General features: G+C 44.5%; 5 protein-coding genes, 1 long non-coding RNA gene and 1 pseudogene across 15 annotated transcripts; 3 read left to right on the plus strand and 4 right to left on the minus strand.

Annotated features, from left to right (window-relative positions):
* Window positions 1-4274: 4274 nt before the first annotated feature.
* On the minus strand, window positions 4275-113745 carry KIAA0319L (KIAA0319 like). 5 transcript variants are annotated; one of them, XM_067725453.1, is made up of 21 exons: window positions 113727-113745; window positions 109541-109707; window positions 74464-74978; window positions 45420-45663; window positions 42453-42554; window positions 39279-39376; window positions 36287-36374; window positions 35722-35814; window positions 33529-33661; window positions 30258-30486; window positions 28288-28411; window positions 27446-27578; window positions 25546-25694; window positions 23979-24130; window positions 23473-23611; window positions 21770-21929; window positions 16188-16330; window positions 15217-15339; window positions 14395-14485; window positions 11817-11908; window positions 4275-5510 (listed from the first exon to the last, which is right to left on the minus strand). In XM_067725453.1, the coding sequence occupies exons 2-21, from the start codon at window positions 109677-109679 to the stop codon at window positions 5323-5325; spliced, it is 3135 nt and encodes a 1044-aa protein (XP_067581554.1). In that variant the 5' UTR covers window positions 109680-109707; window positions 113727-113745; the 3' UTR covers window positions 4275-5322. The 5 variants fall into 5 exon arrangements, with proteins under 5 accessions (XP_067581554.1, XP_067581552.1, XP_067581551.1 ...); XM_067725451.1 differs by having other exon boundaries at window positions 113618-113741; XM_067725450.1 differs by lacking the exon at window positions 113727-113745 and adding an exon at window positions 113286-113506.
* On the plus strand, window positions 113569-122916 carry NCDN (neurochondrin). 2 transcript variants are annotated; one of them, XM_067725455.1, is made up of 7 exons: window positions 113569-114293; window positions 115139-115309; window positions 116413-117381; window positions 118589-118830; window positions 119377-119601; window positions 120005-120147; window positions 121417-122916. In XM_067725455.1, exons 1-7 carry the CDS (start codon window positions 114261-114263, stop codon window positions 121851-121853), a joined length of 2220 nt encoding a protein of 739 aa, XP_067581556.1. In that variant the 5' UTR covers window positions 113569-114260; the 3' UTR covers window positions 121854-122916. The 2 variants fall into 2 exon arrangements, with proteins under 2 accessions (XP_067581556.1, XP_067581557.1); XM_067725456.1 differs by having other exon boundaries at window positions 115169-115309.
* On the minus strand, window positions 122911-130171 carry LOC137218496 (uncharacterized). Its single transcript, XR_010940723.1, has 3 exons — window positions 129788-130171; window positions 123647-123734; window positions 122911-123310 (listed from the first exon to the last, which is right to left on the minus strand). It is a non-coding gene; the product is annotated as an uncharacterized lncRNA (long non-coding RNA).
* Window positions 129487-147165, plus strand: TFAP2E (transcription factor AP-2 epsilon). 3 transcript variants are annotated; one of them, XM_067725457.1, is made up of 7 exons: window positions 129487-129796; window positions 130121-130600; window positions 131190-131241; window positions 141809-142031; window positions 143391-143509; window positions 144053-144194; window positions 145988-147165. In XM_067725457.1, the coding sequence occupies exons 1-7, from the start codon at window positions 129770-129772 to the stop codon at window positions 146268-146270; spliced, it is 1326 nt and encodes a 441-aa protein (XP_067581558.1). In that variant the 5' UTR covers window positions 129487-129769; the 3' UTR covers window positions 146271-147165. The 3 variants fall into 3 exon arrangements, with proteins under 3 accessions (XP_067581558.1, XP_067581560.1, XP_067581559.1); XM_067725459.1 differs by having other exon boundaries at window positions 145992-146156; XM_067725458.1 differs by lacking the exon at window positions 141809-142031 and having other exon boundaries at window positions 143360-143509.
* A 5572-nt stretch (window positions 147166-152737) lies between these two features.
* On the minus strand, window positions 152738-189495 carry PSMB2 (proteasome 20S subunit beta 2). Of its 2 annotated transcripts, none has more exons than XM_067725460.1 (6): window positions 189268-189495; window positions 184765-184887; window positions 181775-181845; window positions 156878-157040; window positions 155308-155357; window positions 152738-152972 (listed from the first exon to the last, which is right to left on the minus strand). In XM_067725460.1, exons 1-6 carry the CDS (start codon window positions 189356-189358, stop codon window positions 152865-152867), a joined length of 606 nt encoding a protein of 201 aa, XP_067581561.1. In that variant the 5' UTR covers window positions 189359-189495; the 3' UTR covers window positions 152738-152864. The 2 variants fall into 2 exon arrangements, with proteins under 2 accessions (XP_067581561.1, XP_067581562.1); XM_067725461.1 differs by lacking the exon at window positions 189268-189495 and adding an exon at window positions 185476-185612.
* Window positions 189496-247697: 58202 nt separating this feature from the next.
* On the plus strand, window positions 247698-253027 carry LOC137208761 (solute carrier family 28 member 3-like; annotated as a pseudogene).
* A 5314-nt stretch (window positions 253028-258341) lies between these two features.
* On the minus strand, window positions 258342-262616 carry C2H1orf216 (chromosome 2 C1orf216 homolog). Of its 2 annotated transcripts, none has more exons than XM_067725463.1 (2): window positions 262422-262616; window positions 258342-260746 (listed from the first exon to the last, which is right to left on the minus strand). In XM_067725463.1, the coding sequence occupies exon 2, from the start codon at window positions 260739-260741 to the stop codon at window positions 260052-260054; it is 690 nt and encodes a 229-aa protein (XP_067581564.1). In that variant the 5' UTR covers window positions 260742-260746; window positions 262422-262616; the 3' UTR covers window positions 258342-260051. The 2 variants fall into 2 exon arrangements, with proteins under 2 accessions (XP_067581564.1, XP_067581563.1); XM_067725462.1 differs by having other exon boundaries at window positions 262323-262444.
* Between the last annotated feature and the right edge of the window lie 9268 nt (window positions 262617-271884).

Below are 271884 nucleotides of genomic sequence, written 5' to 3' on the forward strand. Positions count from 1 at the left end.
ATCTAGTCTACTTGAAGCCCGAAGGGCATTGCCTGGGGGCAAGCTTAAACTGCTCCAAGGGCGTGGCACTTTATCTGCTTCCATTTATTCAGCCAACTAATAAACGCCAAGAAAAAGCATGTGACTCAGATATTCCCATGATTCAATTCCCCATTTGGGGCTCTACAGTTCAAACTGGGAGCCCAGGTGTGACTCCCAGTGTATCTTGACATTGTTTTTCTTAAGGGCACTGGACTCCTTCAGAGATTCAGGGTGTGTGTGGTTACCTGCAGATTACAAAGATAATGACTTTCCTCCATGTAGCCGTATTTCCAGTTGAATACTAAACTGCTGTAGTCATTTACAGCACAAAGTTTGAATTAAACACTTTTTGCACTGGATTTGTCCTGGCTCTTCCTTTAAGCTTTTTAAATTTTATTATTATTATTATTTTTTAATCATAGAAATGGGTGTTTGAAAATCTTCAGTCTTCTGGGCTACAAGATACAGTAACAATTGAGATACCGCCTCTCAACAGATTGGAAGTTCCCCCACACACAGATCTAGTTTAAGTTTCAGACTGCTGATTATTCCTCTCCAAGCCCTCAAATTCCCAAACCACACGCCACAGGTAATCATACCCCCGAGGATCCCTAAGCATGTTGCCCTTATCCTAAGGGAGGATCTGAGTTATTACTGTCTGCTCTTCAGAAAACAAACGAAGGGCACGTGACCTAGAACTGTATGGCCGCCCCTCCTGCAGCCCACGTGGCTGTCACAGAGCCCTGGGCTGAGGCATCTTTGTCAACCCTGCTAGCTTACTTGGGCCCAGGGAGGCCTGTCAAAGGAGAGCCTGGGCCCACAATCTTAACACCAGCCATTAGTTTTTTTGTTTTTTGGCCGTGCCGCACGTCATGTGGGATCTTAGTTCCCTGACCAGGGATCGAACCCATGCCCCTTGCATTGGGAGTGCAGTCTTAACCACTGGACAGCCAGGGACGCCCCCTACTTTTTAAAAAAAATGCAATGGCTAGTACAATAAAGTTCATTTCTCTCATCACAATCCAACAGCCATTCTGGTAGAGCAGCTCTCTTCTAGACGGTGGATTAGGAACCGGGCTCCCTCCACCATGCATGTCTCTCCCATGGCCTCAGAGTCCCCCGAGTGCTCCTCTGCATCTGGCCAGCAGATGGAGGAGGGGGGCGTCACACAGAAGTTTCTAATGGGTCAGGGCTGAAGATGGAACACCTCTCTTCTGCCCATATTGTGCAGAAGGCTGGAGATGAAGTGATTTGTGTCCCGGAAAAGCACTCTGGTTTGGCAAGCTGCTGATCTCTGCCACACCCAACTTCAAGGGCCTCTCCCTGAGGTGGTTAAGAGGAACTGGGTGTCTGGGTACTTTCCCTCTTTGTCTCCAAATCCAGCTGGTTTGCAAGTCTTTTGGAGCTGAGCTGCTAAGGCCGTTTTCCCCCTTGTCAAGGGTATGGTATGGGTGCACAAATAATATTCTGAGGAATTAATAAAAGATCAGTTAAATCACAATAACCTATGGGGTGTGGGTTCCAGGCATCAGTATGTTTTAAAAGTTGGGCAGGTGATTCTAACGTGCAGCCAGTGTGAGAACCACTGATGTCGATACACAAGAACGTGATTAGTTAGAAGTGGGGACCGGGACCTACAGCGTAGCTCAGAAGGTGAGACTAGGGCACGGCAATAACCTGCCAGCCAGCGTTTTATATCTGCACTGAGAACTGGACAGGAGGCTGGCCTTCCCATGAAAGGTAACTTTAGTTTTCTTCCTTGTGACCAAAGAAGCCTGATCAATACCCTCCAATGTCAAACCCCAGCAACTCAGAGAGGCCCCCGGGGTGGGGAGTTGACCTGTTCGGCAGCACTTGGACACAGAGGCACACACCCCACCTGGGCCTTCGTGGGGAGGCACGAGAGTGGACAGCCCCAGCCCTGGCACTGGAAATCATGGATATTAAGTAGGCACCACCAGCACCAACCACAAACTGGAGGGTTACGTAGGTGAAAGGGGTCATAATGGTGGCCTGGGTTTTTGGGTTTTTAAACATTTTTTTAAATTTATTTATTTTGGCTGCGTTGGGTCTTCGTTGCTGCGTGCGGGCTTTCTCTAGTTGTGGCGAGCGGGGGCTACTCTTCGTTGCGGCGCACGGGCTTCTCATTGCAGTGGCTTCTCATTGTTGCGGACCACGGGCTCTAGGTGTGCAGGCTCAGTAGTTGTGGCTCACGGGCTTAGTTGCTCCGCAGCACGTGGGATCTTCCCGGACCAGGGCTCGAACCCGTGTCCCCTGCATTGGCAGGCGGATTCTCAACGACTGCGCCACCAGGGAAGCCCGGTGGCCTGGGTTTGACCAGAGACTAAATAGGAGCCTTTAAACCTCAACACAAATTCCACAAAGGAGTCAAGGGCCTGATCCATGCTCCTCAAACCCTCCTTCCCAGGGGCTCATGGCTCCTGACTGCGCGCACCTTCTTTCCATACCTGTTTGTTCTCAGAGAACAACTCTCAGTGTGTGTGGCCACCTGTGCTGGCTCCCTTCACTGATCAGATAGGCCAAAGGGAAGCTGGAAGAACAAGATTCAGAGTCTCCCCCACCTTTGCTCCCACAGAAGGAAGGCCATGCTGCAGACTTCCAGCCCGAGGGGTTTTCTTTGAGTGTTGCTTCCTGGTGACTAAGTCTCCTCTCCACACATAGTACCTGTGGGCTTCAAGAAATGCGAGGATGCCCTCTATTGGCCTTCCCTCTGGCCATTCTAGAAAATGAAAGATGGAGGCCTTTGAGGGTGGAGGAGTGTTCAGCTAGGTTTGGTCAAGGCAGGGGCTCCCAGGCTCCTGAAATTCAGGATTATTTCAGAAGGGTTCCTTTGGGGTGACAGGGATATATGGAAGTAGCCTAGCTCTCCCTAAGCAAGCCCAAGGATTTCTGGCTCTTTCATGAGTCAGGCAAGAATAGGGACACGGCAGTCTTCTCGATGCAAGACCCCAAGCCAGGAAAGCAGCACTGGTTTCTGGGTTTTGTCCCTTTTTTGGTGGGAGGAGTAGGGGATGAAAAATTCTTTTATTCATCCGAGACTGAGATAAAAATATATCCTTCAATGAGCTGTGGCTGAGATAAGATACAGGAATGAGGCCCAAAGAACACAGAAAAAACCTACAAAGCCAGTAAGTTATCAAGTCCTGTAGCTCCTTCATGGATCCTTCAAAGTTCTTCCAATACACCAACCTCACTAAGTCCCGATCGCCTGCCCACCAGCTGCTCTGGGGCAGCCTGGCCTGCACACCCGAGAACACACGCGGCCCTAGCCCACAGCGCGCCCCGGGCAGATTCAAGCTCCCACTCCTCTGAGCTTCCTGCACCCTCGCTCGGGACAGGTCAGCTGCTGCCTCCTATTCATGACACACTGAATGTGCACTTCTAGACCAGCGGTTCTCAGAGTGTGGTCCCCAGACCAGCAGAAGAGCATCTCTGGGAACTTATCAGAAAGGCAAATTCTCGTGTTTCGTCCCAGTCCTACTCAATCAGAAACACAGAGGTGGGGCCCAGCAACCCATTTTTAAAGGTGGTTTTGATCCAGACCACGCACAGGCTCTGCTGGGCCTGAGTTCTAATTCCGTCATTTACGGTGTGTGGACCGAGTTACTTCTCGTATGCCTCGTTTCTGTTCCTGTAAAAACAGAACCAATACCGCCCACCCTCAGCTGCTTTTTGTGCACAGGGCCTTGGGGAAAGAATGAGTTCCACAGTCCTTCTCTCCCCTCCCTTTCCTGGGAGTCCAAGACTGAACAGCAGCCCTCCTTTCATCCCACAAGCTCAGCAGGCTGTCCCTCCAACACTGCACAGTGCTCTGGGGGCCCGGGGCCAAGCCCTACTGCTTTGTAGACCCCAAAGAGAAGGGCAGGGCCCATAAAGGCCAACCTGGGCACTGGGACACGCTGTATCCCCAGCTTGTCCATGGGGTAAGGGTAGGGGTGAGAGGGGGTGGTGGTGTTTGTGTGTGTATGCATCAATTTTGTGTTCACAGAAGGTCGAAGGAAGGACAGAAAACTCCCCTCCCTAAAAGCCACAAGGAGCAGCTGGCCAGCAGGGGCCAGGGCGGTGACTCCTCCATCAGCAGCCACTGAGGCAGGGTCCCAGCACCACACATGCTGATGCCAGGCCCATGACCTCCCTGCCGGAGGCCATCATGTCACAGGGACATACAGGTGCCTGGACCCGTGGTAGAGGCCAGCAATGGAGCACAAAGCGGCACACCCAGCAGGCACATGTACAATTAAATAGCATGTTTAATCATCTCACGACAGACTGTAGTGCAGTAGTATAAACTGTAAGTTTCTTTTTAAAAAGCCACTCCCCCAAAGCTCCCATTCCTCAACACCCAGAAACCATGGCTGAGGAACCAGTGACAGGGCCGGAGGGATTCAGGAAGTCTCTGTTCCATGAAGCTGAAAGTCTTTCCAGGTCAAGGTTGCCTTATGAGTAGCCAAGAGCCCTAGGAGGAGCTGATGCACACACACACACACACACACACACACGCAAGGGACACAGAGGGAAGACACTCGGACAGACGGACACAGAGGAGACTGCTGTGGGGCAGTCACACACGTGCACTCTCATGCCAGTCTGTTTGTGGCTCTCTCCTCTGGGCACAGGGAGTGGTGGCCTGATCCCTGAAGCAGCCAGGGTGGTCAGGAGGAAGAGGGTGGCAGTCGGTGTCCGGCCTGGCTACTCTGACACAACAGTCCAGCAGCCAGAGGGGCCCCTCTGTGTTCCTGAAACAGCCAGCCCTCCCCTAGCCCAGCAGCAGCGGTGAGGCGCCACTTCCTCTGGGCCTAGCAAGAGGGCGCTCCGCCCCAAAGCCGAGAACAAAGAGCGTGCCTGCAGGCAGGCTTTTGGAGCCAGGGGGCTGGCGGTGCTTGTTTCTGTACCCAGGGTGGAGGACACAGCCAGGCCTCGCTGTGCAGATGCCCCGGAAGCAGCAACCCTGCCAGCAAAGAGCTGGAGAGGAGGCCAGGAGCTGCCAGTGTCCATCCTCAGAGCAGAGGAGGGGTTCCAGAAAAGGAGGCCCTGAGGTGAGGAGGACCTACCAGACAGGTTTAAAGAGGAAACCTCTTCATTCACAGCTTCATTCAGGGGTTCCCGGAGAAGGTCTCTGGATTCAAGTACCAGCAGCTCTAGTTGAGGGTATTAGGGTGGAGTGACCAGCAGACGCTGGGAGAACAGCTGCCCTCAGACATGGGAGGTATGAGAACCAGCCTGGCAATGCCCTGCACCCTAGCACTGCCAACCCCTAACCTGAGGAGACAGACCAGGCGGCTACAAGATCTCCTCCCGTGGGCTCCTGGCCTTAAGCGGGGTCTGCCCGTTGGGCACGGAGCCGTTCTGACCATGCAGGAGTTTGCCCTTCTCTCGGTCTGGCCATGTGAAGATGGCGTCGTCACTGTCCAGCTCCGACTCCGAGTGCATCAGGCTGCTGCTCAGCACCGGGCCTTTGTGTCTGACGCCTGCAAGGGAGTCAAGGGACCCAGCGTCAGAAGCACAAATCTCCTCCTTGAGCCACACCCTGCACCCTCCTCCCAGCCTGAACAGAAGCAGAGGGACAGGGCCAGTCATGGTCCCTCTCCTGAAAAGGAGGCTTCCCAAGTCCTCCCAGCCCTGGCTAGACGGGACAGTCCATCAGGGAAGCCTCAAGAGAGCGACCGATCAGGTTCCAATGGGGATTCTTTATTTTCAGCATCTATTAGCTTTGGTTAGTGCCACCCAACGACATTCTCTTTTCTCTCTCTTTTAAATGTAGAATGTTTTATCTCCCTTTATGCAGAGGGTGGAGTTCTGTGGGGGGCAGGAAATACAAGGAACAAGAACTTAGGCTCTAGAGAATGAGTTTTGTCACTGTACCCTGGCTCAGTATGGATGTAAAGTGCCTGCCAGAGGTGCTGACACTGAGGGAGGACACAATCTCATTCTACGTAGACGTTTACCCTGGCTTCGCTGAGAGGGTACAAGGGGTGGGAGAGCAGGCATGTGGCCTGGAGAGGCCTCTGCTTCAGAGCCTGACTGAAGCGGGGACTGTCCCAAGTCGTCAGCTGGTCAGAACACACAAACGAGGACCCATAAGAAGCACCTGAGGTCAGAAAAGATGCCTGAGATTTTTTCTTTTTAATAAATTTATTTATTTTTTTATATTTATTTTTGGCTGTGCTGGGTCTTCGTTGCTGTGTACGGGCTTCCTCTAGTTGTGGTGAGAGGGGGCTACTCTTCATTGCGGTGCGCGGGCCTCTTATTGCGGTGGCTTCTCTTGTGGGGCACGGGCTCTAGGCGCGCAGGCTTCAGTAGTTGTGGCTCACAGGCTCAGTAGTTGTGGCACACTGGCTTAGTTGCTCCATGGCATGTGGAATCTTCCCGGACCAGGGCTCGAACCCGTGTCCCCTGCATTGGCAGGCGGATTCTTACCCACTGTGCCACCAGGGAAGTCCCAAGATGCCTGAGATTCTATAAGTAACTGTAGTTTCCTTCACTATTCATCCTTATGGCTGCAGAGGCCAGACCATACCACGAGGTCTGGTAATAGCTTTAGGGCAGATCCCATCCAACAGCCAGATGGCTGCCCGCTGGCTGGTACAAATACTACTCCAGAGTAAGCAAAAGGTAGGCTGAGACAGCAGAACTAGAAGTGGGAATTGCCAACATCAAGAACCCAGCTTGGGGCTTCCCTGGTGGCGCAGTGGTTGAGAGTCCGCCTGCCGATGCAGGGTACAGGGGTTCGTGCCCCGGTCCGGGAAGATCCCACCTGCCGCGGAGCGGCTGGGCCCGTGAGCCATGGTCACTGAGCCTGCGCGTCCAGAGCCTGTGCTCCGCAACGAAGAGTAGCCCTCGCTCACTGCAACCAGAGAAAAGCCTGCATGCAGCAACGAAGACACAACACAGCCCAAAATAAATAGATAATAAATAAATTAGTTTAAAAAAAAAAAAAGGTGACCAGTCAGGTGAGCTGTGTTTGAACCCTCATCCTCCAACAATCACTCTCCCTCCCCCTGGTCCCATCCAGGTCCCCAATAAACACTGAAAGAAGGTCCTGGGATGATTCTCAGGCATTCTGCCCTTTCCTGGCCAGACGTGACTTCAGGCTGTGAACGATGAGGGCATCTAGACTCTGACTGCACCTGTCACTCGGGAACCACAGCCCCACAGACCTTGCCCGTGTGCTGGTCATCTGCGCAGTGTGCTCTGGGGCCCAGCTTGTCCATCTCAGGGGCACGGTTCTGGGACATGACTGTGGACAGCCACAACTCCCACTGATTCTCAGGACTGCAGAGCAGCAGGGCCAGAGAAGAACACCAGCTTCCCAGGCTTTTCCAATGTGGTAGGGGACAGTGGCAACGTAAGAAGCGTCAAGACCAGGGGAGCGTGAACGTTCTCAAAACCTCTGTTTTGCCCCTATAGATGAAATACCCTTTGAGGGCTTTCTCCTCCAGCATCCAAGCACTTGAAGCTTCCCTTGTTCCCTAAAGCCCTTCTGGGCCATAGGCGTGGAGGACAGGAGCTTAAGGGGGGACGTGCTGCTGGCTCCAAAGTACACAGCACTCACCCAGGCCCTCCTACCTCTAGCTCCCGCTCTGCTTGAAGAACTGAGTGGGATTCATCCACTAAGCAATACAAGCTAGGAATCTGGTTATATCAGTGGGTGCTGAACACATACATCTCCTCTGACTCAGCAATCCCGTTCCTAGGTCTACACCTAATAGAAATCCATACACATGTCCGCCAAAGGACATGGGCAAGAACGTTTACAGCAGCACTCCCCATCACAGCCCCAAATGGAAAGAGCTCAGCTGCCCATCCACAGTATACCTGACAAATAAATATATTCCTACGAGGGAAATTACACGGCAATGGGAACGGACGAACGACTGCTCTACCTAACAACACGGATGGATGTCCTAAATGTAATGTTGAGGGACAGGCGCCAAGCCCAATGATTCCATTTATATAAACTACTCCAAGATATTAGAAGTAAATTGGGGGGAGGCAGGCAGTGACTGGGAAGAAGCACAAAGGGGGCGCTTCTGGGGGGCTGATTACATGGGTACATTCACTTATGAAATGTGCTTATGATTTTCTGTACACATTAGACTGAATCACAGAAAACTGCTATTTTTATAGGTCAAAAGTCAATCATCAGTAATCTTATATGGTTCAATCTAATAGACTTCAATAGAAAGTCTTGAAGAAAAGTCAACAGAACAGCAAAACCAAACCAAAGCAAAACCCACAACTGCTGAATGTAAACCACGTCTCCTGAGGGTGGGCACGTGTCCCGCTCCGCCTGCTGGCCTTCGGTGCCAGCGGCTCCGAGCTCACTCGGGTGGGCGCACGCCACGTCCAGGTCCCCCTCCTCCCGGCGGCATCCGCCTCGGCTCACTTCCGCACACGTCACCCTCCACTAAACTCACTCTTCTTCCGGCTGAACTTCTTCAGTTCCACACCTTGTACAGTTTGGTCCTGAATCCCATTCTCCTCGTCCTACTGGTGACTCCGCTCTGGGTTGCACCCACGAATCCACTGCAGAGCCCAGAACAAGAGCTGGGACTTCTGGCCTGGTCAGACCCACACCAGATGCAAGGCGACTCTCACCGCCTCCTCACGTGGACACCGCGCACAGAAGGGCCTGCCGACCCTCATCTAGTCTCATCTTGGTTACCTGGGAGCAGCTGGCCACCTGCAGCCCTCCCCGCTCCCTCCCTTTCCCCACAAGTCTGCCTTCCCATCCTGGCGTCACCCACCCGCCTGCCTCAGAAGAGGCATCTTAAGCCCTTTACCCACTCCTCCCTCCTCCCTGCCCAGGACCCTCCCCTCTGTCTTCTGCGTCTCTGCCTGCAAACGCGCTCCTGAACCCCGTCCACCCTGTCCTGTATCTCCACTTACTGTCGCTCAACTTCTAAAAGGACTTTTAAGTATTTAGGGCCTCCATTTTCTCACCACCTACATACTTCCTAAATAAACTGCACTTTGACTTCTGCCATCTATCACTCACCATCTACTCCATTTCGTTAGGTGACCAGAAACTTCTCCAGTGTCGTGACTGCCGTCATCACCAATTCTTACGCTTTTCTTCCACAGCAGCAAGCACGCTGACTGCTCCCTGGTGACACCCCTCCTCCCTCACCTCAGCTCCTTAGCCCTGGACTCTTCTTTTGTCCCTCGACACTCTCCCCAGAAGGGATGTGATCTACTTTTGCGGAGCCGACCGTCACCAGCATACAGAAGATTCCTATCCAGTCCTGTTCTGCTGAGTTCAATTTAATTCGTCTCCTCTTACCCAAACTGCACCGACTGTCCTAATTCTGTCGTCAGGGCTATCAGTCTCTTGTCTCTCATGTCAGAAGGCAGCCTGGACCTTTCCTGTCCCTCCATCCCCCTGATACCAAGCTGTCTGAGCCATCACCATCCCTCCTCGGACCGTCACATGAATCTCCTTGCTGGCCTCCACCTGTAATCTCTTCAATGAATGAAATGTTGTCACTAGGCTAATTTTACCATGCCAGCATTCTCAAGATGTCACTTCTCATCACCATCAGAATAAATGCTTAACTCCTTAGGCTGATGTTCAAAAGTCCCCATAATTTCGTCCTCCAGCCTCATTTCCTCAACCCCACTCATAACTGTTCTAAACCAAACGACCTTCTCCAGCGCTGCTTCTGCAGTTGTTTGCATCTAGGGTAATAAAAGCACCCAATCCACAGACGCTCAGAGAAGATGCTTGGGCGCCACCCTTTACTTCTCCTTCTCTCTCACCCCCCTTGGAAAACATAGCATGAACTCAGCAAGCCTTGCCCCCAGATGTATCTGGAACCCGTCTGCCTCTCTCCATCTCATCATCTCTCCACCATAAGGGCATTCTATCTAATCTCCTCTCACCCACTTTTGCCTCTCCAGTTCCTTCACATAGCAGCCACAGTTGTCTTTTTAAAATGTAAATCTAACTGCACCATGCACCTCCTGAAAAAACTACCCATGGCTCCCCATTGCTCTTAGAAGGAACCCACAGCAAGGTCCCTGCTCACCTGTCCAGCCTTGTGCCCCTCACCCAATGCTCACCATGTCTTCTTCAAATCCCCTCTGCTAATTCCAGCAGCTGGGCCGTCACCAGCTTTGCCTGCAGTCCTATTTCCCAGAGTCTTCACGTGCCTTACTCTCCTTCTCGTCATCCCTTGGGTCTCAGCTTAAGTGTTATTCTTTATAAAGACTTCCATTATCACATTTTGTATATTTGTGAACTTGTTTGTTTAATGTCGGCCCAACATAAACTACACGAGAGCAACGTCTTTCTGTTTAGTTCACTGTAATATAACCAGTATCTGGCACAGGGCCTGGTACACAGTGGTATTAATCCATATTTACAAATGAATAAGGTACAGTCCCTACCTAGTAAGCGGACAAACAATAACATAACGGATATAATACAGTGAGAGAAATGCCAAAACAGACATGTGGGAGAAAGATAAGCACGACTTTAATTGGCAGGTTAAGGGAAGGACGAGAAAGTGCTTTCTGGACAGAAATATGAACCAACAAAATTTGTTTAGAAAAGAGAGATACCAGCAAGGAGGAGGATCTCAGAAAAGCACAGTGATGTAAGCTCACCAGGGCCATGTCTACCAGACCAAAAGTAAGTCGCGAATGACTTCAAGGAGGGGAAAAGCCTTGCCACAGCAACATAAACACAACCTTGGCTACCCTGTGGACGGTGCTGTACAACGTTCTCCCCTCGAGGTCTCATCCTCAGTATCCTGTGTGCGCTCTGGCTGCGCTTCTGTGGTTCGCTAGGCCCCAGCCTCCAGGCACCACCCCACAGCGTTCCCTAACCAAGCTGCCTGGGTGCTGACAGAGCCCAGGCTGCCTATGAGCATTTATTCTCTTCTCATATGTCTTCTCCCTCACTACAGTGAAATTCTGAGGGCAGAGCCTACGGTTTAGAACTCTCTATAGTCCCCTTACAGCCTCTCCTAATACGAAGCTTTAAGCATGAGAGATGTTTAATAAATACTTTGTATAAAAATAGTTCTACTAGCAGAGTGTTTAGGAATAGCTCTATATAGAGTCCAGCTCCCCTAAAGAGATGAGGCCTGTCGTGTGGCGTCCATGATGAATGGGAACCTCACCAATGACCTAGTCCAGACAAGGACGGAGGGCCTGCTACCCACCCTGGCCCTCCGAGCCCCATCACTGAAAGCCATCTTAATGCTTGTGCAGCTGGAAATTCTCTGACAGATGAGCGCAGTGCACCTGGAGCCAGCAGGGGAGCTGCCCTCCACCTGCTCTGAGACAATGATGGAGCCTGTGGATCTACCTGACAAATACTGGAGAGAGGAAGATGGGAGAGGATGGCTGGCGGCAAGGAGGCCAGCTGGCAGACGCTGGCTTTGATCTCTTCGTGGCCTTACGTTGTCTGCCCAGAAAGGACAGACTGATCAGGAATAAGAGACCAAGGTCCCTGAGCCTGACTACAGGGACACCTTGAAAAGCTGAACTCCAGGCAGGAACCCTGAGGGGAACGAGCAGGCAAAGGAAAGCAAGGGGCTGAGCCCCTCGGCACAGTCAAAGGACCACTAAGAAGTGAGCCCTGGGGTCCGAGCTTGTTCAGTAGGCAAAGCCGACCCTGAGCCCTCATCAGGGACGGGACAAGATGCTTTTCCAGCACAAAGAGCCGCCAACAAAAACACACTTAGGAGGGACTGTGATGGTGGTGGCTCTTCAGGGAGAGCGCACCAACCTAGACACCCCCGGTTCCCAGTTCCCGGGGCCACTACCTGCTCGGGACGTTGGCTTCAGTTCCAGGCTTTCCTGATCCGTGGCATCCAGGATCCTGTACTTGCTTTTCCTCTTCGGTTTTCCTTTTTGTCTGAAAAACACAATCCCCCGCTCAGGAAGAGGTTCTGTGTGAGGCGCAGGTAGCCCACCACGGGGCGGCAGCCAGACTGCAGGCAGGGCCCTGCCTTGGGGGACGCTGCTTAAAGGAAGGGATGCTTCTCCTTGTTTCTCAGCTGGGAAAGGCAGCAACTGGGATCTGTTATTCAAATAGTCCTCACCGATTTGGGAAAAGGTAAAGGAAACATTATCATTTTATCATGGACTCACCACTCCACAGTGGTAATGAAGGAAGGATAGATGGGTTAAAAATGTAAATAAAATGACGCTCCTATGCTGGAAGGGTATAGGGTGGAGGAAAGCATTAAACCAGCAAAACCTTGTTAATGGTGGTTGTCTTAGGCTGGTGGGAATTTTAAAAAATTCTTTTAATTTTCTAAGTTTTATTGTGAGATTATATTGCAGGTTGAATCTCAGTTCTGCCACTTATTAACTGTGTGTCCATGGAAAATGTCATTTTCCTGAGAAAAGGTTGTTATGCATATTAAAAAAGATATTACCTATAAAATGTATAAAATGTTATACACATTTTATACATTTTTGCTTGGTACACAGTAAACATAGAAATGATACTTATTATTAATAATTAAAAACACAATAAATGTTACCATTAAATATTATAAGACTAGATAGGAAGACTAAATGAAAAAACCTGAAAGACTTAATCACGACTAACCTAAGTCTACAATTACATAAAAACATATACACATGAGAATCCCAAACTGAAAGAAGGCAAACAAATTAAGAACCCATGTGCCACAGCTACATGTAAAAGAATGAAATCAGAACACTCCCTAACACCATACACAAAAATAAACTCAAAATGGATTAAACACCTAAATGTAAGACCAGACACTACAAAACTCTTAGAGAAAAACATAGGAAGAACACTCTTGGACATAAATCACAGCAAGATCTTTTTTGACCCACCTCCCAAAGTAATGAAAATGAAAACAAAAATAAACAGATGGGACCTAATGAAACTTAAAAGCTTTTGCACAGCAAAGGAAACCATAAACAAGACAAAAAGACAACCCTCAGAATGGGAGAAAATATTTGCAAATGGAGCAACGGACAAAGGATTAATCTCCAAAATACACAAACGGCTCATGCAGCTCAATATCAAAAAAAAAAAAAAAAAAACCCAATCAAAAAAATGGGCAGAAGACCTAAATAGACATTTCTCCAAAGAAGACATACAGATGGCCAAGAAGCACATGAAAAGATGCTCAACATCACTAGTCATTAGAGAAATGCAAATCAAAACTACAATGAGGTATCACCTCACACCAGTCAGAATGGGCATCATCAGAAAATCTACAAACAACAAATTCTGGAGAGGGTGTGGAGAAAGGGATCCCTCTTGCACTGTTGGTGGGAATGTAAGTTGATACAGCCACTATGGAAAACAGTATGGAGGTTCCTTAAAAAACTAAAAATAGAATTACCACACAACCCAGCAATCCCACTACTGGGCATATACCCTGAGAAAACCATAATTCAAAAAGACACAGGCATTCCAATGTTCATTGCAGCTCTATTTACAATAGCCAGGTCATGGAAGCAACCTAAATGTCCAACGACAGATGAATGGATAAAGAAGATGTGGTACATATATACAATGGAATATTACTCAGCCATAAAAAGGAACCAAACTGGGTCATTTGTAAAGATGTGGATGGACCTAGAGACTGTCATACAGAGTGAGGTAAGTCAGAAAGAGAAAAACAAATATCGTATATTAACGCACATATGTGGAATTTAGAAAAATGGTACAGATGAACCTGTTTGCAAGGCAGAAACAGAGACACAGACGTAGAGAACAAACATATGGACACCAAGGGGGGAAAGGAGTGGTGGGATGAATTGGGAGATTGGGATCGACATATATACACTAATATGTATAAAATAGATAACTAATGAGAACCTGCTGTACAGCACAGGGAACTTTACTTAATGCTCTGTGGTGACCTAAACAGGAAGGAAATCCAGAAAAGAGGGGGTATATGTATTCATAAAGTTGATTCACTTTGCTGTACAGCAGAAACTAACACAACAATGTAAAGCAACTATACCCCAATTTAAAAAAAAAAGAACCCATGTGCTAAGGTGGTGAGGCTGAGGTGTGGAGTATTAAAGGCCACACACCCTAGAGATAAGAGCCAGGTCCACACCCCAGGCCCTCCCACTCCCACTCCAGCCACAGCCACGTTTTCCAGGTGGCAAATCACTGCAGTGACAGCCACTCAGCCTACAGGAGTGTGCTTCTGCCCTCAGGAGTGTCAGAGGTAAGGAGAACTTTTCTGTGCATGCCGTGGGTGGGCCATGGCATGTAACAGCAATGGGAAGGGAAGAAACCCAGGACTCAGCGCCCTCAATACAGAAGGTGCCAGATACCTCTCTAATGAATAAATATGTAATTAGAAGCACGAACAAATTTCCAGGGAAAGTCCATCTTACCTCTTACAACAACAGATTACAGTCCAGGAGAGGATTCCCAAGGCAACAACAATGACAAAGGAAGCAATGATAACATATAACACGCTCCACTCTGCCAAGAGAAACAAAATATTAAGGGCAGTGAAAAAAGAGGCTAGAAGGGAGGTCTGGGCTGCCCACCTTGGGTAGGAGATGGCTTCGCTCTGTAAACAAGAAGGCCCCTCGGGCTGCCCAGGGAAGGTGAGACCTTGGAGTTAAAGGCAGCTGAAACTTTAAACCTTATGAATTGCCCCTGTTTTCTAGCTGGTGCTCTGAGATCCTGGGGAAGTGGGGCAGGCTGTAAGGAGCTTTAACAGAGGGAAAGGGGGGAATGGAAACCTACGGGCTTCCCTGGGGCCAGAGTACACAGGCACTCCAAAAAGACAGGAGGCCTTGCGGCTCGTCTGATTTAGGCTGCATTTTGTAGTTGGTCTGATTTAAGCTTGTTTCTTCTTAAACAACTGCTTCAGGGGAGTTCCCTGGCAGTCCAGTGGTTAGGACTCGGAGCTTTCACTGCCAGGGCCCAGGTTCAATCCATGGTCGGGGAACTAAGCAACTAAGATCCCGCAAGCTGTGCTGGGAGGCCAAACAAAAACAAAAACAAAAACAAAAAACTGCTTCAGAGCTTTCCTCTAACCTTGAGCAAGTGTGGAGGAAGGAAGTAAACGTCCTCTGCAAACAGAAAATACACAAAGTTCTTCTCCTCGTTGCTCATCTGCCTTGGAAACACCAACACCCACCCACTCAACTCAGAGCCACACTCAACACCAAACCAGCTGGCACAGTTCCAAGCAGAAAACTCACCACAGTTGCTATCTCCATCCCTCAGCTGCACCTTGATGAAATTCTCCATCCAAAAAGGGTCACAGATACAGCGTTTGGTGAATGAATCACAGTGGCCATGGTCAGAACAGTTCAACTGGCATGCTGAAAGTAGCAGGAAAGGGAAAAAAGTCAAGGGGCGTCAGAGCCGGGGGTTGACCAAATTCCAGTGCCCATGAAGATACGAAGGGATCCCCTGCTCAATGGCCTGTGACGACATTTCCTGGAGACCTGCCCCAAGAACCTTTATAGCTGGACACAGTGCCCATTATTATCATCATGGATAAAACTGGAGCAGTTAGAAAGGCTCCAGACTGTTTTTACTTGCTGTTTCTCCATATCAGCAGTTCTTAATCTTTCATGTCCCACAGACCCCCTTCTCTGAATAACTGCCGAAATAAAACATAGTATTACAAAGGAAGGCAATTATACTATACATGTTTTTGAAGTATTTAAGAATACAGAACTTTAAAATAATATGTGCGTCTTTATTAAATTATTAAGTAACAAGATCTAGAAGTGTGTCTAACAATTGTCATAATTTTGAAGTGGTGATGAGTAAAAATGCTATTTCATTATGTAGTATGATACAAAATTATCTGAGATTTCTATTGCCTTAAAGTCACATGTTCTGTTAATACTAACTGTAGTTTCTTGCCTACCTTCATGATTGAGGAAAACAATAAATTTCAGTTAGAGGTTTGTGAAAATAAAGATGTAATTTTTTTCCCATTCAAACTCACAGCCCCTCTGAATGCTATCTCAGGGGCCCATGGAAGGTTAAGAAGCTCTGCAATGAGTGGAGACTCTTTCAAGAAAAAACGGTAGTTGAGGAAAGTGATTATCTCCTTGTTCCCAGAGAAGAGGAAATGAAGCCCAAGGACAGAAGAGACTGACAGGTGAGCTGTGGACACTGGGTGGACTCTCATTCCCAACTTCCCAGAATTACTCACTGACAGTATTGATTTCCAGGGCTCTGAATATCAGAAAGTCTGCCTTTTGCTTCCGCAGCTCACTCTTGAGCATCACTGCCACCTCATGGCCTTTGAAGATCTGGTGAGGAGGCTCATTTTGAACAAAAAATACCATCTTGGTGCTGCAGAGACATGGAACAGTATGAACGAGCTGAAGCTGTCAACACGATAGCAGCAGCTATCATTTGCTAAGTACCTTCTGTTTGTGCCAGACCCTGTGCTAAGTGTTATACACATTCACTCACAGGAAGCCTGTGAGAAAGGGGTTATCAGCATCATCTCCATTCTACAGAGGACAACACTGGGGCTCAGAGGGGTTAAGTAACTTGCCCAAGGTCACACAGTTAATTATGGCAGAGCCAGATCCCAACTGATATGTCTGACTCTAAAGCCTATGCTTTTAGAAAAGGCCTAAGCTGCCCCAACTAACAAGAAGACCTATTCCAAAAGCTAACTGGAGGCCAGAAAATGGGGATTTGGTTATGGGTACATCCCTGCTGTCAGCCCCTCCCGCCGCGGAGCAACCGGCTCCGGACGCGCAGGCTCAGCAGCCATGGCTCACGGGCGCAGCCACTCCACGGCACGGGGGATCCTCCCGGACCGGGGCACGAACCCGCGTCCCCCGCATCGGCAGGCAGACCCTCAACCACTGTGCCACCAGGGAAGCCCTGCCAGCCTTTTAACAGCTAAGTGTGTGGTGCTGTTGGGTTTGTGCCTGGGTTATCTATGAGACAAACCACAGTGCTTTGTAAAATATAAATTGTTGGACAGCATCAAAGCATTATCCGTAGGTCAAAACATAGCCAAAACGATCATTACTATGACAGCAACAATAAAGACCCCACACAATGGTGTGGCCAGTGCAAGATTATGTTATTCTAGGCCCAGAATCTGTTTGTTTTCTGACCGTCAACTTCTGTCCAAGGTAGACCATGTCTGAACTCACTTCTGGGTGGCACAAAATCTGTTCTCTCTGCCTTGGCCTCCATTTTTGGCAGCCTGCTTCGTGACTCCGTGTTAGTCTCACAAACTGAACTTTCCCAATCAGTGGGTCACACTGGGTTTATAGGTGAGCCCCAGGTATTGATCCCCACAGCACACAGGGTGGCTGGGTGGGACCTGGGTATCCCAGAGGCCCTGGACCAGCTGCTTCCAGTATAACTGTCTATTTATCCCCAAGTGCCATATAAACAGCATCATTTTCTCCGGGTGAACTGACATGAAAGTTTGGGAAGCCCTGTCCTAAAAGCCTTTTCAACGCCTGCTGCATAGTGAGGCTAACGATGGGGTATTATAAACTCCAGAATCAAGAAACAAACCTCTTCCATAAAAGATTTGTGGTCATTTCTCATACATATACTACTATACATAAAATAGATAACTAATGAGAACCTACTATATAGCACAGGGAACTCTACTGTTCTGTGGTGACCTAAATGGGAAGGAAATCCAAAAAAGAGTGGATATATGTATTTGTATAACTGCTTCACTTTGCTGTACAGCAGAAACTAACACAACATTGTAAAGCAACTATACTTCAATAAAAATTAATTTAAAGAAATCTGTGGTCATTTCTCATATTTTCTCCTAGTTACCTAATTCATGCTTACAGTTTCAATTTCTATCTATATACAAATAACCCTCAAATCTTTGTCTCCTCTCCCTATGTCCCTCCTGAGTGACCAAATCTGTATCTGCAAATGCTTGCTAGAGTATCTATACCAGATCATCCACAGGCATCTCAAATCCAACATGTTCCAAAATAAACCTATAATAATCACTAACTCATTATGTGTTAGAGACTACACAAACATTATCTTATGTAACCTTCAGCAACCCTATAACATGGGTGCTAGCGTTTTTATAAGTGAAGAACGGGTTCGGAGAGGTGCAAGAATCTGCCCACTGTCGCAAAGCTGCCACTAACAGAGCAGGGCTCAGAAGCCAGGACTGCCTGGTGTGAGGCCCATGCTCCTTCCCATTGTAATACACTATCTCCCTGCAATCATATCCTCCTCCTGAATTCCTCAGCTAAGCCAATCTAGGCCAAGCCAGAAACCCAGAGTCACTGTGATGCGTCTCTCTTCCTCGTGTCCCAGAGGCAGTGACGGCAAGTACGCAAGCAAACCCTTCCGCAATGCTCTTACCCGCACTCTCGCTAGTGTCTTCCACTGCTTTGTCCCAGCCAATTCCCACCAGCTTGATGGATCCCAGCAGCCACCTTCCCTTTTCCTATTCCCAGGCTGCTGAGCAGAGGTTAAAAAGAAAGTCCTAATCATCATGCTGTCTCTGACCCACTGAACCCTGACTGCATATTAGATTCACCTGGGGAGTTTTAAAATTTTAGGTGCCCAGACCTCACTCCAGACCAAATGAATCATAATCATAATCATAATCATGTGGGGGTGAGGCTTGGGTAATGATATGTTCATAAAAGCTCCAGGTGATACTATTATGCAGCTGGAGTTGGGAATCGCTACTCTCACCTCATGTCTCTAACCTTGGTTGAGACTCCAATATTGCTCAAAGCCAGCATCCTTTCCTGGAGCTGCTGTTCTCAACCTTTACCACTTTCCTCAGACTGCCCACCTCATTCTCACCTTCTCAAAGCAGATGGCCTTGCCTCCAGTTTCAGAGAAAAAACAGGACGTTGGTACCAATACTCTCAAATTTCATCCTTCTCTACTTCTAAATTCACCCATAATAGCACATCTTCCCTCCTTTCCTCCTGCCTCCAGGGAAAGTGGTCTCCTGCTCTGCCCACAGCCAGCGCCCCAGACCTACCTCCATTTATAACCCGCCTCCCCAATCTCCACCATCTACCTTTCCTCTGCACCTTCCCCTCAGTCTATAAAAATGTTCAAGTATTTCCTATCTTTAAAAGGTGTTCTTCTGAGCTTGTCTCCCATACTGTTTTCAACACCAGCCTCTTCAAAGAGGCATTATACTTACCACCTCTGCATCCTCAAACTATGAAAAAAATTTTCTCCCAGCATCTAAGTAAAATGATCTCACTATAGTTCTGATGATCTTACTAATTAGAAACCCAAAAGCCTGTTTTGCGTGCTCACCACACCTGTCTCTATAGCACCTGAATCCTTTGGCAGCGCCCCTTACTGCCAGCTTGTCCCTTAACTTCCAGCAGACAGCTCCCACCTGGTTTTCCTCGCATCTCTCTGACGGCTGTTTCTTAGTTTCCTTTGCTGGCCCTTCTTTCCTTGCCTCCCCCTTAAATATTGACGTTCTCCAGAGCTCTCTCCTCAACCCTCTTGACACTCTCCCAGTGCGACTCATCCATCCTCATGGCCTTAAAGCCTGCCTGTATGTAGTGACTCCCTATCTCAGGCCTTCCCTTCCACCTCAAGTTCCAGCCTATATGTGCTACTACCTGTCCCTATGTAACCCATAAGATACGCCAAATTCAACAGTCAGAACTGAACTCATTATCTTTTCTTTGAAACTGGATCCCTAATCTGTTAATGGCATTCACCATCTATCTAGGCATCCAAGCAAAAATCCTCATACTTGATGGCTCACTCACCTTCATTCCCCAAAGGTCACCGAGTCCTACTGATTTACCTCTGAATTTCTTTTAATTTCCTCTTCTCTTCTGCCATTTCCACCACCACTACCTCAATTCAGGTGTTATCACCTTTTTTACTAGACTAGTCCAAAAGCGTCCTGATTGGTCTCCCAGCCTTTGGTCTCTCCCTACTGTTTTTTTTTTGGCCGAGCCGTGCAGCCTGTGGGATCTTAGTTCCCCTCTGTGTGCCATGCGGGATCTTAGTTCCCAAGACCAGGGATTGAACCTGCACTCCCTGCAGTGGAAGCGCGGTGTCTTAACAAATGGACTGCAAGGGATGTCCTGATCTCTCCCTATTTTAGTCTAGCCTCCACACTACCTATCTCCCTAAGGAAAAAAAAAAATCTAATATCCTTGCTTCAAAAACAAAACAAAACAAAAAATCACACATATAAAACCAACTAACTTGAGTCCTCCTATCCGAAGTATTAACACTAAACTGCTTGGCTTGCTTATGACTGTTCTCAGTCTACAGAGCCAGCCTTATTGTCCCCCATATCCTAGGGCCCGGTAAATGCTCTGAACCCAAGGACTTCTTCCAGAGGAAACTCCGTACTTTCATACCACAGGACCATTGCTCATGCTGTTCCCCTATTCTGAATTTCCTCCTAGTCCTTCTATGCTTCATCAGGGCAAGTTTTACTTCTGGAAAATCTTTGGACTACCTCAACCCTCCTGGAAGAATTAATCGCCCTTGCCTGTGTCTCCATGATTGTGTTACCTGAAAACTGGGTTCTCTACGTGGTGTTGAGCCAAAAGACACAGCCAAGTCAAGAACGAGGAGAAAGAAGACTTTTATCACTTGTGGCAAGTAAGGAGAACACCGGGATCTTTCTCAAAGCAGTGTCTCCGTGAGCAGCAAAACTGCGGAAGCTTTAAGCTCAGGGTACGTGCATATTCGTGAAGGGGCTTGAGCAGAGGAGAATTCAGCACAGAATTGGGACAAAAGTCAACAGAGTCCAAGCTTTAGCTGAGGGTCATGAGGGTCAGAAAAGGTCGATATCATCATTCCTTAGGTTCCAGTTGATCTGGTTGTCAAGTACTTCAGGCTACCTTTACCACTGAAACAGAACTGGGAGTCTTTACAACTGATTTACTATTTTTGCTATTGTTACTTCTCTTGCCTGAAAAGAGTCATTTGTTCCTGCATTCCTTTTTGTTTTGTTTTGGCCACACCATGCGGCTCGTGGGACCTCAGTTCCCCGACCAGGGATTGAACTCAGGCCAAGGCAGTGAAAGCCTGGAATCCTAACCACTAAGCCACCAGGGAACTCCCTGTTCCTGACTTCTTTTTTTCCCCTTAAGATCATTCATTACCGAGACCTGTTCAAGGGCAAGTACTGTGGCCAGGCTTAGATCACAAAATGGCTTAGGCCAAAAATGGCTTTGCTTAGGTCAAGAAAGCCATGCCTGGTTCTCTTTCTCTGAGGACCCCCTACACTATCTGCTCACAATAGCACTTATTCTGTCAAATCCACCCTGTACTGATGCTATATGTTAACTTGATTACCTCCCCTACTAGACTATGGTCTTCAAACATCATAGGCCTCTTCTGACCTTGCACCCTGCTGCAGTGTCTAGTACAGAGCCCATTTACCTGTACTAGAAGAGTACATTTCTTCTTCATTAAAAAAATGAACACTGGGCTTCCCTGGTGGCGCAGTGGTTGAGAGTCCACCCGCCGATGCAGGAGACACGGGTTCGTGCCCCGGTCCGGGAAGATCCCACATGCTGCGGAGCGGCTGGGCCCGTGAGCCATGGCCGCTGAGCCTACGCGTCCGGAGCCTGTGCTCCGCAACAGGAGAGGCCACAACAGTGAGAGCCCGTGCACCACACAAAAAAAAAATGAACACCATGAGTGGTTCCTGGTCAGAGAGCCCACCCTTCTCTACCTACCCACACTATTTCTCAGCTCAGTCAAGAAGTCCAGGGGACCCCCTGGTCTTTCCTTTTCTCCCCCCATTCATTGCCCAGCTACCTCTGCTCCGTGTACGGCTGAATCTTTTGCACAATGATGTCGGAATCCAGCACCCCCAGGAGGACCCCAATCTGGCGGATGAACATCCCCTTCAGCCTCTCAGTTAGCTGACTGACGTTGACATCCAAGATGATCTCCACCAGGTTGTTTTTCCTGGGATCTGGAAAGCATGTGGATCAGTCATGGCTTTAGAAGTAGAAGAGTTAACATAGACCTGCCACTGTGCATGTGCTTTGGCCCAGGAGAGAATGTGGTGAGAGCATTCAGAAATGCAACTGCCCTCCTTCAAAATGGAAAGGCACAATAGCGAATTCCCCATTGCTTTGTCCTGGTCCCCAGCAATCTGGGGCTGGCTTGGAGAGCTTCAGAAGCACTCCTGGTCTCTACACCAACCTGGCAATTACCACACATGTGCTGGGGACCAGGCCGAAGTGATGGGGTTTAGTGAAGGAAGTGGGGAACAGAGAAACACTTGAAGGTTTGTTTTAGAAGTCTCTGCCCAGTTGGCTTTGCTGAACTCTCCAGGCCAAGCGGCAGGTAGCTAGCGATCTCTCCTGATCCAACCTGATTTTCAGTAACTTGCTGTACTTTGTTTACAACAATGGGAGGGAAATTTTCCATCTCAACAATCTTATGGGAATGCATCTGCCCTACAGTGTTGAAAACCATAAACACAAAGGAAATACAGGCAGCCAAGAAACAAGGATTTCCTTAAAACAACATCACAGCCGGACGATGTTTTTACAACTCTAGAACTCTAAGACCACTGTGCTTTACACTTTTGATTATGTCCTAAAGACTATTCTACACTTGCCAAGTTAAGAGTGACTATTCAGAATACCTATTCACATACTTGGATGCACCACTTGCCTGTCCTGATGTCTAATTTATATAATTAGTAGACTATCTGTGATCTGATTTTAAACACAGAAGAGACTTTATAGTGTCTTGGCTGTTGTCCTTCAGAGGTAGGACAAGGACTGGAAGACCTGCCAAGATCCCTTCCTGTCTAAGACATCTGTACATTAGCTTGGCCTAGATAATAAAGAGTAGGTTTAAAGTTAATACCTTCTCATCAGTTGTTCAGGAATTTATAAAGCTCTACCCCACCCTGTACTCACTGCCTCTCTATTACCAAATTAGCCTTGATACAAAACAAAAACATGGTTCTATTTAAGAAAGAAATTTTATTTCTGCAAATCTTAAAAATGTAAAGGATGCCAGTTACTTTACCTTCCCTGGGGGTTGTCAGATAAAGCCTGAGGCTCAACTTACAAAAATAAATCATTTTCTGCAGATGGGTGCTGATGAGACACCACGACTCAAGTTATTCCTGTGCTCAGATTCCCAAAGCACCCTGGGCCCTCTCTCATCAGTCACACACAGAGGAGAAAGTGCTGGAGTAGGGGCCCAAAGGCCTGGCTCTGACACAACTGCTGTGTGAAGCTGAGCAAGCCCTGCCCTCTCTGAGTTTCTGTTTCTCCATCTGAGCTAAGTAGGGGGAGGTCCATATTTCTGCGTGGGTAGGAGAGGTCTTGTTGGAACAGAAAGTCTCTAAGGAGTTCTTAGCTTGGGGGTTCTAGATTTTTTTAAAGCTGGATATGCCATCTGGCTCTGTCCATGCTGGGGGAAGGGTCTCAAGATCGAGGCCCTGCTAGGCTGATCCAGCAATTCCACCCCGACTCCTCAGTAAGTGAACTCACCAGGTTTCACCTCCAGAGTGGTCCGGTCTGTGTCACTCTCACCCTTCGCATCAGTCACTTTCAGGTGAAAGGCGTAGGTTCCCTCAACCAGGTTGGAAAGAAAGAGGACAGGGCGGTGGTCAGAGTGATTTAACACCTCCTGTGGGGTTGGACGACATGGCTATACGGCAGAACAGAACCACACTCCTTCCGTGGAGTCAGCTGTTGTGTCTGTCATAACGAAGTCCCCTCTGGGCTAGACGGCTTTGACTCGGGGCAGTTCCTGCTCTGTGATGGCACTACAGCCCACAGCAACCAGGATCAGGGAAAAGAATCACATTCTGTTCCACACTAGCTTGAGGGGTGACCCTAAGCAAGTCATCTGACCTCCCTGGATTTCAGAGCACAATCCAGGTTTGACATAAGAGACCGCTTGGTTAAAACAGGTACTGGAGTGTTTAGCCCAGTCTCCTCTCCTCACCGCACCACCATGACCTGTGTAGCTCTCCAGCTGCTGGCACACTCACCCCTGCAGCTGGGCTCCCCTCGTCTCGAGTCCAGAGGTAGCTGACTATTCCCTTGTCATCTGAGGACTTGGAGCCGTCCAGCTCTGCCGTGTCTGTGGGCAAGGTAATTACCACATTCCCAGTTATCTTGGCTATAGGTGGTTTGTTCATTTCTAAACAAAGAGAAACCATGGGAAAAAATGTAACATTCAGAAAAAGAAGAAATGCTTCTCGTGATGCTTATAAGGAAATTAAACTTCAAAATTATCTTAAATGGAGAACTGTTTTAAGTGCTTATCCATGCCCATGCCAACAACTAACAGTGTAGAGCTAACGCCACCAGTGCCACAGGTCCTGAGGCTCCATTCCCACCCAGAGAAATGTTCCCCTGACACCAGTACAGTAGAGGGGACAAGTATAGTTTCCTCTTGCATTCTCATAGCAGCCTCCCGCAAAGGAATCCATTTCTCTGCTTGGGGATATATGATGATTGGAAACGAAGGCCTAAAGTGGATTAAAGCCCTGAAGTTCAGGTTTCATCAGCTGATACCACAAATTATCTTCAAAATATGGCTGAAAATGTTATTCTCTGAACATCTTTCTTGACTTCTTCCTTAGCACTTTAATAGAGAAAAAGAAGAGAGACACTTCTTATTCTGGGCCCCACCTGCAGCTTTGTTTACTCAGTGTGTGCTCTCTACTCACTGAGTTCAGTATACTGTGTTTGGGGATCCCCTGCATATCTGATAGTTTTTCCTACCATCAGCTTATAGACCTCTCCTAAGACCATCACTGATCACTGTGCCTGCAAACCAGAGCAAGGCCAATCCACTTTTGCTCAAGTTGGCCTCAGCGTGCAGGCTCCTAGGATGAGCATGGGAAGCTCCAGTGCAGGGCAGTCATTCTAAGGTCTGACAGCAGGTGTCACTGTAGCTAGCAGGAGAGTCATAGAAACCCCAGCAGCAGAGGCAAAATAAAAATGCAGGGCTTCCCTGGTGGTGCAGTGGTTAAGAATCCGCCTACCAATGCAGGGGACGTGGGTTCGAGCCCTGGTCCGAGAAGATCTCACATGCCACAGAGCAACTAAACCCGTGCGCCACAACTACTGAGCCTGTGCTCTAGAGCCTGCGACCCAAAACTACTGAGCCCGAGTGCCACAACTACTGAAGCCCGCGTGCCAAGAGCCTGTGCTCCGCAGCAAGAGAAGCCACAGCAGTGAGAAGCCCACGCACTGCAACGAAGAGTAGCCCCCGCTGGCCACAACTAGAGAAAGCCCGCACGCAGCAACGAAGACCCATGGCAGCCAAAAATAAATTAATTTATTTATTTTTAAAAAAATACAAAGGAAAAAAACCTTAATTCTCTCCCTATTCAACTGAGAAGGAAGGGAGGGAAAGCAAGAAGTTAAAATTCACCTTAAAAGTCGCTCACTCAAAGGCTGTTGTAGAAAAGCAACTAAGAGCTACCCTAACCTCTAACTTCCTTCCCTACTTTGTCTCTAATCAGTTTCTGCAACCAAACAAGAGATGATGCATTCTTCAGTTATCTGGCCCAGAGGCTGCTGCACCAACCCAAGGCAGTGAGGTACCTTCTTTGACAATGACATTCACAGAGCTCTGGCTTTGCAGGTTCCTCTCATCCTTGACGGTCAAGGTGAACACGTAGGTTCCCACTTGCAGCCCAGTCACAGTGGCGACACTGCTGTTAGCATTCTCAAGCTGTACCCCGTCAGGTCCCCTGGACAAAGAGAGAAACCAGAGGGTGGAATTGTACCTGTCTACTGCTCTCCTGTCCCCGCAGGAGCAGACAATTATTGCCTCAGCTAAGACATGAACTACTGTTTCTCACACCTTGAGAGGGCATGTTTAAAAATATTCCATTTGGACAGAGTGCCATTTGGCCCCAAAATACATGCTACCTGCTGATCAGAAAATTCCATTCACCAGCTTTCAAACACATCTAGCCTTATCCTTTGTAAGAGCTTCTAGAACATTCAAACTCTTTGCTGCTCCAATAAAAGGAAGAAAGTGCTCTGAGCAGGTCTCTGATCAAAAGAATGATTTAAGAGTGATGTTTCTGAAAAGCATTTCTGGCCCAGTGGTTGGTTCAGTTCTTGCCAGAAAAGAAGCAAAATGCATTTCTTAGTCACATGCCAAACTCCCTCTTGCTGAAAAGTCAGGGAAAGGAAATGGGCCAAGGCTATAGAGGAACTCTCAGGGAAAAACCATCCTCTTCTTAGCAGTTCTACAGGCAAAACTCCCTCCAGCTCCTGGACAGGGGCCAGAGGAACCAGGATGCCCTGTATCTTTCCTTCTCCCCTGTGGCCTCACACTGCAGGTGAACGAGCTCTGAGCCAGCATGTAGGCACAACACTGCACATATACCAGACAGCCCTTCTGTTCAAGGGTCAAAATGCCTCAGAGCTTTCCTTAACACTGCAGGACAACCAGAGAAACCTGTAGACTCCCAGGTTTTGCTCTGTTTTGTTTTGCTGTTTAAATGTATAACCCTGACCCTAGCAGCCCCCCTTGAAACAGATTCTCCTCCAAGAAGCTATGCTAAGGATTATTTCTGCTGTAAACACTAATAAAACTCAACTAAAAGGTTTATCTGCTGTATCTTCAATAAACAGTTATAATTAAAACATGCTGGGTTGAGGAAAATTAGGTTCTCCAAAAGATAGAAACGAAAGCTAAGGAAAATCATTTCTAGAATCCAACTCACTAATCGTAAGTCAAGTGCTTTTACAAGTCAAATTACAGCCCCTGCCCACCCATCTCTAACATCCTAGTCAAAAACAAAAGCAAAAACAAAAAACCCAGTCTGTCCTATGGTTGCTACCTTTGGAAATTGGGAATGCTTTTAACTCTTCCTTGGGATTGCTTCCTGTGGGATCCTGCATATAATCTGAGTTCCATTTGTTATGGTTTAAAGGAGCTGAAAGAAACTGTGAGAACCAGGAATGGTTCGATTAGGTAATTCCAATTTAATTAGTATTATTTTGGTTATTGCCTTTGGCCTCTGGCTAACATAAATGGTATATGGTATCTACAAGGAAACAATAACAGAGTAATGCTTTCATTTTGGAGATGAATTTTCAATTCCCCTTAAGAGCTGCTCTGTCCCATCCCCCCTGACAGCCTTACCCAGTTAATTTTGAGCAACAGTATTTTTCTGCTCCATTACCCCTTCCATCCTGCCTCTCAAGTGTAATTAAACTATGCATTTCAGCAAATGGATTGTACCTGTAAAAGCACCAGAACCACAAAGTACTACCTGGGGACAGCTAATGGTAAGCATTCTTTTTTTCCTTCTTACAAAAATGATAGTTTTCTTAGAGTTGAAGTTTGGGATTGCAAACATTTCTTTCTCAGTAATCCCCCTTGGATAAGCTAATAAGAGAAAGTAAACTCTTAAAAGCAAATAAAACCTTGCTCTTCAAAGGTCTGGAGCCCTTGCATACATAAGGATTTTGTGTCAATACTCACTGTGTTTTTTCCCAGAGATATGAGGTAATTTTCTGATCATCTGAGCTTTTGCTGCCATCCAGGGTTGTGCTATCCATGGGAAGAGTCAGCTCTTTATCTGGACCTGCATCTGCCTGTGGAGGCTTGTTGTTTTCTAGAAGACAAGAGACTTGGGAGCTCAAAAGCAGGCAGTCCAGCTGGGAAAGGAGAGGAACCAATTGGGACATATGTTCTGGAAGCCTCAAGGACTCTGCCTCTCCACTCATAGAACTGTCAGATACTGTGTGAGGTAAGAGTATGGTCAGGGAGTTCGCATGAAGAATATGAGACTGAAACGTATAAAACAACTCTGAAAGAACATGGATTGAAGTATAATGCTATAGGAGTTCAAATGAGAGGGTCTGAAAGATAAGGTAGGGCTTTCTTGAGGAAGTGGGCTTTAAGGTGGCCCTTAAAGGACATGGTGGGAGGAGTTCCCTGGTGGTCTAGTGGTTAGGATTCGGCGCTTTCACTGCTGTGGCTCAGGTTCAATCCCTGGTCAGGGAAGTGAGATCCTGCAAGCCCCAGCCAAAAAAAAAATAGGACATGGTAAGATTTGGGCTGGCAGAGACTCTATCTGCTAGCTCCCCTTGAAGGCACAATAACTCGCCAAGAGCAAGGGCACAAGCGAGGTTGTGAAATACTCCTTCTCTCTAGCTATGAAGAAAGCACTAGGGGAATGGACAAGAGCAGCTGCCAGGGGCTTGGTGGATTGGTAACTCCCACTTCCACCCTCATGGAGCTCAGAACCCAAGCCCTCTTCTCCCCCCAAGGGTCAAGGGACCAGCCAACAGAAGAGCCTGCACCACAAGGTTAGAACTTACCAGGCTGCACAATAACAGTCACTTGAGCGGTGGCCTGCTGTCCTATTGTGTCAGTCACTGTGAGTTGGTAAGTATAATCTCCTTCTTGCATGGCAGAGAGCTGCAGGGTCGGTGTTCTAACACCCTGGATATATAAATACAGACAAGTGGACTCCCGGAATCACATCATACAAGAAGTCCTACTCTGGTCTAAATGATTTACCCAGTTTTCTAAACCTAGGTTGGTAGTGGGCCATTACCTCCCAATTCAACATAATTACTGAATGCTCAATCAGACACTGTGGGACATCTTGTTAAAAGTTTCACCCTTCAAGGAAATAACCCTCTGACACAGCAACAGTTTCAAATAAAGTCAGAGCTCTCACAAGGTAGACGAGTACAGGAAAATGTGCAGAGATAATCAAGATCCATTTCTATGACCCAAGCAGAAAGAAAACCATTAACATATAGTAAAATAACACAATTTACAAAACGATGTTCTTCCTACTGAAGCTACACAGCGTGACCCTAACAAAGCTGCCTCGATAAACATGGCAGCAACGACTCAAGATGCTTTGTAATGCTGTGTGTGCCCTTACAGGTCTGTACAGATTCTGCAGCAGTGGAGAAACCTAACCTAACACCTTGCAGACATTTTATTTGGCCTTAGGGTTCTTAAAAGTTGGAAAATTTCACATAGAAGTCTAGGTTTCTGTCTTGTCTTGAAAAGCTGGAGGACCTAGCAACACTGGGACGATACTCCAGCGTGGCAACAACCAGCCTGACTGGAGGGCTGCTGACCCCTTTGGTCAGGGCTTACGCCCTCTGGTTTGCCACAGTCCCCATCCAGTTTTCTTCATTTACTTACGTTACCTACCTGGTGACAGATCTAGTCTCTTCTTAAATATCTCCAGAGAGAAGATGCTCACCATCTAGTCAGGCAATCTCCTCCAATTTGTAATAGAGCTCACCAAGATCTGCACCCTTCAGCAGAAACTAACACATTTTAAAGCAACTACACTCCGATAAAAATTATGGAAATATCTTGCTGCAAGTAGAAAAAGGCCTATGGCCCATTAACCAACTGAAAACTCAGAGAAAACCTCTGTTTGCCTCTGCCAGCCGTAAATCCTAAACACAGAATTGAGAGTTGAGAGCCGTCTTGAGCTTTAACTACAGTTTCCAAATGTTGCTGCTGCATAAATTTGTCATTATGTCATCCAGCCAGCTCCGAGCATGTCACCCGCCGGTGGCCGGAGACCATGGGGGGCTCGATACAAGGTGTTTCTAACATAGCAAGGGTTTGTGGGTTTTGTTTGTTAGTTTTGTTTATTTGAGAAAAACGGAAAGGAAAATGCTGCAGCATCTAAAGCATTCAGATTGGACAACCTGCCTGAATTCTGATCAATGCTTCATTGTTAGCGTTTTGCACGATTGTAATTTTTATGTCAAAAGAAGCCAAAACTTGCAATGCTATTTTTAGCAGACAAAAAAATAAAAGAACTAAATGTAAAAATATTTTTGACTTGAACATTTGGATGGCACTGGGTGCAAGAAGACCATTCATCCTTTGGACGGAATGTTTGGGAAAAAAGAGACTTTTGAAAAGGAGACGGTTGCTGTAAAGAGTCCATGGAGGGGTTATGTAATATTGTAACTCACGACTGTTAAAAATAAATCAATAAATTGTCCTCTGCTGTATTAAAAAAAAAATTTGCACCCTTGTAGCTTCTAAAGAATTTTACTCCCTGAAATTATCCTAGAGCAGCTACCAGTCTTTTCCTCTAATACTAAACATTTAAGATAAAGTTTTTGCTAATGTGTTAACTAAAGGCCCCTTAATCTTTCTAGATTTTTAAAAAAATTCAAATGTTCTATTCACTAATCTGACTTTGGTTATTAAGATGGAGAAATATAAGCCTTGGATGGGTGACCCAGTCCAGCAGCTCTAATTCCCTGGGCGAGAAAAGACAGAAACTATTCCCTCCTACCTGCATCTCCATCACTTTCCCTTTGCTGTTTGGGCTGAGTGACCACTCATAGCTGGTGATGCCGTGATCATCAGTGCTCTGATTCCCAAAGAGGGTGATGGAGTTTTGGGGCAGGGTGATCACTTGGTTGGGGCCTGCATTGGCCACAGGGGGGTAATCCACAGCCTTGTTCACTGTCAGGCTTGCAGTGGTAGAGTTGGTAGCTCCATCAGAGTCTACTACAGTCAAGCTATCAGGAAAGAGAGAGGAATGCAATCAGGGATGGTCTTAAAGAAAGAGGAATAAACATGGAAGAACTGAAAATCAAGGCTAAAAAATACCAATGTGGCAGGATTACCAATCGGTAACCAATTCTAACGCATTCTTTTTGGAAAGTTAGACTAATACGAGAAGCTAACACCGACTGAGGGTTTACTGTGTGCCAGGCACTGTTCTAAGCACTTTGTATCTCATTCAATCCTCACAACAGCTCTATAAAGTACTATCCCCATTTTACTCCTTATACATATGAGGCGACCGAGGCAAAAAGAGGTAAAGTAACTTGCCCAAGCTTGAAAGCTTGAAAACAGTGGAGTCAGGATCTAAATCTAGATAGTGTATCTCCAGCACCATTTCACTCTGCTGCCTGCAAGTGTCTGTGGCTGGTACCTTTATAAGCATTGTCTGATCTGGCCCTCACAACAATCATATAGAATAGGTATCATCAACCTCACTATTATAGAAGCCTTAGAGAGGTAAGAAACCTGCCCAGAGCTAAATAGTGAGCCAACATGCAAGCCCAGTTCTCTGACTCCAAAGCCCAGAACCAAGTCTTAAGAAGCAATAATCCCTGGCCACTATTCCTATGGGGTTCAAAGACGCTACACTAAATAAAGCAAGCTCTGACTGCAGCAGGCTCTCCTCCCATCATCCTGTTTTGGCTGTGCACACAGCACAAGAATGGACTTCCTGGGCAGACAGCCTCTAGGATGGACCAGGGGGGCTAGCTCCAATAAGATAGAAGCCTGAGATGGAAATGAATTCTCCTACGCAAGCGTCCCACAGTTTGTGCCAGTGTGAAAGAGAATTTGCAAGAGAAAAAAAAAATGTTCATTTGTAAGAGCAGGCTTCTACCTAAATGATGCCTTCCAGCTGAACAGCCTAAAGCTTCTCTTGCCACCTCAAAATGTGAGCATAAGCAAGCAAGGAGGTTTGGGCTGCTTCCATTTTGCTGACAGAAAGAGGAAAAGCATATAAAAGACATGTCGTTTGTTTAAATCTCACAACCAGCCACAGAAAGAGCCAGACATCTGTGGGGTTTTTAACCCACAATCTCACTTTTTACCTATGATCTTAAGGGGACTTCTGATATTACAGCTTTTAGAAAAAGAACACAAAAACATCAGACACACACACATGTGCGAATCAGCAAACATCTGAAAAAGAAAAATCCACAGAAGTTTTCCTCTCTTTCCAGTTTCTCTGTTTTCAGTTTTTTTTTTTTTTTTAAACATGTCTTATTTGTCTCCTATTTCAGAACAAAAGCAAGTTATAGACAGATGGGAAAATGGCAGCTGCCCATTACGCTGATTTTCACCTCAGACAGTCCCTGGCTTGCACACAAAAGTTCTGGAACCAAACAGCAGCTGACCACAGGGCTGAGGAAAGAGGCCACTGCTGTGTAAAAGCGGGGGAGAGGAAAAGGTAAGTGCAATCAAACAGATTGGACCTTAATGCTAATCAAACCCAATCCCATCATTTCATGGACTGAGGCTTAGAAAAAGAGAACTGCACCCAATATCCCATTCACCCAAAACACTCTAGGTTAACATTGTGGTTAAAAGCTCAGACTCTGGAATCAGACAACCTGTGTGACCTTGGGCAAGTTACTTAACCTCTCTGTGACAATATTTCCTAATCTGTAAAATAAGAGCCATTATAATACCAGGTACAAGGGTTAAATGAGCTACTGCGTGCAAAGAGCTCAGAACAGTACTTAACACAGAAAATGTTCAAGAAGCAGTAGCTATTATTGTTACTATTTCAAAAAGGATGAACATCGCCCAGGCTAAATTCCATAAATGTTAAAATTCCTATATTAGAAATCCAAGGCGAAAACCAACTCACATTTCCATTTTAACTCAGTGAGAAGGCTCCTACCTTGTTGTAATAGCAGCTACCCTTCATTCACTTGAAGTCTTGAGTCAGTGAGAGTCAGAACTTGTATATTTATTTGTATGGTAGGTGCTGTGCTAGGACATTCCTTGCTGCGTCTCTGGTAGTGTCTAAAACGTGGTTAATCTCAGATCCAGTGGGGAAAACAGATACCCATGAACAAGCCGTTGCACCATGGCAGGCACCACATAGAGGCACTGAGTGCAACAGGGAAAATGGAGGGACATACCCTCTCCTCTCTGGAGGGATCTCAGAGAGCCTCACAGAAAACTGAGGAGGTTCTTAAAGATAGGCGGAGTCCCAACAGATTGAGAAGGGCATTCAAGGAAGCATAAACAAAATACATATAGGCCAAGTCAAGGAGCAGAGTGGAATGAGTCCTGACTTGGGGATTAGAAAATCTGCATTTCAGCTCTAGCTGTGTGACCTCAGAGAAGTTAGTAAACACACCAAGCCTCATTTTTCTCAGATGTAAAATGAGGATGGTATAGTGTACATATGGTGTTTGCGTGACACGCACGTACGAGTGCTTCGTAGCCTACAGTGAATAATGCAAATGTAAGGAGGATTACTCTAGGGTCAGCCTCATCCTCATTAATCACAGTCTAGTATATCAACACTAGTTCCCAAAAGAACTATCTTTGAATCAAATTCTCTGAAAAGCCCCAACAGAGAAAGATGCTACAAATCATATTCAAATAAACCACTAAGTCAAAAGTAAAGATTTTGATATATCCTAAGTTGAGGAAGCATTTCCCAAAGGGGAGAGATGAGAGTAGATTCCTTCTAGATTTTTCTTGAGAAAAGACAAAGGAAGATGGGCCCTTTCACTTAATGACAGAAATTCTAAAAAAAGGTTTGGATATATGCCAAATAAGGCTCTGAGAAGGATTAGCTGTGTGGATCCTGATCTATTATGCAAGAACCTTTGCCCTAAAAAGTTATCACTATTGTGACCACAGTTACAACATGGCTCAAAGAACCAGTGGAACCAAAGGCTATATTATCAGCCAACTCTACAGGGAATTTGATATCTGTCAGAGTGACTCCTATAAGAATGTAAAACCCATAAGGGGAAAAAAATGGCCTATGGTAAACTTGAAGGATCCAAATTTACCTGAAAGTGTAGTTCCCAGGGACGAGCTTACTTAGTTTTAATATGGCCGTATCTTCAGAAATCTTCTCTTCTCTCAGAGGTCCCTTAAGTTCTTCCCAATGGTACTGGACGATCTTATCATCATCCGTGCTTTCTTGACCATAAAGAAATATCAGTTACAGCATGAGAGCACTGGGTCTTAGCACTTACCCAGTTTATACAAACCAGGGCAACTACCCAGAGATTTGAGGCTAGGAAAACTTCATGAAATTACAGACTATCTCCCCAGAGTGTTTCTTCCCTCGGATTATTGGGTCATTCTGCCTCTCTATGAATATTCCACTGCGTAGTTTTCCAAGGACTCCAACACAGGCAACCTCTGGTTAAAACGCTACTGTATTAAGTATATGTATAAAAAAAGGAGAATCAAAAGGTCTTAAACACATGAAAAGATATTCAACCTCACTTAAAAAAGAAATGCAAATTTAAATTACACTTGAGATAGCATTTTTTAACCTCTCAAATTGGTAAACACCAAAGTTTCACAACACATTATGTGGGTAAAAAGTGTGGGGAAAGAGGCCCCCTCATAAGTCATGGTGGAAGCATAAATTGATACAACCTCTATAAGGAGCAATTTGGGAAAATTTATCTTTGTCCCTGCAATTCCTCTTCTAAGAATTTAATCCTTCAGATCTACTTGCACTTGTGTTGTGTATCTGTAGGACATTTAATATTTGTGTTAAATGTCATGCTTACAAGATTATTCACGATAATGTTATTTGTAATAGCAAGTCAAAAATAATCTAAATGGTCATCAATAGAGATTGAAAACAAGTACATATTCATACAATGAAATCATATATTCATATCATGGAAGGTTATGTAATCATTAAAGGAAAAAAAGAATGAAGAAGTATTGCATGTATTAATTCAGAAAAATTCTCCAACATATAGAAACAAGCACTGTATGTAACAGTGCACATAATGTGTTGTCATAAGGACTGTATATGTATTTTCTTAAATACGCATCAAATATCTCTGGAAAGATACATAAGATAATACCATTGGTTGCCTGGAGGAAAACTGGATAGTTGGGAGACCGGGAGGGTAGTGATTCTTTTCACTGTGTACCTTTACATATTATTCAACTTTGATCTAATCCAAAATATAAAATAAAATGGTACTAAGTGAACCCTTTCTGCCATTCTCACAAGTGTTTCTTCCTATTCTGCCTCTTCCTCTTGGCCTGCTACTCTTCTGTCCTCCTCTTCTGGCCAGAATCACCTACATGAAAGGTTTAACCCGCTAGAGATCCCTCTGCTAAAGCAGCCTCTGCCACAAGCCCCTGTTGTGCCAAGACACTCAGGGGTGACAGGGCCTTAACGGGCCTCCAGAGAGACCAAGCCAATGCTGGAGAGTGACAGGCCCGAAACCTCTTGCACACACAGAGCCAAGGCCCAGAAATCGTCTCATGTCACCCATCAGGTGACACTCCTCTGAAGGGTGACATGTTAACAATGGGCCCAGGCAGGGGTGTGTGCTCCATTCTGTGAGTCTCTCCAGGAGAAGGCTAACGAGAATCTTGCTAGGCAGTGATAGCTGAGTGAGAGCTCTTTGTCAAGACCCTCAGTTACTTATCTTGTCATGATAGGAAGGAGCTTTGTTTCCATAGCTAAGGATGGCAACTCCAGGCAAGCGAATTTGAAAACCAGCAAGTTTCAACTAAAATAATGCTAAACACATGAACAATCCTACTTTCTTACCATCTCAGAGCAGAACTATTACTGCAGACAGGCCACACGGGGATTTTTTTTTTTTTTTTTTTTTTTTTTGCGGTACGCAGGCCTCTCACTGCTGTGGCCTCTCCCGTTGCAGAGCACAGGCTCCGGACGCGCAGGCTCAGTGGCCATAGTTCATGGGCCTAGCCGCTCCGCGGCATGTGGGATCTTCCCAGACCGGGGCACGAACCCGTGTCCCCTGCATCAGCAGGCGGACACTCAACCACTGCGCCACCAGGGAAGCCCCACATGGGGATTTTAAACAGGGCCTGTCTGGTTTTTACTTCCTAATGAATTGCTTCAGATGGTTGGTCTTCCCCTAACACGGCCAAGAGGACTGGCCTAAACAGTATGCAGACATAGTTGGCCCCAAACCTTCTACCAGTACACAGTGAAGGCTCTTCTGAAACATCATGCCTAGACAAGTACTCACGGCTGCCATCAATGACTGTAGAAGTGGTTGGCAGAGAGATCTCCTGGAACTGTGGTGACACAATGGCAACAGGAGGCCGATTCTTACGGGGCTCTGCAAGAACATGACCCACAAGAAATTGGAAGAGGGTCTTTATAAATTATAGGAGAAGCAGGCCATATCTGGGTGGAGCATAAGTCATTTTCCATTACATAAGTGAGAGCTGAGCATCACCAAATGGTAAAGTCACAGATCAGGCTGCCATTCTAACCTAAGACACCTGGGAGTGTTAAAGCCTCTTCTAAACCTGACGACTGCTAAGGCCATGCCCTGCGCATTCTTTCAATTTCTTTCAATGCTCATGTCCTATCTACTACATCAGAAGTACTACAGCAGCAACTTCTTGCTTTCAAGCAAGCTGAGTAGAGGTGGACAACAAAAAAGCTTTGTGAACTAGGAATTGCCCAATACGTAAATATATTACAAAAAAAGAATGAGAATTTAAAACCCCTAACATCAAATCTCCATCTCCTTGGGAATCCTGCAGAAGGAGCAGTGGAGACATGGCCAGGGCTGGGTAACATACCTGGTTTCACTGTCACATTCACATAGCCTTCCCCGTGGGCATTTTGACCATCTACAATCACTTTGAATTCATACAGGCCTGGAGTGAGCTGCAGAAGTGAGAGAAGATCTTTTAGACAACCACAAACAGCAGCATAATATTTAAAATAACACATATATCTGAATTTTCCAATGTTGTTTCTTGAATTCTCCTCTTCTTGCACCATTTCCAAAATGGAGAAAGTAACTAGCTGAAGATATGAAACAATGAATTATAAACTAAAAAACCATAGCTTTTCATGTGAATCTTATTACTAGCTGACTCGGAACAACAGAAGGGATTTCAACATCTCTGTACTCCCATTTTCTTTTCAGAAGAACATTAAGGGCCCAACCATCCTACTTCACAGTTATGAAATTAAAACAATCATCTCTGCAAAGAAAAACATTTTGTAAAAAACACCAAATAGCTCTCAAATATCTGAATATTTCCCCCTCCTGATTTCCACTAACTGTATGAACATTAAAAAAAATCACCCACAATCCCATTGTCCTAACACCCCAACTAATCACATTTTTCTTATTTCCCTCTCATCTTTTACCACATCCAAAAAAAGAGCTATAAACAGTATATCTGTCCAACAAACATGTATTGAGAATCAATTATATGTGGTCATTGTCCTAGGCCTGGGGTTTGGAGAGGAATTAGATAAGGTCCCTACCCTTGAGGAGCTCATATTTCAGTGGTATTCAGGGCCTAGCTAAAATCACGATATATCAAACTTTTTATTATTCTTTCTTCCATTCATTTAGCATGAACACTTTTCCCATTAGAACAGTCTCTTAAATAGTCATTTTAATGGCTGCAGAATAGTACATGAATAAATGTGCCATAATTCACATAAGCATTTCACATTGTTGGATATTTGGGTTGTTTCCAAAATTTTACTATTATAACTAATGCTGTGGTGAACACCTTTCAGGTAAAATGGTTTTTTTCTTTCTTTTGAATTATCTTCTTTGGGTAAACACTAATTGAATGCATGGAGCATTTTTGACCACTTCCTTCTTCTTGTAATGCTCTCCTTCCTTGGCTTTCACTTCTAGGCCTACTCCTCATTTTCTTCCATTTCCTCTTTCTTCCATACGTTTAATGACAGTGTTCCCCAGCATTCCAATTGCAATCCATTTATTACTTCACTCTACACCCTCTCTGGATGTTTTCATCTATTCATGGCTTCAGTTGTCAACTATTTGACGCTGGTGTACAAATTTATCTCTCCAGCCCGGACTTGCATCCTGATCTCTAGCCCCTTACCCCCAACTACCTATTGATCCCTCCACTCAAATGTTTCACAGGTACCTCAAACTCACTCTGTCCCAACATGAATTAATCATCTGAAAACCTCTTCCAAACCTGCTCCTCTATCTATGTTCCTCATTTCAGTGAAGATCACCACAAATATACCAACATCCAATGAAGTGTCTAAGCCAAAAGGCTAAAATTATCCTGGACTTCTCTTCCTCAACACCTCCACCCAATTAATCGATCACCAAGTTGACCTCCATAATATTTCTCAAATCCACCCACTTCTCTCCATTCACACTGTCATCACCTTAGTTTTTAACCATTCATCATAGCACAGTTGTTAAGAGCATGGGCTTAGAGATGGAAAGTTCCAGTTCAAATCTACCATTTAATAGCTTTGTGCACTTTGGCCAAACCACTTTGTTTTTCTAATTTTTATTTTCGTCATTTGTAAAACAAATACTAATATTTACATCTTGGGGTTGTTAGGAAGATTAAATGAAATAACTGCATAAAATAATTCGCACTGTTTCTGGCACATGGTAAGAGCTCAATAGGTGGTTTTTAAGTTTTATTTTATTTATTTAGTTTTTTTTTCACTCAGACTATTATCATCTCACACCTACATTTTTCAATAGATTCCTCCCTGGTCTCCCTAGTTTGAGTCGTATCTCCTCCAACCTGCAGTCAGGGTGATCCTTCTAAACTGAAAATCTGAACATGTCATTCTCCTGCTTAAAACCTTTCAAAGGCACCATATTCCCTCTAGATAAGAGCCCAAGGCCTCACTCTGGCACACAAGGCTCTGTGCCATCTGGCACCTGCATCTCTCCAACTTACTTGTGCCACTGTTCCTCTCATACCATGGGGTCCAGTCAGGATGAACCACGTAAAATTCCCTTTTTCCCACATTTCTCTCTATTATTTGGCCCAGTGGACATATTGCTTCCTCTGCTTGGGGTATTACCACTCCACCCTTTACCCAGTAAGCCAGTCACCTTTCATGACCCAACTAGGCCAACTCTAAAAAATCTACTCTAACTCCCCAGGGCTTCAATACCCCATGCACTGACCTAGTGGACTCCTGTTATAATTACCTGCTTCTGGTCAGTAGCACCTACTAGACTCTATTTTCCTTAAATGTTAATATTATGATTAATTCACTAGTAAATCCCCAATACCTGCCACATAACTAGTGTACAATGAACAGTTGTTGAAAGAAAGAGAGGAAAGAAAGGAAGGAAGGATGGAAGGAAGGAAGGACGGCAGGGAGGGAGGAAGGAAGAAAGAAAGAAAGAAGGAAGGAAGGAAAAAGCAATTGCTTGGCCAAAGAATATGAACATTTTTATGGCTCTTAATAACTACACTGAATCCCAAAAAAAGACTGAGCCAATTTACACAGTCATGTGGCCACAAATAACCTAGCTTATCTCCCAAATTCTAAAATCCTTATGTTACCCTTAAAAGCTGTTTAGTGTGTATTTTCAGCTATCACCACTATGCTTATACAATATTCTCACCATAAATGAAAATTTGAGAATCATACACTAACAAATACTGGATGTCAGCCAGCCAGACTTTTGGAGGATTCGCTTCTGAAAGACTGTTCCTAAGTTAAGTGTGGACAGAAAATTCTATATTATACATGTTAGAAAATGGTCAGTACCTCTACCCCATCCCTGCAAATGACAGGAAGCAAATTCACCTTGGATAGTTTGAGGATCTGGGAATGTTTCCCTTCCATTTCTCCACTGTAGTCTTTAGGATGAGTAATCAGCTGCCAGTCGTAGGTGTAGGTTTCTCCTATAGAAGGGCAGTTACAAAAATCATGAAAACACACACCTACACACAAAGAGGGCAACCACATAGCCTGTGAATAACAAAATTTTTCTCAATCTTGACAAGACCTTAGTTTTCAAGATTTTACCCCAAAGCCAAAGGGAAACCAAACATTCTGTTGAAAGAAAAGGTGGATTCTGCTGACTCAACTATACTTAGGGCTTCTGCCAACTCTCTCCCAGCAATGCTCATTCCTGCCCCATACCCACGCTGCTTTGGGCCAATCCTCCCCTAAAATACCAGGTTGCTCATGGTATGGCATCCCAGTGAAAATACATGCCCTACAAACCACTATGGATGAACTCACTGGGAATAAAGGCCATTTTCTTGCAAAACTTCTTTTGCAACAAAGAACAGCAATGACTTCTAAATAACATGGTTCAAAAATACCTTTTTAAAGAGTGCTAACAATACTCGTCTCACTGAGGTCATCACACCCTGGTGAGTTAAAAGAGCTACTTCATTCCTGCTGAGCTAATAAATAACACACTGCAGAAGGTGGTAGGGGATGGCCCATTTAAAACAGGCCCCACTGAAATTAATTAAGATCAAATGAAGCATTAAATGGTCCTCATTTGTAGCTCAGACTGTATCACTGGGTAGCGTGAGGATAGAATCCTGTTATCTAAATGGAATCCCTCCCCAGTTAAAGTTGTCTTAAATATTTTTTGGAACAAGATGCATTTATGGCTAGGAATGGGTGGGATTCAGTAGGAAGGTTTCATTTAATTTACTACCCAAAAAGGGAAAAATAAAAGGGGAAAAAAAAGAAGTCTCAAATGCTTACAGAGAATGGTCACCTTTTTCTTACTTCATGAGTTCAAAAGTTAACACACAGAACTTAATTCCAAACAGTCTTAAGACTAGATTTTACTTTATAAGCCTGAGATACAAGATCTATTACTCTTCCTTCCTCCAGAGAATACTAGCTTTGTTTTGGCCAGTTGTCAGCCCCAGGCAGCTTTCATAAATGTATCTGTAGAAGTTAGGTTACGTGAGGAGCAGGAAAGAAGAAGCAGAAGTAGGACTGGTGCTAAGACATGACATTTCTTCAACTGTAGTTAGAAATTTTTTTTCCCCACACAGAAAACAGACTCACACTAGCTTGGGAATTGACAATTTTATAACATCTAAGGCTAGCAACACAAATTTCAACAAATGACAATACTCTTGGAACAGAAAAGCTCAGGGGACGAATTATGCCTTACAGACAGGAATTTGCCTAACGGTAGGAACAACTGAGTACAGGTCTGTTAGACAGAATGCTGGTTTTAATGATTTAGGGCAGTGGTTTTCAAATCATGCCTCTGAACCCTAGAGGGATCCTGAGAGGTGCTGCAGGGGCTGCCATAGGAGATGAGAGGAATGAAGAACAGGCAGAGCTGGTCCTGCCTCATCATCCCCAACCTTTGAAAGTTTGAAACCATCCATCTCATGTATCTGATTAAGACTGAAGAAACTGGGGAGTGGAGAGTTGAAAGAATCTGTTTTTGAACTGATGTGTTTTGGAATACTGATATACAAGGTGATATCAACTCACAGAAATGTATATGCAAATAGGGGTTAGAAAAGAAAATACAGTAGTGCCAGGATACCTTTCACAGAAGAGTGGAAGCAACTGCAGCTCAAAGCAGTTCTTTCTTTACCTGCATCTTCAAAGGCCACCAAATCCATTCACCTTAACTTATCACCAGAGGAGGAAAGGAATATGTTTCTCTATAGGAAGGTGGAATGAACTGATAAGGAAAACTCAATGTGAGTGCAGAAATAAAGAACAGAGAGGGGGGGCTTCCCTGGTGGCGCAGTGGTTAAGAATCTGCCTGCCAATGCAAGGGACACGGGTTCGAGCCCTGGTCTGGGAGGATCCCACATGCTGCGGAGCAGCTGGGACCGTGAGCCATAACTACTGAGCCTGCATGTCTAGAGCCTGTGCTCCGCAACAAGAGAGGCCGCAATAGTGAGAGGCCCACGCACCGCGATGAAGAGTGGCCCCCGCTTGCCACAACTAGAGAAAGCCCTTGCACAGAAACGAAGACCCAACACAGCAAAAATAAATTAATTAATAAACTCCTACCCCCAACATCTCCTTTAAAAAAAAAAAAAAAAAAGAACAGAGAGGGCATTTAGGTTCTGGAAAAGTACTTTTTGCATAAATACACTATTTGGTACTAGGCCCGGAAAGTAGGGATATTGTATTGGAAACATGTGTACCTAAAATGCAAGGACCCCCATCCTGAATACAGTAAGGCATTTTGCTTAACTAGCCTTACAATGAGCTACTTGACTAACCTTATAATGAGAGTTAACACAAAGCCAATGCAATCATTTTCCATCAACATATGCTTCACTTCATGTCACAGGTAATCTTAAGAGAATACGTGTTTATAAGTCAAACTTTGGTATATTAACATGTACTTCAAAGGTTAAAAGGATGCGCATATTACAAAAGTTTTCTTAAGTAATAAATTAATCATTCCCTAATTTATATATTTCATAAATTTGAATATTGTATATTACATTGGGCTTATCTTTTTTTTTACATGACAAATCTATATTAGTAGTAGTCTTGAATAACTTCTCTACAAGTTCTATATCTGCTACTTACTAGTTGTTTGGCCAAAATAAACAGGTTAACCTGAGTCCCAGTTTTAAATGGGCATAATAAAATCTACATTTAATGAGCATCAGCTATGTGCTAGGCACTGAGGTATATAGGTACGTTATACCATTTCATTTTGCTCTTAAAGTAACCTTATGAAGTAGGAATTATTATCCTCATTTTACTGAGAAAGAAATGGAAACTTAGAGAAGTTAAATAATTTGCTTAAAATCATTCAGCTAATGACTGGCTGAGCTCAGATTTGAACCCAGCCTTGACATCAAAGCCCATGATCTCAAACATTATATTGCCTCTCACATCACATAAATATTTGTGCATGTTCAAGCTATATCTTATTCTCATAGGACTTTTACAGACAGTAAATGTATGTAGATTCCATTATGAATTAAAACATTAACCAAATATAAGTGGATGTTTTACCTGCATCTGGCTCTTGGAGAACATATGCATTTAACTGAACTTCATTCTTAGGCAAGGTAATCTGGACACTGTTTCCAGCAGATACCACCAGTTCCTTTATAACTGGAAGTGAAGAAAATACACAAGAGATAAGAAATTAGATCCAGACTATCTCATTTCTCTCCTTCCTTTTATGGCCAAATTTCTTCTATAAACAATATTCAGCTACTGCCTTCATTTCCTCATTATTTACCCACTCTCTAATCCCCTGAAACGTGACTGTGCCCCCACTTTTCCACCGAAAAGGATCCTTAGAGGTCATCAACAAACTGCTTCTTAGCAAATCTAATAGCTGTTTCTCAACCCTCATCCTTCACCTCTGTGGTATCTAATACTGCTGACTGCCTCCATCTTAAAACTCATGGTTATCATGACACCGTATTATTCCACTTTCTTCCTTTCTCTCTGAGTTTTTCTCCACTGTATTTTAACTATGATCTTTCCCTAAGCCCTCTTTATATAGTATTTTCCACAGAATTCAATAAACAGAGTTCAACTCTGTTTCAAGGATCATCTTTATGCTGATACATAACTTTCTAATAAAATATATATATAAAGTTCCTAGAGGAAAAGGCAAGTGTTGGCCGCAAGGCCAGCCTTAATTTTGTTTCCATTTCAATTGATACAGCCATAGACTTAGATAATTCCAAGAATCTTAACTGGTCTTCCCTCTGCTAGCTCTCCCCATTCTAATCCACTCTGTCTCCCTAAAACACCCATCACCATGAATTTTTCTAAAATACTCACCCACCATGATAGTCTCCTACTTAAGACCCCCACTCCCACACCATGTTTCAGTCCAAATTCCAAACCTGGCATCAGAGATCCATCATCATCTGATCACATCATCTCACCCTTCCACCTGATTCTGCCTCTAGTTTTACTCATTTTCCCTCTTGTGCTCCATAGAAGTCTACTCTTGGGGACTTTGCTAAAGCTTTTGTCTTCAATTCGGGTGTGTGCTTACTTTATTATAAATACAGTACTTTGTTTCTAGCTTAAAAGCCAGGCTTCTCTCCAAAAAATCTTCCCAGACCATTTCAGTTCGAACTGATCTACTTCCTGAACTACTTTAGCATTTTTGAAACATCCATCAGCTAATAGCTAGATACTATATTTCTGCTTTTCACCAGCTATTCCATACATGTCAAAGCTTCTCAACTATGGCACAACCAATTCTTTGGACCAATTCTTTGTGCGTGTTGGGGTTGGGATGGGGGGAGATTGTCCTGTGCACTGTAAGATGTTTAGTAGTATCCCTAGTCTCTACCCACTAGATGTCAGTAGCACCCCTCCTCCACGGTTGTAACAACGAAAAATGTTTACAGGCTGTTGAGAACCACTGATTATATAAATCTTATTTCTCTAACAATAATTGTTCACTTGGTATGAGACCTAGGAACTAGAGAGCTTAAAGCAAACAACTGGCTGGTTCACCCATATTCCAAGACTGGAAGGTGAAAAGGGTTTCCTAGACAAATATGAAATTTGAGATTTATCTGTCTGCTTGGGAACACTGCACTTGGGGAGAAATGAAACCATCCATTATGGAAGCTTCAGCATTTAGACACCGCAGCAGGTGGAATAAGAATTGCTGCAGTAACTTTCAAAAAAAAGAAAAAAGAAAAGAAAGAAAGAAGGAAATCACTATACTTAGAGAAAGTATAATGGTCAAAAATACAGCACAGGGCTTCCCTGGTGGCGCAGTGGTTAAGAATCCGCCTGCCAATGCAGGGGACACGGGTTTGAGCCCTGGTCCGGGAATATCTCACATGCCACAGAGCAACTAAGCCCGTGCACCACAACTACTGAGCCTGAGCTCTAGAGCCCACGAGCCACAACAACTGAGCCTGCGTGCCACAACTACTGAAGCCTGTGTGCCTAGAGCCTGTGCTCTTCAACCAGAAGCCACTGCAATGAGAAGCCCGCGCACCACAATGAAGAGTAGCCCCCGCTCACCGCAACTAGAGAAAGCCCGCATGCAGCAACAAAGACCCAACACAGCCAAAAATAAATAAATAAATTTATTTAAAAAAATTATATATATACAGCGCAGCCCAAAACTTTCACAATTACACCAAAAATTACAACCATTCTGCCTGAATACAAAAATTACTTTAGTGCCTCAGGACTGAAACACTAAAATTTTGTTATATTACCACTGAAGGAAACCTTAGGAAATTAAAAATTGGCAAAAATTCGTTTTCACTGGCTTTGTTTCACCCTGTCGACTTTTTCAGAGGATAAAGATCAACTTAGTTCCCTTGATTAAGCATTTCCTCCTAATACCTTAGAACAGAACTTATGAAGCAGACTTGTTGTTAAGGCAACACTCTGTATAAATCTCCTTCCTATGAGTTGCTTTAAAAATAAAGATGCAAAAAATAATAATAATAAAAAAAATAAAGATGCAGAATTCCCTGGCAGTCCAGTGGTTAGGACTCAGTGCTTTCATTGCTGTGGCCCCAGTTTGATCCCTGGCCAAGGAACTAAGATCCCATAAGCCACATGGCACGGCCTAAATAAATAAACATTTAAAAAATAAAAATAAAGATGCTATCGAAATCACAGACACAAATATCTGACCCACAATCACCCATTCAGAAGGCAAACAGTTATACAGACCCGACTCTTTCTTCCCAGTGGCCTCTGCTTGCTTGGCTCCTTGAACATTACTTAATTGAATCTAGGTACAGTGGAATTTGGCTCTGGAAAGAGCCTCAAAATACCCATAGGCTAGAGCTTATTGAAAAAAGGATTGAGAGACCAAGTCCTATGATTACAGGGACATTAACAGGATTATTATTTTTTTAACCTACAGTATTTAAAAGTCATGCCTCCCTCCTTTCTTTCCACGAACAGGGAACACTTTGATCAAAATCTCTATTTCCCCATCCTATCTCCAAGGACAGAAGAAAAGGGCCTCACCTGGGTATGGTGCTGAGGTGCTCTGGAAAGAGGCCTGAGGGGTAGGGGTGGCATAACTGTAGGAAGGAGCCACTGGCAGAGGGGTAGCAATCAGGATTTTCCCAGGGACTGTTACTTGCTGAATGCTAGGAGTAGCACCCGGGTCCTCTGATGCCTCAGGTTGAACTGATACATTTGACCAACCAGGAATCTTCGCAGTCAGATCTGTGGTTAAGGGATTAGAAATTGTATCTGTGTTGTGGACCTAGAGAAATGCAAAAATTCATTTGAATAGGCAAAAGTTATACAGCCAGTTTTTTAGGTCATGTCTCATGAAATAACTGCATGTTAAATTTTTTTTTTGAAAAATGCAAAACTGTCAAAAATATTAAAGAAACTAATCTTATCACCCAAAGTGGTGTTAAAATGTTGATATAAATCTTCCCAGTATTTTTTTCTATGGGAAGAGTTTTGCTCAAAACAAAGTAGTAATAATTACACTATGTATACTTTTACCTTCTTTTCTTACTTAATATTTATATTCAATCTTTTTACAAATATGTATTAATAAGCAACTATTATAAAACAGGCCTGTGGATCCAAAATATAATTAAAACATAATCACTGTGCTCAACAAGCACACAATCTAGTGGGGAAGAAAGGACTAGAAACATAATAAGCCAAAATGGTAAATATACCTATAAGAGCCATGACTGAACCAAAGAAACATAATCGGAGTACTTCTCTTTCTTGGAGAGAGGAAGCATGTGAAGAAGGATAGTTTAAATAAGTAAATAAAGACCTTCTGGAGGTGGAGAGTCCTGAGATGCATTTTAAAGGGTAAACTAGGGAAGGGGCTGAGGGGAGAGATGAGTATAAGCACAAGAAATGAGATTAACATAGCTAGTGTTGGGAAATGAGTCATAAGCAAAGTGAGAGGCAGGGAGTAATAGAAGATGAGCTGGGAAGACAGTGAGGGGTCAGACTAAAGAAGACATTAGATGCTACTTTAAGAAGCCAGGTGATGATGACAATTAAAGGGTTATATACAGGGAAGTGACAAGGTAGGTCAGGTTTTTGTTTTAAATGAACCATTCAGGTTGTTGCACAGTGTATGGGTTTGAAGGAGTGAGACAACAGCAGGAATACCCTTTAGGAGGTTACTGCATTCATCCAAATGAGAAATGATGAGTGGTTAAACAGGGTGGTTGTATGGATTTTTTAAAATCAACTAATTGAAGTATAATACACAAAATAAACTGCACACATTTAAAGTGTATAGGTCAATGAGTTTTGACAAGTGTATACAACCATGTAACCACAATCAAGAGAGAATATTTCTATCAGCCACAAAAATTGGTTCATGCCATAGACTAATTTCCAGTAATGAAATTATTAAATCAGTAATTTAAAAAACTCCCAGTGAACAAAAGTCCAGGACCAGACAGCTTCACAGGTGAATTCTACAAAACATTTAAAGAAGAAGTAACATGTATCCTTCTCAAAATATTCCCAAAAATTGAAGAGAAAGGAACACTTTTGAACTCATTCTAGAAGGCCAGTGTCACCCTGATACCAAAAACAGACAAAGCCACCACACAAAAAAAGAAAATTACAGACCAATATCACTGATGAACATAGATGCAAAAATTCTCAACAAAGTACTAGCGTACCAAATTCAACATTACGTGAAAAGGATCATACACCATGAGCAAGTGGGATTTATCCCGCAATGCAAAGATGATTCAATATCCACAAACCAATCAATGTGATATACCACGTTAACAAACTGAAGACTAAAAATCATATGATCATCTCAATAGATGCAGAAAAAGCTTCTGACAAAAATTCAACATCCATTTATGACAAAAACTCTCTAAAACTGGCTATAGACAGAACATACCTCAACATAATAAAGGCCATATATAACAAACCCACAGCCAACATCATACTCAACAAAAGACAAGGGTGCCCACTCACACTACTTTTATTCAACATAGCACTGGAAGTCCTAGCCACAGCAATCTGACAACAAAAGGAAATCAAAGGAATCCAAACTGGAAAAGAAGTAAAACTGTCACTGTTTGCAGATGATATGACACTATACATAGAAAATCCTAAAGATGCTACCAAAAAACTATTAGAACTAATAAATGAATTCAGTAAAGTTGCAGGATGCAAAATTAATATAGAGAAATCTGGTGCATTTCTATACACTCATAGTGATCTATCAGAAAGATAAATTAAGGAAACAATCTCATTTACAATTGCATCAAAAATAATGTAAAACCTAGGAATAAATATAACCAAAGAAGTAAAAGACTTATACTCTGAAAACTGTAAGACATTGATGAAAGAGAAAAGGGAGCCCTCGTACACTGTTGGTGGGAAAGTAAACTGGGGCTACCACTGTATAAAACAGTATGGAGGTTTCTCAAAGAACTAAAAATAGAATTTCCATACCCAGCAATTCCACTCCTGGGTATATATCCATAAAAACAAAAACAAATTTGAAATGTTCAATGCAGCATTATTTACAATGGCCAAGACATGGAAGCAACCTAAGCGTCCATCAACAGATGAACAGATAAAGAAGATGCGGTATATATATATACAATGGAATACTACTCAGCCATAAAAAAGAATGAAATTTTGCCATCTGCAACAACATGGACAGACTTGGAGGGTATTATGCTAAGTGAAATAAGTCAGACAGAGAAAGGCAAATATTGTATGATATCACTTATAAGTTTATGTGGAATCTAAAAAATAAAACAAACTAGTGAATATAACAAAAAATAAAGTCTCATAGATATAGAGAACAAACTAGTGGTTACCAGTGGGGAGAGGGAATGGGGGAGGAGCAAGATAGGGGTAGGGGATAAAGAGGTTCAAAATTCTATGTATTCTATATATAAAATAAATAAGCTACAAGGATATATTGTACAACACAGGGAATATAGTCAATATTTTATAATAACTATAAATGGAGTATAACCTTTAAAATTTGTGAATCACCTGAAATTTATACAATACTGTACATCAACTATACCTCAATAATAAATAAATACATAAATAAATATTATGAGGATAAAAAAAAGACATTGATAGGAATTCCCTGGCGATTCAGTGGTTAAGATTCTGCACTTCCAGTGTAGGGGGCATGGGTTCGATCCCTGATCAGGCAACTAAGATCCCACATGCAGCATGGTGTGGCCAAAAAAAAAAAAAAAAAAGACATTGATGAAAGAAACTGAAGATGACAAACAAATGTAAAGATATCCCATGCTCATGGACTGGAAGAATTAATATTGTTAAAATAACCATACTACCCAGAACAATCTACAGATTCAATGCAATCCTTATCAAAAACAGAACAAAACAAAAAACATTCATTTTTCATAGAACTAGAACAAATAATTCTAGTATTTGTACAGAAACACAAAGACCCTGGATAGCCAAAGCAATCTTGAGAAAGAAGAACAAAGCTGGAGGTATCATGCTCCCTGACTTAAAACTATACCACAAAGCTACAATAATCAAAACAATATGGTACTGGTGCAAAAACAGATACACAGATCAATGGAACAGAACAGAGAGCCCAGAAAAAAGCCCATGCTTATATAATCAATTAATCTACAACAAAGAAGGCAAGAATATACAATGGGGAAAAGACAGCCTTTTCAATAAATGGTGTTGGGAGAACTGGACAGCTAAACACAAAAGAATGAAACTGGACTACTTAATCATACCACATATAAAATTAAACTCAAAATGGATTAAAGACTTAAATGTAATACCTGAAACCATAAAACTCCCTGAAGAAAACACAGGCAGTCAGCTATCTGACCTCAGTCTTTTTTTTTTTTTTTAATTGGGGTATAGTTGGTTTACAATGTTGTGTAAGTTTCTGCTGTACAACAAAGTGAATGAGATATATATATATATATATATATATATATCTAGATATATATATATATATATAGATATATAGATATATATATATATATAGATATATAGATATATATATATATATAGATATATATATATATATCTCCTCCCTCTTGGACTTCCCTCCCACCCCCTCATCCCACTCATCTAGGTCACCACAGAGCACCGAGCTGAGCTCCCTGTGCTATACAGCAGGTTCCAATAGCTATATATTTTACACATGGTAGTGTATATATTGACATCGGTCTTAACATAATATTAATATTGATTTTTTTTTTTGGATATGTCTCCTCAGGCAAGGGAAACAAAAGCAAAAATAAACAAATAGGATGACATCAAACTAAAAAGCTTTTGCACAGTAAAGGAAACTATCAACAAAATGAAAAGGCAGCCTACTGAATGGTAGAAAATATTTGCAAATGATATATCTGATAAGGGGTTTACTACCCAAAATATACAAAGAACTCATACAACTCAATATAGAAAAAAAATCCAATTAAAAAGTGTACAGGGGGCTTCCCTGGTGGCGCAGTGGTTGAGAGTCCGCCTGCCGATGCAGGGGACGCGGGTTCGTGCCCCGGTCCGGGAGGATACCACATGCCGTGGAGCTGCTGGGCCCGTGAGCCATGGTCGCTGAGCCTGCGCGTCCGGAGCCTGTGCTCTGCGGCGCGAGAGGCCACGGCAGGGAGAGGCCCGCGTACCGCAAAAAAAAAAAAAAAAAAAATGTACAGGGCTTCTCTGGTGGTGCAGTGGTTGAGAGTCCACCTGCCGATGCAGGGGACACGGGTTCGTGCCCTGGTCCGGGAGGATCCCATGTGCCGCGGAGCGGCTGGGCCCGTGAGCCATGGCCGCTGAGCCTGTGCGTCTGGAGCCTGTGCTCCGCAACGGGAGAGGCTGCAACAGTGCGAGGCCCGCGTACAGCAAAAAAAAAAAAAAAAATTTACAGAGGACATGAATAGACATTTTTTCCAAAAAAGACATACAGATGGCCAACAGACACATGAAAAGAGGCTCAACATCACTAATCATCAGAGAAATGCAAATCAAACTGCAATGAGATACCACCTCACAACTGTCAGAATGGCTATCATCAAAAAGATAACAAATAGCAGGTGTTGGTGAGGATGTGGAGAAAAGAGAATCTTTGTGCACTGTTGGTGGAATTGTAAATTGGTGCAGCCCCTATGAAAACCAGTATGGAGGTTCCTCAAAAAATTGAAAATAGAACTGCCATATAATCCAGGAATTTCATTTCTGTGTATTTACCCAAAGAAAATTAAAACACTAATTTGTGCCAACAAACACATGAAAGGATGCTCAACATCATTAATCATTAGAGAAATGCAGATCAAAACTACAATGAGGTATCACCTCACACCGGTCAGAATGGCCATCACCAAAAAATCTACAAACAATAAATGCTGGAGAGGGTGTGGAGAAAAGGGAACCCTCTTGCACTCTTGGTGGGAATGTAAATGGATACAGCCACTATGGAGAACAGTACGGAGGTTCCTTAAAAAACTAAAAACAGAACTACCATACGACCCAGCAATCCCACTACTGGGCATATACCCTGAGAAAACCATAATTCAAAAAGAGTCATGTACCACAATGTTCATTGCAGCTCTATTTACAATAGCCAGGACATGGAAGCAACCTAAGTATCCAACGACAGATGAATGGATAAAGAAGATGTGGCACATATATACAGTGGAATATTACCCAGCCATAAAAAGAAACGAAATTGAGTTATTTGTAGTGAGGTGGATGGACCTAGAGACTGTCATACAGAGTGAAGTAAGTCAGAAAGAGAAAAACAAATACCGAATGCTAACACATACATATAGAATCTGAAAAAAAAAAAAAAGGTTCTGAAGAACCTAGGTGCAGGACAGGAATAAAGATGCAGACATAGAGAACGGACTTGAGGACACGAGGAGGGGAAAGGGTAAGCTGGGACAACGTGAGAGAGTGGCATGGACATGTATACACTACCAAATGTAAAACAGATAGCTAGTAGGAAGCAGCCGCATAGCACAGGGAGATCAGCTCGATGCTTTGTGTCCACCTAGAGGGTTGGGATAGGGAGGGTGGGAGGGAGATGCAAGAGGGAGGAGATATGGGGATATATGTATACATATAGCTGATTCACTTTGTTATACAGCAACAACTAATACAACATTGTAAAGCAATTATATTCCAATAAAGATGTTAAAAAAACCCCACTAATTTGAAAAGACATATGCACACCAATGTTCACAGCAGCATTCCTTACAATAGCCAAGTTATGATAGCAACCTAAGTGTCCATTGATAGATGAATGAATGAATGAAGAAGTGGTATTATATATACAACGAAATATTACTCGGCCATAAAAAATGACATCTTGCCATTTGTGATAACATGGATACATCTAGAGGGTATTACACTAAGTGAAATACGTCAGACAGAGAAAGGTAAGTATCATGTGACCTCATTTATATGTGGAATCTAAAAAACAAACAGATAAACAAACAAAACAAAGACTCACAGAGAACAAACATATGGTTGCCAGAGGGAAGTGGGTTGAGGGGTGGGGGTGAAAAGGGTGAAAGGGATCAAGAGGTACAAACCTCCAGTTATAAAATAAATAAGCCATGGGGATGTAATATAAAGCATAAGGAATATGATCAATACTATTGTAATAACTTTGTATGGGGACAGTCTGTCACTAGACATATCGTTTCATAAAGCATGCAAATGTCAAATCACTATGTAATACACCCGAAACTAACATAATACTGTATGTCAACTATATCAAAAAAAACAGTTGGTTCATGCCCCTTTGCAGTAAATTCCTGCCTCCAGCCCCAGGCCCAGACAACCACTGATTTGTTTCCTGTCACCATTAGTTAGTTTGGGCATTTTTTGTACTTCATATAAAACGAATCATATACAAACTATTTTTGTTTCTGGCTGCTTTCACTCAACATAACATTTTTAATATTCATATCAGTATATCAATAGTTCACTCCTTGTTATTACCGAGTAGTATACCATTATAGAGATATACCAAAATTTCTTTATCCATTCATCTACTGATGGAGATTTTTTTCAGTTCTCAGCTCTTATAAATAAAGCTGCTATAAATGTTAGAATACAAAATGTTTCTGTAAACATATTTTAATTTATCTTGGGTAAATTCTTAGAAATATTTATTGCTAATTACATATATGTTTAACTTTATAAGAATCAGTTAACTACTGTCCAAAGAAGCTGCTGTACCATTTTGTATTTCCACAAGCAATGTATGAGAGCTCCAGTTGTGCCACAAGTTCACCAATACTTAGTATTCTTGGTCTTTTTTCTGTTTTCTTTTTTTTGTCATTCTCATGGTATCTCACTGAGATTTAACTTATACTTTCGTGATGACTAATGAGGTCGAAATTTTTCTCATATGTTTATTGGCCAGATATATATTTTCTTTGAAGTTTATTCAAATCTTTGTCCATTTTTTACAACTTTATTAAGATATAATTGACATAGTAAACCGAACATATTTAAAGTATACAATTTGATAAAACTTGACATATGTGTACACTTATGAAACCATCACCACAATCAAAACAATAAACATATCCATCACTCCCAAAGATTCCTCACGCTCCGTTGTAGTCACTTCTCCCCACTCTCACCTCCAAACAACCGCTGCTCTGTTTCTTGTCACTATAGATTAGTTTCCATTTTCTAGAATTTTATATAAGTGGAATCACAAAGTACACACTTTTTTTGTTGGTCTGGCTTCTTTCACTCAGCAAAATTATTTTGCTATTAATCTGTTACGGTGTGTACCAACAGTTCTTTCCTTACAATTGCTGAGTAACATTCTACTGAATGCTACAAGTGAATATACAAATATATTTATACAAATAAAATACACAAATATACAATATATTTGAATATACAAATATATTTATTCGTTCAGCAATGATGGACATTTGAGGTGATTCCAGTTTTTGGCTATGACAAATTGAGCTGCTATAGATATTCCTCTACAAGTCTCTGTATGAACATACCCTTTCATTTCTCTTGATTAAATATCTATAAGTAGAATGCTTGGTCATATGGAAGATGTACCTTTAACTTTTTAAAAAACTGCCAAACAATTTTCCAAAGTTGTGCCATTATATAGTCCCACCACCAGTGTGAGCATTCCAGTTGTTCTATAACCTTGCCAGAATTTGTTATAACTCTTTTAATTTTAGCCATTTTAATTTGCATTTTTCTAATGGTGAATGATGTTGAGCACCTTTTCATGTACTTACTGGACACCTGTATAACTTCTTTGGTAGACTATCTGTTGAAATCCTTTGTTTCATTATTAATTTTCTAACTGAGTTACAAGAGCTCTTTATATATTCTAGAAACAAGTCCTGTTAGGTATTTAATTTGGAAATACATTTTCCCAGTCTGTTGCTTGCCTTTTCATTTTTCTTAATGGTGTCTTTTACACAGCAAAAGCTTGTAATTTTGATGAGTTCCAATTTATCAGTTCTTACTTTTATGTTTCATAATGTTAGTGACTTATTTATTTATGTATTTATTGACAAGATCACAAAAATGTGTTCCAGTTTTCTTCTACAAGTTTTATAGTTTTAGCTCTTAAATTTAGGCCTACAATCCATTTTGAGCTAGTTTTTCTGTATTGTATGAGGTAAGGGTCAAGGTTCATGTTTTTCCATATCACAATCCAATTGTTCCAGCACCATTTATTGAAAAGATTATCCTTTCCCACTGAATTGCCTGGATACATCAGCTGGCCATATTTGTGTGTCTTTCTCTGGAGTCTATTCTGTTTCACTGGTTTAGTCTACCTTTACACCAATGCCACTGTATTTTTCCTAGCAGGCAAGTAACTTATCTGGATTTAATCTGTAGAGTTTGCTTCCCCTGCAATGTGCAGCAACTGATATCTCTTTGTAATTCTTTTTTTTTGGCAGTACGCGGGCCTCTCACTGCTGTGGCCTCTCCCGTTGCGGGGCACAGGCTCCGGACGCGCAGGCTCAGCGGCCATGGCTCACGGGCCCGCGGCACGTGGAATCCTCCCGGACCGGGGCACGAACCTGCATCCCCTGCATTGGCAGGCGGACTCTCAACCACTGCGCCACCAGGGAAGTCCCTCTTTGTAATTCTTACAGCTACTTTTTTCAGCCTGGTCCCCTGTAGGTTTTCTTGTGAATCTGGTGATTGGCCAAGAATTTGGCCATAGATTATACTCACATTCAGGGCCTGTTCTGACTGAGATTACTCCCTAATTTTTCAGTCTTAGAGTCTGTCCTCTGATACCTCAAGTAAGTAAGACATCAGATTTCTGCCACCTGAGTTACACATGGCTGGGTAATGAATTCAGTTAAAAAAAAGCAGCCAACTCACAGAGCTCACCTGGTTTAGGTTCTGTCTTTCAAAGACAGGACTCTGCCTCTCTGATCTCTGTATGCTTTTTCACCAGGTCCTCTGGAATTTCTCCATGTGAGTGTAGTTTAGAGGTTCAGCCAGGGGATTTTAGTGGGGTTTATAGTCAGGTTATGGGTTTCACCTTCTTCTGTGTTGTATTTTTTTAACTTTCAAGAGCTCCTCCCCTTATGTTTCCAGGTAATTTTTCTACCCTGAACTCTGTTCTTTGCCACCATAAGAAAGTAAAACTGAGGTTTTCCACTGCCACTTTCCTCTGCTATGGGGGTTGATGAATGCCCTCAGGCAAAAATTTTAAAAAGCTGCAAACTCACAATTCTTATCATTTCCAGTTACTGTTTTTCAAGAGTAAACTCTCCTCTAGCTTCTTTCTGCTTTTGGATACTTTCCACTTTATTTAAATATATTTTTTACATATTTTATAATTATTATCTGGGAGAAGGTTCAAGAGACTGCTTTACTCTCCACCATTACTGGAAATTCCCCCTGTGGGATGGATTTTAAAATATTAAGAATCTAATATTTATGAAGCTGAAATGTATCTTGGGCTTCAGGAAAAAAATCTAAGGTGAATCCCACGTTTCTACAAGGATATTAAAATCATTATTATGATTGGATTCCATATGTTCAAAAAGCTTTAGGAAAGACTGCATATATTAAGTAGAGACATGGAAGATATATTTTTAAAAGACCCAAATAAAGCTTCTGGAGATGAATATTACAGTGTCTAAGATGAAAAATACACTGTAAGAGATTTAATGGCAAAGTAGACAATGCAGAAGAAAACTCAAAGACATATCAACAGAAACTATTCAAAACAAAACATACAGAGAAAAAAAAAGACTGAAAAGAAATGAACAGAACATCAGCAAATTGTAGAACAAATTCAAGGGGCCAAAATGCTTCTCATTGAGTTCTCAAAGGAAGGAAGCACAGGGACTTCCCTGGTGGCGCAGTGGTTAAGAATCCGCCTGCCAGTGCAGGGGACACGGGTTCAATCCCTGGTCCAGGAAGATCCCACATGCTGTGGAGCAACTAAGCCCATGCACCACAACTACTGAGCCTGCGCTCTAGAGCCCATGAGCCACAACTACCGAGCCCGTGTGCCACAACTACTGAAGTCCATGCGCCTAGAGCCTGTGCTCCACAAGAAGAGAAGCCACCACGTCGAGAAGCCCGCGCATTGCAACAAAGAGTAGCCCCCACTCGCCGCAACTAGATGAAGCCCACACGCAGCAACAAAGACCCAACACAACCAAAAGTAAATTAATAAATTAAAAAAAATTTTTTTTAAAAAGGAAGTACAGAAAAATATTTGAAGAAATAATTTCCACATATGATAAAAACTATAAACCCACATTTGAACCCAGATTTAAGAAGTTCAACAAGTTCCAAGTACAAGAAACATAAAGAAAACTACAAGTAGTAATATAATCAAATTTCTTAAAACAGTGATAAAGAGAAAATCTTAACAGGAGCAAGAGAAAAAAGACACACTATACATAGAGGAACAAATGTAAAAATTATAGCAGATTTCTCAATAAACACAAGCAAGAAGAGATTGCTATAATATAATATCTTTAAAGTACTGAAAGCAAAAAAAAAAAAAAAGGAACAGGAAACAACAAAAAATAACCCCACAAAAAACCAAAATCCCTGCCAACTTAGATTTACTTAAATAGTGAAAATATTTTTCAAAGACTAAAGTGAAATACTGAATTTTCAGATATACAAAAGTTGAAAGAATTTATCGCCACAAACCTACACTACTTGAAATGATAAGGGAAGTCCTTCAAGACGTAGAAAATTGATACCAGACGGAAACCTGAATCTATACAAAGTAATGAAGAGCACTGGTAATAGTAACTAACTAGGTGTATATTTTTCTTATTTTCAAATCTCTTTAAAAGATAATTAACTGTTTAAAGCAAAAAAAGTAACAATATACTGTGGAGGCTATAGCATATATAGAAGTAAAATGTATGACGGCAATAGCACAAAGGCTAGGAAGAGAGAACGGAAGCGTACTGTTGTAGGGTCTTTACACTATACACGAGCTAGTAAAGTATCAGTTGAAGTTAGGCCTTGATAAGCTAAAGATGCATGCTACAAACTTCACAGCAACCAGTAACACGATGTAAAGAATTATAACTATGTATTAATTTCTCTGTTGTTGCTGTAAAAAGTTACCACACACGTTAGCAGCTTAGACCACACAACTTTATCATCTTAGGGTTCTATAAGCGAGAAACCCAACAAATACAGACCTCACCGGGCTATACCAAGTGGCTGGCAGGGATGTGCTCCTTTTCGGAGGCTTTAGGACAGAATCCACTTCCTAGCCTTTTCTGGTTTCCAGAGGCCAGGCACTCTCCTTGGCTCAAGGTCCCTTTCCTCCATCTTCAAAGCAAGTAATGCTACATTTCTCTGTGTCCTCCACACATCTTCCTCTTCTACTTTTAGAAGAAGGACCCTTGTGACTAAAATGGGCCTACTCAGAAAATATGATAATCTCCCTATTTCAGAGTCAGCTGTTTGAAAACCTTAATTCTATCTGCAACCCTAATACCTCTTTGCCATGTAATGTGACATATTCACAGGTTCCTGGGATTAGGAAAGTGACATCCTTGGGGGTGAGGGGCGGGGGGTCATTTTTTTGTTTTGTTTTGTTAATTAATTAATTTGGCTGTGTTGGGTCTTCGTGTTGCTGCACACAGGCTTTCTCTAGTTGTGGCGAGCAGGGGCTACTCTTCGTTTTGGTGCATGGGCTTCTCATTGCGGTAGCTTCTCTTGTTGTGGAGCATGGGCTCTAGGTGCATGGGCTTCAGTAGTTGTGGTGCGTGGGCTCAGTAGCTGTGGCTCGCGGGCTCTAGAGCACAGGCTCAGTAGTTGTGGTGCACGAGCTTAGTTGCTCTGCGGCATGTGGGATCTTCCCGAACCAGGGCTTGAACCCGTGTACCCTGCATTGGCGGGCGGATTCTTAACCACTGAGGCACCAGGGAAGCCCGGGGGGTCATTTTTTAACTATCACAACTGATAAGTCAATAAAAAGAGGTAAAATGGAATGAAAAATAATTAATTCAAAGAAAAGCATAAAAATAGGGATAAATGAACAAAGAACACATGGGACAAACAGAAAACTAAGTAGGTAGATTTGAATCCCATCACACCAATAATCACATTAAATGGTCTAAACAATCCAAGTAATTGACAGAGATTGTCAGATTGGATAAAAAGCAACACCCAGCTCTACGAAACCTATAAGAAAGCCACCTTAAATATAAAGACACAAATAGGTTAAAGGTAAAAAGATATACCTTGCTAATACTAACCAAAGAAAGCCTGACTGGCTATATTAATATCAGACAAAACAGATTTCAGAGCAAATAATACTACCAGAGATAAAGAGGATAAATTTTATCACGATAAAGGGGTTAGTTCATCAAGAAGACAAAACAATCCTAAACATTTATACATCAAATAATAGAACTTCAAAGTACATGAAGCAAAAGCTAATCTAACACTAAGGAGAAACATATATCTACAAATATAGTGTGGTATTTCATCACCTCTCTAAATAACTGATAGAAATTAATAGAAAATAAGCATATAGAAGATCTGAACAACACTAACCAATTTGATCTAATTGACATTTATATAACACTTGCCCAACAATAATAGAATACATATTCTTTTCAAGTACACTTGGAACATTCACAAAGATAGACCATATTCTCAGCATTGAAACAGGTCTCAATAAATTTAAAAGGATTCAAGTCATACAATGTTCACTGGCTACAATGGCATTAAATTTCCAATCAATAATACATCTGGAAAATCCCCCAAAACATTTGGAAACTACATAATATACTTCTAAATAATCCAAAAGTCAAAGAAGTAGTCAAAAGGGAAATTTAAAAGTATTTTGATCTGAATAAACTGTAAACACAATATCAAAATCTGTAGGATGTGGCTAAAACTATACTTAGAGGGAAATTTATAGCACTAAAATACCCATGTTAGAAAAGAAGCAAGTCTCAAATCAACAACCTCAGATTACACCTTAAGAAACTAGAAAAGAGCAAATGAAATCCAAATTAAACAGCAGAAATGAAACAATAAAAATTAGACAGAAATCAATAAAATAGAAAAGCAACAGAGAAAAAGAAATGAAACCAAAGATTGTCTTTGAGAAAACCTAGCCAGTCTGTTCAGAAGGAGGGAGAGAATCCATTTCTTAGCCTTTTCCAGTTTCTACAGGCCATGTACTCTTCTTGGCTAATGGTCCCCTTCCTCCATCTTCTAAGCAAGCAATGTTACATCTCTCTGTGTCCTTCCATAATAGTTACATCTTCCTAAGATACAATAAGTAATTGTATTGCTATACACTAGCAACAAACAGAAACTGAATTTTTTAAAATATCAATTATAATAGTATCAAAAATGAAATACTTAGGGATAATTCTGACAAAAGATGCGTAAAATCTGTACCCTGAAACACACTGCTGAGAGAAGTTAAAGATGACTTAAACAAATGGAAAGATATACTGTGTTCATGGATCAGTAGACAGACTCACTATTATTATAAGGCTATGAATTCTCCCCAGATTGATCTACAGCCTTAACATAACCCCAATCAAAATCCCAGAAAGCTTTTTAAAAAGAAATTGACAAGATGATTCTAAAATGTATACGGAAATATAAAGGACTTAGAAGAGCCAAAACAATTCTGATAACAAAGAACAAAAACTGTAAGATTTACATGATCTGATTTAAAGACTTATTTTACAAAGCTATAGCTAACAAGACAGTGTGGTATTGATGTCAATATAGACAAATAAATCAGTGGAACCAAAGAGTGTCCAGAAATAGATTCATAAACATATGGTTAACTGGTTTTCAATAAAAGTGACAAGCAATTCACTTGCTTGAAAATGGATGGTAAAAATACGGTGCTAGCACAATTTGATACTCATATGCCAAAAAACAAAACAAAACCCTCCCATCCACAGCTCTCTCTGTGCACAAAAAAAATTCTAGACCTTAATTTAAAACCTAAAACTATAAAAGCTTTAGAAAACTTAGGAGAACTCTTTCTTAGATACAATATCAAAAGCATGATCCATAAAAAGAAATTGATACACTGGACATCATCAAAATTAATATCTGCTCCTCAAAAGACACTGCTTACAAAATGTCCATTGACAGATGAATGCATAAAGAAGATGTATACAATGGAATACTACTCAGCCATAAAAAGAACAAAATCATGCCATTTGTAGCAACATGGATACAACTAGAGATTATCATACTTAAGTGAAGCAAGTCAGAAAGAGAAAGACAAACACCAAATGCTATCACTTACATGTGGAACCTAAAATATGGCAAAAATGAACCTATCTATAAAACAGAAACAGACTCACAGACATAGAGATCAGACTCGTGGTTGCCAAGAGGAAGGCACGGAGGGAGAGGGATGAACTGGGAGTTTGAGGTTGGCGATGCAAACTATTACATTTAGAATGGATAAACAAGGTTCTACTGTATAGCACAGGAAGCTATATCCAGTCTCCTGGGATAAACCATACTGGAAAAGAATATTAAAAAAAGAATGTATCTATCTATCTATCTATCTATATCTATACATAGATAGATAGATAGATATGTATAACTGAGTCACTTTGCTGTAAAGCAGAGATTGGCACAACATTGTAAATCAACTATATTTCAATTTAAAAATCAATTAAAAAAAAGACACTGCTTACAGAATGAAAAGCAAGTCACAGACTGAGAGAGAATATTTGTAAATCCCTTATCTGATAAATGACTTACATGCAAAATATATATGTGTGTGTATATATATATATATATGAAAACAGCCCAATTTTTTTTAATGGGGGAAAACATGAACACTTTACCAAAAACATATGGATGGCAAATAAGCACATGAAAAGATGTTCAACATCATTAGTATTTAGGGAAATGCAAATCAAAACCATAATGAGAATATGGGGATATATGTATACATATAGCTGATTCACTTTGTTATACAGCAGGGACTAACACAAAACCGTAAAGCAATTATACTCCAATAAAGATGTTAAAAAATAAATAAATAAAATAAAATAAAATGGCATTATAGAGATACCACAAGGGAATAATGAAAGAAGCATTAAAGTACTAAAATGCAAAGCTTAAAAAAAAAAAAGAGATACTATTACACACCTATTACAATATCTAAAATGAGAAAGACTCACCATACCAAGTGATGGTGAGAATGCAGAGCAACTGGAACTTTCATACATTACTAATGGGAATGTAAAATGGTACAACTATTTGGGAAACAGTTTGGCAATTTCTTAAAATATTAAATATAGACCTATAAGACCCAGCTATTCCACTCCCAGGTATTTGACCAAGAGAAATTTAAACATATGTACAAACAAAGACCACACAAATGTTCACAGCAGCTTAAAAAATCTGGAAACAACCCAAATGTCCATCAACAGGTGAACGGATAAACAAACTATGACATGTCCATACAATGGAACACTATTCAGTAATTAAAAGAACCAACTACTGACACATACTACAACAAGGATGAACATCAAGACATTATGCTAAGTGAAAGAAGCCAGACACAAAAGACTACATGTTGCATGGTTCCATTCACATGAAAAGTCCAGAAAAGACAAAATTTACAGAGACAGCAGATTAGGGGATACCTGGGGTTGGGGGAGGGAGTAGGAATGGCACAAGGGAAGTTTTGGGCAAATGAGCACCAGGGAAGTTTTGGGGGTTATGGAAATGTTAACTCACTGGTTGTGGTTATGATATACAACTCTATACATTCACTAAAGTCACTGAATTGCACACTTAAAAGGAATGGGTTTTATGGTATGTAAATTATACCTCAATAAAATTGTTAAAAAGAAGAGTACATAGGGCTTCCCTGGTGGCGCAGTGGTTAAGAATCCGCCTGCCAATGCAGGGGACATGGGTTCGAGCCCTGGTCTGGGAAGATCCCACATGCCGCAGAGCAACTAAGCCCGTGTGCCACAACTACTAAGCCTGCGCTCTGAAGCCTGTGAGCCACAACTACTGAGCCCGTGTGCCACAACTACTGAGCCCGCGTGCCACAACTACTGAGCCCACGTGCCACAACTACCGAAGCCTGCACACCTAGAGCCCATGCTCTGCAACAAGAGAAGCCAGCACAATGAGAAGCCCGCGCACCACAATGAAGAGTAGCCCGCGCTCGCTGCAACTAGAGGAAGCCTGTGCGCAGCAACAAAGACCCAAAGCAGCCAAAAGTAAATAAATAAAATAAATTTCTAAAAAAAAAAGAGTACGTAATGTAAATATGATTCTGTTTATTTAAAAATCCTAGGAAAAAAAGGGAAAAAAAAGAAAAAAAGGAAAAAATAAAAAATAAAATAAAATAAAAACCCTAGAAAATCTATAATAACCTAAAGCAGATCAGTGGTTGCCTAGGCATAAGGGAGGGAATGGGAAAGACATTACAAAGGGACAGGAGAAAATTTGGGGGGTAATGATATGTTCATTATCTTTCTTGTGGTGATGGTTTTATGGGTATATACATATGTCAAAAATAATCAAATTGTACACTTTAACATATACAGTTTAGGGAATTCTCTAGTGGTCCAGTGGTTAGGACTCTGTGCTTCCACTGCAGGAGGCACAGGTTTGATCCCTGGTCAGGGAACTAAGATCCGACAAGCTGCACAGTGTGGCCGATAAATAAACAAATAAACCATTTAAAAAAAAAAAAAAAAGGGGCTTCCCTGGTGGCACAGTGGTTGAGAGTCCGCCTGTCGATGCAGGGGACACAGGTTCGTGCCCCGGTGCGGGAAGATCCCACATGCCACGGAGCGGCTGGGCCCGTGAGCCATGGTCGTTGAGCCTGCGCGTCCGGAGCCTGTGCTCCGCAACGGGAGAGGCCACAACAGTGAGAGACCCGCGTACCGATAAAAAAATTAAAAAAAAAAAGTATGGTATCCACAGAAGACCAAACATTCCATTCAGTGTAGCTGGAGTGGAAAGTAGAAAGGAGTAACAAAAGAGCCATTCATGCAGCCAAAAATGTATTGTTAATGGCTGCACTATGTCACCTTCCCCTTATTAGATAGACTGCTTCCACTTTTTAATTAAATAAATACCAGCTCACCATTGTAAGTGAAGCTCCTTCTTTATTAAGGAATTACTGCTTTAGAATAAATTCTCAGAAGTAGACACATAGGAATATTTTTAAGTAAGGCAGGCAGATTTTTATTTTTAAAGAAACAGTTTATTATTATTATTTAGTTATTTTTAAAGAAATAGGAAAAGGAGATATAGAGCAAATTATTTTACTTTAGAAACTATGAAGTAATACTGAAAATTTTCAGAAATGGTATAGGATCAGGGAGACTTGGGTGGAACTTCCTTGGGACAATTTTTTCTGGCACTTGACAGAAATCATAAAAACTAATCCAATTGTGAACAAACCATAAGTCATAAATCATGCCCCAGATGGATACACCTGTTTTTTCTTCAAGGAAGCTTTATTCAGAATGATGAAAGGTTTCTATTCACATTCTTTTTCTCCATCTCTTCATTTCTCTCTCCCTCTTTCTCCCTCTTCCTCCTCTCTCCTTCTTCACCGCCTCCACTCTGGGGCTACCCTCTCCAAATATGGCAAGCCAGCCCCAGTGATTAATACCATAATTCAAAATGACAAAAAATATCCTCCATCATGAGCTATTCTGTTTTGAGTAGGAGCCTGCAGGGCACACACAGGATGTTCATGCTTATCCAGGCAGTATCACCACAGACCAGGTAGGAGCCCTCCTTGGTAAGACACATGCTACACTAGTGCCTACTTAATATTAAAAAATGACTCACAAAATTTCAGCTTTCAACATATTTTTATTTGAGACACAAAGGTATTAAAATAAAACAAGGGACTTTCCTGGTGGTGCAGTGGTTAAGAATCCACCTGCCAATGCAGGGAACACAGGTTTGATCCCTGGTCCAGGAAGATCCCACATGCCCATGCACCACAACTACTGAGCCTGCGCTCTAGAGCCCGCGAGCCACAACTACTGAAGCCCTCACACCCTAGAGCCTGCGCACCACAACTACTGAGCCCACGCGCTGCAACTACTGAAGCCCGCGCGCCTCTAGGGCCCGTGTGCCGCAACTACTGAGCCCGCGTGCTGCAACTACTGAAGCCCAAACACCTAGAGTCCGTGCTCTGCAACAGGAGAAGCCACCACAATAAGAAACCCGCGCACTGCAATGAAGAGTAGCCCCCACTCGCTGCAACTAGAGAAAGCCTGCATGTGGCAATGAAGACTCAATGCAGCCAAAAACAAAACAAAACTATTATGGTCACTAACAAAAATCCTACTAGAGGAAAGACAGTATCTTTCTGCGGTAGCAAAGCCAGTGGAGCTGAATGATACATCCCAACCCAATTCTCAGTAACATCCCAACCCATATTCTCAGAATATGGCAGGTTTATCTTTGTAATAGTTAGTTACAAAGTTATGTCTTCTCAGAATCTCCTTGAGAAACTAAGACCGCCCATGAAAGGAGAAAGGGGGAGGGATGACAGGAGTGTTAAATAAGATATGGCTGGTTTTGAGACTGTTTTTCCTGTGGCTCAAGTCCTGCCAATTAGCAAGGAACTGTTAATGGATCCACAACAAAACCCTCTTCACTTCATAACTTAACTTACAAAGTAGTCAACAAACACATTTTCAAATTCATTTCACACAGTAAAAAAACCAGATAATCACATCAACAAAAGACAAAAACCACATGATCATCTCAATAGATGCAGAAAAAGCATTTGATAAAATTCAACATCCATTCATGATAAAAACTCCTACCAAAGTGAATATAAAGGGAACATATCTCAACATAGTAAAAGCCACTTAAGACAAACCCACAGCCAACATAATACTAAACAGTAAAAAGCTGAAAGCCTTCCCACTAAATTCTGGAACAAGACAAGTATGCCCGCTCTCATCACTCTATTCAAATAGTATTGGAAGTCCTAGCCACAGCAATCAGACAAGAAAAAGAAATAACACATATCCAAATTGGTAGGGAAGAGGTAAAATTGTTATTATATGCAGGTGACATGATACTCTATATAGAAAACCTAAAGACTCCACACAAAAACTATTAGAGGGGCTTCCCTGGTGGCGCAGTGGTGGAGAGTCAGCCTGCTGAGGCAGGGGACATGGGTTCATGCCCCGGTCCGGGAAGATCCCTCATGCCGCGGAGTGGCTGGGCCCGTGAGCCATGGCCACTGAGCCTGTGCGTCCGGAGACTGTGCTCCGCAACGGGAGAGGCCACAACAGTGAGAGGCCCGCGTACCACCAAAAAAAAAAAAAAAAAACTATTAGAACTGATAAATGAATTCAGCAAGGTAGCAGGACACCAGATTAATATACAGAAACCTGTTGCATTTCTTTACACTAACAATGATATTATCAGAAAGAGAAAGTTTTAAAAATCCCATTTAAAATCACATCATGTGAAGACCAGATACTATAAAACTCTTAGAGGAAAACATAGGCAGAACACTCTCTGACATAAATTGCAGCAGGATCTTTTTTGATCCACCTCCTAGAGTAATGGAAATAAAAATAAAAATAAACAAATGGGACCTAATGAAACTTAAAAGCTTTTGTATAGCAAAGGAAACCATAAACAAAGCGAAAAGACAACCCACAGAATGGGAGAAAATATTTGCAAATGAAGTGAACAACAAGGGATTAATCTCCAAAATATACAAACAGCTCATGCAGCTCAATATCAAAAAAACCAAACAACCCAGTCAAAAAATGGGCAGAAGACCTAAATAGACACTTCTCCAAAGAAGACAAACCGATGGCCAACAGGCATATGAAAAGATGCTCCACATAGCTAATTATTAGAGAAATGCAAATCAAAACTACAATGAGGTATCACCTCACACCAGTCAGAATGGCCATCATCAAAAACTCTAAAATAATAAACGCTGGAGAGGGTGTGGAGAAAAGGGAACCCTCCTCCACTGTTGGTGGGGGGATGTAAATTGGTGCAGCCACTACAGACAGCAGTATGGAGGTTCCTTAAAAAACTAAAAATAGAACTACCATATGATCCAGCAATCCCACTCCTGGGCAGATATCTGGAGAAAACCATAATTCAAAAAGATATATGTACGCCAGTGTTCACTGCAGCACTATTTACAACAGCCAGGACATGGAAGCAACCTAAATGTCCATCGATAGATGAATGGATAAAGAAGATGTGGTACATATATACAATGGAATATTACTCGGCCATTTGCAGCAACGTGGATGGACCCAGAGATTGTCATACTGAGTGAAATAAGTCAGACACAGACAAATATCGTATGATGTCGTTTATATGTGGAATCTAAAAAAAAGGGTACGAATGAACTTACTTAGAATACAGAAGTAAAGTCATGGATATAGAAAACAGACTTATGGTTACCAGGGGATGGGGAGGGGGATAAACTGGGAGACTGGGATTGACATATATACAACTTCTTATAATAAACTATAATGGAAAAGAATTTTTTTTTTTTTTTTTTTTTGCGATACGTGGGCCTCTCACTGTTGCGGCCTCTCCCGTTGCGGAGCACAGGCTCCGGACGCGCAGACTCAGCAGCCATGGCTCACGGGCCTAGCCACTCCGCAGCATGTGGGATCTTCCCAGACCGTGGCACGAACCCACGTCCCCTGCATCGGCAGGCGGACTCTCAACCACTGCGCCACCAGGGAAACCCCGGAAAAGAATTTTAAAAAGAATGTAGATACATTTATTTATACATATATATGTATAGATATATACATTTATACATAACCACCTCACTTTGCTGTACACCTGAAACTAACATGATAAATCAACTGTACTTCAATAAAAAAAAAAAAAACCAGATAATCAGATAAAAGAGCCAGAAGATTTAGAAGATTAGAGGAGAAAGAGTGCAGGTATAGTGAGAAAAAAATAAGGAAAAAGTATTATGGTTCAGGCACTAATACTTCCGAAAAAGGAAACGTACAATAGCAGGGATTTTTGCATACCCACACACAACAAGGAAACCGGCTGCCCAGTTTTTCTCTTGATGCAACAAGCCACTCATGTAACATCAGAATGGCGGGGGTTGGGGGGCGTTGAGGGGGCACTTAGTGAATATATGCACACAGTACAGGAAGGGTCTAGGTCAGTGAGGGATGAGAAAGCCACAAAACTTGTCCAGGCCAGAGGGCTGGAAGGGGGTCTGGGGCTGAAAAATTTTTGGTGTCTGCTGCTCAGATAACTGAGAATGAGAATCTGGAGAAAACTAGGTCCTGAGAGATTCCAAATTTGTCAGGAAGTAATAGCCAGAAGAATAAATGAACCCTTGGTAAAAATTTCACAAGTCTAAAGGATTAAAGGGAAGATTTTAAAACAAAAACCAAAAGAAAGCAACCAAGCAAAAACCTTAAAAAACAAACCAAAACAAAACAAAAATATGGATGAAGGGAAACAGAACTGCTTGGGTTTCTGTCCTTGGTTATGCAAGGCTCTTCTCTGTTGCTGCCCACACCCCACGCCTCTACCTTGGGATAAGAGCTAAGTAAGTTCCAACCTTCTGTAAAGTCAGCATAAGAGTTTTCCTTGGGGATAAAAGGCAGCAGAGAGGTGTCCAAGAGCTTGGCTCACTTATCCTTCTCAGTCATCTGTTCTACAGAAAGCCACCAGCTTGCAGGGGTTGAAATGCTGTAATATTGACTAGAAACAGGGAAATGGTGCCGGTAGAGAAAGGAGCACCTCAGCCTTTCTGAAGTCAAACCTTACATGTGGGGATACCTAATTGGACCTTCATTCCCTGGTCTCAAAGAGAACACTCCTCCTTTCACAAAGCAGGACTGGCAGCAATTAATAACCAGTGGCTCAACTCCTCGTACTGTAAATGTGCCAGTACCCAATTAACAAGCCTTCATGCCCCTCCCGCCAACAATTCAGAGGTTCATGATCCAGAAAGGATGAAGTACTTCAACCAAGCAGTACAAGCCTCTCCTTCTCTAAGTTGAGAAAGGGGAATAAATTGATGACATTCCTTTCCACTTCTGAAATTGCTGAAGGTCCACAATACCTACTCTTGAATGCAATATATATATGTTTTCAAAAGAATGAAAAATGCTACTGACAACCCCATGCGTTTGCAACTCTGCAAGCATTTCAGGCAAGACAAGAGTAATATATGATACAATTTCTTCCTCCTTTGGATGCAGACTTGCTTGACCTACCTTAGTGAAAACAGTACAAACTAAAATTTTAGTACAAATTATTGCTGCTAGTCAGTCATCCCTAATTAGAAGATCTGCAGTACATACATTTCTCTTACTCTCCCTAATGTATTGAGCAGAAGTTTGAACTCCAAGTCCTCTCCTAAAAGAAATGCCTGGCAATTAACTATTCTGAATGTACAAGAAGTTCCTACCACCCTTCCAGAGCTATCCATGGCCTTCAGCATGAGAATCAAGCTCCTAAGCATGGCATATAAGGTCAAATGTAACTTGTCTGGATCTGAAGACTTCACTTTGCCCCATTTTTCAGCAATGCTTGCAGTTCCCAACATGTGATGCGAAATGCCTATGTGCGACACTGCACAAAGCGCACTCCCACTCCTAGGGCTTCAAAGTTCAAGTTCAATATTCCTCCCCCCATGTCCACCCACTCTCCATGTTAGACCATAAAGCCTGAGACCCTGTTCACTAGCAGCAATTTATTGCCACTGCCTATGACTGGTGAACAACAAGAAAAAGAACTCCCCAGCCAACACAACTTCAGGATCCTCCCTCCAGCATATACCTGAATTTCGTAAGGCCTAAGTTTGAGTTTTTATCATTTTCCAGAAGACCGTCAGGCCTAAATCTACAAAAGTTCTAATTTTACTGGTCCAATTTTATTGATCATCATTATCCTGTGGTGTGCTAGAGCCAGGTCATATGCCGACTGTGTTCATCTCTGCCAACTCTGTGTTCAGTGACTTCATGTTGGTAGCTTGAAATTGGTCACGGTGGTAGCATTTACACCATGAAAACTGGCAAAGTCTACAACTCAGGGCTTGACTTTGTTTTCTGGGGGAAAACCCAGTTGTGAATCATTTACCACACCACACTGTTAACCCTACAATGATCTATATACTTCCTCTCCTTTAAAACCCAACCTCCTTTTCTTCCAAATATTCAGTTCCAAACATTCAGTTCATTTCATGTTTTGTTCCCTATACCTCCTGCAGGAGAGGGTACATAAATTTTCAGGATCTGGTGGAAAATGAAAATGTGGGCTTCCATGTTCAAAAATTAAGAATTTCAAGATAACGAGAGCAGAGCATTAAATCAAGAACAAGGCCTTTCTAAGTGTGGGGACTGCACAGGTCACATGCCCATAAAGTGATCCCTGATCTCCTACTCTTTTTGTCTTTTTTTTTTTTTGGCCGTACCACATGGCACATGGGATCTTAGTTCCCCGAGCAGGGATCAAACCCAAGCCCCATGCATTGGAAGCTCGGAGTCTTAACCACTGGACTACCGGGGAAGTTCCTGACCTCCAATTTTTTTTTTTAAACATTCACAGAATTTTTTTAAATTAATTTATCTATTTTTTATATTTATTTTTGGCTGTGTTGGGTCTTCGTTTCTGTGCGAGGGCTTTCTCCAGTTGCGGCGAGCAGGGGCCACTCTTCATTGCGGTGCACGGGCCTCTCACTGTCGTGGCCTCTCCCGTTGCGGAGCACAGGCTCCAGACGCGCAGGCTCAGTAGTTGTGGCTCATGGGCCTAGCTGCTCTGTGGCATGTGGGATCTTCCCAGACCGGGGCACGAACCCGCGTCCCCTACACTGGCAGGCGGATTCTTAACCACTGCGCCACCAGGGAAGCCCTGACCTCCTATTCTTAAGTGTAAGCCTGCCCTCCCCTGAGGATACTGTTTCCCATCTATCTCTGCAATAGGATGGCTACTTATTCTCCCACACTTTAGGATTAAAGGTAGGTTGCTATTTTATTTGCTCCCCTTCTCAATGCCTTTGCAAATCATTACTCTTCTATCTTCTTTGTAAAAACCTCTTCTCCTTTGCTATCTTGCTGCACAATACTTCAACTCTCATCATAGCTGTCATCTCTCAACTTACTCATTACTCCTCCTACTTTACTGATGGCTTTGACATCTGGATCTCAAAATTCCTCTTCACTGCAAGTCTTGCCTCAAGAGTAAGCCGATTAAGACTACAGAGTCCGGATAGAATCAGACTGCTGGGTTCAAGTCTTGGTACTACCACATATAGCTATGTTGCCATGTTCCTTAACCTTTCTTTTCCTGAGTTTTCCTCATTTATAAAATAAAGATGGTAATAGTAATTCACAGGATTTGTTGCATAGATTAAAAGGGTTGATTCATGTACAGGGTTCGAAATAGTACCTGACATAGTACTAAGTACATAGTACTTACTAATAGTAGTAAGTACTCAGTAAACATTAGCTACTACTGCTGTCATCATTATCAACATCCTTATTAAAGTCTATCTCAGTGTCTACATGGATAACTCATTCAACATGTTCTATGAGTTCCTTGTCACCAATAAATTTCTTCTCTGCTCTACCCCAGCAACTCTCTTCCATAGCTTCACCCTAGATCCTCTAATCACCATATCTTCTCCACCTCCAGAATATTAAATTCAAATATCTCACTCTCTGATGACTACCTTCTGTCCTTCCAGCACATTTACCTGTCCCCCTATATCTGCTTCCCATCATCGAACCTCTGAATGCCAGACTCCTCTACTGAATCTCCTTCAGCCCCTCCTATTTTTGTCTCTTTTCCTTTCTTCTTACATCTCTCTTTCATCCACTCTCTTGACAACAACCTCAGTCTCAACGCCCCAATTTCCTTCTATACAAAATTGGCAAAGTTCTAATCTTGGATGAATCAAACTATCAGGCTTTTCTTGACAGGGTTGCTGAGAGCTACTGAGGAGAATCATACAACTATAATTATAAATTCATGGTCTCCACCTTCAATGACACCCAGCAATCTTTCTATTTCCTTACCTTGTTTACAATCTCCTACCCCTCACAATGGCCATTTCAGGCCTTTACCACTCTCTCCAGACCTCTCATTTTCCTGCTTACTACCCACCTAACCCCACTCCACCTACCTCTGCTTCTACTTTCAATAAATGATCTATCCCACTTCAGAAAAAACAAGAATGAGATTAGAACTACCACAATTTCCTCCTATCAAACCTAAAAGTCCACCTTAGCCGCATCTATATCCACCCATCTCTTCCTTCCTATCACAATGAAGGAGATGTCTCTCCTCCTGCTTAAGGCTAATCTTCTGCTCTGGATTCTTTTTTGTTTTTTAATAAATTTATTTATTTATTTATTTTTGGCTGCATTGGGTCTTCATTGCTGTGCACAGGCTTTCTGTGTGTGTGCGTGTGTCAGGCACTGCCTTTTTAAAAACTTTTTATTTTGCAAAGTTGCAAACATAGTATAGAGTTCCTAAATACTCTTCACCTTGTTTCTCCTAAGGTTAACATCTTACATATATATTGAAGCCAGAAAATTAACATTCATATAGTACTGTTAACTAATCACCTTATTTGAATATTGCCTGTTTTCAGTGGAAAAAGTCTTTTTTCTTGGCCATGACTCATCCAGCATCCAACACTGCATTTAGTTGTATCTCCTTTGTTCCCTCCAGTCTATGACAGTTCTGTCTTTCTTTTTCATGATCTTGACATATTTGAAGACTACTAGTTTTGTAGAAGGTCCTTCCATTTGGGTTTTTTTTTTTAACATCTTTATTGGAGTATAATTACTTTACAATGGTGTGTTAGTTTCTGTTTTATAACAAAGTAAATCAGCTATACATACACATATATCCCCATATCTCCTCCCTCTTGTGTCTCCCTCCCACCCTCCCTATCCCACCCCTCTAGTTGGTCACACCGCGCTGATCTCCCCATGCTATGTGGCTGCTTCCCACTATCCACTTTACATTTGGTAGTATATATAAGTCCCTGCCACTCTCTCACTTCGTCTCACCTTACCCTTCCCCCTCCCCGTGTCCTCAAGTTCATTCTCTACGTCTGAGTCTTTATTCCTGTTGCACGGACTTTTTCTCTAGTTGCGGTGAGAGGGGGCTACTCTTCGTTGTGGTGCGGGGGCTTCTCCTTGTGGTGGCTTCTCTTGTTGCGGAGCACAGGCTCTAGGCACGCCAGCTTCAGTAGTTGTGGCTCGCGGGCTCTAGAGCACAGGCTCAGTAACTGTGGCACTCGGGATTAGCTACTCCACGGCACGTGGGATCTCTCGGATCAGGGATCGAACCCATGTCCACTGCATTGGCAGGCGGATTCTCAACCACTGCGCCACCAGGGAAGCCCTGTGCTCTGGATTCTAACCCACCTGCCTTATAAGGAATGGTTCTCAAAGTGTGGTTCCCAGACTAGCAGCATCAGCACTCTAGGAACTTGTTACAAATGCAAATTCTCAGGCCCCACTCTAAACCTACTGAATCAGAAACTTTGGAGCTTGGGCCCAGCAATCTGTTTTGAACGAGGCCTCCAAGTGATTCTGACACTTGTTGAAGTTTGAGAACCTCAGCTCTGAGGGAGTATTTATCATTTATCCCCTTTCGCGTATCTTCAACTGCCTTCTTTAGTGAGACGGTTCCCTTGTCTGAAGAGCCTCCTACTTGATTGCTCCATGTACATTCTTGCACTTCTCCAGTCTACTCACCACACAAAACATATCTGATCATTTCATTCCCTGCTTAAGATAAACTAATACTTTAAGAAGGCCTCAAGGTTCTGCACACCTCTGAAGCCTGTTCTTTCTCCACTAGCTCTCCTTCTCTGTCTGCCAAGCAAGACCAGTCTCTCCCAACTTCCTGATCTTCCAATTTTCTAGGGCACCTAACCAACTTTGAAATTGTTATTCCTTCTGCCTGAATTACTCTTTGCCTGTTTCTTTTCCGAATTCCTACTTCTACTTTAAGTCTCAGCTTAAGCTTTCCTTACTTAGGGTGGCCTAACTTTACCCCTCAGTCTCAATTAGGTCTCTGTTAGATGCTCTTAGAGCACTCCACTTACCCTCTCATAATGTGCATCAAGCTTATAATCATTTACCATAAACGTCATGTCTATTTTCCCGGTCAGAGGGTAAGCTCCATTAGCGCAGGAATCATGGTCTTATTTCCTATAATATTCCTAGTGCCTTGCTTTTAGGACAGGACCTTGCAGGTAGGAAATGTGTAACCAAGCCTTTGCATACACTGGATCTCCCTCCAGAATGTTTTTTATTACCTTTAAACCCCTAGTGAAATCCTCCACATGCTTCAAGAAATAAGTTAAGCATCTCAGTGAAGTCTTCCCTGTACATACACATCACCTGCCTGCTCAGGAGGATCACGTCTTCTTTTGTGCTCCTACTGCTCGTAAATCAACTAATGCAATAATTATACACTATCATAAATACCCATCTTCATGCCTGAGTCTCCACTAGACTGTAAACTCCCTGAGGGCACAGATCATGTCTTGTTTACCTTTATCTCTCTAGCGCTTCGAAAAGTACCTGACATTTATAATAAATGTCCATAAATGTTTATGGGCATGTTGAACCTAACACTGTATCTCTAATATTGCACTGAAAGGTTTTTCCTTAATATTAAATCTGGGTTCCAATTCTAACTTTGTTATTCATTAGCTGTATGATCAAATTGTTTAACCTCTTTGGGCCTCAGTTTCCTCACTAGTAAAACGGGGCTAATAATACATACTTGGAAATATTGTTATGAGAATTAAACAAAATGACATAATATAACGATTAGCACACACAGTGCCTAGCATGCAGTAGCCTCCCTAGTATGGCTTCAACTTGATAGAGACAGCTAGGACAAAACAAATACAAAAATAAGTCACAGCAATCAAGGGAGAACGAGCACAGAGTGAGTCATTCCTTTTAATCATTCGCCCAGGAAGATCAACAACGAAGAAACATAATAAGCAGAATAAACTCTACCGGTGGTATCTCCCTTGGCATACAAAGCTTGGTAAGAATTCACCCGAGACCTCTTGGCTAATGGCCACATCCAGCTCCCCAGCCCGGCAGGTCAGGTCTTCATCTGCAATACCAGGCATGGTTACTTCAGAGTGGAATAGAAACTACCTCCTAAGGAATGTGTTTACAGGAGGGAGATGGGGGAGGAGGAGGAGGAGAACTTGACTGCAACTACATCAATCAAGTGTTCTGCAATCTGGCAGAAAACACTGCAGAACTGTTGGTGGAGACTAACGCCCACACAACTGCACTCACCTGTAGCCAAGAGCCAGCTGAGACGAGATAATGAGCAGCTTTCTGCTTTTACCAAAACAGTGGTCAGACTTGCACGGAAAGAACGTCTCTGAGGTCAAATTACCTTGAACATCTGGGCAGCAGCACCTACTAAGATGACGCCAAGCAGCTTTATACCTACACTCCTCAGCCTAGGAGCACCGCCCACAAGCACCAGCTTCATAGCTCATGTATGTGCCAAATGTAAAAGCAGATTAAACCGCTTCTTTGCTCCTTATTCACAATACGCTTACCTCTGCAGAGCTAGTGGTATTCAGATCACCTTGCTCATTCATTTTAGAAGGCTGTGTCACTGTAGCTACTTCTTCACTGGGACTCTCTCTCTTCCGAAGCTTCCTGATGAAGCTCTGCTGGTCACTGGAAGATAAAGTAGGTCTGGGTGGAGTTCTGGGTGGGCTCTGCCTCCTCCAAGATACCCTGCTCCAAGCTAGCCCCAGAATATGTGGTACATCATCTTCAGGTAGAAAGTCCAGGTCATCTGCAGTTTGGAATTTTTTTAAAAACACCAGCACAGAATTGGAAGAGTCTGTCCTAAAAGCCTGGCAGCTCTGGGGCCTGCTGCAGTCTGCCTGAATGCACATCCCTTCTAACCACCAAAAGGCATGACAGGCGGAGTCCTGGCAGCAGGCAGCGCAACATGTCTGCAGAGACGGGGTTCCTTCAAGAAGCCAGAGGTGATTTTCTCCCCCAGATCTCAGGCCAACTCCAAACTGTGTCTTCGCCTGCTGGCACCTGCTCTCCTTGGCATCTAAAAACAAAGAATGAAAACATTTAAAAATGAAATAAAAACAGAGACTACAGCTCTGTAAAGAGTCCTGAATTCTAACATTTGAGGCTGTTTTGAAGATTGGTTTTTAAGAGGGTGGGAAAGCTGTCTAGTAAGTGGAATAAAAGACACAAAAGAGAGAGTTTTTTGGCTCAGGATATTTTAGCTTGTAGAAGTACTGCTCCACATTCATCACTGGCTCCCCTTCTCAATGAGTCCCTTGCATGTAGACCTTTTAAACAGAACTCCAGTTCTTGAAACAGAAAAAACAAAACAAAAGAGCTCTTCTGATGGAAGTGTACTGAAGGATGGGGGCAGAGTCCCACCACTTGACCTCACATTCACCTCCAAGGCATTTCTCAGGGACAGTATGAAGATTATGGGACCAGAAGAGCAGCCAGCTGAAGAAGATGGAGTACTCTGCCCACTGAACTGGCAGCAACACAAACTGAGTACTCTTGATCTACTGCAGGATTCAGGTTCATCCATTCTCTAATCAATGGTTTACCAAAGTCAGGTGGTTTTGCATATCACAGCATCAACCAGAGCAGTAGTCAGTCAAGCTTACCAAAAATTTTAATCATGAGAGGTACTCTGCTAGAATGAACTTCTAAGTTCTAAGCCGTGTCATAATAAGAAATATTGGAGGCTAACACAACATTGTAAAGCAACCATAGTCCAATAAAAATTAATTAAAAAAAAGAAAAAGAATAAAGGAATAGAAGTACAACAGTGACGTACTGTGGTTAACCTAGATAACATGGTCCAAAATTCCGGCTAACGTCGCTTACAGATAAACTTTTGAGCCATTGAATGTTTTCAGGCATGGTATTAATTTTCCTGAAATATCACCTCATTTCTGTTTTCTTAGATGAAATAAAGTCAAAGCGTGTTATGAATTAAAGTTTTTATACAGAGTTCATTTTAAGGTCTTAGTTATATAGGTGTCTGTAACCAACTATGGTCAGGGTTATACAAAGCCAGAACCAGGATGAGGCAAGAGAGATGCCTCAGGCACACTCTTAGAGTGCTCACTCTTAGAGTCATGAAGTACTCACTCTTAGAGTCATGTAAGTGCAGGGCTAGTCTACCCTCACCTTTTTTTTTTTTTTTTTAATATTTATTTATTTGGTTACGTTGGGTCTTAGTTGCAGCATGCGAACTCTTAGCTGCTGCATGTGGGATCTAGTTCCCTGACCAGGGATCGAACCCCGGCCCCCTGCATTGGGAGTGCAGAGTCTTAGCCAGTGGACCACCAGGGAAGTCCCAGCTTACCCCCATCTCGAAAGTGAGTGTTTCCTGAAATTTCATACCCTAGGTACCTCTTTCTTCACCCTAGCCCTAGCCCTGGGGTTATAACATAAAAATTTATTGTAGAATTACATATAGAAAATATGTAGTAGAATCAAACCACTGAATAGATGGATAGTCATGTCTGCATGTACACATAACTGAAAAAGGGCTATGACTGACTAAAGCAACAACTGGATAATCTGCCAAAGCCATCGTGACTCCCAGGAAACAATTACTAAATGTGGACACCAGTCAACTGAGAGATAAGAGAAAAACAGGCAGCCTTCTGGATTATGGAGTCAAGCACTATGGAAGCCAATCTGCCACTGTTCTTTCTTTCTTTCTTTTTTAAAATTTATTTATTTTTGGCTGCATTGGGTCTTCATTGCTGCACGCAGGCTTTCTCTAGTCACGGCGAGCGGGGGCTACTCCTTGTTGCAGTGTGCGTGCTTCTCATTGCGGTGGCTCCTCTTGTTGTAGAGCAAGGGCTCTAGGTGCGTGGGCTTCAGTAGTTGTGGCATGTGGGCTCAGTAGCTGTGCTCGCAGGCTCTAGAGCACAGGCTCAGTAGTTGTGGTGCACAGGCTCAGCTGCTCTGTGGCATGTGGGATCTTCCCAGACCAGGGATCGAACCCGTGTCCCCTGCATTGGCAGGCGGATTCTTAACCACTGTGCCACCAGGGAAGTCCCTGCCATTGCTCTTTAAACAAAAAGAGAGAAACATGGGCACCAACCTAACATCAGACAAGACAATTTAGAGGCCAGAAAAAAACAGAACTTACTTAAGAAAAGATGAATAAATAGAAACTATGAAAAAAATGAAGTTACCAAGAGCTATGGAAATGCTCCTCATTTCCTCATCCACTTTCCTAAGCAATAACCAATGGTATGAATCTTGGTAACAGCTGAGTGTACAGAGTTTGTTGAAATCAGTAAATTGTTACATCAGTAACTACTTTCAGTTACCTTTATATCAACTTTCCATCATTCTTCTCAGAAAGTCTCTCATATTTAATATAGTGAAAAGGTCCACAAAGATGAAAATAGCTTGCAGTTTTCTATAAGCCACTATTTTATTTAAATTTTTTTAATGTACTGTAACCTCCACTTCTGCCCTTGAAGGAGAAATTGCCATAGGACTTGCTTTTCTACCATGAGAAACTAAAAAACTAGACAAAATATATGAAACAATTGTTTTTGGACACTGAACAACATGTGGTCTGGGGCTGTGATCCCAGAGAGAAAGGAAATAAACAAGGGTGAGCCCTAGGACCACCTTGGCTTTCCGTTTACAGGATAGGCATGCTGCAGACTGTGTAACAGGAAGAACCCAAGCAGAGTAGCGTGGTCTTGCTGAGTTGAGGAAACAGAGTTCAGGGTGACTATGATAGCTAGAGACTACCGGAAAGGAGGAAGCTACACAGAGAAAGACCTCCAGACAGCTGGACAGTGGTTCCCTGGTATAATACTAATTTACACCAAGTGTAGGTTAAAACTGCATGAAAGTTTAGAAAGTATTTTGAACTAAATGAAACTGAAAACAGAACATGTTAAAATTAGTGGGATGCAGTTAAAGCAACGTTTAGAGGGACATTTATAGCTTTAAATGCTTATTTTGGAAAAGAAGAAAAGTCTAAAATCAACGATCTAGAAAGACACATAGGGAGAATGCCATGTGATGACAGAAGCGGAGATTGAAATGATACAGCTGCATGGCAAGGAAAGTCAAGGACTGACAGTGATCACCAGAAGCTAGGAAGAGTCAAAGAAGGATTCTACTCAGAGTCTCAGAAGGAACCAACCCTGCCAACACCTTGATTTTGGACTTCTAGCATCCAGAACTATTGGTCTAAGCAGTGTTCTCTGCCCTTGCATGGAAGAATACTTCAGAAGACAGATGGCTCCAAGACTACCAAGAGCCTGGATCTAGGGATCCTTGACATTTGGGGATGAGGCTATGGCCTCTACCCAGATTGAATGAAGATACCTGGATGCCATTCAATGGACCTGTACAGAGATATGATGTTGGAAATCTATAGGAATCTGTTGTTATGGGGCTTTTCTCTCTTTCAAACCAAAATTAATAGCCCAACTGGAGCAAGGGGCAGAGCCCTGGATGGAAGTGTGAGAAGTTCCACCAGGTACCTGTGCAGTCCAGGTGTACTGATTCGAAACAAAGATGTCAGCCCTAAAGCAAAATACTTCTGAACTGTCTGCTCTGAAAGGGCAAACAAAAAGTGTCATAGTTGATATAGGCCTGAAGTGGGAGGACAGAAGCTCCATAGAGAAGTAGTACTATAATGTAGGAAAGTCTTCAAATTCCTCCTTTATTAGACACCAGAGATATCACACTGGTAAGAAATCCCATAAACATAAACAATGTTTGATAGCCATTATGAGCAGCTCATTTCTTTTAATCATCATAAAATTCACATAAGAAAACAACTTTATAGATGTACTGAATGTGGGAAATTCTTCAAGAAGCACTCAACAATTATTAATCATTAGAGAATTCATTCTAGAGAAAAACCCTATAAATGCAATGCATGTGGAAAAGCTTTCAGAAAGAACTCTATCCTTTTAGGTCATCAGAGAATTCAGACCAGTCAGAAATCCTTACAAATGTAAAGACTGTGAGAAAGTCTTTGCTCAGAAGGTAGCCCTTACTCATCATGAGAGAATATGTAGTGGACAAAGGCCTTTTGTATGTAATGAATGTGGGAAAGCTTTCAGGGATAACGCAACTGTGTTGGAACATAAGAAAATCCATACTGATGAGAAACCATACTGGTATGATGAATGCAGAAAAGGCTTTAGGAAGAGCTCAACTCTTATTACTCATCAAAGATGCATACAGGAGAGAAACCCTATAGCTGTAATAAATGTGGAAAATCTTTCAGGTATACATCCTTTGCTGGACATCAGAAGACTCATAGTGGAAATAAACCCTACTGATGTAATGACTGTGGGAAAGCCCATATGAAGAGCTAGCTCAGTTTTTATTGGACATCAGAGAAGCCATACCAGAGAAAAGTCGTGTAAACAAAATTAATATAGGAAGACTTTTCCCCAAAGTTCAGCCCTTAAACAACATAAGATAATTCATAGCAAAGAAAGAGCCATGAAATGTAGTTATTGTGGTAAATCACATAGAAGTAGTTTATTCCTTCTGAGCATCAAAGAGAAGACATTCAATAAATTATACATCTAACAAAAATATTCTGTATACCTCTATCCTGGAGAACTTCCCACTTGTGAGGACTTCATTATAGTAATAGTTTGTACTGTAAAATATTTGAAGAACCTAAATGTCTATCAATATAGAAATAGTTACTACAGAATACTATACAGCAAGTGAAAAGAATTAGGTAGAGTTCTGTATACAGCCAAAGAAATATCCCCATGATACCTTGTTAAGTTAAAAAAGCAAGTTGCAGAAAATTTATATATTATGGTCTTATTTATATTCTTTAAAATGAAGCTTTTTTGTTTGTAGATATATGCATTCAAAAAGATCTGGAAAAATAAAGGCCAAACTTTAACAGGAAAAAAAACAATGATCTTATGCTTTCATCATAAAAGACAGAAAAAAAAAAGAGTAAAATATATCCAAGATAAGCAGAGAAAGGTAAAGATAAGCGTAACCACTGAAACAGAAAACAAACAAAAAACAACAGAGAAAAATCAATGAAACCAAAATCTGGTTGTTTTTGAAAGGTCAATAAAACTGATAAAGCTCCAGTCAGACTGATGACAGAAAAAAAGAGAAAAGTTACAAATTGACAATATCAGGAATGAAAGAAGGGTTATCATTACTGATTTATTAAACCAGGGGAGCCAACTATGGCCCAAGGGCCAACTCCAGCTGCTGCCTATTATAGTAAATAAAGTTTCACTGGAACATAGTCACATTCATTTATTTATGTATTACCTATGGCTGCTTCTGTTCTAATGGCAGAGTTAAGTACCTGCAATAGAGTTATCTTAAGACCAGTAAAGCCTAAAATATTTACTATCTGGCCCTTTAAGAAAGTTTGCCAACCCCTGGTGTAAGAGAATATACTTTTGTTTGACTTACTATTTACTACTGAGTAGAGCCTAAATTTAGATGTTAACTTATAGAAGAGATAAGTTCCAAATGACTTTGATTTTTATAGAGATGCAAATTATTTCTGTCTGGTGTGAAAGATAACCTCAAAGCTTTAACTAATAAGGAGCCCTTACTTCCCATCTAGCTATTATCCTTATCTCCTTACTCATTCATCCATTCAAAAAAAATTTTTTTTTAGCTTTTTTTTGGCCGCACTGAGCAGCATGTGGGATCTTAGTTCCCTGACCAGGAATTGAACCCGAGCCCCCTGCAGTGGAAGTGCGGACCCTTAACCACTGGACCGCCAGGGAAATCCCCAACAAATATTATTGAGCATCTGTTCCATGCTAGGTATCTCTTTGATGGAGCTTATAATTTAGATGGAGGAGACAGTGATTAAACAGACATAATAAACATAGAACTACAAACTAATGGAGTGCTATGAAGGAAAGAAATTCAGTCTTTACAGAATAAAGGTAGCTAACTTTGGAACTTATTTATCAGATACATTATCATATATGTGACATGATATCAAACATAGTTACTGTACATTGTTTGATGAAAAATATTGGAAATAACTTACACATCCCTCAACAGAGAACTGGTTAAACAAACTAAGGAAGATTTATGCAGTTGCTGGGATGAATAAGGCCACTCTCTATAGTCCTGATATGAAATGATGTCCAGGAAACATTAAAACATTATGTGGAAAAAGAAAGGTGCATAGCAGTGTGTACAGTATGCTACAATTTGTGTGTGGGGAAAAAAGAATACAATTTGTGTGTGTGTGTGTGTGTGTGTGTGTGTGTGTGTGTATGCATAGACTATTTTTGGAAGAATATTCAAGAAACTGGCATGGTTGCCTTTAGGAGGGGAAACTAGGTAGATGAGAGACTTGTTTGTTCACTAAATACCCTTTTATACCTTTTGAATTTGTACAATGTATATGTATTATATCTGGAAAAATAAATTTTAAAAATATTAAAATTTTCAATGGTTTCACTCCCTTGAATGAATCAAAATCCTTAACATAACCTAAAAAGATCTTGTATGATCTGGACCCTGCCTACCTTTCTAGCCCCACCTTATATCATGCTCTCCCTCCTTCATCATGTTCCACCACCAGACTTCATTCATTCTTCAAATGGACCACGCTCCCTCTCCTAACTGGGCTTTGTACATGCTGCCCCCGCTATTTGGAATTTTCTTGCCTCCTTTCCTTAACCAGTTAACTCCTCATAGGAGGTTGCAGTTCAACCATCATTTCCTCAGAGAAGAAATGTTAAGACAGGTCTTAACTCCGTGCTAAGACAGGTCTCTCTAGTACACCCTTTGGGTCCTGTTGCCTCTCTCCTTCAAAGTAATCATAGCACTTATAAAGTTACATGTATTTGTGTGATCATCTGTTCAATGTCCTTCCCCCACAGCTTCACTGTAAGCTCCAGGATGACAGGACCACATCTGGCTTCCCCCCCCCCACCACTGTATCTCCAATTCTAGCATAGGACTCGGCACATTACATTGTAGGTGATCAAAAACGCTTTTTGAATGAATGCACAAATAAATGCATGTATGCATGAAGGAAGTATTGAAAGAATGAACAAAGGAACTGTCAGATGGCCAGGTACTGAGAGGGTCATACTGAAGACATCCAGGCTGATGGCAGGATTTATTTTTTATTATTATTATTTTTTTGGCTGATTGGGTCTTCGTTGCTACGTGCAGGCTTTCTCTAGTTGCAGCAAGCAGGGGCTGCTCTTCATTGTGGTGGCTTCTCTTGTTGTGGAGCATGGGCTCTAGGCGTGCAGCCTTCAGTAGTTGTGGCTTGCAGGCTCAGTATTTGTGGCACACGGGCTTAGTTGCTCTGCGGCATGTGAGATCTTCCTGGACCAGGGCTCGAACCCATGTCCCCTGGATTAGCAGGCAGATTCTTAACCACTGCGCCACCAGGGAAGCCCTGATGGCAGAACTTTGAAAAGAGACGAGGCCCATATGCCACAATAAATGAGAGAGGGTGAATGACAGTTGGTAGGTGAGTAATGATTAGGGGTAAGAAGTGTTATAAACCTCAAAAAGAAGAAGTTTTTACATGGAAGTGGAGGAGTAACGTTCAAGAAATGACAGTGAGGAGTCAGATCCACCTCCAAACTCAGAGGTAAATGGGATATGGGAGAATGAGCAACCACTGCCTGCAGGCTAGAGAGAAATATGTATTTCCCCAAGAGAAAGCCAGGTCTCAGAACATTCTCTCTATCCAATGTCCTGACTGACGAATTAGAGTATAGAGAGGGTTTAGTAACTCAGTGGATTCTTGTCACAGTTAAAAAGTTAGGAAGGGAGGGGTGGTAAGTGCCAGTGAGTTGAAAAGCACAAATTTATATGGGAACGTCAAATCAGACTCACACAAATCGTAATGGTTAAGGCACTCCACAGCAAGAAAGAAAGAAGATGGAAAAATATGATGAGGAACTGATGACAGGAATGGCTGCCTATCCATCCTTGGTATAAAATGGTGAAAGCTTTCAGGCAAGTTACGGAGGATGTCTTACCAATGGAATGCGGGGGAGAGGGGAACATATTTAGACTCCAGGGAAATGGTCAAGGGGATTTATGGAGATTACAAGGTTGAAGAGAAGGTAGCAAAAAATTCTAATTCCCTAGTTGTTACTAGCAGCTCTGGTTAAATTAAGATCTTGAAAGAGGAGGAGATAAAAGCAGGTGGGGAGGACTTCTTTCGCTTCCATGGCTCCGCAAAGAATGTCGCATAAGCTATACAACTATCTGGTAGTATAAAAGAGAAATGTTTCATAACCCAAACATTCTCCCTGCTTTGTGAGGTGACCTGGAAGCCTCAGTTACAGATCTCATCCACTACTCTGGGCTGGAGAGAACATATTCAATGAGGGAAGGAACAACCTGCGGGTTCATACAGGATGTTCCAGACTCTCCCTACTTCACTTATACCTCTTGATTTCCATATTCTTAAAAGTATTACTGGGCTTCCCTGGTGGCGCAGTGGTTAAGAATCTGCCTGCGAATGCAGGGGACACAGGTTCGAGCCCTGGTCTGGGAAGATCCCACATGCCGCGGAGCAGCTGGGCCCTTGCACCACAACTACTGAAGCCCGCGCGCCTAGAGCCCGTGCTCCGCAACAGGAGAGGACACCGTAATGAGAAGCCTGCACACTGCAACGGAGAGTAGCCCCCGCTCGCCACAACTAGAGAAAGCCCGCACGTAGTAACGATGACCCAACACAGCCAAAAATAAAAATTAAAAAAAGTATTAGTGGGCTTCCCTGGTGGCGCAGTGGTTGGGAGTCCACCTGCCGATGCAGGGGACATGGGTTCGTTCCTGCCCCGGTCCGGGAAGATCCCACATGCCACGGAGTGGCTAGGCCCATGAGCCATGGCCGCTGAGCCTGTGTGTCCGGAGCCTGTGCTCCGCAACGGGAGAGGCCACAACAGTGAGAGGCACATGTACAGAAAAAAAAAAAAAAAAAAAGTATTAGTAAAGCTTAGTAATGGGTAAGATCTCTGATTCTTATGAGTCTTATCTGACAATCTGATCCTTTGTATTAGCTCAAAGGAATAGAGCCTGGGAGAGAACAGATGATCAGAAGCACTTATATCTTCAACAGTGACCAGGAATAACTGATGAGGAACTGATGACAGGTAATGTCTGGGGGAGGTTAGCTGGCTTCAGTGTTGCTAAAAAAATTAATCCCAATAGTTCCCAATAAGGGGAGGAGGTACTCTGATCTGTTAGTTCATATGTTCAGTTAATGGGAATTTGAGGGGTTTTTTAAATTAAATGTTATTTAATGTTGCTCCATTATGTGTTCAATAACAAAAATGCGGGAGAGGGAGCAGTTCTTTTTCATCTATTCAGTGGATCATAATTCTTCCTCTTAGACTAAAAGACAAGGGTTCTAGTTTCAGCTCTAGATCTATCATTTACTAGTAATTTAACCTCTGAAAAGTAATTTAACTTCTCTGAGATTCAGTTTTCATTATTGTTACTCTTGAGAAAAAGGATGCATTAGAGGAGGAAGCAGGGAAGCAGTGGAAGAGTCAATATTGGATTCTACAAGTAACTTGGATAAAAGGTAAGATGAAAATAAGCTCCAGTTTTAGATCAGTTCCTCTCCTGCCCACACGGCCATAGCCTGGCTCTGCTCCCAGGGCCTAAACAAAAGTAATACTAAATCCTTATACCAAAAAGGGCTTACGGTTGGTAGAATCTTAGACTTTTCCTTTGGGAAAGTCTAGAACTCACTGTTAGTAGGAGCACACAGAAAGCTTACCCAGGGTGAAAACGAAGGCAGAGCCAATCCCTTTCTTTCTAAAGTCTTGACAAAGCAGAGAATACAGGTCTCTCATATGAATTACCTGAAGGATCCCCAAAACAGGAGGCTCTGGAACTAACAATGCTTACTTAACATTACCACCTCTCAAAAGATAGAATTCTAATAATCTGGCACAAAATCCAGACCAGGTTTCATAATTCCAAGCAGCAGAGTAGAAAAGCCTATAGAATATAAGAATTACTGCCAGAAGGAAATTCATCAAATACTTTTAGAAAGCTGTGAACAACTCTGGAAATATTTAGACAGTGCTGTTGCCTCCAGCATTCTTAAATCTCAGGTAACAAGCTTGACTTCTCCAGCTAACTTGGAAACTGTGCTGGCTGGCAACCAAGAAGGAAGTAGAGACAGAATGCCTGCTATCTTAGGAACTATACAGTTAAGGTCATTTGGGAATTCATACTTTAACCAAATTCATCAAATGGTATCCCAGTGGGAGGTCTGAGATGGTGGGAATGGGAGTAGAGAGAATGCCCCACTGGTATTATCTGGGAAAAAAAAGCAGCTGATAAATCTCCTGGGAACTGGGGGTGGGGGGTGCAGGGGGAACCAAGTTTCTGTGGAAAACTATACACGGTTAGGATATTTTATAGGCAAAATTTGCACGTACTTTTTTCTTGGGGGGGTGAATTGCATTTTTATTTTCAATTAAGGTATCAAAGCACTTCCACTGATTATGAATATAGGCAATAAATCACAGTAGTATCAGATGTGTGACTTTGTCACCAAGGGAAACCATAGATGTTCTCGTGTTCCAATTGTCACATCTCAAAATAACATTAAAATTACAGTAGTTATCAGACCTAAAGCTACATCTTTTTTGTTATTACTAGAGCACACATACTGCTGTATCACAAATTAGGCCTTTGAATATTATGCTAACTGTATATGACAAATTGGTTAATTTTCTGTTTTCATTAACTCTTTTTCTTTTATTGGAGTATAATTGCTTTACAATGTTGTGTTAGTTTCTGCTGTACAATGAAGTGAATCAGCTATATGTATACATATATCTCCTCCCTCTTGGACCTCCCTTCCACCCATCTCCCATCCCACCTATCCAGGTCATCAGAGCACCGAGCTGAGCTCCCTGTGCTATACAGCAGGTTCCCACTAGCCACCTATTTTACACATGGTAGTGTATATATGTCAGTCTTAATCTCCCAATTCGTCTACCCCCTCACCTCCCTGGTGTCCACATGTCTGTTCTCTATGTCTGCATCTCTATTCCTGCCCAAGAAATAGGTTCATCTGTACTATTTTTCTTTTTAAAAATTTCTCTGTCTACCTATCTATTTATTTATGGCTGCATTAGGTCTTTGTTGCTGCATGTGGGCTTTCTCTAGTTGCAGTGAGCAGGGGCTACTCTTCGTTGTGGTGCACGGTCTTCTCACTACGGTGGCTTCTTCCACTGCGGAGCACAGACTCTAGGAGTGCAGGCTTCCATAGTTGTGGCACGCAGGCTCAGTAGTTGTGGCTCGTGGGCTCTAGAGCGCAGGCTCAGTAGTTGTGGAACATGGGCTTTGTTGCTCTGCAGCATGTGGGATCTTCCCGGATCAGGGATCGAACCCATGTCCCTTGCATTGGCAGGCAGATTCTTAACCACTGCACCACCAGGGAAGTCCTGTACTATCTTCCTAGATTTCACATATATGCATTAATATACAATATTTGTTTTTCTCTTTCTAACTTACTTCACTCTGTATGACAGACTCTAGGTCCATCCACATCTCTACGAATAACCCAATTTCACTCCTTTTTATGGTTAATATTCCATTGCATATATGTACCACATCTTCTTTATCCATTCATCTGTCATTGGACATTTAGGTTGTTTCCATGTCTTGGCTATTGTAAATAGTGCTGCAGTGAACACAGGGGGTACATGTGTCATTCTGAATTATGGTTTTTCTCAGGGTATATGCCTAGTAGTGGGGTTGCTGGGTCATGTGGTAGATCTATCTTTAGTTTTTTAAGGAACCTCCATACTGTTCTCCATAGTGGCTGTATCAATTTACATTCCTACCAACTGTGCAAGAGGGTTCCCTTTTCTCCACACCCTCTCCAGCATCTACTGTTTGTAGATTTTTTGATGGTGGCCATTCTGACTGGTGTGAGGTGATACCTCATTGTAGTCTTGATTTGCATTTCTCTAATAATTAGTGATGTTGAGCGTCTTTTCATGTGTCTCTTGGCCATCTGTATGTCTTCTTTGCTGAAATGTCTATTTAGGTCTTCCGCCCATTTTTTGATTGTTTATTTTTTTGATATTGAGTTCCATGAGCTGTTTGTGTATTTTGGAGATTAATCCTTTGTCCGTTGCTTCATTTGCAAATATTTTCTCCCATTCTGAGGGTTGTCTTTTTGTCTTGTTTATGGTTTCCTTTGCTGTGCAAAAGCTTTTTTTTTTGGTAGGTTCCCTCTATGCCCACTTTCTGGAGAGTTTTTACCATAATTGGGTATTGAATTTTGTCAAAAGCTTTTTCTGCATCTATTGAGATGATCACATGGTTTTTATTCTTCAATTTGTTAATATGGTGTATCACACTGATTGATTTGCGTATATTGAAGAATCCTTGCATCCCTGGGATAAATCCCACTGATTATGGTATATGATCCTTTTAATGTGTTGTTGGATTCTGTTTGCTAGTATTTTGTTGAGGATTTTTGAATCTATATTCATCAGTGATATTGGTCTGTAATTTTCTTTTTTTGTAGTATCTTTGTCTGGTTTTGGTATCAGGGTGATGGCGGCCTCACAGAATGAGTTTGGGAGTGTTCCTTCCTCTGCAATTTTTTGGAAGAGTTTGAGAAGGATGGGTGTTAGCTCTTCTCTAAATGTTCGACAGAATTCACCTGTGAAGCCATCTGGTCCTGGACTTCTGTTTGTTGGAAGATTTTTAATCACAGTTTCAATTTCATTACTTGTGATTAGTCTGTTCATATTTTCTATTTCTTCCTGGTTCAGTCTTGGAAGGTTATACCTTTCTAAGAATTTGTCCATTTCTTCCAGGTTGTCCATTTTATTGGCATAGAGTTGCTTGTAGTAGTCTTTTAGGATGCTTTGTATTTTTGCGGTGTCTGTTGTAACTTCTCCTTCTTCATTTCTAATTTTATTGATTTGAGTCCTCTCCCTCTTTTTCTTGATGAGTCTGGCTAATGGTTTATCAATTTTGTTTATCTTCTCAAAGAACCAGCTTTTAGTTTTATTGATCTTTGCTATTATTTTCTTTGTTTCTATTTCATTTATTTCTGCTCTGATCTTTATGATTTCTTTCCTTCTGCTAACTTTGGGTTTTGTTTGTTCTTCTTTCTCTAGTTCTTTTAGGTGTAAGGTTAGATTGTTTATTTGAGATTTTTCTTGTTTCTTGAGGTAGGCTTGTATAGCTATAAACTTCCCTCTTAGAACTGCTTTTGCTGCAACCCATAGGTTTTGGATTGTCGTGTTTTCATTGTCATTTGTCTCTAGGTATTTTTTGATTTCCTCTTTGATTTCTTCAGTGATCTCTTGGTTATTTAGTAATGTACTGTTTAGCCTCCATGTGTTTGTATTTTTTATGTTTTTTTCCCTGTAATTCATTTCTGATCTCACAGCGTTGTGGTCAGAAAAGATGCTTGATATGATTTCAATTTTGTTAAATTTACTGAGGCTTGATTTGTGACCCAAGATGTGATCTATCCTGGAGAATGTTCCATGCGCACTTGAGAAGAAAGTGTAATCTGTTGTTTTGGGATGGAATGTCCTATAAATATCAATTAAATCTATCTGGTCTATTTTGTCATTTAAAGCTTCTGTTTCCTTATTTACTTTCATTTGGGATGATGTCCATTGGTGTAAGTGAGGTGTTAAAGTCCCCCACTATTATTGTGTTACTGTCGATTTCCTCTTTTATAGCTGTTAGTGGTTGCCTTACGTATTGAGGTGCTCCTATGTTGGGTGCATGTATATTTATAATTGTTATATCTTCTTCTTGGGCTGATCCCTTGATCATTATGTAGTGTCCTTCCTTGTCTCTTGTAACATTCTTTATTTTAAAGTCTATTTTATCTGATATGAGTATTGCTACTCCAGGTTTCTTTTGATTTCCATTTGCATGGAATACCTTTTTCCATCCCCTCACTTTCAGTCTGTATGTGTCCCTAGGTCTGAAGTGGGTCTCTTGTAGACAGCATATAGGTGGGTCTTGTTTTTGTATCCATTCAGCAAGCCTGTGTCTTTTGGTTGGAGCATTTAATCCATTCACGTTTAAGGTAATTAGCGATATGTATGTTCCTATGACCATTTTCTTAATTGTTTTGGGTGGGGTTTTTTGTAGGTCCTTTTCTTCTCTTGTGTTTCCCACTTAGAGAAGTTCCTTTAGCATTTGTTGTAGAGCTGGTTTGGTGGTGCTGAATTCTCTTAGCTTTTACTTGTCTGTAAAGCTTTTGATTTCTCCATCGAATCTGAATGAGATCCTTTCTGGGTAATCTTGGTTGTAGGTTCTTCCCTTTCATCACTTTAAGTATATCATGCCACTCCCTTCTGGCTTGTAGAGTTTCTGCTGAGAAATCAGCGTTAACCTTATGGGAGTTCCCTTGTATGTTGTCATTTTTCCCTTGCTGCTTTCAATAATTTTTCTTTGTCTTTAATTTTTGCCAATTTGATTACCATGTGTCTCGGCGTGTTTCTCCTTGGGTTTATCCTATATGGGACTCGCTGAGCTTCCTGGACTTGGGTGACTATTTCCTTTCCCATGTTAGGGAAGTTTTCAACTGTAACCTCTTCAAATATTTTCTCTGGTCCTTTCTCCCTCTCTTCCCCTTCTGGGACCCCTATAATGTGAATGCTGTTGCGTTTAATGTTGTCCCTGAGGTCTCTTAAGCTGTCTTCATTTCTTTTCATTCTTTTTTCTTTATTCTGTTCTGCAGCAGTGAACTCCCCCATTCTGTCTTCCAGGTCACTTATCCGTTCTTCTGCCTGAGTTATTCTGCTATTGATTCCTTCTAGTGTAGTTTTCATTTCAGTTATTGTGTTGTTCATCTGTTTGTTTGTTCTTTAATTCTTCTAAGTCTTTGTTAAACATTTCTTGCATCTTCTCGATCTTTGCCTCCATTTTTTTTCCGAGGTTCTGGATCATCTTCACTATCATTATTCTGAATTCTTTTTCTGGAAGGTTGCGTATCTCCACTTCATTTAGTTGTTTTTCTGGGGTTTTATCTTGTTCCTTCATTTGGTACATAGCCCTCTGCCTTTTCATCTTGTCTATCTTTCTGTGAATGTGGTTTTTGTTCCACAGGCTGCAGGACTGTAGTTCTTGCTTCTGCTGTCTGCCTTTCTGTGGATGTGGCTTATTGTGTGCAAAAGGTTTTAAGTTTCATTAGGTCTCATTTGTTTATTTTTCTTTTTATTTTCATTACTCTAGGAGATGGGTCAAAAAAGATCTTGCTGTGATTTCTGTCAAAGCATGTTTTTCCTATGTTTTCCTCTAAGAGTTTTATAGCATCCTGTCTTACATTTAGGCCTTTAATCCATTTTGAGTTTATTTCTGTGTATGGTGTTTGGGAGTGTTCTAATTTCATTCTTTTACATGTAGCTGTCCAGTTTTCCCAGCACCACTTATTGAAGAGGTTGTCTTTTCTCCACTGTATATCTTTGCCTCCTTTGTCATAGATTAGGTGACCACAGGTGCATTGGTTTATCTCTGGGCTTTCTATCCTGTACCATTGATCTATATTTCTGTTTTTGTGCCAGTACCACACTGTCTTGATTACTGTAGCTTTGTAGTATAGTCTGAATTCGGGGAGCCTGATTCCTCCAGCTCCCTTTTACTTTCTCAAGATTGATTTGGCTATTCAGGGTCTTTTGTGTTTCCATACAAATTGTAAAAATTTTTGTTCTAATTCTGTGGAGAATGCCACTGGTAATTTGATAATGACTGCACTGAACCTGTAGATTGCTTTGGGTATTACAGTCATTTTGATAATATTGATTCTTCCAATCCAAGAACATGGTATATATCTCCACCTGTTTGTGTCATCTTTGATTTCTTTCATCAGTGTTTTATAGTTTTCTGAGTATAGGTCTTTTGCCTCCTTAGGTAGGTTTATTCCTAGGTATTTTAATCTTTTTGTTGTGATGGTAAATGGGATTGTTTCCTTAATTTCTCTTTCTGATCTTCTGCTGTTAATGTATAGGAATGCAAGAGATTTCTGCGCATTAATTTCGTATCCTGCAACTTTACCAAATTCATTGATGACTAGTTTTCTGGTGGCATCTTTAGGATTTTCTATGTACTGTATCATGTCATCCACAAACAGTGACAGTTTTACTTCTTCTTTTCCAATTGGGATTCCTTTTATTTCTTTTTCTTCTCTGATTGCCATGGCTAGGACTTCCAAAAGTATGTTGAATAAGAGTGGTGAAAGGGGACATCCTTGTCTTGTTCCTGATCTTAGAGGAAATGCTTTCAGTTTTTCACCATTGAGAATGATATTTGCTGTGGGTTTGTCGTATATGGCCTTTATTATGTTCAGATAGGTTCCCTCTATTCCCACTTTCTGGAGAATTTTTTCATAAATCGGTGTTGAATTTTGTCGAAAGCTTTTTTCTGCATCTATTGAGATGATCATATGGTTTTTATTTTTTAATTTGTTAACATGGTGTATCAAACTGATTGATTTGTGTATAATGAAGAATCCTTGCATTCCTGGGATAAATCCCACTTGATCATGGTGTATGATCCTTTTAATGTGTTGTTAGATTCTGTTTGCTAGCACTTTGTTGAGGGTTTTTGCATCTATGTGCATCAGTGATATTGGTCTGTAATTTTCTTTTTTTGTGGTATCTTTGTCTGGTTTTGGTATCAGGGTGATGGCGGCCTCATAGAATGAGTTTGGGAGTGTTCCCCCCTCCACAATATTTTGGAAGAGTTTGAGAATAGGTATTAGCTCTTCTCTAAATTTTTGATAAAATTCGCCTGTGAAGCCATCTTGCACTTACTTTTAACATTCACTGAAACTAAAACTCTTTTCTTGAAATTTCACAATTTTACAATATGGTCAAGAATCCATTCAAAGCATTCCTTTGGTAATTATACCTGCAATGAATTATTACCAAGCAGCAAGGCAAAAGCTTTAAATTTGGTGCTTCAGGCAGTGACTGAACTATGGCTCCACACCACCTGTCTTCCTGAAGCTATCATCAGAAGTATGCATTCTCTCAGAAGCAGTAGGTCTCAGCCAACATGGATGCCATATGAAAATGAGACCAGCAGGCATATTATCCATCCCAAAAACAACTCACAGGAACTGTTCAAAAACAAACCACCTCAGGGGGCGGCCTCCACCTTCCTTTTGACTATCAGCATGTCTGTCACCTGCACACCCACTAATAAACAAATACAAAAATGGTTCCATGTTACTCTCCACACCAGTTCTCTCCTGCAGGGGGTAAGCATATTCAGAAAGCAAGGCAGAGGGAGTAACTAAATCCTTTGAAGGGCACAATCAGGTATGAAGTTTGGAAAAAGCCAGGGTAATGACCATTCCCCTCTCTCTTCCTTTTCAAAAGGGCCAATACTTTTTTCCTCGACTGCATACAAGTTAGATTGAAAGGTGGCAGTAGCCTCACAAAGCAGTCCTTAGAAAAGAAAATAATTACTATCGCCTTTGCTGTGTGCCTAGCTTTGTTAAGAGCACAGTTTGTTAAATGTTATGGTTTAGGTGATTTGTTGGAACTAAACTACTGCTAAAGAAGAATCAGTAATCTTTAAGTCCATATTCTGACTCCTTTCCCTTGACTGGAAAGTTTCCATTTTTCCCAAAGACCATTCTGATCAAAGGCAAAGGCTCCATGGAACTAGCTGCCCACCAGGTACCTTTCAGCCGCTATTCACATTAACTCTTGATTGTCTGCTAGGTGGAAAAACCAGCTTCCAAGGACTTGATCACAAAACCTGAGCCTTTTAGCACTTCTCTAGTTAAGAATACTTAGAAGAGTAAGCTCTCATCTATAAGACTGTCAATAAAGAAGCCTCAAAGGTACTGGATTGCAGCAAACTGCTGAGGTGAAAAACAGTACCTTAACGTCTCCTTAGAGGAGGGCAATATTTACAGGCAAAAGAGGGGGGAAATGTTCTTTTAATCTACCTATAACTGTACTTTACAGATTAAAGGAACTATGAAAACCACCCTCATTTAATCTTGGTTTAATAAGAAAATACATCCAGCCTCCAAAGTGAGGTTGGAGGTTCATACAGAACCCTCAGAAAATTACATTAAAAATTTTATATCCAGAAGATAATCCCATACCAAGATTAACACCCTTATTCCATCTCACCCCATATTCTGACCCCCACCCCACAAGTCTGGTTAAGACTTTGGCCTCTGAAATAAGACTGCCTGGGTTTTAATATCAATCCAATCAACTTACCAGCTGTGTCATCTTGGGTCAAATATCTTGGTTTCTTCATGTGTAAAAATAGGAATGATAACAGGTTCATAATAGATATAAAAGGAGATAAGCTATGCAAAGTACTTAACACAATGCCTGGCATGTAGTTAAAGCTCAGTAATTCTCAGCTGCCATTACTTTTTGTTGTCGTTACTGCACTTCATTTCAGCTCAGGCACCACTTCTTCCAGAAAGTCTTCCTTGAAACCTTCACCCAAGATTCCTCTCATCTGCATATCCTACATATACCTCTACTATGGCATTTCTCTCACTGGATCATATTCGTTTGTCTACCTCACACACTCTGCCCTCTTTAAGTGCTAGGGTTGTATCCTGTACCTCTGTATTTGTAGGCCCAGCAAAATGCTTGGCACATAGTAGGCATTCAAAGAATTATGTGTTAATTTTTAAAGTTTACCCAACATTTAAATTAATTTACGTTTTTTTTTTTTTAACTAACAAAATCTGGCAAAAGATGTCAGTTCTAATATGGAATTACTTAAGTTTTAGTCAGATTCTTAATGTTATTTCATTTCCTTGGCTAAAAGAAGGGAGGGACAGGAGAGAAAAGCAAAGTTCCCAGTTCACTAAGAAATGGGAAAAGAGCTTTTTGAATCAAATTGGGGAGAGCAATGAATGGGAGGTATGATGGGAGATGTGCAAAATGAGAAACTAACAAAAAGCCAAATGGATTAAAAAGAGATAAAGGAATCTAACATAACCAGCTAGGAAACAGCCTTTCCTGCCTAAACACTGAACTGAAAAATCTTTTCAAATCACAAAGCAATCTTTCCTCATGAAAGGACCAACCAAATTTTAGTTCCCTGAGCTATCTATTTCAGACCACTCCACTTCATCCAAAGGCAAGACAGGCTTTCACCATGGAACTTTCAGAACAAAGCAACAGTGGAGAATAGCTTCCCAGTTCACCCAGGCAAATATTCATCCATCACTGATGACATCTAGATCCATTCAATTTCCCTTCTCCTGAGTAATGAGGAAAAGTAAAAGAAAAAAACACATCTAAGTTCTGGTCACCTGGATGAAAAATGTAAACCAGTCTATCACAATTCTAATGCCTTTAATTTCTACCTGATACTTATTAGTAAATCAGAAGTTTGCCTTAATTGGATATGGTTGCTATAAAGTTTCAAAAGACCTATCTGTTAAGGTTTAGTCCAAAGCCATTTTCACAACCAAGTCATAAGTGAGAGTACTAATCGAAACACTGGTATAGCTGAAAATAGCTCTCCTACCATAAAGTCACCTGCTCAGAACTGAGCCAGTCATCAAGGGCTTTATAATATTTAAAAGCAGATTGAAGGCAAATGAGTAAACCATGTACTTAAAAAACAAAACAAAACAAAAAAAAACTGTGACTGGGGGTTACAATGCTGCATATAATATTCTCAGAATCTGCTGCTTTGCTTTTTCTCCCACCACTTTATGACTAAAAGACTGGAGAATCCTGTCAGCAAGGAGAGCACGCCTCCAAGCCACAGCATGAAGGAGCCCACACCTCTCTATGAAACACTGTCTTTGTACTTCAAAAAGCACAGGTATCAAATGATAACAGATAAACTTTGGCCTGTAAATAAAAGTGGTCCTAACAAGAAAGACTTTTTTTTTCTAAAGAGAAAAGCCCCAGGATATGATGTCATTAATCTAGCAATTCCCTATATAGCCCACTTGTAGATGTTATTGTTAAGAACCTGCAGTTGGGGGGCTTCCCTGGTGGTGCAGTGGTTGAGAGTCCGCCTGCCGAGGCAGGGGACACGGGTTCGTGCCCCGGTCCGGGAAGATTCCACATGCCGTGGAGCGGCTGGACCCGTGAGCCATGGCCGCTGAGCCTGCGCGTCCGGAGCCTGTGCTCCGCAACTGGAGAGGCCACAGCAGTGAGAGGCTCGCGTACCGCAAAAAAAAAAAAAAAGAACCTGCAGTTGATTCCTGTCTCTGACTGCAGGGCTGATAAATTATTTGCATTCACAATCACACCAACCTTCTTTGTAAATCCACACAATAAACCTTGAAACAGAGCACTGTTTTGTTTCAGGAGAAGGTTTTTTGGGTTTTTGGTGGGGTATTCTTTTTTTTTGGTTTTCTTTTCTTTCCTTTCCTTTTCTTTTTTTTTGCTGGCTGGTTTTGTTGTTTCTAAAGAGAAGGTCATTTAGAGGGCTGAAGCAGAGATATGTAAATTAAATAAAACAGCAGTAAGCTTGAGAAGAAATAAGGAAATAATATAGCAAACCATGAAGTGTTACTTCAGCAGATATGGCCAATAGAGGAAAATTTTATGTCAATTTATCCATTAAAAATCTCTCTTTTTGGAGTATTATGTAAGTCTCATAAAAAAAAAAAAAACCTGCAGTGGGCTGAACTGGGACATGCGAGGACTCAATACAACCAAGCTTCAGATACTTAAAAATCTCATACCACTCTTTGCTTATAACAAATAAAATGCAGAGCTACAGATGCTTTCTCATCTGTGTGTAAATGAAAGCGAAACTGTACGAGTAGTTAGTATTCTTAGAATTTTTAAGAGCCAGTTTATTTAAATTAAATCAAAGCCAATCTGTATCTGTACAGAAATAAAAATAAAATTTTCTTAGGGCTCTTATTCTCTAGACTTTACAGAGCTGTATATACTCTTCCCTCCACCCCTCCCTCTGTGATAAAGAAATGAAAGAGCTCTGCAGGTTAAAAACCACTTCAAATGAATCCGAGAGAAGGAAGTTCAAAGGGATTAGAATATCCTTGTCTCACCAGTCTGCTATAGAGTAGGGTTCAGCTCTTCCCTGCCCCACTCTTTGTGCTCCCATAACACATCGTGGAGTTTATCATGCTTTTTTATGCTTCTACATCTATCTCTGCCTCCATAGCGTGAACACTCTGATAGCAGGAACCGGGTTTTATTTAGCCAGGGACAGTCCTTGTTGACAGGAATTATATGTACATAACACCTAGATACTAATTATCATTAAGTGATTTGAATTAAGCATCCTAGAGAAGGTATTAAAAATGCGGTAAGCATATTTTAAGGCACTGAATATGACCACACATATAAAGCACCAGAGATCACAAATATTAGAAAATTGTAATCTAGTTAGTCATCAACATAGCCTAGCACTGACATTCAGATAATCTGGCATTGTTTGGTTTATTTACTGCAGATGTGTGGCTTTCAATAACTTCATTTTTATGGCATGTACACACACGCGCGCGCGCACACACACACACACACAATCATTCTTTCTCCTATACTTCCATCTTCAAGTTGATTGTAATTCACACATTCCACACAATGTGTGACAGAAATAAAAATCTTGGCAAAACGGTCAACAAACATTCCTTACTATCCAATTATCTAGTACAGACTCTGTCTAGCCACAGAGAAACTGGCCTTTCCTTATCCTCACCTGTAAAATGGCAATATTTCTCTGCTGCTTAAAAGTGACATTAATTCTAGGCAGGGCAACAAGGATGCCCAAATGCGCCTGGTCTCTCTGTCTCTCTCTCTCACACACACATACACACACCCCGCAAAGGCACACAGAGAAACCCCTAAAGACACACCACACACAGAGGGCCTTCATTCTTTGCCTCTCCCTCCCTCCTGACAGAGGCAGCCGCCGCCACGTGAGACACAAAGGAGTGGGGGCGGAAGAGCTCAATCAAAACAGCTTGGGGAAGGAAAGAAGGTATGCTCATCAGCGAAAGTCTCCGTGGAAAAGCCAGAAAACCTTCCCTTCCGGCCTGACTATCCTGGGCAAATAACCTTGCTCAAGATCTACTTACTTGAGCTCAGAGGTCAAGCCCTCCCTTAAACCTTTCTGAGAAGGGGTAATATGAAAATTCACCCCATTATTTCAAAAGTGCATTATGAGAAATGTCAGGGTGCAGTTTATACACATACTCTGGGGAGCATAGCTGAGAGCAATTTTGAAAACCAAGCAGTTAGACAGGAAGAGCCAGGAGCTTCTGTCAGGCTGGGTCAGGGCCTTTGCAAGAACAGAATATCTCCCTTCTACTAGGTCCAGAGATGGCTGGTGCCATGGCGGCCTCCAGTAACTGAGCAGAGCAAGCAAGCTCTCACAAACAGAACTTCCCCAGCGATACGCCTGAAACTACAGCCTCAGATTCACAGTGGTCATCTCTGGCAATGGGATTCGCAGGATGTAGTTATCTCTATCTGGAATAATCGTTTCCTAAACTTTCTACATTAAGCATGTGTGACTTTTAAAATCAAAAAGGAAAGGGTTAAAGAGGAAGGGAGGGAGGGAGGGAGGGAGGGAGGAAGGAAGCAAGCTAGAGCAGCCAGAGAGACGGAAGAAGTAGAATGCACAGGCAGAAGAGAAGCTTGGCACTGCTTCAGCACAGGGGGCTGTTTTCCTTCAGGCCAAAAGCCACAGACTGACCCAGCAGGATGCAACTTTCTCAGGTGGAACCTAGCTCTTCAGCTTCTCTCTACAAGGTTGCTTCATTTATTCTGATTAAGACTCATTCATTCTACCAGGCCTATTTCCATAAGCTTCCAGCTGACTCAGGTTGCCCACAGTTAAGGACAATAAGCACTGAGTTGTATAAAAAAAACAAAAAACAAAAAAACCAGAGGAACCCTTTCTTAATAGGCAGAATGGCAGTCCCTTTAAAATTTTAAACCTAAATCTGAAATTAGAGTACAGAAGTAAAATCAAATCAATACAAACTTCCCATCTCCCACGTCTGGTAATACGAGTGATTCCCTTTATTACCTAAAAGTGAGAGAATCCATAAGCTTTTACTTTAAATTGCTGCTCGATTAGAATCAAAGCATAACGTTTAAGCCAGCTGGAAGAAAGAAAGCATTCCTAAAAATCCTGTCATTTGCTGGGAGAGTTTTAAAAGGAGAAATGGGATGAGCTACACTAGGCGTCCATCTTCAGGGGCAGAGTCTGCAGTTGGTGGAGCTGGATAGGCCTTGGCCAGCATTCCTCTCTGCTTTCGTTTCTCCTAGAACAGCGCCTGTGACAGTTAACTCATCATTCAGGGACATTCATAATTCCATCTCATCTCAGGGTATTTTACAGTTTCCTTTTGTGACTGACCAGAGAAGTTAAAAATTTATATAATTTGGTGCTTGCCTTGCACTGGAACTGTTCACCTGAGGGCCTAAAGTAACAAACCTGATGTAAAAAAGAGTTTCAAGAGCTGACTGACTGGGTATATCTAATACCCATGAAATCACCAGAGGACACACATATACTTCCAAATTGGGGCAAGGGCTGCAGCTGTCGCACTTTTTCCAAATCTCCAGATAACCACCCTCGCTGCTTATTCAGGGATGTGGGTTATTAATGGTGGCAAGAGTGGGCTGGATTGAAAGGAAAGCTGGATATACTGCATTAATAGACAGGGGACTCACCTACATAATTCTTAGCAGATGGTTACTCTATTGAGACCAGCTTGAGACATCAAATTCCCTAGTCTCTTAGGATTCTGCAAGTAAAACTGGGTCTCTCCTGTCATTGAATTACCTTGAGACTCTCAGTCTCTTTGAAGGGAACCTTGATACCAGTAACATCATCCCTCTTGAAGAGAACTTCTGTTCCCTAGTAATGGCTAAGGAATCACTAGACTGCAAGCCCCAAGAGGGCAGAGACCATGTCTGTCTTACCACTGCATTTCTAATGCCTAAGATAGTAGGCACCCAATAAATACATTTTGATGGAAGGAACTAACTCTGCAAGCTACTTCTGACATAAAATCCAAAAAATGCTATTGAAGTAGCCCCAGGCAAAACACTGCCCTGACTAAAAGACAAAGCCAATCTGGCAGTCGTGCTCCTTAGTGGCATGTTACAATTACAGGAGATGCACAACACAGCCCACACTGTCATGGGCTTCAACCAACCTCAGGCCTGAATGGAGGCCTACTTCTCCTGACAATGCAGAAAGGCCAGCTGCCTACAGTATACTTTAAAAAAATGTGGGGATTGACATCCCACTGGACAGAGGTTTAAGAAGCCAGCAGAGACCTCAAACCTACTGCCTACGGGGTCATCTTGGGATAAGACAAGAGTCTAACCAAACAGGATTTTATGTCATCACATCATAATGACTACTACTAACATTTGCTGAATTGTTATTTATGCACCTGGGAGTAGGCTAAACACTTTGTGTGAACATTTCATTTAATCTTCGTAACAATCCTATCAGAGGTACTGTCATTCTTGTTTTGTAGATGAGGAACCTGATGAAAGGTGGGTTTCAGTAATACCACCCAGTATATAACAGAACCAGGACTCAGATACAGGCATGTCTGACTCCTGAGTCCATGCTCCATGCTCTTGGCCACTCTGCCTCCTGTTTCTTGCTCAGGTGATGAACTAGGTAGGTGGTCAAGACCAATTCTTACAACTTCTCTCTAAAACATATCCAGCAGTGTCTGGAATCAAAAGTGGTTAAAGGATCTTAACCACACAGGCTGACTTTTCTTACGGAAGCTCTTGGATGGAGGATCAGAAAGAAAGTTCAAAGGGCAGGCCCTCAAACCGAGAGCTGTGCATTTTAACCCAAACTGTTCAATACTACTCACCTGAGAATAGATGTCCAAAGAGTAACCACACACATAGTCTGGATCATGTTCCTGCTGATTCCACACAATGTCTGGACCAAGGCCTTGCTTTGGTCCTGCAATTATTCTGTTTTTATAAGTTCCTCCACTACTGTATTATTTCCTCTCTGAGGAATTCCTAAGGAGAGTCAATTTAAGACAGCTTTTAAATTGAACTGGATTTACTGCCCAATTATGCCATTTTCTTAACCCTCTTCACTTTATCACACAAGTTAGGAAATAAGTCTGTGTTTGCATAATGTTTCTAAAGGGCAAAAAGAACCCACCAAAATTAGTTTTCCTAGCTAGAGAGAAGGACTTAAGATGATTATCTTTTACTGAAGAGTATTTAAGCAAGAGACAATTACTTCATTTCATTGGGAGAGAAGCTAACTTTAGATAATTCTGATTGGTCTTACCGAAGTCAATTAAATTGTGATATAAAAAGATCCCATAGACTTGCTCAACGCTAGCTGAATTTTAGAATCAAAAAGCTTGCATGGTTTATGTTAACGACCAGAAAACTCTACCTCCCCCAGCTACGATGTACTCAAGTCATTATCACAATCTGAGGAGACAGATTTAGGATTAATAATTTATTACCTTCCTGTAGTGCAATGTAGTTAAGAATATAGGACAGTTTGGCAGGAGAAAGTTCCTGCAGAAGGCTCATCGCTATGAGGTGTATTCCATTAGTCATCCACCTTAAATGAGGTGCCCAGCAGACACAAGAAGAGCAGGGATATAATGCCACCCAAAAACTCTCTGGAAAATGCTTTTCTCCTAAAGATAAGACCGATGCATGTTCAAAATATATTATTCTCTTCAACGACAAAAGATACCACTTGGTCTGACTGGTACAACAGGGGCTACAGCCCTCGAAGTACAACTAAAAGGTGGGGGCAAAGGAAGAAAGTGAGTTCAGGTGCCTTCTGTCTGCCAGGGGCAATTGCGAGCAGTTGTAAGAACAAAATGAGAATGGCAACTAGTGGAGGAAGACCTCTTGCTAAGCCAGAAGCTGTCTCTGTCCCATCTGCAGTCTCTGTGGGGGCTGAGGGTGATAATTAATCTCTCCCATCCAGAGTTTAGGACTAATTAAAAAAATAAAACCTGGCAGTTAGAGGTAGATGGAGACCAAAATATCATCTTTATAAGTGTAAGGTGACTGGAGAACATAACTTAGATGTACAATCACAAATGGGCTTCCTAATACTTTCCTACACTGAATTACCAATTGGACAAATGCAGGCTGTCTTGGCGTGGGCAGACCAGTTAGAGCATGGCAGGGTGAGAATACATGAAAATCCTGAAGACTAGCCATTCCACACAACAGAATTCTTTTCCAATATCACCAAACAGAAAAATCGCTCTTCCATTCACAGAGTCAGAGAAAGGTGGGAAAAAAAGAACAAAAATTACCTTCCTGGGAAATGAAGTGGCCACTTAATTGGCCAATACTGAAAAACAGAGTATGAAAGATTGATTCTCCTTAACATGTATATTCCAAGGTGGTCCTATTTCTAGCATTGTCTTTAGGTTAACCCAACAAACCTTTATTGCTACCTACTACACGCTATATGTTAGGTATGTAACTATGAGTAAAACAGTTTCATGAAGTAGACACATAAGCAAGTAATCATAGCAGACTTCTGCTCCCAGCCATGATGGAGTAACTGGTACCAGATTCACAATCTACCATAAATGACTATGAAACTGGACAGAATACTTAAGACAATTGTTTTCCATAAGAATATAATAGTCCGTGCAAGATTACAATCTCTGGGAGACGGGAAACTTGAAGTGAGCCCCATAATTGCCCAGTTCTCTTTTAAGGGACAGCTTCTCAACCACAGCACAGAAAGCTGGAACCCAAACAGAACAGAGGGTTCTCACCAAGCCCAAGGAGCAGAGATCTGAATCTGGCTAGAATTTGAGTGGCAGGACACTGGAGAAGGAGCTGTGAAAAGAGTGGATCCCAAAAGGCTGAGGGCTGGGACATAAAGGCACAGGTTTGTCATATACTAGATGTTACATCGATGAGAAGGAAACAGGATCACTAGAGGTCAAGCAGTGCTGGGGTAGGAGGTAGGAGCATTTTAGAATTCCTGCTCTGCCAAAGTGAAGAAATCACATTAACAACACAGACCAGCAGACACTAGAAAGGCCTTCAGGAGTAAAGACCACATTCTAGGGCAAAACCTACTCTGAACCTCTCCTCACAAAGCCTAAAACCAACACAGTATGATACGGCATAATAATAGAGAAATATATAGACGCTTTGAGAACACTAAAGAACAAGTTCAAATCAAGGCTTCAGGGAAAGCACCAGAAAGGAGCTTATGTTGACCTGAATCAGAAAACATCAGGCAGGGACTTCCCTGTTTGCACAGTGGTTAAGAATCCGCCTGCCAGGACTTCCCTGGTGGCGCAGTGGTTAAGAATCCACCTGCCAAAGAAGGGAACATGGGTTCGAGCCCTGGTCCAGGAAGATCCCACATGCCGCAGAGCAACTAAACCCGTGCGCCACAACTACTGAACCTGCGCTCTAGAGCCCGCGAGCCACAACTACTGAGCCCACGTGCCACAACTACTGAAGCCCACACGCCTAGAGCCCATGCTCTGCAACAAGAAGCCACCACAGTGAGAAGCCCACGCACCACAATGAAGGGTAGCCCCAGCTTGCCGCAACTAGAGAAAGCCCGTGCCCAGCAAAGAAGACCCAACGCAGCCAAAATATATATATATATATAAAATAAAAAATTTTAAAAAGACCCAACGCAGCCAAAAATAAAAATAAATAAATAAATTTATTTTTTAAGAAAAAAATACATCAGAGAGAATGGTAATGTCATAGGCAGAGGAATGGAGTACTCTGTGGAAACATGAAACGGCACTCTATGAAAAGTGATTTGAATGTGGAAGAGAAAAAGGAGTATAGGATGCTTCAGGGATTTCTACCTAAGAATATAAGTAGAGGTGATCTTCGCACCACTACAGGGAATAAAGGAGGAAGAAGGGTAAAAGATTGTGAGTTCAGTCTTGATATATTAAGTTGGAGGTAGCTGGGAGACATCCAGTTGGAGATGTGTGACATACAGGTGGCTATGTGGTCTGGGGCCCAGGAGAGAAGTGAATGAACACGTATAGACTTGGGAGTAGTGAGCACACAGGTTACAATTATGGGAAAGAATGAGATTGCCCAGGGAGAGCGCACAGTGTGAGACAAGAAAGGGTAGAAACAGAACCCTGAAGAACAAAACATTTAAGGGACAAGCTGAGAAGGAAGTGTGGGAAGAATCAGAAAGTGCGATGCATCAGCTGTAAGGGAGAGCAAAGAAAAGCATGCTGTAACTTAAGGCAACTGAGGAAAGGGTATCAAGAAAGTAGTCAAAGGTGTCAAATGCAGCAGAGATGTTAAGTAAGGTAAAAAGTAAAGGTGTCAAGCTAGGAAGTCATTGGTTACCTTGGTAAAAGCCAAGGTTTAGGCAGAAGCCAGACGTCACTGGATTCAGAAGAGGACAGAGGTGGGAGAACAGAGACAGCAAATGTGGTCTGCTCATTCAGAAAGCTTCCCTGACTGGGAAGGCTAAGCCAGGAACCTGGCTAGAGGTCCCTCACAAAGAACAGTGCCTGGCTCAATAAATATTTGTTGAATGAATAAGCAATAATAATAAAAATACAACAAATAAATAATCTGTACCCATCTGGTTATTTGACCAGTCCTTGTTTCTAATTGTATCAGTTTGTCTGTCTGCAAAGTGGATATGTATTAGGCCCAAGCCAAGTTCCATTTCCTTCACGAAGCCTTCCCTGATTCTTCTAACCTTCAACAACCTCCTCTATGACAATCAAAAAACAGACAGTAACAAGTGTTGGTGAGGACATGGAGAAATTGGAACCCTAATACATTGCTGGTGGAAATGTAAAACAGTGCAGCAGCTGTAGCAAACAGAAAGTTAAACAAAGAGTTACCATATGATCCAGCAATTCCACTCCTAGGTATAGATACAATGAAATATTATTCAGCTATGAAACGGAATGAAGTACTGATACATGTTACAACATGAATGAATCTTGAAAACACTACCCTAAGTGAAAGCAGCTAGACATAAAAGGCCACATATTGTATGAATCCATTTATATTAAATGTCCAGAATAGGCAAATCCATAGAGTCCAAAAGTAGCTTAGTGGGGCTTCCCTGGTGGCACAGCGGTTGAGAATCTGCCTGCTAATGCAGGGGACACGGGTTTGAGCCCTGGTCTGGGAGGATCCCACATGCCGCGGAGCAACTAGGCCCGTGAGCCACAACTACTGAGCCTGCACAGACGTCTGGAGCCTGTGCTCCGCAACAACAGAGGCTGCAATAGTGAGAGGCCCGCGCACCACGATGAAGAGTGGCCCCCACTTGCCACAACTAGAGAAAGCCCTCGCACAGAAACGAAGACCCAACACAGCAAAAATAAATAAATAAATTAATAAACAACTTTGAAGAACTAATTCATATTAAAAAAAAAAAGAAAGTAGCTTAGTGGTTTCCAGAAGCTAGCAGAGGGAGAAAGAGGGAATGACTGCTGATGGGTATGAGGTTTCTTTTAGGAGGTGAGTAAACTGTTCTGGAATTAAATAGTGGTATTACATCTCAATTAAAAAAATAAATAACCTCATCTAATCTCTTACTACAGAACTCCTAAATTCTACCCATCTACTTACCCCTAAATCTACTGATTTGCATTGAGTAAAATTACTCTCTCCAGTGAGAGAGAGGTTCCTTGAAGACACAGAGCCTCATCAGTTTTCTCCTGGACTACTATTTCATTAGCTTTCTAACAGATATCCTTACATCTAGCCCTGACCTCCCTCCCCTTTCCATCTTTCTCCCATCCCCACCATTACCATTCTTTCATATTCCAGCAAAAATGTTCTAGAAATTTACCAGTATTACTCTTCTGCTTAAAGTTTTCAATAGCTCCCAATTTCTTAAGGCAATTCTCTCCAAAGTAGAGTTTTTGCTTACCAGAAGTGCACAAAACAAATCATTGGGATATGAAAAGAAAATATTAAAACTATTTATATTTGTTTGGGGCATCTCTCATAAACATAAGACATTAGTACAATGGTGCTTATTATAATGTATAAACAAACAAAAACTGGGGCACATCTTCAACATTTTTTATGGATATAAGTACATAATCAAGAAAATTTGTAGACCATCTGCCTTAAAAGATTAAAATCTAAGCTTCTTTCCATGGCATACAAGATCCTTCATCACCTGGCCACCATCTACCTCTTCAGGAATTGCCATTCCAGCTTTGCTCTTTGTATTTCAGCAGCACTAAACTGCGTATAGAGTTTCCTTTATTTACCAAGCTGTTTCATAATTTTGTGCTTTTGCTCTTGCAATCCCATTGCCTGGGAATACCCTTCGAATCCTTCAAATTCAACCTTCAAAATTCTGTTCAGGCATCAGCTTCTCTGGAGAGAATTCTTCAGTTCTCTCCCTTCATCTCTAAGCTAAAAGCTTCTCTGGTTGCAGTAGCACTCAGGGCATGGTATCCCTCTGTCTTTTCACTTACCACATCGTAGTATTTATACATCTATCTCCCTCATTAAACTGGGAGTTCTTCCAGGGCAGGAATTGTGTTGTACTCATCTTTATTTTATTTTATTTTTAATTTTTATTTTTTTTTGCGGTACACGGGCCTCTCACCGCTGTGGCCTCTCCCGCCGCGGAGCACAGGCTCCGGACACGCAGGCCCAGCGGCCTTGGCTCACGGGCCTAGCATGTGGGATCTTCCCGGACCGGGGCACGAACCCGCGGCCCCTGCATCGGCAGGTGGACTCCCAACCACTGCGCCACCAGGGAAGCCCTGTACTCATCTTTATTACCCTCATGCTTAGCCCAGGACCAAACTCCTAATAAGTCCTCAAAAATTGGTTCTGAATTGGATTCTTTTTCTCTGTACTCAAAATACTTATTAACTAACTCTGTAATCTATTTCCCAGAAGCAAGGGAATAACAATAAAAGTTTTCATAGCCAATTGTTAGCTTCTGGAGTACATCAGCCTCAATGACCCTCCTTGGTTTAGGTTTCCAATGCTGGTTCCGGCCCTCTCCTGTGCATGCGCCATATATAACTCTTCAGATGCACACATTCTTTCTTTAGACGTTAAAATATTTGTGAATATTTTAATCAGATCTTGTTGTTCTCAAAGGCATTATGTCTCTTTAAAGTGCCTTCACATACCTTTGCCTCGATTGTGTTCATTTTAAGTTTTAACTCTCAAATGATAGATTGTGTTGATTTTAATTGTTGATTAAATTATTGTTTTATTAAATTATTATTTATTTAAATATTTATTTAAATTATTAAATTATTGTTGATTAAATTGTTGATAGATTGTTGTTTCTCAAAGGATAATTCCCTTATTGCTAAATTATTATTCAGTCAACAAATATTTTTATGGTGCATCTACTATAGGTCAAGCCCTTGGTACTTGCTAGGAATAGCTGGCGTGAGCAAGAGGCAAAATCTCTGCTCTCAAGAAGCTGACAATCTATAATAGGAATTTCCAAATTCTTGGGGTCACTTCATGTTTTTCTCCAGATACTGATAATCCCCAGGTCCAAAATGCTATTTTAAACCATGTAACAATAACGTTAGACAAAAAAATAGTAATTCAATGGCTCACAAGGAAAACACAGAGCATCTTTTATCAAATTGTAATCACTGCTTCCTAGCAGTGGGCTCCAGCACTGAACCCAAAGCTGAAATAAAAAATAAGCCCACTATACATAAGTCAGTGGGTACCTGGGGCTCTCCCAAAGATGGAGAAACTGCTAAGTGATAAACAGGAATGGGGATAATTGGAGAGCTGCTTTGTTTTGTTTAGTTTTTCAGGAATAATTTCTATAATCCATGAGCTAAAGACAACAGCAAACAATCAAGAATGTATTTTATCAGGGAAAACGTAAGAGCTCAGATAAAAACTAAACAAATTCATGAGTAGATAAATACTGACTGAGGCTACCAACAATAGGTTTTTGCTGCTGTTGTTTTGTTGTTGCTTCTTCAGATAGGTCTTACCCCCCCCACTTATAAAAAGAGTTAACATGTACCCTGGAAAACACAGAAAAGTATAAAGAGATAGTAATTCCACTACTCAAAAAATGTATAAACATTTAGTTATATATCTTTTTTCAGACCTTCTATTACATAAAAATATTTTTTTCTTTTCACAAAATTGACACCAATTTTGAATATGAATATGCAACTGTATATCATGCTTTTTCATGCTTAACATTAGGAGCATTTCCCATGTACTTGTTCTTCTAAAATGTGAATTTTTTTTTAACATCTTTATTGGGGTATAATTGCTTTATAAAATGTGAATTTTTAAGTCAGGTAATATTCCACCATGTGGACATGCCATAATCTCACCACTCCTATTGTGGGGCAGGCTGTAGCAATGTTTTGCAACACAGAATAAATAAGCGTTGATGACTGCTCTCATTCACAACCATCTAAATATGTCCTTGAGGTAAATTCCTAAAGGGGGAATTACTAAGTCAAAGAATATGAACTTTTTAAGGATCTTGATTTATGCCAGAAAGTTCTCTGTTCAAACTCTCCAGCACAACAGGAGGGCAACCACATCACCCCTTGGCAGCACTAGATATTTTTACTTTGATTTTCATCAATATGATAGGTTATAAAGGATTTCTCATCTTAATCTGCAGCTCTTCGGTTAGTAATGAGAATGAACATTTTTTTTAATGTTTTATAAATCATTTAAATTTCTTATGATACTCTGCTTATGTCTCATTCATTTTTGCTATTAGGACACTGTGTTTTTTAAAAAATTGATGTAAAAGAGCTCTGATAAATTAAAATACATAAAAAAATCTGTCTGTCATGTATTGCTTGCATGTTCCCTCAGTTTGAACACATATGGCTCTTGGTTCTTCCATGATAAAAGCTCCAGACTTTTCCAAAATGGAACTGGTACAATCTAATTCCCATCAGAACCACTCCTACCAATACCACCTTTGCACCTTTATACTCAATCTGTTCCTTAGGGTGCTGTTTTGCAGCACCAGGCTCAAGGGATACTAAAGAATAGCCCAGTGAGACCACAGTGCCATGTTTAACCAACTAGCTTGGCAAACACAGAAACACTCAGCAATGCTTCTTCCTCCCCTATACTCAGAATCCCTCAAATAACAAGCTCATCCTCGTTCAGGGCAAAAAAACTGTCTTTGGTCCTCCAAAAGATCACCTGTGGTTGGAAGGCAGCATAGCAGAAGAAAAAAAGCGTGAGCTCTAGAGTAGAAAAAGCTGCATTTAGATTCCTGGCTCTGTCATGTTCTTGCTGTATGACCTTGGTCAAGTCATTTTGCCTCCCTGGGCCTCAATTTCCTAACTACAAAATAAAACTATCTGTTTTCAGGTTATCATAAGGATTAAATGGAACATGTAATGTTTACAACCAGGGGTCTGGTATGTGGTAGGTGAACTCCAAAAAGTGTGGTTTTCCTACTCTGATGGTGCTAAATCAGTTACTTATTTAATTCAAATGATCTTACATAAAATGTTGGCTTGAAATAGTTAGCTGTCCCAGCAAAGCATCATCTGGGTAAAAAACATTTAGGTCAGCTTTCTGTCAACTGCAATTTCCACTGCTATAATTATGCAATCATCAACCACCACCGCAAAACAACAAAAACCCCAAAGCTGATGTTACTGAAATTGTTAAATACAGTAATTACTTGATTCTCAAGATCATGGCCACCAACTCCTTTTGGAAAGCAGCAGAAACTTTTCTAATTATGGGGGCAAAAGACGGATTAGTTGTCCCAGACAGTGGTCTCTACAACAGAAGTCTTTTGGTCACTGCCCAGAACAGCAACATACTGAGAAGTCATTCTCAAATTGCTGTTTCCTCACATTTCATACTCTGAAAGGTACAATGTCAACAAAAGAATGAAAAGGAAAAAAAAAGACAGAAAAAAAGGATATTCTTTAGATTTAGCCTTTTTGGCACTTTTTCCTGGCAAGAGGTAACAGACTGGTGAAATAATCTCTAGGAGGAAAGCATACTTTATAAAATCTATCAGCATAACCCCATTCTACAGAAGAAGCAAGGAACACATTCTCCCTCTAAGTATAGAGTGTAGATTCCTTCAGGAAAGGAAAGAAAGCCAAGTATCACTTATGTTCAGAGAATTGTACTACACGCTTTAATTATATTATGTTTTAAGTCAAGTTATGAGGTAGAACTTATGTTTCCTTACAGACAATAGGTAACTTGCTCAATGTTTTATAGTTATTAAGTGGAAAGAAACATCCAGCTCCAGGACCCAGGTCCTTCTAACTTTGAAACCTTTTTCTTTTCATTACATCTTCATCAAATCTCAAAATGATCATGCCAATCCTCCTTTATGAGAAATAACCCAGGGACTTCCCTGGCGGTCCAGTGGTTAAGACTCCATGCTTCCACTGCACGGGGCACGGGTTCAATCCCTGGTGGGGGAACTAAGGATCCCACATGCTGAGTGGCAGCGGCCAAAAAAAAAAGAGAGAGAAAGAACCCAATTTAAATTTTGGCTTAAAACAAAACAGACAAATAAACCCAACAAACTAAGTTTCCACCTAAAGGATGACCACTTCTGTCAATTAGCAGGTTGCTTCTCTGGCTCCTACTAGTCTTTAAAATGAACTGAAAGACTCAAACCAAGCACGCTTTTTAAAAAATCTTAAATATATAAAGAAAATGGTACCTGCTGACAGCCACAGAGCACTGAAGCAGAAGCAAATATAAAACAGGTACAAGCTTTTCAACCACTTCACAGATGTCTGCCAACAAAATCCTGATAAAATCCAAGAAGCACGGCTTGGCTTGATTCCCAGCTTCTCCATGGCCTTCCAGACAGGCAGAACCAGTCCACTAGAAAGACAGAAAAAGAAGAAATTATATGCCAAGTAATTAATAATTGATTCCTCGAAATGCAGAGTGCTAGAGAGTGTGACAGATTAGGGAGAAGGGAATTTTCAAGTTTCTCTTTCACTGCTCATACCTGCCTATAAATTTCAAAGCTGAGCTTTGGCATAGCCTATAATTATCAGGATAAAAACATAGCCAGGGATATGAAATGAATCCACTGTAAAACTGAAACACTTTATATTCCATATTTTCTAATCTAACATCATCTATGTGGAACAATGGAAAGCGTACCAGACTGAAAAAAAAGATCTGAACTTCAGTTCCAGTTCTGCTACTAACAGCTTTGTGACTTTATACAAATATGCTTTCTTTTTTTTTTGCGGTACGCGGGCCTCTCACTGTTGTGGCCTCTCCCATTGCGGAGCACAGGCTCCAGACGCGCAGGCTCAGCAGCCATGGCTCATGGGCCCAGCTGCTCCGCGGCATGTGGGATCCTCCCAGACCAGGCGGCATGTGGGATCCTCCCAGACCAGGGCACGAACCCGTGTCTCCTGCATCGGCAGGTGGACCCCCAACCACTGCGCCACCAGGAAAGCCCAATACAAATACGTTTTCTTACCCATGAAAAGAAGAGTTTGGAGCATCAGAGGTAAACTAATCTGAAGGCTTTTCTAGCCATGTTTTTTAAAAATTTTAATGTGATTGTCTTTAGGCAGGGCACACACTCTCCAGTTTGCTACTGTCCCCACCACTCTTATCTTTAAATTCTATCCAGTTTACACTTTGATGTCACCTCCCTGATCCTTAGAATCATTAGCAATTCCTGACTTAAATTCATATAGCCATTCAACAAGGATTTATACAGCCCCTATTTTGTACTAGGCATTGTGCTGGCTACTCCATAATCTAGAGACCGAATGATTTCGGTCCCTTCCAGAAGAAAAAATGACTTTCCATCAGTTTCTTCTCTCTTACACAACTTCCCTATATTGTATAGATTATTATATAAACCTTGGCAGTATTACAAGGATTGACTGAGTTCTGAAGAAGCAATTTAAAAATCTTCTGTCCCGGGCTTCCCTGGTGGCGCAGTGGTTGAGATCCGCCTGCCAATGCAGGGGACACAGGTTCGAGCCCTTGTCTGGGAGGATCCCACATGCCGCGGAGCAACTGGGCCCGTGAGCCACAACTACTGAGCCTGCGCGTCTGGAGCCTGTGCTCCGCAACAAGAGAGGCCACGATAGTGAGAGGCCCACGCACCGCGATGAAGAGCGGCCCCCACTCGCTGCACCTAGAGAAAGTCCTCGCACAGAAACACAACAAAAATAGATAAATAAGTAAATAAATTTATTTTAAAAAAAAAACTTAAGCCGCAGTTTCCTCACAAATGTTTAAAAAAAAAAAATCTTCTGTCCCGGACTTCCCTGGCCACACAGTGGTTAAGAATCCGCCTGCCAATGCAGGGGACTCGGGTTCGAGCCCTGGTCCAGGAAGATCCCACATGCCGTGGAGCAACTTGCCTGTGCGCCACAACTACTGAGCCTGCATGCCACAACTACTGAAGCCCGTGCCTAGAGCACGTGCTCCGCAGCAAGAGAAGCCACCGCAATGAGAAGCCCACGCACTGCAATGAAGACTAGCCCCCCTGCTCGCCGCAACTAGAAAAAGCCCGCGCGCAGCAACGAAGACCTAAGGCAGACAAAAATAAATAAATAAAAATCTTCTGTCCTAAATATGCACCTGTCATCCACATCTGGAAAATGGCACAGACTGACAACCCCAGCCCCAGCCAGCACTGTATGGGTTGGATATCAACACTGATTAACACCAGGAAATAGACAAACACACACAGAACTGCAAAACTAAGGTAAAGCCCACCCAAGGAAAAGCTTTCACTGAGCCTTAAGCACCTGAAGGACTTCATCTTTCTCATTCACTTCCATCCATTCCTATTTCTAGCGGTTTGTCATTGTATGTTAGGGAGCAGGGGGCAAAAAGGAAGTGTGCAGGTCAGACACATGCTCAAAAGATTATGAAATGGAGCCTAAGTTAGAAAGTATATCCTGCAACTTTTCCAGCCTCCCAAGATGGAATGAATGAGTGTGCATGTGTGCGTGTGTGCGCACGTGTGTGCATAAGAATCTTACCCAACACATTTCTGCCTACCACAAAAGGATTTTAAATTCAAGGTGACTCAACACCTGTCATCAATAGTGTGGCAGGTGGGCGATAGAAGCATAAAAGAAATGAATAGGTTTTGAAATGGGAGTAATAAACACCACTGGATTAGCAAGCTGATTAGAAGGGCAATGTCTCACAAACCATGCATGAGAGAGGCACTTATTTTCATGTGAACTCCCAACCAGTCATTCCTCTGAAACCTACAATTGCCTAAGGGCACAAATCACTGCTAGGGTCCAGTCAAAGGCTTGCTGACCAGAGGCAGGAACAACACCACATCACCAAGATCCAAATGGCTTGTTATAGAATCAAAGGGAAACAGCCCAGGGAGAGAACACACACCTCCACAATACTTGACAAATGAAAATCTAGAAAAGCTTGCAAGAGTTCTGGCATTTAGGGCGTTACAAGTACACCCGAAATAAAAGCACTCTCTGTTACAGCAGCTGTTCAGACAGCGCAGGGGGTAATGTTTACTTAATGCTTCAGGTTGATGGGGGAATGTATCATAGTTCAGTCTGTCAGCTGCATATGTGGAACTCCATTTATGTACCCAGAGATAAGATATGTTTGAACGACAGAGCAAGTCTGAAACAGCCTATTCAGCTGGCATGAGTAATTAAGAATAAAGCTCTTAAAAAAAAAAGTCTCAGATATTTGGGAAAGTTACAGAACAGACTGCCATGAATAGCTTTGCTTATATTTGTAGACACTGTTTTCCAAATAGCTGGAAAAATGAACAGATTGTTCTGGGAGGTCGTGTTTCCAATTTGTTCCTAGCTTCCAGTCTGTTCATCAGATAAGAAAGCACAAGGAGAGTCAGCTAATACTCTTCACCAACTGCATCTATCTTCGATTGCGCACAACCACGGTAAGAGGAAAGAAAGCAAAGCTTTCCTGGAATCTCGCCTGAGGTCTTTTCTCTTGACTTCCTTTATTTCACCTTTGTGCTCACTGCAGCCACCACAGGACCCCTCGGTAGGGCATAATTTCCAAGTCCTGAATAAGGCAGGTTTCGCGTCGTAATTTACTCGTAGTGCTCAGCCCCGCCCCCCTTATTCAGCATCAATTTGCTGTCCTGGTGGGGAGAACAAACACCAGAGACTGAAGCTAGGGGGTAGGGAGGAAGAAGGCCAGCAGCGTCTCGCGGCCGGTCTGTCTGTCTGGGGATGGAGGGAGCCGCAAGACCAGGCCCGGGCCCGAAAGAAGCGGGGGTCAGCCTGAGACTCGAGCTCCGCACCTACAAAGCCAGAAGCAGCTGGCTGCCCTAGCCGGGCCAGGAGCGCCACCTCCGGGTCCCAACACCCGGCCAGCGCACCCCCAGAAACAGCCCGTCCCGCTTGCCCCTCCCCTGAGCTCGTGGTACTCGGCCCGGCAGCCAGCCGCCCCCGGCCACCTACCGGGGCTCAAGGCCACAAAGCGGGGCCCCAGCTCTCGGCGGCCTCCGCCTCCTCCAGGTCCATGGGGTCGGGGCCCCAACCTTCGCTCCCCTCACCCGGGGGAGGAGGAAAAGGAAGAAGGCAATGCGGGCTCCCCACCCGCACAGCTCACTCTGGCCTCAGCCTCCCTGGACAGCGACGGCGGCCGGAAACGCCGCCCCCTCCCACCTCCCGGACTCAACCCGGAAACACACTCTTGATGCTAAACAAGCCCTCCTGTCCCCCCGGAAGCTCAATTCCAGCCGCGAGCCCGAGGGGGAGGAGGGGTAGTGCTGGGGGGTAGAACTACGCACGAGCGAAGGAACCTGCGTCCCCAGGCTGTCGCCTCCCGCTCTCCAGAAGCGGTCTGCACCTTCGCCCGCCCTGCGCGAGCCCCAGGCCCCAGACTCTGGCAATACCCACAAGCAAGATGGCGGCAACGGCAGCACCCACTACGGCTTAGCGCCCAGCTGTGCCATTGGCTAGAGCCTGGAGTGAGGCCGCCGCGGATTGGCCGAGAGCGCTGCGGGGGTGGGGGTGGAGCTGCAGCAGCCTGGAGCCGGGAGTGGGCAACGCGGCGTGAGCAGCGGCCCCAGGCTCCCGGAGCACCGCGCTCGGAGAAGACTTCGCTGCTCGGGGCCGCAGCCTGGTGAGCTCAGCCCCCTTCAAGCCCTCCCTTACATCCCAGCCGGGGCCACTCCGAGCCGGCGCCTATCGATGCCGACACACCCCGGGGACCCTATCGCGACTCCATCGCGCCATATCGCGACATCATCGTGCCTTGTCGAGACTCCATTTTGCCACAGCCCTTCTCAATATATAGCTATATCTTTTTTAAAAATTTGCTCTGTCATCTTTGGGGGCTGTCCCATGTCGTGATTTTGCCGTGATCTCTCCGTGACATAACCGCGCCATCGTGAAGTGTGATCTCATCGCCGCCCTGTCGTGACTTCATCAATGTCGTGTTGTGACCTGGCTGCGGCGGGACAGGTGGTGACCGTCAGGAACCCTCCTTCCCTTCTCATCTCCCCATCTCAGCTGCCCCTCTTCGATTATCCGGCTTTTGGAGTCTCCGTTGTCCTGGGAGCTACCCGGGACCCCTTCTTGCTTCTCCAGCCCCTGCCGGCGTCCACAGGCTGGTAGCCGGGCGGGGAGGGTGAGGAGAGGGAGCGCAAGGGGTTAATTCTGCTGCTGCTTCTGCTGCTCCGCTGCTGCAGCTTCTGCCCGAGGGAGGGAAAGGAGAGGAGGCAAGGAGCCTGCGGGGGCGACTGAGAGCCCTGGCTGGAGGGATGGGGTCTCCAGAGGGCCCTCTGAGCTTTCCCGGGTTAGCACCTTGCTTCCTCCCTTCTGCTGAAGCTTGTCTCCTGTCTCTCCTGAAGAAGGGAGGGGAAAGGAAACCTAGGATGCCCTTTTCCCTCATGCCAGCCTGAGTCCGGATAATCGAACTTCACCCGTGTATGTCTCCATTCCTCCCTGTCTGTCCTCACCACTCCCTCCCTGTACGCCTGGTGGAGGGAAACAAAACCTGGCCTCTGGTGCCAGGGAGCAGCTGAGCAGTGGGGCCAGCCCCCTCCCACCCCCAGGAGACTGGTGTGGAGAGCTGTCCAGCTGAGCAGCAGGATGCATGGTCCTTCTTTCCCACTTTCCGGAGGTGACCTTGGACCAGGGTCCCTTCTTCATCCCTAAGGACTTGAGGGTCCAGCCCCTTAAAGGGGCTCCCCCAAGGGAGGTCAGTCCTGAGGAGTCCATCCCTTCTGATCCTCCCCTCCCTCTGTGCTAATCCCTCCCTCCCTCCCTCCTCCACTCCCTCCTCCACTCCCACCCCTCCTCTGCAGAGGGATGCTCAGTCCCTCTTGTGTTCACAGTTGGGCAAGGCGGGCATCATGGCCTCGGATTGCGAGCCAGCTCTGAACCAGGCAGAGGGCCGAAACCCCACCCTGGAGCGCTACCTGGGAGCCCTCCGTGAGGCCAAGAATGACAGCGAGCAGTTTGCAGCCCTGCTGCTAGTAAGGAACTGACTGACAGTTGGGAGGTGGGAAGGGCTGGGTGGTTGGGCTCCCTAGGAATGAGGTCAACAAGTCCCCAAGGATATATAGGTGGTGTTGGTAACCCTGGAGGCACCAAAGAAGGCCCAAGGCACCTACCTGTGGACTCATTTTTGCTCCGCTGCGTATGGGAGCAAAGGGGAGAATGGGGGTGAATAAAGCTTGTGGCCCTAGGAGCCTTGGAGGAAGCTGAGTGGGTCTGCTCTCTGGGGCGTCCCAGAGCAGATGGGAGCTGACTCATAGGGTTGCAGCAGCAGGTAGTAACTAGTGCAGAATACCTGAGGGCTGGGGATGTTTGTTCTGGAGGTGGAGAGAGTAGCAGACTGGAAGTGACTGGGAAGGGGTCCTAGGGGATGGCCAGGATGCGTATGTAGGTTGCGGGTGAAGGATCTGGTTCGGGGCTTAGCCCTGGAGGAACCCAAGCTGGGGACAGCAGAACAGGAGCTGCAGTGCTGGGAAGGGGTGGGGGGGGGTGAAGGGAGGAGGGAGTACAGCCTGCTTGTTTGCCATGGCAACAGGGAGAAGGCTCCAGAGTCAAGGGCTCACACTGCAGCAGAGGAGGTGTTTAGGTGAAATGTAAGGGGAAATGTTTTGACAGGCAGAGCAGCGAGACACAGGAGCCATTTCCCCTGAGAAGGTGGCAGGAGTGGATCAGAGACTTCTTTGGAGAGAGCAATTAGGGAGAGACCCCAAATCCTTGGAGAATTTTAAACACTGAGTTCTAAGCCTCTTCCAACTCAGGATGTGTTGGACATCAGGAAGAATTTAGCTTAGACATCAGGAAGAACTTCCCAACTAACCAGGTAATGAAACAGTAGAGTGAGTAGTTGAGGAGGACCTGACCTCCCTTCCACAGGGATCACAGATGAGGGATCCCAGAGGTCACACCTGTCTGCCTCTGGGGAGAAGGAAGGAGCTGGATGAAGTGATCTCTGGGAGACCTCCTGACCCCAGAGTGAATCTTGTTATATAACCTAGTCCTGCTAATGGTCAACCCCCAGAGTGCGGGGACAGTCTTTGCCACCCCTTCCTTTCATCCTGCTGATAGCATATACCTCCCTTAGGTGACCAAGGCAGTCAAAGCAGGTGACATCGATGCCAAAACTAGGCGGCGGATCTTTGATGCTGTCGGCTTCACCTTCCCCAATCGTCTCCTGACTACCAAGGAGGCACCGGATGGCTGCCCCGACCATGTTCTCCGGGCCTTGGGTGTGGCCCTGCTGGCCTGCTTCTGCAGTGACCCTGAACTAGCTGCCCATCCCCAGGTCCTGAACAAGATCCCCATCCTTAGCACCTTCCTCACAGCCCGGGGGGACCCTGACGATGCTGCCCGCCGTTCCATGATTGATGACACCTACCAGTGCCTGACAGCTGTGGCAGGCACACCTCGTGGGCCCCGACACCTCATTGCCGGTGGCACCGTGTCTGCCCTGTGTCAGGCATACCTGGGGCATGGTTATGGCTTTGACCAGGCCCTGGCACTCCTGGTGGGGCTGTTGGCCGCTGCTGAGACACAGTGCTGGAAAGAGGGGGAGCCTGACCTGCTGGCTGTTTTGCGGGGCCTCAGCGAAGATTTCCAGAAAGCCGAGGATGCCAGCAAGTTTGAGCTCTGCCAGCTGCTGCCCCTCTTTCTGCCCCCAACAACTGTGCCCTCTGAATGCCTCCGGGATCTGCAGGCCGGGCTGGCACGGATCCTGGGCAGCAAGCTGAGCTCCTGGCAGCGCAACCCAGCACTGAAGCTGGCAGCCCGCCTGGCGCACGCCTGCGGCTCCGACTGGATCCCAGCGGGCAACTCCGGGAGCAAATTCCTGGCCCTGCTGGTGAATCTGGCATGCGTGGAGGTGCGGCTGGCACTGGAGGAGACAGGCACAGAGGTGAAAGAGGATGTGGTGACCGCTTGCTATGCCCTCATGGAGTTGGGGATCCAGGAGTGCACCCGCTGTGAGCAGTCACTGCTTAAGGAGCCACAGAAGGTGCAACTTGTGAGCGTCATGAAGGAGGCCATCGGGTCTGTCATCCACTACCTGCAGCAGGTGAGGGTGCAGTGCCCCACCCGAGGGGGCCCAGTGTGGGAGGGGGAGCCAGAAGGCAAGGGAAAGGGGGAAGTGAAACCCCGAAGCTGGGTGTATGGGGAGACAGAGAAGACGTACCTACCTACCTACGGAGGGCTGATCCTGCAGCACTCCAGGGAGTAGTGTGTGGCCAAGCCTCCCTCTCCCTCCCTGAGCCTCCACACAAGCACTATACCACACGCCATATGTGCACTCCCATCACAGTACACACACGCACACACACAACACAGAAACCTCCTACTCACAACCCTCCCCCCGGTCCACACACACGAAAGTGAAGCAGTCTGTTCTGTTCAGTCTACAGCATGGCCTTACACACATACACATACAAACTTGTAGCAGTACAGGGAAAAGGAGCAGGGCTGCCTGCTTCCTGTCCTCTGTGGAGGGTCTGCTAACTCCATTTGATCACCTGTCCCAACATCCCTCCTGCCTGAGAGTCCAGCTCTCCTGTCCTGCAGGGGTTCCTTCAGCACTCCGGTCTCTTTTTTTTTTTTTTTTTTTTTTTTTTTTGCGGTACGCGGACCTCTCACTGTTGTGGTCTCTCCCGTTGCGGAGCCTGTGCTCCGGATGCGCAGGCTCAGCGGCCATGGCTCACGGGCCCAGCCGCTCTGCGGCATGTGGGATCTTCCCAGACTGGGGCACGAACAGTGTCCCCTGCATTGGCAGGCGGACTCTCAACCACTGCGCCACCAGGGAAGCCCAACACTCCGGTCTCTTTAGTAGCCTGCTCCAGCCGCATACCCCACACACCGTGCCAAGCTCCCATTGTCTCATTCTTTCTGATTTAGCCCAAAGTGGGGCTTCTCTCCTGGCCTCCCACCCCAGGTCAGAGCCACTGTAGAGGGAGTGTTTTCTTAGCTTTGGACCTGTGGGTCTCCTTCTAGCCTTGAGATGCTTTAGAGGCTGAGTTCCAGCGAGTGCAGGGGCATGTTGTCCAAAGTCCAGTTCCCTCAGCAGGCATGCCCTGAGGGCCTGCTCTGTGCCAGCCCCCGGTTGAGTGTGTCCCAACCATGCGCTGGCTTCTGGGTACACAGGGCCTGCCTTTGCAGGGCTCACAGGCCAGCATTCCCTTCCACTTGTGTTATTCCTAGCCTGGCCGGCATGCTGGCCAGGCAGGGGAGGTCCTCTGGTCCTGCTCCATCTCAGGGGAGCCCTTTGGCAACAGGTGGGGCCAGAGAAGCAGAAGGAGCCCTTTGTGTTTGCTTCCGTGCGGATCCTGGGTGCCTGGCTGGCCGAAGAGACCTCATCCCTGCGCAAGGAGGTCTGCCAGCTGCTGCCCTTCCTCGTCCGCTATGCCAAGACCCTCTACGAGGAGGCCGAGGAGGCCAATGACCTCTCCCAGCAGGTGGCCACCTTGGCCATCTCCCCCACCACCCCGGGGCCCACCTGGCCAGGGGATGCTCTCCGGTGAGTTTGTAGTTATGGTCTGTTCAGCCAGAATGTGCTAAAGGAAGGAGTAGCACGGATACCTCCCCTCTCCCCAAACTGGGCTGTGCCGGGCTTCCTGACGGGGGCCTGAGGTGTGGTAGTATTTCTGTTTGTTGGGGGCGGGGTGAGGGGTTGTTCCCTCAGGACACCTGGGCTTCCTAGTCCCACCTGCCAACCCCAGGTTACTCTGCAAAGAGAGTACTGCCATTGAGCATCGGCTGCCTGCCAGGCATTTTACTGTACCCTTTGCCATTTTGATCTCATTTGGTCCACGCAGCAAATCTAGGACAGAAGTCCCATCCACATCTTCAGGATGAGGAAACTGAGACTAAAGGAGGTTAAAGTAACTTACCCACACTCACAGCCCAAGTTTGAGCCCAGGCCTGTGCTCTTTCTGCAGTGCCTACAAAGATGTGTTTTCCTTCTCCTCTACTTCCCTTTCTCTTAGATGGGGTGCCCCCCCAAAAAGGGAATCCTGGTGCCTTCATTTCTCCCCACACACATCTGTCCCTTCTACACCCCCAGGCTCCTCCTGCCCGGCTGGTGCCACCTGACAGTCGAAGATGGGCCCCGGGAGATCCTGATCAAGGAGGGGGCCCCCTCACTTCTGTGCAAGTACTTCCTGCAGCAGTGGGAACTCACATCCCCTGGCCATGACACCTCAGTGCTGCCCGACAGCGTGGAGATCAGCCTGCAGACCTGCTGTCACATCTTCCTCAACCTTGTGGTCACTGCACCGGGGCTGATCAAGTGAGGCCGGGGAGGAATTGGAGGAAGCAGGGGTCCTGCTCAAACTTGCCCCAAATCTCGGTCTCCTGCTTTGCTTCCCTGTGCCCATGGGTTCCTATTAGTGTTAGAATGAAAGGGTCTCAGGATGGAAGAGAGAGCCACCCCACACAGGGATTTGGTATATGTGGATTTGGTATATGTGGAAGCCCTCTGGGCATGTATGTCTACCTGCTCCAGCCATAACCCAGTCTCTGCTCCCCAGATGCCACGGATGGGGCCCAAAGTTAACTGTTCACCCTGCTGCCTAATTTCTTGCCAAACCCTGGCCTGGTAAAGCTGGGAGCCCAGCATCCCAGCTTTCCTCAGGACTTGGTCTGGCTCCACTAATCTCCCGCCTCCCATCTTTCGCTCCCTTTCTCCCCAGGCGAGATGCCTGCTTCACTTCTCTAATGAACACCCTGATGGCGTCGCTGCCCGCGCTAGTACAGCAGCAGGGGAGGCTGCTTCTGGCTGCCAATGTGGCCACCCTGGGCCTCCTCATGGCCCGGCTCCTTAGCACCTCTCCAGGTAAGCCCTGGGGACCCAGTCCTAACAGATGGAAGCAGAAGACCTGGGTGGACCTGCTGTGTTCTGGGCATAAGTCATCCTTTTCTGAAATTCTGAACAGAATTTTCCAGTCAAGGAAATCTCTGAAGTGCGCCTCCCTCCCCCGCCCCACCCCACCCTTCTTCCCCAAATGATAACGTTTTCTTCCTTCTGAAGCCTTTTAAGGCAAGGTCTGGTGGGTGTAAGTACAGGCCCGCTCCGAGGCACAGGCTTAAGCACCTGGAATCCCCAGCAGCCCAAGGAATCTGAATTCTGTGTTTTCAAGGTGGAGCCGCCCCCTCCCAGGCCTTGAGTCAGAAACATGACTTTTCTCCATTGAGGTTTTTCTGTGCTCGGCACCGCACCTCGTGACAGGCTTCGGTGCTCCTGTGCACTTACCTTCCCCACCTCCCACCTCACTCTGGCTGCATGCGGTAGGGAGGGGCATCCGCTTCAGCCCCCTGCCAGCCCTCTGTGTCTCCCACTTTGGCCGTGGGTGTCTGCTTGGGTCCCTCTGTCCCTGCCTGTTCCCTGTACCCCATCTGTCTGGTTGGAGGAGCGGCACAGATGCCTGGGAACAGGGTGTAATGAGCCTGTACCCTCAGCTGCCTCTGTTCCCTGTGTGGGGGGGCCCCAGTAGGGTACCTGGCAGCTGGAAGGGGAGCACGTCCCAGTAGACCAGGAGCTCCCCCCTTCCCTCTAGCCCCCGAGCTCCCTCAGATCCAGGCTGCATGTCCACAGCCGCTGAGTAGAGCCACAGTGCTGGTTCACCCACAAATGCCACCAGGTTAGCCTAACAGCCTCGGGAAAGCATCTGCAGTGCAGGGGGCGAACCCCTGCAGGCAGGCGAGCCAAGCCTGGACCCCAGCCCATGGTCCCCTCTGGCACCCTCTTCTGGCCTGAGAATCAAATTGCTGCACCCTCCTCAGCCTATAAAGTGCTAGGCCCAGCGGAAGCTCCCATCACTACTCAGACTACAGGAGGGTCCGACCACGAGGTAGTGTCCCAAGATTATTACATTTCATTCTCACGACAGAGTTCTAAGATTAGCACTATTGGCCCCATTTTACTAGTGAAGAAACAAGACCCAGAAAAGTGAATTCACCAAGGTCACACACTGAAGTCAGAGGGAGGGTTTGAACGCATGCAGGCTGATTCCAGGCTATGCTTCGGCTCCTGAGTATGCCCACCGGGAAGGGAAGGGGCTGGTGAGGCAGCTCGTTCACGCCCCCCTCCCTCCTTGCCTTCCAGCTCTTCAGGGAACACCAGCGTCCCGAGGTTTCTTCGCAGCTGCCATCCTCTTCCTGTCGCAATCCCACGTAGCACGGGCCACGCCTGGCTCAGACCAGGCGGTGCTGGCCCTGTCCCCCGACTACGAGGGCATCTGGGCGGATCTCCAGGAGCTCTGGTTCCTGGGCATGCAGGCCTTCACAGGCTGCGTGCCCCTGCTGCCCTGGCTGGCCCCCGCCGCCCTGCGCTCCCGCTGGCCACAGGAGCTGCTCCAGCTGCTGGGCAGCGTCAGCCCCAACTCTGTCAAGCCTGAAATGGTAGCCGCCTATCAGGGTGTCCTGGTTGAGTTGGCACGGGCCAACCGGCTGTGCCGGGAGGCCATGAGGCTGCAGGCAGGCGAGGAGACGGCCAGCCACTACCACATGGCCGCCCTGGAGCAATGCCTGGCAGAGCCCTGAGGGGGCATCCACTGCGGACAGACCCGGGGCGGGCAGCAGGGGAAGGAGGGAGGAGGCATCTCCCCTGAAGCCCCCAAGTTGGACCCTCTCCCCCAACTTCCCCCCGCTAAACATCCCAGCTTTCTGGCTTTTCCGAGGGTGAGGGCATGGTGCCCATCCTTCAAGTGTAAGGAACTGCGTCACGCCCCCTGGGCCCGCTCAGGGGCAGGGATTGGCTTGGAAATCAGCATGGCTGTTCCCGCCAGGCCGGGGGAGGTTGGAGCAGCCCGCAGGGAGGGCGGCACTAGGTGTCATTGTGCCCGATGTCTGGCTCCCTCGCAGGAGGGAGGCCCCCAGATGGGACAGGGCTGGCAGGAGCTGGCTGCTTCAGCCCATGTGCCCTGCCGGCCAGGGCGTGGGCTCCCCTAGACTGTGGTGCCCCTCTGGACTTCCAGGTCCACGTCCTTTAAATTGGCCATTTGGTTCTTGCCCTTGGCCCCCTTGGGCAGAGAGCGGTCTCAGGCCGTTGACATCACAATTCTTCCTATCACTTCAGTGACCCAGGGTCTGAACTGCCTCAGCCTTCCAGGGCAACCTGGGGCAGACAGCCCTGGTGGGGGGGTCGGGAAGCCTTCCACCTGAGCTTCCTTGAGGGGACCCAGGAGCCCTTGGATCCTGGTCTCTAAGCTTTTGTGTTGTGTTGCAGCAGAGTGACCATGAGGGTTGGGGAGTTATTTATTTTGCCTGCCCTTTTCCCTGCTTGGACACCTGAGCATCTGATCCCTGTCCCCTTGGTGCCATATGGCCTGGCTGGAGACAGGAACCGAAGGGATGCTTACCCAGAATCCGCATGTTTCCCTAGTGACTGCACCCCATCACCATCCTAGTGCCTGGCTTTAACTCCCATCCCTGCTTGTGATTCCTCTCTGCAGAGAGACGCGACTGGCGGCTCCAGCAGGGACTACCTTTCTTATGAACCTGATCCCTTGCTTCCCTCTCCCCTTCCCTCCCCCAGTGCGTTCTGTGATCGCCCAGTTCAAAGCTGTGCACATGTGGACACTCAATAAATGTTCATTGGTGACAAGATGGCTTCTGTGTGGTCTGTCCTGCACCTTCTTCCTTCCAGGCCCCAGCAGCTCACAGCACACATGCCCTGCGAAACACACTTCACAAGTGTCCTCTCATTCAGCCCTCCCAAGTATCCAATGAAGCGAGCGTCATCCTGATTCTCCAGGTGAAGACACTCAAGCAGGGGTAGGTGATTTGTTCGAGGTGTTACAGCCAGTACGTGCCAGAGTCGAGGCTCCATGCGGGCCATCCAACTTCTCAGCCCACACGCTTCACTGCCAGGTCAGGTGACACACTCACATGTTGATGTGGCGAGGCCTCTGGGGGGGCGCTCGTGCTCCTGTGTACAAGTGAAGTTCCGCCCTTCCACGTCAGCAGACTCTGGCCAAGTGGCACTGCCACATCCTCCACTGTTTAAAGGGAAGTCAGAAATCTTAGTGTTTCTGTGAAATCTGATTTTGAGTGTGGATATTTTTAATTAAATCAGTACTACCCCAACAGAACAGCTGCAGGCCAAACGTGACTGTCAGGCCACCAGCTGTTTACTTCTGTTCTATGCCAAGTGAGAAGGGGAAGGGTCTGAGAGCTTCGGTGGAGACTGGACCCAAGTACCCACGGCCTCACCAGGCCTGAACCAAAGCTGTAAGTCTGGAGCCAGACCAGCCTCTGGCCCAGGTTCTGCAGACTCTTTTCTACCTAGGCCCTCAAGCCTGCGAGCATTGGTTGAGCACATCCTAAGTGCCTACCTGTGGTTGGCTGTGCATAGACAGGAACATTCATTTATCTATTGGATGTACTGAAAGTCATGTCCTCGGCATGAAGTCCCTGAAATCCCTGAAAAATATGAAAAGACAAACCCTGCCTGTCGAGCAGCTTAAAATCTAGAGAGGAAACAGACAAGGCGAAGGACAGCTCCTAAAGGTGTAAGCAGTTGCTTCCAGGGGAGTCTGAATAAAGTGTGGCTGGAGCATAAGAGCCCCTCAGCCTGGCTGAGTAAGTCCAGGAAAACTCGGAGGAAGTATTTGCGGCGAGACCTGAAGGGAGAAGGAGCTTGCCAGGTAGACAAGCCTAGAGACCGCAGCTTGGGAACTGCAAGTAGGTCATTACTGCTACAGTGGAGAGTGTGAAGTGGGGAGTGGTGGAAGATGAGGTTGGACCAGTGAGCAAGGACCAGATCTTACAGTTCCTGGTGTGCCAGGCTAAGCAGTTTGGATGTGGGGTCATGTTGAGACTGTGGATTTTTGAGCAGGTGGAATGTGATCCATTTGCATTTCAGAAAGATGACTTCGGCTGCAACAGGGATGACTGAGTCGGGGAGCTCGGAGAGGAGGTAGTAAGTCTGAATTGAGCCAGTGGCGGTGAGGGTGGAGAAAGTATAGGTCAGAGTTAGCTAATTGGGCTTGGTGATTAATTGGAAGTGAAGAGGGATAAAGAGCGAAGGATGACTCCCAGGTTCCTGATCTGGGCCAGTGACTGGATAGTGGGGCCACTCACTGTCACGGGGAACACTGAGAGAAAAACAGGTTTGTGTAAAACATAAGCTCATTTTGGTAAATGGTGAATGCGTATAGCTTATGTCCAGGGGGAAGTGGCTCTCTGCAGTCTGGAACTCAGAGAGAGGCCTGGGCAAGTGACAGATTTAGGAGTTGTCAGTATAGGGGGTCCTTAAAGTCAGGGAAGCGACTGAGATCATCTGGGGAAGTGAAAAGAGAATAGAAGGGCCCCAAAGCCAAAGGCAACTACCCTTGGTCCTTGCTCTCAAAGTACTCTCCCTTGTGCGGTGGGGAAGAAAAACCCTGCATAAAGCCTCAAAATGCAAGGCAGACTGAGCTCTGTACTTTGGTGAGGGATGGTCAGAGAGTGGCCAGCTCTGGAATGGGGGAGGGGACTAGGCTAGCAGGGTAAGACCAAGTTTGCTCCTGGTAATTCAGCAGCAAGGGAGAAAGGGGGACCTGAGCTGCAGTTGTGAGATCTAACCACGAGGTGGCGCCTCAGCATCTCCTTGTGCCTGATTTCCCCCACCCTGCAAACATCCCGGCCCAGAGCAGAAGGTTGTCAAAGGCTGGGAGGAGTGGCTGTGTCAACAATAAAGGAGGCCGGCCTGAGACTTTTCTTAACATAAAGTCCAAACGCAAACTCAGGGCTTTCCTGGTGGCACAGTGGTTAAGATCCCGCCTGCCAATGCAGGGGACACGGGTTTGAGCCCTGGTTCGGGAAGATCCCACATGCCGCGGAGCAACTAAGCCCGTGTGCCACAACTACTGAGCCTGCGCTCTAGAGCCCGCGAGCCACAACTACTGAGACCCGCGTGCCTAGAGCCCATGCTCTGCAACAAGAGAAGCCACTGCAATGAGAAGCCCTCTCTCCGCAACCAAAGAAAGCCCGCGCGCAGCAACAAAGACCCAATGCAGCCAAAAATATGATTAATTAATTAATTTTTTTAAAAAACCCAAAAAACAATGCAAACTCACTTTTTGAAAAGAGAGGGGAAGATTTGAGCCTGGGAGAAGAGCAATAGAGCAAGTATGCCAAATGGGAGCCCATGTATGTTTGAACATGCGTACCTATGTGTCAATATATGTCCTGTGTTCCCATGTGTCCCATAAGTGTCTCTGTGCCCTCTGTGTCCAGGGGTGTCTGCACATGTACCTCTGTGCACATTCCAGGGCTCCACATGTGTGCATGTGTTCCAGAGAGTGGGCAACCAACAATGCCCACCTCCATGCCTCAGAAAGTGAGGAGCCCCTTGGTGAACAAGAAGGGCAATAGAGTCTGCAAGCACAGGACCCGGAAGCTTTGAGGAGCCCCCAAAGCAGCAGCAGACCATGCAGAACATCCATCTCCCTAGTAGCCATAAGTGAAATCATTCATTTATCAGGTGACCTCCCCAGATTACACCTGAGTTCTATGTCTAGCTACCCAGGGTCATGTTCACATGGAGGCTTCCTAAAGGATGCCTCAGTAGGCTGAGGGATTCATAAACTCATCCATTCATTCATTTGTCATTTATTTAATGAGCGTTTGCTGAGCACCTGCCATGTACCAAGCCCAGCACTAGACTAGACATATTTTCTCTTTCTCCTTTCATCTTCTTCTTGTGAACTGGTTCCTGAGGCAGGAAAGGAAGATTAGGTTCAGCTGCAAGGAGCCTAAAATGCTGGTTACAGTGTTTAAAATTTTTCTCCCCAAAGATGAGCCATGAGGAGCCACAGGAGAGTTTTTAGTCAGGAGGTAACATGGTCCAGTCATTTTTGTGGAAGAAGAGATATGAATGAAGGCAGGAGGCCATCTGGGGGTGGGGGGTTGTTGCAATGGTCTAGGCAGTGGTATTCAGACTTGACTTTGCTTCTGAGCCACCTTACAGGCAATGGCTGGGCCCCACTCCCAGAGTTACTGATTCAGTGGGTCTGGGTGTGGTCCAAGAACTGGCAAGTTCTTCTAACAAGTTCCCAGATGTCGTAGGTGATGCTGGTCCACTTTGAGAACTACTGGTCTATGAGGAAGAGTATGGTAGCTTAAGATGCTGACAGAGGATGGAGAGAGATGTTTAAGGATTAGAAATGACAACACTCTATGAGGATTAGCTTATGGAGGTGAGGGAAAGGACAGAGGCTGGGATGGCTCTTCTTAATTTGAAGGATGGTGGTGCCACTTAAAGAACTATAGAACACAGGAGGAGAGGCAGGCTGGGGTTGGTGGTGGGGGTGGAGGAAATGTTGAGTTCAGTTTGGGCCTTGGAAAGTCTCAGATGGCTGCAACAAGGTGTCTGGAGGAAAGATCCAGCTGGCAAGTGCATCAATGGGTCTGGATTTTTGGTGAGAGATACAGACTGGAGATAACAAGGTTGGGAGATAACAGCAGACAGGTAGTCATTAAAGTCTTGAGAGGGGATGAACTCACTAGTGAAGAGTGTAGATAGGAAGAAAAGGCAAGAGCTGCAACTCTGGGAATGAATAACTGACCTTAAGGATGTGAGTGAAAAGAGGGGAGATAGAAAAGGAGACTGAGGGACTTGCCTGATGGTCCAGTGGCTGAGAATCCACCTTCCAATGCAGGGGACGTGGGTTCGATCCCTGGTTGGGGAACTAAGATCCCACATGCTGCGGGGCAACTAAGCCCACGCTCCACAACTATTGAGCCTGTGTGCTGTGGGGCCCACGCCACAACTAGAGAGAAGCCCGCATGCCTCAACGAAGATCCCACATGCCACAACTAAGACCCAAAGCAGCCAAATAAATAAATAAATTTTTTTTTTTAAAAAAGACTGAGAAATGGTCAGATTAGAAAGGAGGAGAAAAAAGCAAGAAGAGGTTGTCTTAAGCTGCAGGGAAGTAGGGTGAGGAAACCCAAGGAAGCCACTGGGCAGGCAGTTCTTCTGGCCTTCCCAAGCCTACTGGAGAGAGCAGGAGAGCCCCAGAGCTAGGCACAGGCATCATCAGCCTCGCTGCTCCTGGACGTCTCCCAAAGGGGTCCACCGAGCTGCATGCATTCAGTCACACATACACCTGTCCTGGAGCCTGATATCTAATGTCCTGTGGCTGAAGTTGAGGGTCGGGGGAAGAGAGGTCTCACCATTGACTCACATATCCACACACATAGACACACACACACACACACACACACTCCTGACCTCTGATCTGTCCTAGGCATGAGGTTGCAGAGCTGCCCAATTTTGCTTCGTCTACCACCCTAGCTGGTGGTTCCACCTTCTGGAAAGTTCTTAGTGATGAAACGTTGCCTGCTTCTAGCCTCCTCATTCCCCCAAAGCCTCCCAGGCTGAGATAACCCAGACCTGAGTTCTGCACCTGCCGTGTGCCTTCTGGGATGCCCTCCTCAAGTCTCCTCCACATACCTCCCATGCGTTAATGGTGTCACCTCTAACTCCCTTTCTTCTCTAATTTAGCTCAATATTTTTACCTTTACTTTCTCATCTTCCACTTCATTAGAAAGGGGCCTAAGAAAACATCTAGTCCTCTCTTCCTTCCCGTACCTTTTTTAAAAAAATAATTTTTTAAAAAATTTTGGCCATGCCGCACAGCGTGTGGGATCTTAGTTCCCTGGCCGGCGATTGAACCCACGCCCCTTGCATTGGAAGCACACAGTCTTAACCACTGGACCGCCAGGGAAGTCCCCCTCCCATACTTTTTTATTGTTGTTTGTTGTTGAAGTTGCAGAAACTGAGGTCAGAGAGGAAAAAGGTCTTGCCCAGAATCACACAGTCCATCGGAGTCAGGACTAAATTCTAGGCACCTGAGTCTAAGGCAATAAAGAATAGTAATTCTGAACCCAGAAAGAGGCTAGAAGCAGACTACACCAGCTCTGCCACTTAACTAGCACCTTGATCTTGGGAAAGTCATGTCACCTCTCTGTGCCTCACTTTTCTCAACTGAGAATGGGGGTGATAAGGGTTTCTATCTCACAGAGCTGTTGTGAGAGTTAAATAACTCAACACTCATCGAATACTTAGCATAGAGTCTGGCACACTCTGTACTGTTTGCTGTGATTATTTCTACTCTGCCCTAGTCTGAGCATCTTCCCTTTTTTAATTTTTATTTTTATTACTGTCTTTTAGCACCTTTCATCTGCTTTCTTAATTCCCATTCATTCCCCTTAGCATTCCTCTCATTTCCCTTTCTTTAATCCTTGTCCCTGTTCCTTAGGAAGGGAGGGTTGGGTTTTGAAGGAAAGAAAGATACAGTGACTGCAGGAAGTGGAACATGCTTGAGAGCCAGCCAGTGCCTGCCATGGTAACACAGAAACACACAGCCTGTGCATGTTAGTGTGATGAGAGCACACGGTCCACATGATGTCAGTTACACACAGCTTCACTCAACACCCTCTGGGAGCCCACACTCAGCCCAGGCCCACATGGCTTCAGAAATATCTTGAGCCCTTCTCAGGTGGAACTCATGATGCCCAACCCCAGTGTCAGGCAACTCTCTCTGTCGGGCCAGTTTGTGTCTCCAACTTCCTCAGACCCTGGCTTGGCACTGGGAGTTACCAGCTGGGAGAAGCCTGAGTGAAGTAAGCACCCTCAGAGGGGCTTTGATCCAGAAACGTGCAGAGAGGCTGTGATGGCCCCCAACTCACACACACACACACACACACACACACACACACACACACAGGTACTGACATATGTGTGCACATGAGCCAGCAGGCTTGAGTCTGCAGCTCACAAACTTCTTCCACCTTCAAGACTGCCCACCTCATCCATAATCCGGTGAGGCAGTTAGAGAAAGGACTGACACCCATTTTACAGACAGGGGAGCTGAGGCCGAGGAGGAGTAGTGCTTTGCTCAAAGGCAAAGGTGCAATAGAGCCGATAGCAAACTAGGGCCCTTATGTCCCAGCCTCGAATCCTTCTCTGTTTCAAGGTGACTGGGAGCTTCGAGCCTAGAAAGCGATCAGACAAGCGCGGGTTGGAATCACAACACTCTATCCTTCCCAGGGGGTTGCGCCAAAGCTACGCCTCCTCTTGGGCTGTCGCTGGGGAGCTGGGAGAAAGCGGCCCTAGCGTATCTCTTTAATGCGCGCCCCCGGAGGCCCGGCGCGCCCCCGCCACTATAACTGGAGTGCATGGAGCAAGCTGCGTTCAGAGGAAGAAGGGTGGGCGCTGGGCGCCCGTTGACCGACTTTTCCAAGTGCGATCAGCGCCCGTCCGGCCTACATCCCGCCCCCATGGACCCGCCCGGGGGCGCCCACTGCTGAGGACCTGATGCCTATTGGGCTCCGGGCTAGGTTGCACCCCGCCACCGCAAAGTGACCCCCCGCGGGCCGTGCAGGCTCCCAGCACCTCTTCCCGCAGAGCTCGCCGTCGGGCGAGGGCTCCACCGCCGCCACGCCTCGCGCCCCGCGCTGCCCGCCCCATGCTGGTGCACACTTACTCCGCCATGGTGAGTACTCTCGGGCCCGGGGACACCGGGGCGTACCGGGCCGGGGATCCGGCAGCCTGAATGCTGGACCTTCCGAACCTCCTCCTCCAACGAAATTTCGGAGGGAGGGGGCCACAGCGACTCCGCCCGCTGAGAACTGTGCGCGCCGGAGACCGCTGTCCCCAGCCCAAGGCTCCCGCGCCCACGGGTCATTCAGAGATAGACCTCGGGCCTCGGGAAGCGGGCAGGACAGCAGCTGGCCCCTCGGGAGCTGAGGAGGGTCCTTTCGGACTGGGTCCTTTCAGCTGCCGATGGGTCGCCTAACGCGCCCCTGTTCTTCCCCAGGAGCGCCCCGACGGGCTGGGCGCAGCGGCTAGCGGGGCCCGCCTGTCGTCGCTGCCCCAAGCGGCCTACGGGCCGGCGCCGCAGCTCTGCCACACGCCGACCGCCGCCGCCGCTGACTTCCAGCCGCCCTACTTCCCGCCGCCCTACCCGCAGCCGCCACTGCCCTACGGCCAGGCGTCCGACGCCGCCGCCGCCTTTCCCCACCTGGCCGGAGACCCGTACGGTGGCCTGGCGCCCCTGGCACAGCCTCAGCCTCCGCAGGCTGCCTGGGCCGCGCCCCGCGCCGCCGCTCGCGCCCACGACGAGCCGCCCGGCCTGCTGGCGCCTCCCGCCCGCGCCCTGGGCCTCGACCCGCGCCGCGACTACACCGCCGCTGTGCCGCGGCTCCTGCACGGCCTGGCAGACGGCGCGCACAGCCTGGCCGACGCGCCCCTCGGCCTTCCCGGGCTGGCGGTGCCGCCGGGCCTGGAGGACCTGCAGGTGAGGCCCGAAGGGTCCGGGATGGGCCAGCATCCGCTGCGGTGACTTAGGACCTGGCTGGAGGCAAAGAGTGACCAATGCAGGAACCCGACTTTTCTCCCAGCCTGCCACTTCTTGCTCGTTACTCCCAGGATGCGTCCCACGTCCTGAGTTAGACGCTGCCTGGCTTTTCGGGCGGCCTGACGCTGAGTCCGTGAGCAGGTGCCTGGATGGCGGCGACCCTTCGCCGAGTAAATGGGCAGAGGCCGAACCACTTTTGTCCCTCTCCGCTGGGCAACGTAGGGAACCTATGCCCAGTCGCGGTCTACTGGAGCAGCCTGTACCTGGAGCGAAGCGAAGTGGAGGAGTTGCCTGTCTAAGGTTCCAAAATGCCCTTTTTGCGCGGCATGGCGAGGCACCCAGGGCTCCAACTCAGCTGCAAATGGTGGAGCGCCGGTGAATCCTGGTCCCGTCCGTCGCCGGCCGCAGGCGACGGGTGGTGCGCTTTGGGTGAAGCAGACAGGACAGGGACCGGGGACAGCAGGGGCTTGGGAAGCGAAAGGAGACTAGATCTACAAGCGCCCTTACCACCACCCTGTCCTATTTGCAGGCCATGGACGAGCCGGGAATGAGCCTCCTGGACCAGTCAGTGATCAAGAAAGGTAAGGAATGGCGTGCATCTGCCAGGGCAGAACCGGGCGAAGTGGTGCAGGCCCCGGCACACAGACCCAGTTTCTTCCCCTGTGGCGCGTCCCTCCTGTGCCTCGCCAAGCTCACTCTTTACCAAGGCAAGGGCACTCTTTTGGATCTGGAGTTAATTTGCAAAACGAGTTAAACCACTTCTCTGTTTCCTAAGAGGTGTTAATGGGAGTGCTATTCCCATGGATGTCGTTAAATGATTTCCACTGTACCAAGCCTTACCATTTCCTAGCCTGTCTGGTGCTTTCTGCCCCTCCCTTCCCAGCAGGGCCTTGGGGACCTTGAGGTTTCCCTAGGGAATTTTTTCTCCATTTGGGAGCCTCTTTCAGCAGTTTAGGAATAGGGGAGCTGGTGTGTGACTATTGTGTCGGGCCGTGTGCAGGAGGGTCAGGGCTTGGGCGTTGGTGTCTATGTGAGTTTGGGATCCTGTACATGTCTCTATGTTGCTTTCCCAGTATTTCTTGGTGTCTCTTGCTGTGAGTGTGTGACGTGTGTCTGTTATGTTGGTGTAATTTCCACGTGTTTGGGGGTCAGGGTCCCTGTTGTATCCCAGAATTTGTTCTTTGGCACTGAAGATCTTTAAGCATGTAGGGTTGCTCCCTGTGTATTTTCAGGATGTTTGTGTCTCTCTGCCCTTGGAAAAGCCAGGGGTTTGAGATCTGCCCTCCAATGGATTTTCGGCCTGTGAGTTCTGACTGTGACAGGGAAAGGTGAGAAAGACAGAGATTCAGAGAGGCCCAGGGATAAATTTGGGGCAGGTGCAGAGAGGAATATGAGGCACAGACAAGCCCGCTGTACCTGGGGCAAGCGCTTGAGCCGGGATTGGCTCAAGTTGTTTTTCAAACGAGTGAATTCAAGCCTGGGCTCTGTTTGCCCTCCTTGAGTCCCGGGGAGGTGGGGTGGGGGGAGCTGGATTTCAAAAGTTGAGGCGAAGTTACCTGGGGCTGGGAGTTAGCTGGACCACCTGGTGTACCTGTGGGGAAGATGAGGAGACAGGCCTCCCAGAACTTGGGAGAAGGGAGCTCCGGGTATTGAGGCTGTTACCTGGAGCTGGGGGTTTGGGGAGGCTGCCTGCAGTCCGGGCAGGTGTACGCTCAGAGCCAGCTCTTTGCTAGCGGCCGCTGCCTTGCTTTAGTGGATTATTTGGAAACCGACAGAAGGGAGAGCTCGGTCTGCAGCGGCAGGAGCCTGCCGCTGTGCTGTCCACCCAGAGATTCAACCATGGTCTTGGTCCCCAGTTCTGACTCCTGCCCGGGCTCCACAGGCTACGGGGGCTCGGGCTCACTGACTCCCTCAGGGAGGCCAGGACCTTGCATTTTGGGAAGGAGCTTGGGGATTTCTGCCCTGGGGAAGGGTAGAAGGATCAGGTGGGGCTCTGAGTACCTTAAACCCCAATCCCCTGGCCAGAGCCAGGACAAAAGACTGGCTATCAAGAAGGAACCAAAATTGCCTCGAGTTAGTTTCTCTCAAAGGACATCAGCTTTCATAAATCCCGGGTCCTAGGGGTGCGCCGGGATCCCCAAAGAACACAGTGAGTGCAGCCGGGACTGTCCCGAGTGCTGCACACCGGCTCCGGCGGGTGGGGGATGGATGTGGGCGCTGATGCTGTTCGGGATGTCGCCGACGCGGGCGTGCACACCGGCCGGACACCAGTGTCAGCCCGTCGGTGGCCCAGTGGAGCCCGGCGACCTGAGCTGGGGACTGCGTCCTGGGGGCCCCAACCCGGACGTCGAGTCACAGCCCGGAGCAATGCAGCAAAGGGGGAGGGATGAGAGCCAGGGCTCCCAACGGAAGGAATAGGCTGGTTCCTGAGTCGCGAGCTTGTCCTTCGGCTGGCCTGGCGAGCCTTTGAGGAGGAGAGAGGGTCATTGCGGCAGAGCCGATCTGCGAGGTCCGGACATCGGGGCGGGGTGCGTGGGTGGGCGACCCAGCTGTGGCTAAGCAGGTGGCCCGGTTGGAGCCCTGCTCCCTGGAGCCTCCACGCCCCACGCGGCGGGTAATTTTCGTTCGGGCCCTCCGCAGTCACTGCGGAACTCCGGCCACACCGCCAGCCACTTGGGCGCAATTGATTAGCGTCCTTCTTCGCCCTCAGGCCTTCTGAAGGCATCGGGAGCCCCGGTCGAGTCCTGAAGTCCTCCGGCACCTGCCAGGGGCGGTGGAGGACCATCCCACTCAGACCCGGACCCTGGAATTATAGAAGGTCGTTCTTGGCTAGCTGAAGCAAAGGATTCATTCCTCCAGCTCCTCCCGGTCCTGGCAGGAGGGGCAGCTGTGTCACGGGCGGTTGGAGTCCTAGGCTGTGAAAGGGAGGCGGCCCCAGCCCTACACCAGAAGCAGCCTTGCTACCGCAGGGAGGCCTCGGGTCTCGACTTCGACAGTGCGTCCAGGGAGGTTGTAAAATCTTCACTACTCCAGGCAGGGGAGGGGAGGCGAAGTCCCCGCCCCACCACACACTTCCAGGTCGGCAGCCCGTTGTAGCCAGGGCTGCCGGGGCAAGGATGGCAGATGGGGCTGAGGCTGACCCGAAGGGAAGTGGGGAGCCCTCAATTTTCTGCCCACATTTGTCACTTTCAGTTTCGTGACTTGTCCTAGGGGCACAGAAAGCAGGCGGGACTGGCCTGAGAGACAGACATGGACAGGAATATTTCCCAGCCAAGAAAGGCAGTGAACAGGGTCTGTATGCCTTGTAGTGGGAGCTCAGAAGAGGAGCAGTGAGTGCCTGAACTTGGGAGGCTTCCTGAGGGAGAGGCAGCAGGAGACTCAGTAGGTGTTCAGATTTGTTGAATGCAGGGTTTGGAAGTCTGAGTGCATTTGGAGAGGGGGTGTACAAAGGGCTCCACTAGGAACAGCACGTGCCTATGCCCTCTCTTTGGAAAGCCAGACAGGTTTAAAAAGGTTAAAAATCTCCGTGGGTTTCAGGCTATACAGTCACAGCTGGAGGGGAGTGGTTTGGGGATGAGAATTGAGATAATCCTCCTTTCCTCCGAGGAGAGTGGGTAGTTGCCTAATTGGGGGTGGGGAATCCCTCTCTGCTGGGCTCTGTTGTCCAGTCTCAGGGCAGCGGATGATGTAAGTTCTCTGCTCTCCCTGGATCTGGGGAAAGAAAAGGGAGATGGGGAGTTTCTGGGCTTCCAAGTGAATCTACAAGCAGGGCCAGGACTGGGGTGAGGTAAGTGAGGAACTCACTTGAGGCAAGATTTAGGAGGGCGCCTAAAAGCTCAGTAATCAAGGTAAATGATACATCTTAGTGCAATATGTTTAAAATGTTTTAATGCAAAAAATATCCACAATAAACGAAATATCAAAATTTACGTAAAGATGGAATCTGACCCTGCACTTCTACAACCCTGCCTCACTGGCCTCCCAGGCTACCATTGGCCCCAGAATGAGACAAAAAACTGGTGCCCATGCAGATAGACTGGGGACTGTACCTGAGGGCAGCATAGAGCAGGGCAGTGAACGGTAGCAGTTATATTTAAAAGAAACCCTCTAGGGGAGAGGGAAGAGGGGAGGGGGAAGGTAGGAGTAGGGGATTAAGAGGTACAAACTTACTATGTATAAAGTAAATAAGGTACAAGGATATGTTGTACAACACAGGGAACATAGCCGTTATTTTATAATAACTATAAGTGGAATATATCTTTAAAAATTGTCAATCATTATGTTGTACACTTGCAACTTATATAATATTGTACATCAACTATACCTCAATTAAAAAAATAAAAGAAACCCTCTAGCAGTTGGTGAGAAGGAAACTTAACCAGCAGGTCCCACTGGGGAGATGAGGGGACTCAAGTGGGCTGGGAGGAGGGTCACGACCCCTCCTGTCTGCCTTCCTCCTGCTGCCCCTTCCCCCCAGGCTTTGGACCTTAAGTGGTACCTTAAGTGTGGTCTAAGGAACCACATGCATCAAATCCCCAGGGGTTCTTGTTAAAAAATGCAGATTTCCTGGGCACCATTTCACATCTGCTGAATGAGAATCCCTGGAATTATGGCCCTGGAACTTCATTTCTTTAACTGATTGATTGAAGTAAAATGTACATACCTGAAATTCACCCGTTGGAAAAGTACAGTTCGATGATTTTTAGTAAATGTATGGAGTTGTGTAACCATTACCACAGTCTGTTTTAAGACATTTCCAACACCCCCCAAAGTTCCTCCATTCCCAGTTGTAATTAATTCCCACTCCAGGCCTTAGGCAACCCCTGATCTGCTTTCTGTCTATACGTTTGCACATACTGGACATGTTATATAAATGGAACATATAAGTATGCTGACTTTTGCATCTAGCTTCTTATACTTATAATGTGTTTGAGGTTCATCTGTGTTGTAGGCTGTATCAGTAGGTCATTCCTTTTTTATTGGTAGTACTCCATCGTGTGGATGTAACACATTTTGTTTATTCATTCAGCAGTTGATGGACACTGGGGTTGTTTCCACTTTTTGGCTAGGATAAATAATGCTGCTATGATCATTTACACGCATGTCTTTGTGTGGACATACGTTTTCACCGCTCTTGAACTCCTAGGAGTGGAATGTCTGGATTTTATGGTAAGCTTGTCTTTAATTTTTTAAAGAATCTCCCAAGCTGTTTTCTAAAGTGGCTGTACTGTTTTACATTCCCACCAAGAAAGTGTGAGAGTTCCAGTTTCTCCACATCGTCATCTGCACTTGCACATGTGTCTCTTTTTGATTATAGCCTTCTTGATGGTACCTCAGTATCCTTTTAATTTGCATTTTCCTAATGACCAATGATGCTGAGCACTTTTCCATGTGCTTACTAGCCATTCATATATCATTTTAAGTGAAAAGTCTACTCACATATTTTGAACACTTTCTAATTGGGTTGTATATCTACTCACATAGTTTGAACATTTTCTAATTGGGTTGTATATCTTACTATTGGATTATAAGAATTCTTTATGTATTCTGGATACACATCCCTGATAAGATATAGGATTTGCAAATATTTTCTTCAAGTCTATGGCTTGTCTTTTCATTTTCTTAATAGTGTCTTTTCAGGTGCAAAAGTTTTTGATTTTGATGAAATCCAGTTTATCATTATTTTCTTTTATGGATCATGCTTTTGGTGTTATATTAGGAACTCTTTGCCTAACCCAAGGTCATGAAGATTGTTCTCCTGTATTTTCTCCTAGAAAGACTTGCAATTTTAACCAACTTTCCAACAGAGTCTATTGCACACTCCCCAGAATCAGTGGTCAGACCATATCTACCACCTGTGGACAGAGTGTGTAGACTTGTGTGTGTGTGAGAGTCTTGTCTGATAGATTGGCTAACAAGGAGCTCTGTCTGTAGGACATTCCTGTGTCTGTAGGAGTGTGTACATGTGAATGGCTTCTGCGTTCATGACCAGGGGGACACCATGGGTAGACCACTTCAGCTTTAGGACACTGTGGTGTGGGAGACAAACACTGGTCCCTGCTTTGCAATCCGTGCTAGTTAATTCCCACCTTCGTGACTGCTCCTGTCCCAGGCTACCTGCTTCCCTAACCCTGGCCTCCAGACCTCTGTCATTTTTGAAGGAAGAAGCTGAGGAAAAGGGTACAGACAAGTGGGGAAAGCAACAAAGTCTGTAATTCGTATACACAAACACGTGTCCACCTGTCATGCGCTACATTAGCCGCACCTATGTTTGCATAAATCTGGCATATACTCTATGTTTAAATATATCAGCAGGAGCAAAAGCACTTGCAGATATCCTTATGCACGTTGCCACATTCTTGCAACAGTCGGGCAGAGCCTATGTGTATATAGCTGGGGCTCGGTATTTGTTGTTGAGTAAGTGTGCATATGCACAGTCTCACCCTCAGTTCCCTATGGCAGGGCATGTAGTTTTTATGTATAGATGTTTGTGTGACACGTGTGCTCACATATGTCCCTGTTTGTACATGCGCAAACAGCTTCACCCAGCTTTGGTCTCTCTCCTCTCTCACAGTGCCTGGCCTCAGGGGTCCCCAGATTTTAATAAAAGCTGGATAGAGGAGGCTGCTGGGGGAGAGAAGAATTTTCTGTTCCTCTGACCATTCCCTCTGGCTAGGAGTCATGGGAGAGAGGACAGTCACTTTGCCCTTCTTGTTAATTTGTTAATTCATAGTTTTAGTTTTTTAAGTCGAGCATGAGGTATAATTTACGTATAGTACAGTTCACCCTTCTTAGATGTGCATTTCTATGAATTTTGACAAATGTAAACATATAGTCAAGATATGAAATATATTAGAGAATGGTTCTATCACCCCAGAAAGTCCCCTCGAGGCAGAGGGACACAGGTGATGAGGGAGCCCGTGCAGAGGCCTGGGAGACGCTGGGGTGGGGGGTGGCATGGCTGCTATTGTGTGTCCAGTGTTAGTGTGTCTGTTGGGTCAGGACATCCTTGCTCCTCACTCTGAGGCGGAGGCTGGGATTAGGATGAGGGGAGTGAGGCAGGGTCGTGTAAGAGCAGGATCAGAGCCTGCTTCTATTTAAATTTTTGATATTTTGTCACCGTGCATTTTTACATTAATTTTTACTTTTAAAAATATTGCATTAAAATACTGTTTGCCTTGATTGCTGAGTTTTTTGCTGCCTCCTTAAATCTTGCACCCACGACAAGCGCCTCCCCTGCCTCACCCTAGTTTTGGCCCGGCTCTGGGGACAGGGAACTTGCCTGGGGTAGGGCGTGTGCTGCTACTCTTTCCACCTCCCCCCACCTCTTCACTTCTCCCACTCAGCCCCATCCATGACCTGTTGGCCCTTCCCTGGTGCCTGAATAGGGACGACCCAGGGCGGAAGGGCAGTTTTACCATCAATTGCTAAAAAAGGAATGAGGTTCCCTTTCCGACCCTCCCCCACCCCGTGCATATATATATGCACCCCCACCCCGTGCATATATTGGCTGTGAGTCTTCACACTTTCTCCCATTCCACGTTTCAAGGGCCCTTGCTTCCCTCATTTATTCTACATTCACTGACACCCCCTTGTGCCAAGACTCTGCTCTCAGGCACTCCCAGTTGGTGGGGAAGACAGAGGAGGAAGCAGACATGAGGTTCAGTGTGGTAAGGACAGCGACAGAGGGTGAAAAGGCAGGGGGTGAGGGCTTAGGAAGCTTTGCATTGGGGGTGGTGCCCGGACTGAGGCTTGAGAAGGAGGAGGCCCCGCTTAGTAAAATGGAGAAGGGCGCCTGAGACAGACAGCAAGCAGTTCTGCGGGGCTTAAAGAGCCCACACGCTGGTGAGCTAGTCGTCCCGCATCCCACGTGGTGCTTCACACGTTTCATGTGACCTGTCCTGGGTTTTTTAATTTTTGAATCAGTTGCCAATGTTTAAAAATCCAGGGACTTCCCTGGCGGTCCAGTGGTTAGGATGCTTCCATTGCAGGGCGCATGGGTTCAATCCCTGGTCGGGGAACTAAGATCCCACAAGCTGCACAGCGCGGTCAAAAAATAATAATAATAAAGTAAAAATCCAGAGATTTCACCTAGAAATCTCAAATCCTTGTCTCACCAGCAAAAACAAAAACAAAACAAACCAAGAGTTCCGGCAATGTTGGTGTATCCTGCATGGTAACACTCGGCCAAGTAGCAGGTCTCCCACATCTCACTTACTTATGTTAACTCCTGTGCTCCCCACTTTGAAGTCTAGAACTGTGCTGTCCACTGTGGGAGCCACGGGCCACATGTGGCTATTGAGCACTTGAAATGTGGCTAGTCTGAATTAGGATGGGCTATAACTGTAAAATACGTGTTGAATTTTGAAGACCAAGTACAAGAAAAGAATGTAAAATAGCTCATTAAGGGATTCCCTGGTGGCGCAGTGGTTGAGAATCCGCCTGCCAATGCATGGGGCATGGGTTCAAGCCCCAGTCCAGGAAGATCCCACATGCTGCGGAGAAACTAAGCCCGTGAACCACAACTACTGAGCCTGTGCTCTAGAGCCCACGAGCCACAACTTCTGAAGCCCGCGCACCTAGAGCCCGTGCTCCACAACAAGAGAAGCCACCGCAATGAGAAGCTCGCACACAGCAACGAAGAGTAGCCCCCGCTCGCCACAACCAGAGAAAAGCCCACGAGCAGCAATGAAGACCCAACGCAGCCAAAAATAAAATAAATTACAAAAAAATAGCTCATTAATAATTTTTAAAATATCGATTATATGTTTCAGTGATAATATTTTTATTTTTTCTTTATTTAAAAAATTTTTAAATTTTTATTATTATTTTTTTTGGCTGTGTTGGGTCTTTGTTGCTGCATGCGGGCTTTCCCTAGTTGCAGTGAGCGGGGGCTACTCTTCGTTGCAGTGTGCGGGCTTCTCACTGCGGTGGCTTCTCTTGTTGTGGAGCATGGGCTCTAGGCGCACGGGCTTCAGTAGTTGTGCCTCGCAGGCTCTAGAGCACAGGCTTAGTAGTTATGGCTTAGGTGCTCCACGGCATGTGGGATCTTCCTGGACCAGGGCTCAAACCCGTGTCCCCTGCATGGGCAGGTGTATTCTTAACCACTGTGCCACCAGGGAAGTCCCGATAATATTTTTATATACGGGGTAAGTAAAATATATTAAAATTGGTATTAACATGTTTCTTACTTTTTAAAAATAGAGCTACCAGAAAATATAAATTTATATATGTGGCTTACAGTATATTTGTATTGGTCAGTGTGGGTCAAGAGCCTAAAGGGCAGATGGAGGACCAGGCAAAAGGGGTAGGCAGGGCCAGACCACAAAGGAGGGTGAAGGAGGACATTATGACAGTTAAGAATGTGAACTTTAAAGTCCATTGTCAGAGGTCAAGACCCATGTCTGCTCCTTATGGCTGTACTATCTTAACTTCTTTGAACTTTTAGTTTCTTCATCTTGAAATGGGGACAGAAAATAGCATCTCCACAGAGCTGTTAATGTGAAGCACTTGGTATATAGTTGGCACTCACTGAAGGATAGGCAGCAGCATTCTGCTCAGCTGTGGAGCTGGAATTTAATTCTCAGGCACTGACGGGTTCTAGGCTGGGGAGTGATGGGTGTTTCAGAAAGATCCCTCTGGAGCAGGGGCTGGGCAGAAATTCAGGTGGGAAATGAGTGAGCGTCCCTGTACACCTGGAGAAGCGGCTGCATCCAGGGCACGTGGAGAAAAGAAAGCCCTAGTACGTGGTGATGGAGGGGATGTGGTGGGAGAAGGCAGCGTGGAGGGCCTCACTGAGGTTTCTAGCTGGGCGATGGGATGGAGGGTTTGAATGTGCATCCAGAGAGGGAAAAGCTGGAGGGGCTCTGCCAGGCCAGGGACTGGGCCAGCCTTGCTTACCTCTGCCTTCCCAAGGCCTAGCACGGTTCCTGGCACACAGGTGCTCAGCAAATATTTGCCAAATGACTGGAGGGCCAAGTGCTGCCTTTAATACCATAGTCCAGGGCTTGCTACTGGTACTAAGTCTACCAGCTGTGTGATCTCAGGCACATTACTTCACCCCTCTGGGCTTCAGTCTCCTCATCTGTAAAAGGGGAATAATAACATAGCCCCCTGGTGGGGTGTTCTGAGGATTCAGTGAGGTTATCTGTATGGTGAGTGCTCAGTGACTGTTGGCCTCAGGCTCCCCACTTGATCCCCCTCCCCAAACACACAAGGCCTGCCTTTTCTACCAAGGCTCTCACTTCCTTGGAAGAAGAGAAGCCCAAGGGGAAGCAAGTGCCTCAGTCATTCTCCCTTCCCCCTGAGGCTTAGCAGGAGAATGGAGGTTAGACTGCAGGAAGAACTTTCTTTTAGAGCCAAGAGTGTCCAAATGGGTGTTAAAAATTAAACTTCTCCGATTTCCTTCCCTGTCCTTCATAGATATTAGTAGATAATTAGAAAGCATTTGGGGGAGGGGGTGATAGAGTGTGTCTCTTCATTCTTGGTCTCCTTGAGCATCACAGAGAGACTTGGCAGGAAAGGGGCCAGGGCTGGAGGCCTAATGGGGCCATAACCTCCCTGTCCCTGGGATGTGGGAGCCCAAGGCCCCCAGGCCTTTCACTGATCTGGGGTTGTGGGTGAGACGTGGGGATCACAAATGAGCGGGGGTAATCAGGGATTGCTTGTGATTGTGCAGATCTGGCTGGGCTCTGCTGCAGTGACCCAGGAATCCTGCCTCCAGCTCATATTCCATTTCCTTATTTCCAACTCCCTCTCTGATTACACATGGCAAAACTCCAAGACTGCTGAAGCTGTTTGAGTTTTAACGGGGAACCAGCCTGACTCAGTGAAAGAACAGGGGTTCAAGAGCCAGAGAACTTAGGGTTTAATGTCTACCACCCATTAGCTGAGTGAGCTAGAGTGAGTCACGTTAACCTCATTGTGCTTCAGTCTCTTCCCTTGTAGAGCAGGCATAGTAGGACCTCCTTCCAAAAGGTGCTGGGACATACAGATGCAGCTGTGTGTACACAGCATGCTAGAACGGGGCCCAGCACATAGGCTGGTGCTTCAGCAATGCGCTCATGCCACAGCTGGCTAGTGCCCGTGTCCGGTGGTGCCTGGCTCAGTGTTGTCTCTCTCTCCCTTGCTCTTACTTCTGCTTCACAGTCCCCATCCCCTCCAAAGCCAGCAGCCTTTCGGCCCTCTCATTGGCCAAAGACAGCTTGGTTGGCGGCATCACGAATCCCAGTGAGGTCTTCTGCTCCGTGCCAGGCCGGCTCTCTCTGCTCAGCTCGACATCCAAGTACAAGGTGACAGTGGGGGAGGTCCAGCGGCGACTCTCACCTCCCGAGTGCCTCAATGCCTCTCTCCTGGGTGGTGTCCTTCGCAGGTAGGAAGGCCAGCCCACAACTTCCTGCACAGTGTCAAAGCTAAAATGTGTGGTCGTTTCAGACTTTCTCAGGGGATCGGAGAGGGGCCGGACCCACCCCAGGCCACAGGGTCATCTCCACCTCAGTCTCCCTGGGGGATTGTGCATGCTCTCTGGGCAGGCCTAGGTCCTCAGCAGCTCCCATGGGTCTGTGGGCTTGGGGGTCGCGGGTAGAGAGGAGCCTGGGTACAGAGAGTGGATGGAGGACTCACCCACATTGGGCACGACGGTCTGGGGGAGGGAGAGTGCCATCTCCACCCCATCCCTCAGGAAAAGGGTCCCGAGGACCTAAGGCCCATTCCCTGTGTCAGTATAGGCCTCTCTGGTGCGTGTGTTTTGGGGTGGGGAGCATGGGGTGCATGGTTTGTCTTCATAGTTGTGTCTGTCTCTCTGTGCGTGTCCTTGTGCCTGGGTATTTCTGCTTCAGGGCTATGAGCTTTGATATGTTTGAGGATAGTGTTTGTGTGTGTGCACGTGTGCATGTGTGTGTATATGTGGTGTAGGAGTGGGTAGGAGTGTATGTTTCCGTGAGTGTGAGTTTCCTGTGTTACCTTTAGTGAGATGTGTTGGTTACAGTGTTCTACTCTGTGTGAGTGTGTATGTTGTATGTGTGACTGCATGCGCACGTGGAGCTAGACATATGTGTGTTTACCTGTCTGTACCTTTGTGTGGGGCTTCGTCTGTGCAGGTGTGGGAGTATCTCCTTATTCCTTGTCTCTTTGAGCGTCCCAGAGCGGCTTGTATGAGTCTGTGAATGTCTGTACAAATGTCCCTGGGATCCTGACTTGGTGTGAACATGTGTCTCTGACTGTGTCCCTGGGTATTTGAGTCTGTGTGTCTGTCTCTATTGGTGTATGTGTCTCTATTCTTGGCCCTCAGTGTGTGTTCATCTGTGTATGTGTCTATGTGCCCCTGGGCAGCTGTGTGTGTAACAGTGTCTCCCCATGTGTCTGTGTTTCCCTGTGTGTTTCAGGGTCTGTGTGTCCCTGGGTAGCTGTGTTGGTGTGCTCAGGTGGGAAAAAGGACCCTAAGATGCTGGTCCATCCTGCCCCACCTTGGGCTGTCCCTGTTATTGAGAGGATTAGGGAGAAGTGAGGGGTTCCTGGAGCTGCGTGCTAGGCCCCCCATTCCCATCTTGGCTGCAAAACCAGTGAGATTAGGAGATTGGGATCAGGTAAATAGAGACTCCAGAGTGTCCCCAGGACCAGACCCAAGCCTCAGCAGGGTTGGTGGAGGCAGCAAGGCCCTGTTGGGTCACTTAGCATACATGCTTCATTTTGTCTTCATAGTGTGTGTCTGTCTTTCTGTGTGCATGGCAAGGGCCAAGTCCAAGAATGGGGGCCGGTGCCTGCGGGAACGGCTGGAGAAGATTGGGCTCAATTTGCCAGCTGGTCGTCGCAAGGCCGCCAATGTGACACTGCTGACTTCACTAGTAGAGGGTGAGGCCTGAGGGGACCTGTGTCATCCAGTGTGACTGTGTGTGGCTGTCTCTAATGCAGGAGGGTGTGTTAGTCATGTGTGTGTTCTCTGTGCACCATGTATAAGTAAGGGGTGTGTGTGATATATGTGTACAGTCTTTAAGTGTATATGCAAGCACACATGTGCATGTGCTGGTGCAGTAGAGAGCGTGTGTGTGTGTGTGTATGGGGGGAAGAGTGGCCAGTGTTTGGATGTGGTAAAGAGATGAGGGGGTCAGAGTCCCTTCCTTGGAGGTTGGTGACTCTCAGCTCGATCATCTTGAGTTCAGGCTCTGGGACAACTGGTGGGCTCAGCTCCCACCCCTTAGCTCAGAGCCCATCTGAGGTAGCCCCAAGGGAGGGCAGCGGGGTTGCGTCTAGAGCTGAGAGGGGAATCGAGAAAAGATATATATATAGAAGCAGGATGGCCCCGGTCAGGGGTTGGAGTGTCAAGGCCATGCTCCAGGCTCAAAGGTACACCTGGCTGTAGTGACGGCTCATCTCTCTGCCTCCCCTCCCTCCTAGGAGAGGCTGTACACCTGGCCCGAGACTTTGGCTACGTCTGTGAGACCGAGTTCCCAGCCAAGGCGGCTGCCGAGTACCTGTGCCGCCAGCATGCTGACCCGGGGGAGCTGCACAGCCGCAAGAGCATGCTGCTGGCCGCCAAGTGAGCGAGAGCGCCACGCACCGGCTGCCATGGGTGCCGTGTACAGGCACATGTTGGTGCAACGCACAGACACAGACACCAAGCATGGGCACAATGGATACCACTCGTGTACATGTGATGTACACATGGTACATGCAGCACTGCACACAGGCACACCTAGGTTCCATGCTGTGCACGTGACAGGGCACACATGGATACATGTGAACATAGCTGGGTTCTACACATCAGCAAACACAGTGTCACAGACAGGCTGACGTAAGTCCATGTGTGGGCACCACCAGCCCCAGTCCCGTCATGGGTCTGAGGTTCTCTGGCCTTGCTCCCCCTGCCTGAGCCTTGCCAATCAGCCCCTCTGCTCCAGTGACCTCCATCAGGGCACCAACACCCACCCAGACCCCTGGGTTGACCCCCCTTTGTTCTTACTTCACACCTGACCCCTCTGCAAGTCTCACTGATGCCTCCCTCACCACCACTCACATGCCACCTCAACTCTGGTCTCCCAATCTTACTCCTGGACGTTCACCCCAGTGCCCCTCTCTTCCCCCAGCCTCCCTGCACATGCACTGATCCCTACCCAAGAGCCTTCAATGGCTCCCACTGCTACTGCAGTTGATTTTCAAACTAGGTTCTGTAGGGATGCCGCAGGGCCTGTTTAATGAACTGGTGTTCCATTAAGATTTAGTTTTTAGAAAGGGTCCCATTGCAAGAAGAGACAGACACGGGGGCGGGTTTGAAAACCACCATTCTGTCAAGTCCAGACTCCTTTGAGGGCCCCCATAATCTGGTCTGCACAAACTCCACCCGCTCCAACTAACCCACTTGCTCTCTCCTGCCCTCCTGTCCTTGGGCTTGCTCTTCTGCTTAGAACACCATCCAGTCCCCCCACCTAACAGTCCTTCAAATCACAACTCCATCCTCCCGCCTTCAAGGTTTCCTCAAGTCCCCTGGGCAGAATTGGAATCACAGACTCATGGGACTGCCATGACTCATGGGGCCTTTGAGGCTGCTCATATTGGAGCTGGAGAAACATATCTAGGGCAGGGATCACCTCACTCATTAATCAGCTAACTCATCAAGCACTTTCTGGGTCCCAGTCATGTCTAAGATGCTGACCAGGTTCCTTGGTGATGCAAAGGTGAGACACAAAGTGATTCTCCTGCCTGAGCCATATATCCAGCCACATACTGGAGATGGATTCAAATCCCAGCCTAGTCACTTGGGCAGGTCATCTAACCTGTCTGAAACCACCCAGTTTCCTCTTCCATGTGATGGGAATGATAATAACATTATAGATTTGTTGTGAGGATTAAGTGAGATGATACATACAGTGTGCTCGGCACAGCATCCAGGCCTCAATTCATGTTCACTGCTAGCTGTTATTTCAGTTATTTAAGGCAGATTCCGGATTGTTCCCCAATAATTTCATAGACAAACCTCTTGAAGCATTGGCTGTTTTGGGTGGAGGTGGCAGTAGGAGAGGGAATCAAGGAAAGTTTCCTGGATAAGGTAGGAGTTGAGCTGGACTTGGAACGTGGGCAGGACATCCACAGAAAAGGAAACCGTAGGGTATTGGCATGTGCTATTTATTAGGTGTATTTATTAGGTGTGTGGGCAAATCAGTTAACTTCTCTGAACCTTAGTTTACTTTTCTGTAACACGGGTATGATCATCATTTGTAGACTGCTGGGTCAGCAATCATATATATAATGTATATAAAGTACCCAGTATGTGGTGGGTCCTTCCCTGGACTCAGACCTTTGTCCTCTAACCTCTGACCCTCCTTTCCCCACCAGGCAGATCTGCAAGGAGTTTGCAGACTTGATGGCGCAGGACCGTTCACCGCTGGGGAACACCCGCCCAGCACTCATCCTGGAGCCCGGAGTGCAGAGCTGCCTAACACACTTTAGCCTCATCACCCACGGCTTCGGCGGGCCTGCCATCTGTGCTGCCCTCACTGCCTTCCAGAACTACTTGCTGGAGTCACTCAAGGGGCTGGACAAGATGTTTCTAAGCAGTGCAGGCAGTGGGCATGGTGACACCAAGGCTTCGGAGAAGGATGCCAAACTTCGGAAGTAACTGCTTCCCCCACCCCATCCCTAAGGGGCTCCCAAGGTCTGAAATGAGGCCTTTGCTCCTGGGGGTGGGCCTGACAGGATTAAAAGGTGGGGTTGGAGTCAGGCCAGAAAGAGAACATTCCTCCAGAAACCCATGAGTTAGGGGTCTGGGCTGGAGTAAGGGGAGGTGGCCTCTGTGGTGGTTTGTAGATAAGGGCCCAGGCGTCTGCCTCGCGTGTGCAATTTTCTGACCCTTGACTGCTGAGAAAGGCTTGGACAGGAAATTGCATGGAAAAGCCTGGTTCTTGGGGCCAGTGCTGCCCACTAGGGTGCCCATTAGGGTGATGGGTGCTCCTAGAGGCCAAGGCCTTGCTGTTTTTACTAACAGCAGGAGAGGAATTAACAAACCAGGTGCTACTGAGGAGTTGGTGCCCTTCATCCCAGAATCTCCTACCCCCAGAAAAGGGGTGCTGGCAGGAGGCCCCAGTGGGCTCTTTGGACCCCTGCCACTCTTGGAAAGAAGTGGGCAGGAGGGGCCCTCAAGGAACAGAGAAGATAAACACAAATTGGATAACTTGAATCCAGGCTGCACTTCAGTCCTGTTGCTGTGTCCTATTTATTTATGTTGTAATTTAAAGTTTTAAAATGTTCAGTGCAACTTATTTATCCCAATGAGTTGAGGACTCGTTTCAATGTCTTCTGCTTATGCACCAAGATGTCCAGCTGGACCAGGATGGAGAGGGTGTTTTTGCTTGCAAAGGGCTGTTGGTGGGCCGGGAGGGAACAAAGATGTCAGGGACCCCAAGGTTGTTGCTGGGATTTTGTATTTGCTGTTGTTTCTCTTGACCCTGCAGTCAACGTACCTCCCCAACTCTCAGATTGCTTTCTCATTCTCTTAATAAAACCTTTTCATTGGACATGAAGCTCTCCCTGTCCTTCTTTAGCCCAAGGTCACGGGGGAGAGGCAGGGCCTGGGAATTGGGGGTGGGGGGTGGAGTGGGAGGGGGACTATAAGGGGGAAACCTCGGAAGGGGCTGTGGGCATCTCTGGGTGAGGGGGTACAGATGGTGGGTCTATCTGGCTTGTCAGTGTGGCTGCTGTTTGTGTGTGTGTGTGTGTGTGTGTGTGTGTGTGTAGTGAATCCTGGGGGGGCTGTATGTGTATTATTGTGACTTACTGGGCCGTGTGTGTGAATGTGTCAGTCCAGCTATTAGGTCTATGTGATGTGTTAACATGACCGTTGGTGGTGGGTCTGTATGTGTGTCAATATGAATGCTGCTGATGATTACGTGTGTCTGTCTGGCTCATTCAAATCCAGCTCTTCTGTCTCCTTGAGGATTTCATTCTTGAGGCCACTTTTCTTTCCTGCACCTTTATTCTCTCCCTCTCTACTGAATCATCTATACTAAATCGTTCCCCAAAGGACACATATTCTATGATCTCTCACCTTACAAAACATAAATCCTTTCTCCATTTACTTCTTTTGCAGTTGGAGAGTTTTTTTTTTTTTTTTCTTAACCTACCTGGAGAGTTTTTAAAAGATTGCTACACCCCTACCTCCATTTCCTCACCCACTCCCAATTCACTCCTCAACCACTTTAATCTGTCTTCTATCCCTACCAGCCTATGGAAATCCACTCAGCAAGGTCCTCGATGGCCACATGTCAAACCCAAAGGCCCTTTTTCTGGACTTAGCAGCATTTGACATGGCTGACCACTTGCTCTTCTCTGAAATTCTCTCTTCTATTTATGTCCAAAATGGAGTACTTGGGCATCCCTGGTGGCGCAGTGGTTGAGAGTCCGCCTGCCGATGCAGGGGACACGGGTTCGTGCCCCGGTCAGTGAAGATCCCACATGCCGCGGAGCGGCTGCGCCCGTGAGCCATGGCCGCTGAGCCTGCGTTCTGCAACAGGAGAGGCCACAACAGTGAGAGGCCCGCGTACAGCCAAAAAAAAAAAAAAAAAAGAGTACTTGACTCAAGTACTCAAATCTTGACCTCGCCACCTTCCTGACCCAGTTGCTCAAGCCAGAAATTAGGGAGTCATATTTGATTCTTTCCCTACACCCAATCCATTAGAAAGTCCACATCCTTTTCTATCTCCTGTGCTACCACCCTAGTCCTCGAGACTCTTACAATAGTCTTCCGACTGGTCCCTCTGTTTTCACTGGTACACCTTCATACTAAAGCCCTGCAACAATCCAAACTTTGCCTACGTCCTCAACCATATCTTAAACTATTCTCTTCATCACTCACTTTGCTCTAGCCACACTGGTTTCCTTTCTGTTCCTCAAATTACCACTTTTATGCCTCAGGGCCACTGCACTTACCTGTTCTCTTTGCCTGGAATTCTCTTCCCCCAGTTCTTTGTAGGTGTGCTGCCAGAGACAGATGATCAGGTGTTTTGCAGAAATGAAAGGTCTGGGCGTCATCGCCCAGGGGAAAGGTCCAAAGATGTGATTTCTTCTCCCAAGAAGTTTCCCTGCCTCAGCCCACACATATGAAAGGAGGATTGGAGTAAAGGCTGAAAGTATGTTCTGCTTTAACGAAAGCCCTGGGCCTGCAAGAGACATTCTACTACTAAAATTATTTTACACTATGGGAAGTTGAAGGGATTAAATGAGGTAAGACACATGGCACTTAAACTATTTCAGCACCCTCTTCCATCTCTTAAGGGTTCCTTGTCAGCCTCCCTAACCTCTTCACTAGTCAGAGCTAAGCTTCCCTACCCTGAGGCAAAACAGGTGCTCTCTTCTCCAACCTATCCCCTCTCACCTCAAGCCTGGGAAGGAATAAATTGTTTTCAGTGTATTAATCACCTGAAAGCAGATGGGAACCAATCGGGAGACCATTCTGAGCAGTGTTTGGCCAGGAGTGTTAAAGCATCAGTGCATTCCCAGTGTTTTTCAAACTTGAAATTGATTTAGGACATAGCTGGCATTAACAAAATCTGGTAGAAGAAAACAGATTAGAAAATATCAGAGTGCACTACATCACGACTCAGTCATACATATATACATACCTGTAAGAAAAGTTCCAGGAAGCAATGCTTACCCTTCTTACAGTAGGTATATATATATATATATACAGGCGTGAAGTAAAAAATGTATGCCGAGGCCATATCAATTCAGTTGGGTCATGGCTTTATGAGGTACAGAAGAGGGAAAGGAAATTGGGGACCTGGGTTGGTAAAGGATTATGAAATGTTTAGCATGTCAAACCAAAAAGGTAGGCTTTATTCTATAAGCAATGGAAAACCATCAGAAAAGTTTTAAGTGAGGAGAGGAATGGATGATCCAATTTTTCGAGTACAGAGGAAAAACTGGAGAGGGAGGAGATTAAAAGTAGAGAGAGCTTCCCTGGTGGCGCAGTGGTTGAGAGTCCGCCTGCCGATGCAGGGGACACGGGTTCGTGCCCCAGTCCAGGAGGATCCCACATGCCACGGAGCGGCTAGGCCCACGAGCCATGGCCGCTGAGACTGTGCATCCGGAGCCTGTGCTCTGCAGCGGGAGAGGCCACAACAGTGAGAGGCCCACGTACCGCCAAAAAAAAAAAAAAAAAAGAAGTAGAGAGAAGTTAGGAAGCTGTTAAAATAGTCCAAGAGGGACTTCCCTTGTGGCGCAGTGGTTAAGAACCCGCCTGCCAATGCAGGGGACACAGGTTCGAGCCCTTATCTGGGAAGATCCCACATGCCACGGAGCAACTAAGCCCGTGCGCCACAACTACTGAGCCTGCACTCTAGAGCCCGCAAGCCACGACTACTGAGCCTGTGTGCCTAGAGCCCGTGCTCCACAACAAGAGAAGCCACCACAATGACAGGCCCGCACACCGCAATGAAGAGTAGCCCCTGCTTGACACAACTAGAGAAAGCCTGCGCACAGCAACAAAGACCCAATGCAGCCATAAATAAATAAATAAATGGGGGAAAAAAAAAATCCAAGGGAGTTCCCTGGTGGCTTAGTGGTTAGGATTCCAGGCTTTCACTGCCATGGCCTGGGTTCAATCCCTGGTCGGGGAATTGAGATAATGGAGATGGAGATTTTCATTAAAAGATTTAGGAAGGTAAAGCAAGCATACTCCAACAAAAATTAATAATAATAAAAAAAGATTTAGGAAGTAAAACTGCCAGAACTTGGTGACTATGTGAAGGTTGGAGATAAAGAAGGCATCAAAAATGATGCCCAGCTAAATGCAATATGGTATCCTGGATCATATCCTAGAACAGAAAAAGGACGTTAGTGGAAAAATCAGTGAAATCTGAATAAAGGCTGGAGTTTAGTTAATATCAATACTAATGTGCCAACCAATGTTGGCTTCTTAGTTTTTACAAATGTTAACATGTTAACATCAGGGGAAACTAGGTGAGGGGTATAAGGAAACTCTGTGTTATCTTTGCAACTTTTCTGCAAAACCAAATTTATTCCAAAATAAGCTTATCAAAGATAAATGATGCCTAGGTTTCTGGCTTGGGCACTTGGGAGCTGGGGGCTGATGGTAAGGCTTAGATTTAGACATGCTGAGTTTGATGTCCCTATGACTAGAGGGTGAGATACCTAGAATTAAGTGTATCTTGAGCTCAGAAAAGAGATCTAGATTGGAGAAAACAGACTGGAAGTCAGGGTGGGCTGGTGGGCTTGCCTATGAGACTGCCCTGGGGACACTTATATTCAAAGGCAGAGAACAATTTCATTCCTCGTGAGGCTTGGATGCAGAATAACAAGTTTATCAATAATTACGTACTTATTGAGCACTTACCCCATACCAGGCCCTGTTCCAAATGCTTTATATTTGCACATGGAATCCTCATACAATTTTAACCATTCTACAGATGGGAAAACCGTGAAGCAGGACTGCTCATGCCTTAGTAGTGGCACTCAACTGGGGCAAGCCTAAGAATCACCTGTGGAGTTTTAAAATAGATGCCTTGGAAAGAGATTCAGGAATCTAGCCCAAAGCCCACACCTATGCATACTGATGGTGGTGTTTGATGATGAACCAGCTGTGGTCATGTGAATCATCTCTTTTGCCCATTTAGTCAATGATTAGCTTGCCATTGGTAAATGATTAGCATTTACCATTGGTGTATTAAAAAGTGTACGACATTCAATTTGATATTAATCCAATACTGTTAATACAAATGGGCTGATCTATACGGAGTATCTTAGAGAGATGGTATATTTCGCCTCAGATAAACCCAAAACCTATTGTATGTGGTATTACGAGTAGCACAGAATGGAATAAAGTAGGGCTTACCTTAGTTTAAGACCAAATGGTGCTCACAGTATGGTTCCCAGACCAGCAGCATCAGCATCAATTGGAAATATCAGAAATGTAAGATCTCAGGCCACACCCTAAACTATAGGAGTAGGACCCAGCAAGCTGTGTTTGTAAGGAAGCTGGGATGCATGCTAAAGTTTGAGGACCACTGCTCCAAAAAAGCTTCAATCTGGTGGTTCTCTATCATCACCTAAGATTAGAAGCTTTAAAAAAATATTCCTAGTTTAGGCCCCAAACCTGTTTGTTAGAATCCGGGAGTGAATGCAGCCTAATCATGTAGACTAAAAAAGAAAACTCCCCAGGTGACTCATACATACATCTGGTTGAGAACCACTGTTTTAGTGGCACCAATCGAAAAACATCTACATTACTCATTTCCAAAAAGCTAGGTTAGGAAGTAAAACAGATACCTGGTTAACGACCTAGAGTACACCAATTTCATGGAATATTATCCAACTGTCAACAATAAGGTAGTTATTTAGGTACTGATAGAAAAACAATCTCCAACACAGTGTTAAATGAAAAAAAGCAATATGCAGAACATTTAAGAATATTTTTTAAAAGGGACGTGGGCATGCACATATTTTATACAAGAACAGCATATCTCTTAAAGGTTAGATAAGAAATTAGTAGCTGAAGTTTCCTCTGGGAAGGGAAGAAGGTGATTAAATTATAGGGATGGGAGAAACATTTTTACTGTGTGTTTTTGTACTGTTTACATTTTTTTTTTAAATGGCCCAATAACAATTTTTTTTGGGGGGGGAGGGTTCTTCTAGACGTTTTACAGTTTTACTTTTTATTTATGTTTCTTTCTTTTTTTTTTTTTAATTGGGGTATAGTTGTTTTACAATGTTGTGTTAGTTTCTACTGTACAGCAAAGTGAAGTAGAGTTCTCTGTGCTATCCACCTGGTTTTTATTAGTTACTTATTTTATACATATTAGTGTATATATGTCAATCTATAGGTACATGTATTACTTATTCAAATTAATTAAGTTAAAAATGTTTAAGCTTAGGGGCAATAAAGAACCACTGCTTTAGAGGGAATGAAACATTAGCAAGCAAGCTGTCAGCTGCTAAAGGGCAATCAGAGCATTAATGAAGGGAAAGGGGCAGGAGGAAAGACAGTCCTGGCAAAAAGTCCAATGCAGGTAATCCTCCCTCCACTTCCTTCCTGAGGTGATGTTAGGTAAACTGAGACTCAACCCAGAGCACTCAATTTATCCATAGTCAGCTTTATTCTGAAATAACCATCTATGGAGAGCACACGTCAAAACAGTAGAAAAAAATAAAGGAGCCCATCAAAAAAAGTTCCCTGGCAAGTGGGAGGGAGGGCATGACGTTAGGAGCCCTGTTTAGGGAAGGAAATGTTGTCCAGGTCGTGGATGCCATTCTTGTCAATGATTCGAACGCTGAAGGCTGGCAGATTCAGAATGAAGCGTTTCTGGAGCTGCAGAGAAACATGAAGGAAATCAGTCAACAAGTTTTTATTGAGAACTAACTGTGGTCCAGGCTCTGTTCTAGGCACTGGGCATATAAGCAGATAATAATCTCTGCTTTTGTGCCGCTGGTATCCTATTGGAGGCAGTTGGTACTAGGACACTGAGGAAAGCCCAAACTGCAGGTGGAGGCTGACTGGAAGGTAGTGAGCAAGAGCTGAGGGCTTGACTCTGGTCAGTCAGCTGATGAAGAATGAGACAATCTAATGCTCTATTCCTCACAATTTGCCACTAATTAGCCTGGTAAACACAGACTTCTCTTTTAAAGTGTCTCAAGGTAACAAGCCAACCAAGGAGCGACTGCCCTAGGAATAAGCTTTGGACCAAAGCCATGTACTCCTAGGTCCCAACAGTTTGCTCCAGTCACCCGCCCACATTATAAGGACCAGATGTGTATGTGTTTGTGTGTATAGCTGGGGGGGTGGTGGGAAGGATGGCCTCAGAACTACTCTTGGAACAACTCCTGCTTCTGTCTCCTCCAATACAAGCTAACCTGTCATTAAAGAAACACCTCTGGGCTTTCATGAGACTCTCTGCTTGAGAGGCTATTCCAAAGGAGCTGTGGTCTATGTGCATAAAACCAGACGGCCCCCATTAACCTGGCTGGAGATTATTGAGAAACACAGCTGGAGGAAATCTTTGCTTCTGTGGGCGACTCTTCCTGGACACCTCACTTAATCTCTAGATAGAAGGCACAAAGCTCCATGTGCTCCCTTAGGGGCATATCCTGGACATGTACACCTCTCCAGGCCTAAGCCCTCTCTCTCTTGATGTTTCCCATCTCCTTTACAGATGAGGACTGGACAGCAACAACCATTTCCATTTCTACAGTCCTCTCTGGCTGATGACTCCTGTGTCCAGAAACCAGCTCCAAGATCAAGAAAAGGTGACAATAAGGAAATGTGGGTTTATAAAATAATCATATTTAGGATCCTTGAGGAATAAAGTCTCAAAGCATTCTATATTCCAGTGGCTTCTTCCGGGCAGCCCCTTGCAACACTTGGGGCTGCTGGACTAATACGGCCTCGTGGCTGAATGGTTAATAAGAAAAGCACATGAGTTTATTCTCAGCTTCTGCTTTGGAAAGGGGATTTACAAACAAGAGGAAAAAGGGGCACTATGGACTGAAAATGACAGGCTTGTTTAAGAGGCAAACTGACATTACTGTCCAATGCTACCACCTGCTCTCAACCTCCTACTCTCTTCTCATTAGACCACGAATTCAAGTTCATCCTTAGGCTACAAGAACAGTAAAAATTAAAAAGCCTACAGGAGCTGCTTTCTTTTCCTCCTCATCTTCCATTCATACCCCAGAGCCTTAGACTCCTAGGAGTAGTATTGGAATGGGCAGGGCCTGTGTTCCTGGCCTCATAAACTAAGGGCTGCTCTCCTCTACTGCCCAAAGCCTCTTAGTTACCTTCTATGGCCTCCTGAATTCCCAGCGGAGGCTTTCCCTCCCAAACTTATGTACTATTAAGGGAACAGACTTTTTTTTTTTTTTTGGGCTTCATTTGGTCTTCGTTGCTGTATGCAGGCTCTCTCTAGTTGCAGCGAGTGGGGGCTACTCTTCGTTGAAGAGCAGGGGTTCTAGGCACAAGGACTTCAGTAGCTGTGGCTCGCGGGCTCAGCAGTTGTGGCTCACGGGCTCTACAGTGCAGGCTCAGTAGTTGTGGCACACGGACTTAGTTGCTCCACAGCATGTGGGATCTTCCCAGACCAGGGATCAAACCCATGTCCCCTGAGTTGGCAGGCGGATTCTTAACCACTGCACCACCAGGGAAGTCCCCAAGGAAGCAGACTTTATGACAACTCCAGGTAGCACAAAAATAGAGCAGGTATAAAATCTAGTACAATAGTTCTTAAAGTATGGCTCCAGTTACCACCTGCAGCAAAATCATTTGGGACTGCTGGTTAAAATATTCTCAAGATCTACACCAGGACCACTGAATCAGAATTGGGTGGAGAGTGTGAATCTGCCTTTTTTAAGAAACAAGCTGCCCAGATGATTCTTATACATGCTAAATTTTGAGAAGCACTAGTCTGGATGAACCAAAAAGAAAATTAATTAAATTATAAAATTGACATTGATGAGAAGGTGACCCATGAGTGAAAAAATAAGCTTGTTATGTACCAAACTCTACCCCTGGTAGCAACTTCACATCTGGTTAGTGGATATTTATTATACCTTCTGGCAAGGATCAGAAAAAATGCAACTGAGGAACAGGAACAATATTGGCAAACAGAGAGACAAAACATTCCTTTCAGGATCCCATGGGAGCTACTCACCTCCTCCAGACATTTCCTAAGAAGCTCCACTGCCTTCTCACGTGAGATAGCTGAAAGAGAACACAGAGGCCAGGCACTCAAGGTGCTGACATTAAGTCCAACTCTCTGCTGCAACTTTTGACTAAGTTTCAAACTTTTCCAGGTCAGCATGCCACACAAATGCCACACAATAGAAAAGGCAAAAAAAACACACAAAAAAGCCTAGCCTTCTGGCTTTCAACAAACTTATTCCATATGCAGTTGAGGGTGCCCCACACCCAATGCTCAGGCAGCCACAAGCCATTGCAAATTGATTTGCTACAGAGAAGGGAGAGCATGACGGAATTCTGCCTCCCATGGCCAGGGCTTGCCTCTAGAGAAGTCCAGCGGCCTGCCTCTTCGTTATAGCCCATCCCCCAACTCCCAACGCCCCCAGCCCCCCTTTAGACCAGGGCTTAAATCAGCTCCATCTGCCCTAGCCAGCTGCAAATCAGGGAAAAGGAGGCCAGGGCCAGTGTTTTAGCCTCACTTTGCCAGCTGGGCCTCAGTTTAACAATGGAATGAGAATTCATAGGATGGGGCTGAGTCTCTCATAAAATAGGAGCCAAAGGAACTGTCCACAGGCATGGCAAACTGGGATGACATATTACGCAGTTAGGCTTCAGGGGTGGTTGGTGGTTATTTTGGTGGGCAAATCAGCTGTATTACTGACAGACGCCAAATCAAGAAGCAGTCACTAGGAGGCCAGGCTAATTCTTTTTAGAATGTGGCCTGGAGCTCTGGCATGGCTGAGGTTGAGTGAGAGGGCAGCACCAAAAAAGGAATGAACAAGCCAGATTCGTACTATACTGACAGGGATGAATGGAATGTAAGGAGAAAACTGGTTATCCGTGCTACATCTATAGCTTGTAAAAGCTGAGAATCCCAACTGCCTACTGCTCACAGTGGCTGAAGTTGAGGTTAGGATTGGGGTCAGAAAATAGAACTTAACACAAAAGCATCCCAGTGTCTGGAGGTTTGCCAAGCTGATGGTTCATGGACAAGTAGAGAGCCAGCTTTTTCTTGTAGGAGGGGGTAGCCATTAGGTGATAAGAACCAAGGGAACAGCTCAGGCTATGGCCTTAGAAAGCTTTGATATTTAAGAAAAGAAACCCTCAGTTGTCAAGCTGGAGACCCGTTCATCACCACAAGCTCAAAACAAACATACAAACCACTTGGTTTACTTGCTCATTCTTTACACCTGAGAAGCTAATGAGCACCTAACTAGGGCAAAATGAGTGAAAAAACTGAACTTTTGTAACTGAAGAATTATAGTTTTACTCCAACTCTCCTTTAAAACAAAACAAAACCCAGCTCTGGGCATATGCAATACCTCGTTTTATCTGGCAGAAGAGGGAGTTCGATCAGCTTTTCCATAACCCTAATGACATACAGGAGAAAGCTTCCAGAGGGCACCTGCATGTACTTCTTAGGATCCATCCTCTTTTCAAGCCCTGGCCACCCAACTCCAGGGGGTTGTGCACAAAACCAGGAAACAGCTGAGGACAGGGCTCTGCTACTGCTCCCTACACTTAAGAGAGCTGAAACTTACTTGGTGTGTAATACCGGTCCAGGATACTGAGAGTCAGGAAGGCACCATAGCCGTGGGCTGCAAAAGGGGCTTTTGCCAAGGCTGCCAGGTAGTCCATGTAGTAGAGCGCTGGACCCTCATGCTCATCATAGCCAGCCAGGAGGAGGTTGACATGATATGGGGTCTGCAAAGGAAAGACACTGCAAAGTGATGGTCAAAGCGATAACACCAACACCTCTCCTCATGGAAATAGGAACGTTCCAACTCTTGATAAATAAGAAAATAGCAGCAGCTGAGTAAGTCATGATGAAAGTAAAGATTTAGACAAATCTAAAGGACCCAGAGTGTGGTCAGAGGTAAAGGGAGGTCAGCTTGTTTTCTCTGAACAGAAGAGTATTTGGAGCACTTTAAGGTATGTGAAAAAGCTGCTTCTTAAAGCCCATGGACCAAGACCTGTTACAAAAGCATTTCAAAGGCAAAGCACGGGTGTTCTTGTATTGTTCCTAATAGCTGAAACCAACACACACAACTCTGAGAGTGTCAGGCCACAGGCTAAAGAAAGCTGCAGCTCCAACCACATCATCCAAAAGAAGAAGGCTCAGTCTGGACAACTGGACCAAAATCTCAAATGGTAAACTGGAAGGAAAGGGAACCCTCCAACGCTGTTGGTGGGAACGTAAACTGGTGCAGCCACTATGGAAAACAATATGGAAGTTCCTTTAAAAACTAAAAACAGAGCTACCATATGATCCAGCTATTCCACACCAGGGTATATGTCCAGAAAAGACAAAACTCTAATTCAATACACGCACCCCAATGTTCATAGCAGCACTATTTACAATAGCCAAGTCATGGAAACAACCCAAGTACCCATCAAGAGACGACTGGCTTAAGAAGATATGGTACATATATACAATGGACTATTACTCAGCCATAAAAAAGACTGAATTATTGCCATTTGCAGCAACATGGATGGACCTAGATAATACTTAGTGAAGTAAGTCAGAGAAAGATAAATATTATATGATATCACTTATATGTGGAATTTAAAAAATAATACAAGTGAATCTATATACAAAACAGAAACTAACTCACAGACATAGAAATAGAAAATAAACTTACGGTTACCAAAGGGGAAAGGAAGCGGGGGTATACATTACGAGTATGGAATGAACAAACTACTACACATAAAATAGATAAGCAACAAGGATTTACTGTATAGCATAGGGAACTATATTCAAAATCTTATAATAACCTATATTGGAAAATAATCTGAAAAAAATAGTATATATAAAACTGAATCTTTTTTTTTTTTTTTTGCGGTACGCGGGCCTCTCACTGTTGTGGCCTCTCTCGTTGCGGAGCACAGGCTCCGGACGCGCAGGCTCAGTGGCCATGGCTCACGGGCTCAGCCGCTCTGTGGCATGTGGGATCTTCCCAGACCAGGGCACAAACCTGTGTCCCCTGCCTCGGCAGGCGGACTCTCAACCACTGCGCCACCAGGGAAGCCCAAAACTGAATCATTCTGCTGTATACCTGGAACTAACATAATATTGTGTATCAACTATAAAAAAAGAAAAGATTTTTTAAAAAAAGAAACAAGTCTTGCCGTAGGGAAGGGTAGAAAGTCTCAAATATTTAAGTCAAATCACTAAACTTTTTTTTTGGCTGTGTCACACATCTTGCAGGATCTTAGTTCCCTGACCAGGGATCGAACCCACGCCCCAGCTGGTGAAAGCTCAAAGTCCTAACCACTGGACCGCCAGGGAATTTCCAAATCATTAAACTTTTAATGCAGACAGTAATAATGGAAGTTCATAAATACAAAGTTCATAAATACAAAGTGGTAACTCTAGAAGAACTGTAGATTTAGGTGAAATGCTAATATTTTTCTAATATAATAAGGCTCTGCTAAGGTAACTAAGAAGTAATTTTTATCAGTGAGATAAATAAACAGTACTTATAATAACCTATTTATAGGTATCCTTTCTTTGTATTACCTGAAAGTGTAAAAATGCAAGTTTCTACAGAGAACCTTAACTATGTCTGCCTTGCTCTTCATCTCCAAATGGATGATTCTTTTTCTATACCAGGTGGGCCATTTACCATGGCCTGTCTATGCTGCCAGGCATCAGCAGTGAGACTCCCATGTAAAATGTCTTCCTTTTTCTGTGCAAAGTGTGTTTTCCCTCTTGCATCTGGCATAGTGGCTAGTGAGCAGGCCTTGCCCATGGTTATATGCCCCTCCCTAAACTTATACATTTGATTAAATGCACATTAAATGAAATCAAATACATTTATGCATCCTATTATGGGGCATAAAGTAATAACAGCTAATGGTCTTAAAAGTGATGCTTTGTATTCTTTGAACACTGATTAACATGGGCACTTGGCAGCCTGAAGAAACATTCTAACTCATGTTAGAAGAACACATGAAAATATCATGTACTTACTTGGAATTCCAAGCCAGCTGTGCTAAGTAATATTTCCCTTAGACTACAGAGTAGCCCTAACCTGCAAACAAGTTTCTGCCTTGGGGATAAGATGGTGAATAGTCTCAGGGGTTAAGAATTGACCAGCAATAGTCAAGTCTTTAGAGAAAATAATCTGCCTATCACATTTCCCAGTAAGTAGCGTGCTATACTTTGCCAGGCTCTGGAATTCTCTGCCACATTCTGTGACTACATTCTTAGTAAGTCTGACCTTAGGCAAGACACTTAACCCCTATGAGCATATGTTTCCTTATGTGTAAAAGTGAGTTAATTAATCCTTCCCCTTTCTGTCTTCTATGAAATATGGTAAGAAAAAAATAATAGAGGTGAGGCATCCCAAACTCTGAAAGAAAAAAATGCTACCTGAATTCTTAGTATATTAGCTATACCCCAGTCTCCTTTTGACAGCTTACCACTTTAAACAACAACAACAAAAATGTCTAAATTACCTAAAAATAAAAAATATATAATATATATATTTTTAAACTGTGAGAATAGTAATGCAAAGTCAGGCAGACAAAGAATACTGTAGTGTTCTTATAGTTAAAATTCGAATAGCAAAACAGAGAGAAATATACAGCAAGGAGATTCTAACTGGTTTCCTTCCCCAAGAGGTTTAATAATATAGTTTCTTACCTATCACAAAGTAAGTTCATCTTTTTGCTATGAGGATAACTCTACTCTTCTCCATTCACTGGAGAATACTCCTTTTACGGCTAACCAAAACAATTTTATCAAGTTGCAATGGTATATTAAGGATCCAACCAGATAACTAGAGACCTAACCAGCAGAACCCTCATATGCTGTCTCCAGTGAGGCTCTTGTATTTAAAACAATTAATGTGATCTTTAAAAGCCACCACCAAAAAATTTTTACATGAAGATGTCAACGGAATTTCAGAAGCAAACTGTATTGCTTAACTGGTCTATATAATATCATTTATTTATGCTTAAGCATCTGACACACACACACATCAAAGCTGGTATTCAGAAGCTATAACACATGGTATAGAAGATAACTCATAAATTATTCTGTGACTTCGAATCACCAACTTTTGCATGTGTGAGATGCTTAAGCATAGATAAATGGTGTTATTTAGACTAATTAAATCAATACATCTGTGCAACAACTTGCAGTTTCTGAAATTCTTTTGACAATGCTCCATCAAAGATCTCTGGCTCACACTTTTTTCTTTTAATTTCAAATAAAGTCTTGTATACTGCCACTCTCTTACTCCTCTAAGAATGACATTCAAAGTGACAAAGCCATAGTGATGGGTCTCTTGACTGTTACATTTCCTCATATTCTTGATGCAACAGTGTTTTCCTGGAATAAGACAAATTCCAAGCCATTCGATTTTGTGAAACTCTTACAGCATATACATGTGTGACTGTGGTGTGTTTAGGAAAACATATAGTATGTGTAAGATACAATCCACCTATTCAAATATTTATACCAATTATAAACTCCATGAAGGCAGGATTGTGTCTGGCTTGTTCAATGATGTATAAGCATATAGTACATGTTCAGTAAATATTTGCTGAGTGAATAATAATCATACCAGAAGGCATTATATATGTTTTTGTTTTTTTTTTTTTTTTGTGGTACACAGGCCTCTCACTGTTGTGGCCTCCCCCGCAGGCTCAGCAGTCATGGCTCACAGGCCCAGCCGCTCCGTGGCATGTGGGATCTTCCCAGACTGGGGCACGAACCCGCGTCCCCTGCATCGGCAGGCAAACTCTCAACCACTGCACCACCAGGGAAGCCCTATATATGTTTTAATACATATATGGCTAATGCCTAGTATCACAAGAAGAAAGATTAAGAAAATCACTAAACAAATGTCAGAAAGTGATAGGTCCTACTTCTGAGAACTGGTTGAAGTTTAAGTTGACTGCCAGTATCCTATGATTGCACATAATATTGCTGCTTTTTTCTAGGCTCCTAGGTCCTACTCTTTCTACTTTTCTTTAGACATAGGTTGCTAAGTAAGTAAAAAAATTATGCTACAGGCAGTTAGAATTAAATGAAGACAACGGTAGCTTAAATATCTCAGGAAGAAACAGCTGGGCTACATTACAGTTAGACCCGAGTTTGAAATCCAGCTCTATTACCAGACGTGTAGCTTTAGAAAAGTTAGTAACCTAACCTCTCTGAAAATGTTTTCATTGAAAACATGGGATAATACCTACTACAAAAAGGCTGCACTGAAGACTCAAAGAGATAATGCATATAAACAAGCATAGTACCCAAAACATAATAAAGCCTCAGTAAATGCTAAAGTAATTACTAGAAAACACAATTACCTATGAAGTTCACAGTGTCCATGAAATAAACAGGGTAAGCACTCAAGAGAAGCCCATCCACTCCTAGCACTGAGATATAAGATAAATTCCTCATACAGTCAAATAGACCCCACATAGCCAAAACAATCTTGAAAAAGGAGAAGAACAGAGCTGGAGGAATCATGCGCCCTGACTTCAGACTATACTACAAAGCTACAGTAATCAAAACAGTATGGTACTGGCACAAGAACAGACACACAGATTAATAGAACAGAATAGAAAGCCCAGAAATAAACCCATGCACTAAAAGTCAATTAATCTATGACAAAGGAGGCACAATGGAGAAAAGACAGCCTCTTCAAAAAGTGGTGCTGGGGAAACTGCACAGCTACATGTAAAAGAATGAAATTAGAATATTCTCTAACGCCATATACAAAAATAAACTCAAAATGGATTACAGACCTAAATGTAAGACTGGATACTACAAAACTCCTAGAAGAAAATACAGGCAGGACACTCTGACATAAATTGCAGCAATATCTTTTTGGATCCGTCTCCTAGAATAATGGAAACAAAAATTAAAATAAACAAATGGGACCTAAACTTAAAAGCTTTTGCACAGCAAAGGAAACCATATACAAAATGAAAAGATAGCCTATGGAATGGGAGAAAATATTTGCAGAAGATGCTACCAATAAGGGATTAATTTCCAAAACATACAAACAGCTCATACAACTCAACAAAAAATGGGCAGAAGACCTAAAGAGACATTTCTTCAAAGACATACTGATGGGGACTTCCCTGGTGGCACGGTGGTTAAGAATCCACCAGCCAATGCAAGGGACGTGAGTTTGAGCCCTGGTCCGGGAAGATGCCACATGCCACGGAGCAACTAAGCCTGTGTGCCACAACTATTGAGCCCGCATGCCACAACTACTGAAGCCTGTGTGCCTAGAGCCCGTGTTCCGCAACAAGGGAAGCCACCGCAATGAGAAGTCCGCGCACCACAATGAAAAGTAGCCCCCACTCACTGCAACTAAAGAAAGCCGGCATGCAGCAACAAAGACCCAACGCAGCCAAAAATTAATTAATTAATTAATTAAAAATTGGCCATTTTTAATTTTTTTTTGCGGTACGCGGGCCTCTCACTGTTGTGGCCTCTCCCGTTGCGGAGCACAGGCTCCGGACACACAGGCTCAGCGGCCATGGCTCACGGGCCCAGCCACTCCGCGGCATGTGGGATCTTCCCAAACCAGGGCACGAACCCGTGTCCCCTGCATCGGCAGGCGGACTTTCAACCACTGTGCCACCAGGGAAGCCCAAAAATTGGCCATTATTATTATTATATATATATATAAAAAAAGACATACTGATGGCCAAAAAGCACATGAAAAGATGCTCAACACTGCTAATTATTAGAGAAATGCAAATCAAAACTACAATGAGGTACCACCTCACACCCATCAGAATGGCCATTATTTTAAAATCTACAAATAATAAATGCTGGAGAGGGTGTGAAGAAAAGGAAACCCTCCTACACTGTTGGTGGGAACGTAAATTGGTGCAGTTACGGAGAACAGTATGGAGGTTCCTTAAAAAACTAAAAATAGAGTTGCCATATGATCCAGCAATCCCACTCTTGGGCATATATTCAAAGAAAACTCTAACTTGAAAAGATACATGACCCCAATGTTTACAGCAGGACTATTTACAATAGCCAAGATATGGAAGCAACCTAAATGTCTATCAACAGATGAATGGATAAAGAAGATGTGGGGTGTGTGTGTGTGTGTGTGTGTGTGTGTGTGTGTATATATATACACACACACACACACACACACGCACATATACATACACACACACAATTATTAATCAGTCATAAAAAAGAATGAAATAATACCATCTGCAGCAACATGGATGGACCCAGAGATTATCACACTAAGTGAAGTCAGTCAGACAGAAAAAGACAAGTATCATACGCTATCACATATATGTGGAATCTAAAAAGATGATACAAATGAACTTACTTACAAAACAGAAACAGACTCAGACATAGAAGACAAGCTTACGGTTACCACAAGGGAAGGGGGGGCATATATTTGGAATTTGGGATTAATAGATACAGACATATAAGGATCTACTGTATAGCACAGGAAACTACATTCAGTATCTTTTAATAACCTATAATGGAAAAGAATCTGAAAAAGAATATATATATATATCTCTGAATCACTTTGCTGTATACCTGAAACATTATAAATCAACTATACATCAATAATACTTTTTTTAATTTTTAAAGGAAAATAAATAAAATTTTAAAGGAAAATAAACAAACACCTCATATACATCTTCCTAAAGGGATATGGTGGGAATTTTATAAAAAGTGCCCAGCACACTGCCTGACACATGGTAGAAATATATGACAGTTTCCTTCTCTCTCCTTCCTGGACTCTTGGAAGGAGCCCTAAGGTGAAGGTATTCATTGTCACAAACATTCATAAGCACTGACACTTCGAGCATATCTACTTCACAGTACACCACCCTAACCTATCTTGAAATTGACACAGGCACAGAGACATTTTCCTGGAAGCCTGAAAAAACAAAAACAACAAATCCTACATCCAGATTTGGAGAGCAAATTACCACTTATTAAGTACCTTCATACTATTTCCACCCTTACAGATATGTCCATCCTGAGTGCTAAGCCTCACTTTCTAGCTACTTTTTCATCAGTTCCCTTCTTTCCCATGATCAGTACAACATGAGAATTTGCCAATTAACCTGAAGGAATGTGAACGCTAATCAATCATGATAACATTGCCAGGAATCCTGTATCTTTTACGAAGTAATCCTTATCCTGTGCGTGATATAATCTGTCTTTGGTTGTCTCCACTATTCTAATTATTTAGATAGTAAGTCTAAGTAATAGAGCAAAGTTATGAGGTCCCCAAGGGGAGGAACAGTATCTATACATAACTCTGAACTAACCTAAACATCCGAGTGACCAATAAATGACCTTAAACATTTAGCTGAGACACTCTCTGTCCAATGGCCATGAGGATCACCATCAATGGTTTGCAGTACAAATGCCAACGTTCTTAGTTTTAAAGTTGTATCTAACTGACATACAAAGAAAAAAATTTAAATGAACCATCCTGGGAACTCAAAATGAACTTTAGTTTCTAAAATAAAATACCACCAAAATTTTGCCTCTTTTTACAAGTAGAGAAAGAAGAAAAGAAAAAAACCTAGATAAATTGGTATATCTTCCTCCCTTAAAAAAGTACATGAGGTAAGCTTATTTTTAAAATGAAGAGCTTTAAGTCATTTTGAGATTTCCTCATCTATACAACAGGGATAATAAGAGTATCCATCATTACGGGGTTATGGCGAGGTTTAAATTAAATAAATGTAAACTGCTCAGTGAAATGCCTGTTCCATAGTAATAACACCATCATCACCACCACCACCACCATCATTTTTAGGATCTGACAGCATTATTAACAGATCTGATTAGATAATAATAAGATCAAGAAGATGCACCAGGGAATTCCCTGGCGGTCCAGTGGTTAGGACTCCAAGCTTTCACTGTCAAGGGACTGGGTTCGGGTTCAATCCCTGGTCGGGGAACTAAGATCCCACAAGTCGCAAGGCGAGGCTCAAAAAAAAACGAAGAAGAAGGAGATGTACTAACTACCACAGAGTGCCAATAAATTATCCACCTTTTTTTGGTTGCTAAAAGGAATACAATTTAAGCCAGGGGAATTAGCCAATAAGCACATCTCTTATGTCCCTCTCCCTGGGATTGAAATGGACTTCCTAAGTACCCCTGAGCCCTGCAGAACTGAGTTCAGTTTCACTTTGTACATCTGAGCTCAGTTTCCTTGTACATTTGGGAGTGGGGGGTGTACATGGCACACACATGCAAACTTTCCTTCAGTTTGATGGAGCATTTCCTTCCCTCTAACTCTTGTGCATACAACTCCTTGTATATTCTCTCTCTCATGAAAAAGAAACACTGTAGTGATTAAGAAGAGTGTGAAAAAAAATAAATAAAAATAAAAAGAAGAGTGTGAAATTCCATAAATTTTACAGCTCAAGAGAACAGTTGTGATAAACACACTGAAACAACAAAATCAGTGAAGAGAGTCTGGGCGGTGACAAGCAGCGGTGTGACATCTGGCGGAAGCCAAAGTCACAGCAAGGGGGAGAGAGGTGGGCGTGAGGAAGCATCCTGCCGAGCGTGGACACAGAAAAGGAGAGGAATTGACAGTGTTCCTTTGGAGCCAGGCCAGCCTTTGCCACCTCTAATTGAACAGGACGACGTCGCTATGAGTCAGGTGCCTCAGAGAACGATGCGGTTTCTTTTGCAATGTGCTGCACACCTTGGAACATTAAGCGTGTGAAGCATGATCCCATTCCTTGTGGGTCGGGAATTTGGTAGGAGAGGCAGAACCACCAACGGGACAAAGGATTTAGCTAATGATGACAGTGTTTCAATAAACAGACTTCTAAACAGAGACTGGGCTTTGAAGGAAACAGTGCCTGCTCTTTCATTTAGTCCAGCCGATTGCCAAAGCTGCCTAAAATTCCATCTTTGGCACCGAGAATATTTCACAAAAATGCAGTTTACAGAGTTAGAAGGGATCTAAGGGCTCATCTAGTTTATCCAATGTCCCTCTCACAAATGTGGGGACTCGGGTTCAAAGAGGGGACAGTGACTTACCCTAAACCACAGGGCTAATTAGAGTCAGGACCAGAATTCAGGCTTTCTGATCCCAAGACTTGTGTGCTTTTCTAGGAAACGATGCTGCCTCCACAAAATGGAAATTAGTGTGAAAATATGATTCAATATGTAAATGTCAGTTTCACACTCAAATAGTTCAGAATGTACTATTTTGCATACCAGCATCTATTGTCCTCTATTTCACGTATTACATCTTATATGACCAATAATATTTTAAGTTTTAAAAGGGCAGGTTTAACGTCAGACCATTATGACTCCTCTAAAGGGTCTACAACTATGCAAGATATGTAGTAGGTACTAAATAAATAGATGCCAACACCTTAACTGCTTTGCCAATGCCCAGTTTTTCAACTTTGTTAATAAATAAAATGGATCCACTGTTATTTTCTTACACTGGTGCTCTGAACTCTGAATCAGGAGCTTGTTTCCAATAACCAACAGAATTTATTAGCTATCTCCTTTGGCTGGGTTTGGTGGTATAACTTTAAAATTTCAATGTCAATTTTGCCATTTTAATTAAAGAAAGACTTTGTACCTATACTGGAATTTCAATGTTCACTATTTAACACTTTTAAAAAATCTAAAAGATTTCAGCAGCTTCCAACTGTCCTTGTGACCAAGTACTTTTCCCAGCTCTAAGAGATTATGGTTCTATGGATGGGGATAGGGCTGGGCAGGGGAAGAACTACTTATCCCTAATGCCTAAGCAATACAGAATCATTTGCACCTTGATTTTAATCCTCTCTGACAAAGTCCTTTTTAAGGAAACCCATCAATCTCTTTTTCTAATAACAGTGGTGACTATGCCTTAAGCAAAAACATAGAGTTTACAAAAGGCCTCAACCAAATCCTGCAAGAGTTCTCCGAGACTGCACAGGATAATTATGAAATGAGTAAATGCCCCAACCAACTTCACTTTTGCATGTGGAATGTGAATACATTATAAATTCAATAAATGTTATTGAGCGTTTACTATGTGAGAAGCATTGTGCCAGGTGACAAAGATGGAAACCTGGATCTGGAAGGAGCTGAGAAGGTAGACTGGAGTAGGAAAGATTTCAGATGGAGGAAACAGCATATGTGAAGGTAAAGAAACATGGAGGAACATGGAATATTTGGGTATTGGTGAATATGGGACATGTATACTTAGTGAATTAGGTGATTTCAGTAAGAAGCAGAGAGGAAGTGGGGTAACAGGAATTGAAACGATACTGTCACTGGCTTCCTAGACTAAAGAACGTGAACTTCAGGGGAGTTCCCTGCTGGCCTAGTGATTAGGATTCTGGGCTTTCACTACTGTGGCCCAGGTCCAATCCCTGGTTGGGGAACTGAGATCCTGCAAGCCATGCGGCTCAGCCAAAAAAAAAAAAAAAAAAAGAATATGAACATCAGTATGTAAACCATGGAGAAACCAGTGAAAACTGCTCCCATTCCCATGACAATACAAGCCTTTTTCATGTGTTAGAAAATTGCAGAAGCAGTAGGGATGGAGGGGGAGATATGGAATATAAGATATATCAATATTTAGAAAGTAGAATAGATAGGAGTTAATGAATAGTAGAACAGAAGATGAGGGAAAAAGAGGAGTTAAGAGAATGTGCAATAAACGGAAAGGTGGAGGAGCAATGTAAAAAACTCAACTGAGACCGAAAGAGGCTTAAGTTGAGCTGTTCAGAAGTAGCTGGAAAGAAAAAATAATGTATAGCTGAAATCATGAGACTGAATGAAGAGTCAGCCAGTTGGTAGGTTTTATTTATACAAACACACCTTCCTAAGTTCACATGTGGAAGACAATAAAGGAAACAATTACAACAGGACACTATGGCAGAGGTATTCGTAGGTTGCCGTGAGAGCACAAAGAAGCCCTCATGAGTGACGAACATATGTGGAGAAATACAGTTTCCCAGGAAAATGATAAATTGAGTTTTAACCAGCAATTAAGAGTTAGCCTTTTGGGCTTCCCTGGTGGTGCAGTGCTTGAGAGTCCGCCTGCCGATGCAGGGGACACGGGTTCATGCCCCGGTCCGGGAAGATCCCACATGCCGCTGAGCGGCTGGGCCCGTGAGCCATGGCCGCTGAGCCTGCGCGTCCGGAGCCTGTGCTCCGCAACGGGAGAGGCCACAACAGCGAGAGGCCCGCGTACCGCAAAAAAAAAAAAAAGCAGTTAGCCTTTGGAGATGTGGAAGTACATTCAGGGGAGAACGACCAGCAAAGTGCTGGAGTAGGCAAAGGCAGAGATACAAGAGAGAACACACAGCAGGTTAGGGGAGGTACAAGTAATTCAGTATGAAACAAGAGAATGCCAGTGAGAAAGGGGTGACAGGTAGGTCTGGAGACAAAGCAGAGGAATAAGTGAAAGAAGAGAGATGAAGCAGAGAGGCTAATTTCGAAGACTGTGTACACCTAAGTTGAAGAGAGCAGTTCTGGGAGCTGAGAAAAAACTGGCCTATTGCTCCTTCATGATCACAAGCTGGGACCAGTCCTGTTACCTACTGTTACCACTCAGAGGAAAAAAAGGAGGTACAATGTTGGAAGTTGAAAATAGTTTCCTCTTAATCTTGTGATGGAAAAAATAGTATGAGTTTAAACTGATCAGAATCAGAATACTAGACTGAGCTTCACCACAGAGAAGTTAAATTAAACTGACTGACTTTCCTCGTTCTTTCCTGCTTCAGATACACTCATCTTCTGTTGCACTAAAACACAAACCAGCCCATGTTTATAAATTCTCACACTAAATTAAAAAATAAGGAAGCAAGTGTGCCTCAAATGAAGCAAACCTTTTATTTCCAGAAGCCCAAGACAAAATAAAAGAAACTTACTCTGAAAATGAGACTGTCTAACCAAGGTTTCCCATTTCTTTTGCCTGCCTTAGTTCATTCTCTGAAAGTGTATTTGGCATACTCGTTTGATGCTGGCAGATGCAAAAGCATAATATAAAAATTGTGTTCATTCTCCTTTAACAATGATTAGCTCATGTTCAAATATTTTTGCTTAACATACTGGCAAAAATTCTTATAATGGATGATTTCTTGAACTTAAGCTCAGGAACGTCACTGCATTTACAACCAACATTTTATTTTATTTTTATTTTTGGCCGCCCCGCGCAATTCCCTGACCAGGGACTGAACCTGTGCCCCTGGCAGTGAAAGCGCAGAGTCCTAACCACTGGACCACCAGGGAATTCCCACAACCAACATTTTCAACTTTAAAAGCAAAACACCTTTTAAATTATTATTTGAAAAACCTATGTTTTTAAAATGCCGTTAAGTCAAAAGTTAGGCATGTGTTTTTGTGAAAAAAAATAATAAAGGCTCAAGGTCAAAAGTGGCTTTATCGCTTTACGGTTGTGCTACAAAAGACAGTCCACTTGGTCTTGAAGTCTCAAGTGCCCCATCTGAACGTGGAGGACAGTATTGCTTGCCTGATAGCTGTGAGGAATGAAAAGTACTCATCTGTGTTAAAGTTCCTAGAAGAAGGCCTAGGAAGTAGTAGGTGCCCAATAAATGTCAAATGAATCTGAATTTTAGAAGCAAAAAATTAAACATTGTGTATATTTCAATTTTTAGCAAAATTATATTTTAAAGTTACCCCACAATAATTATGAAATTTCTGTAAATTTTACTTTCTAAAACCATCACTAACCCCAAGTTTGAATGGTTCTTCTATGAAAGTTGTAATCTTCTCGTAATTAAAAGTTTAGAAATTTAATGAGTTGAAATGCAACAAGGCACAGATGCCTTATTATACCAACTAGTTAACACAGTATTTGTTTTCTACATTAACTTTACTTGCTAATCAAAAATACTGCTTTCTCCCAAACATCAAAATAAAATCGCTGATTGTGCAATGGTAAAACCAACAATACCACGTCCGCAACAAGGCCACCTGAATTTTTTTTCATGAGCTGGCAGTGTCCAGGGAAAATATAAGACTCCATATACCTTTAAGTCAATTCTCAAAAAATTCAAGTGCAGAAGCCATGCTCTGTACACCCCAAGGCATATGTATATTAAGTTGTACATGCTAAGCATGCCCATGAATATCTTTGTTTTGGGGGGGGGGGTTGTGTTTTTTGTGGGGGGGAGTTTGGCTATGACACTCGGCTTACGGGATCTCAGTTCCCCAACCAGGGACTGAACCTGGGCCACAGCAGTGAAAGCCCGGAATCCTAACCACTAGGCCACCAGGGAACTCACACCCATGAATATCTTTGCATGTTGAACATCTGAGCTGATTCATCTCCCTGAGTTAAGAAGTAAGTCTGCTGCTAAAGACTATTTAGGACTATATATAATTGTATATGTTTTCAGATGTCCATAGCAACTAGGAAATCCTGGGGAAAAGACTATTTAGAAGCCCTTCTAGGGACTTCCCTGGCGGTCCAGTGGTTAGGACTCTGTGCTCCCAATGCAGGGGGCAGAGGTTCAATCCCTGGTCGGGGAACTAAGATCCCGCATGCCGCACAGTGCAGTCTAAAAAAAAAAAGCCCTTCTATTAGAACACAGTGCTCCCCATTAGCAGCCTAGGTCCAACACAAGTTACTCCTACCTCTTCAATGGACATGAAAGCTCCACATTGGTCTCCCTGCTTTCTTCTACTTTCCCTAAATGCTCTACCAAAGAGTAGCCAATGATCTAACCAAATCTCATCTGATCATGTTAACCCCCTCTTAGCCAACAAGCTTCCAGAGAGGCCCATTGCTTTTAGCACAATGCTTTTTCATCAAAGTCCTCGTAACATGGACTACCTCTCTAGTTTCAATCTCTTACCATTCCCCTAAAACCCTGAGCCATATTTAACAAACTACTTTAGATTATGGATTTTGTATATGTGTTTATAGTAAAAACTATATAAGGCTATTTATTTCTATTTGTTTTCCCATCAATAGAGCCCTACTTTGTATTATGTACTCCACTAGTTAAAACAGATAAAAAATTAGGAATAGGAGGTTCAGAGAACTATTTGTGCCTGCCCCAAACATCATTAGAAAAATCACTGTGCCTAACCTAACCTGCTCTCTCACACTCCTTCAGGTCTGTGCCTCCAGTTTTCCTTTCTGTTTCATCTTTGCTTTAATGACAGCTGGTCCTTCAAAGCTCAAGTTAGGCTCTATTCGCAGAGCAACTACCTGTAAGGCTACTGCAGTACTTGTCACTCTGCAGTACAGTTGACTATTTACTTCTCTATTGCCCCATCTGAAGGCACACACTGCGCTTTGCACCTCTGTTTCCTCAGCCCCAAGGACAATGCAGGCTGTAGATTTGTTGAATGGATGGCTATCAGCACCTATGGAACTTCTCAGCTGTACAAAACTGTACAAATTAGGAGGCATCAGAAAGGGAAATGTGGAATTCTGGCAGGGCATTTCAGTTTATAAGGATTCAGAGATTATTTCCTCTCCCTTCCCTTTTTCTTTCCAATCTAGTTCATGCTATCTGCTCTATTGTCTACACTCAAAAGTAATGGTAAATCTGAACTCTTTTTCATTTTTAGCTCTTAAAAAATGTGTTACGCTTTCCTACCCCTTTACTCTTCCGTTTTATTCTCTTAAACTTTTTTGGTGGAACAACATGCTCACATAAAAGTATATAAAATATACATGTACAGCTTAATGAATAAAGTGAACATACATTTAACTACAACCAAGGTCAAGAAATAGAACAGTCAACTATTTCTCCCTCCAAAGGCTTTCCATTCCCCTTCATTTTAGATAACTGTGGGAGAGAATAAAGAACACCTCACAGTTTTTTGGATCAGCCCCTGAATTCATATCTCTGCATGATCCTGGGCTACGGCAGGTAAAGAGAAGCACTAAGATGCCAGGGTACGTGTGTATTTCTATCTGTGAGTATGTGTGAGGGCATGCCCCCACAGGCCAAGGCACTGGTTTAAAGCAATCTTAAAAGGTAGGGTAAATCTATATTTCTAATGGTAAACACTCTGCTGCTTAGTAAAACAGTACTCTGCTGCTTACAGCTTAAACCAAACCTTAACAGGAAACCACATAATTTTCAAGACACAAGTTGCAAAACAACACAAATTTAAGACCAATTACCTATATTTGCTTCATCCCCATTGTGGATAGGAAAGATGCTTTAAGTGAAAAGTTGGCATTATGGAGTCACACAGTCCCAGCCACTCAATAGGCTCATTCCATTCAACCAGAAGAGGGGTTCTCTATGCTCACAGCAGGCATACAACAGGGTAGCACATATATGCTCTCTGAGTGAGAAAGCAACACCTTCTCACATACAACCCCCTGGAGAGAGATGGGGAAGGGGAGGGGGGAGGGCTTTACACCTGCAAACTCCTAACTCTATCAGCGTCAGGACTGGGAAAAACAGCACATATTTTAAAAAAAGAAAAAAGGTTTCCTGATAAAGCCAGTAACTTTTTTTTTTTTTTTTGGCTCACGGGCCCAGCTGCTCCGCAGCATGCGGGATCCTCCCGGACTGGGGCACGAACCCGCGTCCCCTGCATCGGCAGGCGGACTCCCAACCACTGTGCCACCAGGGAAGCCCCAAAGCCAGTAACTTTTAAAGAAGGATGTTCTTAAGCCATTTTTTTCTAGGAGACTAGTAAGTGTAATGACTCAACATCCAAGTCTTTGTCTCCTTAATGGACTGAGTCAAGCCCTAATGACTGTATAAGCAAACTGCTTAAAAGGGCAGGTGTCAGAATTCTTATTCTTCTTGGCAGAAAAACACTATAAGCACAAAGTGTTGTCATACTAATTAAGGCATCTCAACTTCAAGGCACATCTGTCCCTGGGCCTTTGGATAATCAAAATGACCACTAAAAATAGAACAGTGGTATCTCCAATGGGGCAGATATGAGCCACTCCCAATCCTAAGAGATTCCAGCGAGATGTGACCTGGGATGCACATGTCTTACAATACCATTGAATGTCCATCTATATGTAGCCATATGTTTTAAGTTTTTACTCTATGTTCTATTAAGGTTAGTAGACAAAAGTAATTAACAGACATTTAACTCTTGGCCCATAGTGAAAATCCAGCTAGCTGACTAGCTAACTGAGGTCTGGCAGGGAAGAAAACTGCTCTCCAGGTCTAAAAAAAACACTGCTTGCGTTGAAACTCCCTGAGTTTCATGATGAACATCTTGGTATTTTTTTTCAATTTCCTCATCACCAAAAGTAAGCCAGCTCTGTCTGTCAAGATGCCCAGGCTGCATGGCAGCAGTGTCAAAGGCTGCCATTTGCTTCAAGGCACTGCCATATGCAGGAGCACAACATTTTGTCTCTGGAAAATAAACACATCTGCCTTTGCCAGTGTCCTCCCACTGTGCCACCCATCTGGAGCAGGTGAGCTGGAAGGCAAGCCTGGGCATGGGTGAGACAGGGGTGAGCAGGGGAGATGAGGCCTCAAGGGAGATGGCACATGGAGGAAGAAGGCAGTGCTGTGTCATGTCACATCCTGCTAACCACGTTTGCCAAAGCTTGTGAAATTACCCTTGTTAGTGATATTTTAATCACATGTAACAAATGGTTGGTTGTTTTTAGGGGACAAGACCTGCAAAGTCAAGGTTCCACCTGGGCCATCTGTTCACAAGGGCACATGACCTCACTGATACCAATAAACAGATATCTTTGGGCCAGCCACCAAAGGCACGAGGACAATATTGTCCCTTGAATAGAAGGCTCAAAGCAACAGGGTTCTTCTAGGACAGGACCACACAATACCTGCCTACTATTAACCAGACCAAACACACTCAAATTCAGGCCAGAGTGCTGAGACGAGTCACGTCTGGAAATGACTGATACCTGAAATTCTCTCCTTTATATTCTTTCCCTTTCACTGAAAAAAATAAATTCAAGTCAGGTTATGGTCCTGACATCAGATCTTTTTTTTTTTTTAAATTGAAGTATAGTTTTGATTTACAAGATTGTATTCATTTCAGGTATACAGCAAAGTGATTCAGCTATATATATATTTTTTCAGATTGTTTTTCATCATAGGTTATTACAAGATCTTGAATATAGTTCCCTGTGTTATATAGTAAATCCTTGTTCCTTACCTGTTCTATGTAGAGTAGTTTATGTCTGTTAATCCCATACTTCTAATTTAACCCCCACTCGTCCCCTTCTCCTTTGGTAACCATAGTTTGTTTTCTAAGTCTGTGAGTCTGTTTCTATTTTGTATATAGGTTCATTTGTATTATTTTTTTTAGATTCCACATATAAATGATATCATAAAATATTTGTCTTTCTCCACCTGACTTACTTCACTTAATATGATATTCTCTAGGTCCATCATTGTTGCTGTGAATGGCATTATTTCATTGTTTTTTTACGGTTGAGTAATATTCCACTGTGTATATATACCACATCTTCTTAAACCAGTTGTCTGTTGATGGGCACTTGGGCTGTTTCCATGTTTTGGCTGTTGTAAATAGTGCTGCTATGAACATCGGGGTACATGTATCTTTTCGAATTAGAGCTTTTGTCTTTTCTGGAAATATGCCCAGGAGTGGGATTGCTGGATCATATGGCAACTCTATTTTTAATTTTTTAAGGAACCTCCATAGTGTTTTCCATAGTGTCTGCACCAATTTACATTCCCACCAACAGTGTACAAGGGTTCCCTTTTCTCCACACGCTCTCCAGCATTTATTATTTGTAGACTTTTTGATGATAGCCATTCTGACTGGTGTGAGGTAATACCTCATTATAGTTTTGATTTGCATTTCTCTAATAATTAACAATGTTGAGGGCTGCCCTGGTGGCACAGTAGTTGAGAATCTGCCTGCCAATGCAGGGGACACAGGTTCAAGCCCTGGTCTGGGAAGATCCCACATGCCGAGGAGCAAGTAAGCCCGTGCACCACAACTACTGAGCCTGTGCTCTAGAGCCCGCGAACCACAACTACTGAGCCCGTGTGCTGCAACTACTGAAGCACGTGTGCCCAGAGCCTGTGCTCCACAACAAGAGAAGCCACCACAATGAGAAGCCCATGCACCACAACCAAGAGTAGCCCCCGCTCGCCTCAATTAGAGAAGCCCGTCCGCAGCAACAAAGACCCAACACAGCCAAAATTAAATAAATACAATAAAGAAATTTATAACAAACAAACAAACGAAAAAACAATGTTGAGCATCTTTTCATGTGCCTGTTGGTCATCTGTATGTCTTCTCTGGAGAAATGTCTATTTAAGCCTTCTGGCCACTTTTTAATTGGGTTGTTTGTTTTTGTGATATTGAGTTTTATGAGCTGTTAGTATATTTTGGCTATTAACCCCTTGTCAGTAGCATCATTTGTAAATATTTTCTCCCATTCCGTACTTTGTCTTTTTGTTTTGTTGATGGTTTCCTTCACTGTGCAAAAGCTTTTAAGTTTGATTAAGTCCCATTTCTTTATTTTTGCTTTTATTTCTTTTGCCTTGGGAGACTGACCTAAGAAAATATTGCCACAATTTATGTCCAAGAATGTTTTGCTTATGTTCTCTTACAGGAGTTTTATGGTGGCATGTCCTGTATTTAGGTCTTTAAACCATTTTGAGTTTATTTTTGTACGTGGTGAGAGGGAGTGTTCTAATTTCACTGATGTACATGTAACTGTCCAGCTTTCCCAATACCACTTGCTAAAGATTGTCTTTTCTCCATTGTATATTCTTGCCTCCTTTGTCATTGATTAATTGACCATAGGTATGTGGGTTTATTTCTGGCTCTCTATTCTGTTCCATTGATCTATATGTCTGTTTTTGTGCCAATACCACGTTGTTTTGATTACTGTAGCTTTGTAGTATTTGACATCAGATCTTTAAATCATGCTATTTGGGAGCTGGAAGAAACCATAAAAACTACCCATATGCTTTTTCTCCCAAGGTTTTTCATCTAGCTCATGGGAGAGCTAGTGCTATACCTCCTGCAGCAGGGATCTTTCAATTATACTAGTTTTCAAACTTCAGTAGGAAAGGGACAGAGAAGTCACTTTTTCAAATAAAATCTTACATGGAATTCCTATATATAAAATAGATAAAAGTTGGGAATGCTCTGGTGGTCCAGTGGTTAGGACTCGGTGTTTTCACTGCCAGAGCCCGGGTTCAATACATGGCCAGGGAACTAAGATCCCACAAGTCATGCGGCATGGCCAAACAAGAAAAAAACAAAGCAAAAAAATTAAAATAGATAAAAATTGAGCTGATTTATATGAAACAGAGCTAAAGTTTCATTACACTGGTCTGCCTTGGTGAGTTTCCTGAGGCAGCTTCATGTAATAAAGTTTGAAAACCACCATACCAGGCTGGATGATATTTTTCCAACATCATTTCTATTGTTTGCTTGCTAAACATTTACAGGTATAGCCCCATAAGAAGATAAATTACCAAAGGCTCATCAAGCACTTCAGAAAAGGTTCTCTGAAAACACTTTGGCCAGTGAATAGCAGTATAGTAAAGCCCTGAAGATTACACACCATGGAGGCCAGGATTCTACTCTAAGTCTTGTCACAAACTCTGCGTTCCCCAAGTATATCAAATCCGGCTGGTTCATCTCTCAGTTCCCACATACGTAAAACGGAGATCTCCATGGATAATAACAGATAATTTTAGGGCATTCATATGGACTACACCAAATGTGCCACATAATTCATTTCAAGCAAGAAATAGCTCCATAATTCATCACTCTCCCTTCTGTAGTCCATTAATCAAACCATAAGAAGTTAAACAAGCATCATGCAAACTATGCCTGTAAGTCATTACAAATTTTTCAAAATAATCCTGTTAAAAATCTAGCAGTTCCTTAATGATGGAGTCATTTATTAAATACTTATTATTTTTCAGGGAGTTACCATTCACTCATTCAAAATATATTTTATTAAATTTATTAAACCAATGGCATATATAATTTGCCACAACTGATCACTCCTTCCTTCTTAACAGATGAAGAAAGTGAGGCTCAGGAAACATAAGTAACTTATTCAAGATTACACAAGCTAGTACATACCAGAGAAGAGACCAGAACTTTGGTATATCTGACTCCAAAATCCATGCTCAAAGAAGCCTCATAAGCATTTAAGATTGCGGGAAAGGGCTTCCCTGGTGGCGCAGTGGTTGAGAGTCCACCTGCCGATGCAGGGGACACGGGTTCGTGCCCCGGTCCGGGAAGATCCCACATGCTGTGGAGCAGCTAGGCCCGTGAGCCATGGCCGCTGAGCCTGCGCGTCCGGAGCCTGTGCTCCGCGACGGGAAAGGCCACAACAGTGAGAGGCCCACATAACGCAAAAAAAAAAAAAAAAAGATTGGGGGGAAAAAAATATTTGAGATTGGGGAGTCAAACCTATAGCAAAATCCTAATAAGCCCTTTCTCGTTCGTTGGGGTCTAACCAGGAGCAGACCAACTTAATTGTACACATGCGTCTAAATAAAAACTAAAACGAAGGCTCTTGATTTTTTCCTCCAATCTGTGTGTCTTTTTCATCTTCTCCTGCTGATTTCATATCTTTAATTCTTACATGAAGAAGTAACACCTATTCATTAAGAATACTTTAATAAAATTCCCTTCCAGTGTATAAATGCACAATAACATTTTCAATGGTATATGTGGACCTAACTGGATGACATTTATTCAGCAAACATTTATTGAACACCTACCATGGGCACATATTTATACCTTAACTGTATAATCCTATGTGGAAATCTTGACTTTTTAGTAGAACTGAACATTTCATGCCTCCCCAAATGAACAAGCACACTTGTACGTTAGTCCAGTAACTAATAAAGGAGACAGTATGAAAGAGTATGGTATTTGAAGTTAAGAGTCTTACTTCAGCCTTTTATAGATGATATATGTGCCTCTGGTATACTTGGACACATAAGAGAAATATTCCTCTCGTATACTTGGACACATAAGAGAAATATTTAACCCTTCTATTAACCAGTCTTAGCATCTCTGTAAGCAAAATGGGACTAACTCATCTTATGGTATCATAAGAAGCATTAAATAAGGTCCCATATATGGTTATCTAGGATAGCACTGTCCAAGAAAACTTTCTATGATGATGAAAATGCTCTATACCTGTAATGTCCATTATGGTAGCCATTAGCCACATGTGGCTATTGAGCACTTGAAATGTGGCTAATGTGACTGAGGAACCAAAGTTTTTTAAAGAAACAAAAATTTATTTCTCTTTCAAAGTCCAGGAGACTCTCACCTAGGAACTGAATTTTAAATTAAATTGAAATAAAATTTTTTATTGAAACATAGTTGATTTACAATATTATATTAGTTTCAAGTATCTAACACAGGGATTCAATATTTTTATATATTATACTCCATTTAAAGTTATTACAAAATAATGGCTATACTTCCCTGTGCTGTACAATATATCCTTGTCGCTCATTTATTTTATACATAGTAGTCTGTCTCTTAATCCCATACTTCTATCTTGCCTCTCCTCTCTTCCCTCTCCCCACTGGTAAGCACTAGTTTGTTCTCTGTATCTGTGAATCTGTTTCTGTTTTGTTATATACATTTGTTTTATTTTTTAGATTCCACATATAAATGATAAGAGTACTTGTCTTTCTCTGACTTATTTCACTAAGCTTAGTACCCTCTGGGTCCATCCACATTGTTGCAAATGGCAGAATTTCATTCTTTTTTATGGCTGAGTAATATTCCATTATATATATATATATATATATATATATATATATATATATACACACACACACACACACACATATGCCATATCTTTTTTATCCATTCATCTATTGATAATTTTAATTATTTTAAATTTAATTAGCCACATATGACTAGTGGCTACCATACTGGACTGCGTCAATCTAGAAAAAAGCCTAGCACATAATAGATGGTCAATGTTGGTTTATTTCTATTTTCCTTATCAATATCAGTATCCCACTCTCTACCAGCAAATCAGTTCAACTAAAATAGCACAACAATCTCCGATAGGAAAATAACTTATAGCTATTAAATTGCTTCTTTGACCAAACAGTAAGAGCAGCATAAAAACAAAAGTGAATTTATTAATTAGGTCTATGTGCCATACACTGTGCTAACAACTTCGCATGATTACCTCATTTAATCTTTATAAACTCTATGAAGTAGGTGCCATTATCTTATAAGTAGGGAAATTAAGCTTAGAATTTGTCCAAAGACACATAGCTAGCAAGTCAGTGGGCAGATTTAAACCCAGGCAATGTAATTCCAGACACTGTGTTTAACCAACAAGCTAAACCACCTACATCTTAAAGAACCAATTTACAAACAATTGGCAAACAGCTCAGTACACAGCAAACTGGAAATCAAACAATTTGAGCTACAGACACAAAGTTACACATGCTAACTGGCTGACTTAAAGTAAGTCTCATGTGCCAACTGGTGTGACTATACAAATGTACCAAATCTAGTGACTTTTTAGTTATTAGGAAGACTGAAAAACTACCATCACCTCTCTCCCCATAATAAAATGACTGAAATACGAATTAGTATTTTAGAACTAACAACCTATTTTGACTGGAGGGTGGGGGAGCAGGGATTGGACCTAGAAGCACAAGGCAGAGGTAATCAATATTTACAAGAGTCCCATGTCACTGTCTACAAGGGATATTTATTTGTTAAGACATCAAACATTTCTGCTAGGAGATTAACCGGATTCACTACATTTGCATGAAGCACATTGCCACTCTTATCTCAATTCTAAAAGAAGCTTAACTCACTTATGTCTGTAGCATTTAAGACAAGTGTTTATTGTGCCCAAAGCTGGAATTCTTATTCCAATTCTGCCTGACAAGTCAGAGGAATATTTTACACAACAAGCCACAGCACACTCTTTACTGAATACCACAGGAAATTCTAAGTGGCAGGAAAGGTCATATGTGATTCATTTCCCTCTCTGGTGGAGAAATGAACAAAAAAGGCCACTGACCTTTCACCCAGATCAAAACAATGCATGTAAATTTGTCTCCTCTCCCCTACCCATCATGTTTCTAGCTTCTCTTCAAACTTCATAATCCTTCATATTGCACAAACCCCTTGGTCAAAGACAGAAAAAGAGATCCTATTTATTGAAGATAACTAATGAGAACCTACTGTATAGTTCAGGGAACTTGACTCAATGCTCTGTGGTGACCTAAATGGGAAGGAAATCCAAAAAAGAGAGGATATATGTATATGTATAGCTGATTCACTTTGCTGTACATTAGAAACTACAACAACATTGTAAAGCAACTATACTCCAATAAAAATTAATTAATTTAAAAAAGAGATTCTATTTATTGAGTTCTCAGTTCAGCATTATTAGGCACTAGAAAATAAACTGCTTTAAAGATCTGTAAAAAATAACTAAAATAAACCAAAAGCCTGTACTTGTTTTGATTTCTGTCATAACTCAGCTTAATCAAGTCCAGATGGAAAAAAAAAACAACAAACTATGTTCTATAAACATTACTGAAAAACCAAGGAGCTGTCAAGGCAGAGCAGGCAAGTAATTATGGCACCATTAGTGTAGCTTTTGCCTGACCTGCTGTGTGACCTGCAGCTAATCCCTTTGCCACTTTATGCTTTTCATTCCGTATCACTGATAGAGAATTAACTGCTATATATCTCAGCGGACTAGTGAGTAGATTAAATTATTAAGCAAAATGCTTTGGGCAAAAGTCACATGAATGTTAAATATTATGATTTACAAGCATTCATTTTCCTAGCACTCCTGCGGGGTTAGGAAGTTATCTCGATTTCATAGATGAGTAAACAGGCACAGGGGGTAAGGTCACATGGTAAAGCTCCGTTTACAAAGTCCCTGTGGGAAGGGAATACACACCTTTAGCAATCATAGGAACATTCTTAGCACATCCTATACAATCTTTAATACAGTCAAGGCTTTTTTTCCCCTTTCTTTCTTTCTTTTTTCATTCAATCCTTAACTTAATGTTGCATCTTTTAACATGCTGTCAATGCAACAGTGACAGCTCTAAGGTAACAACAAGGCCAGAATAAGTGAGAAAGAATAATTCTGTGTGCATAGGCAAGAAGAGTCATTGAAAGACACAGTTAATCTCAAAATGAAATTTGCATTATTATTTTTAAGGTTTTATCTCTACTACCGAGTAATTCAACCATGGAAATAAGAAACATGGTTTGCTATGAAAACACTGAAAAAAAATTAAAAGGCCATCACAGGGCCTTCCTGTTGGTGTACCTCATCCAAATTCTCTGCAATGTATATTCACCCTCTGGGCTTTAATTAGCAACTATGCAGAAAGAAAAAACAAATCCAACAAGACTGGAAAATAACAAGTAGCAATGGTAAGGGCTCACGAAGGCCAAATAGGGCAAAAATACTACTCGTGTGTAACAGGAACAGAAAAGAAGCACAGATTTCTCTGCTCCTAAGGCTGCTTGCTATATTGCTTACCCGACTCCGAAGATAGTCAGCCAGGTTTCGGCGAGTGAAATTAGCTGCTGCTGTGGGAGACAATTCATAACCTGGTATGAAAGATAAATAATCATATTTAAAGTGAAGCAGAAGGAATATCAGTACCCAAATCCTTCCACTACTCCTGTTCTTACAGCCTACCACCCTCTGGACATTCAGAGTATACACCGAATAAAGAGTGCAATCATACTTCTTGTCAACGGCTGTGAAATAGCTAGTTAGTACTGGCAGTAATTACTGTTCATAAAACAGAACCAAGGTAATTATTCTACAGTGAGATCAAATTCATAGGCTTGCTCAAGCTATTCCTTCATCAACAGACTGTGGTTTCCTCTGTAGAAGGAAAGAGGTACAAATACACAGGTGTTGGAAAAAAAGAAAGAGGTCTTGAGATGACAATTTTTAAAATTTATATAAAAAGGGATATCGGGAAAAGAGAGGCTGGAAATTAGGATAGCCTCAGAGACATACTTTATAAGGTTTTCTTTTCTTTAAAAAAAAAGACATTTTATTAAGAAGTGTAATATTTTCAAAAGTACAAGCCACAGGGAAAAAATGTTTCTATCACTATCTACAATATTTTAAAAATAGAGGATCTCGGGCTTCCCTGGTGGCACAGTGGTTGAGGGTCCGCCTGCCGATGCAGGGGACACGGGTTCATGCCCCAGTCCGGGAAGATCCCACATGCCGCAGAGCGGCTAGGCCCGTGAGCCATGGCCAGTGAGCCTGCGCGTCCGGAGCCTGTGCTCCGCCATGGGAGAGGCCACAACAGTGAGAGGCCCGCGTACCGCAAAAAAAAAAAAAAAAAAAAAATAGAGGATCTCCAGCATAAAACCTCTAAATAAAGTTGTAATGCCAGCAAAAGTACAGCCCAGAGGAATGGCGTCAGGTGTGCATTAACAATGCACTCACTTTGGGAATTAATTCCCCAGTAAAATGGGGCTAGTGCCAAAAGACACAAGAATGACCCACAATTCAGCAGACCCACACAGAATATGCCAGTTTGGAAAGAGAGCATGTGGTTATTTCCTACAACATTCCAAACACCAGTGTCACAGCAGGTAAGATGTAGATTAAAATTCTAACAAATATTTATACAACAGCTACTATGTTTCAGGGTCTATGCTAGGTGCTTTCACATACATTACTGAATTTCATCCTTATAAAAAGTCTACTAGTACATGTTAAACTATGATGGAAGCAATTCTGAATAAGCAGCAATGCTTTTCAATTCTCTACCTAACCCTCTATAAACAGTACTAAGGATTTGACAATTATCTTAAAGACAGAAAAGTCTGATGCCTGATCATCTGCATATAGATTTTTCTTTCTTTCCCTTATTTTGGCTTAGTTCTTAAATTTTAATATGCATAAGAGTTACTGTGTAAGGATACATGCACAAAACTATACTTGACAGGTAACTTAAGGGTTTTTTTTTTGGCTGCACCACACAGCATATGGGATCTTAGTTCCCCGACCAGGGATCGAACCCACACTCCCTGCATTGGAAGCGTGGAGTCTTAACCACTGGACCACCAGGGAAGTCCCCCGCTTAAGGGGTTTAGTCATATACAATTTTTAGTATATGACTTACCTTAATTTTAGTCACATACAATTTTTGTTTTATGCACTGACTTTAGACCCTGACAGCTACGTAACAGAACCTCTCTTGTTTATTCCTCCTCCCTCTCCTGGGACAGGACAGTGAAGTATTGCTCTACTGACTGTACTTCAGAAACACTGGCATCCTTCGCAGGCCATGCAAGCAATAAGTAGAGTCGTTAAAAAATAATTATTAAACTATTCTAAACTTGCTTAAACCTAAACACCATGTACTTTAGGTTCCTGAATGGCAGGAACTGAACCATATTCATCTTTGAATTCTCTGTGGTACTAGGCAGAGTGCTTAACATAGATGAGGCCCTCAAAAATATTTACAGAATTTAATGCATGATGCTAAGTCTGCTGCCTAAAAAACTATACAAATAGATCATATCTAGTCATTTTACACATACAATTATATTCAAATTAAGCTCCTTCACAGTGCCACATTATAGCAGTGCTGTGTATAACAGTATTATTGCACTGTGAAGTAAGTAACTGGAAGGAAGGTTCTTTCTGCTGGAGCATCACTATACACTTCCCTGGATCAGAGGGCTAGTGGCTAGTATTATTTCACAGGGAGGCTTTCCCAGTGGATAAGAGTTCATTAGCCGCAGAGAGAGCTCACAAAATATCTCACAAAAATCCTAATTACCTCCCCAGACAAGAACCTACCAGAGAGGCAAGGCAGAACCTTTTTATGACACAGTAAATCTCCTACAATCACACAGAGTTTAAATTTTGTTTAAAAACAAATATGCATTTTCATACATATTATTCATTAATATTATTATAATACCATTTTATTTGTTTGTTTGGTTGGTTTTTGGCCATACCACACGGCTTGCACGATCTTAATTCCTCGACCAGGGATTGAACCCGTGCCCCCTGCAATGGAAGCATGGAGCCCTAACCACTGGACCGCCAGGGAATTCCCAATAATACCATTTTAGAGATAAGGAAAATAAAGGTTCAGAGAGGATAAGTGATTTGTCACATTAAAAAAAAATAGTAAAACCAAGTTTAACTTAGGTCTTTTAGGTCTGAGATTTCAGATATACTTTAGCTCAAATCACATTCTCTAACACTTAAAAAGTCTGATATTAACATGCTCATTTTTCAAGATGGTATTAGTTTTATCCCCCAAGTATTAGTGTTGTAATGGTTCTCTTTTCTGCTCTGGGATTTTTGTAGAAAATCTTTAGGATCAGAAGGAGGATCTAGCTAAGGCTTCAAAAATAAGAAGACTCAAATAAAAATAAGACCACATTGGTTTGCTCATGTATAGAACTGCCAGTAGAGAATATTCTCTTTCAATACAAATTTAAAGACAAACCCACCAAAGCCATTTTCTAAGTATTACCCACCATTTCGCATCTTATAGAGCTGCACGTTTTTCTGAATATATTCTGCAAACTGTACAGTGTCTCCAGCCTCTCCAACACATAGGAGTAAGATTTTTTCACTCATCTTAAACATCTTGTCATGATCTGCTCAAAGAAAAAACACACACTGTTAGAAACTGCCTGATCAGAAATTTATTCTTATTACATAGGCAACCATAAACAGGTTTAACAATTACTATACTGAATAATTTTATGAATCACTGTTTTTAGAAGACTTTAATGGGCAACTGTATCAATTACTCTCACTCTGCATGTTAAATTCATCTGCATATTTTATTAATATCAATTTCAGCTGGAGAATATATGTAAAAGCTGATAACTGAAAATATACATAAAAACATCAAGGCACTTGAAATACAATGAACAACAATTAAAGAAACTGAAGGAATCAAGCCAATAATGGCCATTATCTTTAGGCTCATGATTACAAAGCCCTGAAATGTCTCCACAAATACAAATGTTAACTATAACATATACACATACAAAAACATATATGAAAACTACCGGTGCTACAATTAAGGAACCATGTCAAGAAAGAACAAAAAATCAACTGAGAATATAAATCACCATAGAAAGTAAACCAACTCCATTTCCAAAGCAAAGAGAAAGTTAAAATGAATGCCAAAGCAAAAATTCTAACAAATATTGTAATACTAAGCTATTTAAAAATACCTCAAAAATCCCAATGCTCTAATCTTATCTAACTGAACCAGACTCATTCAGATTAAACAGATAAATAAATATTCAGATAGCAATTAATGCCCAAGGAAGAAAACTCCATATTCAGTCTGTAGCTTCAGAAAAAGGCTAAATCTCCCTATCTTACTCTCACTTTCACTTTTCGTTTTTCAAATAGTGCTGAATAATCTTCCCTGGGAGACATGCTTCCTGTTTGAAAGCTTCTGAAATGTCAAAATCTCTTAATAGGATTTTAAAAACAGAATGCTACAGTTAAGTACTTTACAAGTGTTTGAGAGTTGTAGATACCAGTAATTTGGTTTCCTAGACTTTGGGGGGGGGGGGGTGACCACATAAAATGTGCCTGTAGATAGTATCAAATTGCCTTGAAACTCCTAAATAAACACACTTTTATTTGTTATAGGCTACAGGAGACTTAAAGACTATTAATTTGCAAAACTGTTTATGAAAGAGAAAAATTCACTTATAAATATATTATCTATGCAAAGAAAAAGAACCAAAAGAGAATTAGATGCCACTGGCATCTGAGTTCTTGCCAGTGGCAAAAGTACAGGCAATTTTTATTTCCTTCATTATGCTTATGAGTATTTCCTAAAATGTCTATACTTAATATGCATCATCTTTGTAAGAATATTACTTAATAAGTTTATTATCATAATGAGAAAAAAAGCTGTTCTTATTTCAGGGGGGCGGGGGGAGCTTGTTTACAAAGAATTTATGTTACAATTAGAAGAAATGCTAAATTTTGAGACAGTAAACTGTTCAATTTTGAAATGAACTTAATTCAAGGCCAAAAGTGTTTTTTAAACATCTATTGTGTGGCCAGTGATTGGTGAAGGGGGATATAAAAAAAAAAAAGTGATAGATGCTAATTACTCCTTGAGTTATGCAGGAAATAGCCTATGTAGCTCTAGGAAATTTCTGATCCTTGACAAAGAACTTAAAAGATCCACATACATGATACAAACAGACAACAAAATAAGCAACATGAGTGTACAATACTCTACACTGGAACCCAACAGACCTTGGTTATAATCTGGGTTCAGCACTCTGAACTCGGGCAAATTATTTGCCCTTTCTAAGCCAGTTTCCAAATGTGTAATATGGTAATACTATCACTTACACCTGCCTAACTCATAGGTGGGGAAAACTGTACATGTACAATATTATCATACTCAGTGTGAGACAATGTAGTTCAGATTATACATGTTACAGGAATTCAGAAAAAAGAGCAATCTGTGTGGGCTGAGGTACTGTAATTTAAAAGCAATTCTATACAAGCCAGAAGAGAAATGAAATGTGGCATATAACCAAACTGAAGAATTGTGCCATTTTAATAAGCAAGCAATCTCTGGGAAATATCTCCTCTATAGTATCAAAATATCTTACAAAGTGACAAACCAAAAAACTGATTGGAAGTATCACTCTCATTTTATACCTGGAGAAAAATGAATCTCAAAAGGTTATTCATTTTCAGCATTCTTGCCTACTCTACACAGTTCCTTCATGAAAAGAAAGGTAGGAAAAAGTCCTCATGCTACTCCAAAGCTTCTACCATAAACTTTTTTTTTTTTTTTTTTTCCCCGGTAACCGGGCCTCTCACTGTTGTGGCCTCTCCCGTTGAGGAGCACAGGCTCCGGACACGCAGGCTCAGCGGCCATGGCTCACGGGTCTAGCTAGCCACTCCGCGGCATGTGGGATCTTCCCAGACCGGGGCACGAACCCATGTCCCCTGCATCGGCAGGCGGACTCTCTACCACTGCGCCATCAGGGAAGCCCCATAAACATTTTTATATCGTAAAACACTATAGGGAAAATCAGAGCTGAGTACAGTTATTTCCAACCATTTTCAAGAACTAGCTCAAATTCATCTTTCTTCTATAGACCACAGTGATTTCTTTTCTCTGAATACCATAAGGATTTACTTTTGAAACCACTGATTTAAAAATTAACCTAATACTTACTAGTGATACTTCTTTCATCATATAAAACCATCTTGTAGTATTTATTTCCTGTTTTTTTAATGTCTTAGATACCTTTATGGATTATACCCAATACACTGCATACCCTATAACACCTAGAAGTACTGTGTATGTAGGTAGGCTTAAAACACATTTTATTTTTCAAAATGATTTCATACTCATTAATGTGATGAAACAACACCTATAAACGTACTGACTTTGTTATAGCTCTATCTAGACACTACTTCACGCTAAACTCACTTGCATGTCAAAGGTCTTAATATTCAAAATAATGGACAGATTTACCCTCAAAAAAACAAATTGACTCTTTTGGAAAACATGGTTTACAAATAAAACTTCTACAAACTAATCATGGAATTTCATAATTTGACTTGAGGAACAATCCATACCATGAATGTTTTAAAATTTAATAATTTTTCTTTCTTTAAGCCCAAAATGAACTGTTATCTGCTCTCAAAGCTTTCCCTAGTCTCTACAACTAGAATCTCTTCTTCCTCTGGAGTACCTAAAAACAACTCTGCTTCCTCTGCACTACCTGAGAAGCTTGATTGTACTTTTCATATGCAGCATCATTTTCTAGCTTGTGTCATAATTATCTGTACTAATATCTGAATCCCTTATTAAACTGTAACTTCTAAGATAAGGACAACATCTTATTCTTCTTTGCATCCCTTTAGCACCTAGCACTGTAATGGACACATAGGTGCCCAAAACCTATTTATCAAATGAACATTAAATCATCTGAGCCAAAGTATAATACTCTTTTAACAGCAGTATGCCTATGATCAATCACGAAAACCCACTCTTCAATTCCACAGATCAGCAACCAAAATCTTTTTTAAATTATTTATTGAGTACTGACTGTAGGGAGACAGTATAGTATAGCAGTTATGGCAAAAGATATGGAGTCAAACTGCATAGGTTTGAACCTGGGTTCTGCCACTTGTGGCCTTAGGCAAGTTTCTTAACCTCTATGCCTCAGAACTGTCATCTGTAAAGTGGCAATGTAATAGCACCCATTTCAAAAGGGTAAATGAATTAATGTAAATTGCTTAAAATAATACATACGTAAGTGCTTAGTATGTTTACTACTAAGTATTTGTCATGGTGTTAAACATTTGCACAAAACTTTTTCACTCAATCCTCCCAACAAGCTTTTGAGGTTGGTATTACTAATCCGATTTAGCAGATGAGGAAATCTGAGCACTGAGAAAAAACTTGTACAAAGTCATAAAGCAAGTAAGTGACAGGGCTCCAGTTTCCTAACTCCCCTAGCTACATAAATGTAAGGAAAACTAGGCAGCCAGTGCCCTGGAAAAGAAGGATCAGAGCTAAGACTCGGGAAGATACAGGCCGCGGAAGGCAAATGCCAGGTTTCTAGCCCCACAGTCTCTCACTCTCCCCAAGATCCCACCTTATGCTGCCAGCAAACTGACGTCATCAGCCCGACAACAGGAAATTTATCAGAGATTAGGGGATCTAGGAATCCTGGAGCCAGGCTGGCGCTTAGACACTTAAAAACTTAATTCCCTTAAGCAACTCTCGCCCAGCAAGCATTCAGCAAAAGCCAGAGAAGAGTACTGACCCAGGAGCCCTGGGAGGAGCGAAAGTCAAGGCCCTAAATTTGTCTTCCTGTTTCCTAATTCTAAAACTAAGCAAGTGCAGACCAGGGCAGTCGGGGTTCCACCTCCCAGACCTCCCTGGTACTCACCCAACCGCCCCCCCACGAACTCCTCCCGGCTGCCCCTATACCCAGGCCCGGGCCTCCCATGTTTCCTCTCACCGTCCTTCATCTGGACAATATTGCTAGCGGCCACCCGGTCGGAGGCGACAAGGACATAGTCAGGGCCCTGGATGCCGATGAGGTACTCCATGGTGGCAGGAGGCCGGGGACTGCAGGTTCGATGGAGCCCGGGACTGGCGGGCTTCTCGACCTCACCGGTGAGACAGCACAACCGAGCAAAGATCCGCGCGACACAGACCTCGCTAGCGTCCCGGCCAACGGCGCTCTTGGATGACGTACAACTGTCGCGAGAGTTTGGAAAGTGGGCGTGTGTGAAAAATCTTTCCTCGCCTCTTGGCCCTGTCCAGGACTCTTGCAATCCCGGCAGTACAGACCACTTCACTTATGTAATGCCTAGTTTCTTTATTTATAAGTGAGAGTTTAAAACTCGCTTGAGGAGGGAGTCATGCACTATATATAAAGTGCCGAGCACACGTGTGTGCCAAAAGGCATGCGTCTCTGGATGGCCGTTTCCCTTCGGTACTCGGTAAAATATCGCCAGAAACCCCTTACCTGCAAGCTAGTAGGAAAAATACAAACGTGAAAGGACCCCTTTTTACATGTTTCATAAAAGTAAAATATGAATGCGTTAAAGATCTAAGCATGAAGACTAAAATCGTAAAAGATCTTTTTATGATGTTCCAACCTCAAATTGTATGTAGTTGCTACCTCTGGTAACGGTGATTTGAAGGGAGCACTTTCACTTTTTATTTTGTACACATCCGTATTATTTGAATATTTCACAGTGCTCACGTATTACTCATATTTTAATAGGAAAAAGCACAGCCATCCCTTTATATGTTGCAGCCATTCCGGGGAAAGCTGATATATTCCATGATTAGTTTCTGCCATTTGAATGGTTTCACAATTGAGCCTTCATACTAGCCATACTAGCTGCCTCAGAAATGGAAAACCGGTTGCAATTGTATCTCCAGACACAACCGTGCAATTCACTTGCTTCTGCAGAAATGTGTAGTCCTTACTCCCTTCTGAATGTTTCTTCCAGCTCTCTGCCCATGAAGGAACACAGAGCCTGAGGAGTTTGGGGCAGCCCATCTATCACGGGATGATGCCAGAGGCAAGTGAGGTCATTAAGTCAAGCATTCCACTACGAACACAGATGCATCCATCATCCTAGAAAGATCCTTTTTTAAACACCACTGGGAAAGAAGTCTCTCAAGCCTCTCTCCCTTTCTCTTTCTCTTTCTCTGTCATTTTGCTTGCGTTTTACAATTGCAAAAATTACATAGTTATACTATACACACACACACAAAAATAATACAAAAGCAAAGAGTGAAATATTTCTCCTCCCACTCGAGGTAACTACTCAGCAAATGTCTGTATCCTTCCAGACTTTTTTCCTTTGTATATACCAATATTCATTCATTCATTCATAAAGGCTGCAGAATTCTGAATTGGAAAATCTAATTTTTAAAAAGGACCCAAGTTGGGCTTCCCTGGTGGCGCAGTGGTTGGGAGTCCGCCTGCCGATGCAGGGGACACGGGTTCGTGCCCCGGTCCGGGAAGATCCCACATGCCGTGGAGTGCCTAGGCCTGTGAGCCATGGCCGCTGAGCCTGCGTGTCCGGAGCCTGTGCTCCGCAACGGGAGAGGCCACAACAGTGAGAGGCCCACATACCGCAAAAAAAAAAAAAAAAAAAAAAAAAAGGACCCAAGTATCTTTTAAACCGGCTCTTTCCTCCTCCTCCCCAGGATTCTTGAAATCCCCTCTAGCTAAGTCAAACTAAAGATTCTCTAACTTCTCATTAATATAAAAGAAAGTAGATTTTCAAGACATAACTTGTTCTATTTTACTAAGAATTAGGGAGAATCCCTCCTTCAATTAAAGTCTTAGAATAACCAAATCTTAGATTAGAAAAAGTGTCTGTGGAGGTTCCAGAAACAGCATGATGTAGTCAGTTTTTCTGTAAAGGGCCAGATAGTAAATATTTTGGGCTTTGTAGGCCATAAGGTATCTGCCACAACTACTCAATGATGCCATTGTAGTGCAAAAGCAGCCATAGCCAATATATAAATCAGTGAACATGCAATGTTCCAATAAAACTTTATTTACAAAAACAGGTGAGGGGGAGAGGTGGGTTTGGCTCATGCAACATAGTTTTCAGACCCCTGAAGTAGTGGGAGACCTGTAAATCAACAAATAACTCTGGTCCCAGCTCCACCTCTTCCAACCTTGGTGCAAAATTCATTGAGCCTCGGTTTCCTTATTTGTAAAAGGGACATTTAGGAGAGAGATTTGCTTTGTATTTCTCTTGAGATGGGAAGGAGTTGCAGGTTTGGTTGGCTCCATGAGTATAAGAAATCATATCCTGCTCCTACATGAACCCTGGAAAGTTTAGCAGGACCATAAGGAAGAATGACCACATTGTACCTAGGGAATGTGGCCATACTACGGGAGGCTACCAGCCTTGCCAAGACTCCCAAGCTTGACATGGAAGCATCAGCACACCCCATACTCAAAAGACTCTGTGAGCTTAGATAGTAAGGTTGGGACAAAGATAGACTGGAGATCAGTGGCCCACCCCTAAATATTCAGAGATGTTAATGTATCAGATACTGTTGATGCCCTGCCCATAACCTTTTTACCTATTTATGGTAGCTGCCATCCCCTAGCTGCTGTAAATCTTCATTAATGAAAACTCACAGCTTTGCCTTTCTTCAGAGAATTTCCCTTAACCACATGAGAAGCATCTTTGCCTGCGAGGCTATGCACCTATTCCCACTCCCCAGCCATTGACTGACTGACACAGGGATAAAAGGTCAATTCCCTTAACTTAAAGTGGGATATAATTTGTCCTCCAGAGTTTCCCTGTGGATCAGTCTAAAGCTAAGCTCCAGCCAAGATCACATTCTTGCTTAGCTTTATTCCCTGCCCTATCTTGCTTCTGTTACTCCCCTTCTCCTACTACAGAAGCTAAAAAGAATTCTTTAGCAGATATTAATGTTAACAAGCTGCTGTGTCTAAAGTCCTTAGGCAAGAATCTCTTATAGAACAGAAAAACAAAATTATGGAGAAGTTCACATATCACATCATAGGTACACAAAATCTGGCCCCCAACTTCATATTTTACATCAATTAACATCACAGAGAAATGGAACAATTTACATCTAAGCTAAAAGAAGACACAGCCTGGCTATCTAAGGTAGACTCAAGGAGTTGTTTGAACATGTTTTCTTGGTAAAGCCTGAGAAATCTTGGATCACATTTCTCCAGTGACTTCAAAATTCCTTTTATGAGTTTTGGCTGAGTGAAAATCAAAAGGGAAAACAGAATTTAAAAGTTCCCACATTATTATGAAAAGACTGATTGTTTTCTGAGGTGATGGTATCAAGCAAGAATCTGTTTCAAACCTGTCTAATCAATAAATGAGAGTTCTATACCCTTGGTAACAAATCACCAGAATGGTTTTTTTAATCAATCAATATTGATATATCAATTACCTAATGCACATGTTTTTGCAAGCCGCTCAGTGACAACTCCTTATCTCTAAAAGTCAGCCAATCAAGATTTGACTGATTCCAATGAACATACTTCTGAATGCCAACTAATGAACAGACTCACCCAAGTAACCACACTTATTAGGATTATGTCAACCCCCTCATGCCTCTGAAAATCCACCCATCTCTGAATTCCATGCTTTCCCAAAACTCTAAGATCAGCAGTCTGCTCTTCTTGGAGAAACTAAGCCTGATCAGCATGTACTTAAGTAAGCAATACATTAAGCTTTGTATTTTTTGTTTTAGATATTGATTGGTGGTCTCATCTATCGACATGTGGAGGGTCTCTAGCTTTGAGTGGGTCCAGAACAAGAAAGTGCTCTTCAGCAGTGTCAAGCTACAATATAAGCAGCCTGGCTACTTGGGCCATTTGCTCTCAGTTGACTGCATGTTACTAGAGTTGTCTTTGGTAAAGAAATATGCCATCTGGAACTTCTGTTAATCCACAGTGGGAGAGTTGTAGCTCAGACCTCTATGATTCTAGAGCAAGGGCATACCATCTTGGTAGAAGTGTCTGATCATAGGACATCAAATGACCATATAGTTAGAACTTCTCGTTATGACCTGAGTTCTGTCTAACCCCCCAGATTATAAGGTGAAGTGAGCCCAGCAGTAATACATCATGAAATGAAAGTGATACTTCTAGGATCACGTCTGAGCAGGTCCAGAGATCGCAAGTAAACTGCAAAAATAGTTGGCAGGGATAATTGATCCTAATCATCATGAGGAGATAGGGCTGCTGCTACATAATGAGGGCACAGAGGAATATGTTTAGCACTCAGGTGATCTACTGGGGCATCTCTTGGTACTCCTATGCCCAGTTGAACTATAAGTGGGCAATTATAGCAACCATGGCCTGGTAAGAGTCTGGTGACCAGGAGACCAGACACCTTAGAAATGAGAGTATGGACGTGTATCAAATTATCACATTATACACCTTAGACTTAAACAGTATTATATGTCAATTATATCTCAATGAAGCTGGAGGGAAAAAGAAATTAGGATGTGGGTCAACTTACCAGGTAAGCCAAAGGGGAGGGAGACCTAAAATGAGTGGTGGTGGGACTTCCCTGGTAGCACAGTGGTTAAGAACCTGCCTGCCAATGCAGGGGTCATGGGCTCACGCCCTGGTCCGGGAAGATCCCACATGCTGCCTAGCAACTAAGCCTGTGCGCCACAACTACTGAGCCTGCACTCTAGGGCCCGTGAGCCACAACTACTGAAGCCAGCGTGCGTGCCTGGAGCCATGCTCCGCAACAAGAGAAGCTACTGCAATGAGAAGCCTGTGCACGGCAACGAAGAGTAGCCCCTGCTCGCCGCAACTAGAGAAAGCCTGCGCACAGCAATGAAGACCCAACACAGCCCCAAAAAATAATAATAATAAATTATTTTAAATTTTTAATAATAATAAAAAATAAAATGAGTGATGGTAGAGGGAGATGATGAGTGTCAGTTACAGCTCATGGACCAAATGCAGCAACAGGGGCTATCGTTCATTCCACTAACCCTCCTCTTGTAAGTTTCCTCAGATTTGTGACCAACCAGGGTCCTGGAGAAGCTATGCCTGGACAGAGTGAAATTAATATGAGAAAAAAGTGGAGCTGACTGGGGCAAGGGATGGACTATAGAGGCTTTATTAGGGTAAACATCCCCCAGGTATGTTGGTATATAACAACTCACAGCTGCTGTATTAATTTGCTTGGGCTACCATACAAAATATTACGGCCTGGGTGGCTTAAACAACATAAATTTATTTTCTCACTTCTGGAAGCTAATAAGTCCAAGATCAAGGTGCCAACATGGTTCAGTTCCTGGTGAGAGCTCTTTTCCAGGGTTACAGATGACTGACTTCTCACTGTCTCCTTACATGGCCTTTCCTCTGTGTGGAGAGAGAGAGAATCTTCCTCTTCTCTTCTTATAAGACCTCTCAGCCCATCATGAAGGCAAACACTCATGACCTAATCTAACCCTAATTACCTCCGTGCAAACGTTCTGTCTCCAAGTATAATCACATTGGGGGTTAGGGCTTTAACATATGAATTTTGTGGGGGACACAAACATTCAGCCCAGAACAGCTGCCCTCTCTTCTAGAGAACTGTCTTCCCCTCACTCGGGAGGCTGCATCGCACCTTGAGCAATAACTCATTGACACAGGGATACAAAAGACTGGCTCTTTTGCCTCAATGGGTAACTAATTCTGAGTTCTATTTTGTGCTCCAGCGCTTTCTTGTAGAATCAGCTGAGACCACATTCTTTCCAGCTCTTTACTCTCTGTCCCATCCTGCTTCTCTCACACCCTCTCTCCAGAAATCACTCCCCGAATAAGTCACTTGAACAAGAATCCCTGTCTCAGACTCTGCTTCTAGGAAACCTAATCCAAGCCACGGTACATTGCTCAGAATTTTTGTGTGGTCTTAGGGAGAGGGAGAGTCCCCAAAAACATTTCTGAAATTGAATTTCTTATTAACCAGGGTGAGTGAGGGCTCACGTGATATTTGTCTAATGTAGAAAAATGCACCGCTTCTTACGTGTGACAGTTGTAGGGTAAAATTCACACCCATTACAGGTGTATATCTCTTGTCCTGTGGTTTGCACCACACCCCTTCCAGCAGATGAATTTATTCTGAACAAGGTACATCCTTCCATTACCAGATGCAAGTCAGCACTTTTAAAACAATCCGCAATGTGATAGGAAACTGTCTCTTAATAGCAAGGCACCATCTACCAGAACCATGCTTAACTGAATGACTGTCCCCCTCTTCAGTCTTCCATGTTTCCTGTTTCATTTGCTTCTGCCAGTCAGAGCCCATTCCCTTGGTACATTCTGACTGACCTTCAGTGACTATAGCTTCCCTTTCGGCCCTACCTTTGCCTCATAGGTTGGTCGCGATATTCAGCCACTGATATTCATTAGTTATCCTTGGCTTCACCTCTCAGTGATGCCCTTGCCTCCTTGATTACATCTGGCATATGCTCCCTGCCCCTCTGGAACGGGCCCTGATACTCCCAAGGTTCTGGGCTTATCGGGCCCACTCTGTATAAACCACTCTCTTACACATTCAAGTCCCATTCTTCTCAGCCTTGGTGGTACCTCTGAGGTTGTCCACCCCAGATGGATAAATAGGTCATTTAAACAGTTCATTTTTTGTCATCCATATTTTATTGATGATTAGACACTTGAAATCATAAGCAGCATTTCTAAATCCTCGTCCTTTTCTACAAGGCACCTTTCTATATCACATCTTTGGCCTTCATGGTATCTACTTTTACTTCAGCCTGGATGTTCATCTCTCCTCATCACATTTCTGTTTAGCACCTTCTGCATCAGGTCAGGAAGATTTCTTCCAAACACACGTTTCCATAAAATGGTCTCTATGCTTTTACCACTGAAGTTTGTCACGTTCCAGAAAACTCAATTCCTCCAACTTGGATAGACAATGCAAATAGTGGTTAAAAGCTTATATTTAGAAATAAAACAAACCCAAGTTTCAGTCCTGGCTCTACCACTTACTAGCTGGATCATCTTGACCAAGATGTTCAACTTTTTTGAGTCTTAATTTCATTACCTATAAAATGGGGAATGAACGTGATAGTACTTACCTCAGAGAGCTGTTGTGAGGATGAAATGAGATAAAACAAAGTGTTTAGCCTAGTGTCTGGCATACAGTATGCATTTAATAAATGATATCATTATTACGTATTCACCATCTTCAAAGTTAGCTGTTCAAGTCCCAGAGCTGTCTGGTAGTTATGCAAATGGCCAATCAATGCATAGTAAGAACTATCCATCAGGGCTTCCCTGGTGGCGCAGTGGTTGAGAGTCCGCCTGCCGATGCAGGGGACGCGGGTTCGTGCCCCGGTCCGGGAAGATCCCACATGCCGCGGAGCGGCTGGGCCTGTGAGCCATGGCCGCTGAGCCTGTGCATCCGGAGCCTGTGCTCCGCAACGGGAGAGGCCACAACAGTGAGAGGGCCGCGTACTGTAAAAAAAAAAAAAAAAAAACTATCCATCAGAGCCATTCACCACTGTGGGAGGTGGATGTACCAAGGATATACCAGAAGGAAGTTCATTACAGGAGAGGTTAGGCCAGAGGGGAGTCAGTCCAGACAGAATGCAGGGTACCAACCAAAGCATAGAAGGCAGAAGGCAGCCCAACCAAGCCTCAACTGGAGAGGAAGGGCAGGGGAGAAGGCCAGGGATGAATGAGGGTATGTTTGGGGTAAACAGAGAAAGATTAAAGTACAAATGGGTGAACTGCACGGATTTGGAATGAAAACCCCAAAAAGCAATGTCCTTCCTGGGCAAGGTACCCTGAGGTGATAGAAGCAATCTTAGAGAAAAAGATGCAGGACAGATAAGAACCTTCTCAAATTTCAAATTCTCTTTCCTGCTTCCCCACTACTGACCTGGGAAAAAGAAGTTTCGCTTTCAGTGAGAAGGCTTTGGGATGGAGCCAGTCCTAGGGAAGAGGTTAAACTAAAAATAAGGAACCTAGGGACTGGACAAACTCTATGAATACATCTTGTGCTCCAGGCCTTAGCTTCTCCATCAGGAAAGAAAGAATTTTTCCTGGAAAATCTCCCATACCTCCCCATCCCTGGGTTGTGTGATTGGCCTAAAACACAAACACCAGGGCTGGCTGGTGTTTTCAGAAGCAGGCTGCAGCATCCTGGAAGCTGTCAGACAAATGACACCTTTCTCCTCCTTGCATTACCCCCAGGGACCAAAGTGGTCACATCTGCTGATGGCCAAAAACACAACTCTTCTTTTAGGTCCCACAGGAGCTGACGCAGCCCCAGTAGAATTGAAGTGGTCCATAATCAGAGACCTGTTGCTGTCTTGTACTGTCTGAAACTGACAGCACCAAGCATGTCCCTGGCACATAATTTCCATTTACCACCTATAACTGTTTTAACCTCTTGCCCAGAGGCAGGGGAAAGGACCTGATGACTTTTAGAGAATTCCAGTGACCCAAGAAGCCTGTAATCATTAAATACAGTGATTCTGGGATCCTTTAGGAAAAGTCATAGAGGACTTATGAGAATTCTGCATAAACATCAGAAGTATCATTTGTGCCATCTGATTTTTCGTCCCCAAGGAGATTAAACAGAACCAGGAAGCCTGGTGTATCTCCTCCCAGGGCTTGGAAAAATAAAGGAATTCAGGACCATGTTAAGCTCTGCCTTACCTGTCCCCCTCCCATTCTCATCCCAAATCCATCTTCCACCTGGAGCCCACCCCTAACTATCCCATCACCCACTCAGGCTCTGAGTCAATGAAAGTTGATGAGCTCTCTTGATTAGGGCCCTTTAACCTAATGGTTCCTGCTCCAAAGCACCCGCTTCTGTATTCCTGCTCTCTGATATATCTAGGGCTTTGGACTGTGGAGACAAGAGTAGGATACAAATATGCCCTGACTCCAGCCACCCAGAACTGATGTTTGAATTGTTGAGACTCTGGGCTAAAAGCCCTTCCTGAGCCTGGTCCTCCTTCCTGCTCATCTTCTGAAAGCATTTGCTTCCCTGATGCTTCTCCTGCCCTGAGGAAGTATGGCAGGCCAACTTGCTGCTGGTACCTGCCACACTGTAGCATAACACAAACACTAATGGCAGAAATAATCACAGTGACAACGGCTTGGTCTACACGCAGAAGGTACTTGTCATCTCCCCAGGAGCCTCTTGGCCTAGGGCTCAACTGTGATGATGTAGCTGGCCCCTGGCCCACACTGTCATAGTCACACACTGAATGGTTGACATTATCATTACTGTCAGCACCATTCTTGATTAACTATTCATTTATTCCTGTGAAACACATTTGCTGAGGACAAACTGCCTGCCAGGTACTGTGCAAGATTCTAAAGGAGTTACAAACACGAACAGTTTCAAGAAGGAGGCACCAGAGGAGAGAGAGATCAACAAATAATTCCAATATAGGATTGTACAGATTGCTGTTGTAGGTGGATGGATTCTCGGTGCCTAGAAAAATGATTGGCCATAGTGAGTGCTCAATAAATATGTTTCAATGAAGAATAAATACATGAGTGAATGGATTGATTGATTAATTAATTAACTGGTTAAGAACATGGAGTCTAGATTCAGAGTGCCTGGGTCTGAATACCAACTCTGTGTGGTTTGGGACAGGTTACTTGACTTCTCTATGCCTTAGTTCCCTTATCTTTAAAATGGGTTAATAACAGTACCTTCCTTATGGGGGTGTTGTAAAGATTATTTGTAAGGTGTTTAGAACATAGCACTATTACTGCATAAGTAGTAACACACAATACTACGTAAGTGTTTGGTAAGTAAAACCAACTGGCTAAGATCTCATCAGGTTGACAGGGTAGAAAGTCAAGGGTGTAAAGAAAAACATTCCAAACAATGTAATGGTATTGAGGTTTCCAACAGATGGCATCTTCAAGAAATGTTTCCACTAAAGGGAACATCCTAAAGGGAGGCATTGCTTTTAAAGCAAGAGCATGACTCAGTCAAGGATCCGTTTGAGAAAAGTTGTTGTGGCTGTTGTGAAGAGGAAGAATTGGAGGGAAAGAGACTTGACCCCAGAAGACCAATGAGGGGGCTGTTAGCATCACCCGGTGGGAAACAATGCAGTCAGGACAGAGGCTGATAAGGAAGGCATGGATGTGAGAAAACTTCTGAATCAGAGCAGCTGGCGATAAATGCTCTGGAAGAAAAAGAAGCAAGAGCACAGTCAGAAGATGCAGGCCCTGGGCTAGGCAGCCTGCTCTTTGAGGCATTTGCCAAGCAGCTATCCATGTGAGTGATTTAGCATCTCTCAACAGGAAGCTCCCTGGAGAGATCAGCATGCAGGCAGGTCTGGGGAGTTCAGATGGCTGTGCAGAGCCCAAGGTAGGATGAGCAGTGGCCAGAGCTCCTTTCCAGTACCCTGGACCCAAGTTTTGTTCACTGCTTTGGCTCCAGAGGTAGCTGATGAAGCGCTCCACTCTTCACGACCTGTTAGATCTGCTCAGCTTCCTGACTCTCATCTGGGGAAATGGGCCCAGGTGAGACCAGGGGAACTGATGCAGATTCATCTCTGACTTAGGATGTTATTCATTTGTACTGATGGTATGATGTAATGGTTAAGTGCATGGGTGATTAGCACCAAGCAGACTGGGTTCAAATCCCAGATTCAACACTTAACTGTGTGACCTTGGGTAGGTTACTTAAGTTCTCTGTGCCTCCATTTTCTAATCTGTAAAACAGAGATGATAATAGTATCTACCTATAAGGATGATGTAAGAATTAAATGAGGTAATTTGTTTATGAAGAGAACCTATTACAGCTTTTAAGATATATTAAGTCGTATGTATGTATTTAAATTGTTTGATTATCGTGTTTAAATCAAATGTGTTTTGGTTATTTAATACTGCTACTATTTCCATTTTCTATATGAGAAAAAGTGGGCCCAACAGAGCGCAAGCTTCATATGAACAGAGAGTTTGTATCGCTCTCATTGTATCCACAGTCCATAGTAGGGTACCTGGAACTGTGTTACTTGGTATTTACTGAATACTTTTTGAATGAGTGAATGATTGGTACTCCACCTCCAGGATACATGGGGTGTACAGATGCTAATTCAGAAGCACTTTGGTAGAGTTGTTCCACGGCCAAACAACTTCCATTTCGGTTTTTAGTAATTGTCCCACTTAACGTGTCAATATTAGCAGTAGGTGTCTAAAAAAGAAAAAGTTAGGGCACTGGTGGCACACTTGAGGTCTGCTCTAGAGGGCTATTTGGCAGCAAGGAAGAGAAATCTGCCCAATCCAGCTTAATAAAGTGTGTTTTTACATTGGAAGAACACAGGAGAAACTCATTGAACCCACCTCCAACAAGTCCAGTCAATATGATTGGTAACTAAGAAATCAACAGTAACCTTCCCATTTCTGTCTCTTAGAGCCTCCTAATTTTCTGCCTCTATGGTTTTCTGCATGTCTGCTCCATTCTTCTCCCAGAGACTGGCTTCCTGTTTCCACATATACTATTATGGCTGCCCCAATACATGGGAAGTGAGAAAGAATCTGACTGGCCCAGCTTTAAGCAACTGTTCCCTACTCCCATCTAATCATCTATGACTAGGAGGTAGGATTGAGGGATTCAGAGGACTCCTGCTTTTGGAAGAGGATATCCATGAGAAGAATATGAAGGGCATCTCTAGAACATGGTCCTTTCCCCAGAAATTAAATAAAACTGATGAGTACTGACAAAGTATCTGTCCTTATGGGTGAGATTTATTTTTTGTGAGTAGGATGTAAACCCAGAAATTTACCCAGAGTCTTAGACACATCCTTTCCACAGGCACTCCACCAGGCTTAGCTGAGTTCAGCTCCTGCCTGGTTTCTGCTACTTCCAATCTCAGTTTCCAGAACCCAGTGGCCCTCACCAGAAGATCTGATCATGCCAGGAAAACAAGGACCCAAGAGCTGTTTTTGACTACTTAACATAACCCAAGAGAGGAGATAAGCCTCTCCTAGAGCTGTGTCAACAGACCTTCCCTCCCAGAATTGTCAGATCTCAAGCATAGGGCTTGGGGTGAAGGGGGAAGACCAGGTTTGGGAAAATAACCTATTCTTCTAGCCTGTGCCTTATATTAGCTACATTTTGCAGTGTTTCCCAACTTTACATTCAGTAGATATAGCTGGGATCCTCACAATGACCCTGCAGATCGGAAATTTTTATCCTCATTACACAGCTGAGAAATATTGAAGTTGGAAGAGGTGAGGTGACTTGTCCAAAGTCACACAGTTAGGTGCTGATCTGAAACTGGAACCCAGGTCTGTTGGATGCCCAGCCCAGAGTTCTACTGTACTGCTACCTGGCAATGGTAGCAGTGAGTGAGATTGTATCTGGGGAAAATATAGAGAACGCCAAAGCTTGCAGGTGGCTGGAGACGCAGAGAGTTAATTCAGCATCTCAGCTCCTCAGGGATGGATGGCCTGATGAAGCTGGTCAGGGACTGCAGAGAATGAGGAATTGATCTGCCATTTCATGTGAAAATGGATTGTAGCCCCAACCTGTGTGTGTCAATGGAGCTGATTAGCACTTGTGTGAGTCTCCGGCCATCGATTGGCAGGTGAGAATCATTCTGGGAGCAGCAGGGAACCAGTCCTCTCCCACCTCCATCCCCACCAGCTTCCTCCCTCCACAGAGGTTTCCTCCCCCTCCCTGCTACCTGAAGTCTCCAAACCTCCTCCAGCTGCCAGGCCTAATGTGTGCTCAGAGCTCCTCTACCTGCTTTTGACCAAAAGAGGAGGCATGGCTGGTACTTACCTCATTCAGCTATGCTAAGTGCAGCTGGTAGAAAGGCAGCTGGCCTTTCCAAAATGCACTGCCTGCTTGGAGGATAAAGTGTGAGTGAGTGGGTGCAGGGTTCAAGTTGGAGCTTACACCATGCAATGGAAAAAGCAAGGGCTCTGACACATATTGACCGTGTGACCTTAGGCAAATCATTTACCCCTCTGGGCTCCGGTTTCCCTATGCATATGTGTGAAGGTTAATTTTGTGTGTCAACTTGACTGGGCTAAGAGATGCCCAGATAGCTGGTAAAACATTTCTGAGTAAGCCTGTGAGGGTGTTTACAGAAGAGATTAGCATTTGAATCAGTAGACTGAGTAAACAGGGTCTACCTTCACCAGCGTGGGTGGACATCATCCAATCTGTTGATAGGCGCAAATAGAACAGAAAGATGGAGGAAAGGTAAATTCTCTGTCTCTCTCTCTCTCTCTCTCTCTCTCTCTCTTCTTGAGTTGAGACATCCATTTTCTCCTGCCCTTAGACATCAGAGCTCTTGGTTCTCAGGCCTTCGGACTCAGGCTGAATTATACCACCAGCATTCCTGGTGCTTCAGCTTGCAAACAACATATTGTGGGACTTCTCAGCCTCCATAACCATGTGAGACAATTACTATAATAAATATCCTCATATATGTGAATATGTATATCCTATTGTGTCTGTTCTTGGAGAGCCCTGACTAATACAGTACAGGATAAAAATAGCTTTCTCACTGGATTGTTTGGATTAAAAAAGGAAGTGTGTGGGGACTTCCCTAGTGGCGCAGTGGTTAAAAATCCACCTGCCAATGCAGGAGACACAGGTTCGAGCCCTGGTCCGGGAAGATCCCACATGCGGCTGAGCAACTAAGCCCGTTGCAACAAAGCCCACAGCAACAAAGACCCAATGCAGCCAAAAATAAATAATAAAATAAATTTATTAAAAAAAAAAAAGAAAGTGTGTGAAAAAGTATTTTGCAGTCCCTGACACATAGTAGGAATGTTATTTGGAAATTGACTCTCCACTCTCCTCAAGAGGCACCCACTCTGGGAAGCCTTCTCTGGTTGATCCAACTTCTATCTCCCTTTTCATCATTTGAGTGTCATGCGCAAGTGACAACAAAAGCCTCAGTGTTTTCCCTGACCTGGAGAAGTTCTGCCTCCAAGGCAGCTCAGCCCATAGTATTGAGCTGCCTTTGGGTGAGTGAACAGTCAAGTTCCAGCAAGGGAACCAAACAGGCTCAGATTCATCACCACCCCCACACCCCGCACCACCAGTCTATCTGGACTTAGAGGTTCTATCCTAAGCTTGTCACATGGTATCTAGGGATGCCCTGGGCGTTCTTGTGCCTGTCAGGCTGTGACCTCTTTCACTGCCTCCAGGTGTACTTGGTCCACATGGCAGACTTCCTTCATTAGTTTTCTCTCCTGTTCCTCCAAGGCTGGAGCTCTGCCCAGTTGGTAGTGGCCTTGATTTTCTGCCTCGATCTTGCCAGACTTCTCCTTAGGGGCCTGGACTTGCCTACTGATGGCTGGCCTTCTGCCCCAAGTTGTTTATGCCTTCTGTTACCAGAGCTTGGCCTCAGCCTTGCCTGAATTGGGCACTTCAGGACCATCAAAGGTGGCTACAGCCAGAGAGTGGGGGGTTCTTGAGTTCCCAAATTTGGAAAGTGTGACTAAGCTCTGTTACTGACTCCTAGGGCTGTAGTGGCAAATGAGGATTGTGGTCAGGACCATGGACAGAGCCCACAGTGTCCAGAGTGCCTGTGGTTGAGGATGAATTTCATGTCCCTGACTCCACGCTGAAGAAGTGAATAGGGGCACACAGTCAGCACCACGAACAGATGCCAGAGGCTCTGTTGTCCTGGAAGTAGTCTTTAAGACAGTAGATTAGTCAAGATTCTTCTGACTACAAGAAATGGAGACCTATTTCAAACTAGCTTAAGCTAGTCTTCGAATGAGCCAGATGAGTGAGATGGTGGAACTGAGTGCTGAGACTTGATGCAACCAACAGTGGGAAGTAATAGGCACATCGCCCTTTACCTTAAAATAAGATGTGGTTTCTTTTTTTTTTTTTTAATTTATTAATTTATTTATTTATTTTTGACTGTGTTGGGTCTTCGTTTCTGTGCTAGGGCTTTCTCTAGTTGTGGCAAGCGGGGGCCACTCTTCATCGCAGTGCGCAGGCCCCTCACTATCGGGACCTCTCTTGTTGCGGAGCACAGGCTCCAGACACGCAGGCTCAGTAGTTGTGGCTCACTGGCCTATTTGCTCCACGGCATGTGGGATCTTCCCAGACCAGGGCTCGAACCCGTGTCCCCTGCATTAGCAGGCAGATTCTCAACCACTGTGCCACCAGGGAAGCCCAAGTTGTGGTTTTTTTAACAGACATGGGGCTATTCAAGCTATCTATTTCTTCTTGAGTAATTCAAGGAAATCGTATTTTTATCCAAGTTGTCAAATTTATTTGTGTAAGGTCGTTCATGGTACCCCCTTATTATCCTTTTAATTTTTCTAGGATTTGTAGTGATTAACCTTTCTCTGTTTCCTGATATTGCTGTTGGTAATTTGTATACTCTCTCCATTTTTTCTGATTAGTCTGACTAGAGGTTTATAAATTTCATTTATTTTTTCATTATTCCTGCCACTGCCTCCATCATGCCAGTAGAACATTATCATTTCATTGTGGCAACCTCCTAAGAAGTGTTTATGTCCCAGCCTCCCACTCCAGTACACTCTGCATACTGCTGCCAAATGAAGCATCCTAAAAGGCCTTTCATAGGAAGATTTTCAATGACTCTACATTGCTTTTGAATAATTTCCAGGCCCCTTCACTTGACATTCAAGTCCCTCCCCCACCATCTGACAAGCATTCACATCTCCAGAGTTGTTGCCCACTCCTCCCCTGCATGAGTCCTCCTCTTTTCCAGCCAAACAGATCCATTTGTCATTCCCATTAAATCTAGGTGATTTCTCAGCTCTGTGCTTTTACAATTCTTCAACTGTCGGCTGCTGAAGGAAGAACACCAGACTTGGAGTCTGAAGACCAAGATTGGAATCCCATTTATGGGCTATATGGCCTCAATTTCTTCATCTGAAAAATGGGATAATGCTTGTCTTGCAGAGTCATTCCTAATTCGTTCAGCAAGTACTTGAAGGAATATGCCCTGAGACTTACTGCATGCTTGTGTGCATGTGTGTGCACATGTGCACATGCATGATAAGAAGTAATGCTATTGCTCCAGAATGAAGGGATGTGCCCTGAAGACAAATACAGAGAATAAAATAGCATTTATTGACTACTTACTGTACTTGTTTATTGAGTCACTACTATACTAGGCTCCAGGGACATAGCAGTGAGCAACAGACAAAACTCCCTGTTCTCTTGGAGTTTACATTTAATCCCTACATTCTAATCCTACACTTAACCTTTTGGAAATCTAAGTCAAAGGCTGCATTCTTTATTTTAATTAAAAATTTATTTGTAGTAAAATATATATAACAAAATTTACCATATTAACCAATTTAAAATTTACTTATATATTTTACATTGTGGCAAAATAAACATAAAATTTACTATCTTAATCATTTTTAAGTGTGCAATTCAGCAGTATTAAGTACATTCACATTGTTGTGTGACCATTACCACCATCCATCTCTAGAACTCTTTTCATCTTGCAAAACTGAAACTCCATATTCATTAAACAATAACCCCATTCCCCCTGCCCCCTAGCCCCTGGCAGCCAGCATTCTACTTTCTGTCTCTGTGAATTTGACTACTCTACCTCATATAAGTGGCATTACACAGTATTTGTCTTTTATTGTAACTGACTTATTTCACTTAGCGTAATGTCCTCAAGGTTCATCAATATTGTAGCATTGTCAGGATTTTCTTCTTTTTTAAGGCTGAATAATATTCCATCGTACGTTTCTTTTTTTTTTAAAGTAAATCAATACATGTACATAGTTTTAAAAAGCCAACCAGTACTACAAGTCTTATCACAAAAGACAGTAGTCCATACCCCCCACACAAGTCTTACTCCTCAAGGCAACCATTTGAAATCACTTTAGCTGTGCCTACTGGTATTTACCTCTGAGCATCTAAATAATATGCTTTTTATGTTAGTTCTTAATCTACTATAAAAGATAATAATTTAATATTCTTGTAGCACACCCACACCTCTCCCTCTTGCATCCTTCTAGTATAATTATATAACAATTTTCATCAAATCAACATTCAGGATTTGCCTTATTGATTTTGCACACATGGTTCACTGCCAAAACTAATGCTGTGTAATGTTTCTTGTACAGATTTTTCTGTCTTTCCTTATGTTAATGGCTTTTTTTCTTTCTCCCATTTTCTTTTTTTTAAAGATTCTTTTTTTAATTTAATTTAATTAATTTATTTATTTATTTTTGGCTGCACTGGTTCTTCGTTGCCACGTGTGGGCTATCTCTAGTTGCGGCAAGCGGGGGCTACTCTTCATTGTGGTGTGCAGGCTCTAGGCGCGCAGGCTTCGGTAGTTGTGGCGCACGGGCTTAGCTGCTCCACAACATGTGGGATCTTCCCGGACCAGGGCTCGATTCCGAGTTCCCTGCACCGTCACCAGGGAAGTCCCTCTTTCTCCCATTTTCTTAGTTTTCTATATCCTTATCATGAATTCTTCCCAAACTCCTTAACAGAATGCAAAACCTTCTAAATGCTAATTTCCACATGGTGAAACACATCAAGTAATCTATTAATTCCACCGTTTTTTTTTCCCTAAAGGCATCCTTCCTGGAGTCTTCCATCTCCCTGCTCAATGTGTACAGCTATCCCTTGGTATCCTTGAGGGATTGGTTCAACAACCCCCACAGATACCAAAATCCACCAATGCTTAATAAATGGCACTGTATAAAATGGCACAGTATTTGTATTTAACCCATGCATGTTTCCCACATACTTTAAATCATCTCTAGATTATTACCTTAATACAATGTAAATGATATATAAACAGTTGTAAATACAGTGTACATGCTATTCAGGTTTTGCTTTTTGGAACTTTTTGGAACTTATTTTTTTCAAATATTTTTGATCTGCAGTTGGTTGAATCCACAGATGTGGAACCCTCGGACATGGAGGGCTGACTGTAGTTACTCTCTGGTCCTTCTGCACAGCCATCATTCAGGGGATTGTCTTTGTAATTTTTCTGGGCTGTATCCCTTTTCCAGACCCCACAACTTTTTTTTTCTTGGCTTAGTCCTTCATTTTGATGGAGCACATCCTTCAGTAACTTCCTGAGGAAGAAAGATGAAAAGTAAAACATTTGAAATCTTGAATTTCAGAAATTTCTTTGTTCTACCACACGGTTGGTTGATTCATAGCTAGGCTGGTATAAGAATTCTTTAGAATTTGGAAGGCATTGGTCCAGTATGGCTATTGAGAAGTCCATTGCCATTACCGGCTTTACATTATACTTTGTGTGTACCCTGTCTTTCCGAACGGAAACTTTTAAGATTTTATCTGTATCCTTGCCCATCTAAAAGTTCATGCTAATGAGACTTGGTATGTGCCTATTTTCATTTAATTTATTTGTCACACCTGTTTCAGGCCTTTTCATTCTGGAAGCTCATGTCTTTGAGCTCTGAGAAATTTTCTTCTATTATTTCTATGAATCTCTTCTCTCCATTTTATCTGATCTCTCTTTTAATATCTAAAGATATTTTCTATGCTCAGTTTCTCCAGTGAAGAATCCACGATTCCCCACCTGAGAGGTTATGCACCTGAGCATAAGCATCCTAGAAACTGTGTCTCATGGGCCCTAGAGCCTCACTCTTCACATACCCCCCCCCAGTGTCCCTCTTTTTATTATGACATTCTCCCCTGATTTCCACTGTGCCCAGTGTTCCTGGCTGAAGTCTTTGTGGTTCACTTTTTTTAAATTGAAGTATAGTTGATGTACAATATTATGTTACAGGTTTATAATATAGTGATTCACAGTTTTTTGTTTTATGGGGTTTTTTTTTTTTTTGCGGTACGCGGGCCTCTCACTGTTGTGGCCTCTCCCGTTGCAGAGCACAGGCTCCGGACACGCAGGCTCAGCGGCCATGGCTCACAGGCCCAGCCGCTCTGCGGCATGTGGGATCTTCCTGGACCGGGGCACGAACCCATGTCCCCTGCATCCGCAGGCGGACTCTCAACCAGTGCGCCACCGGGGAAGCCCGATTCACAGTTTTTAAAGGTTACGCTCCATCTGTAGTTATTATAAAATATTGGCTATATTCCCCGTGTTGTACAATATATACTTGTAGCTTATTTTATACATAATAGTTTGTATTTCTAGTTCACTTTTTAAGCAGAATAAAACCTCCAGTCCCTCCCAGGGTATGGAAGATACAGTCAGCTGTCCGTGTGTGATAGGGAAGGGACTTGCTTCTTATGCAGACTTTCAACCCATTCCCATGTTCTTAGCCCCATGCCTCATTCCCACCTGCTGTGATAAGTGTTGCCTCCAATTCCTTTGTTGTTCCACTGGTTCTGGGTCTCTAATTGGCTGACTCCTCTTTGGCATCCTTTGCTGTAGCACTTAGTATGTAGCTATCTCAGCTCTGCCAACTCTTCCATCCACTTGCCATCTTCCAAAAATGTGTTGACATCTGTGGTCCACCACAGCCTCTTTTATATTCCTTTACTTTTATTTTAGTGAGGCTTTTAAAAAGGAGCAGATATAAATGCATGTATTCCATCTGCCACATTTAACCAGAAATCCAAGGACGGCACTCTTAATTACTACGCTATATTGTCTCTCAAATGAGACAGTACCTCTGGGATCCTACATCCCAATGAGGATGAAATGAGACTACACATGTGAACATACTTTGTAAGCTCTGAAGAGCTATGTGAACGAGAGGGTCTATATTAAATTCCTCTACAAAGTGCCCTCCTTCCTTTTCTCTGCTCTCTGATTCTTCCCCTTCTCCAAGGTACAACTCAAGCTTTTCTTCTCCTTGGGGCCTTCTCTGATCAACCCAGCTAACAAGGATGTCCCTGAGCCCTGAGCCACCACAGGAGTCTCTGTGCACCTCTCTTGGCCCTAAGCAAAGCTGCTTTATTTGACTATGGGTACAGAGTTCCTGGCCAAGATACATAGTCAAATTTGGATCTTTCAGTGTGCAAGAAAAAAGCTTTCCTTGGACACCAGGTGTGTGTGCACACAGAGGAAAAATGCCATATGAGGATACAGCGAAAAGGCAGCCATCTGCAAGCCAAGGAGAGAGGCCTCAGGAGAAAACCTTCCAACACCTTGATCTTGGACTTGATTTTGGATCTTGATCTTGGACAGGTTTGAGAGAGAGGAACCAAGATGGAGGAGTAGAAGGATATGCTCTCACTCCCTCTTGTGAGAACACCAGAATCACAACTAGCTGCTGGACAATCATCAACAGGAAGACACTGGAACTCACCAAAAAGGATACCCCACATCCAAAGACAAAGGAGAAGCCACAATGAGATGGCAGGAGGGGTGCAATCACAATAAAATCAAATCCCATAACCACTGGGTGGGTGACTCACAGACTGGAGAACACTTATACCACAGAAGTCCACCCACTGGATGAAGGTTCTGAGCCCCACATCAGGCTTCCCAACCTGGGGGTCCGGCAACGGGAGGAGGAATTGCTAGAGAATCAGACTTTGAAACCTAGTGGGATTTGATTGCAGGACTTCAACAGGACTGGGGGAAACAGAGACTCCACTCTTAGCACACACAAAGGAGTGTGCTCATCGGGACCCAGGGAAAGGAGCAGTGACCCCAGGGGAGACTGAACCAGACCTACCTGCTAGTGTTGGAGGGTCTCCTGCAGAGGCGGGGGAAGTCTGTGGCTCACCGTAGGGACAAGGACACTGGCAGCAGAAGTTCCGGGAAGTACTCCTTGGCGTGAGCCCTCCCAGAGTCTGTCATCAGGCACACCAAAGAGCCCAGGTATGCTCCAGCGTTGCCTCAGGCCAAAATATCAACAGAGAGGGAACCCAGCCCCACCCATCAACAGTCAAGTGGATTAAACTTTTACTGAGCTCTGCCCACTAGAGCAACAGTCAGCTCTACCAGCCACCAGTCCCTCCCAAAAGGAAACTTACACAAGCCTCTTAGATAGCCTCATCCACCAGAGGGCAGACAGCAGAAGCAAGAAGAACTAAAATCCTGCAGCCTGTGGAACAAAAACCACATTCACCAAAAGATAGACAAGATGAAAAGGCAGAGGGCTATGTACCAGATGAAGGAACAAGATAAAACCCCAGAAAAAAACAACTAAATGAAGTGGAGATAGGCAACCTTCCAGAAAAAGAATTCAGAATAATGATAGTGAAGATGATCCAGGACCTCGGAAAAAGAATGGAGGCAAAGATCAAGAAGATGCAAGAAAGGTTTAACGAAGACCTAGAAGAATTAAAGAACAAACAAACAGAGATGAACAATACAAAAACTGAAATGAAAACTACATTAGAAGGAATCAATAGCAGAATAACTGAGGCAGAAGAATGGATAAGTGACCTGGAAGACAAAATGGGGGAATTCACTGCTGTGGAACAGAATAAAGAAAAAAGAATGAAAAGAAATGAAGACAGCCTAAGAGACCTCTGGGACAACATTAAATGCAACAACATTCGCATTATAAGGGTCCCAGAAGGAGAAGAGAGAAAGAAAGGACCAGAGAAAATATTTGAAGAGATTATAGTCAAAAATTTCCCTAACATGGGAAAGGAAATAGCCACCCAAATCCAGGAAGCACAGCGAGTCCCATACAGGATAAACCCAAGGAGAAACACGCCGAGACACACGGTAATGAAATTGGCAAAAATTAAAGACAAACAAAAATTATTGAAAGCAGCAAGGGAAAAACGACAAATAACATACAAGGGAACTCCCATAAGGTTAACAGCTGATTTCTCAGCAGAAACTCTACAAGCCAGAAGGGAGTGGCATGATATACTTAAAGTGATGAAAGGAAAGAACCTACAACCAAGATTACTCTACCAGGCAAGGATCTCATTCAGATTCCATGGAGAAATCAAAAGATTTACAGACAAGCAAAAGCTAAGAGAATTCAGCACCACCAAACCAGCTCTACAACAAATGCTAAAGGAACTTCTCTAAGTGGGAAACACAAGAGAAGAAAAGAACCTACAAAAACAAACCCAAAACAATTAAGAAAATGGTCATAGGAACATACATATTGATAATTACCTTAGATGTGAATGGATTAAATGCTCCAACCAAAAGACACAGGCTTGCTGAATGGATACAAAAACAAGACCCATATATATGCTGTCTACAAGAGACCCACTCCAGACCTAGGGAGACATACAGACTAAAAGTGAGGGGGTGGAAAAAGATATTCCATACAAATGGAAATCAAAAAAACCTGGAGTAGCAATACTCATATCAGATAAAATAGACTTTAAAATAAAGAATGTTATAAGAGACAAGGAAGGACACTACATAATGATCAAGGGATCAGCCCAAGAAGAAGATATAACAATTATAAATATACATGCACCCAACATAGGAGCACCTCAATACGTAAGGCAACCACTAACAGCTATAAAAGAGGAAATCGACAGTAACACAATAATAGTGGGGGACTTTAACACCTCACTTACACCAATGGACATCATCCCAAATGAAAGTAAATAAGGAAACAGAAGCTTTAAATGACAAAATAGACCAGATAGATTTAATTGATATTTATAGGACATTCCATCCCAAAACAACAGATTACACTTTCTTCTCAAGTGCGCATGGAACATTCTCCAGGATAGATCACATCTTGGGTCACAAATCAAGCCTCAGTAAATTTAACAAAATTGAAATCATATCAAGCATCTTTTCTGACCACAACGCTATGAGATTAGAAATGAACTACAGGGAAAAAAACATAAAAAATACAAACACATGGAGGCTAAACAGTACATTACTAAATAACCAAGAGATCACTGAAGAAATCAAAGAGGAAATCAAAAAATACCTAGAGACAAATGACAATGAAAACACGACAATCCAAAACCTATGGGTTGCAGCAAAAGCAGTTCTAAGAGGGAAGTTTATAGCTATACAAGCCTACCTCAAGAAACAAGAAAAATCTCAAGTAAACAACCTAACCTTACACCTAAAAGAAATAGAGAAAGAAGAGCAAACAAAACACAAAGTTAGCAGAAGGAAAGAAATCATAAAGATCAGAGCAGAAATAAATGAAATAGAAACAAAGAAAATAATAGCAAAGATCAATAAAACTAAAAGCTGGTTCTTTGAGAAGATAAACAAAATTGATAAACCATTAGCCAGACTCATCAAGAAAAAGAGGGAGAGGACTCAAATCAATAAAATTAGAAATGAAGAAGAAGTTACAACAGACACCGCAAAAATACAAAGCATCCTAAGAGACTACTACAAGCAACTCTATGCCAACAAAATGGACAACCTGGAAGAAATGGACAAATTCTTAGAAAGGTATAACCTTCCAAGACTGAACCAGGAAGAAATAGAAAATATGAACAGACTAATCACAAGTAATGAAATTGAAACTGTGATTAAAAATCTTCCAACAAGCAAAAGTCCAGGACCAGATGGCTTCACAGGTGAATTCTATCAAACATTTAGAGAAGAGCTAACACCCATCCTTCTCAAACTTTTCCAAAACATTACAGAGGAAGGAACACTCCCAAATTCATTCTATGAGGCCACCATCACCCTGATACCAAAACCAGACAAAGATACTACAAAAAGAGAAAATTACAGACCAATAACACTGATGAATATAGATTCAAAAATCCTCAACAAAATACTAGCAAACAGAATCCAACAACACATTAAAAGGATCATACACCATGATCAAGTGGGATTTATCCTAAGGATGCAAGGATTCTTCAATATACGCAAATCAATGTGATACACCATATTAACAAATTGAAGAATAAAAACCATGTGATCATCTCAATAGATGCAGAAAAAGCTTTTGACAAAATTCAACACCCAATTATGATAAAAACTCTCCAGAAAGCGGGCATAGAGGGAACCTACAAAAAAAAAAAAAAAAAAAAAAACTTTTGCACAGCAAAGGAAACCATAAACAAGACGAAAAGACAACCCTCAGAATGGGAGAAAATATTTACAAATGAATCAACGGACAAAGGATTAATCTCCAAAATATATAAACAGCTCATTCAGCTCAATATTAAAGAAGCAAACAACCCAGTCCAAAAATGGGCAGAAGACCTAAATAGACATTTCTCCAAATAAGACATACAGATGGCCAAGAGGCACATGAAAAGCTGCTCAGCATCACTAATTATTAGAGAAATGCAAAACAAAACTACAATGAGATATCACCTCACACCAGTTAGAATGGGCATCATTAGAAAATCTACAAACAACAAATGCTGGAGAGGGTGTGGAGAAAAGGGAACCCTCTTGTACTGTTGGTGGGAATGTAAATTGATACAGCCACTATGGAGAACAGTATGGAGGTTCCTTAAAAAACTAAAAATAGAATTACCATATGATCCAGCAATCCCACTACTGGGCATATACCCAGAGAAAACCATAATTCAAAAAGACACATGCACCCCAGTGTTCATATTGTAAATAACAGCACTATTTACAGTAGCCAGGTCATGGAAGCAACCTAAATGCCCATCAACAGACGAATGGATAAAGAAGATGTGGTACGTATATACAATGGAATATTACTCAGCCATAAAAAGGAACGAAATTGAGTCATTTGTTGAGACGTGGATGAATCTAGAGACTGTCATACAGAGTGAAGTAAGTCAGAAAGAAAAACAGGGCTTCCCTGGTGGCGCAGTGGTTGAGAATCTGCCTGCTAATGCAGGGGATACAGGTTCGAGCCCTGGTCTGGGAGGATCCCACATGCTGCGGAGCAACTAAGCCCGTGCGCCACGACTACTGAGCCTGCGCGTCTGGAGCCTGTGCTCCGCAACAAGAGAGGCCGCAATAGTGAGGGGCCCGCGCACCGCGATGAAGAGTGGCCCCCGCTTGCCACAACTAGAGAAGGCCCACGCACAGAAATGAAGACGCAACACAGCAAAAGCAAACAAATTAATTAATAAACTCCTACCCCCAAGATCTTCAAAAAAAAAAATGAAAAAAAAAAAAAAGAAAGAGAAAAACAAATATTGTATATTAACGCATGTATGTGGGACCTAGAAAAATGGTACAGATGAACCGGTTTGCAGGACAGAAGTTGAGACACAGATGTAGAGAACAAATGTATGGACACCAAGGGGGGAAAACCGTGGTGGGGTGGGGATGGTGTTGTGCTGAATTGGGTGATTGGGATTGACATGTATACACTGATGTGTATAAAATTGATGACTAATAAGAAGCTGCTGTATAAAAAACAAAATAAGGGGCTTCCCTGGTGGCGCAGTGGTTGAGAGTCCGCCTGCCGATGCAGGGGACATGGGTTCATGCCCTGGTCTGGGAAGATTCCACATGCCGCGAAGCGGCTAGGCCCGTGAGCCATGGCCACTGAGCCTGTGCGTCCGGAGCCTGTGCTCCGCTATGGGAGAGGCCACAACAGTGAGAGGCCCACATACCACAAAAAAAATAATAAAATAAAATAAAATTCAAAAAAAAAAATAAAAGCTTTCCTTCTTCTTCCTATGGGTATGAGCTTTGCTAAACAATGACGAGCTTTGGGGGTAGAGAAGTGTTTTGTATCTTTGGTAGTGAGTTTAAGGGTTAAAGTGGCTTCTGTTGTCCTGCAGTCTGAGCTGTGGCCATGGCCCTCAAAGCTCACCTTCTTCCTCTCGCCTCCTCTTCCCTCTCCAGACCTGTCCTCCAAGCAGTGGGGGCAGTGTCAGCGACTGCACCAAGTCTGTGCCACTGGTCCAGAGGCTGTGTCCTTTCGCTCCCTCCCTTTTACCAGAGCTTCCACGTGCATTCTGAGAGATTCAATTCATATTCGCAGAGAGCTTAAGCCAGAATGGCAGTGGAAACAGATGGGTCTCTGGCTAGAAGCAGTTGATCTTTGCCTCAAAAAAAATTTCTGCTTTTTTTTTTCTTATTTATTTATTTTTTTATTTATGGCTGTGTTGGGTCTTCCTTGCTGTGCGGGTTTTCTCTAGTTGCGGCGAGCAGGGGCTACTCTTCGTCGCGGTGCGTGGGCTTCTCATTGAGGTGGCTTCTCTTGTTGCAGAGCACAGGCTCTAGGCGCACGGGCTTCAGTAGTTGCAGCTTTCAGGCTCACTAGTTGTGGCTTGCAGGCTCCAGAGCATAGGCTCAGTAGTTGTGGCGCTCCGGCTTAGTTGCTCCACAGCATGTGGGATCTTCCCTGACCAGGGCTTGAACGCATGTCCCCTGCATTGGCAGGCGGATTCTTAACCACTGCGCCACCAGGGAAGCCCCCGATTAGCTATTATTGACAATAACTAAAATGTGAAAGCAAGCCAAGTGTCCACTGATGGATGAATGAATAAGCAAAATGTGTATATACATATTGGAATATTATTCAGCCTTAAAAAGGAATGCTACAACAGGGAACCTTGAGGACATTATGCTAAGTGAAGTAAGCTGGTCACAAAAAGGCAAAAACTGTATGATTCCATGTACATGAAGTACCTAGATTAGTCAAATTCATAAAGACAGAAAGTACAATGGTGGTTGCCAGGGGCTGGGGGAATGGGGAGTTATTGCTTAATGAGTAATTGAAGAGTTTACAAGATGAAAAAGTTCTGGAGGTGGATAATAGTGATGGTTGCACAACAATATAAATGTACTTAATACCACTTAAGTGTACACTTAAAAGTGGTTAAGATGGTAAGTTTTATGTTATATATTTTTTACCACAATAAAATAATTGGAAAGAGAAAAGATCCTGATTATTTTCTAAGAGACAGATTCCATCTGACAGTCCTTACAGAACATTCCACTGAAGTGAAATGTGCCATCTCTTGTACATTGCCTGATATGATTATTATGAAGGAAACAGCTTTTCACAAGGACTGCAGCTGCAGGGAGCTTTCTGAGGGTCAGTGCTCATGTCCTGGAGCACCTCCGAAACACACAGGTGCATACATGCACTCCCACTCGCAGACAGCAGGGCACAGCTCTGTGTATAGCAGTGGCACTGCCCTGCCCCAGGTTGTATGCACCAGGGCAGAAATCCAGTCCCTCCGGATTCTCCTCTGTCCTTCCCAGACCCTTCATCTTGGAGACCCGTGAAGCTAAGGCTGATTGGGCTGGAAATTTCCAGGAGGCGCGGCTAGGTGGGAGAATGGCCAAGGAGAGAAAAACAATGAGGAGGTCATGTCACTTGGGTCTGCCTCCACCCGCTGCAGATTGCTCCAGGGCTTAGGATCTCAGTCCCCCACTTTTTTTTTCTGTCTTGAGCTGTATCGTCCAATATGGGAGCAACTAAGCCTGTGTGGCTATTGAGCGCTTGAAATACAATTATTCCGAATTGAAAGGGGCTGTAAGTGTAAAATACATACCAGAATTTAAAGACTTAATGCAAAAGAAGGTAAAATAGGGCTTCCCTGGTGGCGCAGTGGTTGAGAGTCCGCCTGCCGATGCAAGGGACACGGGTTCATGCCCCGGTCCGGGAAGATCCCATGGCCCGTGTACCACAAAAAAAACAAACAAACAAAAAAAAACGTAAAGTATCTCATGAAAAGATATTTTATATTAATTATATGCTGAATGATAGCCTTTTGGGTCAAATAAAATATATTACTAAAATTAATTCCATCTGTTTATTTTTACTTTATTTAATTACATTTGTGGTTTGCATTATATTGCTGTTGGAAGCACTAGTCTGCAGCCTGTCCTGATCCCAGATTGCTTGTCTGGGCCCTGATCCCCCACTTGAACCTTATTCCTTTCCACACAGATTGGGACCCTTGTCACTGTTGGGGTCCCTTGCTGAATGGAATAATAAAGGGAATAATATACCCACCTGATGTGACATCACCTCCTACCTGGACTCCTTCCCACTGTTCCTTCTGGTTTGGGGGCCAGAGCACTCCCTCCCCTCCTCCCCAGCATCTATTCTGTTTGAAGTCCCAGCAGATGCAGGGTTGCTGGACTAGACACAGGTCCAGAACTCTCCACGAAGCCCCGTATAGGCTGGACCCACCTATCTCCCAGGGTAAGGGCAGGTGGCCAGAAAAGCCACGTCTCTTTCTTATTTTTCCTCCTTCCCTCTTATTTGCCCTCTCCTCCTCCCAACCTTCTCTTTTTTAAAAGTCTAATTCTGAGCAGCCGGCTCTGTTCAGCCTGACTGGTTTGTTATGGCTTCTAATCTGCGCCAGGATTAATTAGCTAATTACTGACAAATATCCGCTGGCAAGATCCTGCTGCAGCCTGTCAGCTTGAAGTGTTGAATTATTTTAATCATTGACTTTCATCTTCAAAACTGATGCTGCCTAGAGACTTGTAGGGCATCTTTTAATTATGATTTGCAGTTTCTGCTGGGCTACGTTCTGTTCCTGGGGATAGGGGATAGTTGTTTTTTTTTTTACTAGTCTTCCACCAAGGCCTGAACACCTTCTACCCCAGAGCCTGGAGTCACGCTCCATGGATGGGAGGTGAGGAGGGAACCCAGATCATCTCTGGACACCACCCCTTCTGTATCCCCAGAACACATGCATGGGAGCATAATGTAAATTTGCATTTTGTAAGTTGCTATTGTGTGTTGGACACCATGCTAGTCATTTCTTCTTCTTTTTTTTTTAAATTTATATATTTTTGGCTGCGTTGGGTCTTCGTTGCTGTGTGCCGGCTTTCTCTAGTTGCGGCCAGCAGGGCCTGCCCTTCATTGCGGTGCGCGGGCTTCTCATTGCGGTGGCTTATCTTGTTGCGGAGCACGAGCTCTAGGCGCAAGGGCCTCAGTAGTTGCAGCACGCGGGCTCAGTTGTTGTGGCTCGTGGGCTCTAGAGCGCAGGCTCAGTAGTTGTGGCGCACGGGCTTAGTTGCTCCACGGCATGTGGGATCTCCCCAGACCAGGGCTCGAACCCATGTCCCCTACATTGGCAGGCAGATTCTTAACCACTGCACCACCAGGGAAGTCCCTAGTCATTTCTATTATTTCACATTTGTGAGCATTTGTGAGCACAGAGAGTATGGAAACGGCCTGAGAGCTGGACAGAGTGGCCTGGAGTGATCAGTGGTGAGAAGAAAAGTAAGGAATGGGTTTATTTACTTGTTTGCCTATGGCCTAATTTAATTATAGTAAAGTGAGATTATCTTAAATGTAAAACTCGGGTATACATATGTGTACACCCCCCACCATGTCAAGGTAGCCTAGAGACTCCCTCATGCCCCCCCGCCAAAATCAATACCTCCCAAAGGTAAGCACTTCTGACTCTTTTCACCATAGATTTGTTTTTTCTAGTCTTTCACTTTCATATAAATGGAATTATATGGTATATCCTCTTTTATGTGTGACTCCTTTCACTCAACGTTTTGACTGTGAAAGGAAAGGTTCTTTAATATAAATCATCTTACCTGACCAAGATTTTGGTTTGGGTCCAACTAAGAGATTCAACCCAAGTCCTTAGAGACTTTGCCTCTGACTCCTTGCTTACTAGCATGGTCCTGAAATCAGTTTGGATGTGACTTTTCTCCCACATTCCCTCTCCTCCTCTACTTCTTCTTTCCTCTCTTCCTCCTCCTCTCTTTTCTCTCCCCACTGGCAATAGACATGTCTATCACCATGTTGTACTAGGAAGTCATTTCTGAGCTTTAGTTCTTGCCATTCTGGATGCAAAGGCGTTTCCTAAAGACACACGGTGTTCAGAGCGGGATTGAGAAGGGCAAAAGATTGTCCGCTGTTTATAGGTTGGATTCTGTCCTCCAGAAGAGGGATGTTGAAGTGCTAGCCCCAGTATGTCAGAATGTGACCTTGTCTGGAAATAGGGTCTTCACAGAGGTAACCAAGTTAGAAGGAGATCATTAGGGTGGGTCCTAATTCGGTAAGACAGGTGTCCTTATAAAAGGGGGAAATTTGGACACAGACACACTCAGGGAGAATGCCATGTGAAGATGAAAGAAGAGATGGGGTGATATCTCAAGCCAAGGAATATCAAAGATTGCCAGCAAAGCATCAGAAGCTGGGAAAGAGGCATGGAACAGATTCTCCCTCACAGTGCTCGGAAGGAACAATCCTGCCTATACCTTGATCACAGACTTCTAGCCTCCAGAACTCTGAGACCATAAATTTCAGTTGTAGAAGCCAGTCAGTCTGTGGTACTTTGTTAAGGTAGCCCTAGCGAACTAATATACCCCCAAAGGGAGCTCTGATCATTTTTTTTTTCTAAATTTGTGTCATGGGACCAGCAGCAATCTCTGCAGAATCCTCTGTGCTGGAGCCACCAAACGTTAACTCAGCCCCAGGATGGGAGTGACTGAGGCGACAGCTCAGAGCTGGGAGACTGAGGAGAGGAGAAAGATCAATTTAATGAGCTCAGCAATGCCATTAATGAGGCACCAGGCAACATCCAGGGGGCTTCCGTGAGGCTTACACCAGGGCAGGACAAGCTGAAGGATGCCACGAGCCAGGCCATGCCGGGTTCTGATGTGATGTGATCTGTCCTCTTGATGCCTTCCTTCCACAGGGCCCAGGATGGAGATGGGAGTGGACACAGAAAGTCCAGATGCATTGGGACTCCCGTCCCATTCTCTGGATCTGGGGCCTGGTCCTGTGCATGGCATCACACTCTCTAATACATCTCATACCTGAGTCCACCCTCATACACACCTGTGCGCAACCGTGCCAGGCTTGGCAAAGGCAACTCCGCTCTGTATGTGTTTCCCTCCTCCCACTCCCACCCACCTTTGAAGTTCCATCTGCAACAGTTTGCTTCATAGGAGTGTGACTGAGTATCTTGCTAGCCTGTCTGGCAAATGCATAGGGAGCTTCCTGCCCAAATCCTACACCTTCTTTTTTTTTTTTAATTTATTTATTTTATTTTTGGCTGTGTTGGGTCTTCCTTGCTGTGCAAGGGCTTTCTCTAATTGCAGCTAGTGAGGGCTCTCTTCGTTGTGGTGCGCCGGCTTCTCACTGCAGTGGCTTCTCTTGTTGCGGAGCACGGGCTCTAGGCACGCAGGCTTCAGTAGTTGCAGCACGCAGTCTCAGTAGTTGTGGCTAACGGGCTCTAGAGAACAGGCTCAGTAGTTGTGGCGCATGGGCTTAGTTGCTCCGTGCATGTGGGATCTTTCCGGACCAGGGCTCGATCCCGTGTCCCCTGCATTGGCAGGCGGATTCTCAACCACTGCGCCACCAGGGAAGCCCTACGCCTTCCTTCCCTACTATTTCGTACTAGAAACCCACCCCCATCTTCAGAGCCAGGTCTCACTGCTTTCTGCCAGAGCCAGAGACTCTGACCAACAACCTCCCTCCTCACCTACAGCTAAGGGCTCCCCCTATTCTGTCCCTGGAGATCTGAGTGGGGTCTGAGTCCCTGTCTCAGGCTGTGTCTCCTATAACTGAATCTAGCCTATGATGATTTGCATGATGAGGGGGCGTGGGGCAGACCCCCACCATGAGCTATCTTAGAATCTCAATCACAGGTGAGCCTGAGGCCTGTGCCTGGAGTCCTTATAATGAAGTAAGCAGTGAGGAGAGAAGCAGGCTGGGACCTGAGTTCTAGCCCTGGTTCTGCCTTTAGGGAAAGCCACTTCCCTTCAAAGTCTCAGATGATTTCTAAGTCTCACCTGAAAAATTAGGACAATAATCTCTACTATATAGAATTACGCAGATTAAATAAGTATATAAAATATAAGTTGCATGTGGTGTACACATACAATAGAATATTATTCAGCCTTAAGAAGGAAGGAGATTTTGACACATGTCACAACATGAATGACCCTTAAGGATATTATGCTAAGTGAAATAAGTCAGTTATATGAGGTACCTAGAGTAGTCAAATCCATGGAGACAGGATGTAGGATGGTGGTTGTCAGGGGCCGAGAGGAGAGGGGAATGGAGAGTTATTGTTTAATAGGTACAGAGGGTTTTATGCAAGATGAAAAGAGTTCTGGGACTTCCCTGGTGGCGCAGTGGTTAAGAATCTGCCTGCCAATGCAGGGGACACGGGTTCGAGCCCTCATCCAGGAAGATCCCACATGCGGCGGAGCAACTAAGCCCATGCACCACAACTACTGAGCCTGGGCTCTAGAGCCCGCGAGCCACAACTACTGAGCCCACGTGCCACAACTACTGAAGCCTGCGCACCTAGAGCCCATGCTCCGCAACAAGAGAAGCCACCACAAGAAGCCCGCATACCGCAACGAAGAGTAGCTCCCGCTCGCTGCAACTAGAGAAAGCGCATGCACAGCAACAAAGACCCAACGCAACCAAAAATAAAAATAAATAAAATAAATAAATTTATAAAAATAAAAAAAGAGTCCTGGAGCTGGATGGTGGTGATGGTTACATGACAATGTGAATATGAGAAGGGGGAGTGGAGTCCAATAGGAACAGGATAAAAGTGTCCAGATTGCAAGTGAGACATCTGGGCAGCAGATAGACTAGTGAGTTGGAAGAACGTGACTTGGACATAGGTGAGATTTATAGATAAAAGGAGAAGCAAATTGGAGCCCACCCCAATATTTGAAGGGTGGGTGGAGGAAATGGAGCACAGAACCAAGAATGAGGTCTCACAAAGGAGGAAGAGGATGAGCATAGAGCATTGTCATAGAAGGTAAGGGAGGAGAGGGTCTCAGGAGAAACACAGGCATCTGCAGTGTCAGATGTTTCCGACAGGTGGTGAGAAAGGCCATCAAGATGGATATTTGTACTTACTGACAACTCTATCAAGAGTGGTGGGGCAGAAGTCAGGTAGCCAGGTGCGGAAGAGAGAATGGAAGGGGAGGAAGTGTATCCATTGACCGCAACTATTCTTGCAAGAATTTTGGTAACAAAGGAAAGTGGGGGATTTGAAATGATGGCTTGAGGAGAGATAAGCCTGTTTGTAATGGAGAAAACCTAGGCAAGTTTATAGGCTAAAGAAGAGGCAATAGATCAGGAGAAGGTGAAGATACAGATTGAAGGCACAGAAGAGTAAAGGGCCAGATATGTCCAGGCTTCCTACAAGCATCCCCTGCCCACCCTGTGTGTGCAGTGAGAGAATCCAGACCAACCCAGGCTCCACCTGTGCTGACAAGAGGGCACCCCTTTGCTCTTTTTTTTTTTTTTTTGCGGTACGCGGGCCTCTCCCTGTTGTGGCCTCTCCCGTTGCAGAGCACAGGCTCCAGACGCACAGGCTTAGCGGCCATGGCTCACGGGCCCAGCCGCTCCGCGGCATGTGGGATCTTCCCGGATCGGGGCACGAACCCGTGTTCCCTGCATCGGCAGGCGGACTCTCAACCACTGCGCCACCAGAAGCCCCCCCTTTGCTCTTTGACAAGGACAGATGTGGGTGTGTCGAGACTATGAATGGGGTGTGCTTGTGTCAGTGGCTACACTGTCCACACTGAGGTTGACCACATACACCCTCCCTCCCACACCCGGCCTCACATACACCGTTTCCAACACACTACTGGTACATAGTAGACATAACTAATTTACATGAGATTTTTGTTGAATATTCTATCTTATGGTCTTCACAAGGTTGTGAGGATCAAGTAAAAAGCATATCTAAATGCTCTGTAAAACTATGAATAATACAAATATTAGGAATTATTATTATTGAGAAACAAGCTTCACACTCGTAAGCCCATGAACACACACTGAGGTTCTCATACATCAGCCTTGCACACACAGACTCACAGGCTCAGACTGTTTGGCTAGGGCATGTATGCCCACATGGGTCCATGAATCCACTAAGACACACTCACACACTCCCCTGGAGGCCTACACAAATATGTTTGGGCTCCTACACACAGTCCACCAAATTGCCCTACAGACTCACACACACCCAAGTTCATAAGCACGCTCTCACAGACAACACACTCATATATGCCCACTTAGGTTCACGTATGTGCAAGTACGTACACACACACACACACACACACACACACACACACACACACACTGGAAGAATGAGAATCTTCCAGCCCGAAGAGGGCTGAGTTAACTCGACATCCATGAGCCAGAGGAGGACTTCTCAGTTAGTGAATGATTTTACCAACATTCTGCTTTGCTCCAAGACATCAGTATCAGCAGAGAATCAATCTGTCTGGGGCCAAGGCAGGCAGGGAGGCAGAAAGAGAGGAAGGGGTTTGGAAGAACAGACCTCTCCCCTCTCCCTCCTTGTCTGTCTCTCTCCAGATGCCCACGGCACCTCCCCCCATGTCCCTGAGCAGAAGCTGGGGATGCTCTGAGCCACAGTTCCTGTCTTTGGAGAGCCCTCAGCCCTCAGGCCAATGCCACACTCATCAAAAACATCTCATAGGACATCCGCACAAACTCAGCCGCCCCAAGCCCCTTTCTCCTTTCCTGGTTTCACTGCTGCATGCCCCACAAGTGGGCAGTGCGCAGATGGGTCCCCACTTGGGTGATGCAAACACTGAGTTCGGGAAGAGGAAGAGCTTTATCCAGGGAGCACGTGTTTGTTGTGCTGTCATCAGGGCCTCAGCCTTGCACGTGGCCTTTCACAAGCCCCAGTCAGTTAACAGCCATTCTCCATAACAGCTGCTTCAAACCTTCTTGTCAAGCCCACATCTCACCGCCCCCTGGCTTCACTCTCAGGACATCATTCTCTTGAATGATGAGGGAGAACATCACCTCTTTCTTTACAGAGAACATAAATAGATTAGGGACCATCAGAAGCAAAACTTTTAACTTCATGAACCCCTTCCAGTAGAAACCCAGTCACATTTGTTCTCACCCTTATCGCCTCCCATCTCAGCAATGTCCACAGCTAATTGCTTACTGTTGCTCTGTATCCCACTCCCACCTCTTCTAGAAACCTTCTCCATCAACTATCCCCCCGTCTCCTGTATCTTCAGTCTCTTGCTCTTTATTAGATCTTTCCCTTCACATATAAATATGCTCACCATCTCTTCCATCTTAAGCAATATGTTATTCTTCTATACAGCATCTCACTGTCTGTCACTCTGTCTCTCTCCTTCTGTTCATTGACAATATTCTTGAGTTGTCTCCACTCACTTCTCCTCTTCTTACTACACTCTTTCTTTTCCCAACTCACTGCTGTCTTCTGCACAAGATCCCATCCCCTTTCCACCCGCATACAACTGTCCCTCCAAGGGCACCAGCCATCTCGTTTGAGTTAGAACCAGTGTCCACTTCCCAGTCCCTATAGTTGGGACCTCTTGGCGACATGGGATGTTGTTGACCATTCCCCAATTCTAGAGACTCTCTCCCCGCTGGCTGTCTTCTCTCTTGGCAAGTATTGACTCTTTCTCATCTTCTTCTTACCTCTCTGAACACCCATTATTGGCCTCTTCTTCCTCTACCTTATTCTTAAACTTCCCATGTCCAATCAATATTAATTCTGTAGCTTCTACCTTCTAAAGATTTCTAAAAGAAATCCACTTCTCTTCTTCACAACTGAGACTCTCAGCTTTAATCTGAATTCAAACAACACCTCCCTAACTGGGTTCCCTGGACCCGCTCTTGCTTTTTCTAACTTACGCTTGCGGGATCTCAGTTCCCTGACCAGAGACTGAACCTGGGCCATGGCAGTGAAAGCCCGAAATCCTAACCACTAAGCCACCAGGGAACAACCTAAGTGATCCTTTTAAAGTGCAAATCTGGGACTTCCCTGGTGGCGCAATGGTTAAGAATCTGCCTGCCAACTCAGGAGACATGGGTTTGAGCCCTGGCCTGGGAAGGTCCTACATGCCGCGGAGCAACTAAGCCCGTGCGCCACAACTACTGAGCCTGTGCTCTAGAGTCCGTGAGCCACGACTACTGAGCCCGCGTGCTGCAACTACTGGAGCCCGTGCTCCTCAAGCCCCCGCTTGCCGCAACTAGAGGAAGCCCGCGCACAGCAACGAAGACCCAACACAGCCAATAAATTAATAAATAAATAAACTTATTTTTTAAATAAATAAATAAAGTGAAAATCTGACTGTATCTTTTGTTGCATAAAATCTTTCGTTTGCCCATAGGATAAAACCCAAACTCTGAGAGAGTGCTTAAGGAGACCCTCTATTCTCAGACCCCACCTTCCTCTATACCTCATCTCTCACACCTACCCCTTTGCCTTCTACATGCCTTCTCTGTTCAGCTGAACCATTTTCAGGTCTTCAAATACAGCAGGATTTGGGCTTTTAAACACTTCTGGGCATTTAAACATGGTATTATCTCTGCCTAGAACACCCTCCCCTACCCTTGCTTCCCCTCTGTACCTAAGCATTGTCCTTCTGGACTCAATCCAGCCATCAATCCCTCCTTAAAGCCACGCCTCCCATCCATCCATTTATTCACTTGTCCATTTATTCAGTAAGCGTAGCCACTTGTAAACTTTAAGAGCCTCAAGAAGAATGCTCAGTCCACCCATGGACCCTCTAGCGAAGTGAGGAAAGTGGAGGAAGAGGACTGTAGGGTCCTAATAATTTGACGGGAGTCAAAGCTACTGAGAAAACAAGGGTTCACTGAACATAGAATGATAGTACTACATAGAAAAATAGAAAGCCAATAAGGAGAGCTATGGGATCCCTCCCGTGTATGTTTTAGTTAAAGGTTCTCCTCTGGCTGTAATGAACTTACAAAGGGCGTAGAGAATCCTACACTGACCAGGAAAGCAGATTTAATAACAAGTCATAGTTATTGGGCACTACAGGTACTAGATGAAGCGTGTAATGTACATTATCTAACGATCCTTGGGACAAGATAAGTATTACTATTCTCATTTTGCAGAGGAGGAAAGTAAGATTCAGAAGGTTAAGTGGTTTGCACAAATTCTCACAGCGAATTAATGGCAGAGTCAAAGTTCAAATGCAAAGTCTCTCTGAACCCAAAGCCAAGTTCCTGACTTTGACATTCTTCTGCCTGTGATTACTTACCGGGGTGGGTTTGGAGGGAGGTTCAAATATGGAGCTGGGGAGCCCATCGGTAATTCCCACACTTAATGTCCCCATGGCACCCATCCTGTGCGTGCTGACAGTTTGACAACTTACACAGCTGCTGGTTTGCTTGGAGGAGATCTCTGTTAATTAAAATAGCACAAAGGGAGAGCAGCACACAAACCATGTCAGTGGGTAATTAATGCAAAGGAGGGCCCAGGCACACAGGAATGCTCAGCCTTTACCTGCCAGAACCCATCTTCACTTGCATCTCCCAGCCTGAAGTTGCCACTTTGTCCCTCTGGCCATGAGCTGCTGCCTGCTTGCCTACCTCCATGGATGGGGAAGGGAGGACCTGTCCTCTGAGGACAGAACCTGGGCTTCTACTCTTACTGGACTCTGATCCCTCAACCTCCTCTTAACTATCCATGTCTCCCAGAAGATCCAGAAGGACAGGATGAGCCAGAGATAAGCCATCCATGGCCCAAGGCTTTGGGGCATCATTTCTGAGGAAGTGTTAGTCTCTATCTGCCCCTGCCCCAACAAGAAGATCACTGCCTTATCTCCCACGGCAGGGGTCCTGAGTCAGCCTGCTTCTGTATACAGTGTATTGGGATGAACTGAACCCATCTTCTCCACTGCCTCTGCCAGGGTTTGTGCTTGCTTCCCTACGGGACCTACAGCCTGGTCCTGAATCTCACTGCTCTGCTGGGGTCCTGACCTCCTTCCTGTCCCTTCTCTCATTTCATTATCACCATATCCCCAGCAAGTACACTTCAAAAGGATGTTTCTCCATTACACAGATGAAGTTCAGGGCAGCAAGGTAGCTTGTTCAAAGGCAACAGAAGTTTTCCTTTCTTTGTTCAGATGCTGCACTCTTCTGGGTTTCCAGCTTATCCAACAGATAAGCATTCTTGCTTATCTGTTTTTAACAAACTTTTTATTTTGGAATAACTTTAGATTTACAGAACAGTTACAAAAGATAGTACAGAGAGTTCCTGTATACCCCTCACTCAATGTCCCCATTATAACATTTTATATTGCCATGTTGTATCTGTCAAAACTAAGAAATTGATGGTGTGTACCTAGTTTTGAATCAGGCATTTTTTTTCTCCCTAGGAGATGAGCTCTAAATTTCTCTCTTCTCCATCCAGAGATCCAATGAAGAGTGTGGATGCTTGCAATGTGACCCCTTCCATGCCAGCACAGCCCCCCTGCACCCCTACGCTGCCCAAACCACCTCCCCCCAAATAAAACCAGAAAGACCGTCCAAGGAGAAACACCTACCAGGACCAGAGGCTCAAACTCCCAGGCAGTGTCCTCCAGGTGCCCTACTCATCAAGTTCCTCTTTCCATAAGTCCCCAGAGCTCCCTCTTGCCCATAAACACTCCCTTTTCTGCTAATTTCTTCACTAACTCTACCGTGGATCCTCGTGAGCATCCACCCAATACCAGCTCTATCTTCAAAGCTCTCAATCAGATTCAATGCAGCGAATATTTACCGAAGCACAGAAACAATTCCAATCCAGTCCCTGACCTTGAGCAGCTCTTGCTCTCTTGGGAGACTTAGACATCTCTGCCTATGATTAAAACAGCAGTTAGTAAGTGAAGCAGTGGAGCACTGTGGTTAAGTGCTTGAAGTCTTCAGTCAGAAGGCTGTGTGACTTCGGGTTAGTGATGTTAGTTTCCATGAGCATCAGTTTTCTTAACTCTAAAATAAGAACAATAGTAGAACCTACTTCGTAAAGTGTTTATAACCATTTAATTACAAAAAGTTACCTATCATTTATTGAGTAGTTACTATCTGCCAGGCACTGTGCTAATTGTTTTGCCTTTTTATTTATTTATTTTTTTGTGTGGTACACGGGCCTCTCACTGTTGTGGCCTCTCCCGTTGCGGAGCAGAGGCTCCGGACGCGCAGGCTCAGCGGCCATGGCTCACGGGCCCAGCCGCTCCGCAGCATGTGGGATCTTCCCGGACCGGGGCACGAACCCGTGTCCCCTGCATCGGCAGGCGGACTCTCAACCACTGTGCCACCAGGGAAGCCCTGTTTTGCCTTTTTAAAGTCAAGGCTTACAAATAAAAGCTTACTTGCCTTTACAGTCAAAGCTAGAGGTGATGGTGGCCTGAATCAAGGCAATGACTTGAGGAAGGAAAGATGGATTTAATAAACATTTTACAAGTAAGTAACCTATAGTATTTAGGGAGAGTGAGTCGAGCATGATGTCCAGTTATGTAGCTTAGGCCCCTGAGCAGATGCTGGTGCCATTTATTGTGAGAAGGAAACTGGAGGAGGAGGAGGTTTGGAGATGTTGGTGAATTCTGCTTGAGCATGATGCAGTGAAGGAGTCTTTGGGACATTCAAATAGAGATTCCTTCAGACAGTTGCATATATGTGCCCAAAGTCAAGAATAGAAATAAAGTCTTTGAGGGACTGCTCTGGTGGTCCAGTGGTTAAGAATCCGCCTGCCAATGCAGGGGACATGGGTTCGAGCCCTGGTCCGGGAAGATCCCACATGCCATGGAGCAACTAAGCCCGTGCATCACAACTACTGAGCCTGCACTCTAGAGCCCGTGTGCCACAACTACTGAGCCCACGTGCCTAGAGCCCATGCTCCACAACGAGAGAAGCCGCCGCAATGAGAAGCCCACGCACCATGACGAAGAGTAGCCCCCGCTCGCCGCAACTAGAGAAAGCCCACGCACAGCAATGAAGACCCAACGCAGCCAAATAACTAAATAAATACATAAATAAATTAATTTTTAAAAAAAGAATCCACCTTCCAATGCAGGGGGGCACGGGTTCAATCCCTGGTGGTAGAACTAAGATCCCACATGCCACGGGGCAACTAAGCCCGCTCACCACAACTACTGAGTCCCTGCACCCTGGAGCCCACACGCTGCAAACAGAGAGAAGCCCTCATGCTGCAACTAGAGAAGCCCACGCGCCGCAGCTAAGACCTGACACGGCCAAATAGATAAATAAATAAAATTTTTTAAAAAGTCTTTTGACACATCAGTTTATAGATGATAGTTGAAAGCATCTGTGTGGATATGATTGCTCAAGTAGAATCAGAAAAAAAAAAAAGACAGAATTCGAAGCAGCAAGAATATTTAAGAAGTAAATAGAAGAGCAGTCTGTCAAGAGGTGAAAAGTTTTTTTTGATATTTGGAAACATTTTTAACATTATTGCTTCTTGCATCCTACACCTTCTTTCTGGATTTAATGTCTTTCTTGCTGACATATATCCTTTGAAAATTATTTTAGAAAGATTGTCTTTGTCTTCATGTGACTGAAATAACTTTATTTTGCTCTCACCTTGCTGTGACAGGTCAGTGAGGTATAGAACTCTAAGTAGACAGTTGTTTTCTTTCAGCACTTTGATATTATTCCATTGCCTTCCAACATCTATTGTTGCTGTTGGGAAGTCTACTGTTGGTCAGATAGCCATTCCTTCCCACCCCCCACCCCCTGCCACGCAGGCGGCTTGTGGGATCTCAGCTCCCCGGCCAGGGATTGAACCCAGGGCACAGCAGTGAAAGCGCCGAATCCTAACCACTAGACCACCAGGGAACCCCCATGATTGCCATTCCTTCTTATATAATATATTTATCTTCTCTTTTTGGTAGCTTTTAAGATTTTCTATTTTTTCTTAATGTTCTCTAGTTTCACTGTGATGTACTGGGTATGACTCTGTATTCATTTATCCTGCTTGAGACACAAAGTTTAATTTCAATCTGAGAATTCATAACATTCATCCAATTCTAGAGAATTATTAGCCATTATCTCTCCTAATGTCTTTCCTTCACTCTCTCTGTTCTCTCCTTCTGGAGGTCCTATTGGATGTATTTTGAAGCTTACCATCCTTTTATCTGATTCTCTTAACTTTTTTCTCCAGATCTTTATCTTTTTGTGATAAATCCTGTTCTTTTCCCACTGATCTATATATTAGAATTCAACAATTCTCTCTTGAGTTATGTCTAGTCAACTGTTTAACTCAACTATTGAATTTTTTTTCAAAGACTACAATTTCTATTTTTAGAATTTATTTCCAATTCAGTTAATTTTTTTTTTTTTTTTTTTGGCTGCATTGGGTCTTTGTTGCTGCACATGGGCTTTTTCTAGTTGCAGCGAGCAGGGGCCACTCTTTGTTGTGGTGCGTGGGCTTCTTATTGCGGTGTCTTGTCTTGTTGCAGAGCATGGGCTCTAGGAGTGCGGGCCTCAGCAGTTGTACCACACAGGCTCAGTAGTTGTGGCTTGCAGGCTCTAGAGCGCAGGCTCAGTAGTTGTGGCACACGGGCTTAGTTGCTCCGCGGTATGTGGGATCTTCCTGGACCAGGGTTCGAAACCGTGACCCCTGCATTGGCAGGCAGATTCTTAACCACTGTGCCACCAGGGAAGCCCCCACTGTTATTTTTTTATAATGTTGTATATATGCCTCAAATATTTTCTTTCTCTCTTTGAACACTTAAAAATCCTATTATTCTATTACCTCTGCTTCGCAGACTATCTCTTATGATATTTGATTTCCTTACTTGCTTTGTAATTTTTATTATGACATCTTCTGGGAAATTTTCTCCCATGGGAGTCTATAAACACCCTGGGTTGTGCACTAGGTTGTGGATTACCTATGACCAAGGTGGTTCATTGGATCTGGATCAATTTTTTTTCTTGGGCTGGGGCTATTTTGAGGTTAGGCTTTCTGTATCAGGAAGGTAATGCAGAATTGTAGTCCTCTACTCACATATTGCTCAGGCCAGGGGTTCAGAGTTCTCAGCGTTGACATGAATACCTCACCTAAGCTGGACTAAGTGGCCCATTTCCACTTCTGTCCATATCCCCCAGGCAATGGGCAGGTAGAGAGTTTGTAAGTCCAAATTAACAGACCGTACAACCCTTTCCTGCCTCCAGTTTTATGCAGAGAGCCCAATTCTCGCCTATGGCCTTGCCTCCTGCCCCAGCATGTAATGTTGTAAGCCCAGCCCCAAAGCTTAGATCTCAACATCTTCATGGGCAACAGAGCTTTGGCTCCAACTTACCCCTGAAGGAATTGTAGTGCTGTTCTGGTATTTGAAATTTTGCCTTTGTTGATTTCAAGTTCAGCTATACACTCTTTATAACTGGAAGAAAAAAAAACAAAAAAAACCTAAAAGCTTCTGTCTCACATTTCTATGTTTTTGGAGCAAAATGCCAGATCAGTCTGACATCTTAAGCAGAAATGCTGGGAAGAAACTATTACAAAGGTATGGTGAGAACATGTAGACAATGATGTCCCAGAAGACAACAGATAAAAAGGTTTCAGGAAAGGGAATCAAATGTATCATATTGATGGGCTTCCCTGGTGGCGCAGTGGTTGAGAGTCCGCCTGCCGAGGCAGGGGACACGGGTTCGTGCCCCGGTCCGGGAAGATCCCACATGCCGCGGAGCGGCTGGGCCCGTGAGCCATGGTCGATGAACCTGCGCGTCCGGAGCCTGGGCTCCAGAACGGGAGAGGCCACAACAGTGAGAGGCCCACGTACCGCAAAAAAAAAAAAAAAAAAAAAAAAAACCATTAAATTTGAAGACATGAAGCTCATTGATTACCGTGGTGAGAACTATTTCATGGAGTAGTGGGAGACAAAAGCCTAATTAATTGTAGTGATCTAAAAAGTGAGAGGGAAGAGATAGAGAGAGGGAGATAAGAGGTTCTTCTGAAGTTGGACTTTGCAGAGAGAAGACTGGGCTGGTGGCAGTGGGAGATGGGGAGCAGGAAGGTGTTTTGGGGCTGAGGGAAGGAAACAGTGGAGGCAGAAGATACAGGAAAGAAAAGAAGCCCACAAAGGCTAGAGAAGGCAGGGGTCAAATCCAAAGCTGTTGGTGGCCTTTCGCAGAAGGAGAAATCAGAATTCAGAGGGAAAGAAGGATGGGGAGAGCTCAAAGATCACTTGATGGGGGGGTGGGGTTGAGGGGTTGGGCAAAGTGGGAGCTTGGCCCTGGTTGATGGAATAAGGAGGAGCAGAATGGGTAGGGGCTTAGGGAAGGAGAGTGGGGAGGGTCTGAACATGTGGAATGGTGTGGGAATAGGCGAGGGAGCATCACTGAGTGCCCCTCAAGAGCACCCTCCCACAATCCTCAGCGGGCAGCCTAGCATGGATATTAGTCAAGCAGGTGTTGCAGGAAGCCAAGGGTGAGGGATTTGGGTGCTAGTGAGAATGTAGAACCAGTACAGGTGGGGCTGGGTGGCATAAGGGTTCGGAAAGAGAGAGAGAGAGAGACAGGGGGGATGGTACAAACCATCCCTGGGCAGAGAATGGAAGCAAGAGAGGGAGTATTGGATGAAAGTTAAAGTTCCCAAAAGTAGAGCTTGGAAGTTTTTTCTTGTATGTAAATTGTTTTGCAAGCCTACTTGACTGGGGTTTGATCAGTAAATGAAGAATGAATGAAAAATATAGATCAAAGGAGAACTCGGAGAGAGAGGAGTGGGGAAGAGAGACAGGCAGGTGGGCAGGTTGCTGGGGGAGTAGGTGAGTATAAAATAGCTGGACAGGGCTTCCCTGGTGGCGCAGTGGTTGAGGGTCCGCCTGCCGATGCAGGGGACACGGGTTCGTGCCCCGGTCCGGGAAGATTCCACGTGCCGCGTAGCGGCTGGGCCCGTGAGCCATGGCCGCTGAGCCTGCGCGTCCGGTGCTCCGCAACGGGAGAGGCCTGCGTACCGCAAAAAAAAAAAAAAAAAAAGCTGGACAGACAGACCAACTCTCTTCTCCCTAAACTTGATCTTTCTAGACCCAGTTATATTCTCTGCATTTCTCTTCTGTTTCCTTCCTCTGCCTCCTCCTGTTCTCTAGGAGCTCAGCGCCAAGGCTGGAGTGGGGCTGGGAAGTTATTTTGTGGAGGGCTGGTTCTGAGGGCTGGCACCGGGGTGGGAGGGAGCAGCTTCAGGGATGCTGGAGTGCGGTAGGCAGCTGAGACAGAGAGGGAGAGGGGGAGGGAGGCAGAGGTGCCCTAGGCATGGAAGCTGCACAGGTGTCAGAGACAGAGACTTAATGATGAGCCCGAGGTCCACCTGCACAGATGAGCAGGGCTGGGAGGTGGAAGCTGTGGGGAAACTGGAAAAGGGACACATTCATTTTTCAGTGCACTTCTCTCTCCCTACACACCACACACACACACACACACACACACACACACACACACACACACACACACACACACACACACCCCTTTAATAAAGAGCCAGAGGCTTACGCTGTTCTGGCTCTCACTCCATTTCCGCAAAGGACCCTCTGGGAAAGAGGTTGTAAAAAGGGGCCGCGAGGATCTTGGGGAAGGAATAGAGCTGCTCTCTCCCCTGGGCTTTGCCTGTCTATGCACCTGCCTGGGAGAGACCCAGCCGGTCAGGTCTCTGGTGAGCTGGGATTGCAGCCAGGGAGGGTTAGAGCACCCAGAGCAAGGCCAGGAGGCTGACTGGGTGCTCAGCTCAGGAGCAGGCACTTGGCCAGAACCCTAAGCCTCTGGAGCCCCAGCTCAGCCCCTCCGAAGAGGCCTAACCGCAGCCTGGGAAGCTCCTCAGCGCCCCCTCCCCAACCCTAACACACGAGCGTCATGGGAACCCAGGACACCCACCGAACCCAGGGCCATTAGCTTCTCTTCTGGGTCCTCCTTCTCTGACCCTGGAATTGGAACAGTGGGGGCAGGGCTGAGCTAAACCACTGCACAAGCGAGGGGCTCAGCTGCCTGTAAGGTCAGGTTCTCAGGACCCCAATTCCAACCCTCACAGCCCACAGTCATTCACATCTGTTCTGGAAGAGCGACTAATCTATGGGAGTTGTACAAACACCATCCTAACAACCAAGTGTGTCACGCCCAGTTCCTGGCCCTAGGGATAAAGACCTTCCCTCTGCTCTCACCTGCTTGAGGAGGGGTCCAGCAAATACACATCTGCCCACCCATAAGCTGGAGACTCCCTTATGTAACACCTGTGCCTTCGAGGCTATATTCAAATAACAATAATCCCAGCCCCTATCCTGGGTGACCACAGAAGTCCATCCCCTCGCTCTTGTATTTCTGAGCTTTCTGGGAAGTGCTTACATGTTCCTCTAACTCATTGCTGGCCACTCAGGGAGCTAAGTATGGTTGTGAGATTGTGGACTGTACAACTCTAGTGTACCATTCACATAGACTATGATGATCATATAACCATCTTTGGACTTCTTCCAATCACCACTGGCTGTCAAGTCCACTGACACCAGTTCAGGTTCTTCTCTCTCTCTCTCTCTTTTTTTTTTTCCCAAAAGGCACTGATTACCCAAGTCAAAGAGGTGAATCCTTCCAAAATCAGAATTTGAGTTTTTGTAACACCTGATTCGAGCTGTCCATGCTCATTACTTGTAGACTTGTTTTTCGGTAGTGGGTATAAGCTAATTATTTTGTTAGTCACCAACCACAAGTAATTCATTTTTCAATTATGACTTATAAAGCGCCACATCACCTAAAGAGTTTTTTGGTCCCTAGGCTCAGATGGCTGGTGTAGCTTGTGTGCTGCTTGCTTGCAAATTGTGATGATGCTGAGTGTGGATTGCGTGTAGTCACTTAGGTCTGATTTGTCCAGGCAAGTCAGGGATGGCTGCACTCTCACAAGAGTGGAGCTTGTGGCAATCACTTTTTTGGTTTGTTTTTATGTATGTGGTAAAATACACATAACAAAATTTACCTTCCTCATAATTTTTTTTTTTTTTTCCGGTACGCGGGCCTCCCACTGTTGTGGCCTCTCCCGTTGCGGAGCACAGGCTCCGGACACACAGGCTCCGGACGCACAGGCTCAGCGGCCATGGCTCATGGGCCCAGCCGCTCCGCGACATGTGGGATCCTCCCGGACCGGGGCACGAACCCGTGTCCCCTGCATCGGCAGGCAGACTCTCAACCACTGCGCCACCAGGGAAGCCCCTCTTCATCTTTTTTTTTAATCTTAATCATTTTTAAGTGTACAGTCCTGTGGCATTAGGTACATTCACATTGTTGTGTAACTAAAACCACCATTCATCTCTAGAACTCTCTTTTCATCTTGTGAAACTGAAACCCCTTACCCACTACACAGTAACACCCCATTCCTCCTGCTCCTTGGCCCCTGCCAACCACCGTTCTACTTTCTGAATTTGACTATCCTACATTATCTAAGTGGAATCATATTTGCCATTTAGTGACCGGTTTATTTCACTTAGCGTAATGTCCTCTAGTTTCCTCCGTGTTTTTGCATGTATCAAAATTCCTTCTTCTTTAATGCTGAATTATATTCCATTGTACGTATAGACCACATTTTGTTTATCCATTCACCCACTGATGGACACTTGTGTTGCTTCCACCTTTTGGCTACTGTGAGTCATGCTGCTATGAACATCTTTGAGTTCTTGCTTTCAGTTCTTTTGGGCACTTACCCAGAGGCAAAATTTTCTGGATAGTATGCTAATTCTATGCATATTGTTTTGAGGAATTGCCCTACCATTTTCCACAGCAGCTGCACCATTTTATATTCCCATTAGCAATATACAGAGACTCCAATTTCTACACATCTTCACCAACATTTGTTCTTTCCTGGTTTTGTTTTCCAAATTCTGATGAGGTCAGCCTCTGCTGACTGTAGGGCCTAGTGCAGGGAAAGGTAGAACAATCAGTAGCCTGGAGAGACTTTTGGAACAGGCTTCGTATTTATGAAGAGCCTAAATTTTGTACTTCTAGTTCCAATGAGATTATATATAGGTTTGGGGTTTTTTTGGTATCACTATTAAAATAATTAATTTATTAATGGAAGCATTTAAATTATATCACATTTGGGAGTTCCCTGGTGGCCTATTGGTTAGGATTCTGGGCTTTCACTGCCGTGGCCCAGGTTCAATCCCTGGTCGGGGAAATGAGATCCCGCAAGTCTCGTTGCGCGGCCAAAATAAATAAATAAAACAAACCTTTGGGAAAAAACAATAAATTATATCACATTTAAAGCACACTGCTTTGGTATTAGACACTTTTTAATATACCCTGGACCCTCATATAAACAAAAGTGGCCTGGGCTCAGTCAGCCTCGGAGAGGCCCTGATTGGTGGCCCTTTAGAAAACACTAGTCTCGAGCTTCCCTGGTGGTGCAGTGGTTAAGAATCCGCCTGCCAATGCAGGGGACACGGGTTCGAGCCCTGGTCCGGGAAGATCCCGCATGCCGCCCGTGCACCACAACTACTGAAGCCCGCGCTCCTAGAGCCTGTGTTCCGCAACAAGAGAAGCCACCGCAATGAGAAGCCCACGCAGAGCAATGAAGTAGCCCCTGCTCTCTTCAACTAGAGAAAACCCACTTGCAGCAACAAAGACCCAACACAGCCCAAAATAAATTAATTAAAAAGAAAAAAGAAAACACTAGTCTCAACTTATGTTGTCATGCCTCTGTTCCCTTTTCTGTCTATTCTTCCTTTTCCACCCCCTCCATGTAGGCCTTTATTCCCTCAGATGCAGTCTCTGCTCTCTGGCCTCTCATCTCCCATCATCTTGCCTACTGCCCCACATCCACCTTGATACAACAAACTGTCCCCAAATCTTCATCTCTCAAACAAACTTTTCTCCCAAGCCCAGATATGTGCTTCCAACTGTCTAAAGTTGGTTCCCAGAAAATAGAATCTGAGGTGGAGCTCTGCAAGCAGGAAGTTTATTGGGGAGGGCTCTTGGGGTCAACATCGGTGGGGAAGGGGAGGAGGTAGAATTGGGCAGTTGAAAGAACCTAATGGTCAAAACAAAAGCCACAATCAATCATAAAATGAGTTCTGGAATGTGGTCCTGCCTTGAGGAAGGGTGCCTGGCCTTTGTATCCCCACGTTGGTCAGTCGTTGATGTTGGCTGCCTGGGAAGGCAGTGTGACCTTGGGCCAGGTGACTCTCTTAGTGGAGGGCAAATACAGAGAAGGACTCAGCTGAGAGCTCTCAGCCACCCACACTTCCAGAAATGGGGGAATGACTGTTTTGGCCCTGAAAGAGGGATCTGGGGGATGTACCACAACAGTCACCACTTGGACATCCTTGGGTACCTCAAAATCAATATGCCCCAGATTGAACTGAACCTGCTTCTTTTCTGGGTATCTCTCATGTTATGACCAAACTCCTAGGCTTGTCAGGTCTGAGTCAGTTATCCTCCCTTGCCGTTACCCTGCAACCAACTGGTACTTCATCTCAGAGAGGGTATTAGACTTTGCCTAAAGTCTCTTGAATTCATCCCCATCTCCTCCTTTCCCACTATCACTGGCCTGGCTCAGGCCCTCACAACCTTACGGCTTCAACTGCCTTCCAAAAGGTTCAGTGGAAAGAGCCAGTTAGCACAGAATAGGTGCTACATTAAAGGTTTATTGGAATACTGTTTAAAAAAAGAGAGCTACTCAACCTCACTAGAAATCAGGAAGAAAGGAATGGAAAAAGGAAGGAGGAAATGAAAATAACAGTTTAATAATATATAGTTAATTGTAGTATTATATATAACAATATATAACATAGTTTATTAATTGTTATGTATACAATCATATCTAATATTATTAATTTTGTATTCATTAAATTTGCAAATTTTTTTTGGCTGTGCCACAGGGCATGCGGGATCTTAGTTCCCCAACCAGGAATGCAACCCGTGCCCTCTGCAATTGAAGCCCAGGGTCTTAACCACTGGACCACCAGGGAAGTCCCTGCAAAGATGTCTTTGAAAATGACTCCACGATATCTCTCAAGAGCAAAAAAGACACTTTGATCCAGGAATTCTAACCCTGAGAATCTACCCCAAACACAGTTGGCCCTTGAGCAATGTGGGGGTGTTTCGTGGCACTGATCCTCTGAGCAGTAGAAAATCTGCATGTAACTTACAGTCATCCCTTCCTGTTCATGGTTCCTCTGTATCTGCAGTTCTTCATGAAGGGATTCAGTCAATCACATGGTCCTGTAGTATTTACTATTGAAAAAAATCTGCATTTAAGTGCACCTGCGCAGTTCAGACCTATTTTGTTCAAGGGTCAATTGTAGTTTGAAATATGAGGGGCAACGTGAGGGAAAATAGGAACAGAGATGTTAATCATAAGCGTTAGAGTGAAAAAAATGTTGGAGGCAACTTAAATGTCTAATAGAGGATGAGTTAAGTAAGTTGTGGTTTGTTCTATGTAACGTTATAAAATCATTAAAAATAATGGTCAAAAAGTCTGTGCAACAGCATGGAAAGTGATTACTGCAAGGTTAAGTCAAAAAATTAGGATTCATCAGGCTTATACATTACGATTGCATGTAAAAAAATACGATCAGGGAAAACAATCTGAAAGAAAATACACCAGCATGATAAGAGTCCTTGTATTAGAGAAAAGTCATGCCTGATATCTTTAGTCCCTCTCCCCTCACCATAATCTCCCCCTCATTCTTAGATGTTGACAACGTTGTTTTCTTAGTATGTAAAGTACTACAGAAATGCAACTTCAAGCCATCTATATGGAGCCATCCATAATCCTACAACCTTATTTTTCAAACTTATAGTTGGTGGCCTTATTACTTTTATAATATGAGATGATATGATATATAATGTAATATAATTATAATATAATAAATTAAAATGCATAAGTATTTTTTATTGCTGGGTAGCAGTCCATTGTATAGGTATGCCACATTTGTTTATCCACTTATCAGTTAATGGACATTTGGGTTGTTTCCACTTTTGGCTATTATAAATAATGCTGCTATGAACATTCGTATACGTGTTTTTGTGTGAATATATGTTTTCAATTCTCTTGGGTGTATATGTTCTAGGAGTGACATTGCTGGGTTGTGGAATCATGGTAACTCTATGTTTAACCTTTTGAGGAACTACCAGATTGTTTTCCAAGCAGCTGCATCATTTTACATTCCCACCAGCGGGTCATGAGGGTTCCAATTTCTCCACATCTTCACCAACATTTGTTATTATCCGTTGTTTTGGTTATAGCCATCCTTGTGGGTGTGAAGTGATTATATCACTGGCGTTTGATTTGCGTTTTTCTGATGGTTGATGATGTTCACCATTATTCATTTGTAACCAAAAGCACTGTTTTTTTTTTTTAACAAAAGAAGCTTGAACCTCTACCATTATAAAAGTAATTCATGCACATTATTAGATATTTTGGAAACAGATTTTTTAAAAATTAAACTACACCCAAATAGCACCATCTAGAGGTAAAACCACTGTAAATATTTCAGTGTATTTCCTTTGAATATTTTTTCCTCTCTATTCTTTCTAGAATATGGTTGAAGTCATATAACATTTTCAATTTTGCTTCTGGCTTTTTCACCTAATATGATAAAATGGGGATTTTCCCAACCTCTTCCTGAACATTACTAGATATTACAACTTCCTTAGCCATTCCCCCATTGATGGACCTTGGTTGTTTCCAGCTGTATTTAATACTGCAAATAATGCAAAAATACAGTGTTTTGATATTGTTTTTGATCTGTGTTCCATCTGTCCAGTAAAGCTGAGATCTTTCTCTTCCCTTTCAATCCATCCACATCCTTCCAGAACAGTACTTGGTACAGAGTAAGACTTCTTTTTTTTCTTGTTATTGAGACATAATTGACGTACAACACAGTGTACGTTTAAGGTGTACAACATAATGATTTGGCTTATAGACATCACGAAATAAGTTTAGTGAACATTAAGTTCACAATAAGTTTAGTGAACATTCATCATCTCATATGGATACAAAATAAAAGAAATACAAACGAATTTTTCCTTGTGATGAGAACTCTTAGGACTACTCTCTTAATAACATTTGTATATAACATACAGCAGCATTAATTATATTTATCATGTTATACATTACATCCCTAGTACTTATTTATCCAATAACTGGAAGTTTGTACCTACTGACTACCTTCTTCCAATTCCCACCCCCCCACCTCTGGTATCCACAAATCTGATCTCTTTCTATTAGTTAGTTAGCTTGTTTTTAAAGTATAATTGACCTACACTATGTTGGTTCCTGGTGTGCAATATAGTGATTCAGTATTTCTGTACATTTCAAAATGATCACCATGATAAGTCTAGTTACCATCTGTAACCATACGAAGATATCACATAATTATTGACTACATTCCCTACACTGTACAGTTCACACTCATGAGTCATTTATTTTGTGACTGGAAGTTTGTGCCCCTTAATCTCCCTCACCTATTTCAGAGTAGATTTATTGAGACCTTATTACAGGTCAGGCACTGTTCTAAGCACTGGGTATATATCAATGCATTTAATCCTCACAACTTCCCTGTGACGTAAGTAGTATTATTATCATCCCCACTTTATACATGAGGAAGTTGAGGTGAAGAAATTTGTCCAAGGTCATCAGCTAGAAAGGGACCAAAGTAGAATTTGAATCCAGGCAGCCTGGCCCCAGAGTCTGAACTCTTAACCGTCAGCCATACAGCTTCCCTATGATGGTGAAGGTAATGGGAATTGGAGATAGGATGACAACCAACAGGGCTTTAAGGATGGGTTGGTCCCAGGTTTGAAATTTGGCACCCAAGCTCTGTCCCTTAGTTGGGAAGGGAAGGTCAGGAAGGCTCGGGAGAGGGAAGCGATTCAGGTGCAACTCTCAGGACAGGAGTTTCCAACAGTCCCCAGCCTGGTACCTTCCTATTAGTCCACAAAGCACCGGGGTGGTCTTTCTCAAATGCAAATCTGATCCTGTCACTTCCCTGCTTAAAGCTCTCTATTGCCCTTGGGATAAAACACCCAAGCCCTTAGCTGGACTGCAAGGTCCTCATTAGCTCCATCTCAACTCCCCACCTGGCCTCTCCTCTCCACCTGCCTTCTCCTTTCTGCCTCACTTGGGGTCCTGCACACTCCACCACACTGCATCTCACTCTTGTACCTTTTGGACCATTGGCCTAGAGAGCTCTGCCTTACCTCACCCCTACTCAACCCCGCTTTGGCCCTGCTCACTCTGAGTCTCTGCTTAAACGCTCCTCTCTTCTAGAAAGCCTGCTCCAAACCCCTCAGACTGGACTGTGTTCCCCTGCTAGACCCATACTTCCCTTCTAACACTCACCACATTTCTTGTAATTGCTTTTCTTAAAAACAACAATACTTTTAATTATAGAAAATTCAAATATAAGAAAACAAAGAGAACGTTTTCACCACACAACTTCAATTATTAGCTCACACCAATCAGGTTTCACCTGAACTCCCAACAACCTCCCTCCTCCTATATTATTGTTAAGCAAATAATACAGATCATTTAATTTCATCTGAAAATGTTTTATTTAGCCAGTGTCTCAAAAAGATAAGGACTTTAAAAAAATCATAGTTACAATATCATTATCATGCTTTTAAAAAGCCAATTATATTTTTTTCTTTTTTCAACGTTTTATTTTGAAAATTTTCAAACCTACAGAAAAGTTGCAAGAATAATTCAATGAACAAACCTAAATTTCTCACCTAATTCACCCATTGTTAATATTTTGCTACATTTGTTCGCTGAACCATCTGAGATTAAGTTGCAAATATGAGATTTTACCCCTATCCATTTCCATATAGATTTCCCCCAAACAAGGAGACTCTTCTATGTAACCATAATATGATGACCATATTCAGGAAACTTAAGTAGATACAATAAAATATGTATAATACAGGGACTTCCCTGGTTGTCCAGTGGTTAAGACTCTGCTCTTCCACTGCAGGAGGCACGGGTTTGATCCCTGATGGGGAATTGGGTTCTAGCATGCCTCACGCGTTGCCAAAATTTTAAATAAATAAATGGTTAATTCATGTTAAAAAAAAATATGTATAATGCAATCCATATTCACATTTTGCCAAATCGTCCCAATGCTGTGCTTCACAGACATTGTCCTTTTTTCAATCTGATCCAGAATCATGCATTGCAGGTTTAGTTGTCTTGTCTCTTTAGCCCATTTAATCTGGAACAGATCATTCTTCTTTCATGACATTGATATTCTGAAGAGCCCCTGCCAGCTGAGCCTGACCTTGAATTTAGGTCTGTCCTGTGGTTTCCCTTCTGGTTCTTCATTCCTCAGATTCTGCATCTTTGGCAGTTGTGCTGCCTAGGAGATTGTGTCCATGTTAGGGGGTGGATGTCCATTTTATTTCACTATGATGACATTGATTTTGATTGCTTGGTTTAGGTGTCTTCTAATTGCTTTTCAACTTTTAAACGGTCTGGGGGCTTTTTCCTGCTAGGCTGTGAGCTTCATGAGGGCAGAAGCCAAGTCTGTTTTCTCCATCTCTGTATCCTCCTACCACAGCAGGTTTAGACTGGAAAGGTGCACCTACTCTGCGCCAGCCCCGTGCCTTTCCCTCGGTTCAGCCTCACTGCCGCTTAGGGAAGGACTAATTGAGATCTCAGATGAGGAAAATGAGGCTCAGAAGGACGCAAACCCCTAACACAGTGATTCCCTCAAACTTCTACCTGAGCTGTTCCCTCCCTTTTTTTTTTTTTTTTTTTTGCGGTACGCGGGCCTCTCACTGTTGTGGCCTTTCCCGTTGCGGAGCACGGGCTCGGGACGCGCAGGCTCAGCGGCCATGGCTCATGGGCCTAGCCGTTTTGCGGCATGTGGGATCTTCCCGGACCGGGCACGAACCCGTGTCCCCTGCATCGGCAGGCGGCCTCTCAACCACTGCGCCGCCAGGGAAGCCCCTGTTCCCTCCCTTTTAAGGCTCTCCCTTTGGATGGCACCTGGGAAAAGTCCCCCATCCCCCTAAAAATTGGTTTCAATGGAAACAGAAATTCCCAAAAAGAAGGAATCGCATTAGCTGTCCAGGGCCTTGGGGCTGAGGGAGAGATGTGGGAAGCCTTATTTGCATTTTTTCCATTAACAAGCTGGAGTTGAGCTAGTTTGCCTGGGGAGATAATTTGAGAGGGAAATCTTTGCATATTTTATTTAAAAGTACGCAGCGATAGGCGGGCAATAAAGCAGAGTGTGGCGATTAGGTGAGGCCTGCAGGGGGCGGGGTGGGGTCCTTTCCCTTCTCTCTCTATCAACCGCCCCGCCCCGCCCGTCACTGTCCCTCCCACCCCCACCCCCTTACCTCCCTTAGTCCTGGGAACCAGCCTCCTTAAAGGAACAGCCTCCTTAAGCCTCAGAGCCATGGGGCTCAAGCCTCAATAACTCTTGACGTTTTCTAGCTGATAGAGTTCAAGAGGGAGGTGAACTGCCCTGGGAGAAAAGAAGGATGGTAGGGGGTGGACAATAGAAAGGGGGCCAGTGTCCAAAGCTGAGACCATAGCCCTGTGGTTCTAAGTGGTTAGGAGAGAGAAGTGGGAGGGATACCACCCCTATAGGGGGCTTTAAAAATATGAGGGAGGTGTTTTGTTCGTCTCAAGTGTGTAGGCAGTCCTACTGGTATCTCATGTCTAGGGGACAGGGGTGCTAAACTGGGACCCTGCCTAGGACAGTCCCACTCAAAGAATTATCCAAATGCCAAGGCACTCCCACTGAGCCAGTAACTCTCCCTGCACACCTGAGCAACCCTTTCCTTTAAGTCCTGCCACATTGTTGCCGTGGGATTCAAGGCAGACCTGGGTGAGACCTGGGCAGTTGAGTGTTTAGTTGAAGGAGTAGGGTCCTTGCTCCATTGCAAGCTGTTCAACTTTGTGCAAGACACTTAGCATCTGTGACTGCCTGTTTCCTCTTCTAAAAAGGCACACCATTGCTTACCTCCCAATGTAGTCTTGAGAAAGCAATGGGGAAATAGAGGGAAAGGTTCTATCAACTATAAAACTCTGATCACATATAATGGGATATTATCACAATGCGGAGCAGAGCCATAGGCTGCTAATTTAGTAACGGACTTCTGAGGGTAATTAACCTTCTCTGGGTGAAGTTCATTAGGCGTGATGTAGCCATTCAGACTCCCCATTCCCAAAATGCACACGGGCATGCACAAATGCACACACACAAACTAGAAGATCTCAGTAATAATTAGGGGAGTATCTGAGTGTCTCATATAAAAGGAGTTTCATTATGGAGATCAAGGTGGTGATTGCACCTGAGACAAGTTAGGGGAAGAGAGGTCAGGAAATCAACCTAGAAGATTCTGCTCCTATCTGGGTGAGTTTTGGGGGTAGGAAGGAATTCAGGGGTGAGGCGTTTTGTAAGTCCGGGGAAGCCGTATAAGGATTTCAGGTACTCTAGGCACAGGAAGCGGAAGAGATAGCACCTTCCCTTCCCTCCATTTTCCCAAAGAAGGAGGAAACAGGCATCTGGAGCATTAACTGTAAAGCTGCAGCATGAAGCAGACGCCTGCTACCATGTCTCCCTCCCCTTTCCATCCCAATGGCAACTTCCCATCTCTTGCTCCGTTCCATTGAACTTAGTCCCAGGTGGGTCATGGGGACGCTCCCGCTCCCTGGTGGGTTACCCAGAAAGAGAACCCTTTCTGGGTACAGATGAGCCTGTTTCTCAGGCAAGGAGTCTGAAACCTTGTTTCTTTCTAGTAGGCATTTGAGGGGAAATGTGAGAAGAGAGAGTACTGTGTCTGTCCTGCCAGAAATGGAACCTACCTAAAGAAACTTTGGTTTACTCACCTATAAAATAGGATAATAAAATAGGGTGACATGGCACATAGGAAGGCTTGATACAGCTTGGTCATCCTTTTCTCACCTGTATCCCTTCACTGCTCTTTATCTCTACCTTGTTCCCTTCCAATTCTCCATCCTCTTTTCCATTCCCCATTCCCATCTCAGCTCTTTCCCATTCTGTCCTAGAGCACCCTCATTCACAACCGTTCCATTTTTAGGACCTCCCGTGGAAAGTAATCCCAACCTTGTTAATACAAGCAACATTGACTTTTCTTTTTCTTAAATTATTAATAATCACAAACAATAAAGATTACCATTTCAGTAGCCTCCATTAAAATTAGTTTCAAAACAGCATAACAATTTCACTGTTTAGAAAACAAATGGTCAATTACTGAAATTAAAACACTTGCTTCTAGACGGGGTAAAAAATAATATCAAGGCAAATTAACAAAACAACAACAACACATTGGGCTGTAAAATATTTTGCAATTTACAAAGCAATTTCAAGAGCATTATTTAATACTCACAGCAATCCTGTGAAGTAGATGTTACTTGCTTTCTTACCCCTTTCAAACAGGTGAAAAAACTAAGGCTCCGAAAATTTAAGTGAATGTATCTCTTGTTCAAAGCCTAGTGAACTTGAAAACAGACTCCAAAGCCAGTTTTCTAAAGGGGTACAAGGAAGAGGAAGGGAATAGGAATGGGGAAGAGTCGAAGGTTGGGTGGGGGGGGTGAGGAATGGGTATGAAACTGGGCATGGATTAAGTGGGATGGGATAATATGTGTAGGACAGGATGCTAAAGGGAATGAGATTGGGATGGCGATAGGGTAGGAGAATATGAAGATGGTTATAAAGGCACGTAGGGAGTGGTTGTGGGGCAACGTGGAGTTGAGGTGGTGAGAACACTGATTCTGCAGCCAGATTGCCTGGGTTTGAATCCTGGCTCTGCCTCCTACCAGCTATGTGAATTTAAGCAAGTTGCTCAACACCCCTGGCCCTCAATTTCTTCATCTGCAAAATGCAGATGATAATAGTATCTTTCTCCTAGGGATTAGATGAGTTAACACAGGTAAAGCACCAAGAACAGTGCCTGTCCTGACACAGAGTTAGCACTCTAAGAAAATACTCTTCTCCTACTCCCCTCTGCCTTCTCCTCCTCCTTCTTCTTTCTCTTATTGCTGTTGTTGTTAGGACGATGGTTTGGGCTGAAACAGAGAAGTGAGTTGGGAAAGATGGTATTGAGAATGGGGAGAGGATGAGCTGGTCACAGGGATAGGAATAACACACGGATGCAAGTAGGAATAAAATTGGGGGAGGGGGAGGGGGAGTATGGCATTGAAACCCACCAGACCCACCAGATAAAAGAAGCTTTGAACTTCTTCACAGGGGTTTGGACACAGACATATACATCTGTGTACACCTGCGTGTTCTGGACTGAGCCTATGTTGTTGGGGTCCTGCAGAACCAAGTTTAGTTGATATTAAGCAGGGACGGTCTTTTGCGGGAGTATTGTTGGTTCCCATAATGAAGCCCAGTGGCCTGGTGCAGAAGCCCTTTCTTCAGAGGACTGGCTTCTGGGGTTCCCAGTCTGTACCCATTACTACCCCATACACTCCCAAGCTCTGAAGGTTCTGAATGTACCTGAAGACAGAGGCTTGTGTGGCTCCCAGACAAGTGGGATACTTTACTGAGTTTATTATACTGCCCAGCATCCCAGGAAGTGATGTGATGTCTCAGGCCAACCTCATGAGAGCAAGCATTCATAACAGTTGTACAGGTAAAGCCTCGCTCCTCATTGCAGTTGCCGGCTTAGAGACTCCTCTGTCTCTTGGACAGTGCCCTGCTTCTGAACTCTTGGAGGCTCCTGGTTCCTGGGTCCCCAGGGTAAGTCCTCTTCACTTTTCCTAGGAGGTTGGTTACCTACTTTTACTCATCCTCCAGGTCACATCCTCCACACCAGCTCCTCTGTGAACGCTTTCCTTTTTTTTTTCTTTTCCTTTCTTTTGGCCTCCCCCGAGTGGCTTGCCAGATCTTAGTATCTTAGTTCCCCGAACAGGGATTGAACCTGTGCCTTCAACAGTGAAAGCGCAGAGACCTAACCACTGGACTGCCAGGGAATTCCTTGTGAACGCTTTCCTGATCATTCCCTTTGAACTTGGAAATCTTTTACTTCCCACCTATTAGAACATGTTTTAGAAAGTGCTTCCACAGCACCATGGACAGATTTGTATTAGCACTTATCACACTGTACTCTTATTACCTGAGTCTGGGTCTCCAGGAATTGACTGTGAAGTTCCAGTGGGCTGGGACTGTGTCTGATTCATCTGAATCACCACTGCCTACCAGAGGGGCTGGAACATGGTAGACAGTAACAAATATTTGTTGAATATAGGAATTTCCTCTCTGACTAAGATGGGGGCTTGAGAGCATCTTGGAAGCAGGTTCCTGGGAGGAGGTGTCTGGTGACAATGGTGACAGGAACAGTGTGACACAGACACGTTTGCAGACTGTGGGGTTCTGAGCTCCCTGGGGATGTGGTCCATCCCAAGAGATCTGGGACAGAGACAAGCATGTCCAGCAGCCCTGAGGATTCACGCACCTGCAGTGGCCTCTGTAGCCACGGTGGCCTGAGGAAGCCCAAGGAAGGGCAGGACCACATCAGCTGGGGAGGAGCCCTGCTGTCCTGCGTGTGGCAGGCATAGTGTGGGCAAGGCTGAGCCAGCATGCACTGTCTCTGGAGGATCTGGCTTCCCACTGCCCTGTAGTTCCCTGACCTTGGGGTTCTGAAGGATGGTTCTGTGAGGAACAAGGCTACTCAGAGATTTCATGAGAAAAAATCTCCATGAAGGCTCTTGAGAAAGGTCTTTGTGGACTAGACAATAACTTGAGAACAACAGACCCTGGGGAAAGATCAGGCCAGTGAGGATGTAGGAAGCAGTCAGAGAAGGCCTTGCGAACCAAACGAAGCAATTGGAGAGCCTTGGAAAGGTCTGAAGTTGGAGGAGTCTTATGGAAGCCCACTCCAGAGCAGTGTGGTGAATGGAAGGGAGGGAGCCAGGCTAGGAGCCCTTCCAGTTTTCTGGGTGAGAGATGACAGTGGCCTGAACCAAGATGGGGAAGCTGGAGTGGACAGGAAGGCATGGGCTAGAGAAGCGTTCGGAGGCGGAAGGGATAGGACCTGGTGACGGGTGTGAGGAGTGACTAGGAGGACCAAGGCTTACACCCCAGGTGACTGAGTGGGGTGAGCAGATTTGTGGGTGACGAGATGAGCTCAGTTTGGGACATGGGAGGTTTGAGGTGCTGTGGGTCATCCGAGGGGAGCTGTCCATTGGGCAGTTGGAGGCAGAGACCCTGCTGGAGTCCAGAGGATGGGCAGGGGCCAAGGCACAGAGTGGAGGAGATCCCAGGAGGAGTAGAGACAGGAGGTCCCAGGGAGCCCAGGGAGCATCAAGGTCTAGGGAGTTTCTTGCCCTGAGAGCTGTCTGAACACTGAATGTTGGGGGCTGGCCAGAGGAGTCCAAGAAGCTTGAGTAATCAACCCGGGTCCCCTCCAGTCCGCTAACTTGCACCCGCTCACACGTGTCGACCTACGGTTCCAGTCCCACATCTATGCTCTCACTTGCAGGCCCACATCACTCGCACAGCCCTACATTCGCAGAAGGCGCACCCCTCAGCCCTCTCTCTCTCTCTCTTCCCTCCACAGTCCCACCTCTCCCTGCAGACCCTGGGGTTAATCTTCCCCCGCCCCCAGATTAGGGGTACTGCCCCTCTTTGTGCGGCCCAAGTGCCCGAGGCGAGAGACCTGGGAGGCTTGCGGCCATCCGGGCAGCTGAGTTGGGGAGGGCGGAGAGGGGCGCGGGGGTGGAGACACAAAAGGGGGGCGGGATCCCGGCTGCAGCTGTCCCGCGAGGGGCCAGGACAAAGGGCCTGCTGGCGGGCCCGCTGGAGCCGTTTTCATGCTTGTTGGGATTAGGCGCAGGAAACGTCGCTCGCAATCGTGCGGATCAACAGTCCCGTGAGCGCCGGCGCGTGGGGCGGGCTCGGCTCCACCCGCCCCCAGCTTTGTGCTGAGCCCTCGGCTCCAGGAGGCGCAGGGGTCCGGGGAGGCCGCCCCTTTGTCCGTGCCTTTCGGGGGACGAGCCCCGCCCGGGGACCGCTGGACACCAGCTGAACGCCGGCTCCTGCCCTCTCCTTCCTCCCCAGCACGGAGCACTAGAGCTCCGCCTTGCGCCCCATTATGGGGCAAGCTCACGACCCCCCAAGCACCGACCCCCTCGGACTGCTCCCATCCCACGGCCCGAGCCCTCTTTCATCCCCGGTGGGGGGTGGGGGGGTGGGAGGGTGTACATACAGGTCCTTGGGGGACCTGGCCCCTCCCCCGGCCCTGACCTCAGTATGATGATTCCCCTTTTCCCTGAGCCACCTCCCTCCTCCCGCCGGCCAGTCCCACAACCAGTTGAATCTCTTCTCAAATCTACTGGCGATAAAAAAGAATGGAGCAAGTAGAAGATCGACCGCCCCTGAGACTAGGGGTTTGGGAAGAGGAGCTGGGAAGGATACGGTGTGGCTAGAAGCCTTCAGGCCTGGAGACGGCAGAGCAGACACATTTCTAGCTGTCCGGCGCTGGGGCTGGGAGAGGCTCAGGGGTCTGCGGCGGTGTGCAAACCACCCCCCACCCCGGGCTGGGAGCACTTTTATTTCTGAGAGGGGTTGGGGAAGGAGGAGGAAGCACGCGTGTGGGTCTGTGTCCAGGAGTGTGTGTGGGTGTGTGTGTGTGTCTGTGCACGGGCGCAGTGCATAGGCATGGGGTCTAGTGCCCCTGTGTCTGTGGGTGCCTGGTGGGTGTGGGCATGTATATGAGCGTGGATTTGAGGTCTGATTTGGAACACCCCCATCTCATGCTCCTCACCACCAGCATCCCCATTAAACTCATAGGTCTGGGAGTCAAGGCCCTTTAGCAATTATTTTTGATATACAGCACAACTGCCCAGCTGCATCTCCTAGCTCTGATGACCTCCCCATCCTCTCCTAGTCAGATAGTAACAGCTGACATTTATGGACTCCTTCCTATGTGCCAGGCTCAGCTCTAAGCCCTTTACATGTGTAAACTTATTGAACTCTCACAAAATGCTGCCCCATTTCACAGTTGAAAAAAGTGAGGCACAGCTAGTGAAGATCCGAGACACCTGGGTCCAGTCTGCACTAGGAATCACTATCCTTTGTTGCCTCAACTTCTACTCATTCTCTAGGCTCTTCTTCCTCCAGGAAGTTTTCCTTGATCAGGTGTTCAGAGATCTCATTGCTTTCCTGTTCTTGTTACCTGTTCTTGTTACCTGTTCATGCTGTGATTAGGAGGAAACACTAACACTGGGTTTGGGGTGTGGCCTGTAGGAAACAGAGGCTGGCAGACATGTCACAGGCTGCCATCAGGGGCCATTCAATCTCCTTAGAGATAGCCACTACAGACCTTTCTCCACTTATAATGGGGTTCCATCCCAATAAACCCATTGTAAATTGACAGCATTGTGAGTAAAAAATGCATTTAATACACCTGACCTACTGAACATCATAGCTTAGCCTAACCTACATTAAACATGCTCAAAACACTCACATTAGCCTACAGTTGGGCAAAACCATCTAACATAAAGCCTGTTTCATAGTAAAGTGTTGAATATCTCATGTGATTTATTGAATACTGTACTGAAAGTGAAAAACAGAATGGTTGTGTGGGTACAGAATGGTTGTAAGTGTATCGGTTGTTTACCCTGATGATTGTATAGCCGACTGGGAGTTGCCTCTGCCCAGCATCCCGAGGGTATTGAGAGACTGACTATCATACTGCATATCACCAGCCTGGGGAAAGATTAAAATTCAGAATTCAAAGTAGGTTTCTACTGAATGCTTATCAGTTTTGCACCATCAAAAAATAAAGTCAGGGCTTCCCTGGTGGCGCAGTGGTTGAGAGTCCGCCTGCCGATGCAGGGGACACGGGTTCGTGCCCCGGTCCGGGAAGATCCCACATGCCACGGAGCGGCTGGGCCCGTGAGCCATGGCCGCTGAGCCTGCGCGTCCGGAGCCTGTGCTCCACAGCGGGAGAGTCCGCAGCAGTGAGAGGCCCATGTACCGGAAAAAAAAAAAAAAAAAGTCAAAAAGTCATAAATCAGATTCTCCTAGGTGAGCTGGGGAATGAACCTGGCATCTGGCCCTCCATCCAACACGCCAGGGAAGAGGCACCAGAGACCATCTGCGGTTCCCATGCACAGGAGTCTTCCTCCCAGAGTAAAAATGGGCCAGAAGGAATGAGGATAATGAGAAGGATTAGTGAGGTACAGGGGATCTCCAGCCCAGACATTTGAAGAGAATTCAACAAGCAGCAAAAATTCTGTGGAGCTGCAGAGGATGGTAGCCCTCACAGCCGAGGGCTGCAGCGACACCGGCTTTCAGAGTGATGAAGACTGCTTTGAAAACCAGAACACATCAGGAAATGACAACTCACTAAGGAGTAGAGTTGTGCAAAAGAGAACAAGAAAAGGGCAAACAGGGGGAAGAGCGAGTCACCACTGAGCAGGATTCTCCAAGAAAGGCTGAAGATGAGGAGGACGATCGAGAGACACGTCAAAAGGTGCCTGGAAAGGAAGTATGGTACAGTTTATGAGTTTTGTAGGGGACACAAAACAACCCTTAAGTATATCATCTGGGGCATTTTAATAGCAAGTTACCTGGCTCTGGTGATTGCGGCCTGTGTGCTGAACTTTCGCAGAGCCCTTCCTCTTTTCGTGATCACGGTGGTTGCCATCTTCTGTGTGATCTGGGATCACTTCATGGCCAGATATGAGTCTCAAATCGCTCAGTTCCCGTCTCCTGGCTAAAGGCTTCTGGACAGCCATTGGTTCTGGCTGAAGTGGGTGATTTGGGCCTGCCTGATCCTGGGAGTTCTTTTCTGGCTGGTCTTTGACACCACCAGCTTGGGCCAACAGCAGCTGTTGTCCTTCGGTGGACTCCTAATGTACCTTATCCTGACATTTCTATTTTCCAAGCACCCAACCAAAGTTTACTGGAGGCCTGTCTTCTGGGGTATTGGGTTACAGTTTCTTTTTGGGCTTTTGATACTAAGGACGGAAACTGGATTTATGGCTTTTGACTGGTTACGGAGACAAGTTCTGACGTTCCTGGAGTACACTGATGCTGGCTCCACATTTGTCTTTGGTGAGAACTATAAAGACCACTTTTTTGCATTTAAGGTCCCGCCCATCGTGGGTTTCTTCAGCACTGTGATGTCCATGTTGCACTACCTCGGACTGATGCAGTGGACCATTAAAAAGCATTCCCGTGTCCACATCGAAGCAGGAAGGAAGGAGAGAGGATGCAACAGGAAGTCCCCATTCTGAGGAGGGCACCACAGTCTCTGGTGGGAAGGACCACTACAAATTGGGACCATCAACCATGTTTGTTTGAGAGGATGGATGGGTAATGCTAGTGACTATGGGAACATCTCCCGTTGAATCTGTAGTTCCTTCTGGCAATAGATTTGTTGGACAGAGAGTCTCCACTGCTGGTCCAACCACATTTACCATACGTCACCAAGTCCGAACTCCACACAATCATGACCACTGGGTTCTCTACCATTGCTGGAAGTGTCTTAGGTGCATTTATTTCTTTTGGGGTTTCATCCTCTCACCTGTTAACTGCTTCAGTTATGTCCACACCTGCAGCATTGGCTATTTCTAAACTTTCTTGACCTGAGAAAGAAACACCTAAAATAACCCTCAGGGAGCATCCTCATTGATTTCCCTGGTGGCGAACATCGCTGTGAATTTGATTGCCTTTCTGGCCCTGTTGTCTTTTGTGAATTCAGCCCCTTCCTGGTTTGGAAACATGTTTGACTACCCACAACTGAGTTTTGAAGTAATATGCTCCTACATCTTCATGCCCTTTTCCTTCATGATGGGAGTGGACTGGCAAGACAGCTTTATGGTTGCCAAACTCATAGGTTATATAAGACATTCTTCAATAAATTTGTGGCTTATCAGAAACTCTCAAAATTGATCCATTTAAGGCAAGAGGGTGGACCCAATTTGTGGATGGTGTGCAGCAATATATGTCGATTAGTGCTGAGACAATTGCCACTGATGCTCTCTGTGGCTTTGCCAATTTCGGTTCCCTAGGCATAGTGATAGGCGGGCGGACTCACATCCATAGCGCTTACCAGCACTTCTGCAGACATCAACCACCATCATGTTTTGGAGAATGCCTTCAACTCCAGCTCAGTTAGAAACACAACCAATGTAGTATCTTGCTGCCAGAGTCTACTGAGCAGTACTGTTGCCAAGGGTCCTGGTGAGGTCATCCCAGAAGGAAACCATAGCCTGTATTTGAAGGACTGCTGCAATTTGTTGAATCCACCAACACTAAACTGCAGTTGGGTTCCTAATAAATTTTGAGTTCAGCCACTTCTCCAACAGAACTCTAAGTACAGGTGCTGAATTTTCTGCTTTGGGGAGGAAAAAAAATGCTATTTCCACAGATTGATACTTCTGTCATGGAATCAGCTTTAATTGGAAAGAAGGAAAACAGGATGAACACTTCAGTCTCCAGTCCCAGAAATGTTTTCTGTCTCAGAAGGAAATTCTAGAGACAATGCTGAGGTGCTTCTTAATGAAGTGCTCATCACCAATGCTCTTAATAGCATAAAGACTAGGTTTTATGAGAAAACACAAACACTAATGACTGGAATAAAGGGGGATTCATACAAAAGAAAGAATGTGAAAAAGGTTTTGGAATACCTTAATTTATTTGTGTTTTCATTTTTGTTCATGCACGAGAGTAATTTTTTTTAATCCATGTGTAAATAGTTGATTTGTGTGTGTGTGTGTGTGTGTGTGTGTGTGTGTGGTGATGGTGTTGATGATGAAGTAGGGATCTAAATGCCCAAAGGACTCTTTATCTCCGAAGTACAATATACTAGGATATTTCTAGTTACTTTTTTAAAAAATCATAAATCGGGGACTTCCCTGGTGGTCCAGTGGTAAAGAATCCACCTTACAATGCAGGGGACGCGGGTTCAATTCCTGGTCAGGGAACTAAGATCCCACGTGCCACGGGGCAACTAAGCCCGTGCTCCACATCTACTGAGCTTGCGCGCCTCAACTAGAGAGCCCGCGTGCTGCAAACTACAGAGCCCACCTGCTCTGGAGCCTGCACACCACAACTAGAGAGAAGCCTGCGCGCCACAAGGAAGAGCCCGGCGTGCCACAAGGAAAGATCCCGCATATGCCTCAATGAAGATCCCACGCAGCCAAAAATGATAAAATAAAATAAATAAATAATAAATAAATCTTAAAAAAAATCATAAATCGAATCATCATAAGTCGGGCACCATCTGTACACAGAGCTCCGATATGATATGCCACACCTACTAGGGCTTGGGAGCCCACCTACCTTCCGCAGTCTCCTTATCCTCGTAACTCCTACACTCCTCATTCCCACTTCACTCCTTGCCTCCCTGCACCCCAGGTTTTAATCCCATCCCCTGACAACACTTGATGGTGCAGACCTATTTGGGGTCCCTGGAGAGAAGGTTTCCATGGACCCAGACCTTTCTTCTCCCCAGAGGACCCAGCCCTGCACTACCTCCCTGCCGACCCCTTCCATGCTTCCTCCTGTCCCTCGGGCCTGCTCAGGCCTCTGCTGTGTGTCTTGACCTGTGGGTCTCTGGGTCTCAGCCCCAACCTCATCCCTCATTCCTCCTATTAAGCAAGTCTCCTCAGGTAGGACCAGAAACCTGAGTTAGACTTCCCTGCTCCTGGTCATGGGGTTTCACTCTGGCAGGAAGGGGAAGGTGGCTCACTGGCTAAACCCCTCCCTAGTGTATGGAACTTCCCCACTCTTCTCACTGGCCCAGGGACTAAGAAATCCCCACTCAGTGACTTTAAAACAACCTCCCAAGTATAGAAGTCTCCGGCAGAGACCTTCACAGAGGGCAGCTGCAGCTCCCCCTCTCCTTGACTGAGCGGCTAATGCATTAGTCTTTTGGATGCAAGTCTGATCTACCTGCGCAGGCAAGACTTGCTCAAGGGCAGGGCTGGCACTGTAGGGCTTTGTACAGGGGGGCCTTGATTGTTTTAATGCATACAAAGCATCTTCAGACCCATTTCCTCGTTCAGTATGTACAGTTGTCACAGGCAAAGAAACAGGGGCAGTCTAGACAGTCTCTGGACCAGGTCTTCTCCACCCAGGTACAGCAGTAGCCTCAGAGCTTCCCACTATCAGGCCTGATGGCCAGCCTGCCTGATTGGAAACAGCAATTCTTGGCTGGGTCAGCTCATCCACTGGGGTCCTGCCTCAACATCCCGGCCCCAAACTCTGCTGGCCTGGCTCCAGCCCTGACTTCCTGCTCTTGTCAAGCTCCTTCCCTAACTCACCACCACACCAGGGTCTGGGTCTGTCCCTAAACCCAGGATTGGCAGGGCTCCTGTCAACGTGCAATTCACCACACTTGTTCCTTGGCCTGGCTTTCGCCTTTTTCTCAGCTCAGAAAGCTCTCTTATGGAGAGGAATATTAGGCAGCTTTATTTTTTAAAAGCCTTTTTAAAATGATGTCTTTTAAATTTTAGATTCAGACTCCTTAAGGAAAAATTTGATTGTTTTTCTGTGAAAAAGTTAAGTGTGCATCACAAAAGCACTATCTATAATAATTCTCATTAACATAGTTTACTATGTGCCAGGTACATACAGTATTTTGCATAGTATAGATCCATTTAACCCTTGCAACAATCCTATGAGGTAGTTACTACTACTGTCTTCATTTTAAGATGAGGAAACTGGAGAACAGAGAAGTTAATTGATTTGCCCAAGGTCACAGAGACAGAAAGAAATGGCGCCAACATCCAAATCCAGGGGTCTGGCTTCTGAGTCTGTGCTCTTAACCACCGGTTTTACTCAGAAAAGCCTTCATGCATTCAGGAAAGGGGCCTTTTCTGAAAATTCACCCTCTTGTGCTCTGAGGGCTTGATGTTGTCTTGTTAGAAATCCTCACAGTTAAAGTTATTCAAATCTAGTTACAGCCCTTTGCTAGAACAACGTCTCTTAATAAATGGAACTTATTAAAACTGGTCCAGTATCAGGACTTCCCTGGTGGTGCAATGGTTAAGAATCCGCCTGCCAATGCAGGGGACACGAGTTAGAGCCCTGGCCCGGGAAGATCCCACATGCCGTGGAGCAACTAAGCCCGTGCGCCACAACTACTGAGCCTGCGTTCTAGAGTCCGCGAGCCACAACTACTGAGCCCATGTGCTGCAACTACTGAAGCCCGCGCACCTAGAGCCAGTGCTCCGCAACAAGAGAAGCCACCACAATGAGAAGTCCACGCACTGCAACAAAGAGTAGCCTCCTCTCGCCACAACTAGAGAAAGCCCGTGTGCAGCAACAAGGACCCAACGCAGCCAAAAATAAATATAAAATAAATAATTTTTTTTTTTTAAAAAGAGTCCGCTCGCCAATGCAGGAGACATGGGTTTGAGCCCTGATCCGGGAGGATCCCGCATGCTGCGGAGCAGCTAAGCCCGTGCACCACAACTACTGAAGCCTGTACACCTAGAGTCCGTGCTCCGCAACAAAGAGAAGCCACCGCAATGAGAAGCCCGCACACTGCCACGAAGAGTAGCCCCCGCTGTCCACAACTAGAAAAAGTCCTCGTGCAGCAACGAAGACCCAATGCAGCCAAAAATAAATAAATAAATTTATTTTTTAAAAAAAGAAAAAGAAATAATGAGACATACCTTAAAAAAAAAAAAACTGGTCCAGTATCGTTTCTGTTTAAATGTCAAATGTCGAGATAACAAGAATTATTAATGTCCTGGGTCACTGTTTCAGCAAGAAGTATACTTTGTGAGGTTTAAAATATATATACCTTGTTGGGGAGGGATAATAGGAAATATTAGATTTCTCTGGAATGTTTCCATTTTTATAAGTAGAATTAATTTTTATTTGTATAATTTAAAACAATCAATAAAATATGCCTTTATCTGATCAATCAAAATATGCCTCCTGTAGCACGAAGCCTCTAAGATGGCCCCTGATGACCCCTCCCCGCCGTGTACTCAGAGCCTTGTGTAATATTCTCCCTTTAAGCAACCTTTTTTTTTTTTTGGCGGTAGAGGGCCTCTCACCGCTGCGGCCTCTCCCATTGCGGAGCACAGGCTCCGGACGCACGGGCTCAGCGGCCATGGCTCACGGGCCCAGCCCCTCCGCGGCATGTGGGATCTTCCTGGACCGGACCGGGGCACGAACCCGCGTCCCCTGCATCGGCAGGCGTACCCTCAAGCACTGCGCCACCAGGGAAGCCCGCAACTTATTTTTAACCAATAAAATATGGCAACACTGAGGAATGTCACTTCTGTGATTAGGTGGCAGGAAACTGTGACTTCTGTCTTGTTAATACTCTATAACTTTCTTGGCTTGCGTGATTTGATGAAGCAAGCTGCCCACATGGAAGGAACTAAAAGTGATCTCCAGCCTACAGCCCTCCGGGAACTGAATGCTCCCAACAAAGGAGACCAGGGACCTTGGACGGACATCTTTTTTTTTAAAGGTCAGTATGCGGTGTTTTTTTTTTAAATTTTAATTAATTAATTAATTCATTCATTTATGGCTGCGTTGGGTCTTCGTTGCTGTGTGCAGGCTTTCTCTAGTTGCAGGGAGCGGGGGCTACTCTTTGCTGCGGTGCAGGAGCTTCTCATTGCAGTGGCTTCTCTTGTTGTGGAGCATGGGCTCTAGGTGCGCAGGCTCAGTAGTTGTGGCACATGGGCTTAGTTGCTCCGCGGCATGTGGGATCCTCCCAGACCAGGGCTCGAACCCATGTCCCCTGCATTGGCAGGCAGATTCTTAACCACTGTGCCACCAGGGAAGCCCCTGGACGGACATCTTGATTGCAGCTCGCTGAGAGAGTCCTGACCTACAGAAATTGTGATTGTTTTAAGTCACTAAGTTTTAGGGTAATTTGTTATGCAATAGTAAATACTACAGTACTACACCAACCGCAGTTGGTTGAATCCAAGGAGGTAGAACCATGGATATGGAAGGACTGCGTATATGGAGGGCTGACTATACGTTACACACAGATTTTCGACTGCATGGTGGGTTGGCGCCCCTAACTCCTGCCTTGTTCAAGGGTCAACTGTAATATACTTTCTTTATAAAAGTATTGAATTTTTTAGAAACTAATTTATGAATCATCATACAAACTAATGTAAAATAGAAGATCTAATCTCGATTGGCGCCAACAAATATCTGAAGTCATGTACATGTACTATAACTACATCTGTGTCAGAACCATCTAAGGACCCTGACTCAGTCTTTCACAATCAGACCCCCCTTCAGGGAAGTAGTGGCTCCAGGGCAGGTTGAGTATATGAGTGTGATATAGGAGTGTCGGAGGTGCACATGTGTCCCTCACAATTGACGCCCCTCCCTTTCAGGCCCAAAGGTGCCTTAGGACAAGGACAATCCCATATGGGGCTCTTGGGCAGAGGCCCCGTCAGACTGAGAGGCCCCTGAAGAAAGATTCCCCCCACATCCACCTCCCCATATCCCCCCATGAGACTGCCAGCCAGAGCAGACTGAATTCCTCCCCCCAGTGTCTTTCCCAACACCCACGCCCCAGCTCCCAGCCCAGAACCCTGCTCAAAAGGGGAGCTCAGACAGTGAGGAAAAGAGGCCACCTAACAACAGGTAGAATAGAAACACAAACCCAAGAAATGAATTTCTTTGCCCCAGTTTATCTTCGTTGGTCCAGAGGCCAGGTTCACACTCAACATGCAAAAGTGAGACGCAGAGTTCCCAGGGCCATTGTTTCAGCGTCACTCCCTATACCTCTCACCTATGCACCCACTCATTTTACAGATAGGGAGACAGGGCCAGAGGCATCAGTGACCTCTGTGTCACTGCTCACCTATCAGGATTTTGCATCCTCTTGGCTCCCAAAAGCAAAGCAGGGAGCTCAACTACTTTAGTCCTTGGTTCTCTCCAGAACTCACCCGCTCTCCACCTCACGGAGCCTCTCCTCTGCTGGGGCCTGTCAAGCCCATGCACTCACAGAAGAGGGTATGGCCCAGCATCCTAAGAGCTTCCAGTGGCTGGACTGACACTGCCCACTGCCCACTCTGGAGAGCCAAACTGTGGCTCCTCCTGGCCCAGACAGTCTGATTTCAGAGAAATTGACCAAATTAATTTGACACCTAATGTTGCTACAGCCAGAGAGGCACAGCAAGTAGAAGCAGAGAGGGAAGTAAGATTTTTCTCCAGCAGCCTTGGAACACCTCTCCACTCCTTGCAAGCTTAGAAAGCACACATTCCTTTTCTTTTTTCTTTTTTATTGAGGTGTAGTTGACATATGACATTATATTAACACAGATTCCTTTTCATCAGAAGCTTAAGTCAATATGGTTTGCAACAGCTCCCTTGCAGTGGAGAGGTGTGATTTGTTTGGAACTGGTATTGTAGAATTCCCATTCTCCTAGTCTTCTCAGGGTTCTGCCATCATCATCTCCCCCATCCCCATCTCCCACGTGCCCAATGGCTGAGTTCAAGTGGGGCAGTCCCCTATCTTCTCCTCTGATCCCGCCTCCATGCCTGCCATGGTGTCCATCACCATTCTAGCTCCCTTCCCTGATACCAGTTCTCTACCAATTGCCTTGGCAAGATTGCAGCCAAAAAACCATAATAGGCCAGAGTAGCGACCTAACTTCCTACAGCAAATCCACCATCAGGGACAACAGCCTTAGCAGAGCAAGATCTGGGAGGAGTGAAGGGGAGGGATAAGGAGAGGTAGCCGAGAAATCCAAGAGAAAGGCTCAGCCACAGTCTTCAGATACTGAGAGCAGGCTAGCCTTCTCTCCAGGGAGCAGTGGGACCCTGTGGAGAAAAAAGGCTAGTGGAGACCACGGGTAACATAAGGTATGCATGGATGCCCCACGTGTGCAACTGAACATATATTTGCACACACTTGCTCCAGAGTCAGCCTGCAAATATACATGCTCCTAATGTATACATCCCATGCACGCACCTGCACACATGCACCCCTACACATAGGCCTGCACACACAAGGGCTCACTCACAAACACCCACCACAAATCTGCACGCTCAAACTCACTCATACAGAAACACACATCTTTTGCATATATATCTTCACTCATGCACACATACACACACCGTGGGGTACCCATCCACACATGCATATACAAACTTACTTCCTCCTACATACATACTATACATACACATATGTACATACTCACACATAGGGCTGCTGCTTCTCACGTGGCCTGTGCACATCTGCCTACATGCTAGCACTGACATACTCACTTATGCTTCCCTGCACTCACACCAGCAAAGAATCTGTACTTGCTTGTGCACAACACACATGTCTGCAAATATATACATAAACCCTTGCACCCCTGTGCAGAGACGCCCTTAGCCCTGGTCCTGGGGTGTGGATGGTGCTGCCCTCTGTTGGAAACAGCGGATAAGCTCCTTCCGGTTGTCTAGAATGGTGTCAAAGCTCTCCTGCAGACGGGCCTGCTGGTCAACCAACTGGTGCTGCAGGCCCCGGATCCACTGGAGCAGGGCCAGGCGACGGTACATCACCAAGTGCACATGGTGCTTCTCCTTCTCCTGCTCTTTATAGCGCTCTTGAGCCTGCAGCTGCTGTACGGCCTGGGCCACCGAGGGCAGAAGGGGAGCTGGAGGGTCAGGGCCAGGAGGGGTCCCACAGGCAGGCTCAGGGCTGCAGCTAGGGCTGTCAATGCTCAGGGAGCTGCTGGCATAGCCATTGTCCTCCAGAGGGGAGCAGACTGTGCTGGCACCACCCATCTTCTCAGGCCCAGCTCCAGGGATCTCTGCCCCCTCTGGTGGGCTGCGGACCTCCCCCTCAGGGAGTCCAGGATCCTGGAAGGCCTGGTTGTCAGAGGGCAACTCAGAGAAGCTCCTCGTCAGTATGGGTTCCACTTGGCCTGGCATCCCATGCCAGTTCTCATTGGTATCTTTGGCACTTGCCATGAAGTTGGAGTTGCTGTCTGGTTGAAGCTCGGGCTGACATACTCCAGGAGGCGCGTCCCCCGGGAACTGCCCCCCTTCAGCTACCCCTGGCTGGATGGCAAACATCTGGTCTGTCAAAGGGAAGCAGAGAATGAGTCAGAGCAGGACAGGGTGGGGTGCCTGAAGTAGAGGCAGCCTAGCAGCAGGGACAAGGCTGCTCCTTTCCCTTGGCTCTGGTAACACCTCCCGTGGTGGTTTTCCTCTTCCCTCTCAGACTGCTGATTCAGTCTCCTCACAGGGTTTTCCCGCAGCCCTGAGGCAGTCTGTCCTCTGATCTCTCTGCCTCTAGTTAAAAATGTAAGTTTGTCATGGCTCCCTCCCTAACCTCCCGCTAACCCTCTTCCGGCCTGCAAGGCCGTGCTTCATCTGGCCCCGGCTCACTGCTCCAGACTTGCCTCTTGCCACTCTGCCTCCACACTGCTCAGAGATCTCCAGACACACCATTATTCTCCTCATACAACTCCCTGGGCCTATAATATCCTTCCTCTCCCCTTCCCTCTAAGCTTTTCCCTTCTGCACCCAGCAAATTCCTTTTCATACTTCAAAACGCAGCTCTAGTACGCCCACTTCCCTGAAGCTATCGTGATATCCTCCCCACTGCCCCGATATACACGAACACACACAGTTAACTATGCCTTCCTCAGGATCCCCACTGCCCTGGGTATATGCTGTCTTATTCATGTTTGTTTCTTGTCCCCGGTACATAGTTTATGATCAATAAATGTCTATTCAGCTTTTTTTTGTTTTTGTTTTCTACCTTGTAATAGCAGCTTACTGGCTCCCTAGCTAGACATGGAATTCCTCTATATACCCTCCATCATATTCAGGAGCCAGCACAGAACGTGGCACTAAGCAGGCATCAGCACATCCTTGCTGAGTGAGTAAGTGAATGGGGGAGGGGGACTGCAGTGGGCTATCTATGCTCAGGGAGACGGGCCAAGAGTAGCAGAGGCTACTGCTGACTGCCCAGGGCTGGAAGAGCTGGGTTGGGTTCCCTCCTCTGCCCAGTGAGGAAGCCCTTCTCCCACTGACAAGCGTCTCTTCTGACCTTGCCCCTTCCCTCCATGTATAGTACTATCCCGGGTCCCTGCCTCTGGCTTGCTCCATCCTGAGGCCCTAGAGAGAGAACACACCACATTATTCCTTCCTCCCCAATAACTGACTTCTCCCAAAATTAGGGTTTAAATTGACAAGAAGTTCCTACTGACCATAAACTACTAGGATTAGAAAAACTGGGGATCAGTAAGAGTGAGGGAGAGCGTAAGTGGAGGTGGCAGGGACCCTCCCCACATCCAGGTGGGAAGAAGTCCTGGGGGCAATGGTGTAGGGACAGTCCCTTCGTAATCTACAGACTCCATCCCTTTAAGCAAGGTGCCTGGATATGTCCCCGCCCAAATGTTTTCTATTTTCTAAATTTGGGCGGGGCCGTGAAGGCAGCTGGAATGAGGTGGGGGTCTTGCTAAGGACCTAGGGGTTCTCGGAGACGGTAAAATGGGAACCGAGACACCCCAGGATCAGGCTTCTCTCTAAGCTAATCCACAATTTGTGTGTGGGAGAGCGCTCTGTAAGGATGGGGGGAGGCGGCCTCCCTTCCTGCCTAGCCTTGCGGGAGAGGGACACTACCCCCAGGAGACAGAGGATACTGACCGTCCATCCCTAATCTCTCCAAAAGAGGCAGCTGGGCAGAGGCTGTGACCCCCGCCCCCTGCTAGGGTCCAAACCCTCCCGCTCCGGGCCCCGACTCACGGCCTGGAGGCGCCGCCCCGCCCGGCTGGCTCTGGTTCCGAGCGCCCGCGGCGGGAACTCGTCCCTCGGGGCTGGGCGGAGGGGAGGGTAGAGGAATCCCTCGGCTTGGGCGTCCACGCGGACCGGCGCGTGGGGTGTGGGATCCCGGGCCGTGAGCCCAATGCAAGCCGGGACTGCCGAGTCAGGCGGCGTCAGCGCGGCAGGGCGGGGCACCCTGGCCCACGTGTGCCGGTTCGGTTTTCCGCGGAGCCGCGCGCCTGCCGGAGCGTCGGAATCGCCTCCCCCGCCTTCGGCAGCCCGGACCGAAGCCTTGCAGGTCCTGTTTAATTCCCTAACCGCATTTACTGGGTCGCTCCGATCGGTTTTCCTCACTGCAGATACAGTGACATTTTCAGAATGAAAATCTGATCATGTCACCACCCTCCTGCCTAAAACCCTTCAATGGCTTTCGCATTGCAGGGTAAATCCTAAGGCTGCAGCCGCAGGGCTCTGAGCATCCTGCTCTCTCTCTCCAGCTTCAGCCTTTGCCCTTCAGTCTCTGGAACTGGGTCTCATGCTTCTTTCTGCCACACTGTTCCCTCTGCCTAAAATTCTCTTCCCCCTCTCATATTTAAGATCTCTTTTCAGATAAACCTTTTCTGACCTCCTAGGCCGGATTAGTTCCCCCTTTTATATTATCCCAGGGCATTTTGATCCTTTTCTTGATAGCATCTATCACAATTTGAAGTTATATGTTCCTTTTGTGCTTATTTAATTAAAGTCACTTACTGAACAGAGTAATTGCTTACTCTAATGATAAGACCAAAAAGCACTGGCTGCTGTTAGGGAGAGGCAGCCCCAGAAAGAAGTCTGGGACAAGTTTAGCCTTTAGGGCACATGAGCTTCCAGGAGGTCCCTTCCTACCCCCCAGCTTTACTGAGTAAACCAAGCAATTGGCTATACCTTCCTCCTGCTACCCCCTCCCTGCCACCAATTAAAAACAAACAAAACAAAACTATGGATTCATCTTTGAATCATAATACGTTAAAAAATACCCTTGTCTTTCCCGCCTCCCTTTCTTTTGCTTTTTTTGTTTTAAAAGAAGAATTTGAGTCTGATCTCCATAATGAGGCATCCTCTTCCATTTCCAACTTAATTCCAGTTTACCATTCTGCAACCTAGAGATTAAATGGCAAATTAAATCACACCAACAAATCCTATATACAAAATAAGGGAAATGGAAGAGAAAAAAAAAACATTTCATGATTACGACAACTCCTATTTTAAGAGGGAAAAGGAAATAAAAAGGAAAAGGAAGAAGTAACTCAAGCTTTGGACACTCCCCCAGCTAAAAATATACACTTGGAGACCTCAGCCCCATTTCTACATCAGGTTCTGAGGCCTAACTAGTCTCGCTTTTCCCTTATCCACTGCAAGTTCCCCTTACCTTCAGCTGGAGTTTTTTTCCTTATGAGGTGACCCAAATCCTCACTTGTAAAGTCTCTGAGCTTTGGTGGTCTGCAGTGATACAGGTCTTCCTATGTCATAAAGTCACGACAAAATCTCATTGTTTGTTTGGTGGGCCCTGAATAGCTCCTCCTCATACCTCTCCTGTCTCTCCCAGCTCTAATTAGGTGGGTCATATGGAAGCCTGATGAATCTAGGAATAGGACTCCCACTCTAGGTGTCAGAGTCCTTCTCTGGGACTTTTTGAAATAAAATTAAAGGAAGACAAAGCAGGGAAGATGTGAGCCTAGGGCTGTAACAATCACATTTCCTGCCAAATAGAAGTCAGTCTGTAGTAGGAGAAAATAGTGCTGACATACAGACACAGAAAGACAGAAGTCCTGGTGATGGTCCTGTCCCTGTTTCCTGAGGCCTTGGTATACCTTGCAGCAAGACCCTAATTTTGCCAAGCCTAACTTGAGTGGAATTTCTTTCACTGGCAATCAAAAGAATCTTGATTAATACAAGAGCACAAGGTGGTCCCCTGGGTCCCACTGAGGCACCTCTCAGCGCTCATTAAGTAGTAGCAACTCTGTTTCCCCTTAATAGCCATTATCAGCCTACAAGTGTGACCTCCTTTCTTCTATTCCTCTAGTATTACGAGGAGCCCAAAACGCAGTGGAATCGTCTCTGCATTCCCTGGCTAGAAACATTTCTCCCTAGATGCTAAAACCTCCTGAACCGCAGAATGTCGAATATCAGAGACAGGAAGCAACTCTCCGAGAAAGTCATTAGGTACAATCACATAACATGCCACACCTACCTCTACCTCTTCCTATGTATTCTGGTTACAAAAAAAAACAAGAATTATATATTGATTGTTGATCTAAAGCCTATATTTTACTCAGCGTGCAATAACCTGACATAGCTGAGTCATCAGTTGGTCACTCCGTTGTTCTATAAAGCTGATTATCTCTAAATAACATAATACCTGACAGGTAAATTGAATTCCAAGGGCATCAGAATGTAGCTTCTCTTTTCTTAGGCAAGGATAATCTTGGGTGGGATACTCTAGCACGTATAATTAATGCAGTAAGTGCTCAGACAGTGGTTCTGGCAGCTCCACGACTTTCAAGAGAGCTGGGAGCCCGGAGAACAAAAAACCCCAGGAAGGCAGGGGCATCCATGACCACAGAAAAGCAGATATACAGATGTCTGTTATTCAGTCACCAGAGGCTTCTTCAGTCAGGATGCCAGGGAATCAGTCACCCCAGGTGAAGGGGTGTCTGTAGCTGTGTCCACCCAGCTACATAGATTGCAGGGACTTAACTGGCAGGGACACAGAAATCACCAGAGATGGACAGTACCAGCCCAAACAGGGCTCTGCAGAAGGCCAGCTCATCATGAAGATCTAGCAGTGGAAAGTGATTCGCTATCTTGTTGAGCAGATGTCAGAGCCAAGACTGGCTAGCAGTGAGTGGCCAGATCCAGGCCCTAGGGGCCTGGGATGTGAGGCAAGGAGACAAGGGAGGCTGAGAGGAATTTCTACTTCAGGGAATAGGACCGGCATGAGTTCCTCTATAGGTGGATAATTTCTCAATGTCAGTACTCCCAGGAAAAAAGAGATGGCTAGGATCAAGGTGTTTTAATCTCAAGGACCTTGCCCCTTCCCATTCATTTATTCATATTCAGGACACAGTTACACAGGGCTACTTTGTGCCAGGTAATGTGCTGAGGATTAAAAGCAGAATCAGAAGTGGTGGTGGCCTCGGAGAGCTCTCTGTTTAGAAAGGGAAATAGAAAAGAGTGGGCTGTACAACGTGACAGGTCCTACAACAGAGCTAGAAGGCAAAAGTAATGAGCCCAAAAGACGGGAAGGAAAAGGCTTCACAGAGGTGATATTTGAGCCAGGTTTTGAAGGATGAATAGAAGCTCACCGAGAGAAAGCAGAAGGCAGCGGAAACTGTATGCTGTGTGCGTGTTCAGATAACACAGAGGAGGCCAGTGTGTCTGGAGCTTGGGAGGAAATGGAGATGGGAGGTGAGGCTGGAGGATAAAGTTGGCCCAGTTGTGAAAGGCCTTAACCTGCGTTCCAAGGAGCTTGGGCTTCATCCTGTGAACGGCAGGGAAATAACTGAGGAAGCCCCCAAAGATTCCACATCAAAACAAAGCACAGGCATCTAATCCTGGGGGACAAGCTCCATTGTGACCTGCTTTCTTCTCTTTTCCTGAGCTCATATCACCTGTCAACTTCCCACATAGCTTTGGGAACTTGGACAAATCAAAGCATTTTAACTCTTTTAGGTTAAATAAAGATAATATGCCTTGAACACTGTTAAATAACATTAAAATTGTGAACACTGTTACTTGGGCTCCTAAGGCCAGGCAGAGCCCTGGAGGACCTTTGAAGTACCTGAGAGCCCTTAAGGCAGAAAAAAAACATTCTCCAGAATTAGCTCAGCTCAGCAAAGGAAGGCCTAGGAAGCTGGTGACCTAGTTGTTTTGTTCATCCATTTCTCTACCACCCCTTAAAGGTAAAGTGTCACTCTCATCTATCCAGAAATTGATGTGTGATCACCTTAGGTAAGATGTGTCCCTTCTCCACCCCCAACATGGCTGTTTTCTCAGCTGTAAAATGAGGGGCTGGTACATCAAACCTGAAGTTTTACAGCTTTTTTTGTCTTAAGCCTTAGAATCATCCTTTTCCAACAAAATCTTTGTAATATACCCAGTTTGAGACCTCTCCTGCCCTGAACCATCCACCCTGAACAGCTCCTGAGGGACCTCCCAGGAAGCTTTTTTTTTTTTTTTTTTTGCGGTACGCGGGCCTCTCACTGCTGTGGCCTCTCCCGCTGCAGAGCACAGGCTCCAGACGTGAAGGCCCAGCGGCCATGGCTCACGGGCCCAGCCGCTCCGCGGCATGTGGGATCCTCCCGGACTGGGGCATGAACCTGCACGAACCTGCGTCCCCTGCATTGGCAGGCGGACTCCCAACCACTGCACCACCAGGGAAGCCCCCCCAGGAAGCTTTTAAAGCTCAGTGGGGCAGTTCCAAATGTACTGCTCCACATTAACCTGGGAGATGAATTTCTCTTCCCAAGACCCCCTGCATCCTCCCTCCTGACCCTGAAGGGAAAAAGGAGAAACTGAGGTGTGTTTTGGAGATGCTGGAAGCCTGAAAGTTAGCATAGACTCTTTCTCCCCAATGCACCCAAATGGTAAATAGCCTCTCTTCCACCAGGAGCCCAGAGAAGCCAAATCCAAGGTCCCAGAGCCCACAACAGAGTGAGGTAGAGAAGCCGATCTGAAGGGAGAATGAGAGAAGGGAGTGCCTGTTCCACCCCCTTCCTAGCAGCTGCCTCCAAGGGCTCCATAATCCCCCTGCCCTCTCCTCCACCCCACCCTCGAGCCGCCCACCTCTCCTCCACCCACCCATTCGTCAGTAGGAGGGCACGCTATCAGCACAGCCTTTCAGGGACTGACAGGTCCTTTCTGGGTGCCCCCCACATGTAACCACTTAACCTCCAGCACAAAGGGCCAGGCTGAATGGGCTTGAAGCCGGTGGCTCGTGCGGAGGGGGAGGCCTCAATAGGATTTGGGGAGCTGGGTGTATAAACTGCTCTGCTCCAGCAGCCCTCAATGGAGGAGCTGGAGTCGGGGCATGTGCCGAGGGGAGGAGCCCGGCAGCTGCATCCCACCCCTGAACAATGATTTATTCATTCTTCTGGCACACACAGAGAAAACAGACTGGGGGAACGTGGCTCCACAAATCGCCCTCGGCCTCAGCTGATTCCCACGGCAATCGGGCAATCACCGTGCCCCGTCCCACCCTGCCCCTCCCGTTCTCCGTAAGGAAGTGGAGTACACCATGGGAGGCCTTCAGTAGCCTGAAGGTCAGGCAGGCATGCTCTTTGAATAGGCTCCACTCAATCTCAATCTCCCTCTCTGAAAGCTTCCGCGTCAGGTTTTCCTCAAACCCATTTCACAGCCAGAGAAACTCCTGCAGGAAAAAAAAAAAAAAGGCATATAGCTTGGCCTGTCTCAGGACTGCCCCAGGGGAAGGGCTGAGAAGGAAGCAGGAAGTTGGGGAGCTTAGCCTAGAAATAACTGACTAGTAATGGGAATGCAATAAAGGCTTGCTGATAAGTTAATGGCATTCTCTAGCCACATCTGGCTCCAATTCCTGGAAGAATCTTCGGGAGAAATTTGGGGAGTAGGGAACAGAAAGAAGGCAGGTAAGCAAAGATGCTAAAACCAGTAGACCAAAAAAAAAAAAAAAAATGTTGGGTGGGTGGTTTCAGGAAGCTAAATTGTGACAAGAATAAATTCGCTTTTGCCCTCTTACCTCCATACCTCATGTCATCAGAGCCAGTTCACACAGAAAAATCATCATAATAAATAAAACTAAAAAATCAATAATGTTAGCAGAACAGGGAGAACCAGATTGAAGTGACCATCCTCAGACTGGCCCCTGGGCCTCCTATCCCCAAGCTCATAATTACCTTGTCACACAGAAAACAAATCTATTGTGGATGGTGAGTGTGGAGAGGTGGGAGATCCTGGGCAAGGAGGTTGCCCACTGAGAAGGGGGGTGGGGTCCGCATTAGGAAGACAGATTGGCCTTGGCACTGGGGTGGGAGGGGGCTGTGTTGAGACTGACAAAACTAAGGCCTAGACAGTTTCCCAAAGTTTTCTTCCCTTAGGAGGGTGATCCTGCCTAATACTCAGTACTGGGGGTGGGAAATTGGAGGGGGCTGGGGGAAAGACCTCCAAGCCCACCCCACTGAGCCTCAGGAGGATGGGTTGCTATGCTGCTGCTGCCCTCTGGTGGACATAAAAAGGCAGCATGGACATCTCCAGCGCTGGAAACAAATGCTGGAAACTGCAAAGGAGTCTCTGTCCTTTCCTGTCCTAAAGCCTTGGCCACCAGGACTAGCACACTCATAGGCTGGATTCCCCAGGAAGCAGACTCAGACAGTTTAGGACGCCACCCTTGGGATCAACGTCTGTGGAAGTTGAGGGTAAAGGAGCTGAACTACCAATACAGGTCCATGACAGCCTCAGCCAGCCCCCCAGGGAGCTCTGAAGTGAGAATGGGCCCTTTAGAATTGTCCCAAAATGAGCTGAGGTGGCCAGGCCTTTACACTCCTGTCATCACTGGATGTGGGCTGTGCTGGAATGGGGCGTGAGCGTTGGGTAAGGGGTTCTCTGCAGCTGAGGCCGTCCCCTCACTGAAGGCCGTCTGCAGAGGGGCCAGCAAAGCCTTCACTAAAGGGGATAGGGTGGTGCATCACGGGGTCTACCCCACATACCACAGATACTCATCAAACGTATGTTAAATGAATGGCAGGGTTAGATCATGCCTCAGGCTCCAGGCTCCACGGGACAGCCCACAAGCCTGTTATTCAAGCTGTTACACACTGACTTTTGGAAATGGTCAAGGGAGCCTTAATGCTCCAATTCACGGATTCATTCATTCAACAAGCACTCACTGAGATTTACTATGTGCTGGACCTGGAGGCAGACACTTTACAAATTTCTCAAATTTAATCCTCACAACTGTGGAGCTGGTTAACTCAGATTATACAGATGAGATCAAGTTATTAAGTGGCTATCACAGTCCGATGGCACTGTGACAATGGGTGAGTGGGTCGGGCAGGGCTCAGTGACAAATGACACTCAAAATGGGACAAGTGCTCTTGCTGCTGCCAAAGATTCTTCAGGCCAGAAAGGGTCTTGGTTCTGTTCTGTGAGTGTGCATGTGTGTATGTAGAGAGAGGGCTCTCTCTATGATTTCAGCCAGAACATTTCCTCTATTGCAGCCAAGAGTCATGCCTCCATAGCCTCCTGCTTTAGTTCCTTCCTAATAATGTTGCTGCCCAGAGGTAAGAGAACCACAAGCTTTAAAAATTCCTGGTTGTAGCCACAGAGCTAGCTCCTTCCCTGGATATTTAATGGACAGACAGCCCTTAACCCGCAGTGTTCTTTGGCCATAATATCATCACAAAGTTATGAAAGGATAAGTTCTTCCCCTAACGTCTAACTTCCATAACTGCTGTGATCATTCTGGGATGATAACATTGAAGGGACAAGAGGCGGACCGGGTCTCTGCTCTAGAAACCTCTCTGTACCCTGACACTCTCAGTAAGCCCGTGGATCTGTGGGAGGAGGCGAGGGCAGGAGAGCTAGACAAAGCCATCGGCTGCCGTTCTGCTACAGCCCTGACATGTTCTCATTCTTGGCCAATTAAACCTTTCAGCACTCCCAGCCACCAATATACAGATTTTAGTTTTCTCATTTAGATTGTAATCATAAAGAACTTGAAGGAAAATGAGGGAGGGGGAAAGCCTGGATGTTATGGAGGGATTTCCGGGTCTGACTACAGAGACATAAAATACTTTTAATACTCCTCACCCCCTCCCAACCATAAACACACACACACACACACACACTCACTCTCTCTCTCTCTCCCCCCCCCCCCCCTCATATGCCTTTCCTCCTGGGCCCCCAGAATCTAATTTTTCACGTTTGGAAAACCCAGATGATTTTTGCCTGGGTCTATCTGGTTTTCCAAATAACCTGTCTTTTTGATAAATAACATAAGTTAGACAAGACAAACAAAGAGAGGGGTGGGCAGTCAGCTTTTTTCCTTCCTTCAGCCTCTGAGAAAAAGAGATGGGGACTGAAAAACCTACAGGACTCACTCCCAATCCTGACCCTGCACCTTCCACCCCTTAGATTGGGCCCAGTGATTCTCCAGCCTGGAGCTGAGAGCTGCCTCTTCACCCCCACCTCTACCCCACCAGCCATCAAGAACACCAGACTGTGGTTCCTTCTAAAATGAAGGGAGGACTTCCCTGGTGGTCCAGTGGTTAAGAATCCACCTTCCAATGCAGGGGATGCGGGTTCAAGCCCTGGTTGGAGAACTAAGATCCCACATGCTGTGAGGCAACCAAGCCCGTGCACTCTAGAGTCCTCGCACCACAACTAGAGAGAAGCCCACGTGCTGCAGTGAAGAGCCCAAGCGCTGCAATGAAAGATCCCATACGCCACAACTAGAGAGAAGCCCACATGCCCCAACAAAATATCCCACATGCCACAACTAACGCCCGACGCAGCCAAAAGATAAATAAATAAAAAATAAGCAAAATAAAGAAAATTAAAAAAAAAAGAAAGAAGTCCATTTGAAAAAAAGGGGGGGAAGGCCCTGAAGCTTTGTGTAATGTGAATGGAGAACAGAGGATGATAGGAGGTTGGGAGGCACAACTATGTCATGGAGGGTCTTGTAGTTTGAACTTAATCCTGAGTGCACTGGAAGACAGAAAAGGTTTTGAGTGAGGGAGTGGCATCCTCCTATTTAATTATGCAAATATCGCCCTTTGGCTGCTGTGCACAGATTGGATGGAAAGGAAGCAAAAATGGGAGTGGGGAGATCAGGAGGCTACTGCCAACACCCTGGCAAGAAATTATGGAATCCTGGATTAGAGCATCGGCTATAGAGGTGATTCAAGATGCAATCTGGAAGTAGAAATAACAAGATTTAGAGATTGCTTGATTATGGGAGTAAGGAAGGAGGGATCGAGAATGTCTTTTGGGTTTCCAGCCTGAGTGACTGGGTATGTGGAGGTACCTTTTAGTGAAATGGGAAACACAGGAGGAAGAGCATTTTTAGAGAAGGAACATCACATTTTTAAAGATGTCAAGTTTGAGATGCTTATGAGACAACAGGCCTTGGAGGAGTGGTCCACAAAACATGATGCAGTTGTAATATTGGCAAATCCATATGCTTGCAGAGTAGTGTTCGACATAATGCATCCATATACATCTTCCAACAAGCCTCACAGCAACTCTGAGACAGGCATGAATGACTATCCTCATTTTATAGATATAAATGGAGGCTCTGAAAGGTTTGGTATTTTTCATTCACCCTTTACTGGGCAATTCCACATTCCAGACCATGTGCCAGGCAGTGAGTAGGACACAAAGGTAGAAGATATAATGCCATCTCAGGGATGATACAATCAGAGAGTATCATGAC

The sequence above is a fragment of the Pseudorca crassidens genome, chromosome 2 (assembly GCF_039906515.1).
Source record: "Pseudorca crassidens isolate mPseCra1 chromosome 2, mPseCra1.hap1, whole genome shotgun sequence".
Lineage (NCBI taxonomy): Eukaryota > Metazoa > Chordata > Mammalia > Artiodactyla > Delphinidae > Pseudorca > Pseudorca crassidens.

What these genes read in the sequence shown, in the direction of transcription:
- KIAA0319L (XM_067725453.1), bottom strand. Translation starts at nt 109,679, where the DNA reads ATGGAGAAGCTGGGAATCAAGCCAAGCCGTGCTTCTTGGATTTTATCA. An exon ending in GACTGTTATTGTGCAGCCTG is followed by an intron (nt 27,579 to 28,287) that starts GTAAGTTCTAAC and finishes CTTGTCTTCTAG; the next exon opens with AAAACAACAAGCCTCCACAG. An exon ending in GAAGCCAACGTCCCGAGCAG is followed by an intron (nt 5,511 to 11,816) that starts GTAGTGGCCCCG and finishes ACTCCCTTGCAG; the next exon opens with GCGTCAGACACAAAGGCCCG.
- NCDN (XM_067725455.1), top strand. Translation starts at nt 114,261, where the DNA reads ATGTCGTGTTGTGACCTGGCTGCGGCGGGACAG. An exon ending in AGTTTGCAGCCCTGCTGCTA is followed by an intron (nt 115,310 to 116,412) that starts GTAAGGAACTGA and finishes TACCTCCCTTAG; the next exon opens with GTGACCAAGGCAGTCAAAGC. An exon ending in ACTGCACCGGGGCTGATCAA is followed by an intron (nt 119,602 to 120,004) that starts GTGAGGCCGGGG and finishes CTTTCTCCCCAG; the next exon opens with GCGAGATGCCTGCTTCACTT.
- TFAP2E (XM_067725457.1), top strand. Translation starts at nt 129,770, where the DNA reads ATGCTGGTGCACACTTACTCCGCCATG. An exon ending in CCAGTCAGTGATCAAGAAAG is followed by an intron (nt 131,242 to 141,808) that starts GTAAGGAATGGC and finishes TCTGCTTCACAG; the next exon opens with TCCCCATCCCCTCCAAAGCC. An exon ending in GCTGACTTCACTAGTAGAGG is followed by an intron (nt 143,510 to 144,052) that starts GTGAGGCCTGAG and finishes CCTCCCTCCTAG; the next exon opens with GAGAGGCTGTACACCTGGCC.
- PSMB2 (XM_067725460.1), bottom strand. Translation starts at nt 189,358, where the DNA reads ATGGAGTACCTCATCGGCATCCAGGGCCCTGACTATGTCCTTGTCGCC. An exon ending in TATTGTCCAGATGAAGGACG is followed by an intron (nt 184,888 to 189,267) that starts GTGAGAGGAAAC and finishes TTCTTTGAGCAG; the next exon opens with ATCATGACAAGATGTTTAAG. An exon ending in TTAGGAAATGTCTGGAGGAG is followed by an intron (nt 152,973 to 155,307) that starts GTGAGTAGCTCC and finishes GTTTCTCTGCAG; the next exon opens with CTCCAGAAACGCTTCATTCT.